The 288,358-nt window shown below is 46.4% G+C and overlaps 1 protein-coding gene across 3 annotated transcripts; it reads left to right on the top strand.

The window, feature by feature from the left end:
* The first annotated feature begins 47,607 nt into the window (after positions 1-47,607).
* FSD1L (fibronectin type III and SPRY domain containing 1 like) lies at positions 47,608-287,704 on the top strand. 3 transcript variants are annotated; one of them, XM_063914146.1, is made up of 14 exons: positions 47,608-47,836; positions 96,298-96,393; positions 98,250-98,381; positions 99,924-100,025; positions 113,222-113,244; positions 123,687-123,808; positions 153,663-153,872; positions 179,154-179,252; positions 231,821-231,950; positions 232,949-232,978; positions 259,369-259,469; positions 260,360-260,611; positions 276,598-276,686; positions 286,289-287,704. In XM_063914146.1, the coding sequence occupies exons 1-14, from the start codon at positions 47,822-47,824 to the stop codon at positions 286,409-286,411; spliced, it is 1,524 nt and encodes a 507-aa protein (XP_063770216.1). In that variant the 5' UTR covers positions 47,608-47,821; the 3' UTR covers positions 286,412-287,704. The 3 variants fall into 3 exon arrangements, with proteins under 3 accessions (XP_063770216.1, XP_063770218.1, XP_063770217.1); XM_063914148.1 differs by lacking the exon at positions 232,949-232,978 and having other exon boundaries at positions 259,372-259,469; XM_063914147.1 differs by lacking the exon at positions 232,949-232,978.
* Positions 287,705-288,358: the final 654 nt, after the last annotated feature.

Here is a 288,358-nt window from a genome sequence, read left to right as displayed (position 1 = left end):
CCGGTGCCCCCCAGTCTTAGTGAGAGACAACGGGAAATCCTGGCATGCAAGACAACTTTATAAACATAAAATAGGAATGAACCACTACCTGTGGTTCATAACAGTATCCCCTCCTTAAGGGTGAGCTCCGAGCACCCCATGACACCCACGGGGAACATAAACAGAAGTATAACATGAAATACAGAACAAAACTGCAAAACAGGAATGAGCCACAGCCGTGGCTCATAACACTGAGGAAGTTTCTTTAGCAATAGCTGGACTGGAGACTGGGAAGACTCCGGGCCCTGACGGTTTTGCCAATGACTACTATAAAATTCTATCTACTAGACTGTGCGAACCTCTTTCTGTCTTATTTAATTCTTTTATGCAGGGTGCTTCCTTGCCCCAATATTTTAATTCCGCAGTCATAAAGGTTATCCCGAAGCCTGGCCGGGATCCTGAGTCTCCCAGTTCTTATCGTCCGATCTCCCTTCTAAACACGGATTATAAATTGTTCACTAAAATCCTCTCGAATAGACTCAAATTCATAGTCCCTGATATAGTTCATACAGACCAGACTGGATTTGTCTGGGGTCGGCAATCAGTGAGCAATATCCGAAAGGTCTTGACTGTTATGCAGGCCTTTCAGCTTTCCAAACCCACTGACACTAATGTATTATTGTCACTTGATGCCGAAAAGGCGTTCGACCTGGTCACCTGGGACCATCTGTATGAAACGCTTCACCGCTTTGGTGCACCTGAGGACTTTGTCTCTCTTATTTCCCGATTATATGAATCTCCCTCCACTCAAGTTTTGGGGAATGGTATCCTCTCATCCCCTTTTCTTATCCAGAGTGGCACACGTCAGGGCTGCCCCTTGTCACCTTTATTATTTGCCTTAGCTTTAGAACCCCTAGCTGTTTCCCTGAGAAATTCTCCCAGATTTACAGGCATAAAAATAATGGACACCATGGTAAAATTATCACTGTATGCTGACGACATGCTTCTATTTATTTCTCATCCTGATACGTCCATCCCTGCGATTGTCTCCCTGATTGAACAATTTGGTTTCTTTGCGGGATACAAAATTAATATATCTAAATCCGAGCTTCTCCTCCTTTCAGGAGACTCTTCCCTCTTTCCATTACACCCGGTCCTGTCCCGATTCCCAGTGGCTCGAGATAGTCTTAGATATTTAGCGGTTCAGATCCCTACTTCCCTCCCGGATCTATATGCGGTTAATTTTGGTCCTATTTTGTCCAAGGTGTCTAAAATCCTTACAGACTGGGCGTCTCTGCCCTTGTCTCTTATGGGTCGCGCAGAAGTTATTAAATCTGTTGTTTTTCCCAAGATTGCTTATTTTCTTCTTATGCTCCCTATTGCCCTTGTTGAGAAAGATGTCTTTTTTCTTAAACAGTGTTTCACTAGATTTCTATGGGCAGGTAAACGACCAAGAGTCCCCTACGCTAGGTTACAGCTATTACGTGAAGAGGGAGGTATAGGAATCCCGGATCCTGTTCTATTTAGTAGAGCAGCGATGTACCGGTATATCACAGACTGGCTTTGGGGCAGATCAGTATTTACGAACTTGCCACTTGAATTGGCCGTATTCCATCCTTTCTCCCCTGCTGCACTCTTACACATCCCAAACTCCCGTCTCCCATCTGAGATAAAACATAATATTTTATTTTGGCATACATATCGAGCATGGCAGGCCACCCACACTAAAGCCCAGAGAAAACCTGACACCTCTCTTCACACTACGTTTTGGGGTAGCCCATGTTTCCTTCCTGGCCTTGATAACGCACATTTTTTGAGTTGGAGAGAAAAGGGGATCGCAGCTATTAGAGACATATACGACCCAGGAGGCAACGCAGTGCTTTCTTTCTCTGATATCCAGATAAAATTTGGTATTTCCCACCGGGAATTTTTTATGTACCTGCAGGCTAGACACTTTGCTCAATCCCAGTCTCACCCAATGATTTCTGAGGCTACCACAGACCCGCTGCGCACCTTAATGGTGCTTACTAAAGATTGTCCTTACCATCTTAGTTACTTCAGAAACACCTTTAGGGTCTCATATAGAGACCGGCTCTGGGATTCCGCGTTGTCTTCATGGTCCAGAGATATCCCCAATATGGGATCGTGCGCTGAATTGTTAGATAACATTTTACCCACTTTTAGGTTCTTATACTCTGCCTCTTTGCAATAGGTTCACTTGAAGACACTCCAAAGGGCATATATAGCGTCTAATCAGAAGGCACACATGGTCCCAGACGACACTGGCTGTTGCATCAAATGTACTGCGCAGAGTGCCACCTTGTACCACAATATGTGGTCTTGCCGGAAAATATCTAAGTTTTGGTACAAGGTGGTCGCTTATCTCAACACAGTATTTAACTTACGGTTAATAAAACGCCCGAGGGCTTGTTTGCTACTTGATTTTAGGGAGTGGTCTCTTGGGCCTGAAGATAGAGACATTGTTCCGGTACTCTCTGTTATCCTGACAATTGCCAAGAAACAAATTCTTAATAATTGGATCAAACCGTCTACCCCTTCTTTGATGGCTGTGAAACACATGACCCTCCGGATTATTTATTTTGAGAGGTGTGCTACTCTTCCTGATATTGAATTGGGGGTCAGGCGGTTTTCCAAGAAGTGGGAGAGGTATATTGATACTCTAGACCCGGATGTACAGTCATTCATAAACTTTTTGAGACCACAACGTGGTATCTATATAGACAAATCGATAGGGCCTCTTGACAACCTAGGCCCATGTACTGTTCCTTTGGGACCCCCTGCTGTTTTCTTAGGAAATGCAATTATATTAATTTTAATACCCCATGCTGTATGTTTAGTCTGATGCCATATGGGTACTGAACCTTCTCTTTGGTTAGAATGGCTAACCATGCCTGAATTACTTCTTTAATATTTTTACTTAGGACTTCTTTGGCCGCTACTCATTCATGATATGATTATACTTGTATTGTTTTCCCCATTTGTTTCTCTCCCCCCCCCCCCCCTCCTGTCTGTCTTCTTTACTGACCTCTCGGGTATACTGATGTCCTGTGAATCCTCAGGTAGAATTGTATGCTTAGCCTTAGGTATATGGTGATTTCTTATGCTAAGACGCACGTCGGTAATGTCTCCATCATTTCCTAGACCTCATGTAGGTTAAGATTGTTTATCCTTTACCTCTTACTCAAGCCTACAAGTACCGACAATGTATCTGTGGTTTCACTGATGTGGCTTAAAAGCACCTTACGATGGATTATTGTAACTATACCGGTTTCTCTCCGGTTTTTGGTATGTCTGTATCATGAAGGTCTTCCCTGTTCTTGTATTTCTATAAAAAATCTAATAAAAATTGTTGAATTAAAAAAAAAAACGACACAATTCCTGACGAGTTCTTGAGGGTGCGCTATCAACTCTTCGACTAAGCTCTTGAGCTGGTGCCGGGATTTGGTGAGTGCGCCTTACTGGCTAAGCTTGACATCGAGTCGGCTTTCTGGCTCCCACCTTTACACCCTGGTTCCTTTCGTTTTATGGGTTTCCGTCTAGATGGCGCCTATTACATTGACAAGTGCCTGCCCATGGGGTGTTGTGTTTCTTGTGCCTATTTTGAGAAATTCAGTAGTTTTTTACACTGGTACGTCCAGGAGAGCACGGGTCACGCCGGTATTGCTCACTATTTAGACGATTTTCTCTTTATAGGCCCCAGAGATAGTTCAGTTTGCCAAGATGTATTGCTGTCTGCGGTTGGTTTGTTTCGGAGTTCGGGGGTCCCTATTGCGGCGGACAAGACTGAGGGCCCTAATTGTTGCCTTTCATATCTCGGTATTGAAGTTGACACGGCTATGGGTTGTTGTCGTATTCCTGAGGACAAGATCCATAAGCTGTTGATTTTGATTGGGGATTGTTTGGGCAGGACCAGGGTCAGGCTCTGTCAGGTTCAGTCTCTTTTAGGGTCTTTCAATTTCGCATGTAGGGTCATACCAATGGGCAGAGTTTTTTGCCGCAAGTTTGAGAGGGCCACCGCTGGGGTGACCAGTCCGCATCACACCATTCGCCTGTCTCGGGAGATTAAAGACGACCTTAGAACTTGGGCATCATTTTTGGAACACTTTTTAATCGGGAGGTGTTTTGGCCCCTTCCCCCGATATTCAGCCCCCACCTGCAGCTCTTTACTGAAGCTGCGGATTCTTCTGGCTTTGGTGCCTTTTTCCAGGGTGAGTGGGGTGTTGCTCCCTGGCCCCAGTCTTGGGTAGCACGCGGTTTCACTGCTAATTTGCTGTTACTCGAATTGTTGCCAATCATTGTGGCCATCGAATTATGGTCGCCTTGATTGGCTAATCAGACGATCATTTTTTGGTGCGACAATTTGGGGTTGGTTCATGCGCTGAATAATCAAAGGTCCTCCTCCTATCAGGCTTTACGTTTGCTTCGCCACTTGGTGCTGACTTGTTTATGCTTTAACATCAGCTTCACGGCCAGGCACATTCCCGGTGTTGATAACGGTATTGCGGGTGCTTTATCACGTTTCAATTTCCGGAGATTTCGGGTGTTAGGCCCGGGAGCCTTGGCTCTTGGTCTAACGTGTCCGCATTCTGTCTGGCAGATTGAAGAGCAGGCCTGAGGTTGTTGGTGGTGGGATCGTTGGCATCTTCTACCTCGTGGGCATACTCCGCAGCTTGGAAGGATTGGGAATCCTATCAGACTTCTCACTTAGTTGCTGGTAAGTTTGTGGAGGATTGCTTCCTCGAGTACGTGTGGGGCCATTACTCACAGGGCAGATCCAGGGCGGCTATGTCCAAATCATTCGCTGGTATCTCCTTTCATGCTAGGTTACTAGGGACGGTTGACCCCACGAGGTCATTCATCCTGGATAGGGCGTTAAGAGGGTGGGCCAGGGAGACTCCCTTAGTTGCTGATGCGTGCAGGCCCGTTGACCTGCATTTGTTGCGTGAGTTGTTAGTTGTGCTTTCTGAGGTGGCTTTAAACGAGTTGGAGGCTTCTTTGTTTAGAGTGGAATTTTCTTTTCTTTTGCCTTTTTTGGCACTTTTAGGATTAGCGAGCTGGTGGCCATTAAGTTTTCCTCTAACAGTGGGCTTCTATTAAAGAACATGGGGGTAATTCCAAGTTGATCGCAGCAGGATTTTTGATAGCAATTGGGCAAAACCATGTGCACTGCAGGGGAGGCAGATATAACATGTGCAGAGAGAGTTAGATTTGGGTGGGGTGTGTTCAATCTGCAATCTAATTTGCAGTGTAAAAATAAAGCAGCCAGTATTTATCCTGCACAGAAATAAAATAACCCACCCAAATCTAACTCTTTCTGCACATGTTATATCTGCCTCCCCTGCAAGTGCACATGGTTTTGCCCAATTGCTATCAAAAATCCTGCTGCGATCAACTTGGAATTACCCCCATGGTCTGCCGAGACTGGCTGATCATGAGTAAGGTTGCCCGGTGCAAGACGGATCAGTTGGGCCGGGGCAAGGCAAATGGGTGTCGCTTGAAGGCATAATCCGAGGTTGACTGGTGCCCCGTTAGCTTAACACAGGTGTATTTGCCTGCCAGGCCAGTGGTTGGCGTTCAATTTTTGCTGCACTCTAACTCTTCGCCTCTTACTCGTTTCTAGTTCACTGCTGTTTTTAAACGTTATTTGAAACATTTAGGGCTTAATGTGGCGGACTATGGAACGCATTTGTTTTGGAGAGGGGCGGCTACTTGGGCCGCTGCCAGCGGACTTTCCCCATCAGCAATTCAAGAAATGAGTCAGTGGAAGTCCACTGCTTATAAGCCGTATGTTCGTGTTGATAAGTTGTGATATGCGTCCATTGGCGTTGACCCAAAAACGTGGTTTGCCCACCAGTTTTGGAACGGCTAGCATTCCGGATCTGGGGGCGTGAAGGAATAAAAAAAAAAAAAATTTCCTCTGTTAGTGGGCTAATTACAATTGGCTGTCCTACAAGTCCACCGGAGGTTTTCTAAAAGTTTTCGCCTTCACCTGGGTCCGTTTTCTGCAGTTATTATTTAGTTGTGTTTTACTTGTCTGATCATGCATGCTAACTGTTAGATTATTTTTTTTATAGCCCCTAATTTTTCATCTCCCCAGGTTTGGGTGGTGGGCCATTCCTACATTTTTTGGGCGGAGCGTCACCCCTTGGCCGCACAGGCCGCTGAGTTGCTAGGCATTGAGTGTTAGGTGGCTGGGAGTTAGGGGTTTACGGATTTAATTGTCATTGCTTTTTGACAAAAAGCGGTGCTGGGGTCGTCCAGACGTTGTTATACTTCATCTAGGGGGTAACGACATAGGCCAGTGGAAAGGTATAGATTTGACACTTCAGGTCAAGGAAGATTTATGTCACTTGCGGGCCCGGTGGCCTGACGTTTGTGTCGTGTGGTCTGACATAGTTCCTAGAATGCAGTGGAGGGGTTCCGTCAGCCTGATTGCCGTTGACCAGGCACAGGAAAAGGTTAATTTTGCAGTTTCTAAATTAGCGGTGGTTTTGCTGTGAGGCACCCATTGCTGTTGACAGAGAATCCTTGGTATTTTAGGCGGGACGGGGTCCATTTGACTGAGGCAGGATTGGAAGTTTTTCTTTGGACTATTTTTTCTGTTTTGCCTAGTTCCGGTTTACAGTTTTTCTTGGTGCTGGATGGCGGGCTGCGGTTTTGTGGGCCATTTTATCAATAGGTTAGAACCTGGCAGTGGCGGGTAAGGCGCTTTTGACCAGCAGGCCACATGGGGCATAAGTGGTCTTTGAGGGGCACCTACCCTTTCCAAGGACGGCGAGTGAGTTCTGCCCGTACGGGGGGTTGATGGGCATTTTCTATAGGAAATGGTCACGCTATGTCATATTGAGGGGTGGTGTTGCCTTCTCAATGCAGGTTATGCCTTTGGCCGGATGAAGCGTTTTAGTCGCCTCATATTATAGAAGTTGGGGAGTTTAAGTCACCGCCATTATGGTTATAACATCAATTGGCTAGAGCTGGTCATCACGCGTTTTCCTTGCCATCCCTTACCAGAAGGGTCATTCCACTTAATAAATACCTACTGACCTTTTAAACTTACGCAGTTGTTGTTGTTTGTGTCTTATTTTTGTCTGTGTCTTTATTTTAGAGATAAGCTAGCTTATGGGTTATGCAAAGGTTAATCACAATAAATCAATAGACGCCTTAGAGTAAATGAGGGCTGTATAGTCACGAAATTATATAAGGAGTCTTTGGTTTGTGATGGATTAATGAAGAGAACTTTTGCTAGTTAGATTAGCTCCCCCTTGAGGGGTGTTGGTTTGTGTTTTGGTTTAGCCTATCAGGGTAATTAAGGGAGGTAACATAGGAGGGGTTTATATAGGCAGTTACATCACCAGCACTTCCTTTTGAGTGCTTGAAAATTAAAAAATAGACATCAGGTGTACTTGAGTTTATATACTGTGTTTTACACCAAACATTTCCTCATCAATCACATTAATCAATGCATACAGTGTTTAGGGTAAACTTGTTCAACTACAGTGCACCTCTGAGGTTCACAAATTAAACTCTTCATGATTAAATGGGTTATCAAACATATTGGATGGGTTAAAAAACAAACCCTGCTTTCCTTAGTGCACAGCTATTGTGCAAGGGCTAAAGGGTTTATTATAAGGGCACGGTTGTGCCCTTATATTAAGGCTGAATTGAATAAACGGAATTCTCCCATAGGGAACGTCTGAGATAGGGGCATGGTGTTTGAGGGGCTACACCCCAAAAGTGATTGGACGTACTGAGCTTTGGCATGGACGCGTAGAACTGTCGCCTGGTGCTGCATGCCAGGGTGAAATAATTCAAAATTAGTAATTGGGAGCAATCTAAAGTTTAAACTGTCAGTTTTTTTCTGCTACTTACTGTTTTGCTAATTGGATAGTTTTTCTAATGTAGTCTATGGGGGAATTTTTGGGAAGGCATAAATCAGAGTAGAGGATGAATTAAGACTAGGGTTTTTTTTTAGGTAGAGTTTGTCACAGTGTAGTGCCTTTTGGGGTTAAGTTTTTTCAGAAAGTTACAGGTTTTTTTTCATATAGTAAAATATGCCCCATTATAGAGAGAGGGCATTTCAATTTGTTGCGCCTGCGCAGTACATAGCCGGCTGCAGGGGGTGTACAGTGCACTTGGGTGCACAAACATGGCCAACTCCTGCCATATGTTATCTGAAATTCTTGTGTGTTAGGGGAACTAGTGGTGTTTATGTTATACGGGGGTAGGGGGGGTGTGTGAGGGAGTTCTGTGGTTGGGGGGGTGGGCACGCTGTGTGATTATTGGCCCTGTCACTGCTCTAAGTACAGAGTTTAATAAGGTCCCTGCTGTGCCAGAGCGGCTGTAAGAGCTCAGTAAGTGACGTCATCTAATTTATTCACTGCACTGCTGGGAAATTCAAAAAGTGCTCTGTGTGGCAGCCGAGTGTGTTGCGCTGCGCTGGCTTTTACACAGTGGCTACAGTGTAGGCAGGGGCAGACTGGTCCACCGGGTAGATTCCTGGGTGGCCTGTCCATGTACACTAAGGCGGGCTGGCTGGGCTAACTTCAAGACGCCAGCTGGCAGCCACGCTTTCGGGAGCCGCTCTAGAGTCTGGACAGGGATGCATAAACGGAGTCAGGAGGCGGAGCTACACGGGTCTCAGGCTGCTGCTCACTCACTGTTGCTTCTGCTGCTGTGAGAGGGAGAGGACAGAGGAGGAGCTGCTGCAGATCAAGGGCCGGCCCAGTCAGTGAGACTGCAGTGCACTCTGCTGTAGTTTGTAAGGTGACAGTGAGTGGAGGTCATACCCTCCAACATTTTACACATAAAAATCAGTACAAATTAGGAAAAGGGGCGTGGTCACAACCTTTTCCTATACTTTCAATGGAAATTAGGAGAGTCGAACATCGGTACAGACCATAAAAAAAGGTACTGTACCTGCCAAAAAGTTACAGTTGGAGGGTATGGGAGGTGTATGTCTTCCATGTGAGCTTCTGTGTGTGTCTCTCCCTGTATATCCTCAATGTGTAGTGTGCAGTGTGTGTGTGTCTCCTTGTATAGCCTCATTGTGTGTCTGTAGTGTGCAGTGTGTCTCTCCCTGTATATCCTCAATGTGTAGTGTGTGTGTGTGTCTCCCTGTATAGCCTCATTGTGTGTCTGTAGTGTGCAGCGTGTCTCTCCCTGTATATCCTCAATGTGTAGTGTGCAGTGTGTGTGTGTGTGTGTGTGTGTGTGTGTCTCCTTGTATAGCCTCATTGTGTGTCTGTAGTGTGCAGTGTGTCTCTCCCTGTATATCCTCAATGTGTAGTGTGCAGTGTGTGTGTCTCCTTGTATAGCCTCATTGTGTGTCTGTAGTGTGCAGTGTGTCTCTCCCTGTATATCCTCAATGTGTAGTGTGTGTGTATGTGTCTCCCTGTATAGCCTCATTGTGTGTCTGTAGTGTGCAGTGTGTTTCTCCCTGTATATCCTCAATGTGTAGTGTACAGTGTTTGTGTGCCTCCCTATATAGCCTCATTGTGTGTCTGTAGTGTGCAGTATGTGTGTCTCTCTCTCTCGGTATAGCCTTATTGTGTGTTTGTAGTGTGCAGTGTGTGTCTCCCGATATAGCCTCATTGTGTGTACCTCCCGATCGCGGTAGAGTCTCCCACTGCCCTGGAAAGCTAAACAACCCCCCCCCCCCCCCCCCCGTTTCCTCTCTGCCCCATCTCGAATCCGGAATGCACATGCACGAGTTCAGTTGAGGGCCCAGATGTCCAATCATAAAAATCTCCCCATTGCTCAGAGCAGCTGTGACATATATCTAATCAGAGGCCATGTAAATTGGTGCTTTAAAGGCCGAGCGCCATGAAGAGAAATGTCACAGGTGCAACTTGCAAGCAAGCAGTAGTGTTCTGTGTGTCAGTCAGTCCCAGGCTCCCGGGTCAGAGCAGCTTCCGCCGTGCAAGACACAGCGACAACAACACAGAGGTGACCACTCATCAGCTTACTGCTGACTCGCTGCTGCCATGGTGCTATTGTCCCACTCTGATCTGCCTTTACACCAGGTGTATGAACAGTATGGAGCACCAGAGCAGAGCCTCTACAACGTTGTGTTGGTGCCCCGGCTGGGTAAGAAGGAACAGAACAGGGGCGTAGCTGTCTTTAGATGGTGTATTACCGGTAGACCATTAACAATACTTATTTGACCCATGCTTCTAATTATGTTCTGCAAGTCTTTAAACGTAAAGCTCTTTCTGTCTGCTATATGCATAAGAGCATAATACCTATTTATTATTATTATTTTATTAACAGTTTCTTATATAGCGCAGCATATTCCATTGCACTTTACAATTGGGGCAACAGTAATAGAACAAAACTGGGTAAAAACAGAGAGACCTACGTATAGCATAATGGTCCAGCCAGATTGCAAAGGTTCTTGATAGTCAAGGAGGCTCAAACTCAGAATCAGGCCGTATTAGGAGGGAATATCCCAGCCCCTTTGACAAACCCCACCATCTCAACAGACCCCGCCATTTGCTTAAAGAAATTTCCTTGGCTGGTTTTATATCCCAATCCGCCCTTGAGTTTAGGGCATCATTGTCATAGAGGTTCCATCCTCTAGACCAATTCCTGCCCCAATCACACAACCCCCTCCAGCAGCCCTTACCTACTTGTTTCCTTCGCATCAGTATGACTCCTAATCAGCTATCTAGCTTTGCAGCAGCCCTGCTCACATCCTTGATCCCCCGCAGCAGCAGACCTGATCACTCCCTCCCCAAACTCTGCCTCAACTACAGCGCCGTCATGGTCAGCTGCACACGAACTGCTGTGGCTGCTCACCCACCCTCCAGTTTGCCAGTGCCTCCAAGACAAATACTCTACAGCAGTAGCAGCTGAACTGGAAAGGGAAATGATGGATAGCGGCGGCTGTGACAGATCCGGTCAGGATTGGGGAGCAGGGCTGTTTCTAGCCAATTTGGCTCCCAGTGCGAGATTTAAAAATGCACCCCCCCATGACATAAAAAATGTGGCCCCCACCACAGACACCTAGATAAAAAAAAAACTTGCGCGCACACCTGATAAGGGGCGTGGCCTCATCTAAATGGGTGTGGCCTCATTTAAATGGGCATGGCCTCATCTGAAAAGACTACCTCACAATCCAGTTTTTGACCCTGCTCCAACAGATCACAACCACCACGGGAAAAAAAAATTCTATCATATTAAGCCCCACACAGTAATGCCCCCTGCACCATATTATGCCACACACCGCAATGCCCTTGATACATTAAATCACCACACTACGGCAGGCAAGAGTCCCCATTTCACACATTACGGCAGGTGTCCCCATTTTACACATTGAGAGAGAGAGAGAGAGAGAGAATACTTACAGAGGCGATTACCGCTCTTCGGCCCGCCTCACCAGTCGCTCCTCGCGCCGGCCTTTCCCTCTTCCTAACTTGGATCCCCCTCTGTACTCCGCTCGGGGGGGTGGTGGGGGGGGGGGAGTTTTGCAGAGTGACGGGGCTGCGTCGTGACGTAACGACGCAACTGTGTCATCCCGTGAAACTCTGCCCCCCTAGCGGGTTACTCGGGGAGAAATAGGAGGGGGAAGCAGGGAGCCACAGCTAGTGCCGCGGCGGGCGCCCAGTGCGGTTGCACTGCTCGCCTGCCCCAAGAAACGGCCCTGTTGGGGAGAAGACAGAGCCAGTGGAGGTGTCTGCTGCTGGGGTCATGCATGCCGGGGTACAAGGTGCAGACAGGAGCAGGTACAAGGGTGGCTGGCTGCAAGACAGGTAGCGGAGCCGGTGCTGCTTACTGGACGGCACCCAGATGGAGAAGAGGTGAGTGGGCATGGTGAGTGGGAGGACGGGCAGGAAGAGCAGCCTTTAGTGTCTCTCCCAATGTAATTATCTTGTTGACTCTGTATCATTATTATGGCCTTTGCGCAGTGGGCATCAAATCTGTATGTATGTGTATATATATATATATACATATATATATAGACGGTGCTGCACTCCAAGGATTTTCACACCGACAGCAATTAAATAACAAAACAAAAAAAAAATAAAAAATAAAATATATATATATATATATATATATATATATATATATACAGGTTGAGTCTCCCTTATCGAAAATGCTTGGGACCAGAGGTATTTTGGATGTGGGATTTTTCCGTATAATAATTGCATACCATAATGAGATATCATGGTGATGGGACCTAAATCTAAGCACAGAATGCATTTATGTTACATATACACCTTATACACACAGCCTGAAGGTCATTTTAGCCAATATTTTTTATAACTTTGTGCATTAAACAAAGTGTGTCTACATTCACACAATTCATTTATGTTTCATATACACCTTATACACACAGCCTGAAGGTCATTTAATACAATATTTTTAATAACTTTGTGTATTAAACAAAGTTTGTGTACATTGAGCCATCAAAAAACAAAGGTTTCACTATCTCACTCAAAAAAGTCCATATTTCGTAATATTCCGTATTTCGGAATATTTGGATATGGGATACTCAACCTGTATGTATGCATGTATGTATATATATATATATATATATATATATATATATATATATATATATTGCACACTTTTTTTAATACGTACTTTCCCATCTATACAGTGTGTGTGTGTGTGTGTGTGTGTGTGTATATTTGTGTGTGTGTATAAATATATATATATATATCAATGGTGTCTATATTAAAGGAACGTAAAAAGATAGTATATATATATAAAAAAAGGGGGACTTATATATATAAAAAAACGTATTTATTTTTGCACAATATAAAAGGGAGGGTAATACACTGTGGTTTATAAAAATTCACAAAACACAATAGTTAAAAAAAAATGGAGTAAGAAGTAAAAAGTAAAAAGGTACAAGGTGCAAATCAATTGGTAGTACATATATAAAAAAATGCTTATCTTAGGTACAGGAGGTAGGTCTGAGAAAGATCATGGAGTGCCCAACGCGTTTCGTCCTTCAGGACTTCATCAAGGGTGGTGTGGTACTGAGACAAAGCTCCTATTTATACCACTATCAATTAGACTATGTATGACATCACTTCCTCCCATAGTGATGTTAAGGGAAAACTATATACTTCATGTGTTTTTCAAAATTAGACCAATTATATATAGGTAACAAATGTTTTGAGAACAAAGCTAGTTATAATCATCAACTTAAAAAACGAGCAATTTTGTAAGTAAAATCTAATGATTAGTTCATATGAGTACTGGCATCCCGGACTTCCGCCCCACTTCCTGTAGTGTGGCGGGTGTTGTTGCGCATGCGTTAACTCCCGAGTATACGATCAGGTGACGTTTCCTGTAGTGTGGCGGGTGTTGTTGCGCATGCGCAACAACACCCGCCACACTACAGGAAGTGGGGCGGAAGTCCGGGATGCCAGTACTCATATGAACTAATCATTAGATTTTACTTACAAAATTGCTCGTTTTTTAAGTTGATGATTATAACTAGCTTTGTTCTCAAAACATTTGTTACCTATATATAATTGGTCTAATTTTGAAAAACACATGAAGTATATAGTTTTCCCTTAACATCACTATGGGAGGAAGTGATGTCATACATAGTCTAATTGATAGTGGTATAAATAGGAGCTTTGTCTCAGTACCACACCACCCTTGATGAAGTCCTGAAGGACGAAACGCGTTGGGCACTCCATGATCTTTCTCAGACCTACCTCCTGTACCTAAGATAAGCATTTTTTTATATATGTACTACCAATTGATTTGCACCTTGTACCTTTTTACTTTTTACTTCTTACTCCATTTTTTTTTAACTATTGTGTTTTGTGAATTTTTATAAACCACAGTGTATTACCCTCCCTTTTATATTGTGCAAAAATAAATACGTTTTTTTATATATATAAGTCCCCCTTTTTTTATATATATATACTATCTTTTTACGTTCCTTTAATATAGACACCATTGGTCGCTAGCACCCAATTCCTTGGTTTCCTATAACATTTCTTACAGCAATTTACCACTGCTGTTTTTATTTTTGGGGCCAGCTGACACCCTTTGTACCAAGGGAGTGTAAATTCGGACATATATTTTACATTTGCAGTGAGGGCTAACCTACCACAAGTGGCGCTATTTTTTTTTTCTTGTTTTTTACATATATATATATATATATATATAAAAATAATTTTTTTTCTCTTTTGTGTTCTGTATATTTTTAAGATGTATCTCTAATATCTATTACTTGTTTTATTATATATATCTACCAGTTACCTACTTTCTCCCTGTCTCTCTTGCCTTCCCAGCCACCCACTATTTCCCTGTCACCTCTGCCTTCCCAGTCACCAACTATATCCCTGTCACCTGTCTCCCCAGTCACCCACTATCTCCCTGTCACCCCTGCCTCCCAAGTCACTTACTATCTCCCTGTCACCCACTATCTCCCCTTCCTTGTGAGACCACACCTCTTTTCTGCGCAATATGCTGTCCTTTTTATAAAGCTTTTCCCATCAAGGGGCACCAAAATGTATATACGCTTACCAAAAAAATTAACCTCAGGCCAGCCCTGCCCGCAGTGTGACCCGAACCATCATGGAATTGGACCCCAAAAGCTCCCCACTTTTGTACCGTCATCATGGGACCCGGACCTCAACAGCTCCCTGCTCCAGGCACTGGCTTCTTCACCCAGTCATTGCCCTTTCACCCTCACCATGGGACCCGGGCCTCAGCAGCTCCCTGCTCCAGGCTCTGCCTCCTTCCCCCAGTCATTGCCCTTGCACCCACACGCACCATAGGATCTGGACCCCTGACTGGCTAGATACTTTTAAGAGAATGATTCACAATGTGAATTCAGAACTAGCTTCTTTTCCTCCGTGTCTCCTTCAGCCCCCTCACTCTTTCTGAATCCCTCTTTGTCCCTCAATGTCCATCTCTCCTTCAGAGCCCTCTCTCTCTGCCCCTATTTTTTCCTCCGTGTCTCTACCTTTGGTTTAGCCTCCACTCTCTATGTCAGTGTTTTTCCTACAGTGTCTCTACCTTTTTCCTCAGCCCTCTCTGTCTCTTTCTCTCTCTGAATTGCAGTTTTTTCCTCAGTGTCTCCACCTCTCCCTCACCTCTTTGTCCGAGTCCCTATTTTTCTTTAGTGTCTCCACCTCTCTCTCATTCATTTGTTTGAGTCCCTATTTTTTCTCAGTGTTTCCACCTCTCCTTCAGCCCCCCCCCCCCTCTCTTTGAATCCCTATTTTCCCCCAGTGTCCATCTCTACCTTAGACCTATCTCTTTCTGTCCCTATTTTTTTGTGTCTCCATCTTTGTCTATAGCTCCAAAATGAATCTGCCTTTCAGCCAATCTGCCGACCTATCTGATGATGGGTAAGTGCATTCACACTTACCAATCGTCCACCTGATGTGTCGTGCCTGATGCCACAACTGGACAGGCAATTAATACTCATTTTACACCTAAGTCCAGGGTCTGGCCTGGGAATTGTAACACGGCTCCAAACTGGGACAGACCCTTTGGCGCAGTTCACACTGCACACGGATGAAGTGCCCGCACCTGGAGATGACATCATCTTCTTGCGCCAGAATGTGGCTCTCCCCATGCTGTAAACAGAACCCAGGTCACCCATTTACACTGCAGCTCATCTGGGTCCTTGCCGGGTAAAACCCTGTTGGCTACCAGGGTTGGATTCCTGGCTCACTGGTTCCATGGGTAGCCTTTTTCACTGAGCAAAAACCCAGGGTCGATGGGAGTTTATGTGCAAAACCCGGGCTTTCAAGGCAGTTGAAAAGGGGTATCAATGTGCCTGCCCAGTTGAGATGTCAGTTACTGATGGTCCCTTAAGGAAGTGTACTTGCGGTTGGATGACCGCCTGTACACACAGCACGATGTGACAATATATCTGAAGATATGTTGTCAGCACAGCTGACGCATGCACACTGATTGACTTGTGATATATCGGCCATTCAGTTGGGCACTGTGTACCCAGGAAAAGTCAGGCTTTTCCCTGCAGTGTCTCTACCTCTCCCTTAGACCACTTTCTCTAAGGGAGAGATAGAGGAATTAAGACTTAGGGTTTGTTTTGTTAGGTAGAGTTTGTGACAGTGTAGTGCCTTTTGGGGTTAAGGTTTTCAGAAAGTTACAGGTTTTTCATTTTATTTAGTAAAATAAGCCCCATTTTAAAGATGGGGCATTTCAATTTGTTGCGCCACAGCAGCTTCCTCTCCTCCCTCCCTGCATCAGCCGCCATCAGCACCAGGAACATAGGCTGTCTTTCCCCCACCTCCGGATAGTGTCTGGATAGTGGTCACAGCCTGCTGCCTCCCGCCCTCCTTGCAACAGCCGCCGCTTTTTCTTCCCTGCTCCCAGCACACTAGCTGTCTTTCCCCCGCCTCCAGTCTCAGTCACAGGCTGCTGCTGCCACCTCCCCCTCCCTGCATCAGCCGCCGCTGCATTTCTTTCTTCCGCTCCCAGCACCAGGCACACTGACGGTTCTCCCCCTCCTCCGGCCTAAGTCAGAGGCTGCTGCTGCCTCCCCCCTCCCTTCATCAGCCGGCACTAGGTGTCTTTCTTCCGCTCCCAGCACCAGGCACACTGGTTGTTCTCCTCCGGCATAAGTCAGAGACTGCTGCCGCCTTACCCCGCCTTCTATCAGCCGATGCTGGATTTCTCACATCCGCTCCCAGCACCATGCGCACTGGCGGTCTTTCCTCCTCCTCCGGCTTCAGGCACAGGCTGCTGTCACCTACCCCCTCCCTGCATCAGCAGCAAAGGCAGCAAAGTATTTTGACCAAAGTTAAAAGTATAAACAATTCTGTTTGGTAAATAACATTAATTTTACATTTTGCACGGTGACGTTATACAAACATTTTCATTAAGCATTTAAAAAAACAAATGTTTATTCTGGCAGTGAAATATTACATTTCGGAATTAAAAAAATTAATTGAAAAAAGCTATGAAATTCCATAGACAAAAAACCTTACGGTTTCATATGTCCCATTAATGCTTCTTACACATGATCTGGCATTTCAGAAACCTGTTGTAACTATTCCACTCAAATTCCAAACGCCTAGATAGACGTGTTCCTTGTGCAATACAGATATCGTATGCCATCACAGCCTGTGAGTAAGTGCAGATTCAGCACTCTCACAGAGTAAGATTGTTGTCACTCACACAATGGTGGAGCTGCTAATTCACAGATTTGTGTGCTCATTGGAATACACACATGCAGTCTATGCAACTGAAGGTCTGAGCAGAAGCTGCTCGGATGAGGTAAGAATGGTGCTGATTGGAGGGAGGAGACAGAGCAGTGTGGATGGGGGGACAGAAATGTGTGTATAGGGAGAAGACAAAGCAGCACTGATGGGGGGACAAAGCAACACAGATGGGTGGAAAACAGTGGTGCAGATGGGGGGAAGGTAAGACAGAGTGATGCAGTTGGAAGGGGAGACAGTGCAACAGATGGGGAAAGAGAATGGTGCAGATGGGGGGAAAGACCGTAGCACAGATGGTGGGGAGACAGAGCGGTGTGGATGGGTGGACAGTGCCGTATGGATGAGGGAGACAGAGCAGCACAGATGGAGAGCGGTGAGAGCAGTACAGATGGAAAGAAACAGTGGCATGGATGGGGGTGCAGAGCAGCATGGATGAGGGGAAGACAGTCCCAGCATCGGTGGGGTAAGTATTTTTACCTACCATTGGGGTTGGCTACGGCTAACACCCCCCGGGCCATAAACCTAACTGTGACCCCGATACTTGCCTTCGGGATGTCGGCGATGTCAGCTACATGAAAGGGGTAAGAGTAGTATGGATAGGGGGGAGATTAAGCAGCACATATGGGAAAGGAGGCAGAGTGGTGCGGATGGGGGGCAATGATGCAGATGGGTAGAAAACTGGTGCAGATGGGAGAGAAGACAGTCTGGCACATATGGGAGGAGGCAGGGTGATGTCGAAGAGAGAAACACTGAGCAGTGCAGAGAGAAGGAAACAGTGGTACGGACAAGGCACAGATGGGGAAAGATAGATGGTGCAGATAAGTTAGTATAGACTAGCACAGATGGGAGAACACAGCAGTAGGGATTAGGGAAGAAAGAGCAGCATGGAGGCGTATAGGGGAAATAAATGTAGATGCATAGACCGTAGATGGGGTAAAATAGTTTAAGCAATTAACTAAGATGTTTGAGGGAGCTAAATGTGTATACTAAATGAGATGTATGTATAGGAGTGAGAAGGATGTTGAAACAAGGTGGGATTGTTGTGGGGACCGAATGGGATGGTTGTGGGCACTGAGTGGGATGGGTGCACCACATAACTGCTCAGACCTTCAGTTGCATAGACTGCAAGTGTGTATTCCAATGAGCACACAAATCTGTGAATTAGCAGCTCCACCATTGTGTGAGTGACAACAATCTCACTCTGAGAGTTCTGAACCTGCACTTACCCACAGGGTGTGATGGCATACCATATCTGTATTGTGCAAGGAACATGTCTATTAAGGTGTCAGCCTTCATTATTGGAATTTCATTGCTTTTTGGAGTTTGAGTGGAATAGTTACAATTACAACAGCTTTCTGAAATGCCAGATCATGTGTAAGAAGCATTAATGGAACATGTGTAACTGTAAGGTTTTTTTGTCTATGGAATTTATCACTAGTTAAAAGCCTGCCAAAATGACTCACACAGGAGCTACAGTGTTTCTGGAAGTCCTTATGCTGGGAGCTGGGGCTCTTTCATGCTGAGGGTATAGCTTTAGCTTTTCATATATATATATATATATATATATATAATATGTAGATGCTGTATATCTGTATTGGGGAGGCTATAATGATGTTGCACTATATACGCCGGTACTAGCACATGTAAGCTCACCAGTCCCCGCACAGCTCTAACCCAGTCTGGGGGTAGAGTACACCAGTAGCCACCAGCGGCTGACTGGAGGGGTCTGGGCATGGCCGGTGTGGGATGGGCAAGCACAAGACCCCCCCACTCCACCGGCGCACAGTATATATAAGGCAGTTGAGCCTATCATCTGTCTCCTCACCCATATCATCTGTAGCCCTAGCGCCGACTAGTCCTCCTTCTGGTCACCACACTGCTCACCTGGCACAGGGTCTCGCCCCTTCCTGTCAGACTGATTCACCTTCTCCCCATGTTTTTCACATACTTTTATAAAAATAAGATAATACATGTTTTGTTAGAAAGTTAGATTAAACTAATATTTTTTCTATTTTATTATTATTTGATTAATCAGCTACCAAAATCCCATGTCTAGGCGAAGGGCTGTAATAGCTGCTGATTACCATTTAATAATTAGACTATTCTATTCTTATATTTATATTTTTACCTGAGTTTATTCTGTTCTTAGTTTTGGTCACCTTGTCACATCAGCTGGTACAATAGCAATATGTGATCTTAATGGACAAGTGTATTATTCTTTTTTTAATATCATAGCCTGCATAGAATTTTATGTTTTTTTAAAACTAAAATAATATATATTGTAATGATAAAAAGGACATTTTGTTGTTGATTCTTCACCAATCAAACAATTCTATATTTATAGTTCATGCCACTGTTGAAATACTCATCGTACTATAAACAAATACTAGATATAAATATAAGCTATACATAGAACGGTCATCTCTAGAGCTCTTGGAGAAAAGCCACTTGACAGGCTACTTGATACTTTGGCATATGATATTATGACATTGCTGTAACCATGTTTCTGTGTAACTCCTTGAAAATCTAAGAGGTTCTCCTAGTGTGACCATTTGTAAATGGTTCAAAATGTACAGTACATGCTTGTGAATCATTTAGCACAGTAGCAAAGTATGTATCCAAATACACAGTACCACAGCATACAGTCTTTAAAAACAAAAGAGAACGCACAAAATAATCTTCAGGTGTCCATCACCTTCAGATAACACTTCACTATAAAGAGGGAAGGGGTGGAGGGGGGGGGGGGGGGGGGGGGGGAGTAGATGACTTAAGCATGAGCTCGATTAATCAGATAAATTAGACAAGACAAATATACACAAGATAGAGTGGATCTAAAATATCAATCATTTTGGTGATGCCATATTCAGGTGGGCGTTATTTTTCCTAACATATTAAGCAATAAATAAATAACCATAGATCAGTTAGTTGTTGCGATTTGATGTAGCAAAAACCAAGAGGTAGTTTCAAATAGTTTCTGGATATATTGTTGTGTTGAGTCGTCCAAGCTGAGTATGAGGATGTCTCAGTTCTTATAAAAACAAGTGACACCTTTTTCTATGTCCGGGACTGTGGCTTGTCGTTCAAATAATAGATTATTTAGGAGAACACGTTTTAGATTTGTTATCGTTGGAGCGCGCTTATTTATCCAATTAGTGAGAATTAGTATTTTTGCCTATTGTTAAAATAATCGTTAATAAGGGGATGATAGCTTTCTTGTTAGGACCTAAGTCCCAGTGGTTGAAGTGTAGAAAAAGACAATGGATTGGTTTGTTGGTAAGTCGAACAGTGAATAAATTGTTCAGATAGCTAATCAGTTTGTTCCAAAATATTCTTATCTTTCCACACTCCGAGAAATTGTGAAAAAGGGTGGCTCCTCTCATGCAACATTTTGGACAGAGTTCCTAATCGTTAGGTATAAAATGGCTGTACTGTAGTTGTGAAACATAAGCTCTGTTAATAAATTTATGGTGTGTCTCTTGCAGAGAGACAGATTGCATTTCAGTGTATGCTTACAATTCTTTAGCAGAAACAATAATTTAGGAAGAGCGTGAATGTCAACAGACCATTTAAATTCAATCGCGTGTCTAAGGATTTCTAGCTTTCCTTCTTTATACAGTATGTAGTACAGTTGCTATGCCAAAATGATCGCTATGCACTTATGGAATTCACTACCCCGCCTAATCAAACTCTCCCAAATCCTTCACATCTTTAAATGCTGATAACTTGTCTCTTTAGCTTACCATACTTTGACTTATACTTTCCACACTAATGACCCCTCAAAACTGTCCCAATCTGAGGCACACTCTGTTCTCACTCCGAGACAAGTCCAGAACATAGGAACGTCCTGGGCCAGCACAAACTGTCTACTCATCTTGAATTGAACCTTAGTAATGATAGGGACCCACATGATGAGGTCACATAGCCTGGTATGTAGGCCCAAATTTTTTGCCCAAAAATTATGCTAAGAACCTCAATTTTACTCCATGTTAAATTGTAGAGCTTATTATAATTGTTCTGATCACCAGCGTTCTTAGTGTTTAGAGTGTGCACCTGCATTTTCTCTTTTTTTTCTGTGTGGCACTAAAAGGCACCTTTTATTATATTTAAAATGTTTAGGGTGTGCAGTCCAGCCCCTCCCCTCTCACTTTGATACTTTGCAAATGTGTAAATAAGAATGAATAATTTAAATACATTAAAGTATGCTAGAGGCAAAAGTTTAAATAATGCCATGCTTTACCCTAATGTTTTGGGGATATACATCTGGTCCATCATGAAGCAATTTGCCACAAATCACTGGACTGGGGAAGCGGGCAGGATTTTAAGGCTGTTCTACTCTCAAAAGAGTGGAAAACTCCTTGAAATTCAGGAGTATTGTGGACATTGGTGTAGAGTAGGCAGGTACGTCCTACATTATTTGCAGATAAGAAGCACAAGTATGTTTTATTCTGCACTTAAATGCAGGGGCGCCGAGGGGGAAGGGAGGGTACTAATTAACCGCGCCCAGGCCCCCCTCCCTTACCTGGCAGCAGCTGCAGCTTTTCTCCTCAGCCCTCATACACTGCTGTGTACTGGGCTGCAATGTGGCCAGGGATGTGCTTAAAAAAAAAAAAATCTGTATTTTAAGGATGTATGGCCATGCATCCTGTGATTAAGCCACACCCCCTGAAAAGTACCTGGGCCCAGCCTGGCTCTCTACTGCCCTACTTAAATTAACAAACAAGTTTCCGTTTTCAGTATTGTGGAAAACTGCATTTCTACGCAACCTTTGAAAAATGTAATAAAAATACAAAAATGGCGACAGGTAATGATAGTTCAGATGTCTGTTAACTCTCATCAATAAATAATTTAAGGTATAACTAAGTTACAGTAAATGAAGCAGTATTTTGGGATGAAAGCTGAAACGTTTAAATCAGGGGTGAGGAACCTGCGGCCCTCCAGCTGTTGTTGAACTACACATCCCAGCATGCCCTGCAAGTTTTAGCACGGCCAAATAGCAAAACTGTAGCAGGGCATGCTGGTATGTGTAGTTCAACAACAGCTGGAGGACCAAAGGTTCCCCACCCCTGGTTTAAATGATGGGAAGGTGGAAGATTAGACCTTGATATGATGTTTTATTATATTGAACGCAATATTTTAGTATATTGTACACATTCTATGGAAGATGTGTAAACCCATAAATGTGAGCGCATCCTATTTACAGTGGTAAATACTGGAAGTTGGGCATGAACCTTGAAATGCTTTTGGTGGACAGCTAGGTATGACCACATTAGTGCATATAAAGCAGAGCGGAATCATGTTTTGTAGTTCCTACTTACAATGGAGCTGTGGCGGTTTATTGGGAGAATAGCTGGTTCTGATTTGGGCTACCTAACCCTCCTTACTGAAGAATGCATCAAAATACCACCACTACAGCAGTACCCATACATTTCTTATAATTGCTTTCTTTAAAATACAGTCCTTGTCACAGGATAACTGGTGCATACCTCCCAACATTTAACAGGCAAGCTTTGGACAAAGGGGGTCATTACGACCTGATCGCACGCTAGGATTTTTCGCTGTGCTGTGATCAGTTCAGAACTGCGCATGCGTATGCACCGCAATGCACAAGCGCGCTGTACGGGTACAAAGCGGATCATTGCTGAGCGATGGATTTAATGAGGAATCCGTTCGCACAGCCGATTGCAAGGAGATTGACAGGAAGAGGGCGTTTGTGGGTGTCAACTGACCGTTTTTTGGGAGTGTTTGGAAAAACGCAGGCGTGTCCAAGCGTTTGCAGGGCGGGTGTTTCTGATGTCAATTCCGGGACCTGACAGGCTGAAGTGATCGCAGTGGCTGAGTAAGTTCTGAGCTACTCAGAAACTGCACAAAACTTTTTTTGTACTGCTCGGCTGCACATGCGATCGCACGCATGCAAAGCAAAAATACAATCCCCTATAGGCGGCGACTATCTGACCGCAGCACTGCAAAAAATAGCTGGCGAGCGATCAACTCGGAATGACCCCCAAAGTGAGCTCATCCTCCATCCAGCCAAACCTGCCCCGATCCACACAAATCCTCCACCCCCAGGGCTGTGAATTGGAAAGATTGCACAAAATCGGGACACTATTGATCAAAAGTGGTCACCCATATTTTCCCCATTGTCACTGAAATCTCAAAACAGATCTATAGGTTTAAATCTGGCAACTGTTCTGGTCATTTCATCATTTAAAGCCTACTGTGTTTTTCTTTCCTGGACGGAATTTCTAACATGTAGCATGGAGGTTTGTGTTTACTTGCTGTAAGATCAACACTTGACCAACCAGTTGTAAACCAGATAGGCACTGCAAAAGGGTTTGTACACATCCTATGGAGGATGTATTTGGTTTGCCCTTTTGGTTCAGGGTGCCAGCCCTTCTGTGTAAGTCACAGAATGGGAATCCAGCAAAAGAGCACCAGACTATCACGCTTCCTCTGCCATGTTTGACAGTTGGTGTCACACATTTGGGATTTATTACGTCAGCTTTTTAAACCTCATATAGTCTGAGGATTGTCCGTAACATAAACCATAACATCTTAACACTTAATTATAATAAATAAAGACACGGAGACTTGAATTTGGCAGAAATTGTTAGCTATTTATTTAAGTGAACCATTAACTGTGAATAATTAAACTAAAGTATGGTGGCCAGAAAGAACGGCTAAACAACCCTATCCCATAGATAACTATCTTATAAAAAAGAACTGACGTAAACCTTCCAACAAACAAATAGGTATCCGCTCAACCTCCATCCTGACTACCCACCCGTGAAGGTGATGAGGCTGCCATCCGAGAAGGTGGTCCAGCAGATGTAAAACAGTCAGCGAAGGAGAGCGCACCTAAAAATCAACAACCAAACGACCTCCAATCCACTCTTTAATATAACAAATGTTAACTTGCCGTTCTTTCCCGCCAACAGCGAAGTTCTGTTCCACAGAAACTACGCCCCGCCACCATACCCCTAACCTACCGAACTAACCACCGAAAACAGATCCTCCAAAAACATAGATAGTCCCTGTCCTGTCAAGTGCACACCATTCGGTCTAAACAAGTAGAAGTACCGAAACTTGATCCGCTGATGCCAAACCACAGCACCGCCATGGGCCACCACAAACTTAGCCACTGCGGCATTCACCTTCCGGCGAGCCACATCGATCGCCCGACAATCCACCACTCCACGCCAACACAACCGCGGCACTATACAAGACCAGATAAGCCTACAGCCTGGCCAAGCGCCCAAAATCACTTGCAGATCCTGAATAATGGCCAATCGAAGATTCACTGCCTTCCTCCTACCTAGGTCATTCCCTCCTAAGTGAATCACCAACAGTTTGGGGATGCCAAACCGCCGAACCTGCTCCATAAGCTTCGCTTTCAGGTCATGCCAAAGCAAACCACGCACACCTATCCACCGCACATCATCCGAACCCACAAAGCAAGGAGCCCCTTCCGCAGCCAAAAAATTGGCTGCCCAATAAACATAGGAATGGCCAATCACCCACACATCACACACATCCTCCCGCCAACCTAAAAGGGGAAAAACACATAAACAAATGTGAATATGGGAGATAAAACCAAACCCAGCCCAGAACAGGAACCAACTATCAGAACGAGGATCTGCCAAAAAGAAAAAATGAATAGAGGACAATAACTTTCCTCTTGAACAAGCTTCAGGCCAATCGAAGCAACAGAAAGAAACAAAAGGAAAAAACAAAATAACAAAAAGGGGGGGGAGGTTAGAGCTGGGAGGGGGGGGGGGGTTTGGGGGGAACACAGAATAACTCGGCTGGAGGTGAAACGTAAAAACCTGCTAAGGAACTTGTAATTAGATGCCAATTAGCCGAATTGAATAAATTAAGCCAAATCAGTTCGTCAGTTCAGGCAAAAAATCGCGAAGCACTCCAGACCCCCACTGCCAGCAGTGGCGAGTAGCTAGCCATCCGAGTAGGGAGGACAGGGGAGACAAACAATACTGCACGAACACACTGAACTGAAACACACAACGCAGTAACACAAACAACATGTTAGTAGAACAAACTCGCTTACGCAACAACGGGCCGAATGTAACGCTTATAAGCCGCCGACTTCCAGCGTCCCAAAGCCTTAATTTCGTCCACAGCGCGCCCTGCAGATGCTGCGGAAGTGGCGGCCCCGATTCTAAAGGAATGGGAACCAAAGTCCCTAGGCGAGAGGCCCAAACTGGACAGGCAGCGCCGCATCATCCATGTAAACTGGTACTTCGTCAATGGCGACCCGTCGTAATGCAGGAGCCAAGACCCCTCAGACGAGGGCCTGACCTCCGCATACCGACCAGCCAACGCCACCGGACAACAGTCCCCACCACCCGATGGTGTCAAAGTGAGCCAATGCCCTCTACCCATCTGATCAGTTCTGGAGCGGCGCAGCCTGCACAGCACGGACCCCCTACCCACAATAACATCCGCGCGCCGCATAAAGGCCTCGGTTTTCTTAGACGCCGCAACCATCTCAGAAACCCTGAATGCACCATGGAACGCCATGGAAAAGGCCAGCTGAAACAGGAGCGTTTCAAAACGGGAGTCCGCCACCCCCGCCACCGCCCCTAAGAGGGAAGAAAGCAGGGACGCATCAATAGGGCGTCGGCCATCGGGAGGCACCGGAGCCGAACGCACCCAACCTCTAAGCGCCCTTGCCAGCAGGAAACCCTTCGTAAAATCCGGCATACCCTTCAATTTAGAATAAAAGGATATCCCGGCGAGGTACCGAGACACCACGGCCCTCGATCTCCCCGTTACGAAGAGTTGCCAAACGAAGTCTAGAAACAAGCTCTGACCCCTCTTACCTCTATGCCCTTGGTCACAGGAAAAGTCTTCCCACTCCTTCCAGGCCCGACGGTATCCAGCGAGAGTGGAAGGAGCCAAAGACAGCTCTGCTAGCCCTTCCAATCCGCCATGATGACCTGCCAAACATAAGAAGGGCAGGGCAAACCTACCGAATCAGCCTTTCGGGGCCAACAAACGGAACCTATCCCACTGCCCCCTTGACAATGCGTCGGCGATCCCATTATCTACCCCGGGGACGTGTTGCGTCCGAAACAGAATATTGCAGCGCAAACAGGTTAGCACGAGCCGTGACAACACTCGGAGGACCCGCAGGGCCTTAGTCCTTTGGTTGTTAACCACGTGCACGACCCCCGAGTTATCGCAACGGAAGAGAATACTGCGATCGCGCAGTCGCTCCCCCCAAACCTCCAAGGCCACCATGATGGGAAAGAGCTCCAGCAACAACAGGTCGCCGGTCAGCCCCTCCCTCGACCAAGACTCGGGCCAAGAGGCCGCGCACCAAGCCCCGTCCAGGTAACAACCGAACCCCGAGGATCCCGCCGCATCTGTAAACAACTGCAATTCGAAACTGTCAACGAGCGAGGCCATCCAGATCCGTACACCATTGAAATCCGCCAGGAACGAAACCCACATAGCGAGGTCCCGCCTAATCTCTGCCGAGAAACGGACAAAATGGTGCGGCCTGGACGCCCCGGCCGTGGACCGCTCCAACTTCCGGCAAAAAACCCTGCCCATGGGAATCACCCGACAGGCAAAGTTCAACCGACCTAAGAGGGATTGCGCCTCCCGCAACGTAACCTTACTTCGTTCCGAGCACTGCGCAATGGACTCCCGTAGCTGCACGACCTTGTCCTGAGGCAGCCGGCACGCCCCTGCGACCGTATCGATCTCGATACCTAAAAAGGACAAGCAGGAGAGGGGCCCCTCCGTCTTATCCTCGGCCACCGGGACGCCAAAATGCCCCAGCAATGCCCGCAGAGAGAACAGCAGGAAACCACATCGAGGAGAATGCGCGGTCCCCATGCACAAAAAATCATCCAGGTAATGTGCAATCCCGCTACCTCCTCAAGAAAACTCCACACACCAATGTGAAAAGGTGCTGAACTTTCGAAAAAGGCACACGAAACGGAACACCCCATAGGCAGACACTTGTCAATGAAGTATTCCTTCCCGACGCGGAAACCCATGAATCGAAACGACTCCGGGTGCAAAGGGAGCAAGCGAAAAGCCGATTCAACATCCAGCTTAGCCATGAGGGCCCCCGGGCCACACTCCCGGACCAAGCCCAGAGCATCCTCAAAGGACTGATACACCACCAAACAATCTTCCGGCGAAATCGCATCGTTCACCGAGGACCCCGATGGATAAGACAAATGTTGAATGAGCCGAAACTTACCCGGAGCCTTTTTGGGCACAACCCCCACCGGTAAAATAATCAAATCCTCGATAGGTGGCTGCGCAAAGGGGCCCGCCATTCTCCCTAGGCGAACCTCCTGTTCCACTTTACCTCGAAGCACGTCAGGGAAATCCCGGGCAGACTGCAGGTTCCTGGCGGCCCGAACTAAAACATCCCCCACCACAGGCAAACGAAAACCTGACGCAAAACCCTCCCGCAGAAATCTTGCGTCGTCTGTGTTTGGGTACCATCCTAACCATTTTAGCATGGCCCCCAAACGAACCGAGGTCGGCGCCCTAACTAGCGGCAAGCCCGCCCGTTGCTCTTCCGGCAGGGCCAGCGGCCGCCTTGGCACCAGGACGCCCCCCGCGGAAGCAATTGGAAGCAGGGTGGGATCCGTTACATCGCAAGCAAAGGTGTCGAAAACGACACCGTTGCCCCAGGGGGCACGTGGCATTGTTGAACGCAAAACACTTCCCCTTCGCCGGCGTCTGCTGCGGAGAATGGGCCGCGTTCCAAGGGCGGCGCGGCGGACCCTCAACCGCTGGTCGAAACTGACTCGTCGTTGCGGCCTGCGCCACCGACGCCCCCTTAGCCACCATCTTCACATCCTGCGCTCGCGTGACCCGAAGCCATACCTCCACGTCTTTGCATCTGAAGTCAATGACGTGTAGGCAATCGTGCTTCTGACGGAACTGTTTGTCGTACTGCAGCCACGAATCGTCCTTAGACTGACGCTGCATGTCATGCAGGGGTGAATATACCTGATGACGTTCATGTGTTCATCAGGGCGATCCTCCAAGTAGCACGCCGCGAAAACACAGAAACCCGCCAACCAGTTGTCATACGATCGAAAGGCCTCCGTCCCAATACCGCCCTTCGCGAGCGCTTCCTTACCTTCCCTCTTGGTGTCCTCCGTCAATGTAAAGAGGTCGACGTATTCCCCCCGTCTAATCTTCCTCCTGCAACTCTCCCGCAATCCCCGCAAGACTGCCGTGTATTCGCAGTGAACCACGCCCGGCAAATTACGCCTCCTCCTTTCCCGTCGAGAACTACCACTACTCTTCCGAGACCGCTTATCCCGGTGCCGCGCCTCACGCCGCGCGTACCTGAAAGCCCTCTTCCTAGCCTTCGCGGTGCTACTAACCGCAGACTGGCACGACGAAGAAGAGGAAGATCTACTCGATGTACTGCCATACGAGGAAGAAGAGGACCCCAGCGACATAGCAACAGTATCGGCGTCCCACTCACCGGCGAGCCCGCTTCCGGAAGGCGATGCGACAGCCACGACCGGCTCCTCGTCCCGATCGCTATCCGGATCCGCACCTGAAAAAGAAGGGACAACCGCCCCCGGAGCTGAAGCCCCCCTGGCGGGAATGAAAGCAGACGCCCCCACGGGCGATGGGGTAGTGCTACCCAGCAAAGCAGCGGCGGAGCCCAGACTGCGACACGCCTGTAGAAACTGCGCCATGGCTGGGTCAGACGCACTTGGGGGAACGGCCGCATCGCCCGAAGCGGGAACCGATGAAGCGCCACCCGGGGACAAAGCCGACAAAAACGGCGCAAACGCCGCCGTCATGGCCGACAGTGCCGACGCAACGGCAGAGGGATCCGGAGCCGCAGCCGCAGAGGTCCCCCCAGCCCCCGGGTCCACAGTTGGGATGGGTCGAACCGCGCCGGCACGCTGCCCAGGTCGGCCCCACCGGGAACCGGCACTAGCCGCCCCAATAACCCCCGTTCCCTCCTGCGGTGCATCTCGAGCCACCGAGCCGCTCCGGCCCCCACTGGCCCCGCCCACCGGGAGAACCCGCTGCCTTCTGCCACCAGCCAGAAAACCCCCCCCCTCCGGCCCCCCACCGTCACTACCAGAGGCCCCCCCCGGGAGCCCCCCCGTCAGAGCGTGGAGAGCGCCCCGGGAGTCTAGCTGCCCCACGTGCGCGCGCCCGCGATCCGGACTGCGCCAGCCTCACCGGACGGCCCGTGGAAGGTTCACCGTCCCCCACCATAGCGGCAATCCCCTCATGCTCTGGGGAGCCTCTGGTGACTCTCAGCGGTGGAGAGCGCAGGGAACGCGCGTGTGCGCGTCCCCGCGCCGCAGCAGCCGGTGGAGAATCCACGCCAGCGGGCTCCCCGGCTGGCTCTCCCCGCCGGCTGCCCGCTGCACCCCGCACACGTCCGCCGCCCAGCCCAACTTCAGCCGCCGGCACACCGGAGGGATCCCCCGGCGGCCGCGGCCTAGCCGGCGACAGGGCGGACGCACGCGCCACCGCGCGCGCCCGAGAACGAGCGCCCGCAGCAGCGCCAGCAGGCACAGATCCGGCCGCGAGCAGAGCGCTCCGGCCCGTTGCACCGGAGGCCGGCTCCCGAGTAGGGGCCGCATCAAGGAAGCGGGCAGGGGGGGCAGAGTAGCGGCGAGGACGGGGCATGTCAGGCTAATGTATAATCCCGGGCAATGAGGACAGAGGGGGCACAGCAACAGCAGCTATGACAAGAGCACTCAAAAATAAGATGCAGCACAGCAAGAGACAAAGGGGGGTAGAGCACTCACCCTCACCACGACAAAAGCAGAAGAGGCTGACCCAGCCCCTTTCTCAGGCTTAAGAACCCATTCCACCTACCCCCAACATTCATTCCTATTGGCTAACAATAAAACTCCCATAATGCCTTACCGTCCTGCCCCCAGACTAGCTGAGGTTTAACCCACTCCTCTCCTATTCTGTCAATTCGTTCTCCAAAAGCTGCAACTTCTCGTGTGTTTAAGCTCAAAATTTAAAGGGGCAATGCTTACTTTCACCTGCTCAATAGTAAACAAAATCACTGCACGATAACCCAAAGTTTATGATTTTGATTAATTGCTCCATAAGACCTTTTTCCTCATAGATCCACAAGTTGTTGCATTATGCTTCCCTTCCTGTCCATTTCATTAGAAGTAGACAGAATGTAGAAGGGTCACCTACTATTCTGGTAGGTGGTGCGACTCACCAAAAATTTGGTATTCTCCCAGATGTTCCAGGAGTGTAAGTAAAGTATGTTTTCTATTGATTATAATCTTACATCTGTTTATCTGTATACATTTAACTTTACAAGGGGTGTGCAATAAGTTTCCAAATGCACAAAATATATTATATTTACAATGCGAACATTAGATTTTTTTCAAAGTATTCGTCAGAGGAATTTATGCAAAGTTACATGCACTCAAATCACTTTGTGAAGTAACTGGACCAGTGGAAGCAGCTATGTCTTCTACATGCTGGATGAAGGTCTCCACTGCAGTCTCTGGTGACTCAAAACGAGTCACGTGCATCTTGTGCCTGATTTGTGGAAATACAAAGAAGTCATAGGGGGCCAGGTCTGGACTGTATCGTGGATGACTAAGCTTCTGGATGCGTTCATGGGCCAGACAATCCACCACTTTCCTAGACTTCTGGGCAGGTGAATTGTGATGATAGAGAAGGGCACCATGAGCATTTGTTCTTGCTCTATCCAAATCTAACTCTCTCTGCACATGTTATATCTGCCCCCCTGCAGTGCACTTGGTTTTGCCCATTAGCTAACAAATTTGACGCTGCGATCAGATCTGAATTAGGCCCATTTTGCAAGAACTTTAGTCAGAGATTACGGTTCACAAGCAGATTATTAGACTGTGTCTACTCTACCCATGCACTGCACACAGGGGCGTATCTACCCATTGGCCAGGATGGCACTCACCAGGGGCACCGGCCAAAGGAGGGTGCCACCCACAGCCAGGGGGAAGATAACCCCAAAGTAGTACTGGCGGGGGCCTAGGTCCCAGCACATTCCAGCCGCCACCATTATATTTCAGGTAGCAGTTCAGGGACAAGAGGACTTGTTGTACAGCTTGTAACTCCACAGCACCTCACTGCCCATGCTCTTTAAATCCCGGCCGGCTGAGGTACTCTTCGGAAGTTGCGCACTGCTTAGGGGGGCCAAGCAAGTGTTACAGCTTAGATGGGGGTGGATGACACCCACCACCATGCAAAGCTCTCACTGCGCTCCCGAACTGCAGCAACAGCAGGTCCATGTCCTCTGCCACCATTGCGGAGTGCAGACCGGGCGCCAGGTGTGGGAGCTGCTGAGGGTGGTGTGGGTCTATATTAGCTGAGCACTCATTTAGTTGAGAGTAGGGGGACTCCAACCGCTGTAGTATGCAGTGGTTGGAGCAGTGGGATCAGCTATCAGTGACACAGGGAGAATCTCTGGGTAATGGCAAGGGGGGGGGGGGGTGACAGTGCTGCAAGTATGGCGATATGGGACGGTACTGCATACCGGTAAGAAATTGCCAGCTGGTACGCAGTACCGCTGGCCTGAACGCCATGCTTGCAGCCGCTGCTGTGTGAGGGGAGGAGAGCACAGCGTGCGCCTTTCCTGCCCCTCAATGCTCAGTGAAGTCCAGGCGGCGGCATGAATCTCAAATGAAGGCGCCGGTTCGTTAGCCAATCAGAGCTCATGGACCAGCAGCCGTGGCTCCTTATTGGCTGCCGGTCTCATTGAGATACACGCCGCCGGAGACCGGACTTCACTGAGCATTGAGGGGCAGGAGAGGCGCACGCTGCGTTCTCCTCCCCTCACACAGCAGCGGAAGCAACAACAGCAGCTGTAAGCAGCAGGGGGAGAGAGGGATTTGTATCTGGCACTGTGGGGCATTTGTGTATCTGGCACTGAGGGGCATTTGGGATTCTGGTACTGTGGGGTATATGTGTATCTGGCACTGTGGGGCATATGTGTATATGAGCAATGTGGGGGCATATTTGTATCTGGCACTGTGGGGGCATTTCAGGCACTGTGGGGGCATTTCAGGCACTGCTGGGGGCATATGTGTATCTGGCACTGTGGGGGTGTATCTGGCTCTGTGGGGACATATGTGTATCTGGCTCTGTGGGGGCATATCTGGCACTGTGGGGCATATGTGTATCTGGCACTGTGGGAGCATATCTGGCACTGTAGGGGCATATGTGTATCTGGCACTATTGGGGTCATATGTGTATCTGGCACTATTAGGGTCATATGTATATCTGGCCCACCATATGTGTATCACACCCCCATATGTGTATCACACCCCCATTTTAATTGACCACTCCCCGTTTGGCATGTGGCCACACCCATTTTTTGTTGCAGCGCACAGTACCATTAAGAATCTTTTTCTACTTGCACAACTGAGGGGTGATGTGAGCAGGGTAATGGCAAAGGGGGGTGATGTGAGCTGGGTAATGGCAAGGGAGGTTGTGCTGTGAGCTGGGTAATGGCAAGGGAGTGTTGATGTGAGCTGGATAATGGCAAGGGGGTGGTGATGTGAGCTGGGTAATGGCAAGGGGGTGGTGATGTAAGCTGGGTAATGGCAAAGGGGTGTTATGTGAGTTGGGCAATGACAAGGGGGCTGATGTGAGCTGGGTAATGGCAAGGAGGGGTGATGTGAGCATGGTAATGGCAAGGGAGGGGTGATGTGAGCTTGGTGATGGCAAGGGTGGGGTGATGTGAGCTGGTTAATGGCATGAGGGGTGATGTGAGATGGGTAATGGCATGGGGAGGGGTGATGTGAGCTGGTTAATGGTGGGGTGGTGTGGGTGATGTGAGCTGGGTAATGGCAAGGGGGTGATGTGAGCTGGTTAATGGCATTGGGGTGATGTGAGCTGGGTAATGGCATGGGGAGGGGTAATGTGAGCTAGGTAATGGTGAAGGGGTGGTGGGTGATGTGTGCTGGGTAATGGCATGAGGGGTGATATGTGAGGGGTGATATGAGCTGGGTAATGGCATTGGGAGGGGTGATGTGAGCTGGGTAATGGTGGGAGGGTGACGTGAGATGGGTAATGGCAATGGGGTGTGATGTGAGCTGTGTAATGGCAAGGGGGACGATGTGAACTGTGTAATGGCAAGGGGGGGGGGTGATGTGAGCTGGGTTATGGCAAGGGGGTGTGTGTTGTGAGCTGGGTAATGATGGGGGGGGGGGTTGGTGGTGCAATTAAGGAAATATAACTTATTTTCATGAATGTCATTTTTAATAACTGGCTGACCCTATTTAAAATATGGGGGTGTGGGGGCACCAATGCTCTTTTTGGCACAGGGCACCAAAATGTGTGTGTGTGTGTGTGGGGAGGGGGGACACATCAGTCCCTTATCTTGCGAGGGACGCTCAAACCCCTAGATACACCCCTGACTGCACATCCGGAAACTTATTGCATACCCCTCGTATAATAAAGATATGACTGTGTACTGTATATGTTTTGATCTGATGCTTTATGTTTTATATTTTATGTAGCCTTGCCTAAATGCACTGTGTAAAATACTTAAACGAAATAGTGGACATCTATAAACAGGAGTTTGGGTGGATCATGGTGGAGTTTCGGCAGACCAGGAGTGGGGCTTATAATGCCCTAATTTTGCGTGCGTAAATGCTGGGAGGTATGCACCTGCTGCTCTTCAGCTTCCTGGGTTAGTGTTATGGCAATCAGGAATACTGTACTTGCTACTTATTATTTGCCTATACAAATGTATGTTTCATTCATATTAATAAAGGGAAGGTGAAGTGCATATTATATTAATTCAGATGGTTTAGACTAGTAAAGATTACAAGATGCAAAAAAAGGAACTGTTATCTATCTGGTGCGCAAATGGAAAGGTGCAGCCTCAATAGAAATCACACAATGTGGGCGTCTCCCTCTCCCCCACAGAACAGTAACAATATGGAACAAAAAGTGAGTGAAATCAATATGTGGCGCTCCTTAAGGTATCTATGCCAGTGCAACAAACTATAGCATGTATCAAATAATAACAGGATTGTTATCAGCAGTATACATTCCAGAATTCCACGCGTGTTTTCAGCATATCTGAGATAGATTCCTCTGTATTTTCAAGCGGACTCCTTCTCCTAATCAATTTCCTCTCCAAACGACCATAGAATAGAGGAAATGAAGGCAGGATAGTGCAAAAACGTTTTTTTTTTTAATGCAACAAGACAACACATAAAAACTCCATAAAATCCAATCCCATAGAAAATGACACACGGGCAACAAAGAGAACCCCAGCAGGTATGGGTGATGTAATTACCAGATGCGTTTCAGGTCTGTTCCAGATCCTTTTTCAAGGTAAGTGACACTTACCTTGAAAAAGGATCTGGAACAGACCTGAAACGCGTTGGTGGGGCACGGGAGATCATCCAAACGGTATTTGGAGGAAGGAATTGCCGCATCCAGGGAGCCTTAAACCCGGGAGACTTCCTGTGACATCTATGCGATTTTGGGGACTCGCAAGGTTCCCATAACGTCTGGTAATTACATCACCCATACCTGCTGGGGTTCTCTTTGCAGGCTGCGCTCTCCTACACACACACACACACACACACACACACACACACACACACACACACACACACACACACAACAGCAGCAGCAGGGGATGGGGGGGCATGTATAGCTGGCACTGGGGGCATATCTGGCACTGGGGGGACATGTGTATCTGGCACTGGAGGAACATGTGTATCTGGCACTGGGGGCATATTTGGCACTATAGGAACATGTGTATCTGGCACTGGGGGCATATCTGACACTGGGGGGGGACATTTGTATCTGGCACTGGGGGCATATCTGGCACTGTGGGGGACATGTGTATCTGGCACTGGGGGCATATCTGACAGTGGCGGAGACATGTATCTGGCACTGTGGGCATATCTGGCACTGTGGGCATATCTGGCACTGCGGGGACATGTGTATCTGGCACTGGGGGCATATATGGCACTGGGGGACATGTGTATCTGGCACTGTGTCCATATCTGGCACTGTGGGGACATGTGTATCTGGCACTGGGGGCATATATGACACTGGGGAGACATGTGTATCTGGCACTGGGGGCATTTCTGTATCTGGCACTGGGGGCATATCTGGCACTGTGGGCATATCTGGCACTGTGGGGGCATTTCTGTATCTGGCACTGGGGAGGCAATATATATCTGACACAGTGGCGGCGTTTGTGTATCTGGCACTGTGGGGGACATGTGTATCTGGCACTGGGGGCATATCTGACACTGAGGGCATATCTGGCACTGGGGGCATATCTGACACTGGGGGAGACGTGTATCTGGCACTGGGGGCATATCTGGTACTGTGGGGACATGTGTATCTGGCACTGGGGGCATATTTGGCACTGTGGGCATATCTGGCACTGCGGGGACATGTGTATCTGGCACTGGGGGCATATATGACACTGGGGAGACATGTGTATCTGGCACTGGGGGCATTTCTGTATCTGGCACTGGGGGCATATCTGGCACTGTGGGCATATCTGGCACTGTGGGGGCATTTCTGTATCTGGCACTGGGGAGGCAATATATATCTGACACAGTGGCGGCGTTTGTGTATCTGGCACTGTGGGGGACATGTGTATCTGGCACTGGGGGCATATCTGACACTGAGGGCATATCTGGCACTGGGGGGGACATTTGTATCTGGCACTGGGGGCATATCTGACACTGGGGGAGACATGTGTATCTGGCACTGGGGGCATATCTGGTACTGTGGGGACATGTGTATCTGGCACTGGGGGCATATTTGGCACTGTGGGCATATCTGGCACTGCGGGGACATGTGTATCTGGCACTGGGGGCATATATGGCACTGGGGGGGACATGTGTATCTGGCACTGTGTCCATATCTGGCACTGTGGGGACATGTGTATCTGGCACTGGGGAGATGTGTATCTGGCACTGGGGGCATTTCTGTATCTGGCACTGGGGGCATATCTGGCACTGTGGGCATATCTGGCACTGTGGGGGCATTTCTGTATCTGGCACTGGGGAGGCAATGTATATCTGACACAGTGGGGGCATTTGTGTATCTGGCACTGTGAGCCAATGTATATCTGGCACTCTGGGAGCATTTGTGCATCTGGCACTGTGGGGCAATGTGTATCTGGCACTGTGAGGCAATGTATATCTGGCACTCTGGGGGCATTTGTGTATCTGGCACTGTGGGGCAATGTATATCTGGCACTGTGGGGCAATGTATATCTGGCACTGTGGGGCAATGTGTATCTGGCACTGTCAGGCAATGTATATCTGGCACTCTGGGGGCATTTGTGTATCTGAGACAGTGAGGCAATGTGTATCTGGCACTGTGGGGCAATGTATATCTGCCATTGTGGGGCAACGTGTATCTGGCACTATTGGGGTCATATGTGTATCTGCCCCTCCCCCCATGTGTATCACGCCCCCATTTAATTGGCCACGCCCATGTGGCATTTGACCACACCCATTTTTGGGCGCACGCACACAGTACCTGTAAGACATTTTTTCTACTTGCACCACTGACTAAAAGAGAGATTTAATAAGTGCAGTCATAGTTTACTGCAGCAATCTTGGGCTAAAAAAATGATTCTTTCTTTCACAAGTTTAAAATTAAGTAGAGAGGAGAGGTCGCACAAGTCATCTATTCTTTTAAATTGACCCCCTTAAATATTTTCTATTTGTTCATGTAGATAGTCTTTACTGGGGGGTGCTACCAAGGCAAGATAGGATAATGTATATACAAAGAGAAAACAAGATTGCCTTATAGTGTTGCACACTACTACTAATAAAATGTAATTTTTAATTTGTATTATTTAAAAAAACATTTGCGAAATATAGGATAAAATATAGAAGTGAAAAGAAAGAAAGAGGGTTTAAAATATATGACTTCCTGCACACAGGGTGCCCGCAGACTGTAAATCTATATGCCTTTATGACGTACAGATATCTATATGTTTTGCTTGTGCTTATTCATAAATATTATGCAGTTTCCAGCAGTCGTTCGTGTCTTATTCTTTATTGCCCTATTGGTGCATACCATACAGTTCCAATAATCACTTATACGTTGTTCCTTATTTCTTAAAACGACCAATATTTATGAATAAGCACAAGCAAAACATATAGATACTGTATCTGTACGTCATAAAGGCATATAGATTTACAGTCTGCGGGCACCAATGGGAAGCCACCTCTGCATTGCGTACGCCAGCAATACCTGGCTTCTAGGGGCTGCAGCAGATGCAGTCCCTAGTAGCTTGGTTATGTGCACATGTTCGTTTTTACTTATGTTCCCATTCCCTGTTAGATTGTTTGTGCATGCGCAATAGATGCACCCACCACCCTAACTATATGGAGAGCTAAGGTGCCGAAGCCCAAGATGGCGCCGGAGCAGGTTATGGGGGAGGGGCGGCAGGCGGCCCGTGGGCCAGGGGCGGGCAGGTATGCCCATCCTCTCTTTCACACCTGGGGTACCTGGGTAGCCAGTCAGGGGCTGGGGGAGGGGGTGGCCGGAAGCTAGGGGGTTAAACAGGAAGAAGCAGGGGGGGAGGCAGGAGTCCGTGCAGGGAGAGCAACACTGCAAACGTCCCCTCCCACCCACTCATTAAGTAGGCTGTTTAACGGCTCCCCTTTTTTACTTTCTGTACCCCCTCTCTTTGTTCGCGTTATGAGTATATATATATATATATATATATATATATATGTATATATATACTGTATATGTATGTGTGTATATATATATATATATATATATATATATATATATCAATCTAAATATTTTTTTTAAGTTACATGTTTTTTTTCTCTTCTGTTTCTCAATTTGCTGTGGGGACAAAGGGGTTGTGTGCAGGGTGGTGGTAATCAAGGTTTTCTTGTGTGGTTTTTTATTTGTAATCAGGTTTAAGGCAAATTTATGGATTTATTTAACACTTTTATAACAAGCGAATCACGGTATATGTATGTCACAGTTGGTGGGCAGCGGGAAGAAGCGTTGCGCAAGGCACGACGAACGGGGAACCAGCTGAGGTTGGCAGATTCACCCTCGGTGAATAGGCACATGCTTGGCTCCAGCCTTGGATGGTTGGACCCGTGGGCTGCGCGCCAGGAGGGCTAGTTCCCCAGTGACGTTTCCGCGGTGCCTACCGGGTAGGTGGGCACGCCCCAGGAAATCAGGAGGGATCATTGACCCATTTTCGCCTTGCCCACCATTTCTGTCCGTGCCCTGCAACCTTATAAGGTAAAATTAAATAAGGTAATAAAATAAACTGTGGCCAGTAATTCGATCCCAAGTCATGTCTCAGAGTCTTATTTAGGGGGGAAGGTTATTGAGCTGGTAAGTGGGGGGGACGCCGTAGGTCGACCTCTCCCCCTTAAGCAGTTGGGCAGACTGCCTCTTTCCATAAGGTAAAAGTCACTACTGCTTACCACATTGCTGTCAGTAAATAACTAGATACTGTATATGCATAAGTTATTTAAGCTGAAATAGTATCTACTGTGGTTAACATTCTAATGGTTTGACTGGATGCAATTTTGAGGAATGAATTAAATAACCTAACATATGATAAGGATATTGATTTTGCTATGTATAATGTAAATACAGTAATGACATAACATGGCTACACTGCAAATTGTGGACATCCTCATTAAGCCTTTGTATAAAGAAAAAAGAAAAAAACAAAGTCCTACTTAATAAATTTTGAAAGTTAATATATCTGGATCACAAATACTCCAAAACTTAACAGAATTTTGGAGGAAAAATGTAGAATTAGTATCAGTGGCATCTCCAACTTCAAATAGGGGAGTCACACAGGGCTGGTGCAAGGTTTCTCAGCGCCCTGGGCAAATCTGCAGCACACCCTCCCCCAGTAGCCAGCACCTCAGGTGGAATGTTAAAAAGTGCGGGGAGGTTACATCTTACAAGTTCCACAGCAACTGCCTGATAAATGTGAGTTAGTGCGTCACCAAAGAATATTTTCCTTGGTTTAAGAGCCATATGGCCTATCCAGTCTGCTCTTTACGGTTAGGGACTAGAGTATTCGGGATTGGTTAGGGTAATAGGGTTAGTTAACTGGATTTGGTTAAGATATTACGGATAGGTTATTAGGGTGGTTTGAGTTAGGGTATTAGTGTTAGTTTGGGGGACGGGGTTAAGGTATCAAAGATAGAATATAAGGGTTGGTTTATCAGTTTGTCAAAAGATGCAATATTAAAGCATCTGAAATGTTGAAAAGCTATCTCTGCGTATGTGCATATTTCTTTGAAATCGATGGAGTGCCGCCCATAAGTACAGGAGAATGTTTGGAATTGACAATTCCAGGGAGGGCACCAAGGTGCATGCAAAAGCTTAAGTGTAGTGCCGGTCTTTCCTGCTTTATTATATTATATAGAAGGTGTATTCACCTTGCCAAAGGGGAACCTATACCCAAAAATGTTGGTATGTCACAACTTGATTTAATGATATAAAAGTCTCAGAGTGCGCTGCCTGTTTGAATTGGAACATATATATATATATATATATATATATATATATATATACGCTAATCTGGAGAGCACCACCAGCTGCCAGTGGGAAAGAGGCGTGCCGGTCCATTTGGAGAGAGAGAGATAGTAATTTAGACCCATCCTACAGTACACCAGTTCCACCAAGCCGCAGATGGTACAGACTAATACAGTATTATATATATATATATATATATATATATATATATATATAGAATAAGATAATGAATAGAATAAGAGATCATTTTTGCGCTCTAAAATTGGACCTATACCTTTGATTGCACTCAATAATTTTATTAAGGGGCAAGCTTCTACACAGAGATGGTCCCCTGTCGAACAAGACCAAAAATAGAAATCAAGAAATAGTATATCTCTGTGGAGCGCACTTAATGACTGAAATAAATATATTTATGTATAATACAATTTAATATGGTTATATTGGTTTCTGACAAAAAGAGGATGACATCACACAAACACCCTTTAAACTTTAAAACATCTATTGCTTTTTATTGCTAAAATAATTAAATTTCAATACTGATAAAAAATGATGTACACTTTTACAATGTGTTATTGTTCATTACAGCCAAAAAATTGAATAACAACTTTTCCAAACAATAAAAGATTTTTACACTCAACGCGTTTCGTCGTATGTCGACTTCTTCAGGAGTGTTTTTTGTGAAAAGGCAATTAATTAGTTTGAAACAGCTGTATTTTCACAAAATTATAATCCATATTTTACTAAGAATTATTATGTATAATTAACTTCCATAGTTTTGTAGTATTTAATGAATCTTCCTATTTGCGACCATCTGATGGTTAATATTAATCTTCCAAAGGCTTGTAATTAATTTGTCCAAATTTTTATTTAATTTACCTATAATACTTTCATATGTCCAAAAAATATATATGAGGATCCGGCAATGGGATAAATAATATTAAGCTTCTTTTATTTCCCAGCAGCTCTCCTTGTGTGTCCTCATACACAGAGATCCAAAAGTGGAATCAAATATATATATATATAAAATAGGATTTTGATAACCTGCCGGTAAATCCTTTTCTCCTAGTCCGTAGAGGATGCTGGGGATGACATCAAGACCATGGGGTATAGACGGGATCCGCAGGAGACATGGGCACTCTAAAGACTTTTCATTGGGTGTGAACTGGCCCCTCCCTCTATGCCCCTCCCCCAGACCTCAGTTGTAGGAACTGTGCCCAGGCAGACTGACATTTCGAGGAAAGGAATTACTTAACTAGTGGTGAGATATCTACCAACTCACACCCTCAACCATGCCGCACACATGGCATTCAACATAACACACGCCAACAGGCATGAGCTAATTGCAGCAACATGCTGAAACCAAGATAACACAACTTGTGTAACTGTAATAACTAAACTGCAGGTAAAGTACGCACTGGGACGGGCGCCCAGCATCCTCTACGGACTAGAAGAAAAGGATTTACCGGTAGGTTATCAAAATCCTATTTTCTCATACGTCCTAGAGGATGCTGGGGACGACATCAAGACCATGGGGTCTATACCAAAGCTCCAGTACGGGCGGGAGAGTGCGGATGACCCTGCAGCACCGATTGACCAAACTTTAGGTCCTCATCGGCCAAGGTGTCAAACTTGTAGAACTTAGCAAATGTGTTTGACGCTGACCAAGTAGCTGCTCGGCAAAGTTGTAATGCCAAGACCCCCCAGGCAGCAGCCCAGGATGAGCCCACCTTCCTAGTGGAGTGGGCCTTTACCGACGCCGGTAATGGCAATTCAGCCGTAGTATAAGCTTGCTGAATCGTATTTCTAATCCAACGTGCAATAGTCTGCTTGGAAGCAGGACAGCCAATCTTGTTGTGATTATACAGGACAAACAGAGCCTCTGTTTTCCGTATACGAGCTGTTCTAGCAGCATAGATTTTCAAAGCTCTAACCACATCTAGAGACTTTGAATCAGTGAATGTGTCAGTAACTACTGGCACCACAATAGGTTGGTTTATGTGAAAAGCAGAAACCACCTTTGGAAGAAAATGTTGGCGAGTTTGCAACTCTGCCCTATCTTCATGGAAAATCAGGTAAGGGCTCTTGTGAGACAAGGCCCCCAATTCCGAAACCCGCCTTGCGGATGCCAATGCCAAAAGCATCACCACTTTCCAAATGAGAAACTTCAACTGTATCTTTTGTAGAGGCTCAAACCAATCCGATTGAAGGAACTGCAATACCACGTTTAGGTCCCATGGTGCCACTGGAGGCACAAATGGAGGCTGGATGTGCAGAACCCCTTTCACGAAGGTCTGAACCTCTGGAAGAGAGGCCAATTGTTTTTGGAAGAACACTGACAAGGCCGAAATCTGGACCTTGATTGATCCCAATCGTAGACCCGTCTCAACACCATCCTGCAAAAAATGGAGAAAACGTCCAAAGTGAAACTCTTCCGTAGGAGCTTTCTTGGATTCACACCAAGACACATATTTTCTCCAAATACGGTGGTAATGTTTTGACGTTACGCCCTTTCTGGGCTGAATAAGGGTGGGGATGACCTCCTTAGTAATACCCTTCCTGGCTAGGATACGGCGCACAACAGCCATGCCGTCAAACGTAGCCGCGGCAAGTCTTGGTACACACAGGTCCTCCCGAGGAGGCAGAGGCCGAGGATCTCCTATGAGTAACTGCTGAAGATCTGGGTACCAAGCCCTTCTTGGCCAGTCTGGGGCAATGACGATTGCTCGAACCCTTGTCTTTCTTACGATTCTGAGTACTTTTGGGATCAGCGGAAGTGGAGGGAAAACATACACTGACGGAAACACCCACTGGGTCACCAGTGCATCCACTGCTACTGCTTAAGGGTCTCTCGACTTGGAACAGTATCTCTGAAGCTTCTTGTTAAGACGAGATGCCATCATGTCTATTTGAGGAACTCCCCAAAGACTTGTCACCTCTGCAAAGACTTCTTGGTGGGGGCCCCACTCTCCTGGATGGAGATTGTGTCTGCTGAAGAAGTCTGCTTCCCAGCTGTCTACTCCTGGAATGAATATTGCAGACATAGCTTGTAGATGTTTTTCTGCCCAGCGGAGGATTTTTGTCGCCTCTGCCATTGCCGTTCTGCTTTTCGTTCCGCCCTGCCTTTTTATGTATGCGACTGCTGTTACATTGTCCACCTGGATCTGCATGGGACGGTCTTGAAGAAGATGTACAGCTTGTTGAAGGCCGTTGTAAATGGCTCTTAGCTCCAGAACATTTATGTGAAGGCAGGCTTCCTGTTGTGACCAACGTCCCTGGAAGTTTTCTCCCTGAGAGACTGCTCCTCAGCCTCGGTGACTTGCATCCGTGGTTACTAGGACCCAGTCCTGAATCTCGAACCTGCGTCCCCGTAGCAGGTGAGAGCTGTGCAACCACCACAGGAGTGAAATCCTGTTTTTTTACAACAGGATTATCTTTCTGTGCATGGGTAGGTGTGACCCCGACCACTTGTCTAACAGTCCCACTGGAATACTCTGGCATGGAACCTGCCAAACTGTATAGCCTCGTAGGCCGCCACCATCTTCCCCAACAACCAAATGCACTGATGGATCGACACACAGGATGGTTTCAATATCTGTTTTACCATTTTCTGGATTCCAGAGCCTTTTCCAGCGGAAGAAATACTCTCTGAACTTCTGTGTCCAGAATCATCCCGAGGAAAGACAACCTTGTCCTCGGTTCCAACTGTGACTTTGGGTAATTTATGATCCAACTGTGTTGTTGGAGTATTGACAGGGAGAGGGATATGTTTTGTAATAACTGCTCCCTGGATCTCGCCTTTATAAGGAGGTCATCCAGATAAGGGATTATATTGACTCCTTTCTGACGAAGGAGGACCATCATCTCCGCCATCACCTTGGTGAATACCCTCGGTGCCGTGGAGAGACCGAAAGGCAACGTCTGGAATTGGTAATGGCAATCCTGAATCGCGAATCTCAGATAAGCCTGGTGTGGAGGATAAATGGGAACATGCAGGTAAGCACCCTTTATGTCCACGACACTAAGTAGTCCCTCTTCTCCAGACTGGCAATCACCGCCCGATGTGATTCCATCTTGAACTTGAACCTTTTCAGGAAAAAATTCAGATCTTTTAGATTTTAGGTCGGTCTGACCGAGCCGTCCGGCTTCGGAACAACAAAGAGACTTGAATAAAAACCCCGCCCTTGTTGTGACAACGGCACCAGGACTATAACCTGGTCTTGACATAATTTTTGGATTGCCGCTGCTACTGCTTCTCTCTCTGGCGGAGAAGCTGGCAAGGTCGATTTGAAAAATCGGCATGGGGGAACGTCTTGAAACTCTAGTTTGTATCCCTGGGATACTATTTGCAACACCCAGGGATCCAGGCCAGACAGAATCCAATCCTGGCTGAAGAGTTTGAGACGTGCCCCCACCCGAGCGGCCTCCCGCAAGGGAGTGCCAGCGTCATGCTGGGGATTTGGCAGAATTAGGGGTAGACTTCTGCTCTTGGGAACCTGGAGCCGGTGTGGACTTCTTTCCCCTTCCCCTACCTGCAAAGAAGGGGGAACCTCTCGCCTTTTTGTATTTATTGGGCCGAAAGGACTGCATTTGCGGGTGATAGGTCTTTTTTGCCGGTGCAGGCGCAGAGGGCAAAAATGTTGACTTACCTACGGTAGCCGCCGAGACTAACGCATCCAGGCCATCGCCAAATAATGCCTCACCTTTATATGGGAGAGCCTCCATGTTTCTTTTGGAATCTGCATCCGCATTCCACTGGCGAATCCATAACGCCCGCCTAGCCAATACTGCCATGGTAGCAGCTTGTGAACTCAAGAATCCAATATCCTTCATTGCTTCCAGCATGTAGGCGGCAGCGTCCTTGATATTCCCTAACTTATGGAGTATCTCATCTTTATCAATCGTGTCAATTTCTGATGACACGCTTTCTGACCATTTTTCAATAGCGCGACTCACCCATGTACAGGCAATAGTGGGCCTGAGCAGTGTACCATTGGTAACATAAATGGATTTCAATGTCGTTTCCATTTTGCGGTCTGCCGGCTCTTTAAGAGAAGCCGTGCCAGGAGCAGGGAGAATTACCTTCTTTGTCAACCTGGAAAGTGCACTGTCTAACACAGGGGGTGACTCCCATTGTTTCCTGTCTTCAACCGGGAAAGGATAAGCTATGTAAATCCTTTTGGGAATACAATTTTTTTTTATCAGGATTCACCCTCATCCCTTCAAACAGAGCATTTAGTTTGTGTGAAGGAGGAAACGTGACTTTGGATTTCTTTTCCTTACATAAATAAGCTTTCTCCTGAGGTACAGGAGTGCTTTCTGTAACCTCCAACACGTCCCTTATAGCCTCAATCATATATTGTATACTTTTTGCCAATTTATGATCTATCTCTCTGGATTCACTATTGTCGACACAAGAATCAGAATTCGTGTCGGTATCAGTGTTTACAACATTTGCAAATGGTCTCTTATGTGACCCAGAGGGGCCGCCCGCATAAGGAATAACAGCCTCCTGAAAAATCACATCTTCCACAGATTTTCTCCAGCATGCAGCCTTAGATTCAGACTTATCTAATCTACGGTTAATCAGATGCATACTGTCACGTAGCTCTTTCACCCATGCAGGCTCTTGGTGTGCCGGTAGCGCCACCACATTACAACTCTGTGTCCCTAAAATGGCTTCCTCCGGGGAGGAACTCCCTGCCTCAGACATGCCTCACACGTGTACGCAATCCAGGACGGCACAGGCCAGGGAAAGGATCTTCTCCCGGTAATCGGGTCGGGGGAAGGAAGGGGCGGAGCAAGCCAGGCTAGAGGGAGAGGCGGGGACAGGACCCAGGCTTGCGTCTTGACTCCAGCCCAGCAAAACAGTCACCGGGGTGAGCATGAAGTGGCTGTGGGAGCCTCACGTTCCTTCCAGTGTGGGCAGCAAACATTCTGGCTGTCACATAGCCTTCATTTTTTTGTTCAACTCAGCAGCGGTGCCCTTCAAGTGCTGGCGCTCATAGGCAGCTGCCTAATGGTGGCGCCAGCCCTGGAGTCACACCAATTGCTACCCCAAACACTGCCAAACATCGCCAGCCGGGTCTTACTGACAGTAGGTGTGGCTCCTGTAGTTGAATTTTGGACTGCGCTGCAGCCTTACCTCTGCAACTGCCGATGATTAGTATAGAAGCAAAAGGTACGTAGGACTATAAGTCATGCTGGCAGGTAGTGAAAGGCTTACCATACGATCCTTTTACACCAAGACACCTATAATTTACACAGGTCCTGTGGCCGCTGACTTTAAGCCTGCATTTCACCTGGTTTTAATCAGCCACAGAACCTACAGTATGTAATCCATGAGCGTCCCGGTTTAAAGGGATGGTATGGAAAGCAGAGGTAGTGACCATGCTAACACATAAACTCCAACCAGGGCAGTCTTATCAGCAGTGTAGGCCCCTGGGCACAGCAATGCACTGAGGCCCCTACCCATCCTCCAGCGGTAGGGGCAGTGGCAGCTTCAATGTCCTGCGGGGTGGTAGGGGCTGTTCTGTCTTCTGCTCAGTAGGACCTGGAGCAGTAATTTCTGCTATTTATTCCTTTACGCACAGATGGTGGGAGATGGGGTGGGAGGGAGAACACTTAACTGTAGAAGGGGGCATTGGGCTGAATCAAGAGGCCCCGGGACATGACTTCCAGGGTGGTAGGGGGTGTTTAATACGCAGATGAGGGGTGGATAGTGGAGTTAGCTTAACATTTATCATTTTCTGGTGGGAGGGCAGCTTGCTTGACTGCAGATATCTCAAATTCCTGGAAATAGATTTCTTAACTTTCAATAGGATAAAAACACTAGAGAGTCCCACCTTTCAGTAGGTTCTAGGGACCAGAGTTCAAAAGCCAGAGCAATCCACCGATGAAAATATAAAACTGCATAGCAGGCGTGTGGAGCTGGAGCGGGGACCAGCTGCTGGAAGGCTGATATCTCTAGTTCTGGGTTCATAGTAGAGACAAGCTGCCAGTGTCCACTGAGAGTCCCAGCATTTGGAGAATACTCTCAGAAAAACTCTACGTCAGACAGAACCTGAGATATCTGGCTGGGAAGAGCAATTAACAGGCTTGGATGGGGACCACTGCTTTGAAGTCGGATATCGCCGGTTTCCCAGGGCAGATTTTAAAAAATCTGGTACCCCTGGAAAGAGGGGACCCTCAGCTATCAGCCTAGGGCCCTTATACATCTGGGGCCCTTGGGCAAGTGCCTATTGAGCCCATACGAAAAGACGACCCTGCCTCCAACTGTACCTTTTTGGCCAGTACAGTACCATTTTCTTTATGGCCTGTACCGGCCAAAAAGAGCTTTGTATCGGGTGCAATGTTTCTGTATTTCTATTTTTTTATGTTGCAGCACCGCAGGGACACACCCCCTGTACTTGTGGCCACACCCCTTTTCATTATTTGTACCAGTTTTTAGCTAGATGTTGGGTATGCTAACAATGATAGTCATTTTGAATATATATGTATATTATAAGGTGACAAGCACTCTTTGTTCGCTATGGAGAAATAAAATTATAAACTTGCGCTTTTATTAAGTGATAAATGCTCAAATGTACCGATTATTAAAATGAATCATGTTGATTAATAAACTGTTGCTAGCATTGGTACATTTGAGCATTTAACACTTCATAGCAAGGGCAGGTGTTTTAGAATTTTATTTCTCTAAAGTCAAAAAATAAGAATCACTTTCATTGACCCCTGCATCTACATTACCACTTTATTTTGAGCTCCTATGCATAATCTATTGACCAGTGCAAGGCTTCTTTGTTTGTATTCGAAAGCAAAACAAGACTTGCCCTCAAACAAAATGGTTTACGATTGCTTCACAAAAGGGCACTGTGACGCACCGACTGAGTGTCTCCCCTCTCTATGGTGCAGAAGGAAGACACTCTGACCCTGTCCTCCCCTAGTCTCGGTGGTTGTCCTGCTTTCTCTGGTCCTGCGTTCTGAGACCTGCACCAGCAGCAGCTGAGCTGAGCGAGGACTCGGAGGTGGAGCTGAGGCTGCTGCTCGCTCATTCATCAGACAAGTCATTTCTTCTTTATCTTTATCCACTTCACGCATCCTCTCGCACAGAAGCCAAGAGGAGCCCGGGCCTGGCTATGGACACACAAAAAGTAAGATACTTTCCAACGCAGTATAAATGTTATGTACACATGGGAACATGACAGCACACACACCTCCGCCCCCGCCGCACACTATAACGGTCAGTGTAAGGATATGCATATAAATAGCAGCAGCCTTTTCATTCATTGCTGCCAAGGGGTTTAGGAATTGCTGGGTGATGGGGACCGGGCGATGCTGGCCTGCAGGCACAATGGGCGTAATCCTCTATTGTGCATGGTGTGGGTAGGATGGGTGGTGGGTGACAGTGCTGCTGCTGCTGCTGCATGTGATAGTATGCGGGGACATCATCATGGGCGTGGATCGGAATCGGATGTGTCTGAGGTGTTCTAGCATCATGTCTGATATTTAGCTCATGCTTTCTCCCTAGTAATGTGCTGGTGGCTTTGTAGCATCCAGCTGTAATCTAAGTGTACTCTACTGCATGGAAATGTGACATCTTGCTGATCTCCCTGCTGCTGCTTAGCAGGTGTTTCTGTACAGAAAACACAATGCATAAGTGAAATATTTGCTAGTAGCCCAGGATGTGAGACCAATGGCTGTTCAAAGATTCAGTATAATGTCTTTATGGTGTATAAATGATAAGTTGGGTGTGGAATGATTTTGCAAACATGACTGGCATATCAGCAGTCCCCCCCCCCCCATCCATCAGTGGTGGAGGCATCTGTGGCCTTGTCCCCATCCTGTCCTAGTGTCATTGTGCCATGTGGAGCAGGTGGAGTTTTGTAAACCGGCTCAATTATTTAACAAGAGGATGCAGAAGCTTTATGTCCAACACGCTGAGCTGCATAATATGCAACCTTTAGATAGCTGGAGAAAGAAGGCTGAAGTAACATTAGGCCCTACAGGGAGGGTGCTGGAGCCTGGAACACTTGTTCAACTGTTACCTCTTGAGCCAATTGATGCTGCTGACATCTGTGCAATTCATTTTTACATTGTATATTCACTAATGCTTAATGTGTTGCAGAGTAAAAAATGTACAAACCTTTCATAATTTTTTGTTTCATAAGTAATTTCTTCCTTAAAAGATTTATGAACTTATATAAAGGCAACTTTTTGTTTGGCATTGCAAAATGCAGTTTCCCTATTCATTTCCAGCTTTCTTTTTTCTTTTGTATTTGTGTAGTTGTATAATGACGTTACAATGTATTTCACATTTATAATCTGCTTTTCTACTGCTGAAAATGTCATTAGCAGGACAGTGTTGCTATGGGAGGTAAAACATGCTCCTTGCTAATTGTGCTTGTAGATGATTTTGAACAATACACTGCAATATCTTGCTTATAATAAATCAAAAGATAAAACCTATTTATACTTTATCAGGTTGCACATAAATAAGAAATTCTAATTGTCAAGTCTAAAACCGGATCATTAATAAATGGACCCCCAATTGAGAGAGGTGCACTGTCCTCTAAAATGAGATGCATTTTTTTTTTCAATTAGAAATGCTCTGGCTATCTCTAAGAAGACACAAGAGGGGCGATTAAGTTGTTTGCGGTGCCCCCTGCTTGGTGTTTACACGAAGACACCCGACGGAGCAATTCAATTGTTGCTCCACTGTGATGCCCATTCATAGAATTTTGACGGCAGATAAGAACCACTTGGCCCATGTAGTCTGCCCTAAAATAAGTGTTGACACGCCCAAAAGCATTGCAGCTAAACCAGTCTAAAGCAGTTGTTAAGGCCTACCACGGACTTTGCACGCATTTCTTCTCGCACCTCAAGAGACTGCAAGAAGAAATGTTTCCCCCATGGCTAACAGGCGTCTAAACAGAACAACAATTGAATTGCTATGTTTTGTGCCCTCTAGTGTTAGCCGCAGAGGAAACAATTGAATTGCCCCCATGGAATTGTTACCTTTTCCTTAGGATCAAGTTGTGTATGATAAATGTCATACAGTTACCTTGGCAACCACTGTCACATGAGATATGATATAGTCAAGGCTTTGGACGTTCACAAAATCCTGCAACTTCCATAATTTGCCATAATGTGACCATTAAGGAGTATGGTTACTGAGTGCCTTACACTCTCCTAGGAACAAGGTGAAACCAGATGTTTTCAGGAGATATTTTTTTTTCTATTCCCAGTAGCAATTAAATAATATAGTCCCTCTTAGTTAGATTTTGCAAAGAGAACATTAAATTATAGGGGAACTTCTTGGAAAAATTACTATCTATTCATGTTTAAAAGGTTTAAAACTATCTTTTTTTATATGTCTGTGGGGCAGATGTATTAAGCCTTGGAAAGTGATAATGTTGAGAGATAAACTACCAACCAATCAGCTCCTAATTGCCATGTTGCAGGTTGTTTGAAAAATGACAGACATGAGCTGATGTCTTGGTAGTTTATCTCTCAATTTTATCACTCTCCAAGACTTAAGGGTTTATTCATGAAGCAGTGAAAAGAGTGGAGAAGCTGCTCATGGCAACTAATCAGCTGCTCCGTACAATTGTACAGTATGCAAATTATAACTGTTACTTCAATGCTGATTGGTTGCCATGGGCAACTTCTCCACTTGCTCACTTCTCCACACTTTTCACTTCTTCATGAATAGACCCCTTAGCGGTCTATTCATGAAGCAGTGAAAAGTGTGGAGAAGTTGCCCATGGCAACCAATCAGCATTGAAGTAACGTTTATAATTTGCATACTGTACAATTGTACGGAGCAGCTGATAGTTTGCCATGGGCAACTTCTACACTGGCTCACTTCTCCACACTTTTCACTGCTTCATGAATAGACCCCTGAGTATATATGTTCCTATGTGAGATTACACTTTTTTAAGTAGCTTACATAGTGCTTCTATATCTATACTAACATCTGTTCTATGATGTCAGCTTGTAAGATAAGGAAGTTGCAATGATATGATATTATGGGTGATATAATGGGTAGCAGGGACGTGCAGTCAGGGGAGGCAGAGCGTCACCTGTCAAACTGCAATGAAAACAGCTGATTTTTCCACTGATCTGTGTTATAATACAGATCAGTGTAATATCAACTGCTTCCATTGCAGTATGAAATTGCTGCACTCACTGCTCGTTCATAGGGACAGAGGAGAGGCAGCAATAGCTCTGCCTCCCTCTGGTAACCAGAAACTGCTTGGAGCTAGGGGGCGGAGCCGCACGCCAGGCTGTAACTCTGCATTGAAAACAATGCCAGAAGAGGCAGCTCTGACATGCGTGGTTTGAGAGGGTCTCAAGGCACGCCCCTTTCCCCCATGATGCAATGCAACAGCTTCCTTCCCTGACTGGTGCTAGTCACAAGCACTCCCACTGGCTTGGGCTGGAGAGGAGTACAACTCTACTGCAGGAACGTGGCCAGATCTTCCTCTCCTTGCTGCCTAATCTCCACACTGATCGAGTGAACTGGGAAGTGGAAGGGCGGAGGGGGGGGTACTCAAAGCATCTCTCTTATCTCCCCCAGCAGCCGAGGCTTCAGTGTCTGAGATCAAGTTGTTATCTCTGCTAACAGCATATGATCTCAGGATTTTTTTTTATGTGTAAAAAAGGGGTCTCTGCCACAATGTGGAAAAAAGGGGACTGTCTGCCGTAATGTGTAATAAGGGGACGCTGTCTGCCATTATGTGTAAAAAAAAGGGGACGCTGTCTGCCGTAATGTGTAAAAATGGGGACGCTGTCTGCCGTAATGTGTAAAAATGGGGACGCTGTCTGCCGTAATGTGTAAAAATGGGGACGCTGTGTGCCGTAATGTGTAATAAGGGGACGCTGTCTGCCGTAATGTGTAAAAAAGGGGACTCTATCTGCCGCAATGTGTAAAAAAGGGGACGCTGTCTGCGCAATGTGTAATAAGGGGACTTTGTCTGCCGTAATATGTAATAAGGGGACTTTGTCTGCCGTAATATGTAATAAGGGGACTTTGTCTGCCGTAATATGTAATAAGGGGACTTTGTCTGCCGTAATATGGGGACTCTGCCGTAATGTGTAATAAGGGGACGCTGTCTGCCGCAATTTGTAAAAATGGGGACGCTGTCTGCCGTAATGTGTAAAAATGGGGACGCTGTCTGCCGTAATGTGTAAAAATGGGGACGCTGTGTGCCGTAATGTGTAAAAATGGGGACGCTGTCTGCCGTAATGTGTAAAAATGGGGACGCTGTGTGCCGTAATGTGTAATAAGGGGACGCTGTCTGCCGTAATGTGTAAAAAAGGGGACTCTATCTGCCGCAATGTGTAAAAAAGGGGACGCTGTCTGCGCAATGTGTAATAAGGGGACTTTGTCTGCCGTAATATGTAATAAGGGGACTTTGTCTGCCGTAATATGTAATAAGGGGACTTTGTCTGCCGTAATATGTAATAAGGGGACTTTGTCTGCCGTAATATGGGGACTCTGCCGTAATGTGTAATAAGGGGACGCTGTCTGCCGCAATTTGTAAAAATGGGGACGCTGTCTGCCGCAATGTGTAAAAATGGGGACGCTGTCTGCCGCAATGTGTAAAAATGGGGACGCTGTCTGCCGCAATGTGTAAAAATGGGGACGCTGTCTGCCGTAATGTGTATAAAGGGGACTCTGTCTGCCGTAATGTGTAATAAGGGGATGCTGTCTGCCGTAATGTGTAAAAAGGTGGACTGTCTGCCGTAATGTGTAAAAAGGGGGACTGTCTGCCGTAATGTGTAAAAAGGGGTCTTTGCCTGGTGTAGTGGCGCTACTTTATGGTGTAATTTGAATAATGGAGACTACTGTGCACCGTAATATGAATTGGTTTTATTTTGTGGCAACACCCCTTCCCCATGAAGCCATACCCCTATATTTTTGTCACGCGCCTACGACGCGCACTGCCCCTATTTTACATGAGGGGGTGGGGGCACCGCTGGTCTTGTTCTGTACAAAATGTGTTTGAAACCACTCGGCTGCACAGGCGTTTGCACTCTTGCAAAGCGAAAATACACTCCCCCATGGGCGGCGACTATGTGTTTGCACGGCTGCTAAAAGTAGCTAGCGAGAAATCCAACTCGGAATGACCCCCCTAATGCATCCCTCCCTGACATGCTCCTCTCTCAGGTTCATATATGTGTGTGTAAATCTGGCTCTGATACTGGCCAGTGCCTCCCCAGCCATTTACCTCACCGCACGTCACTGATGGGTAGGATGGTGGTATGGCAGGCAGCCATATACTGTTACAAAAATTATTGTCACTTACCAATAATTGTAACTGGTTATGCTTTCACTAACTGTGTGTAGGTGTTCCCTGTACTGTAAGTGACATGTATATGATGCAGTGTAGTCTGTACTTCTTTTAACTAAAATTGAGTGGCTGATCAACATTACCAATATTGGGCAGCTACTTGAATATCACTGTAGGTACTCTAGAGGAGTCCCCATAATACATAATACAGCTGCTAACAGCCGCCATGGTAACAGGTTTAGCTGGTCTGTAGATTTGCATTTCAATGCAGTTCTCACGCCTTTCAAATACAAAAAGTCGGCCTGATTCAGAGATGGGAGCTGCTGTGTCTGCTCTAGCACTCTTTGGTGGACTCGCGGGTCTGTTAATAAGAATATGACCGTTTCAGCCTTCCCATAGTGCAGTAACGTGCATGAAAGTGCAATCCCTGGGACACCCATTTTCTGCACTCCTGCATGCAGTAGTACCGACAGTGGTTCTAGACCATGGGCCTGCGGCCCACCAGCTGCTGTAGAACTACACATTCCAGCATGCCCGGCCTCAGTTTAGCATGCCTTAATAGCAAAACTGTGGTAGGGCATGCTGAGATGTGTAGCTCCACAGAAGGGTGTAGTATGGTATGCCGGCGCTCGGGCTCCCGGCGACCAGCATACCGGCGCCGGGAGCCCGACCGCCGGCATACCGACAGCGTGGCAAGCGCAAAGGAGCCCCTTGCGGGCTCGCTGCGCTCGCCACGCTATGGGCACTATTTTATTCTCCCTCCAGGGGGGTCGTGGACCCCCACGAGGGAGAATAGTTGTCGGTATGCCGGGTGTCGGGATTCCGGCGCCGGTATACTGTGCGCCGGGATCCCGACATTCGGCATACAGAAGACCACCCCCACAGAAGCTGGAGTGCCGCAGATTGAACGATGTTCTAGAAAGTCCACCATCGACGCACCGTTGCGCTCACCATGGACACTTGCCCTGCCTATAGCAGGTGCAGTGTCTCCATCTGAACATGGCCTCTGTGGAAGCAGCTGTGCGTCTGAGAACGCAGCCCGCTTGCACTGTCGTGCCCATGACACACCCACGACGTGGCCACATTGCAGAGATTTTTTCCTGTTCACTTCTAGCCACCTCCCAGTTACCGCCCAGGTAGGCCCATCACTTTACTACACCATTTCAGATACAAGGGATCCCGTACAGCAGGCATTCCCAACCACGGTCATCATGGCACACTAACAGTGCAGGTTTTAGTGATATCCAGGCTTCAGCACAGGTGACTTAATTAGTATCTCAGTTATTTTGATTTATCCATCTGTGCTGCAGCCTGGATATCCCTAAAACCTGCACTGTTGGTGTGCCTTGAGGACCGTGGTTGGGAATGCCTGCCGTACAGAATAGCACGGTCAGGGTGGTACATTCGCTGTAGTAGTGTCCAGAATAATTTGTGCATGCACAGTAGCAAATAATAGCTCACCTGCGCCAACATTGGCACTGCATGCAAGTACCATCCACCTCTGAAGCAGGCCATAATGTGCTGTACTGCAGAACAATTTATAGTGTAAAGGGCCGTACAGACGGGAGATGTGTGGTGAGCGAACCGCTCAGCACACATCTCTCCCTCCACTCAGCACAGCGTGATGTGCTGAGTGGAGGGAGGGGGGGCACTCATTTCACCAAGGCCAATCTAGCACCGGCGATAGCGACGTGCGGGACTGCATATCGCTGTCGCCGGCACCCCTACACACGGAGCGATGTGATCTTAATTTCTAAGCAATCTAGTCACATTGCTTAGAAATGAAGTAAATGTTCGCTCCTTAAGACTTCTGTAGACAGTATAACCTCCACTGTATAATAATACATACTCTGAATGTTCCTGGGCATCTCAGCAGGTTTATCTTAGATGTGCGAATAGGTATTTCATGGTGAATTCAAACCACTTGTGGTATTGTGGCAGGGGTATGTAGGGGGCTGAATAGCTATGGGTGTTGAAAATAAATTAGCTTTACTATCAGATACAAGGGAGACATTCATGGATTTAGAGTATCACTAAATGGTTAAAGATAATTTGGTTATAGTGTCCAAAATAAACACTTTGCAACCCCAATACGTATGTGCTTAATAAATTACACTTCCAGCAGCTGTTCCATACAGGAAAATTTATCTATAGGTTGTTAGCACTATGGAAACATTATCGTTACATTATAGCAGGTGCTGGCCTTGGCACACACCTCTTAAGGTGGGTACACACTGGAAAGATATATCTGCAGATCAATTGATCTGCAGATATATCTATGGACGGATCGGACAGTGTGCTGTGTATACACACTGTCCGATCCGTCGGGGACTGACGTCATGAACTGGGCGGGCGTGTACACACGGCTGCCCAGTTCAGCTGTCAATCACCGCCGACTGCCGCAGCATGTGTACGGGCGGTCGGCCGACCGCCGTACACACACAGCAACGCGCCAATATATCGGTAGATATATTGGTCGTCTGCTGTGCTGCGGGGCCGACGCGATACGTCTGTGAACGACGGAGTTCAAAGACGTATCGGCCGTACACACTGGCCGACGGACTCTCGATATAACGGCTGTTCAAGAGAACGGCCGATATATCGGCCAGTGTGTACGGGCCTTTACATATGCTGCTGCTATCCAATGCAGATTATAGTTTAAATTGTACTGAACAGCAAATCCCGAAGCATAATCCGCGATAATTGCCGGCATCGGGAGGAGGAGCGCGCTGCTTTGGGGCTAATAGGATAGCCCCTGGCGATACAATTACCCACAGTCATTGACCGTGGGTAGTTGGATACCCCCCAATAGGGTACATTCTTGAAAATTGTTGCACAGCAAAAATATACCCATAGCAGACAGGTATTCAATTTTCTAAAATGACTAGGAAAATGACTGTTATAATTTGACTAGTAGTTATGGAGGATTCAGTATGATATACCAGCGGCCAGGAGGCCGGCAGTCAGTATACCGACAACGACAACCCGGCCACCAGTATGCCGGCAGCGGGGCAAGCGCAAGAAAGACCCTTGCGGGCTTGCTGCGCTCGCCACAGGTTATATTCCCCTTCTATGGGAGTCATGGACACCCATAGAGGGAGAATCCCCTACCTTGCCGGTATTCCGACGTTGGCATTTCATCGTTTGTCGGGATTCCGGCGTTTGTATTGTGATCGCCAGGATCCAGACTGGTGGTATGTTAACTATTATGGCTTATAGTAATGTTTCCTGTTTTCCAGCTGACTTAAATGTCACCCTGTAATTCCATTTCTTTTTATATTTTTTGTAATTACCTTCTTAATGTCTGTGAACATAGAAGGCAATATAGAAATCCATTTAATTGACCCACAGCGAAGTAAATGCTATGTGTCGGAATGTTCACAATGTCAACAGCAGAAGGTCGACGTGTAAAATGTTAACATCTGCAAAATGGCATCTTTGTCAGAATGTCGCTGTCTCCAGGGGGGTTAGGGTTGCCGTTAGGATTAGGCACAGAACAAGAAGAAAACCAGTGTGTCAACATTTGACTATGTCAACATAACATCAGCGTCTACATGACCAATGTCTACATTATGAACATTCAACATGTTGAGTGTTGACATTACAGCCTTGTGGACTTTGTTATTGTCTAACATACAGTACTGTACAGTATATACCGAAACCCTGTGGGTGTACATTCAGGTACGTTCAGCTCACATCAATGTTTTTCCAAACTCTGTCTTAAAAGGCGCCTTTTGGGGTTATCCATTCTTACCCACAAATGACTGAAGTAGTACCTAAGGGGTATATTCAATTGCAGTCGAAAGCTGCCGTCTGTCGTAAAGACTGCAGTTTTCGACTTTTTTTAGGTCGGAAGGGGTTCCGACCTATTCAATACACCCCAAAATTATACGACAAGTCTGGAATTCCGACTTGTCTGAAAGCACGTGGATCGGCGGAATAGCCACCAGTCCGCGTGCTTCTGTCGTAAACGGGGCCAAATCTGACAGGTTTTGGCCCCCTTTCCGACCATCTCAATCCGACTTTTAAAAAAGTCGGAGTGAGATGAGGGAGCTGAGAGGAGGAGACGGGGAGAGCCGCGGGGAGACGGGGGAGAGCAGCAGCTACAGCTGCGTTAGCTGCCGTGAGATCTGGCGGCGGTGGACGCTGCTGTGACATCTGGCGGCGCTACACTGCTGTAGCTGCTGCTCTCCCCCATATCCCCGCTGCTCTCCCCTGTCTCCGCGCGGCTCTCCCCATCTTCTCCTCTCAGCTCCCTCATCTCAATACAACTTTTTTTAGAGTCTGATTGAGATGGTCAGGAACGGACCAATCCTGTCGGGTTTGGCCGTTCATTGAATAGCCCTTGTTGGATCCATTCCAACAAACAACAAATGCATGTCGGAATGGATCCGACTTTAATTGAATATACCCCCTAAGTCAGTTTGTTTAACCCTGTGTATGCAAGCGTGGATATCTTTAAACCTGGAGAGTTAAGGCCCATACACACTGGGCGATTTTGAGCTCAAAGTAGCTCACTTTTGGCATTTTGAGCTCAAACTTGTCCTGTGTGTATGGGCTAGCGGTGAGCGCGGATGCGCGCTCCCGCATCATCTCTAGCCACCGCCGTCCGTCGGGCTGTTTGTACAGCCGGGTGAAGCACTTTCCACAGTCTCCTACTGTGGAAAGTGCTTCACCCCCCCAGGGTCATCGCTGGCACAGGGAGAATAGCTCAGTATGTATGCACTGAGCTATTTTCCTGCCAGCAATGTCCACGATCATCACTGTGCATACACGCTGGGCAAAAACGCACAGTGTGTATGCACCTTATGTCCCTTGAGGACAGAGTTTGGGCAACACTTGCTTACATTATGCTTTGGACAACCAGCGTCTTAATGTGTTTAATAGGCTTTGAAAACATATGTTCAATGTTTGAAAATAACACCCCTATGTACCAGGACTTATATGTATGATTAAATTTCATCTGAACGAATATGTATCTGAAGAGTATACATGTTTGCTGAACAAGGGCGCAGTCTTGTCAGGGACTATATTTATTTTCTCATCTCCTGAAATAACTTTACTGAATTATCCTTTACAGAAAATGAAAGCCAATGTTGCATGATGCTTTCAGAACATCCATTTGGCAAATAGCACTGCACATTTTACCAGACCTGCCATCTTAACCAGATTAATCATTGTGACAGGAGATGTAAGAAAGCTTGGTGTAATTCAATTAACATGCTCATCTGCTGTGAGGAACAAATCCACTTTAATCTTGCATTCATTAGGGGGTTTCTTAAGAGAGCTATATATTAGTCATTTCAATGAGTGAGCTAAGTCGTTACTCAGCATTACCATATGAAGACTGAACATACCCCACAACAACTTCAAGAGAGTTTAGGGAGAGATAAAGTCCCAACCAATCGGCTTCTGCCATGTTACAGGTTGTGTTTGAAAAATGACAGCTAGGAGCTGATTGGTTGGTACTTTATCTCTCTTTCCAAGCTTTTATAAATCTCCCCCCAAATGAGGGAATCCCTGTGTATAATGAGTCCTAGCGGTAAAATCACAGGCAGCCAACAGTGCACTGCACATGTTATACATTCTTGCCTACTCTCCCGGAATGGCCGGGAGGGTCCCGAAAATCGTATGGCACTCGGCCACCTGGAAAAGGGGGCAAGTCTCCCACAACCTGGTGGCACACCACACTTAGCCCCGCAGCCACCTGCAGCAACAGGAAAAGTGGGCGGGGTGATGATGCGATTCGCTCATAATCGCATCCTCGTAGCCCAGTCCCTCGCTTTGCAATGTCTGTAAAATGGACATTGCATAGCAGGGGGTGATGATGCCCCCTTTTTCTGAGCTCCGCTCCCTGATGAGCCGTCCTGGGGGAGAAGGCAGATAGTTGCAAGTATGATGTTATATGACACTGAAGAAGAAGAAATGTTCAGTTTCCATTATAATGTTTCACGCCCGTAGTGTCCTGGTTAAGATGACCCATGAATGTCTAATAAATGTGCTCAATTTTTCATAACATCATCTAGAAAGCCAAAACCATTGGTCAAACTAGATATTGTGAGGCTGATTCCATTTTGCAAAGCCAAAAAACAAAGCAAGTAGCCATGTTGCACTGTAGATGGGGCAGATGTCACATGTATACAGAGCTTTAGATGTGAGAGGGGTATGTCTGAACTCAAATTTAAATTGCAGTGTAAAAATAAAGCAAAATAGTTGCTACCCTTGCATTACAACATGGCTGTTTCCTGATACAAAGGCCCTAATTCATGTTTGTACACAATGCCGATGTTCACACAGTTTATCGGTAAGCTGATCATGTACTGCGATCGCACTGCGCACGTGCCATGGTACTTTTTCAGTGCCGCTCGCAGTAAGTATTTACTCGCAGACTGATTAAAAGGACCGTTTGGGGGGCAGCAACGGGGAGTGCCCTCAAACACACAGGTTTGTCATAGCCATTTTCAGGGTGTGTATCTGTCTTCAGGTGCGATCATGTATGTAGAGACACATGGTGTCAGCATCGCCACAGCCATGGCTAGCCTGCATGACCATAGATTCGCTCGAGGAGTCAATGTTCCTCATTATTACGATGATGCTGCGAATGTGTACGCAGTTACTGAGGACTTTGTGATGGCTCCGGTGGGCATCTATATACTATTCTGGGCAGCAGCATCACTTTCGATGATTAGCAAGTCTGTAGACTGATAAATTCGCAATAGCGTAGGTGTTTCTGTACAAACATAAATAAGCCCCTGGGCGCGTTGTTAAAAATACAGTTGGGGCACCCAAAAGCCAGACTTTTCACACATTTCTGCTCGCCACCTGGTGCGAGCAGAAATTCTGAACATCTGCGGTTTTCGTGCCCAATTGGCATAATTCATAACTCCGTTGGGCACCCATTACTTACCTATTGTCAATCATTGGTTCGGTGTAACTTAAATAAAACATTAATTAATGTATGTATTAACAAGTTGTTTTTTAAGTGTACTTACCAGTAGTAAATGATACGTATCTTTTCCTTTTCTGGTAATTCTTAGAATTGGATGATATTTGACAAGTAAAAAAAACCTGCCTTTCTGAACCTCAGCAAATCATAAAGAGTTGTGACTAGTCAATTATAATTAGGCATCTGATGTGCATCCTTAAAGGTTACTAAATACAGTTTAGCTTTGATAGTCTGAACCAGTGCTTCTAATTCTAGACCTGTAGACACACACTAGGGTCTCCTTACAGAATCACAAGGGAAATAATTTGAACCACCTGTGAATCTTTTAAAACGCTTCGGTTTGTAATAAACAAACCTGTGCTCCAGCACAGACACATGGAAAACATGCACTGTTAGTGTAATCTCCAGTCTTTTCCCAAGTGACTACAGATGGATCATGGAGTCTATTCATGAAGCAGTGAAGAGAGTGGAGAAGTGAATCTGTGGAGAAGTTGCCCATTTCAACCAATCAGCAGCTCCGTACAATTGTATAGTATGCAAATTATAAATGTTACTTCAATGCTGATTGGTTGACATGGGCAACTTCTCCACTGGCTTACTTCTCCACTTTTATCACTGCTTCATGAATAGACCCCCATGTATTGGGCACATGCAACCAGGTAAGTACCTAACTGGCATATCTTATAGTACTCATTGAGTTCTGTGTGTCTGTGCATGCCATTTGGCGCTCCGTACCAACATTAGTACAGACCTGACATTACTTAGGTGCTTATTTATAGGATCTGAAATCTAACTTTCTCTAACGTCCTTGAGGATGCTGGGACTCCGTAAGGACCATGGGGAATAGACGGGCTTCGCAGGAGATAGGGCACTTTAAGAAAGCTTTGGACTCTGGGTGTGCACTGGCTCCTCCCTCTATGCCCCTCCTCCAGACCTCAGTTTTACACTGTGCCCAGAGCAGGATGGGTGCACTGCAGAGAGCTCTCCTGAGTTCTCTGCCTAAAAGCATTTTTGTTTGGATTTTTTCTCTACTTTTTCTACTTTTTCACAGGGAGCACTGCTGGCAACAGGCTCCCTGCATCGAGGGAGAGAGGAGCAGACCTTCTTGTCTAAGATAGGCTCTGCTTCCTCGGCTACTGGACACCATTAGCTCCAGAGGGGGTGAACGCAGGTTCTTACTGGGCGTCCACCCCCGGAGCTGCGCCGCCGTTCTCCTCACAGAGCTAGAAGAACAGAAGACAGAAGTCGTCAGGCGGCAGAAGCCTTCAGCTTCACGGAGGTAACGCACAGCACTGCAGCTGTGCGTCATTGCTCCCATACACCTCACACACTCCGGTCACTGTAAGGGTGCAGGGCGCAGGGGGGGGGGGGGAGGGGGCGCCCTGGGCAGCAATATAAACAGGTGGGCACTGTGCATGTATATAAAAGAGCCCCCGCCATATTTTACTAAGTTTGAGCGGGACAGAAGCCCGCCGCCGAGGGGGCGGGGCTTCTCCCTCAGCACTCACCAGCGCCATTTTCTCTCCACAGCACCGCTGAGAGGAAGCTCCCCGGACTCTCCCCTGCTTACACACGGTGAAGGAGTGTTTAAAAGAGAGGGGGGGCACATAATTGGCGGATAACATATTATACAGCACGGCTGGGGAAAAACATTTTGTGTTGGTCTCCAGGATCATTGCGCTGGGGTGTGTGCTGGCATACTCTCTCTCTGTCTCTCCAAAGGGCCTTGACAGGGATACTGTCTTCAGGAAAGGGGTTCCCTGTGTGTGTGAAGTGTGTCGGTACGCGTGTGTCGACATGTTTGACGAGGAAGGCTCGCTTAATGTGGAGGGGGAGTGCTTGAATGTCATGTCGCCGTCGGCAACGCCGACACCGGAATGGGTGGATATGCTGAATGTCTTGAATGCAAATGTCAATCTATTGCATAAGAGGTTAGACAAGGCAGAAGCTAGGTATCAGTCAGGTAGCCAGTCCATGCCTGTCCCTGTGGCGCCAGGCCCTTCGGGGTCTCAGAAGCGCACCATATCCCAGATCGATGACACAGATACTGACTCTAGTGTCGACTATGAAGATGCAAAATTACAGCCGAAGGTGGCAAAAGGTATTCGGTACATGATTATTGCCATTAAAGAGGTTTTGCATATTACTGAAGAACCCCCGGTCCCTGACACGAGGGTACACATGTATAAAGGGAAAAAGCCTGAAGTCACCTTTCCATCCTCATTTGAACTAAGTGAATTGTGCGAAAAGGCTTGGGAATCTCCGGATAGGAGACCACAAGTTCCCAAAAGGGTTCTTATGGCATATCCTTTTCCACAAACTGATAGGATACGCTGGCAATCTTCGCCTAAAGTAGACAAGGCGCTGACACGCTTGTCCAAAAAGGTGGCACTGCCTTCTCAGGATACGGCTTCCCTCAAGGAACCTGCTGACCGCAGGCAGGAAATTACCTTGAAGCACATTTACACTCATTCAGGTACTATTGCTAGACCGGCTATGGCGTCGGCCTGGGTTTGTAGTGCGGCTGTGGCATGGGCAGATTCCTTATCTACGGAGATTGACACCTTAGATAGGGATGCTATTCAAATGACCATAGAGCATATCAGAGATGCTGCCTTGTATATGAGAGATGCTCAGAGAGACATTTGTTTATTAAGCTCCAGAATAAATGCTATGTCTATTTCTGCTAGGCGGCTCTTGTGGACCCGACAGTGGACGGGAGATGCCGATTCAAAGCGGCATATGGAGTCCTTGCCTTACAAAGGGGAGGAGTTGTTTAGAGACGGCCTCTCGGACCTTGTCTCTACGGCTACGGCTGGTAAGTCGAATTTCTTACCTTATGTCCCCCCACAGTATACAAAAAAGGCACCCCATTATCAAATGCAGTCCTTTCGTTCCAATAAAAACAAAAAGGTACGGGGATCATCCTTTGTTGCCAGAGGGAAAGTAGGGGAAAGAAGCTGCACACAGCTAGTTCCCAAGAGCAAAAGTCCTCCCCTGCCTCTGCAAAGTCCACCGCATGACGCTGGGGCTTCCCGGGGGGAGGCAGATCTAGTGGGGGCTCGTCTTCGGTTTTTTCAGCCACGTCTGGGTTCACTCGCAGGTGGATCCCTGGGCATTAAAGATTGTTTTTCAGGGATACAGGCTGGAATTCGAAGACTTGCCTCCTCGCCGGTTTTTCAAATCGGCTCTGCCGGCTTCCCCGTCAGAGAGGGAGCTAGTGTTGGCGGCAATCCAAAAATTGGATATTCAACAGGTGATTGTCACAGTTCCTCATCTCCAGCAAGGAGAGGGATATTACTCAACCTTGTTTGTGTTCCGAAACCGGACGGTTCGGTCAGACCCATTTTAAACCTAAAATCTCTGAACCTGTACTTGAAGAGGTTCAAGTTCAAGATGGAATCACTCAGGGCGGTCATCGCCAGCCTGGAGGGGGGGGGATTGGATGGTGTCCCTGGACATAAAGGATGCATACCTTCATGTTCCGATATTCCCCCCTCATCAGGCGTTCCTGAGATTTGCAGTGCAGGACTGTCACTACCAATTTCAGACGTTGCCGTTTGGGCTTTCCACGGCCCCGATGATTTTTACCAAGGTAATGGCGGAAATGATGGTGCTCCTGCGCAGGCAGGGGGTCACAATTATCCCATACTTGGACGATCTCCTCATAAAGGCGAGATCTCGGGAGAAGTTGCTGGACAGCGTGTCTCTGTCCATGAAGATGTTGCACATACACGCCTGGATTCTCAATATACCGAAGTCCCAGCTAGTCCCTACAACGCGTCTGACCTTATTGGGCCTGATTCTAGACACAGACCAGAAAAAGGTTTTTCTTCCGATCGAAAAGGTTCAGAAGCTCATAGCCATGGTCAGGAACCTATTAAAACCAAAAAAAGTTTCAGTGCATCATTGCACGCGGGTCCTGGGGAAGATGGTGGCTTCATACGAGGCCATCCCTTTCGGCAGGTTCCATGCGAGGACCTTTCAATGGGACCTCTTGGACAAGTGGTCCGGGTCCCATTTACGAATGCATCAAAGGATCACCCTGTCTCCCAGGACCAGGGTATCTCTCCTGTGGTGGCTGAACAGTGCTCACCTGCTAGAGGGTCGCAGGTTCGGCATTCAGGACTGGGTCCTGGTGACCACGGACGCAAGCCTCCGAGGCTGCGGAGCAGTAACACTGGGAAGAAATTTCCAAGGTCTCTGGTCAAACCTAGAGACTTGTCTCCACATCAACGTCCTGGAGTTGAGGGCCATATACAACGCCCTGTGTCAAGCGGAGGAGTTGCTTCGGAGAAAACCGATTCTGATTCAGTCGGACAACGTCACGGCAGTGGCTCATATAAACCGGCAAGGCGGAACAAGGAGCAGAGTGGCCATGGCAAAAGCGACCAGGATTCTACGCTGGGCGGAAGGCCATGTAAGCGCGCTATCAGCAGTGTTCATCCCGGGGGTGGACAACTGGGAGGCGGACATCCTCAGCAGGCACGACCTGCATCCGGGAGAGTGGGGACTTCATCAAGAAGTCTTCGCACAGATCACGGATCGATGGGGACTGCCTCAAATCGACATGATGGCATTCCGTCTCAACAAAAAGCTAAAGCGGTATTGCGCCAGGTCAAGGGACCCTCAGGCGGTAGCGGTAGACGCTCTGGTGACACCTTGGGTGTTCAGATCGGTCTATGTGTTTCCTCCTCTTCCTCTCATACCTAAAGTGTTGAGAATAATAAGAATGAGCAGGGTCAGAACAATCCTCATTGTTCCAGATTGGCCACGGAGGACTTGGTATCCGGAGCTGCAAGAGTTGCTCACAGAAGATCCGTGGCCTCTTCCTCTAAGGCAGGACCTGCTGCGGCAGGGGCCCTGTCTGTTCCAAGACTTACCGCGGCTGCGTTTGACGGCATGGCGGTTGAACGCCGGATCCTAGCGGAAAAAGGAATTCCGGAGGAAGTCAATCCTACCCTGATCAAGGCTAGCAAAGACGTGACGTTAAAACATTATCACCGTATATGGCGGAAATATGTTTCTTGGTGTGAGGCCAGAGCTGCTCCTACGGAGGAGTTCCATTTGGGCCGTCTGCTTCACTTCCTTCAAACAGGAGTGACTTTGGGCCTAAAATTAGGGTCCATAAAGGTCCAAATTTCGGCCTTATCCATTTTCTTTTAAAGAGAATTAGCCTCTCTTCCTGAAGTACAGACTTTTGTGAAGGGGGTGCTGCATATTCAGCCTCCCTTTGTGGCACCGATGGCGCCTTGGGATCTTAACGTGGTGTTACGTTTCCTCAAGTCACCTTGGTTTGAACCACTCAAAACTGTGGAGTTGAAATACCTCACGTGGAAATTGGTCATGTTGTTGGCATTAGCTTCGGCTAGACGTGTTTCGGAATTGGCGGCTTTATCACATAAAAGCCCATACTTGGTTTTTCACGTGGATAGGGCAGAGTTGAGGACTCGTCCTCAATTTCTGCCCAAGGTGGTCTCATCTTTTCATATGAACCAACCTATTGTCGTGCCTGTGGCTACACGGGACTTGGAGGATTCCGAGTCCCTGGATGTGGTCAGGGCTTTGAAGATTTATGTGACCAGAACGGCTAGAATCAGGAAGACTGAAGCTCTGTTTGTTCTGTATGCGGCCAACAAGGTTGGCGCTCCTACTTCAAAGCAGACTATTGCTCGCTGGATCTGTAACACGATTCAGCAGGCGCATTCTACGGCAGGATTGCCGTTACCGAAATCGGTTAAGGCCCATTCCACTAGGAAAGTGGGCTCTTCTTGGGCGGCTGCCCGAGGGGTCTCGGCATTACAGTTGTGCCGAGCAGCTACTTGGTCGGGGTCTAACACCTTTGCAAAGTTCTATAAGTTTGATACCCTGGCTGAGGAGGACCTCCTGTTTGCTCAATCGGTGCTGCAGAGTCATCCGCACTCTCCCGCCCGTTTGGGAGCTTTGGTATAATCCCCATGGTCCTTACGGAGTCCCAGCATCCTCAAGGACGTTAGAGAAAATAAGATTTTACTTACCGGTAAATCTATTTCTCGTAGTCCGTAGAGGATGCTGGGCGCCCGTCCCAAGTGCGGACTTCTTCTGCAAGACTTGTATATAGTTATTGCTTACATAAGGGTTATGTTATAGTTTATCGGTTGAACCGTGGCTATGTTGTTGTTCATACTGTTAACTGGGTAGTTTATCACAAGTTATACGGTGTGATTGGTGTGGCTGGTATGGATCTCGCCCTTAGATTTACAAAAATCCTTCCTCGTACTGTCCATCTCCTCTGGGCACAGTTTCCCTAACTGAGGTCTGGAGGAGGGGCATAGAGGGAGGAGCCAGTGCACACCCAGAGTCCAAAGCTTTCTTAAAGTGCCCTATCTCCTTCGGAGCCCGTCTATTCCCCATGGTCCTTACGGAGGCCCAGCATCTTCTACGGACTACGAGAAATAGATTTACCGGTAAGTAAAATCTTATTTTGTGCTATTGGTCCCCTGGATATATTGCTGTTGGCTATTGCCTTTTTCCTGAGCAGCAAACCTTGCAGTCTGCCTTTTGCCTGTTTATTGACCTAATTTTGCTTATAGATTATAGGTCTGATTCAGAGTTGTACGTGAACCCGATGGTTTCTGCACAACGCCAATATTTCCCGATCAGCGCATGATGGGTATCTGTACTGTACATGTGCCGATCTTGTCCTGCAAGATCGCTGGCAGTGCCCCCTAAGCCACAGAATGATTGACATGCTGCAGCCGTTTGGGGGTGGGGAGTGAGCAGTGATAAATCTGCCCCACTGACTCTCCCAGTGCTGAGCAGTCAGCTGTACAATACCGGCAGCATTGTAATTTTACTGTCTCAATGAACTGCAACTGAGTACTGTCCCACTTTACATTTGGGTGCCAGGTGCTACATTATTATTATTATTATTATTATTATTATTATTATTATTATTATTGAATTACGAGGCACCACAAAGTGTCCACAGCTCCATTCAAGGGTTAAACATAAAAACATAGCAGAGTTGCAGAACATAAATACAATACACAACAGATAACCACCGTGTAACATTACTATAACAACACAGGGCATGTGAGTTATGCATGCAAGATGACAAATTGAACTTACAAATAGGCTAGATAAAAATGCCTATATGAAATTTCAACCAAATCGCATTGAATGACCGCAAATTCAGCGTCAGACATGGAAAACAGGCAGAGGACCCTGTCCATCAGGGCTTACGTTCTACATGGATGGGCTAATAAGATAAAAATGTAGGGTCAATTGAATTAGCTGCAATGTGCTGTACATCACATTCGGGATCGGCAAATCAAGGGACTCCTGCATGGCCAGTTTTGTCACACACACCCAATCCCACTTACCCAGTATCTTTGCCCACACCAACCTACTGTACTTTTTGTTTTCTGTAATTCCACACTGTATAAACACTCCAAGAATTGCTCATATTGCCTTTTGTAACCTATTTAGTGTGCCCTACGTGGCTGCCTTACCTGCTGCTTTCATGGGCAGGATGAAGTTGCTTCTAATTTTTACCCCTGTATGTCCTATTTCCATGTATTGCTTATCTTGCAAATTGTAACCTGTATGAAGTGCGCCCACAATGGCTGCCTCGTCTGGTACTCTCTTCTATAGGATGAATAATGCATGGTTCTGATAATTTTCCAAGGTTCGTTTATCTCGCCTAGAATGTTTTACCTCCTCAATTATGTGTAATCTCTTTCAGATATTGCCTATTCTGCAGAATGTAATCCTATGCACTGTAGTGTGCATAAAATGGCTGCATCACTGGTTCCTTCATGGGGAGGATGAATAATCGTTGGAATTGATAATCCAAAATGGCGGCCCCACCTTTCTATTATATTCATGGTATCTGTATTTAATGAAAATGTGAACCTCTGTATCATGTTCATGGTATCAGTAAAGCACCATGAGTCCTATTGGAGAAAAGAACTATATACTGTAGCTAAAAGTATTATCATTATTTCTCTAACGTCCTAAGTGGATGCTGGGACTCCGTAAGGACCATGGGGAATAGCGGCTCCGCAGGAGACTGGGCACAACTAAAAGAAAGCTTTAGACTACTGGTGTGCACTGGCTCCTCCCACTATGACCCTCCTCCAGACCTCAGTTAGATTCTTGTGCCCGGCTGAGCTGGATGCACACTAGGGGCTCTCCTGAGCTCCTAGAAAGAAAGTATATTTAGGTTTTTTATTTTACAGTGAGATCTGCTGGCAACAGACTCACTGCAGCGAGGGACTAAGGGGAGAAGAAGCGAACCTACCTAACAGGTGGTAGTTTGGGCTTCTTAGGCTACTGGACACCATTAGCTCCAGAGGGATCGACCGCAGGACCCGACCTTGGTGTTCGTTCCCGGAGCCGCACCGCCGGCCCCCTTACAGAGCCAGAAGCAAGAAGTGTTCCGGAAAATCGGCGGCAGAAGACTTCTGTCTTCAACAAGGTAGCGCACAGCACTGCAGCTGTGCGCCATTGCTCCTCATGCACACCTCACACTCCGGTCACTGATGGGTGCAGGGCGCTGGGGTGGGGGGCGTCCTGAGGGCAATATAAGACACCTTGGCTGGCAAATCATCACAATATATAGTCCCAGGGCTATATATGTGATAAATTACCCCTGCCAGAATCCATGAAAAAGCGGGAGAAAAGTCAGCCGAAAAAGGGGCGGGGCTATCTCCCTCAGCACACTGGCGCCATTTTATCTTCACAGTGCAGCTGGAAGATAGCTCCCCAGGCTCTCCCCTGTAGTTTTCAGGCTCAAAGAGTTAAAAAGAGAGGGGGGGCACTAAATTTAGGCGCAATATATGTATACAAGCAGCTATTGGGGGAAAAATCACTCAGTTATAGTGTTAATCCCTGTATTATATAGCGCTCTGGTGTGTGCTGGCATACTCTCTCTCTGTCTCCCCAAAGGACTTTGTGGGGTCCTGTCCTCAGTCAGAGCATTCCCTGTGTGTGTGCGGTGTGTCGGTACGGCTGTGTCGACATGTTGGATGAGGAAGGTTACGTGGAGGCGGAGCAGAGGCCGATAAATGGGATTTCGTCCCATGTGGGGCCGACACCGGAGTGGATGGATAGGTGGAAGGTATTAACCGACAATGTCAACTCCTTACATAAAAGGCTAAATGATGTAACAGCTGTGGGACAGCCGGCTTCTCAGCCCGCGCCTGCCCAGGCGTCTCAAAGGCCATCAGGGGCTCAAAAAACGCCCGTTACCTCAGATGGCAGACACAGATGTCGACACGGAGTCTGACTCCAGTGTCGACGAGGTTGAGATATATATATATATACACAATCCACTAGGAACATCCGTTGCATGATCTCGGCAATAAAAAATGTGTTACACATTTCTCTAACGTCCTAAGTGGATGCTGGGACTCCGTAAGGACCATGGGGAATAGCGGCTCCGCAGGAGACAGGGCACAAAATAAAAGCTTGAGATATCAGGTGGTGTGCACTGGCTCCTCCCCCTATGACCCTCCTCCAAGCCAGTTAGATTTTTGTGCCCGGCCGAGAAGGGTGCAAACTAGGTAGCTCTCCAGAGCTGCTTAGAATAAAAGTTTAGTTAGGTTTTTTTATTTTCAGTGAGTCCTGCTGGCAACAGGCTCACTGCATCGTGGGACTAAGGGGAGAAGAAGCGAACTCACCTGAGTGCAGAGTGGATTGGGCTTCTTAGGCTACTGGACGTTGGCTCCAGAGGGACGATCACAGGTTCAGCCTGGATGGGTCACCGGAGCCGCGCCGCCGTCCCCCTTACAGAGCCAGAAGAGACGAAGGTCCGGTGAAAGCGGCGGCAGAAGACATCCTGTCTTCAAGACTAAGGTAGCGCACAGCACCGCAGCTGTGCGCCATTGCTCTCAGCACACTTCACACTCCGGTCACTGAGGGTGCAGGGCGCTGGGGGGGAGCGCCCTGAGACGCAATATAACACACATATACCTTAGCTGGCAAAAGGAATACATCACATATAGCTCCAGGGCTATATGGATGTATTTTTTCCCCTGCCATTTTACACAAAAAAGCGGGAGTTAAGGACGTCGTGAAGGGGCGGGGCCTATCTCCTCAGCACACTGGCGCCATTATTCCCTCACAGCTCCGCTGGAAGGACGGCTCCCTGATTCTCCCCTGCAGTACTGCATCTGATTCAGGGTAAAAAAGAGAAGGGGGGGCATTTTGGCAGCAAATAACTAGATTAACAGCAGCTATAAGGGATTAACACTTATATAAGGTTATCCCTGTATATATATATATAGCGCTGGGTGTGTGCTGGCAGACTCTCCCTCTGTCTCTCCAAAGGGCTAAGTGGGGTCCTGTCCTCTATCAGAGCATTCCCGGTGTGTGTGCTGTGTGTCGGTACGCGTGTGTCGACATGTATGAGGAGGAAAATGAGGTGGAGGCGGAGCAGTTGCCTGTGTTAGTGATGTCACCCCCTAGGGAGTCGACACCTGACTGGATGATTGTGTTTAAGCAATTAAGTGATAATGTCAGCAATTTACAAAAAACTGTTGACGACATGAGAAAGCCGGCAAATCAATTAGTGCCTGTTCAGGCGTCTCAGACACCCTCAGGGGCCCTAAAACGGCCGCTACCTCAGTGGGTCGACACGGATCCAGATCCAGATACTGAATCTAGTGTCGACGGTGACGAGACAAACGTAATGTCCAGTAGGGCCACACGTTACATGATCACGGCAATGAAAGAGGCATTGAACCTTTCTGACACTACAAATACCTCAAAGGCGGGTATTATGTGGGGTGTGAAAAAACTGCCAATAGTTTTTCCGGAGTCTGAGGAAATAAATGAGGTGTGTGATAAAGCGTGGGTTTCCCCCGATAAAAAACAGCTAATTTCTAATAAGTTATTAGCACTATACCCTTTCCCGCCAGAGGTTAGGGCACGGTGGGAAACACCCCCTAGGGTAGATAAGGCGCTCACACGTTTATCTAAACAAGTAGCGTTACCGTCCCCTGATACGGCCACCCTCAAAGAACCAGCTGATAGGAGGCTGGAAAATATCCTGAAAAGTATATACACACATACTGGTGTTATACTGCGACCAGCAATCGCATCAGCCTGGATGTGCAGTGCTGGAGTCGCATGGGCGGATTCCCTGACTGAGAATATTGATACCCTGGATAGGGACAATATTCTGTTAACTATAGAACATTTAAAGGATGCATTGCTATATATGCGTGATGCGCAGAGGGATATTTGTACCCTGGCATCAAGAGTAAGCGCAATGTCCATCTCTGCCAGAAGAGCATTATGGACCAGACAGTGGTCAGGGGACGCAGATTCCAAACGGCACATGGAAGTATTGCCGTATAAGGGGGAGGAGTTATTTGGGGCTGGTCTAACAGACCTGGTGGCCACGGCAACGGCTGGAAAATCCACCTTTTTACCCCAGGTTACTTCACATCAACAGAAAAAGACACAGTCTTTTCAAACTCAGTCCTTTCGTTCCCATAAGTACAAGCGAGCAAAAGGTCACTCTTTTCTGCCCAAGGGCAGAGGAAGAGGAAAAAGGCAGCACCATGCAGCCGCTTCCCAGGAGCAGAAGCCCTCCCCTGCTTCTGCCAAGTCTTCAGCATGACGCTGGGGCTTTACAAGCAGACTCAGACACGGTGGGGGCCCGTCTCAAGTATTTCAACGCGCAGTGGGCTCACTCGCAAGTGGATCCCTGGATTCTACAGGTAGTATCACAGGGGTACAAACTGGAATTCGAGGCGTTTCCTCCTCATCGGTTCCTGAAGTCTGCTTTACCAAAGTCTCCCTCCGACAGGGAGGCAGTTCTGGAAGCCATTCACAAGCTGTACTCCCAGCAGGTGATAATCAAGGTACCCCTCTTACAACAGGGGAAGGGGTATTATTCCACACTATTTGTGGTACCGAAGCCGGACGGCTCGGTGAGACCAATATTAAATCTAAAATCTTTGAACACTTACATAAAAAGGTTCAAATTCAAGATGGAGTCACTCAGAGCGGTGATAGCGAACCTGGAAGAGGGGGACTATATGGTGTCGCTGGACATCAAGGATGCTTATCTCCACGTCCCAATATATCCTTCTCACCAAGGGTACCTCAGGTTTGTAGTACAAAACTGTCATTATCAGTTTCAGACGCTGCCGTTTGGATTGTCCACGGCGCCTCGGGTCTTTACCAAGGTAATGGCCGAAATGATGATTCTTCTACGAAGAAAAGGCATCTTAATTATCCCTTACTTGGACGATCTCCTGATAAGGGCAAGAACCAAGGAACAGTTAGAAGTCGGAGTGGCACTATCTCAGGTAGTGCTAAGTCAGCACGGATGGATTCTAAATATTCCAAAATCGCAGCTGATTCCAACGACACGTCTACTGTTCTTAGGAATGATTCTGGACACAGTCCAGAAGAAGGTGTTTCTCCCGGAGGAGAAGGCCAGGGAGTTATCCGAGCTAGTCAGGAACCTCCTAAAACCAGGACAGGTCTCAGTGCATCAGTGCACAAGGGTCCTGGGAAAAATGGTGGCTTCTTACGAAGCGATTCCATTCGGAAGATTCCATGCAAGAACTTTTCAGTGGGATCTACTGGGAAAATGGTCTGGATCGCATCTTCAGATGCATCAACGGATAACCCTGTCGCCAAGGACAAGGGTGTCTCTCCTGTGGTGGCTTCAGAGGGCTCATCTACTAGAGGGCCGCAGATTTGGCATTCAGGATTGGATCCTGGTAACCACGGATGCCAGCCTGAGAGGCTGGGGAGCAGTCACACAGGGAAGGAATTTCCAGGGCTTGTGGTCAAGCATGGAAACATCTCTTCATATAAACATTCTAGAACTAAGGGCCATTTACAATGCCTTAATTCAAGCAAAACCTCTGCTTCAGGGTCAGGCGGTGTTGATCCAGTCGGACAACATCACGTCAGTCGCCCACATAAACAGACAGGGCGGCACGAGAAGCAGGAGGGCAATGGCAGAAACTGCAAGGATTCTTCGCTGGGCGGAAAATCATGTGATAGCACTGTCAGCAGTGTTCATTCCGGGAGTGGACAACTGGGAAGCAGACTTCCTCAGCAGACACAACCTTCACCCGGGAGAGTGGGGACTTCACCCAGAAGTCTTCCACCAAATTGTAAACCGTTGGGAAAGACCAAAGGTGGACATGATGGCGTCACGTCTAAACAAAAAACTGGACAGATATTGCGCCAGGTCAAGGGACCCTCAGGCAATAGCAGTGGACGCTCTGGTAACGCCGTGGGTGTACCAGTCAGTGTATGTATTCCCTCCTCTGCCCCTCATACCGAAAGTATTGAGAATCATAAGAAGGAGAGGAGTAAGAACTATACTCGTGGTTCCGGATTGGCCAAGAAGGTCTTGGTACCCGGAACTTCAAGAGATGCTCACGGACGAACCGTGGCCTCTACCTCTAAGACAGGACCTGCTACTGGAGGGGCCTTGTCTGTTCCAAGACTTACCGCGGCTGCGTTTGACGGCATGGCGGTTGAACGCCGGATCCTGAAGGACAAGGGCATTCCAGAAGAAGTCATCCCTACTCTGGTAAAAGCCAGAAAGGAAGTAACCGCAAAACATTATCACCGCATTTGGCGTAAATATGTTGCGTGGTGTGAGGCCAAGAAGGCCCCTACACAGGAATTTCAACTGGGTCGTTTCTTGCATTTCCTGCAAACAGGACTGTCTATGGGCCTAAAATTAGGGTCCATTAAGGTTCAAATTTCGGCCCTGTCGATATTCTTCCAGAAAGAACTGGCTTCAGTACCTGAAGTTCAGACATTTGTGAAAGGGGTGCTGCACATACAGCCTCCTTTTGTGCCTCCAGTGGCACCTTGGGATCTCAATGTTGTGTTGAGATTTCTAAAATCACACTGGTTTGAACCATTGTCTACGGTAGATTTAAAATATCTCACGTGGAAGGTGTCGATGCTGTTGGCCTTGGCTTCAGCTAGGCGTGTGTCAGAATTGGCGGCTTTATCATGTAAAAGCCCTTACCTAAATTTTCATTCTGACAGGGCGGAATTGAGGACTCGTCCTCAATTTCTACCTAAGGTGGTTTCTGCATTTCACATGAACCAACCTATTGTGGTACCTGCGGCTACTAGGGACTTAGAGGACTCTAAGTTGCTGGACGTTGTCAGGGCCTTGAAAATATATGTTTCCAGGACGGCTGGAGTCCGGAAAACTGACTCGCTGTTTATCCTGTATGCACCCAACAAGCTGGGTGCTCCTGCTTCAAAGCAGACGATTGCTCGTTGGATTTGTAGTACAATTCAGCTTGCACATTCCGTGGCAGGATTGCCACAGCCAAAATCAGTAAAAGCCCATTCCACAAGGAAAGTGGGCTCATCTTGGGCGGCTGCCCGAGGGGTCTCGGCTTTACAACTTTGCCGAGCAGCTACTTGGTCAGGGGCAAACACGTTTGCTAAATTCTACAAATTTGATACCCTGGCTGAGGAGGACCTGGAGTTCTCTCATTCGGTGCTGCAGAGTCATCCGCACTCTCCCGCCCGTTTGGGAGCTTTGGTATAATCCCCATGGTCCTTACGGAGTCCCAGCATCCACTTAGGACGTTAGAGAAAATAAGATTTTACTTACCGATAAATCTATTTCTCGTAGTCCGTAGTGGATGCTGGGCGCCCATCCCTAGTGCGGATTGTCTGCAATACTTGTATATAGTTATTGTTACAAAAAATTCGGGTTATTATTGTTGAGCCATCCTTTCAGAGGCTCCTTTAAATTTATCATACTGTTAACTGGGTTCAGATCACGAGTTGTACGGTGTGATTGGTGTGGCTGGTATGAGTCTTACCCGGGATTCAATATCCTTCCTTATTATGTACGCTCGTCCGGGCACAGTATCCTAACTGGCTTGGAGGAGGGTCATAGGGGGAGGAGCCAGTGCACACCACCTGATATCTCAAGCTTTTATTTTGTGCCCTGTCTCCTGCGGAGCCGCTATTCCCCATGGTCCTTACGGAGTCCCAGCATCCACTACGGACTACGAGAAATAGATTTATCGGTAAGTAAAATCTTATTTTCTGACATGAACCCAAGTACCACATAAAAGGGGTTTTATTTTTGGGGAGAAAAAGCAGCCAGTGTTTTGTTCCCCCATCAGATGAGTGAATGAAGTGTGTAAAGAAGCGTGGGTTCCCCTGATAAGAAACTGGTAATTTCTAAAAAGTTACTGATGGTGTACCCTTTCCCGCCAGAGGATAGGTCACGTTGGGAGATATCCCCTAGGGTGGATAAGGCGCTCACACGTTTGTCAAAAAAGGTGGCACTGCCGTCCTAGAATACGGCCACCTTGAAGGAGCCTGCTGATAAAAAGCAGGAGGCTATCCTGAAGTCTGTATATACACACTCAGGTACTATACTGAGACCTGCAATTGCCTCAGCATAAATAGTGCTGCTGCAGCGTGGTCTGATACCCTGTCAGATAATATTAATACCCTAGACAGGGATAATAGTTTGCTAACATAGAGCATATTAAAGACGTCGTCTTATATGAAGGATGCACAGAGGGATATTTGCCGGCTGGCATCCAGAATTAATGCAATGTCCATTCTGCCAGGAGGGTATTAGAGACCCGGCAGTGGACAGGTGATGCTGCCTTTAAAAGGCACATGGAGATTCTGCCTTATAAGGGTGAGGAATTGTTTGGGGATGGTCTCTGGGACCTCGTATCCACAGCAACAGCTGGGAAGAAATTTTTTTACCTCAGGTTTCATCACAGCCTAAGAAAGCACCGTATTTTCAGGTACAGTCCTTTCGGCTTCAGAAAAGCAAGCGGGTCAAAGGCGCTTCCTTTCTGCACAGAGACAAGGGAAGAAGGAAAAAGCTGCACCAGACAGCCAGTTCCCAGGATCAAAAATCTTCCCCCGCTTCCTCTGAGTCCACCGCATGACGCTGGGGCTCCACAGGTGGAGACAGGTGCGGTGGGTGCGCGTCTCGGGAACTTCAGGGACCAGTGGGCTTGCCCACAGGTGGATCCCTAGGTTCTGCAAGTAGTATCACAGGGATACAGGCTGGAGTTCAAGGCGACTCCCCCTCGCCGTTACCTCACATCAGCCTTGCCTGCTGCCCTCGGAGAAAGGTAGTACTGGCGGCAATTCACAAGCTGTACTTCCAGCAGGTGAAATCAAGGTACCCCTCCTTCAACAAGGCCGGGGTTACTATTCCAAAATGTTGTGGTACCGAAATCAGACGGTTCGGTGAGACCCATTCTAAAATTGAAATCCTTGAACTCTTATATACGAAGGTTCAAGTTCAAAATGGAATCGCTCAGGGCGATTATTGCAAGCCTGGAGAATTTCAGGGTATCACTGGACATCAAGGATGCTTACCTGCATGTCCCTATTTACCCTCTTCACCAGGAGTACCTCAAAATTGTGGTACAGGATTGTCATTACCAATTCCAGACGTTGCCGTTGGTCTGTCCCCGGCACCGAGGGTATTTACCAAGGTAATGGCCGAAGTACTTATCCCGTACTTGGACGATCTCCTTATAAAGGCGAGGTCCAGGGAGCAGTTGTTCATCGGAGTAGCACTATCTCGGGAAGTGCTACAACAGCACGGCTGGATTCTGAATATTCCAAAGTCGCAGCTGGTTCCTACGACGCGTCTACTGTTCCTGGGTATGGTTCTGGACACAGAACAGGATAAAAAGGGTTTCTCCCGGAGGAGAAGTCCAAGGAGTTGGTGTCTCTAGACAGAGACCTCCTAATACAAATACAGGTGTCGGTGCATCAATGCACGCGAGTCCTGGGAAAGATGGTAGCTTCTTACGAAGAAATTCCATTCGCCAGGTCCCATGCAAGGATCTTCCAGTGGGATCTGTTGGACAAGTGGTCCGGGTGGCATCTTCAGATGCATCGGCGGATAACCCTGTCTCCAAGGGCCAGGGTGTCGCTGTGGTGGTGGCTGCAGAGTGCTCATCTTCTAGGGGGCCGCAGATTCGGCATACAGGACTGGGTCCTGGTGACCACGGATGCCAGCCTTCGAGGCTGGGGGGCAGTCACACAGGGAAGAAACTTCCAAGGCCTATGGAAAAGTCAGGAGACTTCCCTACACATAAATGTTCTGGAACTAAGGGCCATTTACAATGCCCTAAGTCAGGCTAGACCCCTGCTTCAACACCGGCCGGTGCTGATCCAGTCAGACAACATCACGGCGGTCGCTCATGTAAACCGACAGGGCGGCACAAGAAGCAGGACGGCGATGGCAGAAGCCACAAGGATTCTCCGATGGGCGGAAAATCATGTGTTAGCACTGTCAGCAGTGTTCATTCCCAGAGTGGACAACTGAGAAGCAGACTTTCTCAGCAGACACGACCTCCACCCGGGAGAGTGGGGACTTCATCCGGAAGTCTTCCAAATGATTGTACACCGTTGGGAAAGGCCACAGGTGGACATGATGGCGTCCCGCCTCAACAAAAAGCTACAAAGATATTGCGCCAGGTCAAGGGACCCTCAGGCGATAGCTGTGGACGCTCTGGTAACACCGTGGGTGTACCAGTCGGTGTATGTGTTCCCTTCTCTGCCTCTCTTACCCAGGGTAATGAGAATAATAAGAAGGAGAGGAGTAAGAACTATACTCATTGTTCCGGATTGGCCAAGAAGAGCTTGGTACCCAGAACTCCAAGAGATGATCTCAGAGGACCCATGGCCTCTGCCAATCAGACAGGACCTGCTGCAGCAGGGGGCCTGTCTGTCCCAAGACTTACCGCGGCTGCGTTTGACGGCATGGCGGTTGAACGCCGGATCCTGAAGGAAAAGGGCATTCCGGAGGAAGTTATCCCTACGCTAATTAAAGCTAGGAAAGAAGTGAACGCAAACCATTATCACCGCATATGGCGGAAATATGTTGCGTGCTGTGAGGCCAGGAAGGTCCCAAAGGAGGATTTCAGCTAGGTCGATTTCTGCACTTCCTACAGTCAGAGGTGACTATGGGCCTAAAATTGGGTTCCATTGAGGTCCAGATTTCGGCTCTATCGATTTTCTTCCAAAATAGAACTGGCTTCACTGCCTGAAGTTCAGACTTTTGTTAAGGGAGTGCTGCATAGTCAGCCCCCGTTTGTGCCTCCAGTGGCACCGTGGGATCTCAACGTGGTGTTGGATTTCCTGAAGTCGCATTGGGTTGAGCCACTTAAATCCGTGGAGCTACAATACCTCACGTGGAAAGTGGTCATGCTGTGGGCCTTGGCGTCGGCCAGGCGTGTATCAGAATTGGCGGCTTTGTCATGCAAAAGCTCTTATCTGTATTTTATATGGATAAGGCGGAATTGAGGACTCGTTCCCAATTCCTTCCTAAGGTGGTATCAGTTTTTCATGTGAACCAACCTATTGTGGTGCCTGCGGCTACTTGGGACTTGGAGGATTCCAAGTTACTGGACGTAGTCAGGGCCCTGAAAAGTATATGTTTCCAGGACGGCTGGAGTCAGGAAAACTGACTCGCTATTTATCCTGTATGCACCCAACAAGCTGGGTGCTCCTGCTTCTAAGCAGACTATTGCTCGCTGGATCTGTAGCACGATTCAACTTGCACATTCTGCGGCTGGACTGCCGCACCCTAAATCTGTAAAAGCCCATTCCACGAGGAAGGTGGGCTCTTCTTGGGCGGCTGCCCGAGGGGTCTCGGCTCTACAACTTTGCCGAGCAGCTACTTGGTCGGGGTCAAACACGTTTGCTAAATTCTACAAGTTTGACACCCTGGCTGATGAGGACCTAGAGTTTGCCCATTCGGTGCTGCAGAGTCATCCGCACTCTCCCGCCCGTTTGGGAGCTTTGGTATAATCCCCATGGTCCTTACGGAGTCCCAGCATCCACTTAGGACGTTAGAGAAAATAAGAATTTACTCACCGGTAATTCTATTTCTCGTAGTCCGTAGTGGATGCTGGGCGCCCATCCCAAGTGCGGATTGTCTGCAATACTTGTATATAGTTATTGCCTAACTAAAGGCTTATTGTTGAGCCATCGGTTGAGAGGCTCAGTGGTTATCATACTGTTAACTGGGTATTGTATCACGAGTTATACGGTGTGATTGGTGTGGCTGGTATGAGTCTTACCCGGGATTCAAAATCCTTCCTTATTGTGTCAGCTCTTCCGGGCACAGTATCCTAACTGAGGTCTGGAGGAGGGTCATAGTGGGAGGAGCCAGTGCACACCAGTAGTCTAAAGCTTTCTTTTAGTTGTGCCCAGTCTCCTGCGGAGCCGCTATTCCCCATGGTCCTTACGGAGTCCCAGCATCCACTACGGACTACGAGAAATAGAATTACCGGTGAGTAAATTCTTATTTTATTGTTCTTTCTGCTTCTTCCATTTGTGAAAAATCTATCAATGTGATATGAGTTTTGATGCCATGCCAAGGCATGATTGGTGCTTGGCACGGTGCACAATTTCCAGTTCATAGATGGAGTCATGGCGGCCTTTAAGCTGTTTTTCATGGCTGCCGCTACCTCTGGGCTTACGGTGTCTTCACCTGGCGGGCGGCGGCCTTTAAGCTCATTTTCATGGCCATGCCTCCCCAGGGCTCTGGCGTCTTCACATGGTGTGGGCGGTGGCCTTTAAGCTCTTTTTCATGGCCGCCGCCCATTTAGGACTTCCATGTGGTCTTCGCTCTTCAGGAGCTCTTTAATGCTCCTACTCAGCTGTTGTGTTGACTCATATAAGTCAGCCAGAGGGGGCGGGGCGATGACTCAGCGAGCCGTGATTGGCTCGCGGCGGCCATCTTGAATTTAAAAAATGACACTCAGGCGCCATTTTTTAAATTGGTACCGCTCTGCTGCCAAACTCTGCAGAATGGCAGGCGGGGATCTCGGAACCATGTCTGCTACTAATGCTATCACCTCCTCTGCCACTGACACCCACGTCCCGCCGCCACTGACGTCCGCACCTCCGTCGCATCCCTGCCGTATTTGCCTGCACCCACCTAGTGATGACAGCGGATCCAGTGATGGATCCGCTGGCCAATCACATCTTGTCTCACTGACAGGGGCAACTTCTGTTTTAGAATGGTTGCTACATCTCACCCTCCCTGTTGTTTATTAGGTGAAACATGGAAGTATTGGCTATAATTGCAATGGATGGTCACTGTTGTGTGACGCATTGAACTGGACATCCCCATTGGTTTGTTTTCCCAATTTACTCCTTTACCAATGTATATGAGTGTTTACTTCTTGACTGTGAACAGTGCCTGATTAAGGTTTCCAGCCGCCCTTGTCTAATACAGAAGTGGTCCCCCCCCCCCTTCCCCACCAATTTTTTTCATATTCAGCTAAAAATCTGTCGTCATATGTCAATTTTACCACAAATTCAATTGTTGTTTGCTGATATAAATTGCATTTTTTTTTAAATTCTATAGAAACATACATTAATGACAATAATACGAAATGATACATTAAATATAGTCATCAAACTCACTGTTTACATCAACAGTTTACATCAAGCTCCTTTTTCTTGCTTTAGAAGCTGCAAACTTGTCAATTACTGTTCATCATCAAACTTCAAGTCCTGCAGGAAGTCACTTTCAATGAATAACAGTGCAAGAGCTGTGAGTTTTTCTTGATGTAAAGTTGACTGACTGAGGTAGTTTCTTACCCCACCCTGGGTCCCCATCATAATAAAGTGCTAGATAAAGGACTGTAGTCAGGACTGTGACACAGCCACCCTCATTCTCGGGACAAACACACCATGGGGTAAATTTACTAAGATGGGAGTTCTATTTAAGATGGGATTTTGCCCATAGCAACCAATCAGATTCCAGGTATTATCTTCACAAGGTGCTAGATAAATGAGAAGTAGAATCTGATTGGTTGCTATGGGCAACATCCCATCTTAAATAGAACTCCCATCTTAGTAAATTTACCCCCATGTCCGACATGGTGTGTTTGTCCCGAGACTTGATCAGGCCCTGTGAGGCACCGCGCTCTGCTGCTGAAAATGGCACCCTGATGGACCTCTCAGTGTTCAGGAGTGGAATGCCTACTGTGCATGTGTCTGATTCTCTGTCATCGCGCAGCAGCATAAGAAGGATGCAGTGAGGAGGGGCCAGACGCGGAAGAGGCTGCAGCTCAGGCAGTGCTCGGCAGCAATCATAACTAAATCAGTCACATCTGCACTGCAGACTGTCTGCAGCAGTGAGTGGGTGAGTGGCACAGACAGTTACGGTGCCGGCGTTAGGCGCAGCCACACTGCCGCAGGATCGCACAGTAAAAAAAACAAAACTAATTAATCTACCGTGCCAGCGCTGCACACCCCCGGACCCAGCGCTCCAGGCTGCAGCCTATATTCTGTGAATATTGTGACTGGGAACAAATTACTAAGGGATCTCTGTACTAAGCTTTGGAGAGAAATAAAGTGGACAATGATAATACTGTATACCAGCCAACCAACTCCTAACGGTCATTTTTCAAACACAGCCTGTAACATGGCAGTTAGGAGCTGATTGGCCGCTACTTAATCACCCTCCACTTTCTCTCTCTACAAAGCTTAGTAAATAGACCCCTAGGTTAGTGAAGGAGCAATGTTGCCGATAATAGAAAAGTAAGATTAATATGTAATTCAGAGTGATGCGTGATGAAAGAGCCTGGTTATTACTTGGGCTATAAGCAGCATGACAGTGCTGCATATAAAATCCATGCCCATTTGACAGACACACCTCTTCACACTTTCTTCAGCTCGTCTGCTTGGCTATATTTAGATACGCTACTGAAACCTAAACGGAGCTGAGTGCTTTACTATGTGATGCAGGGAAATCAGACACTGGGTGCAGTGCCTCTGTGCATTTACTTATCCTAGAGAGCTAGAGGCTTATGCTTGCCATACATCAGGAAGATATCATTCAACTAGTTGGCTGGTTGTAACGATAATCTGGCAGTGTGTGGAAACTATTATCAGCCGTTTACTCCAACACGCTAAAAAACACCCAGAAACGGTTGGTCCAACTAGTTGGGAAGATCAAACTTGTTTGATTTTCCCAACTAATCGTTCAGGTGTAGGGGGAATTTCAACTCCCACTGAACGATAAGTAGGCGGACACTGGCTGACAGTGTCCGCCTACTTATGTCACCATCTTTGTGCCCATCACTGCCGGGGCTGCCCCTGTCACCACAGGACCCCTGTTGGTGGGGGCGGTAATGCGGGTTCCCTGTCGGCGGCAGTAATGCAGAACCACTGTTGGCGGCGGTAATGCCGGACTCCTGCGGCGGTAAATGCGGGACCCTGCGGCAACAGCGGTAATGCGGGACCCCTGCGGCAGCGGTGGTAATTTGGGACCCTTGGCGGTAGTAATGTGGGTGCCAGGAGGATGCGATTTGTGACCCCCCCAGCAGTGGCGGCGCAGTGGGAGGAGAACCAGGGGCAGCAGCGGCAGTACTTAACTGGTGCCTGGCTGCCCCTGTCAACTGGGCAGCGGTGGTGCGGGAGCTGTCTGGAGGCAGGTGATCTGGTAGGGTGTCAGCGGGGAGCGAGTGCTTAGAGCCGGCTCCCCTCACAAAGCTGCGGCTGCTGCCGGACTATCAGGAGACTGGAGCTGCTCCTGGACTGCTGCGGCTGCCCCTGTCAACCAAGCATCATCAGTGGAGTGGGGAGAGGACCGGACCTGTACCCACATCTCTCACTGCCATATCCCCCCCCCCCACCCCCCCTCCCCGCCGGCATCAGCGATCACTGTGTCCCTTAGGCCGGCACTTCCCTCCTCCCCTGTGATCACCCTGCACTTCCCCCATGCCGGCATCTATGACCACAGTGCATTTCCACCGACCCACCCACGATCGTGGCAATCCGGCAAACCACCTGCGATCGTGGTATACACACCCTTCACAGTTGCGGCACCCTCACCCTGACCACCTTCACCTGCTGCCATACTACCACCCGCGATCACCACGAATCCCGCACCCCAACACCCGCAATTGCGGCACCCCCTTACTTCCCCCACCTGCGATCCCACATTCTACCCCCGCAATCACTGCGACCGGGGCATCCCCGTACCCCACCACCCCCATACTTCCCCACCCGTGATTGTGGCACCTCCACAATTGCGGCACCCTCACCATCGACAACCCCCACCTGCCACCATGGATCCGTGTAGGTGGCAGCGTTAGTGCAGGAGCCGAGAGGAGGACCAAGGGCAGCTGCAGCAAGCTGGCATTGAGCCCCCTATTATGTCCAACGCTGCACTTAGCCAGCATCCTCCACCCACCCCTGCAATCACCCAGCACCCCTACCCCCCGCAATCACCAGCAGCAGCACCTTTGTGTCAAATTCCTGCATACTACCCCCGTGATCAACTGGCACACCTACCCACCACGATCACCACCACTGCCAGGTGATTAGTGCCAGGGCTCCTGTCAGCCCATAATCCCTTGTAGCGGTAGCAGCAGCGGGGGATGGAACATGCAAAAAATCAGTGGGTCCACCTGATCATCTGCACCGGCAGCAAGTCCTCCGTGTCATCAGCAGCAGGTCCTCTGTGTAGGCACTGGGCCCTCAGGGTCATCGGCAACGGCAGCTGGTCCTCCGAGGCGGAGTCGAACAGGTTCAGTCTGCAGTAAGAGGATGCCGGGAATCCCCCGTGGAAGCTGCAAGTGCCAGTGGGGAGCAGCCGTGAGGGTCTTTACTGGAATGGGCTTCGGAGGAGAGAGACATGAGCCGGGCATGTCAGGAGAGAGCATGTGAGGAAGCCCCTCTGGCTACAAGGGTCTTTTCACTGCGCTCCATCCTCCTGCAGCAAGGGAAATTTGGTGCCAGTTCGGGACACAGACCGCACAAAGCTCCAGCCACAAGGCACATCTCGGACCCAACAAAGCTCCAGTAACAACACAGAGTCGGGCTCCCCCCTACCTACAGCAATAGCACTGTCTCCCCTGCCATCACCCACACCTATGCCCACCCAAACACACACACCCTGTAGAATAGTGACACAACCGGCCAGTAACCCTCCCTCCCATCTAACCATCTGTCTCTCTTATACAGTATATATAAAGCAACATCTAGCTCCTTCCCTGCCCCAAAAATAGAAGCACAGAATCACCTGCCCGCAACCACCTCAGAGTAGCAGCACAGATTCCCCTGCCCCGACCCCAACAGCAGCCCAGTCTCCCCTGACCCCACCCCCCACCCCAGGTACTCACCCATCTCATCCTGACTTATGTGCCCTAACCTCACCAACCTCCTCCTGGCCTTTCTCTCTTTCCGCCCTAACCTCACCTACCTCCCTCTTCTAAAATGAATAAGGTGCTCTGCTGTGTGACGTAACAAGAATAAGGTGCTCTTCTTTGTGACTGTGAAAAAGGTCTCTAGTGTGTGACATAACGTAAATAAAGGGCTCTACTGCATGGCGTAATGTGAATAAGGTTGCGCTACTATGCTGCATCTTTTTAATTGGAGGACTATTGAGTGGCCATACCCTTTCCCTGCAAGACAACACCCTTTTTCTGGGGGCACATGCCTTTGGCGTGCGTTACTCATTTTTAAAGTACAGGGGGGGGGGTCATCAATGCTCTGTGAATCAAATATGGCCATAGATCTTTATTGCTGCACATTAAGACTATCTTGCGGTTACAATCACTATTATAGCCATTTCAGCTGGATGCTCTATAAGCACAGTGCTATGAGCATATGTATAGAGGAATCCTAATCTATAAAAAAAAAATGTGCTGAATAATTCAGCTTTCCTACGATCTATTTGGGAGGTTATCTACTGTACTATTAAAAACATTCCAGGAAACAACTATTTCTTTAAAGACAAATATCAAAGACATCATAGTTTTGAACCAGTAACAAAATGAAACATTATGTTTATTTATATCTGTTACTCTGTTATCTGATACGGAAAATAGAAAACTGTATGCTTAGATCTTTTTTTTTATTGAAATAACTAAATAGACCTCCAATATTCTATTTTTAAATAAACTATTGAAAACATGCAGAAGTAGGCAGGCACTGTCCGCACTTCTGTGACATCACAGGTTGGAGAGAAGTTGGCAGGTCTGCTGAAAAGTTGGTTAGATGTGTGGAGCACTGTTTTAGTTGGACAGACAAGTTGGAGGTTTGGAGAGTTGGAGGCAAGTTGGTCTGATGTATGCCTTGCATTATTTATGGGATATCTGCCTACATGCTGCACAGTGAAGAATCAATAAGGAAGTTGCACACTCACATATACACTCGTGGGTATATTCAATTAGAGTCGGAAACTGCCGTCTTGTTGGAAAGACGGCAGTTCCGACTGGAATAGACCGGAAGGGGTTCCGACCCATTCAATCTGGGCTCAGTTTTTCCGACTTGTCCACTCAGTCACTGCCGGCATTAGCAAGTGTGTATGCACTTGCTGATGCTGGCTCCCTCGCCAGTTCCTGTCGCCCGCGATGTTATGCTGGGTACACTTTAAGTGTGCACACAGCTAAGCATGCCAAACTCCTTAGATACAAATTGAATACACTTAGTTTTGGAGGCGTTGGCTTTATTTATGCCAGCATAAGCAGCTGCGGCTACCTTGTTACTGTTGATTCTATTGGTATATTTCTTTTTACCAGTATTTAATACTTATCTTTCTAATAAACCACTTGCTTTATGTATCAGTTTGGACTGGAGTGCCGTTTATTATGCCTTTAACATTGATTTGAATTTCTGGCAACCAACATACTTTAGGATCAATAGATATGACCAGCACTTGGGACACATAATAATAACAACCTCTTAGAGAAGCCTGTATATCAGTCAATGTTTCAGAGACCAATGTTATTCTCTTTCGTTGGGACAGCAGGAAATGTAAACAATGCCATACCATGTAATAGATCTCATACCCATATGCTCCAGGATGCTGACACAGCTCCCGGAAGGTCACAATGTCACAGCATGCACAGCCATACAGATGCATTGGATGACTCCAGGGGGCGTGTCAGAAAGTGTGTGTGCACCATCACCAAGGCAACAAACTGTTACAAGACAAACACTCATTGAATGAACACTGCACAAAGTGGAAGCAGGATCACTCACAAAATACAATAAACACTTAGTATATTCTGCATCTTTGAGGTAAACGGACCATCTATGTACAAATAGGTTTAGGTAATGCAAAACCGGGGGTAGTTCATGTACATAGTAAGTTAAATCTTTAAATCCCTTCTAAAGGATGCATAATAGAAAAATACAAAGCCCAGTAGCAATATATCAGTCTGAAGTAACACAATAAATATATATATATATGTGTATATATATATATAGAGAGAGAGAGAGGGGGTTAGTAGTGGAAAAACACTGTTATGCCTCAAAATAATAAAAATCTGAAAGGAAAGCACTGTAAGGAATCAGGTGTGTATAAAACCTGAAAAAAAAAAAGTTATTATTGATCAGAAGAAACTACTAAGGGCCTTCTCCCTGTCACCTCCATGAGAACCCAGTCAATCGTCTTATATCGCAAAGATGCCAGGGTGTGTTTGAAGTCACGGAATGGCTTGCCACAGGCTGTTCACAGATCTTTCCCTCAGTGGCTAATCTAATACGTGACCTTTGATGGGGCATTCGTTCGTTAAAAGTTCTAGAGGTCTTTCCAACTTAAAAAGTCCACGTTGGCATCTGATGTATTATACCACATACGTACTGGAGCAAGGGAGAGAACTTGATTTTATTCCTGACCTCGGATGAAAGCATTTGTTGCACATTTCTAGGTAACTACAGGTGGTACACCCTATGCATCTATAGTTGCTGGGTTTTCGTGTCAAAAAATGTGTTGAAGGTTTTAATTTAACCCGTGTGATATTGTTATGTACATGGGCAAAATTTATTTTTCTCTGACGTCCTAGTGGATGCTGGGAACTCCGTAAGGACCATGGGGAATAGCGGGTTCTGAAGGAGACTGGGCACTCTAAGAAAGAATTAGGACTACCTGGTGTGCACTGGCTCCTCCCTCTATGCCCCTCCTCCAGACCTCAGTTAGAATCTGTGCCCGGCTCGAGCTGGTTGCACACTAGGGGCTCTCCTGAGCTTCTAGTTTAGAAAGTATTTATTAGGTTTTTTATTTTCAGTGAGATCTGCTGGCAACAGACTCACTGCAACGAGGGACTTAGGGGAGAGAAGCGAACCTACCTGCTTGCAGCTAGCTTGGGCTTCTAGGCTACTGGACACCATTAGCTCCAGAGGGATCGAACACAGGCCCAGCCTCGGTCGTCCGGTCCCGGAGCCGCGCCGCCGTCCCCCTTGCAGAGCCAGAAGCATGAAGATCTTCACGGAAATCGGCGGCTGAAGACTCCGGTCTTCATTAAGGTAGCGCACAGCACTGCAGCTGTGCGCCATTGCTCCCTGTGCACACCACATACTCCGGTCACTGATGGGTGCAGGGCGCTGGGGGGGGGGGGGGGCGCCCTGGGCAGCAATTAGAGTACCTTAAAGTGGCTAATCACACATAATATAGCCTAAGAAGCTATATATGTGTAAAATACCCCTGCCACATTATTATTATAAAAGCCGGAGAAGTCCGCCGAAAAAGGGGCGGGGCTATCTCCCTCAGCACACTGGCGCCATTTCCTCTCACAGCTCCGCTGGAAGGACGCTCCCCAGGCTCTCCCCTGCAGTTTCCAGGCTCAATAGGGTAAAAAAGAGAGGGGGGGGGGGCACTAAATTTAGGTGCAAATACTATATATATAGCGGCTATAGGGTAAATCACTTGTGTAGTGTAACTCCCTGCATTATATAGCGCTGTGGTGTGTGCTGGCATACTCTCTCTCTGTCTCCCCAAAGGACTTTGTGGGGTCCTGTCCTCAGTCAGAGCATTCCCTGTGTGTGTGCGGTGTGTCGGTACGGCTGTGTCGACATGTTTGATGAGGAGGCTTATGTGGAGGCGGAGCAAGTGCCGATAAATGTGATGTCACCCCCTGCGGGGTCGACACCTGAGTGGATGGATATGTGGAAGGAATTACGCGACAGTGTCAACTCCTTACATAAAAGGTTTGACGACATAGCAGATTTGGGACAGCCGGCTTCTCAGCCCGTGCCTGCCCAGGCGTCTCAAAAGCCATCAGGGGCTCAAAAACGCCCACTACCTCAGATGGCTGACACAGATGTCGACACGGATACTGACTCCAGTGTCGATGACGATGAGACTAGTGTACATTCAAACAGAGCCACCCGTTACATGATTACGGCAATGAAAAATGTGTTGCACATTTCTGACATTAACCCAGGTACCACAAAAAAGGGTATTATGTTTGGGGAGAAAAAGCAACCAGTGGTTTTTCCCCCATCTGATGAGTTGAATGAAGTGTGTGAAGAAGCGTGGGCTTCCCCCGATAAGAAATTAGTGATTTCTAAAAAGTTGCTAATGGCGTACCCTTTCCCGCCAGAGGACAGGATACGTTGGGAGACATCCCCTAGGGTGGATAAAGCGCTCACACGCTTGTCAAAGAAGGTGGCACTACCGTCTCAGGATACGGCCGCCTTAAAGGAGCCTGCGGATAGAAAGCAGGAGGCTATCCTGAAGTCTGTATATACACACTCAGGTATTATACTGAGACCGGCTATTGCTTCAGCATGGATGTGCAGTGCTGCTGCTGTGTGGTCAGATTCCCTGTCTGATAACATTGATACCCTCGACAGGGACACTATATTGCTAACCATAGAGCATATTAAAGACGCAGTCTTATACATGAGAGATGCACAGAGGGATATTTGCCGGCTGGCATCTAGAATTAATGCAATGTCCATTTCTGCCAGGAGAGGATTGTGGACTCGGCAGTGGACAGGTGATGCAGATTCTAAAAGGCACATGGAGGTTTTGCCTTACAAAGGTGAGGAATTGTTTGGGGACGGTCTCTCGGACCTCGTTTCCACAGCAACAGCTGGGAAGTCGACATTTTTACCCAATGTTCCCTCACAGCCAAAGAAAGCACCGTATTATCAGGTACAGTCCTTTCGGCCCCAGAAAGGCAAGCGGGTTAAAGGCGCGTCCTTTCTGCCCAGAGGCAGAGGTAGAGGGAAAAAGCTGCACCATACAGCCACTTCCCAAGAACAAAAGTCCTCTCCCGCTTCCTCTAAGTCCACCGCATGACGCTGGGGCTCCACAGGCGGAGCCAGGTGCGGTGGGGGCCCGTCTCCGGAACTTCAGCGACCAGTGGGCTCGCTCACGGGTGGATCCCTGGATTCTACAAGTGGTATCTCAGGGGTACAAGCTGGAATTCGAGACGTCTCCCCCTTGCCATTTCCTCAAATCAGCCTTGCCAACAGCTCCCCCAGACAGGGAGGCAGTGCTGGAGGCGATTCACAAGCTGTATTCTCAGCAGGTGATAATCAAGGTACCCCTCCTTCAACAAGGACGGGGTTACTATTCCACAATGTTTGTGGTGCCGAAACCGGACGGTTCGGTGAGACCCATTTTAAATTTGAAATTCTTGAACACTTATATAAGAAGGTTCAAGTTCAAAATGGAATCACTCAGGGCGGTTATTGCAAGCCTGGACGAAGGGGATTACATGGTATCACTGGACATCAAGGATGCTTACCTGCATGTCCCCATTTACCCTCCTCACCAGGAGTACCTCAGATTTGTGGTACAGGACTGTCATTACCAATTCCAGACGTTGCCGTTTGGTCTGTCCACGGCACCGAGGGTATTTACCAAGGTAATGGCCGAAATGATGATACTCCTTCGGAAAAAGGGAGTTTTAATTATCCCATACTTGGACGATCTCCTTATAAAGGCGAGGTCCAGGGAGCAGTTGTTGGTCGGCGTAGCACTGTCTCGGGAAGTGCTACAACAGCACGGCCGGATTCTGAATATTCCAAAGTCGCAGCTGGTTCCTACAACGCGCCTACTGTTCCTGGGGATGGTTCTGGACACAGACCAGAAAAAAGTGTTTCTCCCGGAGGAGAAAGCCAAGGAGTTGTCATCTCTAGTCACAGACCTCCTGAAACCAAAACAGGTGTCGGTGCATCACGGCACGCGAGTCCTAGGAAAGGTGGTAGCTTCCTACGAAGCAATTCCATTTGGCAGGTTCCATGCAAGGATCTTTCAGTGGGATCTGTTGGACAAGTGGTCCGCATCGCATCTTCAGATGCATCGGCTGATAACCCTGTCTCCAAGGACCAGGGTGTCTCTGCTGTGGTGGCTGCAGAGTGCTCATCTTCTAGAGGGCCGCAGATTTGGCATACAGGACTGGGTCCTGGTGACCACGGATGCCAGCCTTCGAGGCTGGGGGGCAGTCACACAGGGAAGAAACTTCCAAGGACTATGGTCAAGCCAGGAGACTTCCCTACACATAAATATTCTGGAACTAAGGGCCATTTACAATGCCCTAAGTCAGGCAAGACCCCTGCTTCAACACCAGCCGGTGCTGATCCAGTCAGACAACATCACGGCGGTAGCCCATGTAAACCGACAGGGCGGCACAAGAAGCAGGTTGGCGATGGCAGAAGCCACAAGGATTCTCCGATGGGCGGAAAATCACGTGATAGCACTGTCAGCAGTGTTCATTCCGGGAGTGGACAACTGGGAAGCAGACTTCCTCAGCAGACACGACCTCCACCCGGGAGAGTGGGGACTTCATCCAGAAGTCTTCAAAATGATTGTAAACCGTTGGGAAAGGCCACAGGTGGACATGATGGCGTCCCGCCTCAACAAAAAACTAAAAAGATATTGCGCCAGGTCAAGGGACCCTCAGGCGATAGCTGTGGACGTTCTAGTGACACCGTGGGTGTACCAGTCGGTTTATGTGTTCCCTCCTCTGCCTCTCATACCCAAGGTACTGAGAATAATAAGAAGGAGAGGAGTAAGAACTATACTCGTGGTTCCGGATTGGCCAAGAAGAGCTTGGTACCCAGAACTTCAAGAAATGATCTCAGAGGACCCATGGCCTCTGCCGCTCAGACAGGACCTGCTGCAGCAGGAGCCCTGTCTGTTCCAAGACTTTCCGCGGCTGCGTTTGACGGCATGGCGGTTGAACACCGGATCCTAAAAGAAAAGGGCATTCCGGAGGAAGTCATTCCTACACTGATTAAAGCTAGGAAAGATGTGACTGCAAAACATTATCACCGCATATGGCGGAAATATGTTGCTTGGTGTGAGGCCAGGAAGGCCCCAACGGAGGAATTTCAGCTAGGTCGATTTCTGCACTTCCTACAGTCAGGGGTGACTATGGGCCTAAAATTGGGTTCCATTAAGGTCCAGATTTCGGCTCTGTCGATTTTCTTCCAAAAAGAACTGGCTTCACTGCCTGAAGTTCAGACTTTTGTAAAGGGAGTGCTGCATATTCACCCCCCTTTTGTGCCCCCAGTGGCACCTTGGGATCTCAACGTGGTGTTGGATTTCCTAAAGTCGCATTGGTTTGAGCCACTTAAAACCGTGGAGATAAAGTTCCTCACGTGGAAGGTGGTCATGGTGTTGGCTTGGCATCGGCCAGGCGTGTATCAGAATTGGCGGTTTTGTCATGTATAAGCCCTTATCTGATTTTTCATATGGATAGGGCGGAATTGAGGACTTGTTCCCAATTCCTTCCTAAGGTGGTATCAGCTTTTCATGTGAACCAACCTATTGTGGTGCCTGCGGCTACTCGGGACTTGGAGGATTCCAAGTTGCTAAACGTTGTCAGGGCCCTGAAAATATATGTTTCCAGGACGGCTAGAGTCAGAAAAACTGACTCGCTATTTATCCTGTATGCACCCAACAAGCTGGGTGCTCCTGCTTCAAAGCAGACTATTGCTCGCTGGATCTGTAGCACGATTCAACTTGCACATTTGGCGGCTGGACTGCCGCAGCCTAAATCTGTAAAAGCCCATTCCACGAGGAAGGTGGGCTCTTCTTGGGCGGCTGCCCGAGGGGTCTCGGCTTTACAACTTTGCCGAGCTGCTACTTGGTCGGGTTCAAACACGTTTGCAAAATTCTACAAGTTTGATACCCTGGCTGAGGAGGACCTTGAGTTGCTCATTCGGTGCTGCAGAGTCATCCGCACTCTCCCGCCCGTTTGGGAGCTTTGGTATAATCCCCATGGTCCTTACGGAGTTCCCAGCATCCACTAGGACGTCAGAGAAAATAAGATTTTACTCACCGGTAATTCTATTTCTCGTAGTCCGTAGTGGATGCTGGGCGCCCATCCCAAGTGCGGATTGTCTGCAATACTTGTATATAGTTATTGCCTAACTAAAGGGTTATTGTTTGGAGCCATCTATTCGAGAGGCTCAGTTGTTGTTCATACTGTTCACTGGGTATAGTATCACAAGTTGTACGGTGTGATTGGTGTGGCTGGTATGAGTCTTACCCGGGATTCCAAATCCTTTCCTTATTGTGTCAGCTCTTCCGGGCACAGTTTCCCTAACTGAGGTCTGGAGGAGGGGCATAGAGGTAGGAGCCAGTGCACACCAGGTAGTCCTAATTCTTTCTTAGAGTGCCCAGTCTCCTTCGGAGCCCGCTATTCCCCATGGTCCTTACGGAGTTCCCAGCATCCACTACGGACTACGAGAAATAGAATTACCGGTGAGTAAATTCTTATTATTTTTATTTTATTTATTTATTAACAGTTTCTTATATAGCGCAGCATATTCCGTTGCGCTTTACAATTAGAGCAATAGTTATAGAACAAAACTGGGCAAAGACAGACAGACATAGAGACAGGAAGGCCCTGCTCGCAATCTTACAATCTTTAGGGAAATAGGCATTGATACACAAAGATAGATGCTAACTGTTACATAATGGTTCCCAGATTGCTAGGTTCTTAATGGGTTGTATGATATGATCACCCCGCAATGTTGGAAGACAAAATGTGAGGCTATGTGGACTGTACAGAGTGGATGTAACTGGATATGGAAGCATTGAAGGTTATGTGGGTGGGTCTGGAATGTGGTAGGCCTGTCAGGGAACGTTTAAAGGTTTGGAGACTAGAGGAGAGTCTTATTGTGCGTGGTAAGGCATTCCACAGAGTGGGTGAAGCCCGGGTAAAGTCCTGTAATATTGAGTGGGAACAGGTAATACATGTGGATGAAAGACACAGATCTTGTTAAGAGCGGAGAGCTCTGGTAGGGAGATATTTGAGATGAGTGAGGAGATGTATGATCGTGCTGTTTGGTTAATAGTCTTGTATGTAAGTAAAGGTATTTTAGATTTAACACGATAGAATACCGGTAACCAACGGAGGGACTGACAGAGTGGATCTGCAGACGATGAACATCTAGCGAGGAAGATTAGCCTTGCAGCTGCATTCAAAATGGATTGTAGTGGTGAGAGTCTATGTTTGGGAAGACCAGTAAGGAGACTATTACAATAATCAATGCGGGAGATGATGAGTGCATGGATTAGAGTTTTTGCAGTGTCTTGTGTAAGATAAGGGAGTATTTTGGATATGTTTTTTAGGTGCATGTAACATGATTTAGAGACAGATTGAATGTGTGGAACAAAGGACAGTTCAGAGTTAAGGGTGACAACTAGGCAGCGAGCTTGTGGGGTAGGCTGGATAGTTGCATTGTCAACAGTTATGGAGATATCAGGTTGGTAACTACTCTTGGCTGGTGGGAAAATAATTAATTCTGTTTTGGAAATGTTGAGTTTGAGGTGGCGAGATGACATCCAAGATGAAATGGCAGACAGGCATCCAGTGACACAAGCCAATACAGACGATGATAAATCTGGGGAGGATACATAGATTTGAGTATCATCAGCGTACAAATAATACTGAAATCTGAAGGAGCTGATTAGTTTACCAAGAGATGAGGTATAGATTGAGAACAGCAGAGGACCCAAGACTGAGCCTTGCAGTACTCCCAACTGATAGAGGTAGAGAAGAAGAGGTAGAATCAGAGAAGTGAACACTGAAAGAGCGATTAGATAGGTAGGATGAGAACCAAGTAAGGGCTGTGTCCTGAAGACCTAGGGATTGTAGTGTTTGTATGAGAAGAGAGTGGCCAACAGTGTCAAAAGCAGCTGAGCGATCTAGAAGAATGAGTAGTATGTAATGGGCTTTCGATCTAGCAGTGAATCAAAACTTTCAACACATTTTTTAACAATAACTTGTTCCAGTACGCATGTGGTATATTACATCAGATGCCCATGTGGACTTTTTTTTTATACATATCAATACATTAGACATATTAGGCCAGATATAATAGCATCAAAGACTGCTGGAATTGGGGGATGCTGTCCAAACTCGGACTTTTCTTAAAGCGGCAGTCATTTACAAGGCATTGTTTTACCCATGGGTCTTCAACCTGCAGCCCTCCAGCTGCTGTGGAGCTGCACATTCCAACATGCCCTGCCACAGTTTTGCTATTAAGGCATGCTAAACCTGAGCAGGGCATGCTGGGATGTGTAGTTCCACAACATCTGGAGGGCCACAGGTTGAAGACCCATGGTTTTACCTTATAAATGATTGCCACTTTAAAAAAACCTCAAGAGATCGTCCGGCATCCCACACCTCCGGCAATCTCGGATGCTATTACATCTCGCCTATTCTGTGTGCGCACATAGGGAGAGGGAGGAGCACTCAGTATTTGATACTAAACAAAAAAACTTGCTTGAAACGTTGTCTTTTGTTAATAAACAAGACCTTAAGTACTTTCAAAAAAGGCCTTCTATGGCCTGAAACGTTGCTTTCTGCTAATAAAGAAAGAAATGTTTAGCATCATCTATGAAGTGCAGTGGCTTTCTTTTATGTCATTTACTCCTCTATGAAATGTGATAGTACGAAATATCTGCATTCAACCAGGTTACATTTTATACCCTGAAGGTGACTTTCCATAGATAAACCTTGTATTTAGAGCGGAGTGTAATATGAGGTGCTGTGAGGTATAGAGTTTGCCTTTCTATACAATTCAATACAAGTGACTCTCTAAAGTTGCTGGTGTGTCGTTTCCCTTGAAGAGGGTGCAGAGGGTGTCTGAGCGGGATGCTGGCAGTTCTGTTTAGATCTTCTTCTGTATAGTTTCCTAAAAAACAGACCTATAACTGCATAATATACATATATAATAGTAAATGCTGCTTACATGATTTTCACCAGTTCTGCTGTTTATATTTACAGAGAATCATTCATTTCAAAGATGGCAGTTATATTGTATGTAAAATAAAACATTGTCCAACACAGTAACATTGACCATGTTTATAGACTGGATGCTTTTATTGAATTAATGACTCATTAGGTAAATAATGCTTTGCCCTGAACCCTCCCATTGGGACGTCTCCTGGCACAAGCATTGCACAGAGATTAAACGGTGTCCTGGTGGGGATTATTGTTTATGTGGCAGAATAATAAAATTTGTTCTGTAATCTGTGATTTTACACTATCCTGAAATTCTCATACTATTTGTTGCTTGATCATTTTGACTTCTGTTGACACTATGGACTTGACTCAATTCAGCGAGATATGAATAGCGCCGGGAAGGAGCTCCTGGATCTATTCAGTTGACCGTACTGTTAAGCCTGGCTAAAGGATTCCTGCTCGCACCCCTCCAGAGGTGCAAGTTGAAATCTGACTAAATTAGTGCCGCAATGCTGTTTTCTGCCTTTAGCACGGCGCAAACAGCATCGCTGCAGACACGTCAGATAATGCTGGTTACCGTAACTAAACAACCGGCTTAAGGCGCAGTAACCGGCATTTCCTAACTACATGCAGGGCGCGAAGGAGACAGTTGAATAGCTCCAGCACTTTCTTCACGTTGCTATTCAGATCTTGTTGAATTGAATCGATCCCTATTGGGTCTGGTTCAGAGGTGGACGCGGGCGCAGCTGTGTCTATTGGCAGTCGTCCATCTGTGACTTTATGCAAATGTCTCTACAGTGTCCTTCCCTTGTGTACTTCTGTGCTTCTGAATGTGCAAGGAGTGAAACACCCACTCTCAGCATCCGTAGACACTGAAATACCGATTGGTGCGTCCTTAGATTCCACCATCGGTTGCACTATGGAATCTTCCACCAGCCCTCTGGCAAGTGCCTTTTCTTCATCCGTGCATGGCCTCCTATTTGGTTTGTTGAGCGTCTGTGTATGCAGCCACTTTTATCAGCACGTCCATGACCCTACCAAAAATTTTCCATAAGACAGACCATCTCCGTGCATCTGTTTAGCCACCTCCCAGCCACTGCCCCGGACGCAAGATGTATCTGATATCATGTGTCTGGACTGAAACAGCACATTTGTGTGTACACACCGTAGGAGTTTGGTTTCTCTTATACATGCAGTAGCAAAAAATCACTCAACTTCATAAACATTAGTATTGGTTGTGACTCTGAATCAGGCCCTATATGTTTTGTTGGTATCATACAGTTCATGGAGTTATTTTCTTGGCCTCGATTCATATGACGCGAAGATTGAGAATAAAATCTACTTTTAATTCTAGAACAGATACAAGTCTATTCTATTTTTAATTTGTTCCTTTTCATATGTGTTCTCTATAGGAAGCTTTGCAGAGGATCATCACAACACTGGCCAACAAAAATGATGAAATCCAGAATTTTATTGACACGTTAAGTCATGTACTAAAAGGTGTGCAGGTAAGGTGTTGGAGTGACAGAATATATGACATGCTTATGTCTGCAGGGCCAGTAATGTATCAAGTGTGGGCTCAGCCTCATCAAAGCCAGTGGCATCAAAGCTGACACTTGCCTTCATCTCACAGCTTAGTAGCAGTACTTGAATCATGCACCCACTGCTGCTGCTGCTGATGACATAAAACCACTGTAATGCAGGTCATGGCATGTATGAGTTCCAACCCATTTCTCCTCATACTGCTGAAATGTTAGGATTCCAGGAAACAAACGAAAAAACAGTTTAGTATCTGTGTCCAGCTATGTTCATGGGAGCTGCATTTTCTGTAACCAAATACATTTAGGGCGATTCTCAGTGATGCACGGGACAGCTACACAAATTCAAACTACACACATCTCCAAAATACCAAGATTTTAGTGGGTCTTAAGTTATAGGATAAGGCATTGCTACTAAGCAATTAACTTTTCATATAAAAAGTAATATTTAAAAGCATGTGATGCACGGGACTTTATGTTCACTTTCGGGAGAATCACCCTTTAGCATCTCCAGTATCACATATTGCCAGACACATTATATTGGCTATTGCCATCTCATGTCATGTGCGGGTCCATCACATAGCAATTGCCATTTTGTTTGGCGTGTCTGTTTCGTGGGCTGCAGAATTTTGTATGCTCTTTATAAATAACTTAATTAACAATACACATATTGCCTTCTGTGCTTTAGAATAAGAACCTCCCTCCAGTTTATAGAAAACCTGGACACAAATATTTTCCATCAGAAGTACCTGGGAAGGAATATTTTATCCTGGATAAAACAGAGACAGAAAGTTTAGTCTTAACTGGTTACACACATTCCCAATCCTGGGCTGATCAGGTTAAACGCTCCCGATCAGCCGAGCAGTGTACCCAACATGACTCCTGTGAGAATGGGCAGCAGCAGCAAAGCCGGGAGTGAAGGTGAGACTCTGTCACGCAGCTCCTCTATGGGATCGGGAAGTCAGTTGTGCAGCACATAAGATACAACCTCCTGAACCCATCCGTTGCAGGAATGTTGTAAGCCTCCCGCATCAGTACTGCATACACACCTATACAATCGTCGGCCATTCAACCGATATTGGGACGACGATTGTATAGGTGTTTATCCAGTTTTACCTTGACACCTGTATAGTTCTCCCCCACCATGTGCCACCTTGTGAGCAGTCATTAACAAATATAAACAGCACATGGCACTGTAATTGGCTAAAAGGCAAGCATCAGATAACTGCTTGTACAGCAAATGCTAACTTGATGCTGAAAAATGACTTCTTTCCTTGTCCTAATACTGTCCATAAGGGGTAATTTGCATATTAATGTCTTCATAAATAGAATACCTAACATGAAAGATAAAATGCTATAGCTTAGCTTAGAAAGCCTTTAAAAATGATTGTAAAGGCTTACATTTGTGAACAAACGTGCAGAGTAGTTCTTATTTTGATGCCCTGTCCTTCCACGTCCTCTTCTGGTAACATTTCTTTTTGCTACTACTTTCGCTTTTACCATTATCTTTTCTTTTTTTTCTTTATTGCCTCTATTTTTATCTTCCTTTCTGTCTCCGTTAAGTTTAGTTTTGTGTTTTGCTTCTTCCTTCCCTCACTGAAGTCTGTCCTGACATCCATATCCACCGCATCTTTCGCTGCTTCACTGCTATCTATATCTGACATTTTTAAAATTGTCAAAGGTTTAACCCAAAAGCAAAAAGCCCCCCCAGAAACAACCAACCAAACAAAAACATTTTAGGTTAGGTCCTGTAATGTTGTCCCATGTAATTGTGTCATCGGGCTACAATAATATAATGCTGATTTTTTTAAAAATTATTTTTACAGTCAAACTCCACCAAGGTGCTGTCGGAGTTGGATGAAGAGTTTGACAGTCTTTACTCTGTGCTGGACGAGATGAAAGAGAGGATGACCAACAGCATAAAGCAAGAGCAGGCCCACAAAACCCTGGAACTACAGGTGAGAGTACACTGCATGTTAATATTCATTCCAAATGACATATGCAGGTTGAGGATCCCTTATCCAAAATTCAAAATCCCACAATTTTGGGTCCCCTACTGAGATAATGACATATACAGGTTGAGTATCCCATATCCAAATATTCCGAAATACGGAATTTTTTGAGTGAGACTGAGATAGGGAAACCTTTGTTTTCTGATGGCTCAATGTACACAAACTTTGTTTAATACACAAAGTTATTAAAAATATTGTATTAAATGACTATCAGACTGTGTGTATAAGGTGTATATAAAACATAAATGAATTATGTGAATGTACACACACTTTGTTTAATGCACAAAGTTATTGAAAATGTTGGCTAAAATTACCTTCAGGCTGTGTGTATAAAGGGGTATATGAAACATAAATGTATTCTGTGCTTAGATTTAGGTCCCATCACCATAATATCTCATTATGGTATGCAATTATTCCAAAATACGGAAAAATCCCATATCCAAAATACTTCTGGTCCCAAGCATATTGGATAAGGGATACTCAACCTGTATAATATACATTATGTGTATATATATATATATATATATATATAGATATATAATCTAATATACATATATAAGTGTCATTATCTCAGTAGGGGAACAAAAAGTGTGGGATTTTGAATTTTGGATAAGGGATACTCAACCTGTATCAGCTCTCAAGGCATCTGATTATTTGATGTATAGAAACTGTAGAGTTAAATTGCCATGAGAAAGCACACTGTGACTGCAAACTATCTTGTTTGACATTTCATAATATTTTTTTTGTTAACAGAATAGACATCAATATATACAGTGTATGTGTATATATGGATAATAGGACACTTATGGTATAGTAATTCTAAGGCTCAATTAGATGGCAGTATAGTGTTAGTATTGTGCATACAGTTTATCTAGATGGTTTTGAATTCAGCTCCTCATTATGGAGAGGAATCTTTAGATTCCATTGGATGTTCATATTTTTCTTATGGTTCTCTTCACAATTTCGGAGTGAGATTTAAGATCATTGTGTGGTATATCACCAGTTTGATACAAATTATTATGAGTGTTCAATTACTCTTACACGTAATATGCCGATACACGTACATTGTCGAAATTTGCGGGCGTTTTTAACAGGTTCTTGGCCCGTTTTTGACAATGCCAATTCAACTTTAAAAGAAGTCAGATTGGCACGTCGAAAACGGGACCAAAGTAGACGAAAACACTCGCAAATGGAATACCGTGCTGTCGGATCCTCTCTATCGGAGAGGATTAGACATGAATTAAATAGACCCATAAATATACTATTATTGTCATTTTAATGTTATTGTCAATTTTGTTAGTAATATGATTATTATTAAGATACAAGGAAATAAATCAGATCTGTATGTGTCTGAGCTCTTGGAATGCTGAATACTGTATGTGCCATAACATATATCATGTGTTTGTTTTTCTTTGCATCTGCTCAATCGTATATTGTCACACAAAGCTCACACTTAACATTGCACATCTTATCTCCATTTTATCCTAGAATCAGCTGTCCCAGTGTACAAATGCCCTGGAGAGCTCAGAGGAGCTATTAGAATTTGCTTCACGGACCATGGACATAAAGGAGCCCGAGGAGTTCAGCAAGGTACAGAAATGTGACTTTGAAGGGAAACCTTAAAGACATTTTTCTTCCCACACTCTGTACAGGACATGTACAATGGGAATGTGCTACTCAGAACAGCATGAACAGCCTCTATAAGAGTGCTTTTAGCTACAGTAGACAACTACACAACCAGCATGCATGTTTCTCTTACGTCCTAGAGGATGCTGGGGTCCACAATAGTACCATGGGGTATAGACTGGTCCCTTGGGAGCCATGGGCACTTTAAGAGTTTAATAGTGTAGGCTGGCTCCTCCCTTTATGCCCCTCCTACCAGACTCAGTTTAGAAAGTGTGCCCGGTGGAGCCGGTCACAGCTAGGGGAACTCCATAGGAGTTTTTCTAGTTTTCTTATTTTTATTTGTTAGGCACAGGGAGGCTGCTGGCAAGAGCTTCCCTGCTTTGTGGGACTTAGGGGGGAGTAGTGTCCAACCCTCTGAGGTTAATGGCCACTATCTCCGCTGACAGGACATTAAGCTTCTGAGGGTGATGATCGTTAACCCCGAGGTGACCGCTCACTCCCGCAGCATGCCGCCACCCCCTAACAGAGCCAGAAGTTTGTGGTGGTGAGTAAGTCACCGGTGACCCGACAAGCGGGGAGCCGGTGTGAATGGCGGCAACAGGGTGGGAGCGCAGTACTGAAGCGGCGCTCCAGAGGCTCAGTGGTACTACGTTGGTGCGCACTGGGCCAGTGCAATACCCTGGTCACTACATCGATCAGGGTCTCTGCACTGCTGATAGAAATAATACCTCAGGCCAGTAAAAAGAATGTAACGTGCGGGAAGACGCACCATTTTCGAGGGCGGAGCTTCTCCTCAGAGCAGCTCCAGCAGCTCTCCAGCGCCATTTTCTCCCTGCAGAAATCACACAGGGACGCTGAACCTCCACATAACTCCAATCATTCTGTGTGGTACCAGAGGGTTATAGAGAGGGGGGAGGGGGGGGGGGGGGAGTGCAGTATATCTGTGTAGTCTATTAAGGGTACACAGCCAGCGCCAGACATTTATTTTATAACTGTCTTCTGGGGCGCTGCGTGTGCTAGCTCCATTAACTCTGTCTCTCTCTAAAGGTGCTTGGGGGAAACTGACTGACATTTTCCTGTGTATGTGTGTGTGTATGCAAATCTCGCATTACTATGTACAGGGACTCTGTATCTTGTGCTGCAGAGTATGTATCTTCACCAGAGAAATCCATTCCATGTACTCAGGAATGTAATTTCTCTAACGTCCTAGTGGATGCTGGGGACTCCGTCAGGACCATGGGGAATAGCGGCTCCGCAGGAGACAGGGCACAAAAGCAAGCTTTTAGGATCACATGGTGTGTACTGGCTCCTCCCCCTATGACCCTCCTCCAAGCCTCAGTTAGGTTTTTGTGCCCGTCCGAGCAGGGTGCAATCTAGGTGGCTCTCCTGAAGAGCTGCTTAGAAAAAGTTTTTAGGTTTTTTATTTTCAGTGAGTCCTGCTGGCAACAGGCTCACTGCATCGAGGGACTTAGGGGAGAGATTTTCAACTCACCTGCGTGCAGGATGGATTGGAGTCTTAGGCTACTGGACATAGCTCCAGAGGGAGTCGGAACACAGGTCACCCTGGGGTTCGTCCCGGAGCCGCGCCGCCGATCCCCCTTACAGATGCTGAAGATCGTGGGTCCGGAAACAGGCGGCAGAAGGCTCTTCAGCCTTCATGAAGGTAGCGCACAGCACTGCAGCTGTGCGCCATTGTTGCTACACACTTCACACTGAACGGTCACGGAGGGTGCAGGGCGCTGCTGGGGGCGCCCTGGGCAGCAATAATTAATACCTTTTATGGCAAAGAATACATCACATATAGCCATTGAGGCTATATGTATGTATTTAACCCAGGCCAGATATCTCAAAACCCGGGAGAAAAGCCCGCCGAAAAGGGGGCGGGGCTTATTCTCCTCAGCACACAGCGCCATTTTCCTGCTCAGCTCCGCTGTGAGGAAGGCTCCCAGGACTCTCCCCTGCACTGCACTACAGAAACAGGGTAACAAAGAGAAGGGGGGCATATTTTGGCGATATTTATATATTTAAAGCGCATATAACAGAAACAACACCTTTTAGGGTTGTTTATATACATTTTATAGCGCTTTTGGTGTGTGCTGGCAAACTCTCCCTCTGTCTCCCCAAAGGGCTAGTGGGGTCCTGTCTTCGATAAGAGCATTCCCTGTGTGTCTGCTGTGTGTCGGTACGTGTGTGTCGACATGTATGAGGACGATGTTGGTATGGAGGCGGAGCAATTGCCGGTAATGGTGATGTCACCCCCTAGGGAGTCGACACCGGAATGGATGGCTTTAATTATGGAATTACGTGATAATGTTAGTACATTACAAAAGTCAGTTGACGAAATGAGACGGCCGGAAAACCAGTTGGTACCTGCTCAGGCGTTTCAGACACCGTCAGGGGCTGTAAAACGTCCCTTACCTCAGTCAGTCGACACAGGTACCGACACAGATGAATCTAGTGTCGACGGTGAAGAAACAAACGTATTTTCCAATAGGGCCACACGTTATATGATCACGGCAATGAAGGAGGCTTTGCAGATCTCTGATACTGCAGGTACCTCAAAAAGGGGTATTATGTGGGGGGTGAAAAAACTACCTGTAGCTTTTCCAGAATCAGAGGAATTGAATGACGTGTGTGATGAAGCGTGGGTTAACCCCGATAGAAAACTGCTAATTTCAAAGAAGTTATTGGCATTATACCCTTTCCCACCAGAGGTTAGGGCGCGCTGGGAAACACCCCCTAGGGTGGATAAAGCGCTCACACGTTTATCAAAACAAGTGGCGTTGCCGTCTCCTGATACGGCCGCTCTCAAGGATCCAGCAGATAGGAGGCTGGAAACTACACTGAAGAGTATATACACACATACTGGTGTTTTACTCCGACCAGCAATAGCCTCAGCCTGGATGTGCAGTGCTGGGGTAGTGTGGTTGGATTCCCTGACTGAAAATATTGATACCCTGGATAGGGACAGTATTTTATTGACTTTAGAGCAATTAAAGGATGCGTTTCTTTATATGCGAGATGCTCAGAGGGATATTTGCACTCTGGCATCGAGAGTAAATGCGATGTCCATATCTGCCAGAAGAAGTTTATGGACGCGACAGTGGTCAGGTGATGCGGATTCCAAAAGGCATATGGAAGTATTGCCATATAAAGGAAAGGAATTGTTTGGGGTCGGTCTATCGGATCTGGTGGCCACGGCAACTGCCGGCAAATCCACGTTTTTACCTCAGACTCCCTCCCAACAGAAAAAGACACCGTCTTTTCAGCCGCAGTCCTTTCGCTCCTATAAAAACAAGCGGGCAAAAGGACAGTCTTATCTGCCCCGAGGCAGAGGAAAGGGTAAGAGAGGGCAGCAAGCAGCCCCTGCCCAGGAACAGAAGCCCGCCCCGGGTTCTACAAAGCCATCAGCATGACGCTGGGGCTTTACTAGCGGACTCAGGAGCGGTGGGGGGTCGACTAAAGATTTTCAGCATTCAGTGGGCTCGCTCACAGGTGGACCCGTGGATCCTGCAGATAGTATCTCAGGGTTACATGTTGGAATTCGAAAGGTCTCCCCCTCGCCGGTTCCTAAAGTCTTCTGCTTTACCAACGCCTCCCTTAGAAAGGGCGACGGTATTGGAAGCCATTCACAAGCTGTATTCTCAGCAGGTGATAATCAAGGTACCCCTCCTACAACAGGGAAAGGGGTATTATTCCACACTATTTGTGGTACCGAAGCCGGACGGTTCGGTAAGACCTATTCTAAATCTGAAATCCTTGAACCTGTACATACAGAAATTCAAGTTCAAGATGGAGTCACTAAGAGCAGTGATAGCGAATCTGGAAGAAGGGGACTTCATGGTGTCCCTGGACATAAAAAATGCTTATCTGCATGTCCCAATTTACCCCTCACACCAAGGGTATCTCAGGTTCGTGATACAAGACTGTCATTATCAGTTTCAAACGCTGCCGTTTGGTTTGTCCACGGCACCTCGGGTCTTTACCAAGGTAATGACCGAAATGATGGTTCTTCTACGAAGAAAAGGCGTATTAATTATCCCTTACTTGGACGATCTCCTGATAAGGGCAAGGTCCAGAGAACAGCTGGAAGTCGGGGTAGCACTAACCCAAGTAGTGCTTCAACAACACGGGTGGATTCTGAATCTTCCAAAATCTCAATTGACACCGACAACACGTCTGCTGTTCCTGGGAATGATTCTGGACACTGTTCAGAAAAAGGTGTTTCTCCCGGAGGAGAAAGCGAGGGAGTTATCCGAACTTGTCAGGAACCTCCTAAAACCAGGAAATGTGTCAGTACATCAATGCACAAGAGTCCTGGGAAAGATGGTGGCTTCTTACGAAGCAATTCCATTCGGCAGATTCCACGCACGAATATTTCAGTGGGATCTGCTGGACAAATGGTCCGGATCGCATCTGCACATGCATCAGCGGATAACACTGTCACCAAGAACAAGGTTGTCTCTCCTGTGGTGGTTGCAGAGTGCCCATCTGTTAGAGGGCCGCAGGTTCGGCATACAGGACTGGGTCCTGGTGACTACGGATGCCAGCCTACGAGGCTGGGGAGCAGTCACACAGGGAAGAAACTTCCAGGGTGTATGGTCAAACCTGGAGAAGTCTCTTCACATAAATATACTGGAGCTAAGAGCGATCTACAATGCTCTAAACATGGCGAAACCGCTGCTTCAGGGTCAGCCGGTGTTGATCCAGTCGGACAACATCACGGCAGTCGCCCACGTAAACAGACAAGGCGGCACGAGAAGCAGAAGAGCAATGACAGAAGCTGCAAGGATTCTTCGCTGGGCGGAAAATCATGTCATAGCACTGTCAGCAGTGTTCATCCCGGGAGTGGACAACTGGGAAGCAGATTTCCTCAGCAGACACGACCTTCACCCGGGAGAGTGGGGACTTCATCCGGAAGTTTTCCACATGATTGTGAACCATTGGGAAAAACCAAAGGTGGACATGATGGCGTCTCGCCTCAACAAAAAACTGGACAGATATTGCGCCAGGTCAAGAGACCCTCAGGCAATAGCTGTGGACGCTCTGGTAACACCGTGGGTGTACCAGTCAGTGTATGTGTTCCCTCCTCTGCCTCTCATACCAAAGGTACTGAGAATTATACGGAAAAGGGGAGTAAGAACAATACTAGTGGCTCCGGATTGGCCAAGAAGAACTTGGTACCCGGAACTTCAAGAGATGCTCACGGAAGATCCGTGGCCTCTACCTCTAAGAAGGGATCTGCTTCAGCAGGGACCTTGTATGTTCCAAGACTTACCGCGACTGCGTTTGACGGCATGGCGGTTGAACGCCGGATTCTAAAAGAAAAGGGCATTCCAGAGGAAGTTATTCCTACCTTGATTAAAGCTAGGAAGGAAGTGACCGCACAACATTATCACCGCATTTGGAGAAAATATGTTGCGTGGTGTGAAGCCAAGAAGGCCCCAACGGAAGAATTTCAATTGGGTCGATTCCTACATTTCCTGCAGGCAGGATTGTCTATGGGCCTAAAATTGGGGTCTATTAAAGTTCAAATTTCGGCCTTATCAATTTTCTTCCAGAAAGAATTGGCTTCAGTGCCTGAAGTACAAACTTTTGTCAAGGGTGTACTACATATACAGCCCCCAATTGTGCCTCCAGTGGCACCGTGGGATCTAAACGTAGTTTTGGATTTTCTCAAATCTCATTGGTTTGAGCCTCTCAAATCGGTAGATTTGAAGTATCTTACATGGAAAGTAACCATGCTACTGGCCCTGGCTTCAGCCAGGAGAGTTTCAGAGTTGGCGGCTTTATCGTACAAAAGCCCATATCTGATTTTCCATTCGGACAGGGCAGAACTGCGGACACGTCCTCATTTTCTCCCTATGGTGGTTTCGGCTTTTCACTTGAACCAGCCTATTGTGGTGCCTGCGGCTACTAGCGACTTGGAGGACTCCAAGTTACTGGACGTTGTCAGAGCATTGAAAATATATATTTCAAGGACAGCTGGAGTCAGAAAATCTGACTCGTTGTTTATCTTGTATGCACCCAACAAGATGGGTGCTCCTGCGTCTAAGCAGACGATTGCTCGTTGGATCTGTAGCACAATCCAACTTGCACATTCTGTGGCAGGCCTGCCACAGCCTAAAACTGTTAAAGCCCACTCCACAAGGAAGGTGGGCTCATCTTGGGCGGCTGCCCGAGGGGTCTCGGCTTTACAACTTTGCCGAGCAGCTACGTGGTCAGGGGAGAACACGTTTGTAAAATTTTACAAATTTGATACTCTGGCTAAAGAGGACTTGGAGTTCTCTCATTCGGTGCTGCAGAGTCATCCGCACTCTCCCGCCCGTTTGGGAGCTTTGGTATAATCCCCATGGTCCTGACGGAGTCCCCAGCATCCACTAGGACGTTAGAGAAAATAAGAATTTACTTACCGATAATTCTATTTCTCATAGTCCGTAGTGGATGCTGGGCGCCCATCCCAAGTGCGGATTGTCTGCAATACTTGTACATAGTTATTGTTACAAAAATCGGGTTATTATTGTTGTGAGCCATCTTTTTTTAGAGGCTACTTCTGTGTTATCATACTGTTAACTGGGTTCAGATCACAAGTTGTACGGTGTGATTGGTGTGGCTGGTATGAGTCTTACCCGGGATTCAAGATCCTTCCTTATTGTGTACGCTCGTCCGGGCACAGTACCTAACTGAGGCTTGGAGGAGGGTCATAGGGGGAGGAGCCAGTACACACCATGTGATCCTAAAAGCTTGCTTTTGTGCCCTGTCTCCTGCGGAGCCGCTATTCCCCATGGTCCTGACGGAGTCCCCAGCATCCACTACGGACTATGAGAAATAGAATTATCGGTAAGTAAATTCTTATTATCATGTCTCAGCCTTCCGATTCCGATCCCCAGTGGGTGGCTTCTATTAAGGGAATGATATCCCAGATTTCTACTAGGATTGCACATTATGAGACTGAAGCACAGGTTTTTAAATCTGTGTAGGTTTTGTCTGGTTCTGTTCCCACTACCTCAAAATCCCCTTGTATATACCCAAAGAAACATGCGCTTGGCCAGATTATGCAAGTCGACATGGATACCGACTCTGACATGGCAGACAGTGATGGGGATATGCGGGGGGGGTGAGGCTTCCCTTGCAAGAGGGGTACAGCTCATGATTGAGGCCATTAGGGATGTGTTACACATTACTGACAAACCACCTGAGCAGGTTGAGGAGGCTTACTTTACAGACAATAAGAAAGCCTCCCTGACCTTCCCTGCGTCTAAAGAATTAAACGCATTATTTGAATTATCCTGGGAAAACCCAGAGAAAAAAATCCAAATCCCAAAAAGGGTTCTCGTTGCTTTTCCTTTCCCTGAGAATGATAGGAAAAAGTGGGAAAACCCACCTATAGTTGACGCTTCTGTATATAGACTGTCAAAAAAGGTGGTTTTACCTGTCCCTGGGTCTACCGCTTTGAAAGAACCGGCAGACCGCAAGATTGAAACTACGCTCAAATCCATATACACTGCTTCAGGCGTGGCGTTAAGGCCCACTATTGCCTGTGCATGGATATCTAAAGCCATAGTAAAGTGGTCAGGCACATTATTAGAGGAATTAGATTCTATGGGTAGAAGAGACATTGAATTGTTTTTACGTAACATACAGGATTCTGCGGGTTTCATGGTGGAGGCCATGAAGGACCTGGGTCATCTGAATGCAAGGACGTCTTCCATGGCTGTCTCAGCACGCAGGGGACTCTGGCTGCACCAATGGTCTGCAGACGCGGAAGCCAAGAGAAGTGTGGAGAACCTACCCTTCACAGGTCAGGCTCTATTTGGGGAGGCTTTGGATGCGTGGATCTCCATGGCAACCACGGGTAATTCAACCTTTCTTCCCTCAGCCACTCGGACATCGAAGAAATCCTTTACTACATCTACAAAGCAGTCCTTTCTCGGACTGCGAAGGTTCAGAAGTCCAAGACCCCTACCACTTTCGTCAGAGGTGTTCGGGGAAAATCCAGAAAACTTGCTTCTGCAGGTTCCCAGGAACAGAAGCCTGGCTCTGTTTCCTCACAATCCTCAGAATGACGGTGGTTCTCCCAGCCTGGAGAACGGTCAGGTGGGAGCGAGACTCAGACTTTTCAGTCACGTCTGGGTATTATCCAGCCTGGATCCCTGGGTACAGGATATTGTGTCCCAGGGGTACAGACTGGAATTTCAAGAGCTCCGACCTCACAAATTCTTCAAATCAGGCTTGCCAGCTTTGCTGACAGAAATGGCTATCCTACAGGAAGCCATTCAAAATTGGAAAAGTCAAATGTCATTGTTCCAGTTCCACCTCATTTGCAATGCAAGGGTTCCTATTTAAACCTATTTGTGGTACCGATACCGGATGGTTCGGTCAGACCAATTTTGAACCTGAAGTTGCTAAACCCTTATTTGAGAGAATTCAAGTTCAAAATGGAGTCTCTGAGAGCGGTGATCTCAGGTCTGGAGGAGGGGGAATTCCTGGTATCCCTGGATATCAAGGATACGTACCTTCACATTACAATCTGGCCATCTCATCAGGCTTATCTAAGATTTGCACTGCTGGATGGTCTTTATCAGTTCCAGGCACTGCCATTCGGCCTCTCCACGGCACCGAGGGTGTTCACCAAGGTGATGGCAGAGATGATGGTGCTACTCCGCAGACGGGAAATTAACATAATTCCATATCTGGACGGTCTGCTGATAAAGGCGTCGTCCAGGGAGAGTTTGTATCAGTCCATTGCTCTCACAACTTGACTGCTCAGGGATCATGGATGGATCCTGAATCTTCCAAAATAAGAGAATACGGCTGTCGCCGAAAGCCAGGATTTCACTCCTGTGGTGGCTACAAATGCGGCACCTTCTCGAGGGCCGCAGGTTCGGGATTCAGAACTGGATCCTTCTAACCACGGATGCAAATCTCAGTGGTTGGGGCGCTGTCACCCAAGGGGAAACCTTCCAGGGTAGGTGGTCAAGTCTGGAATCCATTCTTCCATTAAACATTCTGAAACTATGGGCCGTGTGCAATGGCTTTCTACAAAAGGCACATCTTCTACAAGATCAGGCCATTCAGGTACAGTCGCACAATGTAACGACGGTGGCTTACATAAACCGACAAGGCGGAACGAAGAGCAGGGCGGTGTTGTCGGGGGTAACAAGGATCTTCCTTTGGACAGAAAAGCACGCTGTGGCGCTGTCAGCAATCTTCATTCCGGGAGTGGACAACTGGGAAGCAGACTTCCTCAGCAGACACGATCTCCATCCGGGAGAGTGGGGCCTCCATCCAGAGGTGTTCACGGAGATAACAAATCTTTGGGGTGTACCTCAAATAGACATGATGGCCTCCCGCCTCAACAAGAAGCTTCGGTGGTACTGTTCCAGGTCGCGGGATCCACAGGCAGCGGCAGTGGACGCCCTGGCAACTCCGTGGGTGTTCAAGTCAGTGTATGTGTTTCCTCCATTACCACTCATCCCAAGAATTCTAAAACTCATAAAGAAGGCAAGAGTTCAGGCGATCCTCATTGCTCCGGACTGGTCAAGATGAGCTTGGTACACGGATATTCTGGAGTTACTGCTGGAAGACCCGAGGCCTCTTCCTCTTCGAGAGGACCTTCTGCAACAAGGGCCATTCGCTTATCAAGACTTACCGCGGCTACGTTTGACGGCATGGAGGTTGAACGCCAGATCGTAGCTCGGAAGGACATTCCGACCAAAGTTATTCCTACCCTGATACAGGCTAGGAAGGGAGTAACGTCTAAACATTGCCATCAGTTTTGGACAAAGTATGTGTCTTGGTGTGAATCCGAGAAGTTTTCTACGGTGGAGTTTCAACTTGGACGGTTTCTACTCTCTCTGCAAGCAGGTGTTGATGTGGGCCTGCGTTTGGGATCCATAACGGTCCAAATTTCGACCTTATCCATTTTCTTCCAGAAACAATTGGCTGCCCTCCCTGAGGTTCAGACTTTCTTGAAAGGTGTTCTGCATATCCAGCCTCCCTTTGTGCCTCCTACGGCACATTGGGATCTTAACATGGTGTTGCAGTTCCTGCAATCAGATTGGGTCGAGCCTTTACAGGAGATTTAGGTCAAGTTTCTCACTTGGAAAGCTGTCACACTGTTGACGTTAGCATCTGTTAGACGTGTGTCAGACTTGGGGGCTTTGTCCTGTATAAGCTCCTACTTGATTTCCATGAGGATAGAGCTGAGCTCAGGACGCGTGAGCATTTTCTTCCGAAGGTTGTGTCGACTTTTCATATCAACCAACCTATTGTGGTGCCAGTAGCTACTGACTCCTCAATTCCCTCTAAGTCCTTGGATGTTGTGAGGGCTTTGAAGATATATGTGAAGAGGACTCCGCGTTACGGGAAGTCGGACGCTTGCTTTGTCCTTTATGATCCCAACAAGGTTGGGTATCCTGCTTCTAAGCAGACGATTTCTCGCTGGATCATGTGTACTATCCAGCATGCTTATTTTACGGCAGGCTTGCCGTGTCCAAAACCTGTTAAGGCCCACTCTACTCGTAAGGTGGGTTCTTTCTGGGCGGCTGCCCGGGGTGTCTCGGCTTTATAGCTTTGCCGAGCGGCTACTTGGTCAGGGTCGAACACGTTTGCTAAGTTCTACAAGTTCGATACTTTGGCCTCTGAGGACCTAAAGTTTGGTCAATCGGTTCTGCAGGAGCCTCCGCGCTCTCCCTCCCGTACTGGGAGCTTTGGTACATCCCCATGGTACTAATGTGGACCCCAGCATCCTCTAGGACGTAAGAGAAAATAGGATTTTAATTACCTACTGGTAAATCCTTTTCTCATAGTCCGTAGAGGATGCTGTACGCCCGCCCAGCGCTTCGTTATCCTGCAGTTGTTGTTTGGTTCAGTACTGCCTTGTTACTGGGTTAAGTACTGCATTCTGTTGTTCAGCTGTTGCTGAATTGTTCAAGCCGGTTAGCTAGGTTTGCCTTGTTATGTGAGAGCTGGTGCGAATCTCACCACTATCTATGTATTTCCTTCTCTCGAAGTATGTCCGTCTCCTCGGGCACAGTTTCTAGACTGAGTCTGGTAGGAGGTGCGTAGAGAGAGGAGCCAGCCCACACTATTAAACTCTTAAAGTGCCCATGGCTCCCAAGGGACCCATCTATACCCCATGTTACTAATGTGGACCCCAGCATCCTCTACGGACTACGAGAAAAAGATTTACCAGTAGATAATTAAAATCCTATTTTCTCAGTTGTCGCATCCTTACTGCCTACTGACTTGCTGCACTAGATTTCACGACATATCTATGCTACCACAGCTGTGACACTGACAAATACAGTATGTAATGAAAACTACAATCCAGCTTTACCTTTACACAGTTACATTTTGTAACTGTGCATTTAGTTTGAGCTCCTTTTATGGTACATGGGAATACATCACATGCTGTATTTTTAAGATCAAAGTTTGTACGAGACCAGATTTTGTAAACTGTAAACTTTGTTGAACCTGCTTTTTTTTAACATCATTTTCTAAAATTAGATGTAAAAGAATAACAAACAAAAAAAGAAAGAAATGGAACTGTGCTTGAAACCGGTCTTTAAGGGCACTTATTGCAAGACTGGAAATATTCCAGGCATTCTAGAATAAATGCCAGTTTGTTTTCTGTTTAATATTGTCGTATTAAAAATCATATAAAAAAATATAAACAGTGGTATGAAGTATTTTCACAGTTGGCGTTCCTCTTCTAAAGAGGACAAGACCAATCAGATTCAAGCTATCATTATTATATAGTAGTCGACAACATAGCTAGAACCTGATTGTTTGCTATGGGCAACACCACGACTTCTTTAGCTTCGCTAAAGCTCACTGATAATCTCTTAGCATAAAAGATGATGCTGTTTTTACCTAGTTCCCTATAGTCTACTAAAACTATCTGTCTCTGCAATATTTTCACTGACCCAATGGGGATCCCGACGGTCAGCGCTCGCCACAGGTTCTGTTCCCACTCTATTGATGTCGTGGACACCCACGAGTGGGAATAGTCCCTGTGGGTCGGCATTCTGTATGCCAACTTTTGATTGCTCAGGATCCCATCGTCGGCATGTTGACTGCCGGGATCCCAAGCGATGGTCACATGACTGGATCCCGAACCAATTGCTTTAGCTGAGCTCCATTAAATGTGATAGGGCATTATTAAATGAATGATATATTTCAAATCGGAAAGCACCTGTAGTTAACACATCAGCTGGCCTTTAAATAAAGACGTCAGATTCCAAAAGTGACATTGTTTTACATCTGCTATAAAACTGGATGAAACTTAAACAAAAAACTCACAAAGCCACAAGCATTCCCTCCGCCTCCTACATTGTCCCTGTGCACTTCATACTCCTACAGTACCAGGCTTGGATTTAAGGAGAAATATCATTGTGGCCTCAAAAAAATTCATTAATCAGTATGGCCAATAAAAAAATTAAATATCACTATTAAAGAATTAAATGTAATATGTATAGGAAAATCAGATTCCATGTAGAAGTTACAGTATAATTGTCTCCTCATACTTTAAAATGTGTCTGGTTGTTAATATGCTGCAGTCAGACAGCAGAGAGTGAATAGACCAGTAAATGGCATTGGGAAGCAGTGGAGCGTGGTGGTGACATCACAAATCACATCACAAAAGGCAGTGACAAGTAAGAAAAACGGTTTGCATTACTTTCCGCGGTAACTCCTAGTCCCTGCAATTAAAGATAAAGAAAGGGCCCTGCTCTATAATGTATTGATAGATGCAGTGTGCACACAGTACATTGCCACATGTCTGACAATAGTACTTATACTGTAAGGTAATGGATACAAACTTTAAAAATGATTCTGCAATGCTGTTTTTTCTTTATCTCTTTTTTTTTTAAGCAAAAAAAGAGAGAAACTGTCTTTGATGTAAACATCAGACTACAGATACTTGTTTAATGTTTTCTTCTCTATTGATGACTGACAGTTCTAACACCTCATTTAACACCAGCACTTTTCTTGTCTTTCTGAAGATTTGGCTTACATTATGATCACTTATGTGTGCTATAAGGAACGTGTGTGCGGGGAATGCTTATTTCACCATAAAATCCTGCATGGAGTTTGCTGCCCTTTGTTCTTGCATGGAGTCACTAACTTTGCTCTCTCTCTCTCCCTCTTGCACCAAGGCTGCCAGACAGATCAAGGATAGGTACAGTACCAATCCTCTTCATTCTACTCTTTTACAAAGTATCTCTTTTCTAACCACAAATGTCTTGATCCAGTGTGTGTTACAGCTTAATAAAAAGGATGTTGTTTTAGGGGTATATGCAATTAGCGGCAAATTATCGGCCGTTTTTCAACTCGACACAATTCGACAGGCTAATTTCGGCAAGTGGGTGCCGAAATTGACCATATGCAATAAAAAAACGGATTCGACAGTCCCGCGGCCGAAAAACGTCCGATTTGACGGATTTTGATCCGTTTTTTTTAAAAACGGGAAATAACGGGAAAAACCCGAAAAAAAATGGCGTGGGGTTCCCCCTCCAAAGCATAACCAGTCTCGGGCTCTTCGAGCTGGTCCTGGTTCTAAAAATCCGTGGGAAAAATTGATAGGGATCCCCCGTATTTTTAAAACCAGCACCGGGCTCTGCGCCTGGTGCTGGTGTAAAAAATACGGGGGACAAAAAGAGTAGGGGTCCCCCGTATTTTATACACCAGCATCGGGCTCCACTAGCTGGACAGATAATGCCACAGCCGGGGGGGTCACTTTTATACAGTGCCCTGCGGCCGTGGCATTAAATATCCAACTAGTCACCCCTGGCCGGGGTACCCTGGGGGAGTGGGGACCTCTTCAATCAAGGGGTCCCCCCCAGCCACCGAAGGGCCAGGGGTGAAGCCCGAGGCTGTCCCCCCCCATCCAAGGGCTGCGGATGGGAGGCTGATAGCCTTGAGAAATGTGAAAGAATATTGTTTTTTTCCAGTAGTACTACAAGTCCCAGCAAGCCTACCCCGCAAGCTGGTACTTGGAGAACCACAAGTACCAGCATGCGGGAGAAAAACGGGCCCGCTGGTACCTGTAGTTCTACTGGAAAAAAAATATCCAAATAAAAACAGGAGACACACACCTTGATAGTAAAACTTTATTACACAACTGCCGACACACACATACTTACCTATGTTGACCCGCCGACTGCCACAGTCTCCGACGATCCGGGGTACCTGTGAAAAAAATTAGACTCACCTCAATCCAGTGTCCGGGAGATAATCCACGTACTTGTTAAAAAAAGAAAACGCATACCCGACCATGCCGGACTGAAAGGGGTCCCATGTTGACACATGGGACCCCTTTCCCCGAATGTGCCGGGACCCCACGTGACTCCTGTCACTGAGGTCCCTTCAGCCAATCAGGAAGCGCTACTTCCGTGGCGCTCACCTGATTGGCTGTGCGCGTGTGACCTCAGACAGCGCATCGCACAGCTCCCTCCATTACTTTCAATGGTGGGAACTTTTGCCGTCAGCGGTGGGGTTACCCGCGGTCAGCCGCTGACCGCGGGTGACCTCACCGCTGACGCAAAGTTCCCACCATTGAGTATAATGGAGAGGCTTTGCGAGGCGCTGTCTGACAGCTCAGACGTCCAGCCAATCAGCAGAGTGCCAGGACGTTGCGCTCGCTGATTGGCTGAAGGGACCTCGGTGACAGCAGTCACGTGGTGTCCCGGCATTCGGGGAAAGGGGTCTGATGTGTAAACATGGGACCCCTTTCAGTCCGTGGTTCGGGTAAATGCGGTTTGTTTTTTTGCCAAGTACGTGGATTTATATCTGGACACTGGATTGAGGTGAGTATAATTTTATTCACAGGTACCCCGAATCGTCGGATCAGGAGATGTGGCAGTCGGCGTGTCCACATAGGTAAGTATGTGTGTGTCGGCAGGTGTGTAATAAAGTTTTACTCTCAAGGTGTGTGTCTCCTGTTTTTATTAGGGTATTTCTCTAACGTCCTAGTGGATGCTGGGAACTCCGTAAGGACCATGGGGAATAGCGGGCTCCGAAGGAGGCTGGGCACTCTAGAAAGATCTTCGACTACCTGGTGTGCACTGGCTCCTCCCACTATGACCCTCCTCCAAGCCTCAGTTAGATTTCGTGCCCGGCCGAGGTTGGATGCACACTAGGGGCTCTCCTGAGCTCTTAGAAAGTTATAGTCTTAGAATTTGTTCTTTTCAGTGAGACCTGCTGGCAACAGGCTCACTGCAGCGAGGGACTAAGGGGAGAAGAAGCGAACTCGCCTGCTTGCAGCCGGATTGGGCTTCTTAGGCTACTGGACACCATTAGCTCCAGAGGGATCGACCGCAGGCCCAGCCTTGATGTTCGGTCCCGGAGCCGCGCCGCCGTCCCCCTTACAGAGCCAGAAGCAAGAAGATGGTCCGGAAAATCGGCGGCATGAAGACTCAGTCTTCACCAAGGTAGCGCACAGCACTGCAGCTGTGCGCCATTGCTCCTCTCACACACTTCACACTCCGGTCACTGAGGGTGCAGGGCGCTGGGGGGGGGGCGCCCTGAGGCAGCAATAAAAACACCTTGGCTGGCAAAAATACCTCAATATATAGCCCCAGGGGCTATATATGAGGTAAATACCCCTGCCAGAAGTCCATAAAAAACGGGAGAATAGGCCGCGAAAAAGGGGCGGAGCCTATCTCCTCAGCACACTGGCGCCATTTTCCCTCACAGCTCCGTTGGAGGGAAGCTCCCTGGCTCTCCCCTGCAGTCTACAAGGGTTAAAAAAAGAGAGAGGGGGCACAAAATTTAGGCGCAGTATACATTATATATATATAGATATAAAGCTATAGGGGACATAACTCAGTTAGTCCCTGCAGTATATAGCGCTCTGGTGTGTGCTGGCATACTCTCACTCTGTCCCCCCAAAGGGCTTTTGTGGGTCCTGTCCTCGTTTAGAGCATTCCCTGTGTGTCTGCGGTGTGTCGGTACGGCTGTGTCGACATGTTGAATGAGGAGGCTTATATGGTGACGGAACAGAGGCCGATATATGTGATGTCGCCCCCTGTGGGGCCGACACCAGAGTGGATAGAGAGGTAAAAGGTATTAACCGACAGTGTCAACTCCTTACATAAAAGGGTGGATGACGTAACAGCTGTGGGACAGCCGGCTTCGCAGCCCGCGCCTGCCCAGGCGTCTCAAAGGCCATCAGGGGCTCAAAAACGCCCGCTCTCTCAGATGGCAGACACAGATGTCGACACGGAGTCTGACTCCAGTGTCGACAAGGTGGAGACATATACACAATCCAATCCGTGACTTGATCCCGGCAATAAAAAATGTGTTATACATTTCTGACTTTAACCTCTATAAATGGGTTTTAGGTTTGGGGAGAAAAAACAGGCAGTGTTTTGTTCCCCCATCAGATGAATAAATGAAGTGTGTGAAAAGCGTGGGTTCCCCCGTTAAGAAACTGGTAATTTATAAAAAGTTACTGATGGCGTACCCTTTCCCGCCAGGAGGATAAGTTACGCTGGGAGATATCCCCTAGGGTGGATAAGGCGCTCACACGTTTGTCAAAAAAGATGGCACTGCCGTCTTAGGATACGGCCACTTTAATAGGTACCTGTTAATAAAAAACAGGAGGCTATCCTGAAGTCTGTATTTACACACTCAGGTACTAGACTGAGACCTGCAGATAGTGCTGCTGCAGCGTGGTTGGTGACCCTGTCAAACAGGGATAATAGTTGGCAAACATAAAAACATATTAAAGACGTTGTCTTATATATGGGGGATGCACAGAGGGATATTTTGCCGGCTGGCATCCAAAATAAATGTAATGTCCATTCTGTCAGGAGGGTATTAGAGACCTGTCACTGGACAGGTGATGCTGACTTAAAAAGCGCATAGAGAGCCTTATAAGAGTGAGGAATTATTTGGGGATGGTCTCTGGGACCTCGTATCCACAGCAACTGCTGGGAAGAAATAATTTTACCTCAGGTTTCCTCACAGAAAAAGGTACAGTCCTTTCGGCTTCAGAAAAGCAAGCGGATCAAATGGCGCTTCCTTTCTGTACAGAGACAAGGGTAGAGGGAAAAAGCTGCACCAGTCAGCCTGTTCCCAGAATCAAGATTCTTCCCCCGCCTCCTGTGAGTACACACCATGACGCGGGTGCTCCACAGGTGTAGCCAGGTACGGTGGGGGGCCGCCTCAAAAATTTCAGCAATTAGTGGGCTCGCTCACAGGTGGATCCCTGTTTCTTCCAAATAGTATTTCAGGGGTACAAGCTGGAATTAGAGATGTCTCCCCCCAGCCGTTTCCTAAAATATGCCTTGCTGACAACTCCCTCAAGCAGGGAGGCTGTGCTAGAGGCAATTAATAAGCGGTATTCCCAGCAGGTAATACTCAAGGTGCCCCTACTTCAACAAGGACGGGGTTACTATTCCACACGGGTTGGGGTACCGAAACCGCATGGTTCGGTGTGACCCATTTTATATTTAAAATCCTTGAACATAAAAAAATTCAAGTTCAAGATGGAATCGCTCAGGGCGGTTATTGCAAGCCTGGACGAGGGGGATTACATGGTATCCCGAGACATCAAGGATGCTTACCTGCATGTCCCCATTTACCATCCTCGCCAGGAGTACCTCAGATTTGTGGTACAGGATTACCATTACCAAGTCCAGACACTGCCGTTTGGACTGTACATGGCACCGAGGGTGTTTTATCAAGGTAATGGCCGAAATGATGATACTCCTTCAAAAAAAGGGAGTTGTAATTATCCCGTAATTGGACAATCTCGTTATAAGGCGAGGTCCAAGGAGCAGTTGGTAGTCGGGGTAGCACTATTTTGGAAAGTGCTACAACAGCATAGGTGGATTCTAAACAGTCCAAAGTCACAGCTGGTTCCTATGACACGTCTACTGTTCCTGGGGATGGTTCTGGACATAAACCAGAAATAGTGTTTCTCCCGGAGGAGAAAGCCAAGGAGTTGTCATCTCTAGTCAGAGACCTCCTGAAACCAAAATAGGTAGCGGTGCATCATTGCACGCGAGTCCTGGGAAAAATGGTAGCTTCTTACGAAGCAATCCCATTAGGCAGGTTCCATACAAGAACTTTTCAGAGGGACCTGTTGGACAAGTGGTCCGGATCGCATCTTCCGATGCATAGGCTGATAACCCTGTCTCCAAGGACCAGGGTATCTCTACTGTGGTGGCTGCAGAGTGCCCATCTTCAAGAGGGCCGCAGGTTCGGCATACAGGACTAGGTCCTAGTGACCATGGATTCCAGCCTTTGAGGCTGGGGGGCAGTCGCATAGGGAAGAAACTTCCAGGGACTTTGGTCAAGTCAGGTTATTTCCCTACACATAAATATTCTGGATCTGAGGGCCATTTACAATGCCCTGAGGCCAGCAAGGCCTCTGCTTCAAAACCAGCCGGTACTGATCCAATCAGACAACATCACGGCAGTCGCCCATGTAATCAACAGGGCGGCACAAAAAGCAGGATGGCGATGGCAGAAGCCACAAAGATTCTCCGATAGGCGGAAAATCATGTGTTAGCACTGTCAGCAGTGTTCATTCCCGGAGTGGACAACTGGGAAGCAGATCTTCTCAACAGACACGACCTCCACCCGGGAGAATGGGGACTTCCTCCAGAAGTCTTCCAATAGGATTGTACACCATTGGGAAAGGCCACAGGTGGACATGATGGCGTCCCGCTTTAACAAAAAGCTATAAAAGATATTGCTCCAGGTCAAGGGACCCTCAGGCGATAGCTATGGACGCTCTGGTAACACCGTGGGTGTACCAGTCGGTTTAGGTGTTCTCCCCTCTGCCTCTCATACCAAAGGTACTGAGAATAATAAGAAGGCGAGGAGTAAGAACGATACTCGTGGATGGCCAAGAAGAGCTTGGTACCCAGAACTTCAAGAATTTATATCAGAGGACCAATGGCCTCTGCCACTCAGTCAGGACCTGCGGCAGCAGGGGCCCTGTCTGTTCCAAGACTTACCGCGGCTGCGTTTGACTGCATGGCGGTTGAACGCCGGATCCTGAAGGAAAAGGGTATTCCGGAGGAAGTAATTCCTACGCTTACTAAAGCCAGGAAAGTGGTTACAGCAACTCATTATCAACGCATATGGCGAAAATATGTTGCATGGTGTGAGGCCGAAAGGGCCCCAACAGAGGAATTTCAACTAGGTCGATTTCTGCATTTCCTGCAAGCAGGAGTGACTATGGGCCTTAAATTGGGTTCCATTAAGGTACAGATCTCGGCTCTGTCGATTTTCTTTCAAAAAAGAACTAGCTTCAGTACCTGAAGTTCAGACATTTATAAAAGGAGTGCTGCATAGTCAGCCCCCGTTTGTGCCTCCTGTGGCACCTTGGGATCTCAACGTGGTGTTGAGTTTTCTTAAAATCACTTTGGTTTGAACCACTAAAAACCGTGGATCTGAAATATCTCACATGGAAGGTGGTTATGTTATTGGCCTTGGCTTCTGCCAGGCGAGTATCAGAATTGGCGGCTTTGTCTTGTAAAAGCCCTTATTTGATTTTCCATATGGATAGGGCAGAATTGAGGACTCGTCCCCAGTTTCTCCCTAAGGTGGTGTCAGCGTTTCACCTGAACCAGCCTATTGTGGTGCCTGCGGCTACTAAGGATTTGGAGGACTCCAAGTTGCTAGACGTTGTCAGGGCCCTGAAAATATATGTTTCCAGGACGGCTGGAGTCAGAAAATCTGACTCGCTGTTTATCCTATATGCACCCAACAAGCTGGGTGCTCCTGCTTCTAAGCAGACTATTGCTCGTTGGATTTGTAGTACAATTCAGCTTGCACATACTGTGGCAGGCCTGCCACAGCCAAAATCTGTCAATGCCCATTCCACAAGGAAGGTGGGCTCATCTTGGGCGGCTGCCCGAGGGGTCTCGGCTTTACAACTTTGCCGAGCAGCTACTTGGTCAGGGGCAAACACGTTTGCAAAATTCTACAAATTTGATACCCTGGCTGAGGAGGACCTGGAGTTCTCTCGTTCGGTGCTGCAGAGTCATCCGCACTCTCCCGTCCGTTTGGGAGCTTTGGTATAATCCCCATGGTCCTTACGGAGTTCCCAGCATCCACTAGGACGTTAGAGAAAATAAGAATTTACTCACCGGTAATTCTATTTCTCGTAGTCCGTAGTGGATGCTGGGCGCCCATCCCAAGTGCGGTTTATCTGCATTACTTGTACATAGTTATTATTAACTAAATCGGGTTATTGTTGAGCCATCTGTTGAGAGGCTCTATTGTTTCATACTGTTAACTGTGTTTCATATCACGAGTTGTACGGTGTGATTGGTGTGGCTGGTATGAGTCTTACCCGGGATTCAAAATCCTTCCTTATTGTGTACGCTCGTCCGGGCACGGTACCTAACTGAGGCTTGGAGGAGGGTCATAGTGGGAGGAGCCAGTGCACACCAGGTAGTCTAAGATCTTTCTAGAGTGCCCAGCCTCCTTCGGAGCCCGCTATTCCCCATGGTCCTTACGGAGTTCCCAGCATCCACTACGGACTACGAGAAATAGAATTACCGGTGAGTAAATTCTTATTTTTTTTCCCAGTAGTACTACAGGTACCAGCGGGCCCGTTTTTCTCCCGCATGCTGGTACTTGTGGTTCTCCAAGTACCAGCTTGCGGGGGAGGCTTGCTGGGACTTGTAGTACTACAGGAAAAAACAATATTCTTTACATTTTCTCAAGGCTATCAGCCTCCCATCCGCAGCCCTTGGATGGGGGGGACAGCCTCAGGCTTCACCCCTGGCCCTTGGCTGGCTGGGGGGGGGACCCCTTGATTGAAGGGGTCCCCACTCCCCCAGGGTACCCCGGCCAGGGGTGACTAGTTGGATATTTAATGCCACGGCCGCAGGGCGCTGTATAAAAGTGACCCCCGGCTGTGGCATTATCTGTCCAGCTAGTGGAGCCCGATGCTGGTGTATAAAATACGGGGGACCCCTACTCTTTTTGTCCCCCGTATTTTTTGCACCAGCACCAGGCGCAGAGCCCGGTGCTGGTTTGAAAAATACGGGGGATCCCCTGTCATTTTCCCCCCCGGATTTTTAGAACCAGGACCGGCTCGAAGAGCCCGAGGCTGGTTATGCTTTGGAGGGGGGACCCCACGCCATTTTTTACCGGGATTTTACCATTCCATCTAAAAATAAATAAAAAATAAATATATTATTTGTAAAAATATATAAAAAATACTTGTGCCTCCAAAAAAGACAAACCAAGTACCTAATCCCTTCTAATATAAATAGATATGCTATTACAGGTTGAGTCTCTCTTATCCAAAATGCTTGGGACCAGAGGTATTTTGGATATGGGATTTTTCCGTATTTTGGAATAATTGCATACCATAATGAGATATCATGGTGATTGGACCTAAATCTAAGCACAGAATGCATTTATGTTACATATACACCTTATACACACAGCCTGAAGGTCATTTTAGCCAATATTTTTTATAACTTTGTGCATTAAACAAAGTGTGTCTACATTCACACAATTAATTTATGTTTCATATACACCTTATACACACAGCCTGAAGGTCATTTAATACAATATTTTTAATAACTTTGTGTATTAAACAAAGTTTGTGTACATTAAGCCATCAAAAAACAAAGGTTTCACTATCTCACTCTCACTCAAAAAAGTCCGTATTTCGGAATATTCCGTATTTCGGAATATTTGGATATGGGATACTCAACCTGTACCAATAAAAAAAAACACCAAAAAAAACATGTTTTAAATTTTTTTTATTAGTTTCACCCACCAAAGTGTGGCGGATTGAAAATGACGAATTTACTGTCTAAAAGCACTGTTGTCGAATTTCCAAACTTCAATTGAATATACTTTGGTCGAATTGCAGCACTTGTATCATTGCAGAAAAGTCGAATTTGACAAAAGTCGAATTTCAAAAAGTCGAATTTTGAAAGTCCGTTTTTTTGACGGAAAGTACTGAATTGCATTGACGATTTTTTTTTTTTTGGGCGAAAAAGTCCAGTTTTTCGCCAATTTCGGGAATTCGACCGCAATTGCATATACCCCTTAGTGTATATTTTTGTTTGCAATTGATGAGCAATATTTATAATTTGTTGACAGATTGCATATTTTGAAGATTTGTGTCCAAAACAAGTTAAATTTGGAATCCTTATGTTAGGACCATATATTTGTAGTGTCTTTCAGCATTTTCTTTGCCTTTTACTACACTGGTGAGTGTAATATTGCTTTTTAAAAAAAACCCGCAGGCTACATTATGGCAGATATAAGAAGAGACTGAAATGTCTAAAGGTGTGTACACACGGTGAGATCCTTGCTATGTCCGATTTGACTATGCGATTTCCCTTGAACTCCCTCAGAGCACAGATAGCACAGATTTTGACTATCTGTACTTTCGATTTTGTCTATGTACGATTTTGACTAAAGGTGCATACACACTGAGCGCTTTTCCCCCCTGCCCAGCGATGTCAGAGAGGGTGAGCGGCTTTCCATAGCAGGACGCTATGCAAAGCTGCTCACCCCGCCGTTCATCTACTGGTAATACCAGTAGATGAACGGTGGCCGCCAGCGATGAAGCGGGAGCGCGCATCAGCACTCATCGCTTGAGCATACACTCTGGGCGGCGCTGAGCTGAAAGCAGCTCAACACACCAAAAGTGATCTGCTCTCAGCTCAAAATCGCCCAGTGTGTATGGGCATTAAGTGCAAATTTTGACTATACTTTGTACTAGATAGTACACTAGATAGGCAAGATTGACTTGCCTGCACAGTCTATCTAGCCTTACGATACCGACCCCACGGGAGTGCACATCGGGATCTAATCGGTATCGCAAGCTGCACAACACCTTAAGATGTGCACTAAGTTTCCTTAAGTTTTGTCAAAATTTTAGTCAAAATCGAAAGACGAAATCTCACCATGTGTACACACCTTAGTTTAGGATATGCTGTTTTCCAGACATCTTGTAGGATACGTCTATGAACCAGTAGCAGTTTTACATAGCAATAATGTTACATGTTGACTTAATAAAAAATGCTGAATACTAGTAACAATTGGGCTTATTACAACAACAAAAAATATATAAACTATAGTATGAAACTATAGTATAGTGCACAGGTTCTCAAACTCGGTCCTCAGGACCCCACACGGTGCATGTTTTGCAGGTCTCACAGAATCAAAAGTGAAATAATTAGCTCCACCTGTGGACCTTTTAAAATGTGTCTGTGAGTAATTAATACACCTGTGCACTTGCTGGGTTACCTGCAAAATATGCACTGTGTGGGGTCCTGAGGACCGAGTTTGAGAACCCCTGGTATAGTATGAAAGGTTTTAGCAAACACCCCAGAGAACAATATGTAACCTTGTTTTTTGGAACTTTAGTGTTTGTGGAGCGGCAGATGTCACAAAGTCATCTGTTTTCTTATTTGGACCTTCCTATCACTGCATTCTTTGAATGAACAAATGGCATTCCTGTTTAAAGTATTGAATAAATCCAGGTCTTTTGCACAATGCAAAATGCTTTCCTTTATGTCCATCCTTCACTTCCTTGTGTGCAGAACAGAATAGATTTTATTATCAGAGACTAAACACGTGTGCATGTTCCCTGCTACTGCTTACTATGCTGCATTTACATTGTAGGGTCACAATGGCTGCTGCTTTCCGTCTCTCACTGAAACCTAAGGTCAGTGACAACATGACTCATTTAATGGTGGATTTCTCCCAGGAAAGGCAAATGATCCAGACCTTAAAATTCCTACCAGGTAATGTGCTGTGTAACCATACAGATGATTTATTTATTTGACTGGGTAATGCAGTTTCACCTACTGTAAAATGTTTTATGATAATTAGTACTTTTGTTGCCAAGATAATAGAAATGACTGCCAGTCATGTAATATGCCATGGTGCTTTGAGGAAACACATGTCAGTGTGTCAGGTGTATTCAGTGTAATTACCCTTTTTTTACATTTAGGACATTTTACAGATGTATTCTAAAATAACCTAATAGTCTCCTTATATGTTATCTCTCGCTTCCTTCACCTCTGCATAGATATGTCCTCTTACATTGTGGCTCAATTCGCACCAATTCCACCTCTCAGCGTACCAGGGTTCATGCGACTCAGCTACGTGAGCATCTTATTCACTCAGAAGGTGCATCATAGTCACACTGCTAAACCAATCAGTGACAAAACTAAATTTCTAGCGTACACTGACAATGGTATTTGTACATCTATGTGCGATTGAGTCTCAAATCTGTGTAGAGAGGGTTCCAGTACGAGCAGGCTGTGGCTATTCCTCCTACTATATTCCGTTATGTTTCATCTGTGACTAAGTACTTGTGTCATACCAATTCCTGTGCGAGAAAAGTCCTAGTCTAGCGTCTCTAGTACTATTTGAGCTGCTTTGAAATGTGAAAAAGATTTGCTTTGTTACCCGCGTTGGAGCGCCTGAGTCATGCCAGTCTTGCCTGTGTCTTGCTTTATATGGCGGAACAATGCTACGTGGAAAGCTGGGTACACGCTTGTTTGATCCCGGCTGATCGGGTAAAAGCTCCTGATCAGCTGGGCTGTATGTGTGTATCCAGCTGTGTCCCTCTGTGACTTCTTGTGAGGGTGGGGCAGAAGGAGGGGGGGGGCGGCTAGCAGTTTCTCTATGGGGATCAGGAGGTCGCATGTGCTGCATACAAAATGCGACTTCTCATCCTGACTGTAGTGGTAGCGTTATAAGCCATTTATCGGCTAATGCTCCTACACCTTTACAATCAACGGCCGGGAGAATGGGATGACGATTGTATAGGTGTGTACTCAGTTTATGAGGATGCTTCTGTAGTTGGGCTAAAGTCACTTAAATGACACTGTCAATTAATTAGTGATAACACAAGGGAGAGATTCAATTTAGCATACTTTTCCATCTGTGCACAATACCGGTAATCAATGGAGGAACACCTTGCTAGTTTTCGCTCTTGCATCTATAATCTGCGTTATTTTAGCATGCAAGGTTCCACAGGAACCTCACTGCTTATTAAATCTCCCCCAAAGTGCCAAATTTATCTAACTCAAAAGTAGAATGCTAATGAGGTTGAGTGAGAGAAGTAATTAATGTTTACAGCTTCCACAATAAACTTGTTATGTTAAAAATGTTATGCACACAAAGGAGTTCAACTATATTCGTATTTGTAAGTTTTATGTTTACATGGCACAACTAGGTATTTCATGATTTCAATCAGGAGTACTTGAGACAGGAGAAAGTAACGTGAGTCTTGTTCATTGTCTGTGAGCCATACTAGTCACATGTCTGTGTAGAGTTTCTTTTCTGCAGTGTTCTGCCCTGTAGTCTTTCATCTTTGGTTTCACTCTTTGTTATGGTAATGGTACTGTTAAGCAAAAAAATAGACCAGTTGAATAAATTAGTTAATGTTACCATGGCTGGGAGATAAAATTTATTTAGCTTGTAAAAATAAATCATGGCTGTAAATCTGCCTATGCCTGCCATGAGAGAACAGGTTTTAATCTGACTGTATATGCAATGGCTTCCAGTTCCTAGGCACAGCACCCTGCAGTGCAAGGATTTTCTCCAGTGAGCCCGGCCAAGTCAATAAGTAATAAACAGTGGCCTCAGGACAGCAATTAGTGATCTGCAGAGTTGTTACCAGTGTTGTGGCGTGTTATGTCCCCTTTATATACTGTATTATGGCAACACATTTGCATAAATTTTATGCTGCTACACTAAACCAGTAGGAGTTATAGAATGAATTAGTAGAAACCGTAAACATTGAGGTATATGCAATTACCGGCGAATCGCGGCAATTTTCTCGCCCGTTTTTTAATTCGACATAATTCGACCGTCGAATTCCGGCAAGTGGGTGCCGGAATTCAACATATTCAATAAAAAACGGATTTGACAGTCCCGCTGTCGAAAAACGGCCGATTTGACGGATTTTGATCCGATTTTTAAAAAAACGGAAAAAACCCGAAAAAAAATTGCGTGGGGTCCCCCCTCCAAAGCATAACCAACCTCGGGCTCTTCGAGCCGGTCCTGGTTCTAAAAATCCGGGGGGTATAATGACAGGGGATCCCCCGTATTTTTAAAACCAGCACCGGGCTCTGCGCCTGGTGCTGGTGCAAAAAATACGGGGGGCAAAAAGAGTAGGGGTCCCCCGTATTTTTTACACCAGCATCGGGCTCCACTAGCTGGACAGATGCCACAGCTGGGGGTCACTTTTATACAGCACCCTGCGGCCGTGGCATTAAATATCCAACTAGTCACCCCTGGCCGGGGTACCCTGGGGGAGTGGGGACCCCTTCAATCAAGGGGTCCCCCCCCAGCCACACAAGGGCCAGGGGTGAAGCCCGAGGCTGTCCCCCCCATCCAAGGGCTGCGGATGGGGGGCTGATAGCCTTGAGAAAATGTAAAGAATATTGTTTTTTCCAGTAGTACTACAAGTCCCAGCAAGCCTCCCCCACAAGCTGGTACTTGGAGAACCACAAGTACCAGCATGCGGGAGAAAAACGGGCCCGCTGGTACCTGTAGTTCTACTGGAAAAAAAATACCCAAATAAAAACAGGACACGCACACCGTGAGAGTAAAACTTTATTTCACACATGTCGACACACACACATACTTACCTATGTTCACACGCCGACCTCTGTCCACGTGTACCTGTGAATAAAATTATACTCACCTCAATCCAGTGTCCGGATCTTTTAAAATAATCCTCGTACTTGGCAAAACAACAAAACGAACACCCGGACCAAACGGACTGAAAGGGGTCCCATGTTTACACATGGGACCCCTTTCCCCGAATGCAGAGACCCCCCCGTGACTGCTGTCACAGAAAGGTCTCTTAAGCCAATCAGGAAGCGCTACTTCGTGGCACTCTCCTGATTGGCTGGATGCGCGTCTGCTGGCAGACAGCGCATTGCACAGCTCCCTCCATTAGTTTCAATGGTGGGAACTTTGCGGTCAGCGGTGGGGTTACCCGCGGTCAGCCGCTGACCGCGGGTGACCTCATCGCTGACCGCAAAGTTCCCACCATTGAATATAATGGAGAGGCTTTGCGATGAGCTGTCTGACAGCTCAGACGCGCATAGCCAATCAGCAGAGTGCCAGGACGTTGCGCTCGCTGATTGGCTGAAGGGACCTTTCTGTGACAGCAGTCACGGGGGGGTCTCTGCATTCGGGGAAAGGGGTCCCATGTGTAAACATGGGACCCCTTTCAGTCCGTTTGGTCCGGGTGTTCGTTTTTTTTTTTGTGCCAAGTACGTGGATTTTCTCTATCGTCCTAGTGGATGCTGGGGTTCCTGAAAGGACCATGGGGAATAGCGGCTCCGCAGGAGACAGGGCACAAAAAGTAAAGCTTTAGGATCAGGTGGTGTGCACTGGCTCCTCCCCCTATGACCCTCCTCCAAGCCAGTTAGATTTTTGTGCCCGGCCGAGAAGGGTGCAATCTAGGTGGCTCTCCTAAAGAGCTGCTTAGGAAAGTTTAGCTTAGGTTTTTTATTTTACAGTGAGTCCTGCTGGCAACAGGATCACTGCAACGAGGGACTTAGGGGAGAAGAAGTGAACTCACCTGCGTGCAGGATGGATTGGCTTCTTGGCTACTGGACATCAGCTCCAGAGGGACGATCACAGGTACAGCCTGGATGGTCACCGGAGCCTTGCCGCCGGCCCCCTTGCAGATGCTGAAGTAAGAAGAGGTCCAGAATCGGCGGCAGAAGACTCCTCAGTCTTCTAAAGGTAGCGCACAGCACTGCAGCTGTGCGCCATTTTCCTCTCAGCACACTTCACACGGCAGTCACTGAGGGTGCAGGGCGCTGGGAGGGGGGCGCCCTGGGAGGCAAATGAATACCTATTTTGGCTAAAAATACCTCACATATAGCCTCCGGAGGCTATATGGAGATATTTAACCCCTGCCAGAATCCGTTAAGAGCGGGAGACGAGGCCGCCGAAAAAGGGGCGGGGCCTATCTCCTCAGCACACAGCGCCATTTTCCCTCACAGAAAGGCTGGAGGGAAGGCTCCCAGGCTCTCCCCTGCACTGCACTACAGAAACAGGGTTAAAACAGAGAGGGGGGGCACTAATTTGGCGATATGCTTATATATATATTAAGATGCTATAAGGGAAAACACTTATATAAGGTTGTCCCTATATAATTATAGCGTTTTTGGTGTGTGCTGGCAAACTCTCCCTCTGTCTCTCCAAAGGGCTAGTGGGTCCTGTCCTCTATCAGAGCATTCCCTGTGTGTGTGCTGTGTGTCGGTACGTGTGTGTCGACAGGTAGGAGGACGATGTTGGTGAGGAGGCGGAGCAATTGCCTGTAATGGTGATGTCACTCTCTAGGGAGTCGACACCGGAATGGATGGCTTATTTAGGAAATTACGTGATAATGTCAACACGCTGCAAGGTCGGTTGACGACATGAGACGGCCGACAAACAATTAGTACGGTCCAGACGTCTCAAAAACACCGTCAAGGGTTTTAAAACGCCCGTTTACTTTAGTCGGTCGACACAGACAGGGACACTGAATCCAGTGTCGACGGTGAATAAACAAACGTATTCCTTATTAGGGCCACACGTTAAAGGCAATGAAGGAGGTGTTACGTATTTCTGATACTACAAGTACCACAAAAGAGGGTATTATGTGGGATGTGAAAAAACTACCATAGTTTTTCCTGAATCAGATAAATTAAATAAAGTGTGTGATGATGCGTGGGTTCCCCCCGATAGAAAATTATGGGCGGTATACCCTTTCCCGCCAGAAGTTAGGGCGCGTTGGGAAACACCCTTTAAGGTGGATAAGGCGCTCACACGCTTATCAAAACAAGTGGCGGTACCGTCTATAGATAGGGCCGTCCTCAAGGACCAGCTGACAAGGCTGGAAAATATAATAAAAAGTATATACACACATACTGGTGTTATACTGCGGCCAGCGATCGCCTCAGCCTGGATGTGCAGAGCTAGGGTGGCTTGGTCGGATTCCCTGACTAAAAATATTGATACCCTTGACAGGGACAGTATTTTATTGACTATAGAGCATTTCTATATATGCGAGATGCACAGAGGGATATTTGCACTCTGGCATCATGAATAAACGCGAGGTCCATAACTGCCAGAAGATGTTATGGACACGACAGTGGTCAGGTGATGCAGATTCCAAACGGCACAGTATGGCCGTATACAGGAAGAGGACTTGTTTGGGGTCGGTCCATCGGACCTGGTGGTCACGGCAACTGCTGGAAAATCCACAGTTTTTTACCCTAAGTCACATCTCTGCAGAAAAAGACACCGTCTTTTCAGCCTCAGTCCTCTCGTCCCTATAAAATCATATCTGCCCAGGGATAGAGGAAAGGGAAGAAGACTGCAGCAGGCAGCCCATTCCCAGGAACAGAAGCGTTCCACCGCGTCTGACAAGTTCTCAGCATGGCGCTGAGACCGTACAGGACCCCTGGATCCTACAAGTAGTATCCCGGGGGTACAGATGGGAATGTCGAGACGTTTCCCCTTCGCAGGCTCCTGAAGTCTGCTTTACCAAGTCTCCCTCCGACAAGGAGGTAGTATGGGAAAAAATTCACAAGCTGTATTCCCAGCAGGTGATAATTAAATTACCCCTCCTACTACAGAAAAGGGGTATTATTCCACACTATATTGTGGTACTGAAGCCAGAAGGCTAGGTGAGACTTATTCTAAAAATTTTTTTTTGAACACTTACAAAGGTTCAAATTAAGATGAAGTCACTCAGAGCAGTGATAACGAACCAGGAATAAGGGGACTATATAGTGTCCCGGGACATCAGGGATGCTTACCTCTATGTCCCAAATTTGCCCTTCTCACTAAGGGTACCTCAGGTTCGTGGTGCAGAACTGTCACTATCAGTTTCAGACGCTGCCGTTTGGATTGTCCACGGCACCCTGGGGTCTTTACCAAGGTAATGGCCGAATTGATGATTCTTCTTCGAAGAAAAGGCGTCTTAATTATCCCTTACTTGGACGATCTCCTGATAGGGGCATAGTCCAGGGAACAGTTGGAGGTCGGAGTAGCACTATCTCGGATACTGCTACAATCAGCACGGGTGGATTCTAAATATTCCAAAATCGCAGCTGATCCCGACGACACGTCTGCTGTGCCTAGGGATGATTCTGGACACAGTCCAGAAAAAGGTGTTTCTCCCGGAAGAGAAAGCCAGGGAGTTATCCGAGCAAGTCAGGAACCTCCTAAAAACAGTGCATCATTGCACAAGGGTCCTGGTAAAAATGGTGGCTTCCTACGAAGCAATTCCATTCGGCAGATTTCACGTAAGAACTTTTCAGTGGGATCTGCTGGACAAATGGTCCGGATCGCATCTTCAGATGCATCAGCGGATAACCCAATATCCAAGGACAAGGGTGTCTCTCCTGTGGTGGTTATAGATTGCTCATCTTCTAGAGGGCAGCAGATTCGGCATTCGGAATTGGATGCTGGTAACCACGGAGCCCAGCCTGAGAGGCTGGGGAGCAGTCACACAAGGAAAAAATTTCCAGGGAGTGTGATCAAGTATGGAGACTTTTCTCCACATAAATATACTGGAGCTAAGGGTAAATTTATAATGCTCTAAGCTTAGCAAGACCTCTGCTTCAAGGTCAGCCGGTATTGATCCAGTGGGAAAAACATCACGGCAGTCGCCCACGTAAACAGACAGGGCGACACAAGAAGCAGGAGGGCAATGGCAGAAACTGCAAGGACTTTTCGCTGGGCGGAAAATCATGTGATAACACTGTCAGCAGTTTTTCATCCCGGGAATGGAAACTGGGAAGCAGACTTCCTCAGCACGACCTCCACCCGGGAGAGTGGAAACTTCATTGAGAAGTTTTTTCCACATGATTGTAAACCGTTGGGAAATACCAAAGGTGGACATGATGGCGTCCCGTCTGAACAAAAAACGGGACAGGTATTGCGCCAGGTCAAGAGACCCTCAGGCAATAGATGTGGACGTTCTGGTAACACCGTGGGTGTACCAGTCGGTGTAGGTGTTCCCTCCTCTGCTTCTCATACCTAAGGTGCTGAGAATTATAAGACGTAGAGGAGTAAGAACTATACTCATGGCTCCGGATTGGCCAAGAAGGACTTGGTACCCGGAACTTCAAGAGATGCTTACAGAGGTCTTATGGCCTCTGCCGCTAAGAAGGGACTTGCTTCAGCAAGTACCATGTCTGTTCCAAGACTTACCGCAGCTGCGTTTGTCGGCATGGCGATGGAAAGCCGGATCCTAAGGGAAAAAAGGCATTCCGGAAGAGGTCATTCCTACCCTGGTCAAAGCCAGAAAGGAGGTGACCGCACAACATTATCACCACGTGTGGCGAAAATATGTTGCGTGGTGTGAGGCCAGGAAGGCCCCACAAAGAAATTTCAACTCGGTCGTTTCCTGCATTTCCTGCAAACAGGAGTGTCTATGGGCCTCAAATTGGGGTCCATTAAGGTTCAAATTCGGCCCTGTAAATTTTCTTCCAGAAAGAATTGGCTTCAGTTCCTGAAGTCCAGAAGTTTGTCAAGGGAGTATTGCATATACAAACCCCTTTTTTGTGCCTCCAGTGGCACTGTGGGATCTCAACGTAGTTCTGGGATTCCTCAAATCACATTGGTTTAAAACCAGTCAAATATGTGGATTTGAAGCATCTCACATAAAAAGTGACCATGCTCTTGGCCCTGGCCTGGACCAGGCGAGTGTCAAATTGGTGGTTTTTTCTCAAAAAAGCCCATATCTGTTTGTCCATTCGGACAGGGCAGAGCTGCGGACTCGTCCCCAGTTCTCTCCCTAAGGTGGTGTCAGTGTTTCACCTGAACCAGCTTATTGTGGTGCCTTGCACCTACTAGGGACTTGGAGGACTCCAAGTTGCTAGGAGTTGTCAGGGCCCTGAAAATATGTTCCAGGACAGCTGGAGTCAGAAAATCTGACTCGCTGTTTATTCTGTATGCACCCACCAAGTTGGGTGCGCCTGCTTCTAAGCAGGCGATTGCTCGTTGGATTTGTAACACTATTCACCTTGCACATTCTGAGGCAGGCCTGCCACAGTCTAAATCGGTTAAGGCCCATTCCACAAGGAAGGTGGGCTCATCTTGGGCGGCTGCCCGAGAGGTCTCGGCATTACAACTCTGCCAAGCAGCTACGTGGTCAGGGGAGAACACGTTTGTAAAATTCTACAAATTTGATATCCTGGCAAAAGAGGACCTGGAGTTCTCTCATTCGGTGCTGCAGAGTCATCCGCACTCTCCCGCCCGTTTGGGAGCTTTGGTATAATCCCCATGGTCCTTTCAGGAACCCCAGCATCCACTAGGACGATAGAGAAAATAAGAATTTACTTACCGATAATTCTATTTCTCGGAGTCCGTAGTGGATGCTGGGCGCCCATCCCAAGTGCGGATTATCTGCAATACTTGTACATAGTTACAAAAATCGGGTTATTATTGTTGTGAGCCATCTTTTCAGAGGCTCCGCTGTTATCATACTGTTAACTGGGTTTAGATCACAAGTTGTACGGTGTGATTGGTGTGGCTGGTATGAGTCTTACCCGGGATTCAAAATTCCTCCCTTATTGTGTACGCTCGTCCGGGCACAGTACCTAACTGGCTTGGAGGAGGGTCATAGGGGGAGGAGCCAGTGCACACCACCTGATCCTAAAGCTTTACTTTTTGTGCCCTGTCTCCTGCGGAGCCGCTATTCCCCATGGTCCTTTCAGGAACCCCAGCATCCACTACGGACTCCGAGAAATAGAATTATCGGTAAGTAAATTCTTATTATAATCTGGACACTGGATCAGGTGAGTATAATTTTATTCACAGGTACACGTGGATTCTACTTGGACAAGTGGACAGAGGTCGGCGTGTGAACATAGGTAAGTATGTGTGTGTGTCGACATGTGTGAAATAAAGTTTTACTCTCACGGTGTGCGTGTCCTGTTTTTATTTGGGTATTTTTTTCCCAGTAGAACTACAGGTACCAGCGGGCCCGTTTTTCTCCCGCATGCTGGTACTTGTGGTTCTCCAAGTACCAGCTTGCGGGGGAGGCTTGCTGAAACTTGTAGTACTACTGGAAAAAACAATATTCTTTAAATTTTCTCAAGGCTATCAGCCCCCCATCCGCAGCCCTTGGATTGGTGGGACAGCCTCGGGCTTCACCCCTGGCCCTTGGGTGGCTGGGGGGGGGACCCCTTGATTGAAGGGGTCCCCACTCCCCCAGGGTACTCCGGCCAGGGGTGACTAGTTGGATATTTAATGCCACGGCCGCAGGGCGCTGTATAAAAGTGACCCCCGGCTGTGGCATTATCTGTCCAGCTAGTGGAGCCCGATGCTGGTGTAAAAAATACGGGGGACCCCTACTCTTTTTGTCCCCCGTATTTTTTGCACCAGCACCAGGCGCAGAGCCCGGTGCTGGTTTTAAAAATACGGGGGATCCCCTGTCATTTCCTCCCCTGGATTTTTAGAACCAGGACCGGCTCGAAGAGCCCGAGGCTGGTTATGCTTAGGAGGATGGACCCCACGCCATTTTTTTTCTGATTTTTACCATTCCATTTAAAAAAAAAAAAAATAATAAAAAATAATATTTTTAAAAATATATAAATAATACTTGTGCCTCCAAAATAGACAAACCAAGTACCTAATCCCTTCTAATATAAATAGATATGCTATTACCAATAAAAAAAACACCAAAAAAAACATGTTTTTAATTTTTTTTATTAGATTCCGCCACCAAAGTGTGGCGGATTGAAAATGACGAATTTACTGTCTAAAAGCACTGTTGTCGAATTTCCAAACTTCAATTGAATATACTTTTGGCGAATTGCCGCATTTGTACCATTGCAGAAATGTCGCATTTGACAAATGTCGAATTTCAAAAAGTCGAATTTGGAAAGTCCGGTTTTTTTGACGGAAAGTACTGAATTGCATTGTCGAATTTTTTTTTGGGCGAAAATGTCCCGTTTTTCGACATTTTCGGGAATTCGACCGCAATTGCATATACCCCATGATCTTTTGCAGATTTCAGAGTTGATAGTACATGGGACATTGTTATAGGGACAATCCTGTTAATTTTTTCTAGTGAGGTCTAAAAATTATAATACCTGGTAATGACTGAAAGAACTACTATTACAAAAATTAAATGACTTTATAATCAAAGTTTAATATCTCAAAAGAAAACTGTATAAATCTGTAACTCTTATACTCACAACATACTTGGTTTAGTGTTAATAGCAAATAGATTTGTTGGACATCTGTATGTACAGGAATAAGGATGTAGCAGAGTTTCTGTACACACAAGCAGATGCCTTACAATTATGTACTTAACTAGTGGAGTGGTTTTATTGAAGTAAAGCAGGTACAGCTGTACTCACTGTTATACACACTGGTAGATATAGCTTGGCCAGAGCAGGGTGTCATGCAGTTCACCAGCTGGCAAAAGTATGTAGCTTCTGGCCATCGGTACAGGATGCTGGAACATTGCAGGTTTCACTAGAGCTCAGTGGAAGACTATTATTTTCCAATGTGGTACTCCTCACACTGTCCCAAGATGCCTCCGCACATGCTTAGTAATAGCCTTGGCGGCCATCTTGGCACAGGGAATGAAGCCCCCTCGGAGTAGCAACATGCAGTCTGCATAGTATCAACTACACTTTCAACAGGATTAATATCTCCATTCCTATTGATAGGATGGGCTGCTACTTATTATTCAGGCTGAAATGTGTGGGCTCGTCAAGTACAACAGATTTGTATTTCACAACACTTGTTAAATGTATCACAGAAAACTTTAGTAACAGGTTGTACAGTAAATGGAGTTTAGATCACTGGTAAAGAACATGACAGTGATGCTTTCTGGAATATGCATAGTCCTGGCACACAAGTTCATTAATAATGCTGTAATGTTGCTGACTCCTTGTGTAACCAAAAGATCAGGTAATACTTTAGCTTAGGGGTATTAAACATGCAGACCTCCAGCTGCAGTGGAACCACACATCCCAGCATGTACATGGGCAGACTAGACTAATCTGCTGTCAAATTCTATGTTTCTATGACCTGCCAACGTTTTAGCATGCCTTAATATCAAAACTGTAGCTGGCCAACATGGGATGTGTAGTTCCACAGCAGCTGGAGGGCCATATTGTTGCGTACCACTGCATTAGCTGATAAAAGTTGTTTTAAAGTTTACTTGTTCATCAGTGATAGATACTGTAAAAGGTGCCGTGCCTTACACTATGTGTCACCAGCCAGTCATTATCTACAACTAACTCACCCAGTGAGTTTGGAGCATTTATATTTTAATTTTGTGAATTTAAGTGTGCTGACATTTGCTGGCCTAGAAATTTCCAACCATTGATTAAAATCAAGCTTCACTAGCAGCCACTTAAATAATTTATTATGTTTTTGCCCGATGATCTCACAGTTTGTGTTCTGCAGGATTGCCTTTGTTTATGCTGAAACTGTAGAATGGCTATGTCTTTATCCTTCTCTATGCTACAATTGACATCACAGCTATTTAGTATTATTATTACCATCATTAGTAATATTATTACTATATTAATATTTCTCTAACGTCCTAGTGGATGCTGGGGACTCCGTCAGGACCATGGGGAATAGCGGCTCCGCAGGAGACAGGGCACAAAAGCAAGCTTTTAGGATCACATGGTGTGTACTGGCTCCTCCCCCTATGACCCTCCTCCAAGCCTCAGTTAGGTTTTTGTGCCCGGCCGAGAAGGGTGCAATCTAGGTGGCTCTCTTAAAGAGTTGCTTAGAAAAAGTTTTTAGGTTCTTTATTTTCAGTGAGTCCTGCTGGCAACAGGCTCACTGCATCGAGGGACTTAGGGGAGAGATTTTCAACTCACCTGCGTGCAGGATGGATTGGATTCTTAGGCTACTGGACATAGCTCCAGAGGGAGTCGGAACACAGGGCTCGCCCTGGGGTTCGTCCCGGAGCCGCGCCGCCGACCCCCCTTGCAGATGCTGAAGATGAAGAGGTCCGGAACCAGGCGGCAGAAGACTCTCAGTCTTCATCAGGTAGCGCACAGCACTGCAGCTGTGCGCCATTGTTGTCAGCACACTTCACACAGCGGTCACGGAGGGTGCAGGGCGCTGGGGGGGGGCGCCCTGGGCAGCAATGTATAATACCTGTATGGCGAAAAATACATCACATATAGCCCTTGAGGCTATATGGATGTATTTAACCCCTGCCAGATATCTAAAACTCCGGAGAAGAAGCCCGCCAAAAAGGGGGCGGGGCCTATTCTCCTCAGCACACAGCGCCATTTTCCCTCACAGAAAGGCTGGTGGGAAGGCTCCCATGATCTCCCCTGCACTGCACTACAGAAACAGGGTTAAAACAGAGAGGGGGGGCACTGATTTGGCGATATGTATATATATTAAAATGCTATAAAAGGAACACTTATATAAAGGTTGTCCCTGGATAATTATAGCGTTTTGGTGTGTGCTGGCAAACTCTCCCTCTGTCTCCCCAAAGGGCTAGTGGGTCCTGTCCTCTATCAGAGCATTCCCTATGTGTGTGCTGTATGTCGGTACGTGTGTGTCGACATGTATGAGGAAAATATTGGTGAGGAGGCGGAGCAAATTGCCTGTAATGGTGATGTCACTCTCTAGGGAGTTGACACCGGAATGGATGGCTTATTTATGGAAATTACGTGACAATGTCAACACGCTGCAAGCCGGTTGACGACATGAGAGGGCCGGCGAACAAATTAGTATCTGTCCAGGCGTCTCAAACACCGTCAGGCGCTGTAAAATGCCCATTTACCTCAGTCGGTCGACACAGACCCAGACACGGACACTGATTTCAGTGTCGACGGTGAAGAAACAAACGTATTTTCTTTTAGGGCCACACGTTAAGGGCAATGAAGGAGGTGTTACATATTTCTGATACTCCAAGTACCACAAAAAAGGGTATTATGTGTGAGGTGAAAAAACTACCTGTAGTTTTTCCTGAATCAGATAAATTAAATGAAGTGTGTGATGATGCGTGGGTTTCCCCCGATAGAAAATTATTGGCGGTATACCCTTTCCCGCCAGAAGTTAAGGCGCGGTGGGAAACACCCCTCAGGGTGGATAAGGCGCTCACACGCTTATCAGAACAAGTGGCGGTACCATCTACGGATAGGGCCGTACTTAAGGAGCCAGCTGATAGGAGGCTGAAAAATATCCTAAAAAGTATACACACACATGCTGGTGTTATACTGCGACCAGCGATCGCCTCAGCCTGGATGTGCAGAGCTGAGGTGGCTTGGTCGGATTCCCTGACTAAAAATATTGATACCTTTGACAGGGACAGTATTTTATTGACTATAGAGCATTTAAAGGATGCATTTCTATATATGCGAGATGCGCAGAGGGATATTTGCACTCTGGCATCAAGAGTAAATGCGATGTCCATATCTGCAAGAAGATGTTTATGGACACGACAGTGGTCAGGTGATGCAGATTCCAAACGGCACAAAGATGTATTGCCGTATAAAGGGGAGGAGTTATTTGGGGTCGGTCCATGGGACCTGGTGGCCAGGGCAACTGCTGGAAAATCCACCGTTTTTTACCCTAAGTCACATCTCTGCAGAAAAAGACACCGTCTTTTCAGCCTCAGTCCTTTCGTCCCTATAAGAGTCATATCTGCCCAGGGATAGAGGAAAGGGAAGAAGACTGCAGCAGGCAGCCCATTCCCAGGAACAGAAGCCCTCCACCGCTTCTACCAAGTTCTCAGCATGACGCTGGGACCGTACAGGACCCCTGGATCCTACAAGTAGTATCCAAGGGGTACAGATTGGAATGTCGAGAGGTTTCCCCCCTCGCAGGTTCCTGTAGTCTGCTGTACCAATGTCTCCCTCCGACAGGGAGGCAGTATTGAAAACAATTCACAAGCTGTATTCCCAGCAGGTGATAATAAAATTACCCCTCCGACAACAAGGAAAGGGGTATTACTCCACACTATATTGTGGTACTGAAGGCTAGGTGAGACCTATTCTAAATCTGGAAAATTTGAACACTTGCAAGGGTTCAAATCCAGATGGAGTCACTCAGAGCAGTGATAGCAAAGAACAAGGGGACTATATGGTGTCCCGGGACATCAGGGATGCTTACCTCCATGTCCCAAAATTTGCCTTTTCTCACCAAGGGTACCTCAGGTTCGTGGTACAGAACTGTCACTATCAGTTTCAAGACGATGCCGTTGGATTGTCCAAGGCACCCCGGGTCCTTACCAAGGTAATGACCGAAAGGAGGATTCGTCTTCAAAGAAAATGGACGACCTCCTGATAAGAACAAGGTCCAGAGAACAGTTGGAGGTCGGAGTAGCACTATCTCAAGTAGTTCTACGACAGCACGGGTGGATTCTAAATATTCCAAAACCGCAGTTGTTCCGACGACACGTCTGCTGGTCCTAGGGATGATTCTGGACACAGTCCAGGAAAAGGTGTTTCTCCCAGAGGAGAAAGCCAGGGAGTTATCCGAGCTAATCGGGATCCTCCTAAAACCAGGAAAAGTGTCAGTGCATCATTGCACAAGAGTCCTGGTAAAAATGGTGGCTTATTACGAAGCGCTTCCATTCGGCAGATTTCACGCAAGAACTCTTCAGTGGGATCTGCTGGACAAATGGTCCGGATCGCATCTTCAGATGCATCAGCGGATAACCCTATATCCAAGGACAAGGGTGTCTCTCCTGTGGTGATTACAGAGTGCTCATCTTCTAGAGGGCCGCAGATTCGGCATTCAGGATTGGATGCTGGTGACCACGGAGGCCAGCCTGAGAGGCTGGGGAGCAGTCACACAAGGAGTGTGATCAAGTCTGGAGAATTCTCTCCACATAAATATACTGGAGCTAAGAGCAAATTTATAATGCTCTAAGCTTAGCAAGACCTCTGCTTCAAGGTCAGCCGGTATTGATCCAGTGGGATAACATCACGGCAGTCGCCCACGTAAACAGTAAGGGCGGCACAAGAAGCAGGAGGGCAGTGGCAAAACTGCAAGGATTTTTCGCTAGGCGGAAAATCATGTGATAGCACTGTCAGCAGTGTTCATTCCGGGAGTGGACGACTGGGAAGCAGACTTCCTCAGCAGGCACGACCTCCACCCGGGAGAATGGGAACTTCATCGGGAAGTTTTCCGCATGATTGTGAACCGTTGGGAAAGGCCAAAGGTGGACATGATGGCGTCCCGCCCGAACAAAAAATGGGACAGGTATTGCGCCAGGTCACGAGACCTTCAGGCGATAGCTGTGGACGTCCTGGTAACACCGTGGGTGTAACAGTCGGTGTATGTGTTCCCTCCTCTGCTTCTCATAACCAAGGTATTGAGAATTATAAGACATAGAGGAGTAAGAACTATACTCGTGGCTCCGGATTGGCCAAGAGGGACTTGGTAACCGGAACTTCAAGAGATGCTCACAGAGGACTAATGGCCTCGGGAGCTAAGAAGGGATTTGCTTTCAGCAAGTACCATGTCTGTTCCAAGAGGAACCGTGGCATCGGCCTTTAAGAAAGGACCTGCTCCAGCAGGGACCTTGTCTGTTCCAAGACTTACCGCGACTGCGTTTGACGGCATGGCGGTTTGAACGCCGGATCCTAAGGGAAAAGGCATTCCGGAAGAGGTCATACCTACCCTGGTCAAAGCCAGGAAGGAGGTGACCGCACAACGTTATCACCACATGTGGTAAAAATATGTTGCGTGGGTGAGGCCAGGAAGGCCCCACGAAAAAATTTCAACTAGGTCGATTTCTGCACTTCCTGCAAACAGGAGTGTCTATGAGCCTCAAATTGGGGTCCATTAAGGTTCAAGTTTCGGCCCTATAGATTTTCTTCCAGAAAGAATTGGCTTCAGTTCCTGAAGTCCAGACGTTTGTCAAGGGAGTATTGCATATACAGCCCTTGTGTGCCTCCAGTGGCACCGTGGGATCTCAACGTAGTGTTGGGATTCCTCAAATCATATTGGTTTGAACCACTCAAATCTGTGGATTTGAAATATCTCACATGGAAAGTGACCATGCTGTTGGCCCTGGCCTCGGCCAGGCGATTGTCAAAATTGGCGGCTTTGTCTTACAAAAGCCCATATTTGATTTTCCATTCGGACAGGGCAGAACTGCGGACTCGTCCCCAGTTTCTTCCTAAGGTGGTGTCAGCGTTTCACCTGAAACAACCTATTGTGGTGCCTGCGGCTACTAGGGACTTGGAGGACTCCAAGTTGCTAGACGTTGTCAGGGCCCTGAAAATATATATATATATATATATATATATATATATATAATTCCAGGATGGCTGGAGTCAGAAAGTCTGACTTGCTGTTTATATTGTAGGCACCCAAAAAGCTGGGTGCTCCTGCTTCTAAGCAGACTATTGCTCGTTGGATTTGTAGTACAATTCAGCTTGCACATTCTGTGGCAGGCCTGCCACAGCCAAAATCTGTAAATGCCCATTCCACAAGGAAGGTGGGCTCATCTTGGGCGGCTGCCCGAGGGGTCTCGGCTTTACAACTTTGCCGAGCAGCTACTTGGTCAGGGGCAAACACGTTTGCAAAATTCTACAAATTTGATACCCTGGCTGAGGAGGTCCTGGAGTTCTCTCATTCGGTGCTGCAGAGTCATCCGCACTCTCCCGCCCGTTTGGGAGCTTTGGTATAATCCCCATGGTCCTGACGGAGTCCCCAGCATCCACTAGGACGTTAGAGAAAATAAGATTTTACTTACCGATAAATCTATTTCTCATAGTCCGTAGTGGATGCTGGGCGCCCATCCCAAGTGCGGATTGTCTGCATTACTTGTACATAGTTATTGTTACAAAAAATCGGGTTATTATTGTTGTGAGCCATCTTTTTTAGAGGCTACTTCATTGTTATCATACTGTTAACTGGGTTCAAATCACAAGTTGTACGGTGTGATTGGTGTGGCTGGTATGAGTCTTACCCGGGATTCAAGATCCTTCCTTATTGTGTACGCTCGTCCGGGCACAGTACCTAACTGAGGCTTGGAGGAGGGTCATAGGGGGAGGAGCCAGTACACACCATGTGATCCTAAAAGCTTGCTTTTGTGCCCTGTCTCCTGCGGAGCCGCTATTCCCCATGGTCCTGACGGAGTCCCCAGCATCCACTACGGACTATGAGAAATAGATTTATCGGTAAGTAAAATCTTATTTTAATCTAGTATTTCATTTCAAGTGTATCATTTATCAGATCCTCCAAGTCCTTGAAGCCTCAGAAGGTTCACACTTTGCTGTCATATGCTTTACTACTTCTCTCCTGTTTCTTTGTACACACCTTTTGCAATCACTCAGCTGATCAGGATAAACGCTCCCGGTCCACCATGTAGTGTGTATCCAGCTAGACCATATATGACCCCGTACACACTGAGCTAGAAGTAGCTCAGTGTGTACAGTCTTCTATGGGATTGGGAGGTCGCCATCTAAAAGATTAAATGGCACATAAGATGTAACCTCCCGATCCAACAGTTGAAGGAACGTTTTAAGCGATTTATAGGCTGACGCTCTTTCAAACATATCTATACAATCATGGGGGCCGATTAGCTGATCACAGGTGATCAGGCCGAAGATTGTATAGGCGTGTATGTAGCTTTAGGCATAGCTGTAGATAAAGAATCTCCCCCCGTGATCTTTAAAGTCATCCTTACATCAGGTTAGCAGCACAACTGCTGCTTTGCCAATTTGCTGTAAATTAGGAGAGAAGTTATTTTATATAGGAGAGTAGTTTAGTTTAGTAACAGTGAATTGGGCAATGAGCGCATATACGGTGAGTAAAGCACCAGATGTAATCTTAATTTTGTGAATTTGCCTAATAGTAGATTTTACTATTTGGAAGTATTTCCTTTACTGGGATGGACCATTTAGTGTAAAACAGGTTAGCAATGATCTGTACTGCAGAAATTGTAATGCATTGTATGATTTTTTTCTCTTACGTCCTAGAGGATGCTGGGGACTCCGTAAGGACCATGGGGTATAGACGGGCTCCGCAGGAGACATGGGCACTCTAAGACTTTAGATGGGTGTGAACTGGCTCCTCCCTGTATGCCCCTCCTCCAGACCTCAGTTAGATCCTGTGCCCAGAGGTGACTGGATGCACTACAGGGGAGCTCTACTGAGTTTCTCTGAAAATACTTTTGTTAGGTTTTTTATTTTCAGGGAGCACTGCTGGCAACAGGCTCTCTGCTTCGTGGGACTGAGGGGAGAGAAGCAGACCACTTTCCTGGACTGATGGGCTCTGCTTCTTAGGCTACTGGACACCATTAGCTCCAGAGGGTCGGAACACAGGTGTCGTCCTTGCTGTTCGTCCCAGAGCTGCGCCGCCGTCCTCCTCACAGAGCCGGAAGATTGAAGCCGCGTAAGTATAGGAAGCAAGAAGACTTCAAAGGCGGCAGAAGACTTCAGATCTTCATGAGGTACCGCGCAGCGGTCGCGCTGCGCGTCATTGCTCCCACAACACACACAGGCACAGCAAGGGTGCAGGGCGCAGGGAAGGGGCGCCCTGGGCAGCAATTTTTACCTCACATAAGACTGGCACACCTATATAGATACTGAGGAGGCAGTATATAATAAATCCCCTGCCAGTATAATAAAAATAGCGGGACCGAAGCCCGCCGTCGAGGGGGCGGAGCTTGATCCTCCAGCACTAACCAGCGCCATTTTCTCCACAGCATGGGGCAGAGAAGCTGCTCCCGGACTCTCTCCTGCTGAACAAGTAACAGGGGGCAAGAACGAGGGGGGGCACATTTATTTGGTGCTAATTGTATATATAAAGCGCTGTACAGGCTGGGACTTTGTTTCAGTATCTAGTGGCGCTGGGTGTGTGCTGGCATACTCTCTCTCTGTCTCTCCAAAGGGCCTTATTGTGGGTCTGTCCCCATGTTCATATATCCCAGTGTGTGTGGGGGTGTCAGTACGTGTGTGTCGACATGTCTGAAGCGGAAGGCTCGTCTAGGGAGGAAGCAGAGCAGATGGTGGTATCTCCGCCGGCACAGCCGACACCTGATTGGTTGGACATGTGGAATGTTTTAAATGCTAATGTGGCTTTATTACATAAGAGATTGGACAAAGCAGAGTCCAAGGACAAAGCAGGGAGTCAATCCATGGCTTGTACTGTGTCACAAGACCCTTCAGGGTCCCATAAACATCCCTTTTCCCAGATAGCAGACACTGATACCGACACGGATTCCGACTCCAGTGTCGACTATGATGATGCAAGGTTGCACCCAAGAGTGGCCAAGAGTATTCAATATATGATTATTGCAATAAAAGATGTTTTGCATATCACAGAGGACCCCTCTGTCCCTGACACGAGGGTCTGCATGTTTAAGGAAAAGAAACCTGAGGTAACGTTTCCCCCATCTCATGAGCTGAACGCTTTATTTGAAAAGGCTTGGGAAACTCCAGACAAGAGACTGCAGGTTCCCAAGAGAATTATTATGGCGTATCCTTTCCCCTCAAAGGACAGGTTACGGTGGGAATCCTCGCCCACGGTGGACAAGGCCTTGATGCGCTTGTCCAAAAAGGTGGCACTACCGTCCCCGGACACGGCGGCCCTAATGGATCCTGCGGATCGCAGGCAGGAAACTACCTTAAAATCAATTTATGCGACTACGGGAGCCCTACTCAGACCTGCAGTAGCGTCGGCATGGGTGGGTAGCGCAATTGCAGCTTGGGCAGATAACTTGTCATTTGACATTGACACCCTAGATAAAGATAGTATTTTGTTGACCTTAGGTCACATCAAGGATGCAGCGTTATATATGAGAGAGGCTGCGAGAGATATTGGGCTTTTGGGTTCAAGAGCCAATGCCATGGCAGTTTCTGCTAGAAGGTCCCTGTGGACCCGTCAATGGACAGGTGATGCTGACTCAAAGAGCCATATGGAGGCTTTGCCTTACAAAAGTGAAGTTTTATTTGGGGAGGGCCTCGCGTACCTGGTTTCCACAGCTACCGCGGGTAAGTCTTCTTTTTTGCCTTACGTTCCCCCACAGCAGAAGAAAACACCTCAATATCAGATGCAGTCCTTTCGGTCTCATAAGTTCAGAAAGGGGCGTGGCTCTTCCTTCCTTGCCAGAGGTAGAGCTAGAGGGAAAAGAACACCAGCTACGGCTAGTTCCCAGGAACAAAAATCCTCCCCGGCCACTACCAAATCCACCGCATGACGCTGGGGCTCCGCTACGGGAGTCCACACTGGTGGATTGCACATCTTTGACTCGTCAGCCAAGTCTGGGTTCAGTCGGATTTGGATCCTTGGGTGGTCGAAATTGTATCCCAGGGCTACAAACTGGAGTTCGAAGATGTGCCTCCACACCGGTTTTTCAAATCGGCCTTGCCAACTTCTCCCCCAGAGAGGGAAATAGTTTCAGCTGCCATACAAAAGCTGTGTCAACAGCAAGTGATTATCAAGGTTCCTCTAGTGCAACAGGGGAAAGGGTTTTATTCAACCCTATTTGTGGTCCCGAAGCCGGATGGCTCGGTCAGACCAATTCTGAATCTAAAATCCCTAAACCTATATTTGAAGAGGTTCAAATTCAAGATGGAATCTCTCCGGGCAGTGATCTCCAGCCTGGAGGGGGGGGATTTTATGGTGTCACTAGGCATAAAGGATGCATACCTTCATGTCCCCATATATCCTCCTCATCAGGCGTACCTGAGATTCGCTGTACAGGATTGTCATTACCAGTTTCAGACGTTGCCGTTTGGGCTTTCCGCGGCCCCGACAATTTTCACCAAGGTAATGGCGGAAATGATGGTGCTCCTGCGCAAGCAGGGGGTCACCATTATCCCATACTTGGATGATCTCCTGATAAAGGCAAGATCAAGAGATCAGTTACTAAAAACACGGCTGGATTTTAAATCTACCAAAGTCGCAGTTGGTTCCGACAACTCGACTGTCATTTTTGGGCATGATTCTGGACACGGAAAAAAAAGAGGGTTTTTCTCCCAATGGAAAAAGCCCAGGAACTCCAGAACATGGTCAAGGACCTGCTGAAACCAAAAAGAGTGTCAGTTCATCAATGCACTCGAGTATTGGGAAAGATGGTGGCGGCCTACGAGGCCATTCCGTTCGTCAGGTTCCATGCGAGAACTTTTCAGTGGGACCTTCTGGACAAGTGGTCAGGGTCCCATCTACAGATGCATCGGAGGATAAGCCTGCTCCCCAGAGCCAGGGTCTTTCTCCTGTGGTGGCTCCAGAGTGCTCACCTTCTAGAGGGTCGCAGGTTCGGCATTCAAGATTGGGTTCTTGTGACCACGGACGCGAGCCTCCGAGGATGGGGAGCAGTCACACAAGGAAAACATTTTCAGGGAATATGGGCAAGCCAGGAGGCTTATCTACACATCAATGTGCTGGAATTAACGGCCATATACAACGGCCTGCAACAGGCGGAGAATCTTCTTCGCAACCTACCCGTTCTGATCCAGTTAGACAACGTCACAGCCGTGGCGCATGTAAACTGCCAGGGCGGGACAAGGAGCAGAGCAACAATGGCAGAAGCCACCAGGATTCTTCGCTGGGCGGAAAATCGTGTAAGCGCTCTGTCAGCGGTCTTCATTCTGGGAGTAGACAACTGGGAGGCAGACTTCCTCAGCAGGCACGATCTCCATCCAGGAGAGTGGGAACTTCATCAAGAGGTCTTTGTAGAGGTAACAAGTCGTTGGGGACTTCCTCAAATAGACATGATGGCGCCACGCCTCAACAGAAAGCTTCGGATGTATTGTTCCTGGTCGAGGGACCCTCAGGCAGTGGCGCTGGACGCCCTGGTGACACCGTGGGTGTTTCAGTCGGTCTATGTGTTCCCTCCACTTCCACTTATCTCAAAAATATTGAGAATTATAAGACGAACAGACAATACTCATTGTTCCAGATTGGCCTCTAAGGGCCTGGTATTCAGATCTTCAGGAAATGATCACAGAAGATCCGTGGCCTCTTCCTCCCAGGGAGGACCTGTTGCAACAGGGGCCCTGTGTGTTCCAAGACTTACTGCGGTTACGTTTGACGGCATGGCGGTTGAACACCAACTTCTAGCTAGGAAAGGTATTCCGGGGGAAGTCATCCCTTTTCTAATCAGAGCTAGGAAGGAGGTAACGGCGAAGCACTATCACCGTATCTGGAGGAAATATGTATCTTGGTGTGAAGCCAAGAATGCTCCTACGGAAGATTTTCAGCTGGGTCGTTTGCTCCATTTCTCTAACGTCCTAAGTGGATGCTGGGGACTCCGTCAGGACCATGGGGAATAGCGGCTCCGCAGGAGACAGGGCACAAAAGTAAAAGCTTTAGGATCAGGTGGTGTGCACTGGCTCCTCCCCCTATGACCCTCCTCCAAGCCTCAGTTAGATTTTTGTGCCCGGCCGAGAAGGGTGCAATCTAGGTGGCTCTCCTAAAGAGCTGCTTAGAGTAAAAGTTTGTTAGGTTTTTTATTTTCAGTGAGTCCTGCTGGCAACAGGCTCACTGCTACGAGGGACTTAGGGGAGAGAAGTGAACTCACCTGCGTGCAGGATGGATTGGCTTCTTAGGCTACTGGACACCATTAGCTCCAGAGGGAGTCGGAACACAGGTCTCACCCTGGGGTTCGTCCCGGAGCCGCGCCGCCGACCCCCTTGCAGATGCCGAAAAGTGAAGAGGTCCAGAAACGGCGGCAGAAGACTCTTTAGTCTTCATAAGGTAGCGCACAGCACTGCAGCTGTGCGCCATTGTTGTCAGCACACTTCATAGCAGCGGTCACTGAGGGTGCAGGGCGCTGGGGGGGGGCGCCCTGGGCAGCAATGATAGTACCTTATTCTGGCTAAAAATACATCACATATAGCCCCTGGGGGCTATATGGATGTATTTAACCCCTGCCAGGTCTCAGAAAAACGGGAGAAGAAGCCCGCCGAAAAGGGGGTGGGGCCTATTCTCCTCAGCACACAGCGCCATTTTCCCTCACAGAAATGCTGGTGGGAAGGCTCCCAGGCTCTCCCCTGCACTGCACTACAGAAACAGGGTTAAAACAGAGAGGGGGGGGCACTTATTTGGCGATATGTATATATATATTAAAATGCTATAAGGGAAAAACACTTATATAAAGGTTGTCCCTGTATAATTATAGCGTTTTTGGTGTGTGCTGGCAAACTCTCCCTCTGTCTCCCCAAAGGGCTAGTGGGGTCCTGTCCTCTATCAGAGCATTCCCTGTGTGTGTGCTGTGTGTCGGTACGTGTGTGTCGACATGTATGAGGACGATGTTGGTGAGGAGGCGGAGCAATTGCCTGAAATGGTGATGTCACTCTCTAGGGAGTCGACACCGGAATGGATGGCTTATTTAAGGAATTACGTGATAATGTCAACACGCTGCAAGGTCGGTTGACGACATGAGACGGCCGGCAAACAAATTAGTACCTGTCCAGGCGTCTCAAACACCGTCAGGGGCTGTAAAACGCTCATTTACCTCAGTCGGTCGACACAGACACGGACACTGACTTCAGTGTCGACGGTGAAGAAACAAACGTATTTTCCTTTAGGGCCACACGTTACATGTTAAGGGCAATGAAGGAGGTGTTACATATTTCTGATACTACAAGTACCACAAGAAGGGTATTATGTGGGGTGTGAAAAAACTACCTGTAGTTTTTCCTGAATCAGATAAATTAAATGAAGTGTGTGATGATGCGTGGGTTTCCCCCGATAGAAAATTATTGGCGGTATACCCTTTCCCGCCAGAAGTTAGGGCGCGTTGGGAAACACCCTTTAGGGTGGATAAGGCGCTCACACGCTTATCAAAACAAGTGGCGGTACCGTCTCCAGATAGGGCCGCCCTCAAGGAGCCAGCTGAGAGGCTGGAAAATATCCTAAAAAGGTATATACACACATACTGGTGTTATACTGCGACCAGCGATCGCCTCAGCCTGGATGTGCAGCGCTGGGGTGGCTTGGTAGGATTCCCTGACTGAAAATATTGATACCCTTGACAGGGACAGTATTTTATTGACTATAGAGCATTTAAAGGATGCATTTCTATATATGCGAGATGCACAGAGGGATATTTGCACTCTGGCATCAAGAGTAAGTGCGATGTCCATATCTGCCAGAAGATGTTTATGGACACGACAGTGGTCAGGTGATGCAGATTCCAAACGGCACATGGAAGTATTGCCGTATAAAGGGGAGGAGTTATTTGGGGTCGGTCCATCGGACCTGGTGGCCTCGGCAACAGCTGGAAAATCCACCTTTTTTACCCCAAATCACATCTCAGCAGAAAAAGACACCGTCTTTTCAGCCTCAGTCCTTTCGTCCCCATAAGGGCAAGCGGGCAAAAGGCCAGTCATATCTGCCCAGGGATAGAGGAAAGGGAAGAAGACTGCAGCAGGCAGCCCATTCCCAGGAACAGAAGCCCTCCACAGCTTCTGCCAAGTCCTCAGCATGACGCTGGGGCCGTACAAGCGGACTCAAGTGCGGTGGGGGGTCGTCTCAAGAGTGTCAGCGCGTAGTGGGCTCACTCGCAAGTGGACCCCTGGATCCTACAAGTAGTATCCCAGGGGTACAGACTGGAAATTCGAGACGTCTCCCCCTCGCAGGCTCCTGATGTCTGCTTTACCAACGTCTTCCTCCGACAGGGAGGCAGTATTGGAAACAATTCACAAGCTGTATTCCCAGCAGGTGATAATCAAAGTACCCCTCCTACAACAAGGAAAGGGGTATTATTCCACACTATATTGTGGTACTGAAGCCAGACGGCTCGGTGAGACCTATTCTAAATGGGAAATCTTTGAACACTTACATACAAAGGTTCAAATCAAGATGGAGTCACTCAGAGCAGTGATAGCGAACCAGGAAGAAGGGGACTATATGGTGTCCCTGGACATCAAGGATGCTTACCTCCATGTCCCAAATTGCCCTTCTCACCAAGGGTACCTCAGGTTCGTGGTACGGAACTGTCACTATCAGTTTCAGACGCTGCCGTTTGGATTGTCCACGGCACCCCGGGTCTTTACCAAAGTAATGGCCAAAATGATGATTCTTCTTCAAAGAAAAGGCGTCTTAATTATCCCTTACTTGGACGATCTCCTGATAAGGGCAAGGTCCAGAGAACAGTTGGAAGTCGGAGTAGCACTATCTCAAGTAGTTCTACGACAGCACGGGTGGATTCTAAATATCCAAAATCACAGCCATTTCCGACGACACGTCTGCTGTTCCTAGGGATGGTTCTGGACACAGTCCAGAAAAAGGTGTTTCTCCCGGAGGAGACAGCCAGGGAGTTATCCGAGCTAGTCAGGAACCTCCTAAAACCAGGAAAAGTGTCAGTGCATCATTGCACAAGAGTCCTGGGAAAAATGGTGGCTTATTACGAAGCGATTCCATTCGGCAGATTCCACGCAAGAACTTTTCAGTGGGATCTGCTGGACAAATGGTCCGGATCGCATTTTCAGATGCATCAGCGGATAACCCTATCTCCAAGGACAAGGGTGTCTCTCCTGTGGTGGTTACAGAGTGCTCATCTTCTAGAGGGCCGCAGATTCGGCATTCAGGATTGGATGCTGGTGACCACGGAGGCCAGCCTGAGAGGCTGGGGAGCAGTCACACAGGGAAAAAATTTTTCCAGGGAGTGTGATCAAGTCTGGAGATTTTTCTCCACATAAATATACTGGAGCTAAGGGCAATTTACAATGCTCTAAGCTTAGCAAGACCTCTGCTTCAAGGTCAGCCGGTATTGATCCAGTGGGACAACATCACGGCAGTCGCCCACGTAAACAGACAGCGCGGCACAAGAAGCAGGAGGGCAATGGCAGAAAATCATGTGATAGCACTGTCAGCAGTGTTCATTCCGGGAGTGGACAACTGGGAAGCAGACTTCCTCAGCAGGCACAACCTCCACCCGGGAGAGTGGGGACTTCATCGGGAAGTCTTCCACATGATTGTGAACCGTTGGAAAAGACCAAAGGTGGACATGATGGCGTCCCGCCTGAACAAAAAACTGGACAAGTATTGCGCCAGGTCAAAAGACCCTCAGGCAATAGCTGTGGACGTTTCTGGTAACACCGTGGGTGTACCAGTCGGTGTATGTCTTCCCTCCTCTGCTTCTCATACCCAAGGTATTGAGAATTATAAGACGTAGAGGAGTAAGAACTATACTCGTGGCTCCGGATTGGCCAAGAAGGACTTGGTACCCGGAACTTCAAGAGATGCTCACAGAGGACTCATGGCCTCTGCCGCTAAGAAGGGACTTGCTTCAGCAAGTACCATGTCTGTTCCAAGACTTACCGCGGCTGCGTTTGACGGCATGGCGGTTGAACGCCGGATCCTAAGGGAAAAAGGCATTCCGGAAGAGGTCATTCCTACCCTGGTCAAAGCCAGGAAGGAGGTGACCGCACAACATTATCACCACATGTGGCGAAAATATGTTACGTGGTGTGAGGCCAGGAAGGCCCCATGAAGAAATTTCAACTCGGTCGTTTCCTGCATTTCCTGCAAACAGGAGTGTCTATGGGCCTCAAATTGGGGTCCATTAAGGTTCAAATTTCGGCCCTGTCGATTTTCTTCCAGAAAGAATTGGCTTCAGTTCCTGAAGTCCAGAAGTTTGTCAAGGGAGTACTGCATATACAACCCCCTTTTGTGCCTCCAGTGGCACTGTGGGATCTCAACGTAGTTCTGGGATTCCTAAAATCACATTGGTTTAAACCGCTCAAATCTGTGGATTTGAAATATCTCACAGGAAAAGTGACCATGCTGTTGGCCCTGGCCTCGGCCAGGCGAGTGTCAGAATTGGCGGCGTTTGTCTCAAAAAAGCCCATATCTGATTGTCCATTCGGACAGGGCAGAGCTGCGGACTCATCCCCAGTTTCTCCCTAAGGTGGTGTCAGTGTTTCACCTGAACCAGCTTATTGTGGTACCTGCGGCTACTAGGGACTTGGAGGACTCCAAGTTGCTAGATGTTGTCAGGGCCCTGAAAATATAGTTTCCAGGACGGCTGGAGTCAGGAAAACTGACTTGCTGTTATCCTGTATGCACCCAACAAACTGGGTGCTCTTGCTTCTAAGCAGACGATTGCTAGTTGGATGTGTAGTACAATTCAGCTTGCACATTCTGTGGCAGGCCTGCCACAGCCAAAATATGTAAATGCCCATTCCACAAGGAAGGTGGGCTCATCTTGGGCGGCTGCCCGAGGGGTCTCGGCTTTACAACTTTGCCGAGCTGATACTTGGTCAGGGGCACACCCTGACTGAGGAGGACCTGGAGTTCTCTCATTCGGTGCTGCAGAGTCATCCGCACTCTCCCGCCCGTTTGGGAGCTTTGGTATAATCCCCATGGTCCTGACGGAGTCCCCAGCATCCACTTAGGACGTTAGAGAAAATAAGAATTTACTTACCGATAATTCTATTTCTCGTAGTCCGTAGTGGATGCTAGGCGCCCATCCCAAGTGCGGATTGTCTGCAATATTTGTACATAGTTATTGTTACAAAAATCGGGTTATTATTGTTGTGAGCCATCTTTTCAGAGGCTCCGCTGTTATCATGCTGTTAACTGGGTTCAGATCACAGGTTGTACAGTGTGATTGGTGTGGCTGGTATGAGTCTTACCCGGGATTCAAAATCCTTCCTTATTGTGTACGCTCGTCCGGGCACAGTATCCTAACTGAGGCTTGGAGGAGGGTCATAGGGGGAGGAGCCAGTGCACACCACCTGATCCTAAAGCTTTTACTTTTGTGCCCTGTCTCCTGCGGAGCCGCTATTCCCCATGGTCCTGACGGAGTCCCCAGCATCCACTACGGACTACGAGAAATAGAATTATCGGTAAGTAAATTCTTATTTTTCTACAGACAGGAGTGGATATGGGCCTAAAGTTAGGCTCCATTAAGGTGCAGATTTTGGCCTTATCTATATTCTTTCAGAAGGAATTGGCTTCTCTCCCAGAAGTCCAGACTTTTGGAAAGGGATTGCTTCACATCCAACCTCCTTTTGTGCCCCCAGTGGCACCGTGGGACCTTAACGTGGTGTTACAGTTGCTTATATCACACTGGTTTGAACCTCTTCAAACAGTTGAATTAAAATTTCTCACTTGGAAAGTGGTCATGTTGTTGGCCTTGGCATCTGCGAGGCGGGTGTTCGAATTGGCGGCTTTGTCTCACAAGATTTTTCATGTGGATCGAGCAGAGTTGAGGACTCGTCCTCAATTTCTGCCTAAAGTGGTTTCGTCGTTTCATATGAACCAACCTATTGTGGTGCATGTGGCTACGGGTGACTTGGAGGATTCCAAGTCCCTTGATGTAGTCAGGGCCTTCAAAATTTATGTAGCCAGGACGGCTCGGGTTAGGAAAACAGAGGCACTGTTTGTCCTGTATGCAGCCAACAAGGTTGGCGCTCCTGCTTCTAAGAAGACTATTGCTCGCTGGATCTGTAACACGATTCAGCAGGCTCATTCTATGGCTGGATTGCCGTTACCAAATTCGGTAAGGGCCCATTTCACTAGGAAGGTGGGCTCTTCTTGGGCGGCTGCCCGAGGCGTCTCGGCATTACAGCTTTGCCGAGCAGCTACTTGGTCGGGTTCAAACACTTTTGCAAAATTCTACAAGTTTGATACCCTGGCTGATGAGGACCTCATGTTTACTCAATCGGTGCTGCAGAGTCATCCGCACTCTACCGTCCGGTCTGGAGCTTTGGTATAAACCCCATGGTCCTTACGGAGTCCCCAGCATACTCTAGGACGTAAGAGAAAATAAGATTTTAAACCTACCGGTAAATATTTTTCTCCTAGTCCGTAGAGGATGCTGGTCGCCCATCCCAGTGCAGACAAATTCTGCAAGGCTTGTGTATAGTTGTTGCTTACATAAGGGTTATGTTACAGTTGAGATCAGTCTCTGGCTGATGCTGTTTTGTTCATGCTGTTAACTGGTTTAGTATATACCATGTTGTACGGTGTGTATGGTGTGGGATGGTATGTATCTCGCCCTTAGATTAACAAAAATCCTTTCCTCGTACTGTCCGTCTCCTCTGGGCACAGTTCTATAACTGAGGTCTGGAGGAGGGGCATAGAGGGAGGAGCCAGTTCACACCCATCTAAAGTCTTAGAGTGCCCATGTCTCCTGCGGAGCCTGTCTATACCCCATGGTCCTTACGGAGTCCCCAGCATCCTCTACGGACTAGGAGAAAAAGATTTACCGGTAGGTTTAAAATCTTATTTTTTGTAAGATAAAAAAACAACAGGTATGTTTATAAGTACAAATTACTTGCCACCATAGAGTCTCCAGTAAAAACAAAACATTAGAACAGTGGTTCTCAAACTGTGTGCCGTGGCACTCTGGGGTGCTTCAGGACACTTGCAGGGGTGCCTTGGATTGGTGTTCCAGGACCAATTTAAGTTATTTATGGTCCATGTGATAGCCAGAACCAGTGCTGGTGGCTGCCAATTATAAAATATGTGGACAAACAGAAGTGAATCCTGTCCCTCACCACATAACTGACCCTAAGGATGACATATAAACACAATTTAATTAATTTATAATTCTTTATAAATTTATCAATTAGAAACTTTTGGCCAAGGGGTGCCATGGAATAATATTCTGATACACTAGGGCGCCGTGACTTAAAAAAAAGTTTGGAAACCACTGCATTAGAACATTTTACATAGTGGTAACATCCCAATTTATTTCTTTCTTTATTCCTTTAGTTCCCAAAGCACCAGAGATTGATCCAGCGGATTGTATAGTGGCTGACAATTGTGTGACAGTGGCTTGGCGAATGCCAGAGGATGATAACAAAATCGACCATTATGTACTGGAACATAGGAAAACAAACTACGACGGACTTCCAAGACTTAAAGATGAGAGATGCTGGGAAATGGTTGATCAAATAAAGGGAACAGAGTACACACTCACTGGTAAGTGTAACGTAACTAGTCTTCAGGGTCAACAGCTATGTGCTGAATATAAACAGTGTTGTGATAGGGCTATTTATTAAGGTGTACAAAGCGGGATTTAGTCATTAGGATGGCATTCATCATGTTGACATCATAATGTCAACACTTATGATGTCTGTATAGTTAAAATGTCAAAAGTTATAGGTTGCGATCAGCAGGGAATCACTATGATGCGCTGGGGAGCAGCCATATTAGTCGGATCACCCTCCCCACAATATGGAAACGTTAAAGGAGAAATAAAACGTACTGCTCACCTATCGTTTGTTTGTCTGTGTGTGTTGACTAAGAAAGAGGGAAAAAAAGGTTATTTTAAACTCACTTGGTTTTGGAGCAGATGTGACTTGTCACCTTTTGGCTTAATCCATCATACAATGGTGGTGACCAAACGAGAAACTAGGATTTTTGTCTGTTAAATGTGTATTCTAAAAACAATTCATATTATAATGTAGCATAAGTATACAAACAACAAATAATACTAGCGTAACATTAAAAAAAGCCTTACTGTGGGATCCACAGTCCTTAGTAAGAATGCCTCAAGGACAGCCGGACACCCCCATACAAACATCCAGGTCTTTTCCACTGACAACCACTGTGCAAATGGTGAAGTAGGCGGCGGTGTACCCATCACTACTAACGTTGAACACAGTTGAGTCCCAGACGGGACCACCCTACCCCCCCAAATGGCACTGTGCCTTAATCCATCCCAGAGGTCTATTTACTAAGCTTTGGACAGAGATAAAGTGGGTGGAGATAAAATACCAGCCAACCAGCTCCTAATTGTCCTTTTTGAAACCCATCCTGTGACATGGCAGTTAGGAGCTGATTAACTGGTACTTCATCTCCTTACACTTTCTCTCTCTCTCTCTCTCTCTCTCTCTCCAAGGCTTAGTAAATAGACCCTATAGTCTCTTACTGAGGACTGCAGCTACCGGAGTTAGGCGTTTGGCTCAGTACCTACCGGAAGGGTTGCAACTGCAGAAAGGGTCCCTGCAACTATTGCAGAGTTTTGGGTCAGACTCACCCAAGTTTTAACCAGAGCGAAATCAACATCCCAGAAACATACAGATTTCCAACTGGGACTCCACACCAAGTAATCAGATGAATGAGTGCATGACCCAATTGAACTCTCATCTGGACACCGGAGCATAAGACGTTGACTTTACCTGCATTCCTTCCCCCACCCCCCCACCCTCATTTTGTGTAGGCAAATATCCTAGTTTCTTGTTTGGTCACCGCCATTGTTTGATGGCTCGAATACCAAGTGAGTTTAAAACCACTTTTCTCTTACATCCTAGTGGATACTGGGGAACTGTACTTTTTTTTTTATTATTCAATAAGTTTTTTATTGATTTTCAAAACATACAAACAAAAAAACAACGTATGCAATAACGTTACAGAGTGTAAAATACGAATTATGTATGTATAAACAGTCAATAAAGAAAAATTGCAAACAGCATCAAAATATACAAGAGTGGTGTGATCTCTTATTATTAACCCATAAAGTAGTTTCAGAAATGGTGACCAGACGTTAGTGCGTTACAGAGACACTGATTAAGTGGAGAAGATAACCACCTATCCCACACTTTATAAAAAATTTCCGGGGCCTTCCTAGAAATATAGACACATTTTTCATGGGACACAACGGAAATTCACAAGCGGGATCCACTGATTAATATCAGGGCCTGTAGTCGCCATCCAAGAGCGTGCTATCAATACTTTGGCCAAAGCACATAAATTAAAGATGTATCTTCTAGAAAGTACATCCAGTATCTCCTCATTTAACACTCCAAGGATACACACAAGGGGGGTAAACACATCAGAGGGGATCCCCGTAGAATTTATTATCTGTATCACCGCTTGCCAGAAGGCTTGTACCACCTGACAAGACCACAAGAGATGCCAGAAGGTACCATCTGAGGAGGCACACTTCAGTAGTGTTCACTCTAGGCTGTTTTAGCAGGGCGCCGCACCCTGCCCGTTTTTTAGCAGGCAAAACCCGCGCTGCCCCTTTTGCGGCGCCCTGCTAGAACAGCCGCCCGCTTCCTGCCCTCCCGGCGTGTATAGTTGCCGTGCGCATGCGCGCGGCATCCATTCACGCATTGGGAGAGGGCTGGGGGAAGCGGGCACGCCCCCAACAGTGACGTCACCGGCCACAGACGCTCTCTATAGTAGCGTCTGTGGGCCGCGCCGTCCCCTAAAATGACGTATGCGTGGCCACGCCCCCTAATTTGCATGGCCGCGCCCCCGTTTCGGGGGCGTGTGCGGCGAAGCACATGTGCCCCCGGGGTCCGGCGCCCTGCCCCTTTTCACTCCTAGAGTGAACACTACTTCAGGCACCTAAAGTCACCCCGTCCTGCTATGTTAGCGAGCCGGATGGGGGTAATATAGACTCGATGGAGTATAAATAAGTGTATTTGTTGGAAGGGAGCCGAGGTGGTAGCTATACGCGAGGCCCCCAAAGCCTCTTCCCATGTGTCTAAAGTAACAGGGCCCAAATCAACTTCCCATTTGGACTTAAGGTGAGGGAGACTACCAGAATGATGGGCACTGAGCAGCGCAAAGGGTAGAAACAGCCCCGGATTTTACAATATTAGTCAAAAGCAGGTGAACAGGTAATGTCTGAAGGAGAGGTGGAGCAGCACTGAACTGAGATGCGCATGCGTGACGAAGCTGAAGATATCGATAATAATATGATGTGGCTATGTTAAACTCCACTTGTAGTTGTCCAAAAGATTTAAGTGTACCCGAGGAATACAGGTGATTAAGAAAACAAATACCCCAGCGCCCCCACACCGACCCCATTTGTAAGTAAGCGAAATGAGGAAAGGCACGGGTGTAGGTCAGTGGAGTGTCAGGGTCCCATCCCTCCCCCCCGCAAAATAAAATGTACCTGCCTCCATACCATAATAGCCTGTTTAACAAGCGGCATCGTGAGGAGAGTAACATTGTCACTCAGTAAAAGCTGTAGTGGTGACAGATTCGTCCTATATACTGATAGTACACTGGAGATTAATGTATCCCCAGAGGGGCTGGTAACCCAGGAAATTAGATGAACTTACTGAGCCGCCAGGTAGTAGAATCTAAATTTGGGAAGGGCAAGACCAGCTGAGCCACGGGGCCTAGTTAGAGTATCTAATTTAATCCGAGCCCTACGGTTGGACCAAACTAGTGAGGATAAGAGACCATCTATAGTAGCAAATAACTTCTGGGGGAGGTAGACAGGGGAATGCTGGAGGACATAAAGCATTTTAGGTAGTACAACCATTTTAATTAAGTTAATTCTACCTGTGACAGTGAGTGGCAATTTACCCCATACCCTAATACGAGACCGTAGATAGTCCAATTGTGGACGTATATTCAAGTCAGTAAATTGTGAAGACTGGTTAGTAATCCATACACCCAAGTATTTAAGAGAGTCCAACCAGCAAAGCGGCAGGTCCCCGGGGGGCAAGCAGGACAGTGGCCTCTAGGCGGAAGGATGCAAGACTTGTCCCAGTTAATGGACAAACCAGAGAATCGCCCAAAAGTATCAATTATTTCCAAAACATGAGGCATAGTAGTGGAATAATGAGATATAAATAAGAGAATGTCATCTGCATAAAGAGCAATTTCTCATACGTTCTAGAGGATGCTGGGGTCCACTTCAGTACCATGGGGTATAGACAGTTCCGCAGGAGCCATGGGCACTTTAAGACTTTTCAAGGGTGTGAACTGGCTCCTCCCTCTATGCCCCTCCTCCAGACCTCAGTTTTAGAAATGTGCCCAGGCAGACTGGATGCACTCCAGAGGAGCTCTACTGAGTTTCTCTGAAAAGACTTATGTTAGGTTTTTTATTTTCAGGGAGAACTGCTGGCAACAGTCTCCCTGCTTCGTGGGACTGAGGGGGCAGACGTAGGAACCAACTTCCTAAAGAGTTTCATGGCTCTGCTTCTGGCTGACAGGACACCATTAGCTCCTGAAGGGAACTGAATGCTAGCCGTGCCTAGATGCTCACACCCACAGCACGCCATCACCCCCTCACAGAGCCAGAAGTCAGAAGACAGGCGAGTGTTAGAAGACAGATCTTCAATCAAAAAAGTGACGGCTAAAGGTACCGCACGGCTGGCGGAAGCGCAGCGCGCCATGTTGCCCACACATACACAGGCACTGCAGGGCGTGGGGGGGGGGGGGGGGCGCCCTGGGCAGCATGAAACCTGGCATAAATAAGGGGCATAAGTTGCTGAGGCACAGTCCTACCCCCGCCAGTATAATAAATAACCTCATAAAAGCTGAGGAGAAACACACCATTGAAGAGTGGAGCTTCCTCAGTCAGCCAGCTAGCACACTGCTCAGCGCCATTTTCTCTCCTCAGGCTGCAGAGACCACGCTGGTCCTCCTCCACTATTGAAAAAGTATCAGGGTGCAAAACAGGGGGGGCCACAGTGAATTTGGTGCTATATAATTGTGTGATTAGCATTATAAAAGCGCTACATGTCAGTGGGCATTTTGTGTTCACAGACATTGTGTTACTGGCGCTGGGTTGTGAACTGGCAAATCCTATCTGTGTCCCTCTGACAGATTTTACTGTGGGTCTGTCCCCTATAAGTCCAGGAGTGTCTGTGGTGTGGTTGTGCACATGTGTGACATGTCTGTGGCAGGGAACTCTGTGGAGACATGTTAGGGACACAGAGGTGTAATATGACACCAAGAGCCTGACTGGGTGAAAGGTTACATGATAGTGTGAATCATATCAGTAAGAGGTTGGACTAAATCTCATACAGAAAACTGAATATAATCTCTTGAAGATGTGATTTTTAATAGTTCTGCCTTTCAACCACAGGGACCCCTCTGGGTCACATACAAACAAGTAGTACAAACGGATACCGACACGGACTCTGATTCCTGTGTCGACACTAGTGAATCCAGTGGAATAGGTCCTAAGTTAGCAAAAAGCATTCAAAACATGTTTTAGCTATAAAGGAGGTGTTAGAAGTTACGAAGCCCCCTCTTTTACCACAAGGAGAGGGTTTACTTTAGTAAAGAAGTAATGTAATTTCTCTGACGTCCTAGTGGATGCTGGGGACTCCGTAAGGACCATGGGGAATAGACGGCTCCGCAGGAGACTGGGCACATCTAAATAAAGATTTAGGACTATCTGGTGTGCACTGGCTCCTCCCCCTATGACCCTCCTGCAAGCCTCAGTTAGATTTCTGTGCCCGGCCGAGCTGGATGCACACTAGGGGCTCTCCTGAGCTCCTAGAAAGAAAGTATAGTTTAGGTTTTTTATTTTACAGTGATACCTGCTGGCAACAGGCTCACTGCAGCGAGGGACTAAGGGGAGAAGAAGCGAACCTACCTAAGAGGTGGTAGCTTGGGCTTCTTAGGCTACTGGACACCATTAGCTCCAGAGGAATCACACACAGGACCCGACCTCGTCGTCCGTTCCCGGAGCCGCGCCGCCGCCCCCCTTACAGAGCCAGAAGCAAGAAGGTCCGGAAAATCGGCGGCTGAAGACTTCTGTCTTCTCCAAGGTAGCGCACAGCACTGCAGCTGTGCGCCATTGCTCCTCATGCACACCACACACTTCGGTCACTGATGGGTGCAGGGCGCTGGGGGGGGGGGGGGCGCCCTGAGCAGCAATATTAACACCTTGGCTGGCAAAACTGACACCATATATAGCCCCAGAGGCTATATAGGTGAAAATTACCCCTGCCAGAATAACACAAAAAGCGGGAGAAAGCCCGCCGAAAAAGGGGCGAAGCCATCTCCCTCAGCACACTGGCGCCATTTTCCCTCACAGCTCCGCTGGAAGGATCGCTCCCTGGCTCTCCCCTGCAGTCCTGCACTACAGAAAGGGTAAAAAAGAGAGGGGGGGCACTAAATTTAGGCGCAGTATATATATAATACAAGCAGCTATAGGGGAAAACACTCTGTATAGTGATATCCCTCTGTTATATAGCGCTCTGATGTGTGCTGGCATACTCTCCCTCTGTCTCCCCAAAGGGCTTTGTGGGGTCCTGTCCTCTGTCAGAGCATTCCCTGTGTGTGTGCTGTGTGTCTGTACCGCTGTGTCGACATGTATGATGAGGAAAATGATGTGGAGGCAGAGCAAATGCCTGTAAATGTGTTGTCACCCCCTGAGGGGTCGACACCTGTGTGGATGGATTTATGGAAGGAATTACGTGACAGTGTCAGCTCCTTACATAAAAGGTTTGACGACATAGGACAGCCGGCTACTCAGCTTGTGACTGTTCCAGCGTCTCAAATGTCATCAGGGGCTTTAAAACGCCCGCTACCTCAGATGGCAGACACAGATGTCGACACGGATACCGACTCCAGTGTCGACGACGATGAGACTAGTGTACCCTCCAATAGGTCCACCCGTTACATGATTGAGGCAATGAAAAATGTATTACACATTTCTGATAGTACCCCAGGTACCACAAAAAAGGGTATTATGTTCGGTGAGAAAAAACTACCAGTAGTTTTTCCTGCATCTGAGGAATTAAATGAGGTGTGTGAGGAAGCCTGGACTTCCCCCGATAAGAAATTGATAATTTCTAAACGGTTATTGGCAGCGTACCCTTTCCCGCCAGAGGATAGGTCACGTTGGGAAACATCCCCTAGGGTAGATAAAGCGCTTACACGTTTATCAAAACAGGTGGCACTACCGTCTCAGGATACGGCCGCCCTAAAGGATCCTGCTGATAGAAAGCAGGAGGCTACCCTAAAAGCTATATATACACACACGGGCATTATATTGCGACCAGCGATTGCATCAGCATGGATGTGCAGTGCTGCTGCTGCGTGGTCAGATTCCCTGTCGGATAATATTGATACCCTGGATAGGGACAATATTTTGCTGACAATAGAGCATATAAAAGACGCTGTCTTATACATGCGTGATGCACAGAGGGATATTTGCCGGCTGGCATCAAAAATAAGCGCAATGTCCATTGCCGCCAGAAGGGGGTTATGGACTCGGCAGTGGTCAGGTGATGCCGATTCAAAAAGGCACATGGAAGTTTTGCCAAATAAGGGGGTGGAACTGTTTGGGGATGGTCTTTCAGACCTCGTTTCCACAGCTACGGCTGGGAAATCGACATTTTTGCCACAGGCTACCCCACAGCAAAAGAAAGCACCGTATTATCAAGTACAGTCCTTTCGGCCCCATAAACACAAGAGGGCTCGAGGCGCATCCTTTCTGCCGAGAGGCAAAGGTAGAGGGAAAAAGCTGCAGCATACAGCCAGTTCCCAAGAGCAAAAGTCCTCCCCGGTAAGTCCACAGCATGACTCTGGGGCTTCACAGGCGGACCCGGGTACGGTGGGGGCATGTCTCAGAAATTTCAGCACACAGTGGGCTCTCTCACAGGTGGATCCCTGGATCCTTCAAGTATCTCAGGGGTACAGGCTGGAATTCGAGATGTCCCCCCCCCCCCCCCCGCCGTTTTCTAAAATCTGCCTTACCAGCAACTCCCTCTGCCAGGGAGGCAGTGTTGGTGGCTATCCAAAAACTGTATTCACGGTAAGTGATTGTCAAGGTACCCCTCCTTCAGCAAGGAAAGGGTTACTATTCCACAATGTTTGTGGTACCGAAACCGGACGGTTCGGTGAGACCCATCTTAAATTTAAAATCCTTGAACACGTATATCAGAAAGTTCAAGTTCAAGATGGAATCGCTCAGGGCGGTTATTGCGAGCCTGGACGAGGGGGATTACATGGTCTCTCTGGACATCAAGGATGCCTACCTGCATGTCCCCATTTACCCTCCTCACCAGGAGTACCTCAGATTTGTGGTACAGGACTGTCACTATCCGTTCCAGACGCTGCTGTTTGGGTTATCCACGGCACCGAGGGTCTTTACCAAGGTGATGGCAGACATGATGATACTCCTTCGCAAGAAGGGAGTTTTAATTATCCCGTACTTGGACGATCTCCTGATAAAGGCGAGGTCCAAGGAACAGTTGGTAGTGGGGGTAGCACTTTCTCGGGAAGTGCTACAACAGCACGGCTGGATTCTCAATATTCCAAAGTCACAGCTGGTCCCGACGACACGTCTTCTGTTCCTGGGAATGATTCTGGACACAGACCAGAAAAAAGTGTTACTTCCAGTGGAAAAAGCCGAGGAGTTGTCATCTCTAGTCAGAGACCTCCTAAAACCCGGACAGGTGTCGGTACATCAATGCACACGAGTCCTGGGAAAAATGGTAGCTTCGTACGAAGCAATTCCATTCGGAAGGTTCCACGCAAGGACTTTCCAGTGGGACCTGTTGGACAAATGGTCCGGGTCCCATCTCCAGATGCAACAGCGGATAACCCTGTCGGCAAGGACCAGGGTGTCGCTGCTGTGGTGGCTGCAGAGGGCTCATCTACTAGAGGGCCGCAGATTCGGAATACAGGACTGGGTCCTGGTGACCACGGATGCCAGCCTTCGGGGCTGGGGTGCAGTCACACAGGGAAGAAATTTCCAAGGACTGTGGTCAAATCAGGAGATTTCGCTTCACATAAATATTCTGGAGCTAAGGGCCATTTACAATGCCCTAAGCCACGACCTCCACCCGGGAGAATGGGGACTTCATCCAGAAGTCTTCCAAATGCTGGTAAACCGTTGGGAAAGACCACAGGTGGACATGATGGCGTCCCGCCTCAACAAAAAGCTAAAAAGATATTGCGCCAGGTCGGTTTATGTGTTTCCTCCTCTGCCTCTCATTCTCAAGGTACTGAGAATAATACGAAGGCGAGGAGTGAAAACTATACTCGTGGTTCCGGACTGGCCAAGAAGAGCTTGGTACCCGGAACTTCAAGAGATGCTTTCAGAGGACCCTTGGCCTCTGCCGCTCAGACAAGACCTGCTGCAGCAGGGGCCCTGTCTGTTCCAAGACTTACCGCGGCTACGTTTGACGGCATGGCGGTTGAACACCGGATCCTGAAGGAAAAGGGCATTCCGGAGGAAGTCATCCCTACCCTGATCAAAGCCAGGAAGGATGTCACCGCAAAACATTATCACCGCATTTGGCGGAAATATGTTGCTTGGTGTGAGGCCAGGAAGGCCCCAACGGAGGAATTTCAACTGGGTCGATTCCTGCATTTCCTGCAAGCAGGGGTGACGTTGGGCCTCAAATTGGGGTCCATTAAGGTCCAGATTTCGGCCCTGTCGATTTTCTTCCAGAAAGAACTGGCTTCACTGCCTGAAGTTCAGACTTTTGTCAAAGGAGTTCTGCATATTCAGCCTCCTTTTATGCCCCCAGTGGCACCTTGGGATCTCAATGTGGTTTTGGAGTTCCTGAAATCACATTGGTTTGAACCACTTAAGACTGTGGATTTGAAATATCTCACGTGGAAAGTGGTCATGCTGTTGGCCCTGGCTTCGGCCAGGCGTGTGTCAGAATTGGCGGCTTTGTCATATAAAAGCCCTTATCTGATTTTCCATATGGATAGGGCAGAGTTGAGGACTCGTCCTCAGTTTCTCCCGAAGGTGGTATCAGCGTTTCACTTGAACCAGCCTATTGTGGTGCCTGCGGCTACTAGGAATTTGGAGGATTCCAAGTTGCTGGACGTAGTCAGGGCCCTGAAAATTTATGTTTCCAGGACGGCTGGAGTCAGGAAAACTGACTCGCTGTTTATCCTGTATGCACCCAACAAACTGGGTGCTCCTGCTTCTAAGCAGACTATCGCGCGCTGGATTTGTAGCACTATTCAGCTGGCGCATTCTGCGGTGGGACTACCGCAGCCTAAATCTGTAAAAGCCCATTCCACAAGGAAGGTGGGCTCATCTTGGGCGGCTGCCCGAGGGGTCTCGGCTTTACAACTTTGCCGAGCTGCTACTTGTTCAGGGGCAAACACGTTTGCAAAATTCTACAAATTTGATACCCTGGCTGAGGAGGACCTGGAGTTCTCTCATTCGGTGTTGCAGAGTCATCCGCACTCTCCCGCCCTTTTGGGAGCTTTGGTATAATCCCCATGGTCCTTACGGAGTCCCCAGCATCCACTAGGACGTCAAAATAACAATTTACTCACCGGTAATTCTATTTCTCGTAGTCCGTAGTGGATGCTGGGCGCCCACCCCAAGTGCGGATTGTCTGCAATACTTGTAAATAGTTATTGTTATACAAATCGGGTTGTTATTGCGAGCCATCTGTTCAGAGGCTCCGTTGTTATCATACTATTAACCGGGGTTCCTATCACGAGTTATACGGTGTGATTGGTGTGGCTGGTATGAGTCTTACCCGGGATTTAAAATCCTTCCTTATTGTGTCAGCTCTTCCGGGCACAGTGTCCTAACTGAGGCTTGGAGGAGGGTCATAGGGGGAGGAGCCAGTGCACACCAGATAGTCCTAAATCTTTCTTTAGATGTGCCCAGTCTCCTGCGGAGCCGTCTATTCCCCATGGTCCTTACGGAGTCCCCAGCATCCACTACGGACTACGAGAAATAGAATTACCGGTGAGTAAATTCTTATTTTTCCCTCCATCTCAGGAGTTGAACAGTCTCTTGGTGGGAGTCTGATTAAACCTGAAAAGAAATTTCAGATTCATAAAAGGAATTCAGGCAGCTTACCTTTTTCCAAAAGGTGGGAGTCACCCCCGCATTTTAGACAGGGCCCTGTCATAAAAGAGAAAAGGTGTTTCTCCCTGCGCCTGGAATGGCTTCACTTGAGGAGCCAACAGACCGCAAGTGAGTGAGGTGATCTATTGATGTGGCCAATGGGACACTACTCAGGCCTACCATTGTCTGTGCGTGGGTGAGTAGTGCTATTGAAAAGTGGTCAGAAAATTTGTCATTAGACATTGACACAATAGATGGAGACGAGATACTCCTAACGTTAGGTCATATCAAAGACACTGCTGCGTACGTACTAGAAACCATGAAATATATTGGTCTCTTGGGATCAAGAACCGCTACCATGGCAGTATCGGCTCGGAGGGCGTTAGGGATTCGCCAGGGGTATGCTGATGCAGATTCCAAAAGAAATATGGAGGCTCTCCCGTATAAAGATGAGGCCTTGTTTGGTGATGGACTGGATGCGTTAATCTCGGCGGCTACCGCAGGTAAGTCGACATTCTTGCCTTATGCTCCTACATCGGCGAAAAAGACACATCACTCTCACATACACTCCTTTCGGCCCAACAAATACAAAAAGGCCAAAGGTTCCCCCTTTTTTGCAGGTAGGGGAAGGGGAAAAGGAAAGAAATCCGCAGCGTCTCCCGGATCGCAGGAGCAGAAGTCCACCCCTGCTTCTGCCAAATCTGCAGGATAACGCTGGGGCTCCCTTGCGGGAATCTGCTCGGGTGGGAGCACGTCTGAAATTTTCAGCCAAATCTGGATTCAATCTGGCCTGGACCAATGGGTCTTACAAATAGTGTCCCATGGGTACAAACTAGAGCTTCAAGATGTCCCCCCATGCCGATTTTTCAAATCGACCTTGCCAGCTTCTCTTCCGGGAAGAGAGGCAGTAACAACGGCAATTCAAAAATGATGTCAGGATCAGGTAATTGTCCTGGTACCCTTGGCACAGTAAGGAGAAGGTTTTTTTATTCAAGCCTCTTTGTAGTTCTGAAGCCGGACGGCTCAGTCAGACCGATTTTAAACCTGAAAAATCTGAATCTCTACCTGAAAAGGTTCAAGTTCAAGATGGAATCCCTGAGGAGAGTGATTTCCAGTCTGGAAGAGGGGGACTTCATGGTGTCAGTAGACATAAAAGATGCTTACTTGCATGTTCCAATTTATCCTCCTCACCAAGCTTATCTGAGATTCGCAGTACAGGATTCCCATTACCAGTTCCAGACGTTGCCGTTCGGACTCTTCACGGCACAGAGGGTATTCACCAAGGTGATGGCGGAGATGATGGTCCTCCTTCGTTAAAAAGGAGTCAATATAATTCCTTATCTGGATGATCTCCTGATAAAAGCGAGATCCAGGGAACAGTTGGTGCAGAACATCGCACTCTCCCTGTCAATACTCCAACAACACGGTTGAATCATGAATTTTCCAAAGTCGCAGTTGGAACATACGACAAGATTGTCCTTTTTTTTTAGGGATGATTCTGGACACAGAAGTACAGAGAGTATTTCTTCCAGTGGAAAAGGCTCTGGAAATCCAGAAAATGGTCAAACAAATATTGAAACCAACAAGCGTGTCGATCCATCAATGCATTCGGTTGTTGGGGAAAATGGTAGCGACCTACGAGGCCATACAGTTTGGCCGATTTCATGCCAGAGTATTCCAGTGGGACCTGGTGCATGTTCCGGATCCCACCTACACATGCACCAGAAAATAATCCAGTCCCCCAAAGCCAGGATTTCGCTACTGTGGTGGCTACACAGTACTCACCTATTAGAGGGACGCAGGTTCAGGATTCAGGACTGGGTCCTAATAACCACGGATGCAAGTCTCCGAGGCTGGGGAGCTGTCACACAGGGGGAAAGCTTCCAAGGAAAATGGTCAAGTCAGGAAGCCTGCATTCACATAAACGTTCTGGAATTGAGAGCCATTTACAACGGCCTTCTACAAGCGGTACATCTTTTTCAAGATCATCCCGTGCAGATCCAGTCGGACAATGTAACAGCAGTCGCATACATAAGCAAGGTGGAACGAAAAGCAGAGCGGCAATGGCAGAGGTGACGAGGATTCTCCTCTGGGCAGAAAGACATGTTAGAGCTCTGTCAGCAATTTTCATTCCGGGAGTGGACAACTGGGAAGCAGACTTCCTCAGCAGACACGATCTCCATCCAGGAGAGTGGGGCCTCCACCAAGAAGTCTTCGCAGAGGTGACAAGTCTTTGGGGAGTTCCTCAAGTAGACATGATGGCATCTCGTCTAAACAAGAAGCTTCAGAGATATTGTTACAGTTCGAGAGACCCTCAAGCAATAGCAGTGGATGCACTGGTGACCCAGTGGGTGTTTCGGTCGGTATATGTTTTCCCTCCACTTCCACTGATTCCAAAAGTTCTCAAAATAATAAGAAGAACAAGAGTTTGAGCAATCTTCATTGCCCTGGACTGGCCAAGGAGGGCTTGGTATCCAGATCTTCAGGAGTTGCTCATAGAAGATCCTCGGCCTCTTCCTCCTCGAGAGGACCTACTACAGCAGGGGCCATGTGTGTATCAAGACTTACCGCGGCTACGTTTGACGGCATGGCGGTTGAGCGTCGGATCCTAGCCCGAAAGGGTATTCCCAAGGAAGTCATCCCCACTCTTATTCAGGCCAGGAAAGGAGTAACATCTAAACATTACCACCGTATTTGGAGAAGATGTGTCTTGGTGTGAATCCAAGAAGGCTCCTATGGAAGAGAGTGAGTTGGGACGTTTTCTCCATTTTCTGCAGGCTGGTGTGAATGCGGGTCTTACATTGGGGTCAATCAAGGTCCAGATTTCGGCCATATCAGTTTTCTTTCAAAAACAATTGGCCGCCTTTCCAGAAGTTCAGACGTTCGTGAAAGGGGTTCTACACATCCAGCTTCCATTTGTGCCTCCAGTGGCACCATGGGAGCTTAATGTGGTGTTGCAGTTCCTTCAATCAGATTGGTTTGAACCTCTGCAGGAGATAGAATTGAGGTTTCTCACTTGAAAAATGGTGATGCTTTTGGCCTTGGCATCCGCAGGGCGGGTGTTTGAGTTTGGGGGCCTTGTCTCACAAGAGCCCTTACCTGATCTTCCATGAAGATAGGGCAGAGTTAAGAACTCGTCAACAATTTCTTCCAAAGGTGGTTTCATCCTTCCACATAAACCAACCTATTGCGGTGCCAGTAGAAGCTGTCACTTTCACTGAGTCACAGTCTTTAGATGTGGTTAGAGCTTTGAAGATTTATGTCGCAAGAACAGCTCGATTACGGAAAACAGAGGCTCTGTTTGTCCTGTATGCTCCCAACAAGATTGGGTGTCCTGCTTCTAAGCAGACTATTGCGCGCTGGATCAGAGGGACAATTCAGCACGCTCATTCTACGGCAGGCTTGCCGGTACCGAAGTCGGTAAAGGCCCATTCTACTAGGAAAGTGGGCTCATCCTGGGTGGCTGCCTGGGGCGTCTCGGCTTTACAACTTTGCCGAGCAGCTGCTTGGTCAGGGTCAAACACATTTGCTAAATTTTATAAGTTTGACACCTTGGCCGATGAGGACCTCAAGTTCGGTCAATCGGTACTGCAGGGTCATCCGCACTCTCCGCCCGTACTGGAGCTTTGGTATAACCCCATGGTACTGAAGTGGACCCCGGCATCCTCTAGGACGTATGAGAAAATAGGATTTTAATACCTACCGGTAAATCTTTTTCTCCTAGTCCGTAGAGGATGCTGGGCACCCGACCCAGTGCGTACTTTACCTGCAGTTTGTTCTTTATAGTTCTAGTTGTGTTTCATTTGTTTTCAGCATGTTGCTGTAAATGGTTCATGCCTGTCGGCGTGTGTTATGTTGAATGCCATGTTGTGTGGCATGGTTGAGGTGTGAGCTGGTATGAATCTCACCATTAGTATAAAAGTAAATCCTTTCCTCGAAATGTCCGTCTCCCTGGGCACAGTTCCTATAACTGAGGTCTGGAGGATGGGCATAGAGGGAGGAGCCAGTTCACACCCTTGAAAAGTCTTAAAGTGCCCATGGCTCCTGCGGAACCGTCTATACCCCATGGTACTGAAGTGGACCCCAGCATCCTCTACGGACTAGGAGAAAAGGATTTACCGGTAGGTATTAAAATCCTATTTTTGTCTGTCCTGCCACCCAACCGGAAACACGCCACCCGCAAGGAAGATCTAATAATACAGGCCAATGGCACTATAGCTAGGGCAAAAGGATCGGGGATAGAGGACACCCCTGCCTCGTCCCTCTCTGTAGAGGAAAGCTGGAGGAGATGTGGCCATTAACAGAAACCCTAGCTGTGGGAGCAGAGTATAGAAGTTGGACCCATTTTTTAAAATTGGGTCCAATGCCAAATCGGTCCAAGTCCCCCACAAGAAACCCCACTCCACTGAGTCAAATGCCTTAGCAGCATCCAAAGAAACAATAACAAAAAGTGCAGGCCTCCCACCCTCACATGAGGAAAGTGGGGAGACACCACCCCGAGCCCTTCAAAAAAACAAAACACATCAGTGGAGTGAGATAATAAACAAAAACAGAATCATCGTAGCATCATCTGGGTAACATAATGCAGTATCATTATTAGCAACTGACAGTAGCCAAGATAAAACAAAGAAATAAACAAACAAGCATTATGGATCAGCTGCAAGTGCCCGTCTAGCCGGGGCCCAGCGGTCTAGCCACAGGGCAGCTTCCCGAGGTATAGCAAAGAATTTTGTTTCACCGTCTGCCACTACCCTAAGCCTAGAGGAAAAAAGCATTGTATACTGTAAATTAAGATCCTTGAGATGCCTTTTAATCGTAATAAATTGTGCACAGTCTTTTTGCACCTCCAGCGCAAAGTCAGGAAACACCGAAATTTTGGAACCGTTCCATAACAAGGGGCCCTTGGTGCGCACCAACGACAGAACAGCATCCCAGTCCCGATAATGGAGAAATTTTGCTATCAGGGTGCGCGGTGGTGCACCTGGTGGCAGTGGTCTGAAAGGACTCCTGTGAGCCCGTTCAACCGTGAAAAATGGCATAAAGGAGTCAGTACCAAAAGAGTTCGTCAGCCAAGTCTCAAGGAACTTCTCCGGGTCAGTACCCTACTTTTTTTTCCGGAAGCCCCACAAATCGGACATTATTCCTCCTGAGTCTGCCTTCCATATCTAGCATTTTGCCTTTAATATCTGACAGCTGACCATCAATGGCGGTGACACGGGAGCTAAGCGGTGAGATTTTACCCTCCAAAGTAGAAGTACGGGTTTCAACCTCCCCAACCCGCTCTCTGACTTTTTGGATATCGTGATGTTTTATGGTCAAGTCAGCCTGAACTTGACCTATCTTGTCAGAAACGAGACTCGCTAGCCGCTAGGGCCTCCAACTCTTTCTGTAGCACATCATCAGTAGCCTCGACAAGAAGATGACTGACTGGGGGAGGCTGGAGGAGGGGGGGTATCCCCACCCCTGTCCAGTGTTGCCGCATTCCTTCCAGGGGTATGTGACTACTGTGCGAGCCGGGCCGCAGCAGTTTTGTGGTGATTCCTCACCATTATTAGATATATTGAGGCAAAACAAGTTGAGCAGCTCGGGGAAGGCACAGCAACAGCAGGATATGAAGCAGAATCAAAAAAAGAACGGTACACCAAAAGGACAGTAACGGTTACAGGTCCAATGAGGCAGCTGTATAAGCGACGCAATAAGAAATCCTCAGAATATAAGCATAAAAACTATGGAGGTGGCGCAGGATGCAGCACCAGTCCTGGGTAAAGAAATAGTTATGTAGCTCAGTGCGCAGTATGGGGGAAGCACACAATATTTGTAGGACCCACAGCAGGGCACTGTAAAATATAATAAAATAAAATAAAAAAAGGCAGGGTTATGGCTCCAGGGGCAGATATGCCTGGAGTAAAGAACAGAGGAGTCCCTGCCTGTCACTCCCTACGTGGGGAGAGCGAAGCCAGTTGTTCAGAGTCACACAGGCAGCCCCCCGGCCCCGTTTGCACACAGTCAGCACAGGGGGGTTCTAAACTCACTGCGGTCCTTAGCTGTGGTGTCCGTCGCAGAGCAGGCTCAGGAGACCAGCAGGCAGGGTCTGGCAACGCAGGAATCAGGGTCTTGTAAGGCAGGAACACATCCCTGAAGGCAGGCAGAGTCACCCAGTCAGCCCCGTTGCTCACAGGCAGCACGGGGGGGGGGGGGGTTAAACACACTGCGGCCCTCAGCTGGGATGTCCGGCGCAGAGCAGGCTCAGGAGACCAGCAGTCAGGGTCTGGCAACTCAGGAAACTGTCCCTGGATGTACAGGCAGGCCCAGCGCGGCACACGCTGTACAGACACGCTGCAGGGCCGGGACCGGAAGTCACGGCGCCATCTTGGGAGACCCGGAGTGGAGATAAAAGGTGCCCAGCAACCCGGCAAACACCGCACGTTGGGCGGTCTGCAGCAGCTCCCCGGCGGCACGGCACCTTTCCCCAGCAGGTGTGTGAAAGTGGACTCGGGTGCTCCTCAAGATATGCTGTACGGATGGTGTAGGTGGAGAGCGCCCGCACTGAGCTGCTACTCCATGTCCCGCTAGGACACGCCCCCTGGGAAACTGTACTTTAGTACCATGGGGTACAGATCCGGTCCACTGGAGCCTGGCACTTTAAAACCTTTAGTGAGTGTATGTGTGTGCTGGCTCCTTTCCTCTATGCCCCTCCTACCAGACTCAGTTTAGAAAAATGTGCCCAAGGAGCCGGGTGCATTTCTCTGGAGCTCCAGAGAGTTTCCTTTATTTTTTATTTTAGTTTTATTTTCAGGTAGTACTGGTTGGCAACCAGACTACCTGCTTCGTGGGACTTAGAGGGGGGACCGAACCAACCTCCTGAGGGTTAATAGTTCGTAACCAGCTGACAGGACATTGAGCTCCTGAGGTGCTGTTTTACACACCATACCGTGTGTGCCCACGCCAGCAGCTAGCCGCCACCCTCTAACAGATGCCAAAGATCGTCAGGTGCAGTGAGTGTTAACACCGGGGTCCCGGTTAGTGGGTCCCCGGTGTGGTTTGGCGGCATGTCATGTGGTGTTAACGGGCCATGAGTTGCGGTGCTCGCTGCGGACTACACTGGCTCAGCGGGCTTATGCTCCACAGTGCTCACTGTCAGTAGGCTTTGTGTGTACTGTTAATGCTAATTCAGCTAGTATAAGCATTAGTGAGACCGTGCACCATTACAGGGGCGGGGCTTCCCAGAGAGCGGGACCAGAGGCGGGAAGGCGCCATTTCCTGCTGCTGTGGATCATCAAGGCTGCACGCACGCTGCTCCTCCACGGACCCACGCTGTTACAAACCCTGTACTGGTACCAGGGGGTCATAGCAGGGGGGGGGACACATCAGTGGTAGCGCCGCTGCACATCTATAAGGTGACACACATATTTTCACACACTGTGCTGCTGTGTTCTGTGTGCTGGTCTCCGTTTCTCTGTGTCTGTTGACATGGTTATGTGTGCTGCTTGTTACTCTACCACTTCTTCTGCGGGATCCCTCATGTGTGAACAGCGCTCCTTATCACCTCTGGACACAGCTCACAGGCACCTGACTGGCTAGATACTTTGAAAAGCATAATTCACAATGTGAATTCAGAATTAACTGCAGCTAAAAAGGAGAGACAGGTGTTAAAACAGTCTATTGATTGTATGGCCAAAGCAGCAGATACCAGAAAGGCTTCTCAGCCCCCTCTGTTGGTTTCACATAAATGCTCACTGCCACAGGTGCTCCAGTCGGATTCTGATTAGCCTGATGTGGATGATAATGATATGGATGAGGACAGCTCTCTGTCCCCTGGGGTGGAGGCCATCATTTATGCTGTAAGAGAGGTTCTTCACATACCAGATCAGGAAGCAGAACCAGATGAGGAGTTGTACTTTAATGTTAGACCCAAGGCCACCTTTCCTGTGTCTAAGGAATTAAACTCCCTGGCCAGGAAGGCATAGGTAAACCCTGACAAGAAATGTAAAACTCCTCAGAGGTTTTTATCTACTTTTCCCCTCCCAGCTGAGGACAGAAAGGTATGGGAAAAACCCCCATCAGTCGATACGTCTGTGTCCAGACTGTCTAAGAAATTGGTACTGCCGGTGCCAGGGGCTATATCCCTAAAAGAGCGCGCTGACCGTAAAATTGAGACTACTCTCAAGGCAATATATACGGCGGCTGGCGTAGCACAGCATTCCACGATAGTTTGTGGTTGGATTTCTAGGGCAGTAGTTAAGTGGTCTGATAATCTTATTAATGGATAAGACACTCTGCCCCAGGATGATGTCATTACTCTGCTGCAACACATACAGGATGCTGCAAATTTTATGAGTGAAGCTATAAAGGAATTGTTTAAGGTAAATGGGCGCACTACTGCTATGGCAGTTTCGGCACACAGAGCTCTGTGGTTACGTCAATGGTCAGCGGACGCAGATTCCAAAAAGGGTGTCGAAAATTTTCCCTTTACAGGTGATGCCTTGTTTGGGGACGAGTTAAATAAATGGATCTCCCAGGCAACGGTGGGTAAATCTATCTATCTGCCGTCTGCTGCGCCACCTGCTCGACGTTCTTACACAGGTCCCTCCTTGCAGTCCTTTTGTGTGGCAAGATTCAGAGGCAGGGGCCAAGGGGTCTCCACCACTCCCAGAGGATCTCGTGGTAAGTCCCGTAAGCCTGCAATTGTTGCGTCCCTGGACCAGACCGCTGGATCCGCTGCTGCTAAGCCTTCCGCGTGACGGTTGGCCCCAGCAGCAAGGCGACTTCCAGGTAGGTGCTCGCCTTCAACACTTCACCCACTTGTGGGCGAAGTCCTGACGGGATCCTTGGGTGAGGGACCTCATTTCCCAGGGATAGCGGCTGGAATTTCAAGCACTTCCTCCTCACAGATTTTTCAAATCGGGTTTACCAGCTTTACCCGCAGCAAAAGTTACCTTGCAAGAGGCTATTCAAAATCTTTTGCAGACAGGGGTGGTGGTGGTTCCAGTACCTCCTTCGTTACACAACAGGGGTCTTTACTCCAGTCTTTTTGTTGTTCCAAAACCAGACGGTAAGGTGCGCCCCATCTTGAACCTGAAGTCTCTAAGCCCGTATCTGCTGGTGTTCAAATTCAAGATGGAATCCCTGCGGGCAGTGGTGTCCGGTCTGGAGGAGGGGGAATTCCTGGTATCTGTTTGTCAAGGATGCTTACCTACACATTCCCATGTGGCCCCCTCATCATGCTTACCTCAGGTTCGCCATCTTGGACGACCATTTCCAGTTTCAGGCCTTACCCTTTGGACTATCCACAGCTCCGAGGGTCTTCACGCATGATGGGAGTCAACATAGTCCCCTACTTGGACGATCTCCTGATAAAGGCTATGTCCAGGGAGCATCTACTCCAAAGCATCAATCTAACGACTCGCCTACTTACGGATCATGGGTGTATCCTAAATTTTCAGAAATCTCACCTAGAACCGACCCAACGTCTTCAGTTTCTAGGAATGATACTGGATACAGTGTCTCAGAAGGTGTTTCTTCTGATGTACAAGGCCTTGGCTATCCAAGCTATGGTCCGCTCAGTGCTCCGTCCTCGCAAGTGATAATGTCGATATTATTTTACACCATAAAGCTATACCTTTAAACACACTCTTACCATGGAGCCGCTACGGCCGCTATACTTAATACACACGCTACGCACTTCGTACGCTATTTGCCATTAGCTGGGTGTACAGAGTACGCACAGCGCGCGCACCCTCTTGATAAACTTTAAACCTTATTCGAAATGCAATGCAATGTTATTCTTACACTCTAAACCATGTGCCGCAAAGCACTGTAATGATGTTACACCTTAAACCTTACGCAGCGCTGACGGTATCAAGTACTTGCTGTGCGTACACACCTTATCAACACACTCTTAAACCATATACAGTTAAATACACTTTAAACCCTAGCAGGGAAATGAGGACACAACACCGATTTGTAGTTAACCGCTGGGTTCTAAGGCCACAGTGGATTATTTGAAAGGGGATAACAGTACAAGTTATACACTACAAGGCTAACAAGATAAATCTACAACAGAATAATGGCCACAGTCAATGTAGATACGTGAGAATGTTCGCTTGCGCAACCTGGACCAGTCCTCCGCTCATCAGGTAGATAGCGTTCAGAGTCTTCTGACCAGCCAGGCAACAACAGGCTTTTTATACTCTACTTCCATATACAATACAATGGTCACTGTAATCCCTTTGTCTATTGGACACAGAGATGCATCTTTACATTACAGGAGAGGTCATAGGTTGATTTGAAAAGGTGGGCGATGTCTTTCCCAACTGCTCTTGTGGGTGGTCTCCTCTGGATTCCCGCCGCATACATAATATACAGTTTATATTTATATTCTACTTCTGCACATAACTATACGCAGGAACATGCGATCTTTCTCTAACCAACACCGGAATGTTACCCTTAAAATACCCTACAGCTGGATACTAGACATCACCCTATAACCTTTGTCTGTCCCTTCCTATCATGCAAACGTGAATCCCTTAGTCCTGGAACCATTTAAACCGTTGATACTTGCTGATGTGATGCAGGGGAGCTATGTGTACAAAGTGCACTATTTGGGTTAAATATGTAATGTTCTGATAACCCTCTATGCGCTCACAAACTCCGCCGTAAATACCCATACCACGCGCAGGATCGTGGGAGCGACCATACGCAAATTGCGGATATGTGCACGCACGGCGGAACAAGTGCACGCGCAGCGGGCATGTGTGTGTGGTTAGTACGTGATGTATGCATTACAATATTTTTCGAGTTTGACACAAGGTATCCATACATCTGTGCATATGCTTGCTGGGCAGGATGGTAGCTGCTTATGAGGCAATCCAATATGGCAGATTTCATGCCCGGCCATTTCAGCTGGATCTGCTGGACAAATGGTCAGGGTCTCGCCTTCACATGCATCAGGAAGTGACCTTAACTCCGAAAGCCCGGATTTCTCTATTGTGGTGGCTACAAGTTCCTCACCTGGTAGAAGGCAGGAATTTCAATATCCACTCGTGGATTCTACTGACAACGGATGACCGTCTCCGGGGTTGGGGGGCTGTGACCCAATGGCCAAGTTCCAGGGGATATGGTCACTTCAGTTATCTGCTCTGCCAATAAACATCCTGGAACTCAGAGCAATGCTCTTTTGCCAGCTTCCCATCTCCTGAAAGATCAGGTGATCCAGGTTCAATTGGACAACGCCACAGCGGTGGCATACATAAACCGACAAGAGAGAACAAGAAGCATAGCGGTGATGCGAGAAGTGTCAAAAATACTCTTCTAGGCGGAGGAGTGGACAACTGGGAAGCAGACTTCCTCTGCAGACACGACCTCCATCCTGGGGAATGGGACCTACATCCCCAGGTGTTTCAACAGTTAATTCACCGGTGAGGCTGTCCTCAGATAGATCTGATGACTTCTTGTCTCAACAAGAAGCTATGCTGTTACTGTTCCAGAACGAGGGATCCACAGGCTGTAGCAGTGGACGTGCTGACAACACCGTGGACGTACCAGTTTGTGTACCTGTTCCCTCCTTTACCACTAATCCCAAGGATTCTAAAAATACTAAGAAGGGAATGCTTTCAAGCAATTCTAATTGCCCCGTATTGGCCTCCATGGGGCGTGGTACTCATACCTCCTATCCATGGATCTGGATGATCCCTGGCCTCTGCCGCTCCAAAAGGATCTTCTTCAACAAGGTCCGTTCATCTATCCAGACTTACTACGGCTACGTTTGACGGCTTGGTAGTTGAGAGGGAGATTCTAGCCAGGAAAGGTCTTCCCTCCAGGGTGATTTCCACTATGATCCAGGCCAGGAAAATGGTTACGTCAAAACATTTTCATCGTATCTGGAAAAAGTATGTTTCCTGGTATGAAAGTAGAAAGGTTTCTCCTGTGGAATTTAGAATTGGTTGTTTTCTACTTTTCCTGCAAGCGGGAGTGGATATGGGCCTACGTTTAGGCTCCATCAAGGTGCAGATTTCGGCGCTTTCTATTTTCTTGCAGAAACAACCCGCTATGTTGCCGGAAGTACAAACCTTCCTAAAAGGAGTTCTTTATATGCAACCGCCCTTCGTACCTCCCACGGCTCCGTGGGATCTCAATGTGGTTCTGTCTTTTCTTCAATCGGATTGGTTTGAACCCTTACATAGGGTGGAATTTAAATTTCTTACCTGGAAGACGGTGATGTTATTAGCATTGGCGTCTGCCAGATACGTCTCTGAATTGGAGGCCTTATCCTGTAAGAGCCCTTATTTGATTTTTCATGAAGACAGGGTAGAACTCAGGACCCGACCTCAGTTTTTGGCAAAAGTGGTATCTGCTGTTCATGTGAATCAACCCATTGTGGTTCCAGTGTTGTCTGACGCTTCCGTTGGTCCAGAGTCCTTGGATGTGGTGAGGGTCTCAAGGTTTATGTCAAACGGACTGCTTGTCATCGGAAATATGATTCGCTGTTTGTCCATTACGATGCCACCAAGATTGGTCGTCCGGCTCCTAAACAAGATTGACCATTCAACAAGCCTATACTTCGGCGGCTCTGCCTTGCCGACGTCTATTCAGGCCCACTCAACGAGATCTGTGGGCTCTTCCTGGGCGGCTGCCCGGGTGTCTCGGCCTTGCAGTTGTGCCGAGCTGCTACTTGGTCTGGTTCGAACACTTTTGTTAAATTTTGTCGGTTCAACACCTTGGCCAAGGATGACCTTCAGTTTGGTCAGGCGGTTTTACAGGGATCTCGGCACTCTCCCACCCATTTGGGAGCTTTGGGACTTCCCCATGGTACTAAAGTACAGTTCCCCAGTATCCACTAGGATGTAAGAGAAAATAGGAATTTAATACCTACCGGTAATTTCTTTAATCGTAGTGGGTACTGGGCACCCGCCTCAGTGTTTCAATTTCCTGCTTACCTGACTAAGTGTTTGGTTGGCCCGCCGTTGCGGTCCCCTTATGTTGTTGGAATAGCTTTTCTATCCTGGTTAGGTTGGTGATGCTATCCTCTGTTCTGGTTAGCGCCCTCCTTTTTCGGTTATGGTTGTGTTTTGGCTTAGTGCCTCACCGCTGTTGTACCTATTTTCTTCTCTCGTGGTATGTCCGTCTCCTCAGGCACAGTTTCCTAGACTGAATCTGGTAGGAGGGGCAAAGAGGGGAGGAGCCAGCACACAAACACACTTACTAAAGGTTTTAAAGTGCCAGGCTCCAGAGGACCCGATCTATACCCCATGGTACTAAAGTACAGTTCCCCAGTATCCACTACGGACTACGAGAAAAGGAATTACCGGTAGGTATTAAAGTCCTATTTTTTATCCCCCCCCTTTATAGTCAACACACATAGACCTCCAAGAGGTTTGCATGGAGTTTTATTTATCCTTTATAGTTAAAATGTCGACATTTGAAATGTTTCTCTTCTCGCTATTGTAGAAAATGTATTGTATCTATAAAGTTATAAAAGAAACATTAAAATGGATAGTCTCATTCATGTGAACCAGGGTGTGGGTGGGATCTGATGTAAGGTTTGGTGATTAGCCTTGAAATACTTACAGTATGTTACCTTCTATTTTTTTATTACTGAATTGTATTATATAGTTACTCTGACATATAATAAAGTTACAGTTGGTGTCTTTCCTGGTGTTTTGTCTGTGCAATTCTGAACCTTAAGGTTCCTTGTTCCCCTCTAATATATATGTACCTCACCATTGTCTTTAACCAATTGGTATTGGAGACCAGCACCACAGACTCTAGTGATAAGGGCCCTCATTCCGAGTTGTTCGCTCGGTATTTTTCATCGCATCGCAGTGAAAATCCGCGTAGTACGCATGCGCAATGTTCGCACTGCGACTGCGCCAAGTAACTTTACTATGAAGAAAGTATTTTTACTCACGGCTTTTTCTTCGCTCCGGCGATCGTAATGTGATTGACAGGAAATGGGTGTTACTGGGCGGAAACACGGCGTTTCAGGGGCGTGTGGCTGAAAACGCTACCGTTTCCGGAAAAAACGCAGGAGTGGCCGGGGAAACGGTGGGAGTGCCTGGGCGAACGCTGGGTGTGTTTGTGACGTCAACCAGGAACGACAAGCACTGAAATGATCGCACAGGAAGAGTAAGTCTGGAGCTACTCTGAAACTGCTAAGTAGTTAGTAATCGCAATATTGCGAATACATCGGTCGCAATTTTAAGAAGCTAAGATTCACTCCCAGTAGGCGGCGGCTTAGCGTGTGTAACTCTGCTAAATTCGCCTTGCGACCGATCAACTCGGAATGAGGGCCCAGGTTTGTAATTAGTGGCTGTTTGTGACATTGATATGAGATATGGTTTAAGCTTTATAGGGAAATTTGGGGCAACATCTTTGTACTGTACTGGTGGCTTATCAGGTATCACCAGCTTTCTGTATGCATTCCTGTATTGCATTGCTCATTCTATTCTTCATTGTCCTCTAGAGACTATTGGTGCTACTTGCGCTTTGTTTCTGCGTATTTACACTCTTCATTGTAGCAGCAAGGTCACTATTAATGCTTTTGTACAGTAACTTGTTTTTGTTTGTCACCACCCTACCGTACATGACATACTTGAAGTAATGATATGTGATAAAGATGTCACAGCGTGCAGCTTTGTATGTGGTGACAATTCGTGTGTACAGAGATGCTGCTTTCCCATCTCAGATCATTACTCATATACTACTCTTATATTTACATGTAGGTTTGAAGTTTGACTCCAAGTATATGAACTTTAGAGTACGAGCTTGCAACAAAGCTGTGGCAGGGGAATACTCCGATCCAGTCACACTGGAGACCAAAGGTAGGCACTGTGTTGTGACATACTGTATTGACAATCCTAAAACACTGTCAGACTGAAACTAGCAACCCTCACTATTCATTCTATCTATCAGTTCGTTTTTTTTCTTGGCCATGTCGTTCTATTTAGAAAGCAGAAACAAATTCAGAATGAAAACACTGACTCTAAAGCACTATGATGAAATTATTTGTCTTTCACATGGCAAACTTAGGGCCCCATTTACCAATGAACCTTAATACCAGTGGCATATTTAGTTTAGTATTGCAGTGATATGAACGAATATGTTGTTGGTATTTAACATTCCTCCAGCGAGATCCAGTGACGCCCCCCTGTTTAGCGGCACCTTCCGCTCTGTTGCTAGCAGCCTAACGGTGCCAGTGATGGGCTGTTGTATCATGTGCGACGACCTGTCTGTGCATTTACATTACACTTTCACTAGATGGGGACCCACAATGCCTTAAAGGCTTCGCTGGGTCCTCTTTGCCTGCAGTGGAGACCACATCGCTCTCACCATCTATAGATGGAGTTAGCAGTACAGGGGCAAACATAATCTTGTTTTACTACTGTATGTTAAATACTAAAAGGCTGCTTCCTCTTCCTCCTCTTCCTCCTCTTATTCCTTCCTTCCTTCTTCCTCCTTCCATATGATTAGGTTTTGAGTTATTGAGATGTCACTTATGTTAATATGGAAGGAAGTACTTGTTTGTGAGCCAGAAAAGTAATACCTATTTCTCATACGTCCTAGAGGATGCTGGGGATGCTTCAAGAACCATGGGGTATAGATGGGATCCGCAGGAGACATGGGCACTTTAAGACTTTAAAAGGGGTGTGAACTGGCTCCTCCCTCTATGCCCCTTCTCCAGACTCCAGTTAGATTCTGTGCCCAGTGAGACTGGATGCACACTGAGGAGCTCTCCAGAGTTTCTCAGAAAAAAGACTTTTTGTTAGGTTTATTATTTTCAGGGAGACCTGCTGGCAACAGGCTCCCTGCATCGTGGGAGTGAGGGGAGAGAAGCAGACCGACTTCTGTGAGTTTCAGGGCTCTGCTTCTTAGGCTACTGGACACCATTAGCTCCAGAGGGTCTGATCGCTAGGTACGCCTAGATGCTCGTTCCCGGAGCCGCGCCGTCACCCCCCTTGCAGAGCCAGAAGTCAGAAGCCGGGTGAGTAGAAGAAGATCAGAAGACTTCAGTGACGGCAGAAGATTTCAGTGACTGCTTTTGAGGTACCGCGCTGCGCGCCACGCTCCCACATACAAAACGGCACTGCAGGGGATGGCGCCCTGAGCAGCATAAAAACCTCAATGGCAACTGACATCAGAGTATACAGTGCCTGGGCACTAAATACAGACCCCCACCAATATAAAAAAAACTATAAAAATAAGCAGGACTGAAGTGCGCCATTAAGGGGGCGTTGCTTAGCCATCACAGCTCTAACCGGCGCCATTTTCTCCTCACAGAGACGCTGGTCCTTCCAAAACACTGCTGTATAGATCAGAGTGAAACACGAGGGGAGGCATAGTTGTTTGGTGCAATATAAGTTAAAAATAAAAGCACTATATCATGAGCGCGGTGTAAATGAGCTGGTAAACTCCTTATGTGTTTCCATGACAGAATGTACTGGGGTCTATCCCTTATAGCCAGTGTGATGTCGGTGGGTGTTTGGTACACGTGTGTCGGCATATCTGAGGCTGAGTGCTCTGCCACAGAGGGAATGACTATGTCGGCGCTGTCGACTCCTAATAGTACTTGGTACATGTAAATCAATGTCAACATGTCAGTAGAGATATATTTTTCCCCGAGAGAAAACTATATGGGAGACACAGACGTGGGGGGTGACCCTGTTGGCACCAACAATATCTGACTGGGTGGATATTGACATGATAATGTGATATCAAAAAGTGCTATACCTATATGGATATGTATGTATAGTAAAGTTACATTGGTCTGTGGCACGATCACAGACGCGATAATATTTATGGAGGGAGTCATGTTCATAGAATTGATTTCTCTCAGACCCCTCGGGATCGCAAAAATGTTACTACTCCCTGAGATCGACTCGAATAATGTTTCTTATGTCGACCATAATGTTTCTCTGACGTCCTAGTGGATGCTGGGAACTCCGTAAGGACCATGGGGAATAGCGGCTCCGCAGGAGACTGGGCACAACTAAAAGAAAGCTTTTAGACTACCTGGTGTGCACTGGCTCCTCCCACTATGACCCTCCTCCAAGCCTCAGTTAGATTTCTGTGCCCGGCCGAGCTGGATGCACACTAGGGGCTCTCCTGAGCTCCTAGAAAGAAAGTTTATTTTAGGTTTTTTATTTTACAGTGAGACCTGCTGGCAACAGACTCACTGCAGCGAGGGACTAAGGGGAGAAGAAGCGAACCTACCTGCTTGCAGCTAGCTTGGGCTTCTTAGGCTACTGGACACCATTAGCTCCAGAGGGATCGACCGCATGGAACTGGCCTTGGTGTTCGTTCCCGGAGCCGCGCCGCCGTCCCCCTTACAGAGCCAGAAGCAAGAAGAGGTCCGGAAAATCGGCGGCAGAAGACTTCTGTCTTCACCAAGGTAGCGCACAGCACTGCAGCTGTGCGCCATTGCTCCTCATACACACTTCACACTCCGGTCACTGAGGGTGCAGGGCGCTGGGGGGGGCGCCCTGAGCAGCAATAAAAACACCTTGGCTGGCAAATATATCACAATATATAGCCCCAGAGGCTATATATGTGATAAATACCCCTGCCAGAATCCATAAAAAAGCGGGAGAAAAGTCCGCGAAAAAGGGGCGGAGCTATCTCCCTCAGCACACTGGCGCCATTTTCTCTTCACAGTGCAGCTGGAAGACAGCTCCCAGGCTCTCCCCTGTAGTTTGCAGGCTCAAAGGGTTAAAAAGAGAGGGGGGGCACTAAATTTAGGCGCAATATTGTATATACAAGCAGCTATTGGGAAAAATTCACTCAATATAGTGTTAATCCCTAAATTATATAGCGCTCTGGTGTGTGCTGGCATACTCTCTCTCTGTCTCCCCAAAGGGCTGTGTGGGGTCCTGTCCTCAGTCAGAGCATTCCCTGTGTGTGTGCGGTGTGTCGGTACGGCTGTGTCGACACGTTTGATGAGGAGGCTTATGTGGTGGCAGAGCAGATGCCGATAAATGTGATGTCGCCCCCTGTGGGGCCGACACCAGAGTGGATGGATAGGTGGAAGGTATAAACCGACAGTGTCAACTCCTTACATAAAAGGCTGGATGACGTAACAGCTGTGGGACAGCCGGCTTCTCAGCCCGCACCTGCCCAGGCGTCTCAAAGGCCATCAGGGGCTCAAAAACGCCCGCTCCCTCAGATGGCAGACACAGATGTCGACACGGAGTCTGACTCCAGTGTCGACGAGGTTGAGACATATACACAATCCACTAGGAACATCCGTTACATGATCCCGGCAATAAAAAATGTGTTACACATTTCTGACATTAACCCAAGTACCACTAAAAAAGGGTTTTATGTGTGGGGAGAAAAAGCAGGCAGTGTTTTGTTCCCCCATCAAATGAGTCCATGAAGTGTGAAAAAGCGTGGGTTCCCCCGATAAGAAACTGGTAATTTCTAAAAAGTTACTGATGGCGTACCCTTTCCCGCCAGAGGATAAGTTACGCTGGGAGATATCCCCTAGGGTGGATAAGGCGCTCACACGTTTGTCAAAAAAGGTGGCACTGCCGTCTTAGGATACGGCCACTTTGAAGGTACCTGCTGATAAAAAGCAGGAGGCTATCCTGAAGTCTGTATTTACACACTCAGGTACTAGACTGAGACCTGCAGATAGTGCTGCTGCAGCGTGGTCTGTGACCCTGTCAAACAGGGATACTATTTTGCGAACATAAGAGCATATTAAAGACGTCGTCTTATATATGAGGGATGCACAGAGGGATATTTTGCCGGCTGGCATCCAGAATTAATGCAATGTCCATTCTGTCAGGAGGGTATTAGAGACCCGACACTGGACAGGTGATGCTGACTTTAAAAGGCACATAGAGCCTTATAAGGGTGAGGAATTGTTTGGGGATGGTCTCTGGGACCTCGTATCCACAGCAACAGCTGGGAAGAAATTTTTTTACCTCAGGTTTCCTCACAGCCTAAGAAAGCACTGTATTATCAGGTACAGTCCTTTCGGCTTCAGAAAAGCAAGCGGGTCAAAGGCGCTTCCTTTCTGCACAGAGACGAGGGAAGAGGGAAAAAGCTGCACCAGTCAGCCAGTTCCCAGAATCCAAATTCTTCCCCCGCTTCCTCTGAGTCCACCGCATGACGCAGGGGCTCCACAGGCGTAGCCAGTTACGGTGGGGGGCCGCCTCAAAAATTTCAGCGATCAGTGGGCTCACTCACAGGTGGATCCCTGGATCCTTCAAGTAGTATCTCAGGGGTACAAGCTGGAATTCGAGGCATCTCCCCACCGCCGTTTCCTCAAATCTGCCTTGCCGACAACTCCCTCAGGCAGGGAGGCTGTGCTAGAGGCAATTCACAAGCTGTATTCCCAGCAGGTGATAGTCAAGGTGCCCCTACTTCAACAAGGACGGGGTTACTATTCCACACTGTTTGTGGTACCGAAACTGGACGGTTCGGTGAGACCCATTTTAAATTTGAAATCCTTGAACACATACATAAAAAAATTCAAGTTCAAGATGGAATCGCTCAGGGCGGTTATTGCAAGCCTGGAGGAGGGGGATTACATGGTATCCCTGGACATCAAGGAGGCTTACCTACATGTCCCCATTTACCATCCTCACCAGGAGTACCTCAGATTTGTGGTACAGGATTGCCATTACCAATTCCAAACACTGCCGTTTGGACTGTCCACGGCACCGAGGGTCTTTACCAAGGTAATGGCAGAAATGATGATACTCCTTCGAAAAAAGGGAGTTTTTAATTATCCCGTACTTGGACGATCTCCTTATAAAGGCGAGGTCCAAGGAGCAGTTGTTGGTCGGAGTAGCATTATCTCGGGAAGTGCTACAACAGCACGGATGGATTCTATACATTCCAAAGTCACAGCTGGTTCCTACCACACGCCTACTGTTCCTGGGGATGGTTCTGGACACAGAACAGAAAAAAGTATTTCTCCCGCAGGAGAAAGCCAAGGAGCTGTCATCTCTAGTCAGAGACCTCCTGAAACCAAAACAGGTATCGGTGCATCACTGCACACGAGTCCTGGGAAAAATGATAGCTTCTTACGAAGCAGAATTCCATTCGGCAGGTTCCATGCAAGAACCTTTCAGTGGGACCTCTTGGACAAGTGGTCGGGATCGCATCTTCAGATGCATCGGCTGATAACCCTGTCTCCAAGGACCAGGGTATCTCTACTGTGGTGGCTGCAGAGTGCTCATCTTCAAGAGGGCCGCAGATTCGGCATACAGGACTGGATCCTGGTAACCACGGATGCCAGCCTTCGAGGCTGGGGGGCAGTCACACAGGGAAGAAATTTCCAAGGACTTTGGTCAAGTCAGGAGTCGTCCCTACACATAAATGTTCTGGAACTGAGGGCCATTTACAATGCCCTGAGTCTGGCAGGGCCTCTGCTTCAAAACCAGCCGGTACTGATCCGATCAGACAACATCACGGCGGTCGCCCATGTAAACCGACAGGACGGCACAAGAAGCAGGATGGCGATGGCAGAAGCCACAAGGATTCTCCGATGGGCGGAAAATCACGTCTTAGCACTGTCAGCAGTGTTCATTCCGGGAGTGGACAACTGGGAAGCAGACTTCCTCAGCAGACACGACCTACACCCGGGAGAGTGGGGACTTCATCCAGAAGTCTTCTAACTGTTGGTAAACCGTTGGGAAAGGCCACAGGTGGACATGATGGCGTCCCGCCTAAACAAAAAACTAGATATTGCGCCAGGTCAAGGGACCCTCAGGCAATAGCTGTGGACGCTCTAGTGACACCGTGGGTGTACCAGTCGGTTTTTGTATTCCCTCCTCTGCCTCTCATACCAAAGGTACTGAGAATAATAAGAAAACGAGGAGTAAGAACGATACTCGTGGTTCAGGATGGGCCAAGAAGAGCTTGGTACCCAGAACTTCAAGAAATGATATCTGAGGACCCATGGCCTCTACCGCTCAGACAGGATCTGCTACAGCAGGGGCCCTGTCTGTTCCAAGACTTACCGCGGCTGCGTTTGACAGCATGGCGGTTGAATTCCGGATCCTAAAGGAAAAGGGCATTCCGGAGGAAGTCATTCCTACGCTGATAAAAGCCAGGAAAGAAGTAACCGCAAACCATTATCACCGTATTTGGCGAAAATATGTTGCGTGGTGTGGGCCAGGAAGGCCCCAACAGAGGAATTTCAGCTGGGTCGTTTTCTGCACTTCCTAGAGTCAGGAGTGACTATGGGCCTAAACTTGGGTTCCATTAAGGTCCAGATTTCGGCTCTGTCGATTTTCTTCCAGAAAGAACTGGCTTCACTGCCTGGAGTTCAGACATTTGTAAAGGGAGTGCTTCATATTCAGCCCCCTTTTGTGCCTCCTGTGGCACCTTGGGATCTCAACGTGTTGTTGAGTTTCCTAAAATCACATTGGTTTGAGCCACTTAAAACTGTGGATTTGAAATATCTCACGTGGAAAGTGGTCATGTTATTGGCCTTGGCTTCGGCCAGGCGTGTGTCAGAATTGGCGGCTTTGTCATGTAAAAGCCCTTATCTGATTTTCCATATGGATAGGGCAGAATTGAGGACTCGTCCCCAGTTTCTCCCTAAGGTGGTATCAGCTTTTCACTTGTACCAACCTATTGTAGTGCCTGCGGCTACTAGGGACTTGGAAGATTCCAAGTTACTGGACGTAGTCAGGGCCTTAAAAATTTATATTTCCAGGACGGCTGGAGTCAGGAAAACTGACTCGCTTTTTATCCTGTAGGCACCCAACAAAATAGGTGCTCCTGCTTCTAAGCAGACTATTGCTCGCTGAATTTGTAGCACAATTCAGCTGGAGCATTCTGCGGCTGGATTGCCGCATCCTAAATCAGTAAAAGCCCATTCCACGAGGAAAGTGGGCTCATCTTGTGCGGCTGCCCGAGGGGTCTCGGCTTTACAACTTTGCAGAGCTGCAACTTGGTCAGGGGCAAACACGTTTGCAAAATTCTACAAATTTGATACCCTGGCTGAGGAGGACCTTGAGTTCTCTCATTCGGTGCTGCAGAGTCATCCGCACTCTCCCGCCCGTTTGGGAGCTTTGGTATAATCCCCATGGTCCTTACGGAGTTCCCAGCATCCACTAGGACGTCAGAGAAAATAAGATTTTACTCACCGGTAAATCTATTTCTCGTAGTCCGTAGTGGATGCTGGGCGCCCATCCCAAGTGCGGATTGTCTGCAATACTTGTATGTAGTTATTGCCTAACGAAGGGTTATTGTTGTGCCATCTGTTGAGAGGCTCCGTTATATTTCATACTGTTAACTGGGTATAGTATCACAAGTTATACGGTGTGATTGGTGTGGCTGGTATGAGTCTTACCCGGGATTCAAAATCCTTCCTTATTGTGTCAGCTCTTCCGGGCACAGTATCCTAACTGAGGCTTGGAGGAGGGTCATAGTGGGAGGAGCCAGTGCACACCAGGTAGTCTAAAAGCTTTCTTTTAGTTGTGCCCAGTCTCCTGCGGAGCCGCTATTCCCCATGGTCCTTACGGAGTTCCCAGCATCCACTACGGACTACGAGAAATAGATTTACCGGTGAGTAAAATCTTATTTTCCTGATCAGATCCACAAAATCGGCATTCAGTACCTGTTCATACACATTGGAATGTATTAACGTCACTAGGGACCCTGCTGTTCCTGACAGAAGGATATATGTATACGTATTAGATATATATATATAGATAATGATATAGGTGTGTATAGATGCATTTGAAGGTATATTTATTTATATATATATATATATATATATATATATATAAAAATATTTATGATGAATGCTGAGGTAAAGTTATTCCTTCTCATGGATATAAGAAAGTGAGAGTCACCCCTGTTCTGCAAGGGACTCTGTCACAAAGGATCGTATGCAGGAAGATATGTGATACTCTAATTATGTGTCTGCATGTACGTTGATTATACTAGCATTACATGCACATGGGGGAGTAGTTGAATTCAGGGTACTCCTGAAGTTGAGTCATGTCTATATCATTGCAGCATACTGCCGTGCGACTACAAGGGATGTAGGACTCTTGGGTTCGCGGGCCACTTCCATGGCGGTCTCGACTAGGAAGACGTTGTGGATTCACCAATGGAATGCTGAGGCTGACTCCGAGAAGTACTGGAGTATCTTCCCTATGAAGGTGAAACCTGGTTTGGGGATGGCTTTGTTAAGTTGATCTCGGCAGATACCACTGGTAAGTCTACCTTCTTGAGCTATGGCCCTCATTCCGAGTTGTTCGCTCGCTAGCTGCATTTAGCAGCATTGCACACGCTAAGCCGCCACCCTCTGGGAGTGTATCTTAGCATAGCAGAATTGCGAACGAAAGATTAGCAGAATTGCGAATAGAAATTTCTTAGCAGTTTCTGAGTAGCTCCAGAGTTACTCCTACACTGCGATCAGTTCAGTCAGTTTCGTTCCTGGTTTGACGTCATAAACACACCCAGCGTTCGGCCAGACACTCCCCCGTTTCTCCAGCCACTCCTGCGTTTTTCCCTGAAACGCCTGCGTTTTTCCGCACACTCCCAGAAAACGGCCAGTTTCCGCCCAGAAACACCCACTTCCTGTCAATCACACTCCGATCAGCAGAACGATGAAAAAACTTTGTTACGCCGTGAGTATAATACCAAACTTTTGAGCTAATTTACTTGGCGCAGGCGCACTGCGTATATTGCGCATGCGCAGTTTGCGACTAATCGCTCTGTAGCGAAAAAAAATAACGAGTGAACAACTCGGAATGACCCCCTATGTTCCCTCACAACGGTTGGTGACGCATTTTTGTAGGATGCAGTCATTTTGACCGGATGGATACGGTTTTTTCCCCTTCTTTGCAGGTAGAAGAAGGTGAAAAGGTAAGAGGTCAGCAGCCTTTTCAAGTTCGTAGAAGCAGAAATCCTCTGTTTCTACCACATCCACCGCATGTCGCTGGGTCTATCTTGCGGGAGCCCACACTGGTGGGACCACGTCTAATACTCTTCAGTCAGTCCTGGAATGGACATGGACCAGTGAGTTAAGAATAGAGTCCCAAGGGGAACATACTGGAGTTTCCAGACGATTCCCCTCACTGATTTTTCAAATAGATCTTACCGATTCTCCTCTGGACGGGGAGGTAGTATGCGAGGCCATACAAGAGTTGGGTCAGGATCAGGACATTGTCCTGCTGTCCCGGTCAACAACAAAAAAAAAGCTGCTGTTCAAGCTTTTTCGTGCTTCTGAGCCCGGACGGCTCGGTCAGAACAATCCCAAAAATTTCTACTTAAGAAGTTGAACTACAAGATGGAATCTCTCAGGGCAAGGATCTCCAATCTCTAAAAGGAGAAAGAGGGTCTAAGTACGGTTTCTTCCGCATTAGGATTACCTGGGTTTGCTAGTCAGGATTGTCATTGCCAATTCACCGGAGTGATGGCAGTATGATGGTATGATGGTTTTCCTTCAATAGTAAAAGCCATTATTATTCTATACTGGGACGCTCTCCTGACTACTGCGAGGTCAAGAAACAAGTGGTGCAAATCGTTGTTTTCTCTCTGACAGTTCTTCAACACAGTGGTTGGCTCCTGAACTTGCCAGAATCACTGTTGATCCCAACGACGCGGATGTCGGAATTGGGAATAAGGTTAGATACAGAACTGTTGAGAGTTTGTTTTTTCCAGTGGAAAGAGATCTGAGGATCCAGAGTCGGATCAGATTTGCAACAGTGTAAATCCATCCATACGTTCCGTTGATGAAGAAGATGGTTGTGGCCTACGAGGCCATTCGGTGAGCAGGTTAAATGCCAGAGGACCAGTTGGACATGTGGTCCGGGTCTCACCTGCACATGCATCGGAAAATAATCCTATTTTCCAGGACCAGAATATCTCTCCTGTGGTGGCTACACAGTTCTCACCTCCTAGAGAGACGAAGGTTCGGGATCCAGGATTAGATCCTGGTGTCCATGGATACAAGTCTCCGAGGCTGGGGAGCACTCTTTCAAGGGGAAGAATTTCCAGGGAAAAAGGTCAAGCCAGAAAGCTTGTCTGCAATAAGCATTCTGGAATTAAGGGCTATTTACAACGGCCTTCTGCAAGCGGGGCATCTTCTTCGCGATCTGCCCGTCTTAATTCAGTCTGACAATTTAACAGCAGTGGCGTAAGTAAACCGCTAGGGTGGAACGAAGAGCAAAGCTGCAATGGCAGAAGCCACAAGAGTTTTCCGCTGGGCGGAAAGGCGTGTGAACGCTCTATTAGCGGTCTTCATTTCGGGTGTAGACAACTGAGAAACAGACTTCCTCAGCAGACACGATCTCCATCCAGGAGAGTGGGGTCTTCATCAAGAGGTTTTCACAAAAGTGACAAGTCTTTGGGGAATTCCTCAAATAGACATGATGGCGTCTCGCCTCAACAAGAAACTTCAGAGATATGGTTCCAGGTCGAGGGACCCTCAAGCAATAGCGGTGGACGCCCTCGTGACATCGTGGGTGTTTCAGTCGGTCTATGTGTTCCCTACATTTCCACTCTGAAGGGATAAAGATCATAAGAAGAACAAAAGTTCAGGCGATCCTCATTGTTCCGGACGGGCCAAGGAGGGCTTGGTATCCAGATCTTCAAGAATTACTCATAGAAGATCCCTGGCCTCTTCCTCTACGAGAGGACCTGTTACAGCAAGGATCGTGCGTGTATCAAGACTTACCGCGGCTGCGTTTGACGGCATGGCGGTTGAACGCCAGATCCTAGCCAGAAAGGGTATTCCCAGTGAAGTCATTCCCAATTCCCACACTGCTTCAGGCTAGAAAAGAAGTAACGGCGAAGCTTTACCACCGTATTTGGAGAAAATATGTGTCTTGGTGTGAATCCAAGAAGACTCCTACGAAAAAAATTTCAGCTGGGGCGTTTGCTCCATTTTTTGCAAGCAGGTGTGGATGCGGGCCTAAAGTTAGGCTCCATTAATTGACAAATTTCGGCCTTATCTATTTTCTTTCAGAAAGACCTTCGTGAAGGGCGTGCTGCACATCCAACCTTCCTTTGTGCCCCCAGTGGCACCAGGGGATCTTAATGTGGTGTTGCAGTTCCTGCAATCTCATTGGTTTGAACCTTTACATAAGGTTGAGTTGAAATTCCTTACTTGGAAAGTCATGCTGTTGACCTTGGCATCCGCTAGGCGGGTGTCTCCATTGGCGGCTTTGTCTCACAAAAGCCCTATTTAATCTTCCATGCAGATTGAGCGGAGTTGAGAACTCGTCAGCAATTTTCTGCCAAAAGTGGTTTATCGTTTCACGTAAACCAGCCTATTGTGGTGTCAGTGGCTACTGACGCCTTGTCGGAATCGAAGTCTCTCGATGTGGTCAGAGCTTTGAAAATCCTATGTCGCCAGAACGGCGCAGGTTAGGAAAACAGAGGCTCTGTTTGTCCTGTGGGCTCCCAACAAGATTGGGGTTCCTGCTTCCAAGCAGACTATGGCACGCTGGATCTGTAATACGATTCAGCAGGCTCATTCTACGGCGGGATTGCCGTTACCGAAATCGGTAAAGGCCCATTCTACCAGAAAGGTGGGCTCATCCTGGGCGGCTGCCGAGGGGTCTCGGCATTACAGCTTTGCCGAGCTGCTATTTGGTCGGGATCAACACCTTTGCGAAGTTTACAAGTTTGATACCCTGACTGAGGAGGACCTCTTGTTTGGTCAATCGGTGCTGCAGAGTCATCCGCACTCTCCCGCCCGTTCTAGAGCTTTGGTATAAACCCTATGGTTCTTGAAGTATCCCCAGCATCCTCTAGGACGTATGAGAAGATAGGATTTTAATACCTACCAGTAAATCCTTTTCTCTTAGTCCATAGAGGATGCTGGGCGCCCGTCCCAGTGCGTACTGTATCTGCAGTCATTGACTATGTTTACACACATGGTGTGGTTGTGTTTAAGTCAGCCTGTTGCTGACGTTGCTCAGGCCATAGCATGCGTTATGCTGTTACTGGTGGTGTTACACACATAGGTTGTGTTACATTTTATGTCAGAGTATTGCTGCATATTCTTCATGCCGTCAGCTGGTGTTCTATTGAATGCCACGTTCTACGGCATACTGGAGGCGTGAGCTGGTAAAATGCTCACCGTTTTTTAACAATAAATTCTTTCCTCGAAATGTCCGTCTCCCTGGGCACAGTCCCTATAACTGAGGTCTGGAGGAGGGGCATAGAGGGAGGAGCCAGTTCACACCCCTTTTAAAGTCTTAAAGTGCCCATGTCTACTGCGGATCCCGTCTATACCCCATGGTTCTTCCCCCCAGCATCCTCTACGGACTAAGAGAAAAGGATTTACCGGTAGGTATTAAAATCCTATTTTATTGTACTGAACAATAACAGAAAAATACAATGGAAGTAAGCCATACATATTAGGGTTACTATAGTGTACATGTATACTGTAGCATGAGTTGGGTATGGCATCCTGATGGTCCGAATCCCAGCAGCGGGATCCCAACTGAAAATTTTGTCAGTTTTATTCAAGTATTCTAAGGCTAACACTGACCCCAACCTTAACCTGCCCCAGTCTAACCCTAACTCCCCCCAAGTGCTAACATCTTACCGTCCTCTTCGCAGCCTAACCCTAACACCCAGCAGCCTAACCCCTACCCTCTCCTCCTGCAGCCTAACCCTAATACTTAATGTTTGAAGCTGTCTGCATTTTGACTTGTTGGGATCCTGCCATAGATATTGTGACCATCCCGCCCACTACATACCTGTAGCATATTGTAGATACTTCTTCAAACAGACGTTTAAACTGTATACGTGACAAAAGAATTAGACCCTCACAGACTCTACCTAAAGAACATACATCTTTCTGCTGTGGGGTACACTGGGCTCCACAAGGAATAACATCGGGGTGTAGAGTAGGATCTTGATCCGAGGCACCAACAGGCTCAAAGCTTTAGACTGTTCCCAAGATGCACAGCGCCGCCTCCTCTATAACCCCGCCTCCATACCAGTGAGCTCAGTTTGTAGTTGGTGCCTGCAGTAGCAGGTCACTTAACAGGGGGCTGCCTTAGGCAGCCTATTTCTTAGCTTTAGCTTAACAAAAGAAGAGGATTTCTTTTTCATCCACTAGGGGTCACTGGAGTACTCTTGGGATATGGACGGCGTAGCAGAAACAAAGGCACTGAATATTTAAATTTAGAACTCTCCACCCCTCCATATCCCAGAGTACCTCAGTGTACGAACCCAGTGTTTTTTCTGTGCTCAAAGCACTAACATCGGCTTGTGGGATTCCCACACTTGGTGGAAGATTTTATTAATTTTTCATTTTGACTTTTTCATTTTTAATTTTTGCACTTATCACATCCCTTCCCAGTTTCTGTAAAAACATGGGTCCGGGATAGTGCCGCTGCACGGAGGCAGCGCATGGCGTGTCGGTCCTCACAAAGAGCACCCTCACAGCCACACGCAACTCACACCTGCTGGAAAGGCTGGACGGAGCTTACTGAAGAAGCCCCGTCATAGCCCTCACTACATGCGGCACGACGAGCAAGGTATGGTGGGGTGTCAGGGCGGTCAGCTCACGCTGCCGCCCTGCTGTGTGGGGAAAGTGCTCCTTTACCGATGGCCCGCCGCTGATTACATACACCCGCCGCTGCTTACAGGTGCCGCCGCTGATTATCCAGCCACCGCTGTACGAGGCCGCCCGAGCCAGCCGCTCTACACTGCCGCTATCTAGGGGGACACAGCTCGGAGCGGCCGCACGTCACTCAGAGACACCGGCCGCTCTTCCGGCGCTGATTACCCGGCCACCGCAGCCCGCCGCTGATTACCCGGCCACTGCTGTACGAGAGACACTGCTCGGAGCGGCCGCACGTCACTCAGACACGCCGCCCGCTCTTCCGGACCGCAGCTCCCCGGCGCTATACACAGCGCTCCCCTGCTTCCGCTTGGCTCCCTGCACCCGCTCCCGTCCGCTGCAGGTATAGGGGGGAGAAGCTACCTCACAAGCAGCGCAGCTGCAGGGGGGGTGAGGGGGAGTAAATGCCCATAGCAGCAGCACCATATAGCAAGGCTGCATGGGTTAAGAAGTCATAGGCTGTTCAGCTTTTTAAACAGGCAGTTAGTTATAGGCTATCAGTGTCATAACCTAAACTATGTTTCTAACTGTAAGCATGGCAGCCATTTTTAACATGTTTCCTGTTTTTCTGTTAAGGCTGCCATATAATGTTAATACAAAATTCACTGCAGGCAGTGTTTATATTAACTGGAAGGCTAGCTGAAGGCATGTATTGTAAACTGCATGTATTTTACTGTATACTAGACCTGTGATTATCACTGTATAATAGGCTATTAAGCCTATATTACCTGTATAATAGGCTATTAAGCCTATATTAACACTGCAGCAGGTATTGTAACCTGTCCTGTGAATTTCAGTGTAAGCATGGCATGGGGGCCATTTTAATCATTCCTGTTTCTTCCAGTTTATAATTCCAGAACATTCCGGCCATACACCTCTACTCCACAAGGAGGCGCAGGGGTGTTGGTGGGAATTTTGGTTCAGGTTTCACATAAGTTAGCCATGGAAACTGTAGTGTATTTCGACATAAATATATAGATATATATATTACACATGTGCAGGTCTGCCCTTTGCTTATTGTGTTGTCTGTATGTATAACTCCAACACAGACTAAAAACAATAAATGACCAGTAGGTCAATGTCTCAAATTTACAGAGACTAAGGAGACTCTTACATCTAATCCGTCGAATTTAATAAACGACAGATCTTCAATGAGTTTCTTATTTAGAATATCTGACTAAGATTTAAGTCTATTTATCCGTTTCCACACTGTCAAAGTCAAAAATATTACATAGAGAGACCATATAAACTGCACACATATAAGTCGCTATACTTGCAAATATGCGCAGCGAGCACAGCAATATATGGAAACACACGCATTTGCTCGGACATGGCACAGAGATGGATTCGGCACTTGTTTCATACAGTACATGGTTATAATAATGAACAGCACCAGACATCATGGAGATTTAGAATTGGCTAATGAATTAATGTCATGGATGTGTATCATTCGAACCGAACCAGATAAACACATCATGTTTGGTATTGAAGCAAGCAGAATCAGGTGTGGGTTAGTTTGAGGCCTGTTGTGTTGTTGTGGGACATTGCAGCGGATAGATATGATTATATGTATAAAAGCTAAGATCATATTGTTAGAACAATATGATGCTCAAGACAACCTTTTACTAAGTTTTCAGGGCTGAACCTGATTAGCATATACAAAGAGAATGGTGACTCAATACAAAGGAGAAAGAAAGACCCCTCCCCCAGGTACTGGTCAAACAGGAAGGTAGTGGTCAGGTGTGGCCTCAGAGAACAGATGTAATGTAGCTACACTCACAGACACACACACAGCTACCTGGCACCAAGCAGCATGGCGGCTGAATCCCCAGGACATCTTCCAAACTAAAGGCTAAGTATTGAACTTCACATGGCTAGATAAGGAAACAGACAGATTGCTTTCTAGTTTAAATAGGATATTGTAACTTGGTTGTGTGATTGTTGGGTGTTTGTGGATACTCTGTGAAGTCTGTGATAAATTGGAACAGTATACAATCTGTAGCATAATATTTGTGGTATTTGTTTGCCAATGGAGATTTAAAATAGATTGTGCTGGTTAGTTATAATATATATCCTGTTAATCATAAATACCACCATGCAGTTACGTTTGTGTTAATTACATTGTGATCTGGTCTTGTGATGAATATGCTCTGGTTATTGAGATACTGAAGTTGTTTGGGATGTGAAATTATGAGATGGTTCTAGGAAGTTGGATTACATTGTGAAAGGTGTTTTAGATGGTTTGGAATTGTAAAATCAGAACATATGCATTGTTTTGAGGCTTGGACATTTTGGAAGAAAATGGAGTCTTGTGTTTTCTGCTATGTGATTGTGGTTTAGTATAGAGTGCCATGTGTTTGGACCTGCAAATCTAAAATGGCTGCTGCTGGATGTCTTCCCCTCCCCCTTTCAGCCATGTGGTGTGGTCTTTGGAATCAAGTGGAGGTTTCTCAAAATGGAGTCTAGCTTCCATCCCATGCTGTATTCAGCATTGACTAACTGCGCAGCGATTGTCTCTCACATGTGTAGTTTTATCTGCAACCATGTTGTCTCTTATTTAATGTTATCATGAGCCATTTCTCTCTATCTCTCTCTTCTTCTCTTCCCCTTCCATTTTCCCATAAATAGTAATTGTATTGTATTGTATTTCTTGTGTAGTTATCTGGTTAGGTAGTCTCTGTTATATTGTAGTGTATCATTTGTACTGTTATCCCCTTTTACAAGTATATTAGATATAATACAGTTAATAGGCTTTGGAACCTAAACCAGTATCTGTGTATTTTCTATAGTGTTAAGTGTTCACTTGAGCGTCGGTGACGCTCAAGCAGCTTTGTAGTTAGTCAGGTTACACAAGGTTGCATTCACACCCTGTACTCACATTAAGGTATTCAGTGTATTTCATTGGTATAAGGTTTTAACATAAAGGTATAGCGTTGTGAGCGTCTGCGCCGCTGGTGACCTCCTCGTGGTCTCGAGCGTATGCTACGCCATAGCGAATCATTCCCCTAGACATAGCCAATAACGTGTCCTGTGATCACTGGGCCGTGAGCGAACGTGACGCTTGAGCGTCTCGCCTACGGCTGAGCGATCGCTACGCCAATAGCGTACCATTACGGTACTTCTTGAGCAAACAGCGTACAGTGTTCTTAGCTTCATAAAGGGTTGTTTATACGACAAGGAATTTAGCATTGTCAATTGCGGGCTCGTCCTATACTTCTCATATCTGCACTAGGTAGATCAGCAGACATTATCCCTCCAGCAAAGGGTGGGAGGTTGTCTCACAGTGCTGACGGGATAAGCGTCTGCTTCGCTTAGATAAAGAGTGCTGAAGGAACCCGGTAACCGGAGGTAAGAACAGTACGCTATTGTCTTTGAAAATCTGGTTTTTATTTCAATTTGGTGCCAACTACACACTCAGGCCTAGAATAACTTTAGGAGTTTTGAATGATGACTTTCTTTGTGAAAAGAGGCCGCATGGTCTGTCCACCATTTTGTGTGACCCTCATGGAGGTGGAAGGGGGAGGAGCAGCGGCCATTTTGGGAAGGTCAAAAAAAAAAAAATTTTTTTTTTCTGAGCGGCTGGTTTTCAGTTGACTCAGGAAACAATCAGCCATCCACTGTCAAAAAGAAATCATCATTTAATGAGTTTTTTTTTTAATGCATTTATTTAATCTATATCATAGTCAATCATAAGTAATAGTGATTGGTACTTATATGTAATTTCATATGCGTGTGCTTACATCAATGTATGTTATTAGATTAAATTTAGAATTGCATTTTCATCTGTGTAAGTTTCACATATCACTATTCCTGTTTGCCAATTTTATAGTTGATAGAAAGTGCTAAAAAGAGATTTGCTGTTATTTAATAGTAGAGGTAATAGTTAAAGTATAGAACAACACACGATTTGTCTAGGAGATAAGGCAGTCAGTGTGGATTGCGGTAGATGATCAGGGATCATTTACATTGATAAAAGTATATATTGTGTTACGGTGGATCCTTTGCATTGCGTACACGTGTCGCTAACAAAGACTAGCGTACGCAATCCAAAAGGCAGACGCACGCAGCGTTCATTACGCAACGTAGCGTCCGGTTACGCCCACGTAGCTCAAGTTGTGATAAAGTGAAGTAACGCAAAGGCGATAAGTAACGCACAGCGGTAGATAACGCGAAGCGGTAAATAACGCAAATCTATTTTTAGAAAATCTGAAATTTAGTTTAACAGATCCTGCTCCTAATTGGTAACACTGTTGGGCTAAAGACAAATTTCTGCGCAGAAATAGATATAGAAACAAAAGTGTACATGTGTTGAGTGAGTGTGTTTTGTATACAAAAGTTTATATAACTTTAAGGTGGAACCAAAAGGAAAGCCGGGTACTCGTCAAGGGACATACGTGTAAGTGACATATACGGTGGCCAGGGAGGCATCCCTGGTTAAATAATATTTGAGCATTAGAGTATAGCGGACCATAAGGTAACAAGACCAGGAGGTCATAAGGTAGCAAGACCAGGAGGTCGTAAGGTAAAAGGTCCGCTATAAAAGTCCAGTGGCACAACGCCTGGGGTGTTGGTGCAGAACCCATATAGGCCATACAAGCTCTGGCTGAAGGAATCGCAGCCGGAAACATAGATTCCATTGATCTTTCAGTACATGACAAGTAGTGCTCGTATACTGAACGATTGGACCGCACGTTATTGTGTGCAGTAGTTAGTAATCTGACCTAATACCATTAGAGTAAAGTGGTCACAAACGCTATCTGTACATTCTGACGTGATTTGTGTATTTTTTTATTTTTGGAAGGGAAGTTCGCTGGTCACTCAGGAACTATCTAACAACCCCAACTTTACTGGAAAGAGTAAGTGTCCTGCGGGTAACCCTCATATGTTCCAGTAAACTAAAGGTTCACAGGGGCCCTAGGTTGGGTCCAGCAGCTCTGGCTACAGTGATTGCAGCACAGGCCAACGTGGGCGAGAAGTAAGTGGGGTACTTGATAAACCACCACCGCCGGCCTGCCCAAGGACATCTTGGTTTGTTTGTAAGGGTTCGCTGAAAGCCTTGATATTCAAGGAGGAATAGGCAACGCCTGCAGATTATGGGGGCCATTTGTTCAGGTAGGGGGCGATCAACCTCGGTTCGGGTTGATTCAGAGAACCGATCCATCGGGTCGGCACGATATGTGATGTGTAAGAAATATGGAAATCACGCTGAAGTTTTATGTGATGAATGGGAGAGAGTGACTGTACAAGACAGGGACAAATTCCCAAGAATAGGTAGCTTCAGTCCAGTAGTGTTACAAAATTTAAGGAGGAGGATAAGTCTCGTTGAACCAACGAAGAGACAAAATAAACATTATGAATATTTACAGTTATGGCAACAGGAAAGTGAATTACAAAAAGAGTCTATTGACTTTTCTGACTCTTATCTTGAGAGGAGAGATATGGCAGCAGGAGAGGAGTTGATTGCGGAGAGAAAAGCACAAAGGTGGAACAATAAAAACGCTCTTAGCAACTGTAATATAGATTATAAGAATAAGTGTAATAAATGTAACAATGATTATTGTAATACTGTTGAATGTACAACTATTAACCTGTGCAAGCTGCACCCCATGTCAAACCTCCCTCAGGAATACAAACAAGAAAGTGAGCCCAGAACGATGTCGGCGCCTCTTCCAGAAGCCATCCTACAAGACATCCAGGTGGACACGACCAAATTGGTAAAGGCAATAATCAAACCCCCTAACGGAGGGTCAGGTGAGGTCGTGTCCACAGGTACGTACAATGTTTTATATCACGCACAAACAAATGTACCCCATATTGTAAGACCAAAACAAGGTGATGTGATTGAGTTTAGTCCTGTCAGGGTGATCACAGTCCCCAATGGGAAGACTGATGATCAGGGAACCATTCCCGTCAAGGACAGTGCAATGCGCCATCCCTGGTCCCGGACAGAATTGAGATCAATCATGTCTGATTACCCAGATCCTAGGAAAGATCTAACTGTATGATCAAAGATTCACAGAAGGCATATCAACTCCCTAGACAACGACATAATCATGGTATCCAAGGAATCAGGTAGGTACAGGGAAAGCGGTTGATGGTGATGAGCATCCAAGCGTTTGAGGAGGCATCAAATCAACCAAAACCCCAGGCCATTGGCACATGGAGGAACTTCAAAAGTTATGACACACCATTATAATCAAGGATCACATAGGCAGGAAAGGTGATTATTAGGAATGGAGGCAAGCCTGAGGTAACGGTTAATAAATTGGGAGGTCATTCACTGAAGACACAGGAATGACCAGGTTAAACGTTGTAAATGTATTTGTGAAAAATGTTTTTTCTTTCTCTCTCTATCCCCATCTCTGACGATTATTGGTAAGAATTCAAACATTGCATATTCGCTTGGTCCTTGCAGAAGTCTACCAAACCCCAGCATGACCTATCCACCACAATGTATTCTGGCCAGATACAGACAGTGGAATAATGCAAGTGCTGGTGGGGAGGGACTGCTCAAGGAAACCATTAGACACGTAGATACGACAGCCTAATAGTCTGACAATGTTTTCTTAATGTTGACAACGTTTAAAAATGCTTTGTTTCTCTTCTCTTATTGGTGGTTATTGTCGGGTTATGTAATGTATATATGCACATGAATTGTTCTCTATCTCTTTTGTTTTTTATTTTCTCTCTCTCCTCACTCATGTTTCCATGATTTAAAGATGGTATGTCACCCCTAAGTGTTAACCAATGGTAATGCCAGATTTTGCTCCACACAGAAAGATCGCTAGTTAGGAAGAAAGATTACATCACCAGAAGGTTCATTCGGAAGACTGAAGAGACAGCACCTTTTGAGAGGACAGCAGAACAAAAAGAACAACAAAACGAGAGAACTTATTATCGTAACGAGTTCTCTCCCCCTCAAACTGATTTTCTTATACCCCCTTTACAAATTTCTTCTTTTCTCCTCCTGTAAGATGGACTTGCCCCAAGAGACTGTGACATGGATTTTCCCGCTAACCATGATGTTGACCAGAGCAGTCTGTTTCGGTGAGAGTACCAGTGAGGTCGAGAAAGGATCCAGAAAGGTCCTGATGACTGAGACGGAGGTGTAAATTTCCAATAGCAACCCAATCACCAAGCAAAGGCGAGTACCGGGCACGATCTAACAACCATGTTATTTGTAAACAACTGTGAAGGAATGTTAGTTCAAAAAGAAAGTTGTATCTGTAGGCTCTGTAACAAAGTAATGCCAATCCAGTTTTAATATCCATATGGACCGGCATCCATTGAGTGACTATCACTCCTTAGTGGGTAATGTGTTAAATAAGACCGATTGTTGGGTATGCTCTCAAGTACCTCAGGGACACAGCAAATCAGGGCTAGTACCATTTCCTTTAACGTTAGGGGAGGTACTTGAGCTAAGTGGTGGGAGACCGGTGGACCGGAGGTTTAACATCTCCAGCCCTCCTAGTTTGAAGCTCCACCAATACCATGTGGATAGGTCCCTCTTATGTTTTAACATCTCCAATCCCAGAAAACCGGGAAATTGGGAAGTGTCATGGAGCAACCTTACCATGACCTTTTCACACAGAGCAGATAGAATGCCTACAGATACAGAGCTCGTACGCCACATAGCCAGTAGAGGAAAATCTTTCCGGTATCGATATACCTTAGGGAATAGGATTACTAGAGTTGGAGAGGTATCACCAGGATACTGTGCACATATCGTACAAACCGATACGTGCATTAAGCAGTTGGAAGAATTAGGGTCAGGAGATTTCACCTGGAAGGTTTGTAACATGGTCATGTCCTTCTCCGTCCCTTATGTTCTCCCCGATGATGCATATTTCATATGCGGGAGAAAGGCGTACAAATGGCTTGCCCCAAACTCTGAAGGATTGTGTTATATTGGAAAAGTATTGCCTGAAGTGATGACTGTTACACATGACAAAATGAAGGACATACACCGTGGTGCCCAAGCTCCTTATACTCACACTCATTACGAGCACCGAGTTAAAAGACAACTGTCAGAAAGGTTAGAGCATCCGGCCTCTGATCTTATCCATGAATCCACCGGGATTCAGGTTCTGGTAGCGTTAGATTTCACTCGTACCGCTCGGGGAGTGATGAATTATAGATACATTTCCGCACTCGCCAATTTGTTAGATAATATCACTGAAATGTATGATGACACGTTTAGATACACTGGAAGAGAACTTCAAGCTTATAAAACAGAACTAGTTCAGCATAGGATGGTTCTTAATTATCTTACAGCAGTAACAGGCGGATATTGTGTTACATTGGCAACACAGTACGGCATAAAGTGTTGCACGTATATCACAAATAGCACCGAGGATCCGGTAGAGGTCATAGACCAAAAGATGGACGATATTCTCCAATTGAAGTGGGAATTTCGTCGAAAACACAATCTCACCCTTGCTGCTGTAGGTAATGAGCTGACTGGTTGGGTGTCATGGTTGAACCCGCGAAATTGGTTCTCCGGTTTAGGAGAGTGGGCTCAAGGAGTCATAATGGATGTTGGAAAGTTTCTACTATGTATCTTAGGTGTCGTTATATCGATTGGATTGATATTTAGATGCGGGCAGGCTTTAATGAGGTGCAAACAAAGTACAAAAGTGATGAGCTTGAGGAGTGAGGAAACTGTAATTAACCTGGATTTGATTTATGACCCAATGATAGAAACCAGAATGTGATGAAAATGCGATTATACGGTCCGTTTCTTTCACCTGTTTTTCTGCTTTTCTCCAAGATACAAAGACCCCCTTGGACGAGGAAGCTGACGAGACGAGATGTATACAGACAACGGATTGACCAAAGAAGAAGATTTGACAACTTTAAATATGGACACTTGATGAACTTTGCCATAGATCCCCAGTTTCCCTAGTATCTTTAAACTCACGCTAGCCCAACATTTTTGTAAATCTGATGGCTCAGACAAAGCTATTTGCTCATGCCTAAGGAGCAATACAGCGCAAAGAAGACGACTCTCAACAGATACCGAAAACAACTTCGACGACAGATGTACATTTCCCTGACATAGAATATCATTGCATTTTCCATAAGTGTTCTTTATCTTCATCTCTACAACCCTCAGGTAATGACACACATAGACGATAGGGAATACAGGCACAGATATCAGCAACCACATACCTCCCCCATTCATGTATCATCAACTAAAATGTGCTCCCCCATTTTGTTACAACCACAGCCGAAATGAGCTCGGTAAAGTTTGACAGCCCATCCACAGACCCTTAGTACGGGATAAGAAGGAATTCAAATGTATACTTCGCAATACCTCGAAGCTTGATGTACAACACGTACGGCACGATGATACATGACCCCCCAAACATGGATTCATACACACATGCTTCTGCTATCTCACTAGGTCATACCCTCTTCACACCTTCTCCTCTCTCCTCCCTTACCCAACCATTGAAATGTATTAACCCCTGACATATATTTTTCTCTTTTTGAAATGTTTTAGGAAGTGGCAGTTATTGGTGACTGCCAAAGGGTGGACTGTCAAAGTCAAAAATATTACATAGAGAGACCATATAAACTGCACACATATAAGTCGCTATACTTGCAAATATGCGCAGCGAGCACAGCAATATATGGAAACACACGCATTTGCTCGGACATGGCACAGAGATGGATTCGGCACTTGTTTCATACAGTACATGGTTATAATAATGAACAGCACCAGACATCATGGAGATTTAGAATTGGCTAATGAATTAATGTCATGGATGTGTATCATTCGAACCGAACCAGATAAACACATCATGTTTGGTATTGAAGCAAGCAGAATCAGGTGTGGGTTAGTTTGAGGCCTGTTGTGTTGTTGTGGGACATTGCAGCGGATAGATATGATTATATGTATAAAAGCTAAGATCATATTGTTAGAACAATATGATGCTCAAGACAACCTTTTACTAAGTTTTCAGGGCTGAACCTGATTAGCATATACAAAGAGAATGGTGACTCAATACAAAGGAGAAAGAAAGACCCCTCCCCCAGGTACTGGTCAAACAGGAAGGTAGTGGTCAGGTGTGGCCTCAGAGAACAGATGTAATGTAGCTACACTCACAGACACACACACAGCTACCTGGCACCAAGCAGCATGGCGGCTGAATCCCCAGGACATCTTCCAAACTAAAGGCTAAGTATTGAACTTCACATGGCTAGATAAGGAAACAGACAGATTGCTTTCTAGTTTAAATAGGATATTGTAACTTGGTTGTGTGATTGTTGGGTGTTTGTGGATACTCTGTGAAGTCTGTGATAAATTGGAACAGTATACAATCTGTAGCATAATATTTGTGGTATTTGTTTGCCAATGGAGATTTAAAATAGATTGTGCTGGTTAGTTATAATATATATCCTGTTAATCATAAATACCACCATGCAGTTACGTTTGTGTTAATTACATTGTGATCTGGTCTTGTGATGAATATGCTCTGGTTATTGAGATACTGAAGTTGTTTGGGATGTGAAATTATGAGATGGTTCTAGGAAGTTGGATTACATTGTGAAAGGTGTTTTAGATGGTTTGGAATTGTAAAATCAGAACATATGCATTGTTTTGAGGCTTGGACATTTTGGAAGAAAATGGAGTCTTGTGTTTTCTGCTATGTGATTGTGGTTTAGTATAGAGTGCCATGTGTTTGGACCTGCAAATCTAAAATGGCTGCTGCTGGATGTCTTCCCCTCCCCCTTTCAGCCATGTGGTGTGGTCTTTGGAATCAAGTGGAGGTTTCTCAAAATGGAGTCTAGCTTCCATCCCATGCTGTATTCAGCATTGACTAACTGCGCAGCGATTGTCTCTCACATGTGTAGTTTTATCTGCAACCATGTTGTCTCTTATTTAATGTTATCATGAGCCATTTCTCTCTATCTCTCTCTTCTTCTCTTCCCCTTCCATTTTCCCATAAATAGTAATTGTATTGTATTGTATTTCTTGTGTAGTTATCTGGTTAGGTAGTCTCTGTTATATTGTAGTGTATCATTTGTACTGTTATCCCCTTTTACAAGTATATTAGATATAATACAGTTAATAGGCTTTGGAACCTAAACCAGTATCTGTGTATTTTCTATAGTGTTAAGTGTTCACTTGAGCGTCGGTGACGCTCAAGCAGCTTTGTAGTTAGTCAGGTTACACAAGGTTGCATTCACACCCTGTACTCACATTAAGGTATTCAGTGTATTTCATTGGTATAAGGTTTTAACATAAAGGTATAGCGTTGTGAGCGTCTGCGCCGCTGGTGACCTCCTCGTGGTCTCGAGCGTATGCTACGCCATAGCGAATCATTCCCCTAGACATAGCCAATAACGTGTCCTGTGATCACTGGGCCGTGAGCGAACGTGACGCTTGAGCGTCTCGCCTACGGCTGAGCGATCGCTACGCCAATAGCGTACCATTACGGTACTTCTTGAGCAAACAGCGTACAGTGTTCTTAGCTTCATAAAGGGTTGTTTATACGACAAGGAATTTAGCATTGTCAACATCTAAATGGGAGAATCCGCCATTGCTGAATTTGTCAGTGCAAACATTATAAAGACCCAACATACATTTGGGTCACTAGGATTTATCGTTAATAAGAAGTTGCAGAGTATCTCTGTAAAGCTTCTGCTGACGTCTGTTACCTTGATTCTCGTTTTTTATCGTCGCTAGTTTCAGCACGACAAGGCCAGAAGTTGTTTGGTACTATATTTGATATTCAGGGGAAGCCTGTTCATTCCCAGACCTATGTTAAGCATTGGCAATTCAAAATGACTCCGTTCGACAGAAGCGGTAAGATCGGAGTCTCCGAAGTTACTCCGCCAGCTCTAATGGAGGAGTCTCAGACTTTCCAAAGGTCCAGCTTCCTTTTGGGTGTTAATTTAACTGGTCTTATCATTTAATACAGAATGACAAATTCTATGTCAGACCTCACAGCAATAACTACTCGTGAGAAGGGTACATTAGACCAGCAGTCAGATAGTAGGGGGTTTGGCCAACCACCTATGGATTCAAAGAAAAGCATTTACCTGGTAAGTACCAAAATCCTATTTTCTCTGGCTTCTTTATGATGCACTCCTGCCTGAGGAGCTGACACTCTTATTAATCAAACTGCGCAGACAGCAAGCTGAGCTGAGCAGTATTCGGGAGCACACGCTAACGCAACTCCTGCATCTAAAGCAGTCCTGCAGCCAAAAGGTCAGCAATGCATCATATAAATTGCCTCCTCCGGTATCAAAACGGAAATTCTTTGGTCCGGTGTTTAAAGTCTTTAGACTTCAGTCTTTTCAAGGCTGTGGTACAAAAACAGTCACGACTTGTAACGCCAGGGCGCTAAAAAGTCAACAAGCCAGCGGCTTGACGGCCTCTTAGGCCATCTCGAATTTCCAATTGTGGAAGCGCGCCTTTACACGTTACATTTGCCGGGTGACCAGACAGCCAATCATGGATGTATCCACTATTTAAAGGTTAAGGACAAGACTGCCTCTGTCGGACGCAATTAGGCGTTTTGGCAGGTTGGAATTCAGTCTCTGCTGGTTTTCAGCTGTTTTTATTTCCAGGCCTGGTACACCAACAGACTCAGGGTTACTTATTCCCCTCTGTTTGGGGTACAAAAGCCGGAGGGCTCCATCGCAGTCTCAATCAGCAAGTCACTTACTACAGATTGAAAATGAATTTCTGCGGTTAGTATTTGCATATTTGGAGCCACAAGATTGCAAAATTGCGCTTGATTTTCCAAATGCGTATTTACCCATTCCGGTTTGGTCACTGCATCACAGGTTCTTGCGTTTTGCAACACGCCACAACCACTAACCGTTTCAGGTTCTACCGTTTGGCCTCTTGTCAGCGCCTCGGGTATTCACAAAAGTGATGTTGGTGATAATAGCTCATCTTAGAGTCCTGGCAGTAACAATCGTTCCATACTTAGACGATCTGCTCATAAGAACTCTGTCTCAACAGAGGTTCCTCTTACTTGCGCTGCTAACGTACACCACGGTTGCAGTGTCAAGTTCAAACGACTTCAATTCCTAGGTATAATTTATAGATAGGGTAAATCAAACAGATTTTCCTACTACACCAGAACCATCTAGTACAATTAGTGCAAACGCCACGCACACTAGCGGTACATTGGGTGTTCGCCTATTAGAAACAATTATGTGTTTTCGAAGCGTTTTAATTCGCTGGGTTTCACTCGCATTTTCCCACAGGGGGGCGAGGGTGTCTATACTCTGGCCGAGGGTTTCAGAGTTTAAGGAGTTGTAGTTAAAAAAGATCAGCGACAGGGGTTCGAAAACGGATCACGACAGATTGCTGTCTATAAATGTCCTGGAACTCCGTGCAATTTACAATGCACTACATGTTCGCTTTCAGTCTGTCCAAGTGCAGTCAAACAACGCAACGGCAGTTGCATACAGCCGCATGGCAATGCGGGAGGTAACTCGCATCCTCAATTGCCCAGAACACCATAAGGTGATGTTGTCGACAGGGTTCTTTCCTGGAGTGACATCTGTTAGACAGATGATCTCACCCGTCGGGATTTTTATCCAGAAAACTGGCCATTAAATCCAGAGGTGTGTCACATGTGGTCCACAGGTGGGGTTACCCTCAGGTGTACATGATAGCATTTCGCCACAATTACAAACGCTCAGTATGTGTACAGAACGACAGATCACAAGAGCAGTGGCGGTGGAGGTTCTCACATTCGCGTGGTAGTACAGCCTTGTGTATTTGGCTCCACCGTTTTCCGCTGCTCTCTCCGTTGCTAAAACGGATCATAAGACAGTTCGTCACAGTCATACTAGTGAGATCTCATGGGCTTCGGAAAGCTTGCTTCTCGAAGCTCCAAGGAATACTTGCACACGATCTTGGCTTGCTCATAATACGTCCAACCTGTTACAACAGGGACCGTTCTTTTACCCCTATTTACCTAGGTACCGCGGCTGCGGTTAACGGGGTGGGGGGTTCAGATTGCCATCTTAAGAAAAGAAATAGGGCATTACAGTATCGGTTATACCATCCATGTTACGAGCTAGGAGCCGCTTACGGCAGCTCATTATTAAAAAATTTGGTGTTCCTATATAGGTGGTGAGGATCGGAAGTTTCCGACATCATCTTTCCAGTTACCCGTATTCTGTTATTTTACAGACGGGGTGGAATGGAGAACTGCGTTTATCTGCACTGAGGGTGCAGGTATCTGTGTGGTCAAGTTATTTTCAAAGACGTTTGAATCTATTGCATCGGTACACACCTTTCTACCAGGTGTCATCAAAGGGCAGCCTCCATTTATCCTACCTACAGCGCCAGGCGACTTTGAGGTTGGGTTCAGATTTTCTTACAGTTTCATATTTTGAACCCTTACAACAAATTGGGATTAAGTTTCTCACTTGGAAAACGTTGTCTTCTAGCCTTCGCTTCGGCAAGGGTTTTGTTTTAATTTTTCGGTGCCTTGTATTCCAAGCCACCGTATTTCAGTTTTCTCATAACAAAGCAGAAATTCGGACGAATTCCGACTTCTTATTCTTCACATCAATACACCAACAGTGGTTCTTGTGTTGACAGCACATTCTAGAATTCTGAATGTGGTACACGCATTACGCGTCTATATGTCCCGAACGTCTACAGTACGTAATACGGATACGTTGGTTGTTCTCTATGATGCTGCCAACTGGGGTTAGCCAGTTTCTCAGCAGAAATTATCCAGTGGGATAAAAATGACTACAAGTCAGGCTTACTTTAAGGCTAGGTTACAATAGCCTACGTCACTAATAGCTCATTCCACAGGTTCTGTGGGAATGTCAAGACCAGCTGGTCGTGGAGCGTCTACGACGCGGCTACATAGCCTTCAGTGCACACGTTTGTGCACATTTACACGTTATGAAACGGTTGCGGCATCAGCATCTAGCTTTGGCCGCCTACTGTTACAAGTGTCAAACAGCTCTCCCGCCCACGAGGGAAGCTTTGGTACGTCCCAAGAGTACTCCAGTGACCCCTAGTGGATGAAAAAGAAAATAGGATTTTGGTACTTACCAGGTAAATCCTTTTCTTTGAATCCATAGGGGGCACTGGACGCCCACCCAGAGCAGTTTTACCTGGGTTGTTTTAAGCTCAGAGGAGCTTAGGGTAACACGTTTTACCTGGTTTGTATTAAGCTCAAAGGAGCTTATGGTAACACATTTTCACCGATTGGTTCAAACTATAAAGGTCTATCGGTTATGCTGTCAACTGTTTAGTTGACATTAACGTTATGGGTCAACTTTGTTGTTGTCCGTTATGTTATAGGAATTCTCCATTGTCAACCTCTCTATAGTAGTTCGCTCAGTAAAAACACTGGGTTCGTACACTGAGGTACTCTGGGATATGGAGGGGTGGAGAGTTCTAAATTTAAATATTCAGTGCCTTTGTTTCTGCTACGCCGTCCATATCCCAAGAGTACTCCAGTGCCCCCTATGGATTCAAAGAAAAGGATTTACCTGGTAAGTACCAAAATCCTATTTTTACCACAGGGCTGCAGCAGGCTGTGTCAGACAAGACGTCCCTGCAGCAGCTCCATCACCCCCAGCGGTGCTGTATACTCCTGCGCCGCGGTTGCCAGGTCACTACAGCGGAGGCGCCGGCTTTTCTTCCTCTGTCCTTGTGAGTCAAACACACGCCGCCGTCTCCCGGATCACGGGGCTGCTGTCAAGGGGGAGGTAAGGGGCTTCTGTGCCACGCTGTACACTGCGATCCCGCACGGCCGTGGACACAGATTACTGGGCTGCTGTTCTACTAGCCACCAGGGTGTTTTTATAGGGGCACAGGTCAGGGGGGACACTTGTACCATTACCCCCCGCTTCTTTTACTGCTCGCACGCCCGGTGGGGATGCCAGCAGGGGGAGTAGGCCGGACCTGATGCCCCTCCCCCCAGCCCCAGGACGCCATTTCTGTAATGTTCCCGCCCTGGAGCTGCATATCTCTCCCTCACTCCTGATCAGCGGCCATCACAGTTTGAGCTGAGCTGTTTCTAGGACTGCTGGGGCAAATCCTCCTCTGTGGAACCGCCTGACTGCCAGTGCTGTGCTTCCTACAGGACACTTGAGTATTCTACCCCTCACTGCGACTGTACTAGTTTAGAAAGAGTGCGTACTGTCAGGGTTGTGTGGTACAAACACCCTGTGATATACATCCAGTGCTTACTGTGTTTGTTATATCCATCATTATCACATATAGCCATACTGAGTATTACTTTGTATTGCTAGTCCAGTGCAGTTTATGGTACATAATTTCTGCATGGTACGTTTGTGACTATATACGTGTGTGTGCATGTAGCTGCCTTATTGCAGGGTATTTCACTCAGCGTGCTATCCCTATATTACTATACTGTGGGTGCCAAGTGTTTCAGGTTTTTCTCTGATAATATAGGTTTGTCTCACAAGATATACTACTGGAGTATTTTTTTACTTGTGAATTATAGTCACTATATATATATTTTATTCCTATTGAACCCTCAGTCTGTGCCAGCTGCGGCTGTTATTCTGAGAGTTCTCACTAGGTACAGTGCTGCTAAATATAACATACTGCTTGTACCAAGTTGCCCATTACTGTGCGCATTGTTATGTCTGCTACACATGGCAACGACGTTGGGGCCTCTCCCACACTGCATGGTAGTGAGGCCACTGACGGCATGGAGGATAATTTGGCAGCTGAGAGTTCAGGTTCAGGGGCTTCCTTGCCCCCCAGTGGGTCGGAGCACTCGGGGCAACACAAGATCCACCTTGGGCTACATTTTCCACATTGTTAAACACGCTTGTAACTAAACTGATGCCCCCTGTGGGACCACCTGTGCCGCTATCACAGATTATGGTTCCCGCTGTGAACCCGCCATGGGCGGATCAGCTTTCCACTCAGTTACAGCATTTGAACTGATCCATGTCCAAATCTAAGGGTCACTCTCGCCCGCATAAGACTAAGTCGTCTTCTAAAAGGGCCATTACCTCCTCCCAATCTGCGGCCTTAACTGACACGTCCTCCGAGGAGGACGATGCTTATACTGACCCCTCGGACACTGACGCTGATGTTTCAGATGGGGAGGGGAAATCGTCCGTGGATGTATCGGATTTGATTGAGGCGATACGGCTCATTCTTCAGGTGGCTGATGATTCTGAGCCTGAAATTGTCTCCAAGAAACCTGATAGGTTTAAGCGTAATAAGGTGGTTAAGCAGGTTCTACCATACTCTAAACACCTGATTGACATACGTCAGGAATCCTGGGAAAATCCGAGGACAAAGTTTACACCGAATAAGAGACTGTTGGCTCGCTATCCTCTCTCTGCGGAGGTGTGTAAAAATTGGGAAACCCCTCCGCCTGTTGATTCTCATGTGGCGCATATGGTTGTTTCCTCTGCCCTGCCAGTAACTACCGTCACCTCTCTGAAGGAACCGACGGATTGTCGGGTGGAGGGCTGTTTAAAAGCAATTTATACCCTGTCTGGGGCTGTTCAAAGGCCAACTATTGCAGTGACTTGGACTGGTGAAGCTGTTGAGGCGTGGGCTCAGGAACTAGAGGCGGGACTGCCTTCTGATATTTCTGAGTATGCTCGACAATGTCTCTCGTATATTGCCACGGCTTCTCTGTCCGTTTTGGCCAGACATATCCTTTGGTTGAGATCCTGGTCGGTGGATTTGGATTCCAGAAAACCCCTGGAGGTACTTCATTTCAAGGGAGACATTCTCTTTGTAGAAGACCTCAATAAGATTGTGGCTGACCTGGCTACTGCTAAAACAGCCTGCCAACCTAGTACGGCTCCTTCTGCGCAGAAGGCTAAAAGTACTTTCCCTCTGCCCTTTCGTACTCCAGGTAAAGCAAAAGGTCAGGCGTACCCGAAGCAAGCCCGTACTTCCAGACCTGCCAAGCCCAGACCGAAGTGTGCTTGGGCCGCCCGTCAGCCAGCTTCAAAAACTGATAAGCCGGCCGCATGACGAGGCGGGCCTCCCTCTAGGGGATCCCAGGGTGGGGGGCCGACTTCTAGGTTTTACCCAGGAATGGTTGAAGACCACTTCGGATACCTGGGTGAGGGAAGTCGTTGCTCGAGGTTACGCCATACCCTTCAAGGATCGCCCCCTCATCGATTTTGCCTAACAGATGTGTCTCTTGATTCGGCAAAAGCAAACACGTTGCACTCGGTGGTACATTCCCTCCTGTCCACAGGAGTGGTGGTACAGGTGCCTCTGACTCAGAGGGGCGAGGGGTTCTATTTACCGCTGTTTCTAGTCCCGAAACCGAACGGGTCCTCGCGGCCCATTCTCAATCTAAAGTCCTTGAACAAGCATGTGCGAATTTCCAAGTTCCGTATGGAAATGCTGCGCTCTATTGTTCTGGCCATGGAGCCTGGGGACTATATGGTCTCCCTGGACATACAGGATGCCTACCTTCATATTCCTATTGCGGTATCTCATCAGCGGTACCTGCGGTTTGCAGTGGGCAACCTTCATTACGAATTTCGGGTGTTACCTTTTGGTTTGACAACGGCTCCATGAGTCTTCACCAAGGTTATGACGGTCATGACGGCCACGCTACGCCGTCATGGGGTCAGGATACTCCCATACCTAGACGATTTGTTGATCCTGGCGAATTCCCCAGAACTTCTCCTGTGTCATCTCGATTTGACAATCCAATGCATGAAAGCCCACGGATGGCTGATCCACTGGAAGAAATCCTCCTTGGTTCCGGCTCGGAGCATGGTACACCTGGGAGCGTTATTGGACACCCACAACCAGCGGTTGTTCCTGTCTCAGGAGAAAGTCCTGAAGCTTCAGGACAAGATCCGAATCTTCCTATCCTGTCCGCAAGTGTCGATTCATTCGGCGATGCAAGTGCTAGGTCTTATGGTGTCGGCTTTCGACATGGTGGAGTATGCTCAATTCCATTCTCGCCCTCTGCAGAAGTTGATTCTGTCCAAGTGGGACGACCTGCCTCACCGGATCAGATCTCACATGATCTCCCTATCTCCGGAGGTCCGTCTGTCACTGAGCTGGTGGCTTCAGGACCAACGATTGAGCAGGGGCCGTCCCTTCTGGATATCCAACTGGGTCCTGCTGACGACGGATGCAAGTCTGAGAGGTTGGGGCGCGGTGGTGGAACAACACTCTCTTCAGGGTCGGTGGATCGAGGAGGAATCTCTACTCCCGATAAACATTCTGGACCTGCGGGCAGTGTTCAATGCATTAACAATGGCTCAGCATCTGATACAGAACAGACCTGTTCAAGTACAATCGGACAATGCCACCACGGTGGCGTACATCAATCATCAGGGCGGCACTCGAAGCCGCATGGCAATGAGGGAAGTGTCAAGGATTCTTCAGTGGGCAGATCGCCATCTGCCGGCCATATCAGCAGTGTTCATTCCGGGCGTTCTGTACTGGGAGGCGGACTATCTCAGTCGTTAGGACGTGCACACCGGAGAATGGAGCCTACATCCGGAGGTGTTTCAACTTCTCGTAGACAAATGGGGACTCCCAGATGTGGACCTGATGGCGTCTCGACACAATCACAAGGTTCCGGTCTTCGGAGCAAGGACAAGGGATCCTCAAGCAGCGTTTGTGGATGCTCTGTCAATCCCGTGGAATTTTCGGCTGCCGTATGTGTTCCCTCCGGTGTCACTACTGCCCAGAGTAATACGGAAGTTCAAGCAAGAAGGAGGAAACTACTTCTAGTTGCTCCAGCATGACCAAGGCGGCACTGGTTCTCTCGTTGGATCGTTCCCTTCTACTTCCACAACGACCAGACCTCCTCGTTCAGGGCCCTTGTGTTTACCAGGATTTGGCCCGTCTGGCTTTGACGGCATGGCTTTTGAAGCTTCCGTCCTGAGCGCCAAGGGTTTTTCTGAGGCGGTCGTTCAAACTATGTTGAAGGTCCGTAAGCCGGCTTCTGCTCGGATATACCATAGGGTCTGGAATGCTTACTTTAATTGGTGTGCGTCTCACAATCATGACGTTTTCAAGTTTAGTACGGCCAAACTATTGGCTTTTCTACAACAAGGCCTGGATTTAGGCCTGCGTCTGGCCTCCCTCATGGTTCACATTTCGGCCTTGTCGGTTTGGTTTTAGAGAAAGATCGCTACCCTACCTGATGTTCATACATTCACTCAGGGTGTGCTGAGGATTCAGCATCCTTATGTGCCACCTGTGGTCCCTTCGGATCTGTCGGTGGTTTTGGAGGCTCTACAAGAGTCTCCGTTTGAGCCACTTACCTCTGCTGACCTTAAGTGGCTTTCCCTTAAGGTGTTGTTTTTGCTGGCTATTTCTTCGGCCAGAAGGGTCTCGGACTTGGGTGCCTTTTCCTATAAGTCCCCCTATTTGATTTTTCACCGTGACCGGGCGGTTCTTCGGACACGCCCAGGTTATTTACCCAAGGTGGTGTCTTCTTTCCACCTTAACCAGGAGATTGTGGTTCGGCCTTTAATTCTCCTGAGTTGTCTTCCAAAGAGCGGTCTTTGGATGTGGTACGGGCTCTCCGTATCTATGTGAAGAGAACTTCCTCCATTAGGAAATCCGATTCTCTTTTTGTGTTTGGTTTTCAAAAACGTGGCTGGCCTGCTTCTAAGCAGACATTGGCCAGATGGATTAGAATGGTGATTGCACATGCTTATGTACAGGCTGGTCGTCCGGTTCCTGCTACCATAAAAGCCCATTCTACTCGATCGGTTGGACCTTCTTGTGCGGCCCACCGTGGTGCGACCCTTGAACAGTTGTGCAAGGCGGCTACATGGTCCTCAAGGAACACGTTTATTAGGTTTTATGCCTTTGATACTGCCGCTTCCCAGGATGCTTCCTTTGGACGCCGGGTACTTGTGCCTGCAGTGCGTCCCCTCCCATAAGGAACTGCTTTTGGACATCCCCAATGTTATTCCTTGTGGAGCCCAGTGTACCCCGCAGCAGAAAACAAGATTTATGGTAAGAACTTACCGTTGTTAAATCTCTTTCTGCGAGGTACACTGGGCTCCACAAGGCACCCACCCTGACGCACTTTGCTCTTTTGGGTTGGTATTGGCATGGCCGCTGACACCCTCTCCTGTGGCGAGTGTGTGGTGTAATTGGCTACGAGCGGTTGTCGTCTCTGGTACCTGCTACTGCATTGGGCTGGTTAACTAAACTGAGCTCACTGGCATGGAGGCGGGGTTATAGAGGAGGCGGCGCTGTGCATCTTGGGAACAGTCTAAAGCTTTGAGCATGTTGGTGCCTCGGATCAAGATCCTACTTTACACCCCGATGTTATTCCTTGAGGAGCCCAGTGTACCTCGCAGAAAGAGATTTAACAACGGTAAGTTCTTACCATAAATCTCGATTTTTGCAGGTTTCACAACACGTTAACCTCATTCCTTGTGATCATGTTGCTCATGCCATTCTTCTGTAGTCTGTACAAGCCGCTTACAGCGTCAGACTGGTAGTGTTAATATATGTAGACGTGCTAATCGCCTAAAATGTACAATTGTGACCGTGACTCAACCACAGTAAATTGTTTTTGTTTTGTAGCCTTAGATTTTTTTTTAACATGATGTTGTCCATGACTTATAAGTGACATATATATTTACATGTACAATTTTATAGTTTCAAAAGATAATCTGATTTGTCCATGACTGATTTGCAGTCATGTATATGTTACTGTTCCAATTCCTATTATGGTGCAAACAAGAATCCTCTAAATGAATACAACATACTATACGTGTGCTGATATATATTTATAGTGTAATTTTTTTATTTTTTAGCTATGACACACTTTGATATAAAGTACCATGTAAAGATAAGAAAAATGTGTGTGACCCGCCCAGGCGCTACCAAAAGGCAGTAGACAATTATCATAAACAAGTTATCTAATCTTGTACAGAAATAAATCATTGCAAACAATGTTGATAATCAATTCATGCACCAATCTTGTTCCAGACAGTCTATACAATTCTGAACAGAGTTGCTCCAGATCATTCTACTTCGTCTCAGCGGACATCATCATCATCATCAAAAAGTGGTGTGTTTGGTGATTGCTGATCACACCATCCGGGTGATACCCTTGGTTATTTGTCTACAACCTTCATTTTTCTTTACCCTTCAACCTCATTTATGGGAGATTTAATCTAATCAGTAGTTTATGCTGTGATTATTTTACATGTCTGAAACGAAGTAGAATTATCTGGAGCAACTCTGTTCAGAATTTTATGGACTGTCTGGAACAAAGATTGGCGCATGAATTTTCAACATTGTTTGCAACATTTAAATATAGACCAAATGAAAAAAACATTGTTGAGCATATTAAATTCAGGTCATGTAATGATATGAATAAGATACTGCAGCCCTTTCCTTGGTTTGTCTAAGGATACACCCCAGTATGTACATCAAGGTGGCATGTTGTACAGAAGATGAAGTGTGCAGACCTATCTTGGGCAATGGTGGTAATAGCTGCTTACATTTTTGGAGTAATATAGTGTCAAGAACAGGATTAAATGAAAGTATTAAGAGTATTTCTCTATCGTCCTAGTGGATGCTGGGGTTCCTGAAAGGACCATGGGGAATAGCGGCTCCGCAGGAGACAGGGCACAAAAAGTAAAGCTTTAGGATCAGGTGGTGTGCACTGGCTCCTCCCCCTATGACCCTCCTCCAAGCCTCAGTTAGATTTTTGTGCCCGGCCGAGAAGGGTGCAATCTAGGTGGCTCTCCTAAAGAGCTGCTTAGAAAAGTTTAGCTTAGGTTTTTTATTTTACAGTGAGTCCTGCTGGCAACAGGATCACTGCAACGAGGGACTTAGGGGAGAAGAAGTGAACTCACCTGCGTGCAGGATGGATTGGCTTCTTGGCTACTGGACATTAGCTCCAGAGGGACGATCACAGGTACAGCCTGGATGGTCACCGGAGCCTCGCCGCCGGCCCCCTTGCAGATGCTGAAACGAGAAGAGGTCCAGAATCGGCGGCAGAAGACTCCTCAGTCTTCTTAAGGTAGCGCACAGCACTGCAGCTGTGCGCCATTTTCCTCTCAGCACACTTCACACGGCAGTCACTGAGGGTGCAGGGCGCTGGGAGGGGGGCGCCCTGGGAGGCAAATGAAAACTTTTTTTGGCTAAAAATACCTCACATATAGCCTCCGGGGGCTATATGGAGATATTTAACCCCTGCCAGAATCCGTTAAGAGCGGGAGACGAGGCCGCCGAAAAAGGGGCGGGGCCTATCTCCTCAGCACACAGCGCCATTTTCCCTCACAGAAAGGCTGGAGGGAAGGCTCCCAGGCTCTCCCCTGCACTGCACTACAGAAACAGGGTTAAAACAGAGAGGGGGGGCACTAATTTGGCGTTAGAAATATATAAAAAAGATGCTATAAGGGAAAACACTTATATAAGGTTGTCCCTATATAATTATAGCGTTTTTGGTGTGTGCTGGCAAACTCTCCCTCTGTCTCTCCAAAGGGCTAGTAGGTCCTGTCCTCTATCAGAGCATTCCCTGTGTGTGTGCTGTGTGTCGGTACGTGTGTGTCGACATGTATGAGGACGATGTTGGTGAGGAGGCGGAGCAATTGCCTGTAATGGTGATGTCACTCTCTAGGGAGTCGACACCGGAATGGATGGCTTATTTAGGGAATTACGTGATAATGTCAACACGCGCCAAGGTCGGTTGACGACATGAGACGGCCGACAAACAATTAGTACCGGTCCAGACGTCTCAAAAACACCGTCAGGGGTTTTAAAACGCCCGTTTACTTTAGTCGGTCGACACAGACACAGACAGGGACACTGAATCCAGTGTCGACGGTGAATAAACAAACGTATTCCTTATTAGGGCCACACGTTAAGGGCAATGAAGGAGGTGTTACATATTTCTGATACTACAAGTACCACAAAAGGGTATTATGTGGGATGTGAAAAAACTACCGTAGTTTTTCCTGAATCAGATAAATTAAATGAAGTGTGTGATGATGCGTGGGTTCCCCCCGATAGAAAATATGGGCGGTATACCCTTTCCCGCCAGAAGTTAGGGCGCGTTGGGAAACACCCCTTAGGGTGGATAAGGCGCTCACACGCTTATCAGAACAAGTGGCGGTACCGTCTATAGATAGGGCCGTCCTCAAGGAGCCAGATGACAGGAGGCTGGAAAAATATCAAAAAAAAAGTATATACACACATACTGGTGTTATACTGCGACCAGCGATCGCCTCAGCCTGGATGTGCAGAGCTGGGGTGGCTTGGTCGGATTCCCTGACTAAAAATATTGATACCCTTGACAGGGACAGTATTTTATTGACTATAGAGCATTTAAAGGATGTATTTCTATATATGCGAGATGCACAGAGGGATATTTGCACTCTGGCATCAAGAGTAAGTGCGATGTCCATATCTGCCAGAAGATGTTTATGGACACGACAGTGGTCAGGTGATGCAGATTCCAAACGGCACAAAGGTGTATTGCCGTATAAAGGAAGAGGAGTTATTTGGGGTCGGTCCATCGGACCTGGTGGCCACGGCAACTGCTGGAAAATCCACCGTTTTTTACCCTAAGTCACATCTCTGCAGAAAAAGACACCGTCTTTTCAGCTTCAGTCCTTTCGTCCCTATAAGAGTCATATCTGCCCAGGGATAGAGGAAAGGGAAGAAGACTGCAGCAGGCAGCCCATTCCCAGGAACAGAAGCGTTCCACCGCTTCTGACAAGCTCTCAGCATGACGCTGAGACCGTACAGGACCCCTGGATCCTACAAGTAGTATCCCAGGGGTACAGTTTGGAATGTCGAGACGTTTCCCCTGCGCAGGCTCCTGAAGTCTGCTTTACCAAGGTCTCCCTCCGACAAGGAGGCAGTATGGGAAAAAATTCACGAGCTGTATTCCCAGCAGGTGATAATTAAATTACCCCTCCTACAACAAGAAAAGGGGTATTATTCCACACTATATTGTGGTACTGAAGCCAGAAGGCTAGGTGAGACTTATTCTAAATCTAAAAAAATTTGAACACTTACAAAGGTTCAAATCAAGATGGAGTCACTCAGAGCAGTGATAACGAACCGGGATCCATGTCCCAAATTTGCCCTTATCACTAAGGGTACCTCAGGTTCGTGGTACAGAACTGTCACTATCAGTTTCAGACGCTGCCGTTTGGATTGTCTACGGCACCCCGGGTCTTTACCAAGGTAATGGCCGAAATGATGGTTCTTCTTCGAAGAAAAGGCGTCTTAATTATCCCTTACTTGGACGATCTCCTGATAAGGGCAAAGTCCAGGGAACAGTTGGAGGTCGGAGTAGCACTATCTCGGATACTGTTACAACAGCAGGGGTGGATTCTAAATATTCCAAAATCGCAGCTGATCCCGACAACAAGTCTCCTGTGCTTAGGGATGATTCTGGACACAGTCCAGAAAAAGGTGTTTCTCCCGGAAGAGAAAGCCAGGGAGTTATCCGAGCTAGTCAGGAACCTCCTAAAATCAGTGCATCATTGCACAAGGGCCATGGTAAAAAAAAATGGTGACTTCCTTCGAAGCAATTCCAGTCGACAGATTTCATGCAAGAACTTTTCAGTGGGATCTGCTGGACAAATGGTCCGGATCGCATCTTCAGATGCATCAGCGGATAACCCTATATCCAAGGACAAGGGTGTCTCTCCTGTGGTGGTTACAGAGTGCTCATCTTCTAGAGGGCCGCAGATTCGGCATTCAGTTTTGGATGTTGGTGACCACGGAGGCCAGCCCGAGAGGCTGGGGAGCAGTCACACAAGGAAAAAATTTCCAGGGAGTGTGATCAAGTCTGGAGATTTTTCTCCACATAAATATAGCTAAGGGTAAATTTATAATGCTCTAAGCTTAGCAAGACCTCTGCTTCAAGGTCAGCCGGTATTGATCCAGTGGGATAAAACATCACGGCAGTCGCCCACGTAAATAGACAGGGCGGCACAAGAAGCAGGAGGGCAGTGGCAAAAACTGCAAGGACTTTTCGCTGGGCGGAAAATCATGTGATAGCACTGTCAGCAGTGTTTCATTCCGGGAATGGAAACTGGGAAGCAGACTTCCTCAGTAGGCACGACCTCCACCCGGCAGAGTGGGAACTTCATGGGGAAGTTTTCCACATAATTGTAAACCGTTGGGAATTACCAAAGGTGGACATGATGGCGTCCCGTCTGAACAAAAAACGGGACAGGTATTGCGCCAGGTTAAGAGACCCTCAGGCAATAGCTGTGGACGGTCTGGTAACACCGTGGGTGTACCAGTCGGTGTATGTGTTCCATCCTCTGCTTTTCATACCTAAGGTACTGAGAATTATAAGACGTAGAGGAGTAAGAACTATACTCATGGCTCCGGATTGGCCAAGAAGGACTTGGTACCCGGAACTTCAAGAGATGCTCACAGAGGACTTATGGCCTCTGCCGCTAAGAAGGGACTTGTTTCAGCAAGTACCATGTCTGTTCCAAGACTTACCGCAGCTGCGTTTGACGGCATGGCGGTGGAACGCCGGATCCTAAGGGAAAAGGCATTCAGGAAGAGGTCATTCCTACCCTGGTCAAAGCCAGAAAGGAGGTGACCGCACAACATTATCACCACATGTGGCGAAAATATGTTGCGTGGTGTGAGGCCAGGAAGGCCCCACTAAGAAATTTCAACTCGGTCGATTCCTGCATTTCTTGCAAACAGGAGTGTCTATGGGCCTCAAATTGGGGTCCATTAAGGTTCAAATTTCGGCCCTGTCGATTTTTCTTCCAGAAAGAATTGGCTTCAGTTCCTGAAGTCCAGAAGTTTGTCAAGGGAGTATTGCATATACAACCCCCTTTTGTGCCTCCAGTGGCACTGTGGGATCTCAACGTAGTTCTGGGATTCCTCAAAACACATTGGTTTAAAACCAGTCAAATCTGTGGATTTGAAGCATCTCACATGAAAAGTGAACATGCTCTTGGACCTGGCCTGGACCAGGCGAGTGTCAAATTGGTGGTTTTTTTTTTTTTCTCAAAAAAGCCCATATCTGTTTGTCCTTTCGGACAGGGCAGAGCTGCGGACTCGTCCCCAGTTCTCTCCCTAAGGTGGTGTCAGTGTTTCACCTGAACCAGCTTATTGTGGTGTCTTGCGCCTACTAGGGACTTGGAGGACTCCAAGTTGCTAGATGTGGTCAGGGCCCTGAAAATATAGGTTCCAGGACGGCTGGAGTCAGGAAAACTGACTTGCTGTTATCCTGTATGCACCCAACAAACTGGGTGCTCTTGCTTTTAAGCAGACTTTTGCTAGTTGGATGTGTAATACAATTCAGCTTGCACATTCTGTGGCAGGCCTGCCACAGCCAAAATATGTAAATGCCCATTCCACAAGGAAGGTGGGCTCATCTTGGGCGGCTGCCCGAGGGGTCTCGGCTTTACAACTTTGCCGAGCGGCTATTTAGTCAGGGGCAAACACGTTTGTAAAATCCTACAAATTTGATACCCTGGCTAAGGAGGACCTGGAGTTCTCTCATTCGGTGCTGCAGAGTCATCCGCACTCTCCCGCCCGTTTGGGAGCTTTGGTATAATCCCCATGGTCCTTTCAGGAACCCCAGCATCCACTAGGACGATAGAGAAAATAAGAATTTACTTACCGATAATTCTATTTCTCGGAGTCCGTAGTGGATGCTGGGCGCCCATCCCAAGTGCGGATTATCTGCATTACTTGTACATAGTTACAAAAATCGGGTTATTATTGTTGTGAGCCATCTTTTCAGAGGCTCCGCTGTTATCATACTGTTAACTGGGTTCAGATCACAGGTTGTACAGTGTGATTGGTGTGGCTGGTATGAGTCTTACCCGGGATTCATAAATCCTTCCTTATTGTGTACGCTCGTCCGGGCACAGTACCTAACTGAGGCTTGGAGGAGGGTCATAGGGGGAGGAGCCAGTGCACACCACCTGATCCTAAAGCTTTACTTTTTGTGCCCTGTCTCCTGCGGAGCCGCTATTCCCCATGGTCCTTTCAGGAACCCCAGCATCCACTACGGACTCCGAGAAATAGAATTATCGGTAAGTAAATTCTTATTTTTAGATGAATTAGGGGGCGGTACATAAGCTGTAGTAGTCGGGATATTTTTGAAGTTTACATTAGAGTCACAGCATAAAATCCATAAACACTAGCAAAGCATAGAGAAATATAAATGTGCTTAATATGAGCATGCACAACATAATTGTGCTTGTGTAGAATCTACAGTGTATGGCCGACAAGCTATCCATTTTTGAGATCTTCAGTTTTAAGTAGATAGCAAATTTGTCATTTCAGCTACATTTACATAATATATTGGCTAGAGCAGTGTTTCCCAGCCATGGTACTCAGGGCATGCTAAGGGGTGTGTGGCCTATGAGAGGTATATTTACTAAAGTGTGTTTTTAGAAGTGAAGCTGTTGCCCATAGCAACCAATCAGATGGAAGCTATTATCTTCTAGAAGGTGCTAGATAAATAAGTACAATCTGTTTGCCACTGGCAACATCTCCACTTCTAAAAACCAGCACTTTAGTAAATATACCCCTCATAGGCCAGGTTTTAAGGAAACCTATACTTGTACATATCTGTGCTCAAACACGGCTATTACTAAAACTTGGACTGTTAGTGTGCCTTGAGGACCGCAGTTGGGAAACACTGGGCTAGAGACTCTCATATTGTACATCATAATTATTTTATGGATTAATTTACTTTACGTAATTTATTGTGTACGATTAATTAAACTATATTATAATATGTAAATACCCAATGAAATCCTTTGTTAGTATACAGTGCATCCGGAAAGTATTCACAGCGCTTCACTTTTTCCACATTTTGTTATGTTACCGCTTTATTCCAAAATGGAATAAATTCGTTTTCCCCTCAAAATTCTTCACACAATACCCCATTAATGACAATGTGGAAAAAGTTTTTTTGAGATTTTTGCTAATTTATTTAAAATAAAAAACTAAAATCACATGTACATAAGTATTCACAGCCTTTGCTCAATACTTTGTTGATTCACCTTTGGCAGCAATTACAGCCTCAAGTCTTTTTGAATATGATGCCACAAGCTTGGCACACCTATCTTTGGGCAGTTTTGCCCATTCCTCTTTGCAGCACCTAGCAAGCTCCATCAGGTTGGATGGGAAGCGTCTGTGCACAGCCATTTTCAGATCTCCAGAGATGTTCAATCGGGTTCAAGTCTGGGCTCTGGCTGGGCCACTCAAGGACATTCACAGAGTTGTCCTGAAGCCACTCTTTTGATATCTTGGCTGTGTGCTTAGGGTTGTTGTCCTGCTGAAAGATGAACCGTGACCCCAGTCTGAGGTCAAGAGTGCTCTGGAGCAGGTTTTCATCCAGGATGTCTCTGTACATTGCTGCATTCATTTCCCTCTATCCTGACTAGTTTTCCCAGTTCCTGCTGCTGAAAAACATCCCCACAGCATGATGCTGCCACCACCATGCTTCACTGTAGGGATGGTATTGGCCTGGTGATGAGCAGTGCCTGGTTTCCTCCAAACGTGATGCCTGGCATTCACACCAAAGAGTTCAACCTTTGTCTCATCATCTCATCAGACCAGAGAATTTTGTTTCTCATGGCCTAAGAGTCCTTCAGGTGCATTTTGGCAAACTCCAGACGGGCTGTTATGTGCTTTTTACTAAGGGGTGGTTTCCGTATGGCCACTCTACCATACAGACCTGATTGGTGGATTGCTGCAGAGATGGTTGTCCTTCTGGAAGGTTCTCCTCTGTCCACAGAGGAATGCTGTAGCTCTGACATAGGGACCATCGGGTTCTATGTCACCTCCCTGACTAGGGCCCTTCTCCCCCGATCGCTCAGTTTAGACAGCCGTCCAGCTCTAGAAAGAGTTCTGGTGGTTCCGAACTTCTTCCATTTATGGATGATGGAGGCCACTGTGCTCATTGAGACCTTCAAAGCAGCAGATATTTTTCTGTACCCTTCCCTAGATTTGTGCCTCGAGACAAACCTGTCTCGGGGGTCTACAGACAATTCCTTTGACTTCATGCTTGGTTTGTGCTCAGACATGCACTGTCAAGTGTGGGACCTTATATAGACAGGAGTGTGCCTTTCCAAATCATCTCCTATTAACTGAATTTACAACAGGCGGACTCCAATTAAGCTGTAGGAATATCTCAAGGATGATTAGTGGAAACAGGATGCACCCGAGCTCAATTTTGAGCTTTATGGCAAAGGCTGTGGATACTTATGTACATGTGAATTCTTAGTTTTTTCTTTTTAATAAATTTGCAAAAATCTCAAAAAACAAAACAAAATGTTTTTGACGTTGTCATTATGGGGTATTGTGTGTAGAATTTTGAGGGAAAAAATTAATTTATTTCATTTTGGAATAAGGCTGTAACATAACAAAATGTGGAAAAAGTCAAGCGCTGTGAATACTTTCCGGATGTACTGTATGTGACAATGAATAGTTCTGATGTCATCAATTCATGGTTCAAAAGTGTAATACAGTATAAGGAATACTGTCAATTATATGGACAGTAAAGTCATTGGGTACTTGTGACCTATAAAATCACAAGGATATAAACCATGGGTATTGAACATGCGACCCTTCAGTTGCTGTGACACTCCACATCCCAGCATGCCCTGCCACGTTTTTGCTATTAGAGCTTTCTTAAAGTGTGGCATAGGGCATGCTGGGATGTGTAGTTCCACAGCAACTGGAGGGCCATATGTTGAATATCACTGCTATAGACCATTACTTTTATACAGGTTAAATGACTCCCACATGTTCACAGTAGTTACATTTTTTGAGCATTTGTAGGTATTTGTCTTCTTTGTATTCCCAATACTATAAACATTAATAGAAAGTAGCGAGCAAGTCCTTTGGTGACCTGGGGAATTTATAAATTGTCTTCCATAGAAACTGATTTACCCTGAAGAATTTTGTCTTAAGTTCCGTACTAAGGCTGTGATACTGGGGGAACTGGAATAGGCAGAGACATGTCAGCTTGTCTCAAGCATTCACGCCATATAGTCACTTCTCATTAGTACAGGGGAACTGAGAGAGCACTGGAAGCCCTCAGAGAAGAGACCATTTATTTTCCATCTCTCTGTTTGTTAGCTTTTGCCATTTTTGAAATCACCAAATCTGAAACACCGGTTACCTAATAACAGTTACAATATTTCTATAAACCATAACTGCAGATGTTTCAGATAATATTGTAGTTCTGGAGGAAAGCACTTTCCTCCACATACCGCAGCCACTGCAGTTCGGTTTAGTGGTCCTTTTATATAGTTATTCACACTTGTATATATACTGTAGGTCCTGATTCATGTTTGTAAGAAAAGCAAAAAAAGCAAGCTACTGGGCATAACCATGCTGCACTGCAGGTGGGGCAGATGTAACATGACGTGTAAGCTCGCAAGAGCAGGGACTTCTTTCCTGTTCTTACTTACACTATCTTATACTCCATACTCCCTTTGGTGGCACCTAACCCTGGTTTTCTATACCTGTCCTATATTGTCCTGTACTTTAAGTGCTGTTTTCTTGTTTGCTCATTTGATTATGTACTGTGAAATGGGCGCTGCGGATCCCTTGTGGCGTCATATAAATAAAGGATAATAATAATGTGAAGAGATTTAGATTTGTTTGGCTTATATTTTTTTCTGTGCAGGGTAAATACTGGCTGCATGTAGCCCACAAATGATAGCTTTATTTTACACTGCAACTTAGATTTCACTTTGAACACACCCCACCCAAATCTAAATCTCTCTGCACATGTTACAGCTTCCCTACCTGCAGTTCAGCATGGTTTAGCCCAGTTGCTTGATTTAATTGTTTTACTTACAAATGCAGTACTTAGAGTACTTAATGGTCCACCTCAGCAAGTAGGATAGTGCAACCAGCACAGGGAGAGATGTATCAAAGCTTGGAGAGAGAGAAAGTTCAAACCAATCAGCTCTGGTCATTTTTCAAACACAGCCTGTAACATGACAGAAGTTGATTGGTTTGTACTTTATCACTCTCTGCTTTCTTTCTCCAAACTTTGATACGATGTCTACCCAGTCAATCCAATGGCGTCAGAACCCTGCATCATGCAGTGTGTACACACTGCATGATGCAGGGAACATCTTCTGGTTGGCATGGAGCACAACCGACCGGAAGATATAGCATGTGACCCGCAGGAGTGGTGCAGAATCGGACATACACACTTTTTTTTTTTAATAAAGTAATTTTTATTCAGCAGTCTGGAGATTAAGGTACATACATTGTAGAGCATAATCATGTCTCAAGCATTACATCCATTTATAGCATGTCAAGTCATGTTTTACACATATCTTACATAAAAAAAAAAGATATCAATACATTTTCAGTATAGATGTATACTAGGATTTCCTAATGCTCTAACCTTCATGACCTACAAAATCCGCACCCATCTATATTAGTCCTCATTATTTTTTATATTTAAACCCGTAATCTAAACTATAGAAAAATAACAAACAACCAAAGAAAAAGGCAAGGGAGGCAAATTAAGAAGGAGTATTTAGATTCAGGGCTCCACTAGTCATACACGTGTGTGAGCATGTGGGCTCGCAGGGCCCAGCCGTCATCGTCTCAATACACTTCAGTCATAGTAATTTATTGACATGCTTGCACTTTAGTGTCTACTATATTTGGGGAACAGGATGAGAGTGGGGGGAGTCTAGCCATGGAGACCAAACTTTTTCAAACTTAGCTGATGCGTTTTGCTTCATGTAAACATATCTCTCCTTAATTATAGTATCATTAATTAAGGCCTTAAGTGCAGATATTAACGGACCTTTAGGGGCCATCCACACTCTTGCAATGCAAACCTTAGCCAAGGCACATACATTTAGAGCATAGAGACCCATTGAACCAGACTCAGGAGCAAGGCACCCCATTCCCAATATACAAAATTGTGGGGTAAGCAGTCCGCCAGGCACCCCCGTACTCTCCAGAATTGACCCGACCCCCGACCAGAACACCCCCAACCTCGGACAGTCCCACACTAAATGCCAGTATGTTCCCACCGCCCCCCCACACTTAGGACAGAGAGGAGATCTGCCCGTGCCAAACGTAGCCAGTCTAGCTGGGGTCATATATGTTCTGTGTAAAATGAAGAATTGAATCTGTTGATACCTAAGGGACTTAGTAACCTTAGCAGGGTATTCTAAAGCGAGGACCCAATCCTCCTCATTTATTGGACCCAGATTCTCCTCCCACTTTCCACGGAGACGCGTCAAGGGGTCCGCATGGAGCTTGGTGAGAAGATATCCATACGCAAGTGAGACCATCCTAGCCTGACCCAAAGTGGTCACAAATGTCTTGATGGGAAATGGGAGGATTCGCGGGGGTGTTTCAGCAAATTGGGTCTGGAGGGCATGACGAAGCTGGAGGTATCTGAAGAAGTAGGAATTGGGTAGGTCAAACTCATCCCTCAGCTGTTGAAAGGATTTTAATGTAGTATCTAGATAAAGTTGAGAGACAGAGATCACTGATCTAGGAGCCCACACCTCCCGCCCCTCAAGCGCATGCAATTCAGGGAGCCAGTCAGAGTACCACAGGGGAGTGTCCGGGTCAAGGTCGTCATATCTCAGGAGGTCTCTCAGGGCCCTCCAAATCTTTAGGGCCTGAAAAATGATAGGGGGAAGAAACCTAGCCATGTTCCCACTCAGTAACACCTGCATGGGAGAGAGGTAGGGAAAGTAACAACGGATAAACTCACAATGTAGAGAGTCAGTCTCAGAGTTTTGTGCCCATATAGTGATATGAGTCAGCTGAGCAGCAAAGTAATATATCTGAAAGTTAGGTAGAGCCAGGCCACCGTCAGATCTCTGTCTGGTAAGGGTATTTAACTGTATCCTAGGTCTTTTATTAGCCCAGATCAGTGAGGACAGAACGCTATTCAATTTTCTAAAGAATGTTGGATAGATATATACCGGGGATTGAAGAATAATATATAGGAGTTTAGGCAGTATAATCATTTTAATGAGATTAACCCTGCCAGAGACCGTTAGTGGAAGCTTACACCAAGTCTTAGATTTGCCCATGACCCACTGCATGGTCGGATCCAGATTCAGGGGGACAAAATCAGAAGGGTCATTAGTTATTTGGATTCCAAGGTACTTAAACTGTACCGTCCAGCACAGTGGTAGGGGGATTCTGGAAACAGTAGGAGGGGGGCCTATGACTGGCATAATGTATGATTTAGGCCAGTTAATTCTAAGGCCCGAGTGATCTCCAAATCTTTCTATCACACGCAGCAGGATGGGCATTGACCTGGTGTAATCCTGCAAAAACAGCAACATGTCATCGGCATAAAGAGCTATCCTATCCTCACGTGATCCTGTACATATTCCCACAATATCCGGGTGTGATCTAATCAAGCATGCCAGGGGCTCTATGGCCAAGGCAAACAACGTAGGGGACAGGGGGCAACCCTGTCTAGTACCTCGGGTCAATTGAAAAGATGGGGATACATAACCGTTCACCAAGATCCTGGCACTCGGATGTTGATACAGTAGTTTAATCCATTTTATATAATTGGGTCCAAATCCCATACGAGCCAACACCTCCCACAAATAAGCCCACTCAATGCTGTCAAAGGCCTTGGCCGCGTCCAGCGAGACCACAGCCGAGTCAGAAGGGAATTCGTGTGGGAGCTGTAAAATGGTATGCAATCTTCGTAAATTAATAGACGTGGACTTTCCTGGCATGAAGCCAGTCTGATCCGGGTGAATGAGGGAGGTTATCACTGTGTTAAGCCGTATTGCCAGTATCTTTGCCAGGATCTTGGCGTCGGTGGGAATTAGGGATATCGGTCTATAGGAGTCCAGAGATTTGGGGTCTTTACCGGGTTTTGGGATCACTATTATAACTGCCTCTGACATGGAGGGGGGGAGATCGTTTTTGGCAAATATATCTAGATATAGGGCATGCAGCTTGGGGCCAAAAAAATCAATATGATTCTTATATACCTCGGAGGGAATTCCGTCGCATCCCGGAGCCTTGCCATTAGGGGACATACCAATGGCCGCAGTCACCTCCTCAAGCGTTAAAGGTGCCTCCAGCAACTCGCAGGCCTCAGAGGAGAGTGCAGGCAGCGGGACACCCCCCATGTAGCGTGAAAGATCAGAAGCAGAGCGCTGCAACTGAGAATTATAAACCTCAGAAAAGTAAGATCGGAATAACAACGCGATGTCCGGTGTGGTGTCGGCAAAGGAGCCATCCGCTCCGAACATTTGGGTGATCGTGGTCCCAGGGCGATCGTAATGTATAAGGCGGGCCAGAAGGCCCCCCGTCCTATCAGCCTGCATATATATATTAGTAGCTTTGAAAAGAAGGGAGCGAGAGTTTCTATCAGACAGGTGGGCCAGCCAAACTGACTGAGCCACCAGCCATCGTGTCTTTGTCGCGGGGGCGTTGTCAGACAAATATTGGGACTCTAGGTCTCTAGCATCTTTTTCAAGGGCCTGTTCTCTCTCCCTAGAGGCCATTTTATGAGCCGCTATCCGTCCAATATATGAGCCTCTCAAGAACGCCTTAAACGAGTCCCAAACTACTGTACCCGGGGCAGACCCTATATTGTCGCCAAAGAACCCCTCCCATTGAGTCTCCAAGTCACCGCAGTCCCCCAGCTGGGTCAGCCAGGAGGGGTGTAATTTCCAATAGGAATGCCCCCTCTGACTTTCCACAGCAAGAGTCATCATCAGAGGAGAGTGATCAGAGACCCCTCGAGCCTCGTAGTGGACGTCAATTATCCTAGGGACGAGGGTGGGGGACACCAGCATCAGGTCAATTCTGGAGAAGGAGCCATGAGTACTGGAGAAGCAGGAGAACTGACGAACCGCAGGATGACGAAGTCGCCATACATCTACCCATTGCAAACTATTTAAAAAATCCGCAAACTTGGTAGGACCACCTCCCGCCAGCGCAGCCTGTGGGGAGTGCCATCGGTCCATAGACAGATCCAGGACATTATTAAAATCCCCCAAGCATATCACTGGGGTATTAGGGGAGGGGGCTATGAAGGACGCAGCTTGTTGCAGCACATTGTATGAGAAAGGAGGGGGGACATACACTGCTAATATGTAATAGGGCTGGGAGTTCAGCTTGCACTCTATAAATACATATCTTCCATACGGGTCAGTTTTAATCGATATCAACTCGAATTGCACTGTCTTCTTAATCAAAACTGAGACCCCCCTAGAAAAGGAAGAGTGGGAGGCATGATAGGCCCAACCCACCCAGGCCCGTCGTAAGGACAGTAACCTCTGTCCCTCCAAGTGGGTCTCACTGAGGCATGCAATATCCGGGTCATATTTCTTAATCATATTTAGTATCAAAGAGCGTTTGATGTTGTTATTCAGACCTCGAACATTCCATGCCAGAATTTTCAGATTAATCATGACCCCCTATAAACTCTATACACCTCCCGGATGGACCTCTCCCAAAATACATTTTGAGTATAAGCATTATCAATACCCATAAAACATGACGTATATGAGCCCTGCTTTGTAAGCCACAGCATCTAAATATGAAACATTCTTGCCTCCGTAAATACTTGAATAAGAAAAATAACAAACTAAAGAAAAAAATAAAACCCCAAAAATAGCAAAAGGAAACGCAACTAGCAGTTTCCCAAATAACCATTCCCTCCCCGTATACCACCCCCAACTTCGGCATACTTATATCCCGAACAATCAAGCTAGCTGCCAAGCGCTAGGAAGGCTAGATTCTTAACTGAACCTCCAACCCTTCTCTGGCCAACGCCGCTTGGCCGTACAAGTCTTGAGCCACCAGTGCAAAGAGAGGGGGCTCCCCGAACCATGATCAAGCCTCCGGTGGATCAAACCCCGGGCTGTTTTCGTAGGAGATCACTCCGGAGCCAGTTGCCGAGCACCCGGTGCATATCTGTCCAGCCACTGGGCCGCCTCTCTAGGGGAGTTGAAAAACTTGGTCTCCCCATCCGCCACAACTCGGAGCCTTGAGGGAAACAGCATAGAGTATGAAATGTTGAGGTCTCGCAGCCGTCTTTTGATGGGCATAAACTGGGCACGGTCCTTCTGGACGTCTGCGGCAAAGTCCGGAAAGGCCGAAACCCTAACTCCATTGCGGACCAGCGGGCCCTTCGTGCGACCTAAACGGAGAACCGAGTCACGGTCTTTATAGTGCAGGAATTTAGCGATGAAGGTGCGAGGAGGGGCACCTGGGGGTAAAGGCCGAGATGGTATCCTATGTGCACGCTCCACCGTAAAATGGGCCGTAAAGGACTCAGCGCCATATAGTTCTTTAAGCCAGGATTCGAGGAATTCCTCCGGCTGCGGACCCTCTTCTTTTTCAGGCAGGCCTACGAATCTGACGTTGTTCCTACGCAGCCGTCCCTCCATGTCTAGGAGCTTGGTTTGAAGTGAGGAGACCTGCTGGGTCACCCCAGATACAGATTGCTTGAGGGGACCACATAAATCTTCCAGGTTGGAGACCCGTGTCTCCGCCTCACCCACTCGCTCTCGGATACGCTGTACATCTTGGCGGAGCAAGGAGAGATCGCACTGCACCTTTTCCATCTTATCGGAGAGACGCTGTTCACTGCCGGCTATAGCCTCCAGCACTTGTTGAATAGACGGGGCCCCCACTACCTCCGGGGAATCAACCGCTGCCTCAGGAGGGAAGGTCGAGTGTGTTGGAGAAGCTTCTTGAGAAGGAGCCGGTGCAGCCCTAGGGTTGGGTTGTCTGGTAAATTTTTCAAGTTTGGCCGTGGCCGCACTCCGGCCGCCCCCCACCATGCTGAGCAGGAGCAGTCACACACTTCCCAGATGAAGGCTATAGTATAGGGTTGTGGCTAGATGACGGACGCAGCCAGGCCCGTATAATCAGTGGCGGGAATCAGCCGCGTACAGTCAATATGTCAGAATAGTAAAGTAGGATGATGGTACGTAGTACACTGTGAGAAATTGGTGCAGCACAGCAGTGTAGGCAGATCTGATTTAAGTACAGTTCCAGTATGTTATATTGGAAGGGCGGTGCACAATAAATAGCTGAGTTTGTCTCCAGTCTCAGGTAGGTATTAGCATAGAGGTATTATAGATACTGAGAGGCTGAGAGTGAGTGAGCATTGATAGTGAGGTCCCAAATAACAAAGGCTCACTGGTCACAGGAGAGTTCCATCAGGCAGCCCATCAAACGTGCAGGCATTAGCAGCAGCCTTTATCATTCACTCCCAAAATGGCCGCAGTGTCCCTTCCCCTTCCCCTTCCCCAGGAGTACCTGTTTGTTCACCCGTCTTCAGGGTCACTTCAGGGACCCAGGTTGCAGCCCTGGAGGCAGAGAAGAGGCTATCTCCCCCCCACAGTCCTTTTGCGGGCTCCAGCAACAGCGGCAGCCCGCCGCTCAAGCTCCGGGTGTCCCGCGATCGAGGCCGCCAAAATCGAGGCCGGGGATCCGGAGACCTTGTAGGCCGCAGGGCCGGATGTCGGTGAGAGCCGCGTCTACGGGACCCGGAGAGCACGGACAGGGACGCCCGGCAGTGCCCAGCAGTGCAGGGTGAGCGATTCGGCCGGGTAGGAGCACCAGAGGGATTAAGGATGGGTATCAGGAGTTTGGTGGCCGGGGAGCTCCCGAGACCTGCTGCCTACTCCTTAGCCGTCGTGGCCACGCCCCCAAGAAATCGGACATACACACTTAACAATATGCCTGACATGTCGTTTTGATTCTGATTTGACAAACTGGGCAGATACTGTTTAAGTGTGTACCCACCCTTAGAGTTTCAGCAGCTCAGAGCAGTAAAGGAAGATGCCAATTTGCTGTAAAACAATTGTGAGCTCAAATGTTTGAGGCAAAGTTCATACATAACATCAAACCTGTTTTTTGTTGTGCTGCAGCGCTGACCTTTAGCCTTGACAACACATGTTCCCATCTTAACCTGAAAGTGGAAGACTCCTATGTAGAATGGGATCCAATGGCTGGTAAAAGTCAAGAAAGTAAGGTGAAAGGAAAAGAAAATAAAGGCAGGTAAGCGTGGATTTCTTACTATATTCTCTGTGTTTCACCTTATTCTACTATTGTACATTTTTGGTTATGGGAATATGTCAGTTTGTACCAAAATAATCCATGACAACATTGTTGCCAATATTTCACCAACAAGAATATTTCAGGATTCCACTTTCTAAATAGCATTTTAAAAATAGCTTGTTTTACATTCACTTACTTACACTAAGCTTCACGTGGATGGAATTTCTTTTTTACAACCAAAAAACTGTGCTTTGAGACACTGAACATAGTTATTTAAATGTAAAATTGCAAGTTACCTGCACCTCTGGGGGGGGTTTAAATGCTGTGCAATCTCTCATCCCCCAAATGATCAGCAGAAGGGCTATGGATTTGTTGCTTACCGCTAAAGCATGGAAGAAGGAGCATGCAGTTTTCCTGCATAAGTGGCACACAGCACCAGGCTTTGCCAGGCTGGGCTCATCACCTTGTAAAAGGGGAACAGCAGAGTGGGGTCCCCCTGCTACACTGTAAACCATCCTGTTGCTAGTAGTTATTGGCCAACAGCTGGTGCACCCACTAACCAATGTATTGTTTCGTTAGCTGTCAGCATTTGAGCCAATCTATAAAAAATGGAAAAAAAAAGTTTTGTCCAGCAGTAAGTATAAAAATAGGACAAGTAAATACATAATACTCTTTTACTAAATCTAAAGTGTAAATGCTGACATCATAGTTCTTTTTATCAATAGTTATGATCCTCTTACTTTCACTCCCTGACACCTTTATCTTTTAGATATTGTTGCTCTCACTTTCAAGTACAGTCATATAAATAACATGTTGTTTAAAATAGTTGCAATCAATGCATTTTTGTAAAGCAATAAACACAAAACTGTTGGTACTTAGAGATCAATTTGCAGGGAGAACTGGATTACAAACTGACACATCCCCTGTTATCATCACACATCTCTTGTATACTGCACACCAAATAACTCACCGTTTTGCTTATCTCCGTTGTCTGACAGTGGCCATGTCACCCTGAAGAACAGTCCCAGGTGAAGATAATGTAGATCTGAGTAGCACTTAGGACCTTTCCTGCCTTGCCTGGAATCTCTAGCATACAACTATTTCTAACACTAACTTAATGCAAGCAATCTAGCCAGCCTTTCCTGAGATCACAGAAAGCATTCATCCCTCTATAGTCATAAATGTTTGTGATATTGAATATAGTAGAAGACCAATATTGTCCATAGCAATACTAATGACCTTTCTTTATTAGATAGACTGCAAAAGGGACATGGGGCAGATGTATTAAGCCTGGAGAAGTGATAAAGCAGTGATAAGTGGAAGGTGATAACGCACCAGCCAATCAGCTCCTAACTGTAAAGTTACATATTGGAGCTCACTGGCTGGTGCGTTATCACCTTGCACTTATCACTGCTTAATACATCTCCCCTGTGCCTAACAGTTTAGACAGGACCTGATTTGTATTCTCATTGCATATAAAGCACGAAGATTTTTGCAATGGTTTGGTTGAAATATAATTCAGGAAGCTTGGAAATGTGCATAAACACTACCGTATGTAATGGGTTAAATAAATCCTTGTTAGCTCATAGTCAGGTGACCAAATGAAAAGATGTAAATAATTTATCGGCATTACAGCTGGTCATCAGCATAACATTATAATGCACATGGGGTACTTGCAGCTTTTTATAGACACTTTACTTTGCTACTGTAGTTAAAATAAGAAATACTCAAATGCGCTTTCTTTTATCACTGATAGGCTGCTGGATTTTGTTTGCTGGACATATAATTCTTTTTTTCTTTGTGTGTTTGCATTGGTCATTTATGGGCAACATTATAAGATTAATGGGCTTAGCTTTCTGTTATAAAGTATAATGTTATCATAAACTGTAATACCCCTTTCACACCGCAGAGCCGTGTCGCCCCAGGGATTTTTGTACATGGGTGAGACGCAGCTGCGACCCCTTTCAGAATGGTGGCTGGATCCAGCTTATTGCCGGATTGGTAACATCACCGTCGAAGTGTCCCGAGACGGTGTTTGGAGATGAAAGGATCTCCAAGCGCAGCCTCTTCCTATGCAGTAAACTGGTGCTGCTTACCCATTCACATTGCACCGTGAGCCGATTTGAACCTGTGTTCAACCCTACTTGCTCCCCGGGTTGAAATGCCAGTTGCTGCGCATTCATATCCAATATCCCGGGATATTCATGGCAGTGTGAAAGGGGTATAACTAAAATTCTGGGGAGTACTTGTCCATAAATGACAGTTTATCTATATTAGGGGGGCCCCTGGAGGTTCTGCTTTCATCTTGTATAGGAAGGTCGAAGTCCCCCGAGGAGGGCTCACAGACTGTATTGCAAAAATATGCAGAAAAGTTTTTGTTCTTAGCTTGGCTTGTATTTTGTTTTATTTCTTTTTCATGCTTTCATATGCAACACTTTATTTTGGTAAGTACTTCCTGCTTAATCTTTTTGTTCTAGTTTACCTTTCGAAGCACTTATTATAAGTTTGGAAGCAGTTTGCCTGAGTTCCCTCTGTTTGCTGAATGGCTTTCTTTGCATCTTGCCTGGTGATGTATTTTGAATGCTGCTGATGTTTCTAGATGTGTTATTAAACTTGTCATTGGTCTGAGCAGTATGTCACTGCTACCACAGTGGTTATCTTCTTCTATGATTAGACAATTCCAGTGGCTGGAAAATACACACCCCTCTTTTTCGTTTACGAGCTAACAACACAACTATGACTTAAAAGTTAAATTATATACCTATATTTATATGTAAAAATGGGGTTACTTCTTCAACATAGCCAGCTAAATGAGCAGGTAAAATAAACCTCCCGACTGTCCCAATGTTGCTACTTTTTTTTTTTTCATGGCACCTCTCGGCCAAAAGTTTACAATTGTGCCATTCTGAAAACTATATTAAGTCTATTGTGTGTATATGTCATGCTTAGGTTCAGTAATGTGGTGAGGGACAGGATTCCCTTCTGTTTGTCCACATATTTTATGATGGGAAGCCACAAGCTCTGGTTTTGCTTATTACATTGACCATAAATAATCTTAATTGGTCCTGGACCATCAACCCAAGGCACCTCTGCAAGTGCCCCATGACACCCAGTTTGGGAAGCACTGACTGTAACAACTGAAATGCAAAGCCATAACAATCAGTGAGGTCAATAAAAGCAACAAAGAATAATAGTAACAAAATTACAAAAGGTTGAAATCACCTATAAACTAAGGAGATGCGTTGCCAAGCATTAGTGAGTATACGTATATCCTCCCAGAAGTATTTTATTTTTCTTTTAGGGTCTTTAAGTGCATTTTGAAATGTGCTCAAGTACCATGAGTAGCTGAAACAAGCTGAGCGCTGTGGATCAGTGTGGTCACAAGTAACAAAGAGACAGTCACCATAGTAGTCCCACTCAGACAGTCATCTTCTCATATCAACCCTGTCTTTTGCCTCTCTCTTGTGTTCAACTTATTCGCACACAAAAGTACATGTAATGCTAGCCCCAGTACTCTTTGCATCTAAGAAGCATATGTAAGGAACAAAGGTGTATGTAGACCACAGGCTCTCAAAGTTGGTCCTCAGCACCCTAAACAGTTCATGTTTTCCAGGTCTCCTCACTGAACCACAAGTGAAATAACAAGCTTCACCTGTGGATGTTTTAAACTGTATCAGTGAGTAATGAATGCAACCGCTAGGTGATCTGGAAAACATGAACTGTGTGGGGTCCTGAGGACTGAGATTGAGAACCACTGATGTAGACATATCTATATATGGTGACTGGAACAATAAGTACAGTGGCATCTTAAACAAATTTGCTGTAAATGCACATACGTTTATATTGAAGAACAGCCATTTTACTTTATAAAATTTCTGGGGAAATGCTATTTTTTTTATTTTACCCGTCCAAGAGTTATTTTGATTACACTGTTCAGAGCAGTAGGTGTAAATCCCCAAGTTCTACCAATTGGTGATGAGCTGCTAGCGTATTTCTACCTCCTTTCCCTTTTCAAAGCTCAGCTATTTCCCTGTATACCCATACAGAAGTAAGCTTATTGCCATAGTTTTGTATTATGTACTTATTTACAAATTTTGTTTAGTTCTGTCAGATTAGATGACCATTTATGTTGGTTCCATGACTTTGGTTATTTGCAAACCCCCCAATTTTTTTTTTTTAACTGTGCATGCTTTAGGGATTTCACAAATATACAGCTGTATGATCATACAGAGCTAAGTACTGTATGATGTGCGATAATTACTCTTTTCAAAGTGGAAATCAAAGACAAAATTAATGCCCCTCACTGGTTAAAATGCTTTCATATTCCTCATGTTTAGAGGCCCAAAAACTGTAAACTAGTCTGATGAATTAAACATTTGCGAGGTACATTTGTATATAGAACCAGAATCAATTCGTGAGTTTGAATGTTGCAGCTTATATTTGTGGTTTGTAGTGTGCTTTGTTGTTGACTCTTACATTGATAAATACATTTATATATATCAAGATAGTGGTGTAATTAGCGCTGCTACCTATTAACCAAGTCTAACGTGTCAAAAATATATACAATTAATAAGACTTTTTATATAACAAAATAAGCCTTAACAAATCACTTCTTAAGTTAAGATGGCCGCTGTAGAAAAGTCCTCTTAGGTTAGACCATATTTCAAAGTCCAAGTGCAAGATATAGAATAGTGGTAGGACCCAGCGCCTTCAGTGATGCGTATTTCTCGAACGTCCTAAGTGGATGCTGGGGACTCCGTCAGGACCATGGGGAATAGCGGCTCCGCAGGAGACAGGGCACAAAAATAAAGCTTTAGGATTAGGTGGTGTGTACTGGCTCCTCCCCCTATGACCCTCCTCCAAGCCTCAGTTAGGTTTTTGTGCCAGTCCGAGCAGGGTGCAATCTAGGTGGCTCTCCTAAAGAGCTGCTTAGAAAAAGTTTTTAGGTTTTTTATTTTCAGTGAGTCCTGCTGGCAACAGGCTCACTGCATCGAGGGACTTAGGGGAGAGAATTTCAACTCACCTGCGTGCAGGATGGATTGGATTCTTAGGCTACTGGACACCATTAGCTCCAGAGGGAGTCGGAACACAGGTCTCACCCTGGGGTTCGTCCCGGAGCCGCGCCGCCGACCCCCCTTACAGATGCTGAAGATTGAAGGTCCAGAAACAGGCGGCAGAAGGCTCTTCAGTCTTCATGAAGGTAGCGCACAGCACTGCAGCTGTGCGCCATTGTTGTCACACACTTCACACCAAGCGGTCACGGAGGGTGCAGGGCGCTGCTGGGGGCGCCCTGGGCAGCAATATTTAATACCTTTATGGCAAAAGAATACATCACATATAGCCATTGAGGCTATATGTATGTATTTAACCCATGCCAGTTATCTAAAACTACGGGAGAAAAGCCCGCCGAAATAGGGGGCGGAGCTTATTCTCCTCAGCACACAGCGCCATTTTCCTGCTCAGCTCCGCTGTGAGGAAGGCTCCCAGGACTCTCCCCTGCACTGCACTACAGAAACAGGGTAAAACAGAGAGGGGGGGCATTTTTTTGGCGATATTTTGATATATTTAAGCTGCTATAAAGAACAACACTTATATAAGGTTGTTCCCATATATATTATAGCGCTTGGGTGTGTGCTGGCAAACTCTCCCTCTGTCTCCCCAGAGGGCTAGTGGGGTCCTGTCTTCGATAAGAGCATTCCCTGTGTGTCTGCTGTGTGTCGGTACGTGTGTGTCGACATGTATGAGGACGATGTTGGTGTGGAGGCAGAGCAATTGCCGATAATGGTGATGTCACCCCCCAGGGAGTCGACACCGGAATGGATGGCTTTGTTTATGGAATTACGTGATAATGTCAGCACATTACAAAAATCAGTTGACGACATGAGACGGCCGGCAAACCAGTTAGTACCTGCCCAGGCGTCTCAGACACCGTCAGGGGCTGTAAAGCGCCCTTTACCTCAGTCGGTCGACACAGACCCAGACACAGACACTGAATCTAGTGTCGACGGTGATGAAACAAACGTATTTTCAAGTAGGGCCACACGTTATATGATCACGGCAATGAAGGAGGCTTTGCATATCTCTGATACGCACAAAGATATAGTATCTGCACACTCAATTTAGTACTGCTATATTGTGGGTGTATGTTTTTCGTCACCATAAACCCACTTGGCGAAAAAACCCCTTCTTCTTAGTAACAAAAAATACTCTATATAGGAGGGGGTGCAGTCAACTACAGTAATTGTAGGCTAGAATTGGGGTAGGAAAAAAGACAAAGAGAAGTCTGTACTGTTGACGCACTTGAGACGAATGATTATATACTAAAAAGTAACCTTTATTAGATATGTATTAAAAATGAGATGAACATATGTATGTTTTATCCCAAACTTGCAGTGAAACATAAGGTTTAAAATCACAAAACAAACATATAAGTGAATAAAGAAAATAAAGAAATGTGAATGAAAGATTAAAAGGCGTGTCCACGTGTGATTCCTTATTCTGCCACCTTCACGACATTATCCTGTATGTGGCCAGATTATTGATGTGAACAATTCTGCGATGTGGTACTATTGGTGACACAATTATGAAACTGATCAATTACTGATCTAAATAATTCTATAATATGGTGTTATGAGTGACACGGTTGTGAAACTGACCAATCGTCAGGGATCACTATATCTCTATGTCCCTTAAAGCTATATTCCCGATTATATTTCCACAGACAGATGGATTCAATATATGTAATATAAGGAATAGATCTCAAGAGTTGGGATATTATATGTTTGTCGTTATCCTGGAAGGGAAAAAGTTGCTCCAATTCAATTATAGGGTCTATTTATTCGATAGAGTGCTTGCAAGTGAAATTGCTTCTAAAAAATGTGGCAATTCCAGTGGCCAAGTATAGCCCTCTTCCTTTGTAATAATAGTCAGACCCTTTTCAGTCTGATTTTAATAGGATCGATGTTGTTTTCCCTAGAGATATAGCAATCTCAAATCTACTGGGAAACACATATAATTACTAAAACAGCTTACTTCGTCTAATTTCGTGTCAGCTATTATTGACAGGTAGAGTATAGGCAGTACTGCTTTCTTAAGAGGTATAGCAATCTCTAATATCCTAGAAAGCAGACGGTATGATTCGTCCTATCTCATGTCAATTACTGATAGCCACTGTGTTACACATATTTGAGGTTTTATGAACTTGTCACTTGCACTGTTAAAGGGATATTCCTTATTATTTTACAGTGCGATTCTATCAGTGTGAGCTGGCATAGGCGGTACTGCTTTCTTAAGAGGTATGGCAATCTCTAATATCCTAGAAAGCAGACGATATAGTTCGTCCTACCTCATGTCAAATATTGACATCCACTGTGTTACATATATTTGAGGTTTTATGAACTTCTCACTGCACTGTTAAAGGAATATTCCTTATTATTTTACAGTGCGATTCTATCGGTGTGAGCTGGCATAGGCGGTACTGCTTTCTTAAGAGGTATGGCAAACTCTAATATCTTAGAAAGCAGACGATATAATTCGTCCTACCTCATTTCAATCATTGACATCCACTGTGTTACATATATTTGAGGTTTTATGAGCTTCTCACTGCACTGTTGAAGGAATATTCCTTATTATTTTACAGTGCGATTCTATCAGTGTGATCTATATTAATTCTGTTTGTTATATATATGAGATGGTCCTAGTAGGTCCTGGAAATAGATATTGACCTATTATATAACAGGGGAAAAGGAAGAAGGGGGCCAAAAATGGCTCGTGTCTTAATATATAATGAATAGACCCTGGCTGTATGGGAGCAAATTAAACTATCTTAAATCAATTCATAGAATGAATTTTACCATCTATGGAAAAAATCTATCATCTATTCCTCCAATATTACCATCTATTAATATAAATCATATGCTTAAATATAATGTATATTTGGGAATATAGCGGTGATCAGCTTCATATAATTGTGTCTTAATTATTTTCTAAATAAAATTGATTTATTTCAACACTGTGTCAGAGAAAATAGTTCAATAAAGTTTGCTATTGCTGCTTGATTCATTCTCTATTGCTCTTAAATTGTTACAGAATATAAACTGTTATATGCTGCTGAGACACCCAGCTGCTTGATTCACTTGGAAAGATGTATCTGTTTTTAACAGTCTTAAATAAGAATACTGTTGCAAATGCAGCAGCTGGTAAAGATACTGTTGCAAATGCTATTACTAGTGAAATATGCAGCTGCTTCTCAGCCTTTCAATGTTACCAGAAAGGATTTTGTTACACTGTGTTTTTATATATGCATATCTTGCTGAGACATAGAGCTGCCTTGCAAATATATTGTGGTTAGCACAGTGATACAGCTAATAGTGCAAGGAAGTAATGCAGTCCATATAATGTTTAGTGAATCTTTATAGCAGTTCAATTAGGCATTTCTTTCTATTATATCCTAAACTAGATCAAATTAAACTTGCCACTAATCTATTCCTATCAAACTCAATGTCAGTTTTTCTATTGGTGGAAATTACTAAATAGCGTATTGTAATCATATGTAGTCATTTTCAACATTTCATAGAATAAGGCACACGTGGACACGCCGTGCCCTACACGCGTGTTTCACTGTGTCTATGGCAGCTTCGTCAGGGAGCAACACGAGCGGCTCCATTAGGCATGAATATATCCTATTTGCATAGCCCAATCAGCGTCTGGTATCTCTTCACACGGGGACGTCCGCCAATCACTGATCGGCGGCATCCCAATACGTCACCCGCAGCCGCTAACCAATAGGAACCGCTTATCGGTCCCATGTGCCGCCACTATCCAATCACGCTGTTTGTTTACCTTTGCGGATAGATTGTATGCTGAACTAGCGGGGATGTATAGGACGGTACCCTCGTACCCCGTCCTCTGTATATATTAGTTGGATAATTCTAATAGACATTATAATCATATCACCAGATCTTCTTATAAGTTTGTATTGATATAAATATCTTTCATGATGTTGAATCGTAGCTTAAGTTGACTGGCATACATCAGGTTTCCCAATAACCATGCCTCTGAATTAAATCCTATATTACATACACATACTTCCGGATCTTCCTTTTCGTGTGAAACCCTGCCATGTGTATGTTATAAAATCTATTTCTACGTGTTATTATTGTAATTATATCTTAAAATGGTTTGTGCTGATTAAAATTTAGATTGGGTTGTATAATCAATTCTACATTCCAGATCTTATAGAGTTGATAGGAATAATTCATTAGCAAGGATAGGTTGAGAATATTATAACACTGATATATGGTCACTTTTATAAGAGATATGGGATATTCCTTTTGACTTTAAATTATTGTCATCCTTCATGTAAAACATATCTATGTATAATTCGATGATATATGTTCCATTACACAGGTAAGTATTCTCATGGGTGAGTATCAGACAAAATTTTTCTTTCATAAGATTTTATGTATATATAAAATTGTTTCTTATTTGTTCAGGGGATTTACACAGAGTACATTATATATAGTGGTTTTGTTAGATGACAGATTTTAGGGGATTCGTTTCCATCCATCAGTCATATATGTTCTTACGCCAGTCACCTTTGAGTTACCAACCTACTGGATATTTCTATTGTTCGTCTATTGTAACTTCTATCAAAACTCTATACGATGGAGGAACAGTGTTGAGGTACCAAAGAGAGGAAGTATATTGCTCCCTCATCCTACATACTTTATGTTGATATTGTCCTAAACTGATAAGGCAAAGTCAGCATTATCCTACTACAATATCTAAGGACCTCAATATATAGTATGTATGAATATAATATGATGACATCTAAGTAAAATATATATCCCATTATGTATACTCTACATGTCAAGAATTAAAAGATTAAGAAGAAATAAACCATTGTGATTATATCAAGAGAAAAAAGGAGAGAAAAAGAAAAGTGAAGTGACATTATAGATATGCGACTCTGATGGCGAGTCATGAAAAATCTAGTCATCAATTAGGTCTATGGAATTGTAAAACGTGAAGAATGTGCAAGTGCAAGCATGTTTGATACTAAGTTCAAATAAATTTAGTGAAAATCTCTAGTGTTGTGAAAACAGAAAATATCCTAGATCCGAGTGGTGCCTACTGTTTCCTATTGTTTTAATGAAAGATATATGTGACTAATGTGACTGAAAAACGTATTGTGAGTGATGAAAGAGTGCTATATCATCTTGCATGGATACTTAGATATATGTGAATCATATAAGTAAGGTGACATGTATATTTGTATACATAAGAATATACCCATGTGGATTAAAAAGTCATGGTGGAGTATTTGGGTCTTCACTATTCCTGTTGTCATAGGTTATAATTTTATATGAGTAACTTGTTGTAAGAGCAGGGTATGGTTGTTGGATTCATTCATGCCAATTAAACATGAGCTATATTGAGTGAAGTGACATGAGTCATTGAATGCATGAGAATACATTGGTGTAAATTATATCCTAATGGGATATCTAAGCCTACATTATTCCTTATTGTCATGAATCATAGCTTTGTATAGATGATTTATTGTAAAAACGGAGTATAGCTGTTGGATTCGTTCATGCCCAATGGATGTATGCTGTTTAATAAGAAGATCATTTTAGTTTCGAATTTCAGTAGGGCTTGATCCAAATCTCCCCCCCTAATGCCAAGTTGTATGTGTTTAATGCCGAAGGCTTTGAGACCCTTTGGGTCCCCATTGTGATGGTTCAAAAAATGTCTGGCTACCGGAGGTAGAGGTTTGAATCTGGCCTGTTCTTTCTTGGCATTTCGGATACTCCCAATGTGTTCTAGAATTCTGACCTTTAACGGTCTAGATGTTTTCCCAATATAGATTTTTTGGCAAGGACATTCAAGGTGATATACGGTTCCTATGGTGGTACATGTAATTTTAGAAAATATCATCCATTTTTTGCCAAATCTGTCAAAAAAATGCTTGGTGGGGATCATAAATTTACATGCCCTGCATTTTCCACAGGGGTAGGAACCACTCTTGTCTAATTCATTCACCATGGGTTGAGATAGGTGACTGTGTACTACCTTATCTCTTATGTTTGGTGACCTTCTCCAACTCGTTTGTGGTTTGCATGGGAGTATTTTGGCCAAGTCATCATCTGTGTGGAGTATGGACCAGTGTTTGGTTAGGATATTATTAATTTCCTTCCAATACACATTGAAGGTGCCTACATATCTAATGGGTTCCTCTTGTTTGGATTTGATCTTAGGAATTAGTAAGGAGTCTCGTGGATATGTTTCCACTTGTTTGATTGATTTATTTATCAAACGATTACTATACCCTCTTTTTTTGAAGCGTGTAGTGAGTTCATTCTGTCTCATATGAAAGGCATCTTCAGTCGAGCAGTTTCTTTTAATTCTTAGTAGTTCACCTTTAGGGATTCCTCTGATGGTTGCTGGGAGGTGAGAGCTGGTTGAGTGTAGTAGACTGTTGGTGGCTGTTGGTTTCCTATACAAGTCTGTCGATATATTTCCATCGGTGTCAATGTGGATGGTTATATCCAGAAAGTTGATGGATTTCTGACTGGCTTCTAAGGTCAATCTTAAGTTTAATTTGTTAGAATTCAGGATGTTAATGAAGTCACTTAAATCTCTGGAGGGGCCTTCCCACAGCATTAGGATATCATCGATATATCGTAAATATCCCAGTATGTTATTGGTATACTTTTCCAATGATTCCTGGAAGACCATCTCCCTCTCCCACCACCCCAGGTAGAGGTTGGCGTACGTGGGGGCATATGCCGTCCCCATGGCCGTCCCTCTTACCTGGAGATAATGGCGCTCGTTACACGTGAAGTAATTGTGAGACAGTATGAATTTTAATAGATCTATAAGGAATTCACTGTGTTCACTCTGAGCCTCCATATTAAGAAAGTATTTGGTCGCCTCAATACCATGATCATGATGGATACTAGTATAGAGGCTTTCGACGTCACATGTGACGAGCCATACTCCAGGGTTGACGCTAAGATTGTTCAGTTTATTGAGGACATCCATTGTGTCACGAACATAGGAAGGAAGCGTGACTACATGTTTACGTAGGTAATGGTCTACATAGATACTGGCATTTTCCGTTAGACTACCCATTCTGGATAGAATGGGTCTGCCTGGTGGCTTTTTATTGTTTTTATGTACCTTGGGTAAGAGGTATAGTGTTGGTATTTTAGGCTTATGTATGGTCAAGAAATCAAGATCTTTTTTGGTGATAGTATTATTGTTATGTGCCATTTGTACAATACTGTTGTATTGTTGGAGAAATGTACTGGTGGGATTGAAAAAGAGTCTTTTGTAACAACTCTCGTCACTCAGTTGTCTGTTTAGCTCCTCTAGGTACATCGTTCTTGACCATAATACAATATTGCCCCCCTTGTCAGAGGGCTTTATGATGGTATCTTGCCACTTGGCGATCTCATTAAGGGCAGATCTCTCCTCCCTTGTTAGGTTATCCACAAAGTTCTTATTCTGTGAATAAAGTTGGTCAAGATCTCTGGATACAAGTTTTTGAAAAACCTCCACTTGAGGACATATTTTTGTGTCTGGAAAAAATGAGGATTTTTTAGTTATTCTGGATTTATTTTCCTTTCCATCACCTACAATGTGTATAGGATGTGATTCCATAGAGAGTTCTTCCAGCATTTGTATAGCCGAGAGATCCTCAGTATCAAAATTGGATGCTGATAAATTGGTTCTCCTACGTTCTTGATTAGAGAAAAATTTCTTTAGGAGAATTTTTCTAGTGAAAAGGTGAAGATCTTTTTCGCATTCGAAACGATCAGGTTTTTGTGCTGGGGAGAACGATAACCCCCGACTTAATACGGATATTTGGTTAGGGGTTCGTATCCTTTCAGTTAGATTAATGATTTTCAGGTCTTCTGTTTTATCATCCATGTTCATTTCTGGTGATGATATCACTTCCTGTACTGTCTCCTCTCTCTCGGTTCCTCCCGCCAGTCCAAATCGTCTCTCTTTCTTCTGCCTCCTCTTGCCCCTCCTAATTTTTCGCCACCCATATTTGAATTTGTTCTGGGGTGCCTTGGGGCCTTCTCTAAAAAATCCCGCCTAAACACATTGTTGGTGGTTCTATTATTAGGGCTCTCACTTTCTGAAGAGTCCATTTCAGAAGTGGAGTAGTTGGTGGACCATTTAGTTCTATTGCGCTGTGTAAATGTATTCCATTTGAATACTCGATTGTTGGCGTAGTCAGTCTTATCTCTCTGGAATTTCCTACGTTTCTTTTCAATAATCTCTTTCTCGAATTCTTCTACGTCCTTTTTATATTTTTCGTATCGGGATTGAAATTGCTCTAATGATTCAAACTTTTTCAATCTTTCTCCTAAGAGGGTGATTTCTTGATTCAATTGGGTAAGTATTATCTCATCATGCTTGATGAGAATTTTTATTAAATCATTTGAACATTGGGTCAAGACCCCTTCCCATTCTTTCTTTAATGTCTCATCCGCTAATTCATACGCTGGAAATAGTTTCGGTCTCAGACCCCTCGGAATCAATTTGTTGCGAAGATAGTTATCGAAAGTACTTTTGTTCCAACTTGTTTTACTTTGTTTCATGAGGGCTGTTTTAAGACTATAGAGATCATCAGTCCAATTCGGATCATTCACGTCCTGTTGACTGGGATTAGCATTAAAAATAGAGTCAATATCGTTTTTCAACTTATCTCTTCTGTTCTCTAAATCCCTTGTCAAATTAAATATAGACATGATTCTAAAGAGAGCGCTCAGTGCTGTGAATCTATAATATACAATATTATGAAGTACACTATTCAAAGGAAGAGGGCTATACTTGGCCACTGGAATTGCCACATTTTTTAGAAGCAATTTCACTTGCAAGCACTCTATCGAATAAATAGACCCTATAATTGAATTGGAGCAACTTTTTCCCTTCCAGGATAACGACAAACATATAATATCCCAACTCTTGAGATCTATTCCTTATATTACATATATTGAATCCATCTGTCTGTGGAAATATAATCGGGAATATAGCTTTAAGGGACATAGAGATATAGTGATCCCTGACGATTGGTCAGTTTCACAACCGTGTCACTCATAACACCATATTATAGAATTATTTAGATCAGTAATTGATCAGTTTCATAATTGTGTCACCAATAGTACCACATCGCAGAATTGTTCACATCAATAATCTGGCCACATACAGGATAATGTCGTGAAGGTGGCAGAATAAGGAATCACACGTGGACACGCCTTTTAATCTTTCATTCACATTTCTTTATTTTCTTTATTCACTTATATGTTTGTTTTGTGATTTTAAACCTTATGTTTCACTGCAAGTTTGGGATAAAACATACATATGTTCATCTCATTTTTAATACATATCTAATAAAGGTTACTTTTTAGTATATAATCATTCGTCTCAAGTGCGTCAACAGTACAGACTTCTCTTTGTCTTTTTTCCTACCCCAATTCATATCTCTGATACTGCAAGTACCACAAAAAGGGGTATTATGTGGGGGGTGAAAAAACTACCTGTAGTTTTTCCTGAATCAGAGGAATTAAATGATGTATGTGATGAAGCGTGGGTTAACCCAGATAGAAAAATGCTAATTTCAAAAAAGTTATTAGCATTATACCCTTTCCCGCCAGAGGTTAGGGCGTGCTGGGAAACACCCCCTAGGGTGGATAAGGCGCTCACACGCTTATCAAAACAAGTGGCGTTACCGTCTCCTGATACGGCCGCCCTCAGGGATCCAGCTGATAGGAGAATGGAAACTACCCTAAAAAGTATATACACACATACTGGTGTTATACTGCGACCAGCCATCGCCTCAGCCTGGATGTGCAGTGCTGGGGTCGTCTGGTTGGATTCCCTGACTGAAAATATTGATACCCTGGATAGGGACAGTATTTTATTGACTATAGAGCAATTAAAGGATGCTTTCCTTTATATGCGAGATGCTCAGAGAGATATTTGCACTCTGGCATCGAGAGTAAATGCGATGTCCATATCTGCCAGAAGGAGTTTATGGACGCGACAGTGGTCAGGTGATGCGGATTCCAAACGACATATGGAAGTATTGCCGTATAAAGGGGAGGAATTATTTGGCGTCGGTCTATCGGATCTGGTGGCCACGGCAACTGCCGGAAAATCCACCTTTCTCTGACGTCCTAGTGGATGCTGGGACTCCGTAAGGACCATGGGGAATAGCGGCTCCGCAGGAGACAGGGCACAAAATAAAAGCTTAAGGATCAGGTGGTGTGCACTGGCTCCTCCCCCTATGACCCTCCTCCAAGCCTCAGTTAGATTTTTGTGCCCGGCCGAGAAGGGTGCAATCTAGGTGGCTCTCCTGAGCTGCTTAGAATAAAAGTTTAGTTAGGTTTTTTTTTATTTTCAGTGAGTCCTGCTGGCAACAGGCTCACTGCATCGTGGGACTAAGGGGAGAAGAAACGGACTCACCTGAGTGCAGAGTGGATCGGGTTTCTTAGGCTACTGGACACTAGCTCCAGAGGGACGATCACAGGTTCAGCCTGGATGGGTCACCGGAGCCGCGCCGCCGTCCCCCTTACAGAGCCAGAAGAGACGAAGAGGTCCGGTGAAATCGGCGGCAGAAGACATCCTGTCTTCAGACTAAGGTAGCGCACAGCACCGCAGCTGTGCGCCATTGCTCTCAGCACACTTCACACTCCGGTCACTGAGGGTGCAGGGCGCTGGGGGGGGGAGCGCCCTGAGACGCAATATAACAGAATACCTTAGGTGGCAAAACAGAATATATCACATATAGCTCCTGGGCTATATGGATGTATTTTAATCCCCTGCCATTTTACACAAAAAAGCGGGAGATAAGGACGTCGTGAAGGGGCGGAGCCTATCTCCTCAGCACACAAGCGCCATTTTCCCTCACAGCTCCGCTGGAAGGACGGCTCCCTGACTCTCCCCTGCAGTCCTGCTTCAGAATCAGGGTAAAAAAGAGAAGGGGGGGCACGTTTGGCAGCAAATAAATATATTAACAGCAGCTATAAGGGAGTAACACTTATATAAGGTTATCCCTGTATATATATATATAGCGCTGGGTGTGTGCTGGCAGACTCTCCCTCTGTCTCTCCAAAGGGCTAAGTGGGGTCCTGTCCTCTATCAGAGCATTCCCGGTGTGTGTGCTGTGTGTCGGTACGCGTGTGTCGACATGTATGAGGAGGAAAATGATGTGGAGGCGGAGCAGTTGCCTGTGTTGGTGATGTCACCCCCTAGGGAGTCGACACCTGACTGGATGATTGTATTTAAACAATTAAGTGATAATGTCAGCAATTTGCAAAAAACTGTTGACGACATGAGACAGCCGGCAAATCAATTAGTGCCTGTCCAGGCGTCTCAAACACCGTCAGGGGCGCTAAAACGCCCGTTACCTCAGTGGGTCGACACAGACCCTGACACAGATACTGAGTCTAGTGTCGTCGGTGACGAGACAAACGTAATGTCCAGTAGGGCCACACGTTACATGATCACGGCAATGAAAGAGGCATTGAACCTTTCTGACACTACAAGTACCACAAAGAAGGGTATTATGTGGGGTGAGAAAAAACTACCAATATTTTTTCCTGAGTCAGAGGAAATAAATGAGGTGTGTGAAAAAGCGTGGGATTCCCCCGATAAAAAACAGCTGATTTCTAAAAAATTATTAGCATTATATCCTTTCCCGCCAGAGGTTAGGGCGCGTTGGGAAACACCCCCTAGGGTAGATAAGGCGCTCACACGTTTATCAAAACAAGTAGCGTTACCGTCTCCTGATACGGCTACCCTCAAAGAACCAGCTGATAGAAGGCTGGAAAATATCCTAAAAAGTATATACACACATACTGGTGTTATACTGCGACCAGCAATCGCCTCAGCCTGGATGTGCAGTGCTGGAGTCGCATGGTCGGATTCCCTGACCGAGAATATTGATACCCTGGATAGGGACAATATTTTGTTAACTATAGAACATTTAAAGGATGCATTACTATATATGCGTGATGCACAGAGGGATATTTGCACCCTGGCATCAAGAGTAAGTGCTATGTCCATCTCTGCCAGAAGAGCGTTATGGACGCGACAGTGGTCAGGGGATGCGGATTCCAAACGGCACATGGAAGTATTGCCGTATAAAGGGGAGGAGTTATTTGGGGCTGGTCTATCGGACCTGGTGGCCACGGCAACGGCTGGAAAATCCACCTTTTTACCCCAGGTCACTCCACATCAGAAAAAGACACCGTCTTTTCAAACTCAGTCCTTTCGTTCCCATAAGTACAAGCGAGCAAAAGGCCATTCTTTTCTGCCCCGGGGCAGAGGAAGAGGAAAAAGACTGCACCATGCAGCCGCTTCACAGGAGCAGAAGCCCTCCCCTGCTTCTGCCAAGTCTTCAGCATGACGCTGGGGCTTTACAAGCAGACTCAGATATGGTGGGGGCCCGTCTCAAGAATTTCAACGCGCAGTGGGCTCACTCGCAAGTGGATCCCTGGATTCTACAGGTAGTATCGCAGGGGTACAAACTGGAATTCGAGGCGTTTCCCCCTCGTCGTTTCCTGAAGTCTGCTTTACCAAAGTCTCCCTCCGACAGGGAGGCAGTTTTGGAAGCCATTCACAAGCTGTATTCCCAGCAGGTGATAATCAAGGTACCCCTCCTGCAACAAGGAAAGGGGTATTATTCCACGCTGTTTGTGGTACCGAAGCCGGACGGCTCGGTGAGACCAATTTTAAATCTGAAATCCTTGAACACTTACATAAAAAGGTTCAAATTCAAGATGGAGTCACTCAGAGCAGTGATAGCAAACCTGGAAGAAAGGGACTATATGGTGTCTCTGGACATCAAAGATGCTTATCTCCACGTCCCGATATACCCTTCTCACCAAGGGTACCTCAGGTTTGTAGTACAAAACTGTCATTATCAGTTTCAGACGCTGCCGTTTGGATTGTCCACGGCACCTCGGGTCTTTACCAAGGTAATGGCCGAAATGATGATTCTTCTACGAAGAAAAGGCATTTTAATTATCCCTTACTTGGACGATCTCCTGATAAGGGCAAGATCCAGGGAACAGTTAGAAGTCGGAGTAGCACTATCTCAGGTAGTGTTACGTCAGCACGGGTGGATTCTAAATATTCCAAAATCGCAGCTGATTCCAACGACACGTCTACTGTTCCTAGGAATGATTCTGGACACAGTCCAGAAGAAGGTGTTTCTCCCGGAGGAGAAGGCCAGGGAGTTATCCGAGCTAGTCAGGAACCTCCTAAAACCAGGACAGGTCTCAGTGCATCAGTGCACGAGGGTCCTGGGGAAAATGGTGGCTTCTTACGAAGCGATTCCATTCGGAAGATTCCATGCAAGAACATTTCAGTGGGATCTACTGGACAAATGGTCCGGATCGCATCTGCAGATGCATCAGCGGATAACCCTGTCGCCAAGGACAAGGGTGTCTCTCCTGTGGTGGCTGCAGAGTGCTCATCTACTAGAGGGCCGCAGATTTGGCATTCAGGATTGGATCCTGGTAACCACGGATGCCAGCCTGAGAGGCTGGGGAGCAGTCACACAGGGAAGGAATTTCCAGGGCCTGTGGTCAAGCTTGGAAACGTCTCTTCATATAAACATTCTGGAACTAAGGGCCATTTACAATGCCCTAAGTCAAGCAAAACCTCTGCTTCAGGGTCAGGCAGTGTTGATCCAATCGGACAACATCACGTCAGTCGCCCACGTAAACAGACAGGGCGGCACGAGAAGCAGGAGGGCAATGGCAGAAGCTGCAAGGATTCTTCGCTGGGCGGAAAATCATGTGATAGCACTGTCAGCAGTATTCATTCCGGGAGTGGACAACTGGGAAGCAGACTTCCTCAGCAGACACGACCTTCACCCGGGAGAGTGGGGACTTCACCCAGAAGTCTTCCACCTGATTGTAAACCGTTGGGAAAAACCAAAGGTGGACATGATGGCGTCACGTCTAAACAAAAAACTGGACAGATATTGCGCCAGGTCAAGGGACCCTCAGGCAATAGCAGTGGACGCTCTGGTAACGCCGTGGGTGTACCAGTCAGTGTATGTGTTCCCTCCTCTGCCTCTCATACCAAAAGTACTGAGAATCATAAGAAGGAGAGGAGTAAGAACTATACTCGTGGTTCCGGATTGGCCAAGACGGACTTGGTACCCGGAACTTCAAGAGATGCTCACGGACGAACCGTGGCCTCTACCTCTAAGAAAGGACCTGCTACTGCAGGGGCCTTGTCTGTTCCAGGACTTACCGCGGCTGCGTTTGACGGCATGGCGGTTGAACGCCGGATCCTGAGGGAAAAAGGCATTCCAGAAGAAGTCATCCCTACTCTGGTCAAAGCCAGGAAGGACGTAACCGCAAAACATTATCACCGCATTTGGCGTAAATATGTTGCGTGGTGTGAGGCCAAGAAGGCCCCTACAGAGGAATTTCAACTGGGTCGTTTCCTTCATTTCCTGCAAACAGGACTGTCTATGGGCCTAAAATTAGGGTCCATTAAGGTTCAAATTTCGGCCCTGTCGATTTTCTTCCAGAAAGAACTGGCTTCAGTACCTGAAGTTCAGACATTTGTAAAAGGGGTGCTGCACATACAGCCTCCTTTTGTGCCTCCAGTGGCACCTTGGGATCTCAATGTGGTGTTGAGTTTTCTAAAGTCACATTGGTTTGAACCACTTTCCACTGTGGACTTAAAATATCTCACATGGAAGGTGTCGATGCTGTTAGCCTTGGCTTCAGCCAGGCGTGTGTCAGAATTGGCGGCTTTATCATATAAAAGCCCTTACTTAATTTTTCATTCTGACAGGGCGGAATTGAGGACTCGTCCTCAATTTCTACCTAAGGTGGTTTCTGCATTTCACATGAACCAACCTATTGTGGTACCTGCGGCTACCAGGGACTTAGAGGACTCTAAGTTGCTTGACGTTGTCAGGGCCTTGAAAATATGTTTCCAGGACGGCTGGAGTCAGAAAATCTGACTCGCTGTTTATCCTGTATGCACCCAACAAGCTGGGTGCTCCTGCTTCTAAGCAGACGATTGCTCGTTGGATTTGTAGTACAATTCAGCTTGCACATTCTGTGGCAGGATTGCCACAGCCAAAATCAGTGAAAGCCCATTCCACAAGGAAAGTGGGCTCATCTTGGGCGGCTGCCCGAGGGGTCTCGGCTTTACAACTTTGCCGAGCAGCTACTTGGTCAGGGGCAAACACGTTTGCTAAATTCTACAAATTTGATACCCTGGCTGAGGAGGACCTGGAGTTCTCTCATTCGGTGCTGCAGAGTCATCCGCACTCTCCCGCCCGTTTGGGAGCTTTGGTATAATCCCCATGGTCCTTACGGAGTCCCAGCATCCACTAGGACGTCAGAGAAAATAAGATTTTACTTACCGATAAATCTATTTCTCGTAGTCCGTAGTGGATGCTGGGCGCCCATCCCTAGTGCGGATTGCCTGCAATACTTGTATATAGTTATTGTTACAAAGATTCGGGTTATTATTGTTGTGAGCCATCTTTTCAGAGGCTCCTTTGCGTTTATCATACTGTTAACTGGGTTCAGATCACAAGTTGTACGGTGTGATTGGTGTGGCTGGTATGAGTCTTACCCGGGATTCAATATCCTTCCTTATTATGTACGCTCGTCCGGGCACAGTATCCTAACTGAGGCTTGGAGGAGGGTCATAGGGGGAGGAGCCAGTGCACACCACCTGATCCTTAAGCTTTTATTTTGTGCCCTGTCTCCTGCGGAGCCGCTATTCCCCATGGTCCTTACGGAGTCCCAGCATCCACTACGGACTACGAGAAATAGATTTATCGGTAAGTAAAATCTTATTTTTTACCTCAGACCCCCTCCCAACAGAAAAAGACACCGTCTTTTCAGCCGCAGTCCTTTCGGTCCTATAAGAACAAGCGGACAAAAGGACAGTCATATCTGCCTCGGGGGGCAGAGGAAGGGGTAAGAGAGGGCAGCAAGCAGCCCCTGCCCAGGAACAGAAGCCCTCCCAGGGTTCTGCAAAGCCCTCAGCATGACGCTGGGGCCTTACAAGCGGACTCAGGAGCGGTGGGGGGTCGACTCAAGAATTTCAGCGCACAGTGGGCTTGCTCACAGGTGGACCCCTGGATTCTGCAGGTAGTATCTCAGGGTTACAGGTTGGAATTCGAGAAGTCTCCCCCTCGCCGGTTCCTAAAGTCTGCTTTGCCAACGTCTCCCTCAGACAGGGCGACGGTATTGGAAGCCATTCACAAGCTGTTTTCTCAGCAGGTGATAGTCAAGGTACCCCTCCTACAACAGGGAAAGGGGTATTACTCCACGCTATTTGTGGTACCGAAGCCGGACGGCTCGGTAAGACCTATTCTAAATCTGAAATCTTTGAACCTGTACATACAAAAATTCAAGTTCAAGATGGAGTCACTCAGAGCAGTGATAGCGAATCTGGAAGAAGGGGACTTTATGGTGTCCCTGGACATAAAGGATGCTTACCTACATGTCCCAATTTGCCCTTCACATCAAGGGTACCTCAGGTTCGTGGTGCAAAACTGTCATTATCAGTTTCAGACGCTGCCGTTTGGATTGTCCACGGCACCTCGGGTCTTTACCAAGGTAATGGCCGAAATGATGATTCTTCTGCGAAGAAGAGGCGTATTAATTATCCCTTACTTGGACGATCTCCTGATAAGGGCAAGGTCCAGAGAACAGCTGGAGGACGGAGTAGCACTAACCCAACTAGTGCTGCAACAACACGGGTGGATTCTGAAATTTCCAAAATCTCAGTTGACCCCGACGACACGTCTGCTGTTCCTGGGAATGATTCTGGACACGGTTCAGAAAAAGGTGTTTCTTCCGGAGGAGAAAGCCAGGGAGTTATCCGAACTTGTCAGGAACCTCCTAAAACCAGGGAAAGTGTCTGTGCATCAATGCACAAGAGTCCTGGGAAAGATGGTGGCTTCCTTACGAAGCGATTCCATTCGGCAGATTCCACGCACGAACTTTTCAGTGGGATCTGCTGGACAAATGGTCCGGATCGCATCTGCAGATGCATCAGCGGATAACCTTATCGCCACGGACAAGGGTGTCTCTTCTGTGGTGGTTGCAGAGTGCTCATCTGTTAGAGGGCCGCAGATTCGGCATACAGGACTGGGTCCTGGTGACCACGGATGCCAGTCTGAGAGGCTGGGGAGCGGTCACACAGGGAAGAAACTTCCAGGGAGTATGGTCAAGCCTGGAGATGTCTCTTCACATAAATATACTGGAGCTAAGAGCGATTTACAATGCTCTAAGTCTGGCAAAACCCCTGCTTCAGGGTCAGCCGGTGTTGATCCAGTCGGACAACATCACGGCAGTCGCCCACGTAAACAGACAGGGCGGCACAAGAAGCAGGACAGCAATGGAAGAAGCTGCAAGGATTCTTCGCTGGGCGGAAGATCATGTGATAGCACTGTCAGCAGTATTCATTCCGGGAGTGGACAACTGGGAAGCAGACTTCCTCAGCAGACACGATCTACACCCGGGAGAGTGGGGACTTCATCCAGAAGTCTTCCACATGATTGTGAACCGTTGGGAAAAACCAATGGTGGATATGATGGCGTCCCGCCTCAACAAAAAACTGGACAGGTATTGCGCCAGGTCAAGAGACCCTCAGGCAATAGCTGTGGACGCTCTGGTAACACCGTGGGTGTTCCAGTCAGTGTATGTGTTCCCTCCTCTGCCTCTCATACCAAAGGTACTGAGAATTATACGGCAAAAGGGAGTAAGAACGATACTAGTGGCTCCGGATTGGCCAAGAAGAACTTGGTACCCGGAACTTCAAGAGATGCTCACGGAGGATCCGTGGCCTCTACCTCTAAGACCGGACCTGCTTCAGCAGGGACCGTGTCTATTCCAAGACTTACCGCGGCTGCGTTTGACGGCATGGCGGTTGAACGCCGAATTCTAAGGGAAAAAGGCATTCCGGAAGAGGTCATTCCTACACTGGTAAAAGCCAGGAAGGAGGTGACTGCACAACATTATCACCGCATTTGGAGAAAATATGTTGCGTGGTGTGAGGCCAGGAAGGCCCCCACGGAGGAATTTCAACTGGGTCGATTCCTACATTTCCTGCAAACAGGATTGTCTATGGGCCTCAAATTGGGGTCCATTAAGGTTCAAATTTCGGCCCTGTCGATTTTCTTCCAGAAAGAATTGGCTTCAGTTCCTGAAGTCCAGACTTTTGTAAAAGGAGTACTACATATACAGCCCCCGGTTGTGCCCCCAGTGGCACCGTGGGATCTTAATGTAGTCTTGGATTTTCTCAAATCCCATTGGTTTGAGCCGCTCAAATCGGTGGAGTTGAAGTATCTTACATGGAAAGTAACCATGCTACTGGCCCTGGCTTCAGCCAGGAGAGTATCAGAATTGGCGGCTTTATCATATAAGAGCCCATATCTGATTTTCCATACGGACAGGGCAGAACTGCGGACACGTCCTCATTTTCTGCCTAAGGTGGTGTCAGCGTTTCACCTGAACCAGCCTATTGTGGTGCCTGCGGCTACTAACGATTTGGAGGATTCCAAGTTGTTGGACGTGGTCCGGGCATTGAAAATATATATTTCAAGAACGGCGGGAGTCAGAAAGTCTGACTCACTGTTTATATTGTATGCACCCAACAAGATGGGTGCTCCTGCTTCTAAGCAGACGATTGCTCGTTGGATTTGTAGCACAATTCAACTTGCACATTCTGTGGCAGGCTTGCCACAACCTAAATCTGTCAAGGCCCATTCCACAAGGAAAGTGGGCTCATCCTGGGCGGCTGCCCGGGGGGTCTCGGCATTACAACTCTGCCGAGCTGCTACTTGGTCAGGGGCAAACACATTTGCAAAATTCTACAAATTTGATACCCTGGCTGAGGAGGACCTTGAGTTCTCTCATTCGGTGCTGCAGAGTCATCCGCACTCTCCCGCCCGTTTGGGAGCTTTGGTATAATCCCCATGGTCCTGACGGAGTCCCCAGCATCCACTTAGGACGTTAGAGAAAATAAGAATTTACTTACCGATAATTCTATTTCTCGTAGTCCGTAGTGGATGCTGGGCGCCCATCCCAAGTGCGGATTGTCTGCAATACTTGTACATAGTTATTGTTACAAACAAATTCGGGTTGTTATTGTTGTGAGCCGTCTGTTCAGAGGCTCCTACGTTGTCATACTGTTAACTGGGTTCAGATCACAGGTTATACGGTGTGATTGGTGTGGCTGGTATGAGTCTTACCCGGGATTCAATATCCTTCCTTATTGTGTACGCTCGTCCGGGCACAGTATCCTAACTGAGGCTTGGAGGAGGGTCATAGGGGGAAGAGCCAGTACACACCACCTAATCCTAAAGCTTTATTTTTGTGCCCTGTCTCCTGCGGAGCCGCTATTCCCCATGGTCCTGACGGAGTCCCCAGCATCCACTACGGACTACGAGAAATAGAATTATCGGTAAGTAAATTCTTATTTTTCCTAGTGTGGATAGTAAATCGATATGCGTACTGGAAACAATTGTGATTTCAATCAGTATATACAGCCTTTCTGCGTTGTATTCATCCTGGTTAGTCAAACTCCCGGAGGATTCCAATGATCCAGTACGCCAGCCAAGGTGTAGAAAACAAATAGATGGACAATGATAGTGTAGTATTTAATTTACATATGGTGAGGGTGATGATAATTTTTTGTGCCGTGAGTGCAATTTTAAACATGCAACGATTGGTGTAGGAGCACCCTTCGTGTAAGTTTAGTGCAAAAAAGTTGGTATCCTTAACCAAACAGGGAGAATAGTTATAATGGTACCTTCAGTACTTAGGTATTTTGCATATAATAAATTCTCTCTGAGATCTTCTCCTAGATTAAGGGTGAGTGCCTTAAATATAGAACATTGTATAATTGATCCTGAAACACAGCCAAGGTTAAGGCGGAGTCGGTGATTCGTGATACACTGCTGCAGTTACAGGAACAGAATGTAATGACCACCAGCCTCCTCTTCACCCCCGAGATATGTGACACGCACCTGGAGTCAGTGACAGCACCATGCACAGCTACTGCCTGCCCTGCCAAGTGCCCTTAATAAAATAATTAATTAATATAAAAGTATTTTTATTTTAGTTGAACTGTGTGCACTACTGATTTTGGACAAGAGTTAGTTAACTGAGAGGCAAAAATGACAGTCTAATTCAGTGGTTTTCAAACTTTTTTGAATCACGGCGCCCTAGAATATCAGAATTTGTTTTCATGGCACCCCTAAGTCAAAAATTTCTTATTGAGAAATTTAGAAAGAAATATTACATTAAGTAGATCGGGTTTATATGTCATCCTTAGGGTCAGTTGTGTGGTGAGGGACAAGATTTGCTTTTGTTTGGGCACATATTTTATGACTGGCAGCCACCAGCACTGGTTTTGCCTATTATATTGACCATGAATAATTTGAATTGGTCCTGGACCACCAACCCAGGGCACCCCTGCAAGTGTCCCGAGGCACCCCTGGGAGCCACGGCACACAGTTTGGGAACCTCTGGTCTAAGGGATAACCTTATTTTAGCTCAGGGGTGGCCATCCAGTCAGTGACAAAGAGCCAAAAAACCTTGTTAGGTGTGTCAAAGAGCCGACATCGAGCCGATGGCACGCATGCAAAAATGGAATGTGGCCTTGTGCCTGCTATACCACACCCCTGGTATAAAATTCATTGAAAAAGCCAGAATGACCTAAAATAATTTTTTTAAAGCCAAATCCATTGAAAAAGTCACTTTAACATAATAAACTTCAGCTCCCCCATGTGTCACTCCAGCCAGCTCCCCCATGTGTCATTCCTGCTAGCACCCTCCTATGTCACTCCAGCCAGCTCCCCCATGTGTCACTCCAGCCAGCTCCCCCATGTGTCACTCCTGCTAGCACCCTCCTATGTCACTCCAGCCAGCTCCCCCGTGTCACTCCAGCCAGGTCTCCCATGTGTCACTACTGCCAAGACCCTGCTGTGTCACTCCAGCCAACACCCTCCTGTCACTCCAGCCAGCTCTTCCATGTGTGACTCCTGCTAGCGCCCTCCTATGTCACTCCAGCCAGCTCCCCCCGTGTCACTCCAGCCAGCTCTTCCATGTGTCACTACTGCCAAGACCCTGCTGTGTCACTCCAGCCAGGTCTCCCTTCTTGTGTCACTACTGCCAAGACCCTGCTGTGTCACTCCAGCCAGCTCCCCCTTGTTTTACTCCTGCCAACACTCTCCTGTCACTCCAGCCAGCTCTTCCATGTGTCACTTCTGCTAGCACCCTCCTATGTCACTCCAGCCAGCACCCCCGTGTCACTCTAGCCAGCTCTCCAATGTGTCACTCCTGCTAGCACCCTCCTATGTCACTCCAGCCAGCTCCCCCGTGTCACTCTAGCCAGCTCTCCCATGTGTCACTCCTGCTACCACCCTCCTATGTCACTCCAGCCAGCTCTCCCATGTGTCACTCCTGCTACCACCCTCCTATGTCACTCCAGCCAGCTCTCCCATGTGTCACTCCTGCTACCACCCTCCTATGTCACTCCAGCCAGCTCTCCCAATTGTCACTCCTGCCAACACCCTCCTGTCACTCCAGCCAGCTCTTCCATGTGTCACTCCTGCTACCACCCTCCTATGTCACTCCAGCCAGCTCTCCCATGTGTCACTCCTTCTACCACCCTCCTATGTCACTCCAGCCAGCTCTCCCATGTGTCACTACTTCCAGCACCCTGCCGCGTCACTCCTGCCAGGACCCTCCTGTGTCTTTCCAGCCAGCTCTGCCATGTGTCACTCTAGCCCACCCTCATGTATCGCTACAGCCCCCCCCCCTCCACACACACACACACACACACACACACACACACACACACACACCCATCAACTCATGCCATTGCAGTAGTCCCTTATGTGTCCTCTGTTTGCTTGTGGGTGTCTCACCTCTAGTATCTGGCTCCTTCAGTTTTCAGTCCCTGTAGTGCTGCTGCGTGTCTGGCTGGAGTGCAGCGGTTTCTGTATCTGTTGTGGTCACATGATTTAGAGTGTTGGGAGCCACATTTGAATAAAAGAGCCACATGCGGCTCAAGAGCCACAGGTTGGCCACCGATGTTTTAGCTCTTACTGTATATCTTAATCTCCTGATAATACAGTATGGTCCCTGTATCATCCATTTTAGCCAGTGTGTTAGAAAATACATGAATGTAATGGTCAGGACAAAATCCCAGCTTTGATGAATGCATGAGGAACACAGCCATCCATACTATATACTGTAATTTATATTGTATGCTAAACCAGTTCAATAAACCTCAAACTGATATTCTAGTTCTGTAGTTGGGTGTATTGCCTCTTTACCTTGTCCATGGTTTTGTCTTTTGTACCCTTTGCTCACATTTTGTATCTGTCTTGTAGAAGTGCAACACCATCTCCAAAAAGAACATCTGTCACTTCTCGGCCATCTATGGGGAGGGGGAGCAGAGATCGCTTCACAGGAGAATCTTATACAGTGTTGGGTAATACCTGTTCTCATTTGCTCTGGAGTAAATGTAGTATTAATGTTTAGCAAGGTATCTATGTCACGACAAACCTGTTTTGAACCTGCTTGAGGTTTGTTTCAGAGTTGAAATGTCTTTAGGGATTATCCACTAACTAACTAACTAACTAACTAACTAACTGTTTAGGGATTGTCCACTGAGAACTAACTATGTAGTATGCCTCTATCCTATATATCAGTTGGTTGGGGACTTCCAGAATAAGTGTTTGGAAAGGCTGTAGAGATAGCTATAAATGCAAGGTTCAGTGCTGGAGGTTTCCTCCTGAACGGTAAGATTCAAACCTATGGGGGAAATGTTTTTATAGAATGTACTTCATAAATGCTAGGTAAAAGCTGATTGGTTCCTAGGGGCTAATTCAGACCTGATCGCTGGCCAGCGATTTTTGCACTGCTGCGATCAGACAGTCACCGCCTACAGGGGGAGTGTATTTTAGCTGTGCAAGTGTGCGAACGCATGTGTAGCAGAGCTGCACAAACAGATTATGTGCAATCTGCGCAGCCCAGAACTTATCCAGCCACTGCGATCACTTCAGCCTGTCTGGGACCGGAATTGATGTGCTTGAATCTCTCACCACACAGTCTCCCTATGTGGAATTTGAATTTTCCTACAATCTAGTTACAAAACAATAGACACTGCTGGCATTTGGAATGTTATGTTTGCTGTAGTAAGGAAGGGTCTGCCACCTAACTCCATTAGAAGGGGACGGAAGACTGCATATTGTAGGAATGATGCACTATGAAAATAATTTGTTTCTTTTGTACATTTTATTGTAGTGTGAAAATAACTATAATCATAGAATCATTTACACAAATTGATTACTAACGATTATTAAATGGTTATTTAAACAGGTGACACAACAATTGAAAGTGGACAGCATTACTGGGAAGTTAAAGCTCAGAAGGACTGCAAATCCTACAGCATGGGCATCTCGTATAAAACCATTGGGAAATTTGACCAGCTAGGAAAGACAAACACAAGCTGGTGCCTACATGTGAACAACTGGCTGCAGGCATCGTTTGCTGCAAAGCATAATAATAAGGCTAGAGCCCTGGAAGTACCAGTACCATATACAATAGGCATATACTGTGACTTCGATGGAGGTAATGTTTTATTTATAGGTAATGTTTTATCTTTTGATTTGTTAGAACAACTCTGAATCCTGGTGTAGTACTGTTAGTATTTGGTACGGGTCACATATCATGTAGAGAATGCAGTCAATATACCGGCTGTCAGGATCCCGGCGTTCAGGAGACCGATGCCAGAATCTCGACCACTGCCGGCTATTCCCACTCGGTTGGTGGGTCCACGCCACCGACCGAGTGGGAATAGAATGCGTGGTGATTGCAGCAAGCCTGTGAGGGGACTTGCTGCGCCAGGACTCCGGCAGACGGGATGCCGCTGTCAGTATAGTGACAGCCTGAATCCCGTCTGCTGGGATATGACAATGCTAAATTCCTTTGTCGTATAAACAACCCTTTATGAAGCTAAGAACACTGTACGCTGTTTACTTAAGAAGTACCGTAATGGTACGCTATCTGCGTAGCGATCGCTCAGCCGTAGGCGAGACGCTCAAGCGTCACGTTCGCTCACGGCCCAGTGATCACAGGACACGTTATTGGTTATGTCTAGGGGAATGATTCGCTGTAGCGTAGCATACGCTCGAGACCACGAGGAGGTCGCCAGCGATGCAGACGCTCACAACACTATACCTTTATGATAAAACCTTATACCAATGAAATACACTGAATACCTTAATGTGAGTACAGGGTGTAAGTGCAACCTTGTGTAACCTGACTATCTACAAAGCTGCTTGAGCGTCACCGACGCTCAAGTGAACACTTATCACTATAGAAAATACACAGATACTGGTTTAGGTTCCAAGGCCTATTAACTGTATTATATCTAATATACTTGTAAAAGGGGATAACAGTACAAATGATACACTACAATATAACAGAGACTTCCTAACCACAGAACTAAACAATAAATACAAAAAGACAATACTACACTGACCTAAATGCAATACAATACAATACTATCTAATACAATACAATACTAGCCTAGTCTAGGGGAGATATGAGAGAACAGAACAGAGAGAGAGAGAGAGAGATGAGATGAGATGAGAGAAATTGGCTCACAGAAAGACAATGATTACGGAGAGAAACTTACGCACAAAGGGTATGATCGCCTGCGCCTCGATATCCAGCTCCCGGCTATCAGCAGATAACCGTTGATGAGAGAGTGAGCTGGATGTGGTCGGCCTGCCTATTTATGCTACTCACACAATGCAATCTATTGGTCCCTACAGTCTCACTGTCCATTGGACGCAGGAACTCGGCTTCGCATTATAACAAAGGTCACAAGTTGATTCATATCAGTGGCCCTGGTTATGCAAAACAATGGGTGATAACTAACACATTCCTGTCTTCTGGAGGGGGTATTGTTTGGCGAATACAAAACAGAATCCTGTCTGGGTTCTGTTCTATATTCATGATGTCCACTTTCAGTTGAGACAATGACATCTCAGCCCTCATTCTCCTGTATACAAATCCAGCCCCATTTGTAAACACAGGTGTTGACCCTCCTCATTGAGTCTCAAAAGCTCAGTGTAATTAAAGACTATTGTACTCCGTCTGCGGGAAAGATACTGATTTGGAGTACAATTGATCTTCAATTACTATTCCTGTGTTTACCTTATGCATGTGTAGAGATGAGGCCCTCTTAACATGCAAACTATTGTTTGGGGAATCTCTGAGGTCAAAGAGACATTTGAGACCTACTGATGCCTGTCTCCAACTGTTCAGATGCATGACTAAGTAAGGACAAATAATAATGAATAAATGGACATAACTTCTTATGTCCATAACTATTCGCACGAGCAATTAATCTGCTCCAAACCAACACCGGAATATTGCTATTTAAATACTCTTCCGATAGGTACCAAACACCACTGTCTGACTCCTGTTAGACCCTTCGCACAATACAAAGAGGGATTCCTCCGTTCAGGGACATTCTATATTAACCAAACTTTCAGAATCTATCAAAGGGACCATAATCTATAAACTACATTAATTGTGAAAATATGTAACGAATGAGTCGCACGCTACGACTACGTAAACTCTACCGTAAATACGCATACCGCGCCTGTGAGTGCACGCTATTGCGGGTATGCGCCTCCACGGGAGAGCGCACGCACGCGCAGCGCGGACCAGTGTGCGGTGCAAATATGGCAACGTGCATAGAGACATTTTTCTGACTTCGACAGTCCACCCTTTGGCAGTCAATAATAACTGCCACAAAACATTTAAGGAGAAAAATGTAAGTCAGGGGTTAATTGATTTCCATGGTGGGGTAAGGAAGAAGAGAGGAGTAGGTGTGAAAAGGGTATGACCTAGTGAGAAAGTAGAAGCATGTGTGTATGAGTCCATGTTTGGGGGGTCATGTATCATCGTGCCGTACGTGTGGTAAATCAAGCTTCGAGGTATTGCGAAGTATACATTTGAATTCCTTCTTATCCCGTACTAAGGGTCTGTGGATGGGCTGTCAAACTCTACCGAGCTCATTTCGGCTGTGGTTGTAACAAAATGGGGATGCACATTTTAGTTGATGATACATGAATGGGGGAGGTATGTGGTTGCTGATATCTGTGCCTGTATTCCCTATCGTCTATGTGTGTCGTTACCTGAGGGTTGTAGAGATGAAGATAAAGAACACTTACGAAAAATGCAATGATATTCTATGTCAGGGAAATGTACATCTGTCGTCGAAGTTGTTTTCGGTATCTGTTGAGAGTCGTCTTCTTTGCGCTGTATTGCTCCTTAGGCATGAGCAAATAGCTTTGTCTGAGCCATCAGATTTACAAAAATGTTGGGCTAGCGTGAGTTTAAAGATACTAGGGAAACTGGGGATCCATGGCAAAGTTCATCAAGTGTCCATATTTAAAGTTGTCAAATCTTCTTCTTCGGTGCTTGTCTGTTGTCTGTATACATCTCGTCTCGTCAGCTTCCTCGTCCAAGGGGGTCTTTGTATCTTGGAGAAAAGCAGAAAAACAGGTGAAAGAAACGGACCGTATAATCGCATTTTCATCACATTCTGGTTTCTATCATTGGGTCATAAATCAAATCCAGGTTAATTACAGTTTCCTCACTCCTTAAGCTCATCACTTTTGTACTTTGTTTGCACCTCATTAAAGCCTGCCCGCATCTAAATATCAATCCAATCGATATAATGACACCCAAGATACATAGTAGAAACTTTCCAACATCCATTATGACTCCTTGAGCCCAGTCTCCCAAACCGGAGAACCAATTTCGCGGGTTCAACCATGACACCCAACCAGTCAGCTCATTACCTACAGCAGCAAGGGTGAGATTGTGTTTTCGACGAAATTCCCACTTTAATTGCAGAATATCATCCATCTTTTGGTCTATGACCTCTACCGGATCCTCGGTGCTATTTGTGATATACGTGCAACACTTTATGCCGTACTGTGTTGCCAATGTAACACAATATCCGCCTGTTACTGCTGTAAGGTAATTAAGAACCATCCTATGCTGAACTAGTTCTGTTTTGTAAGCTTGAAGTTCTCTTCCAGTGTATCTAAACGTGTCATCATACATTTCAGTGATATTATCTAACAAATTGGCGAGTGCGGAAATGTATTTATAATTCATCACTCCTCGAGCGGTACGAGTGAAATCTAACGCTACCAGAACCTGAATCCCGGTGGATTCATGGATAAGATCAGAGGCCGGATGCTCTAACCTTTCTGACAGTTGTCTTTTAACCCGGTGCTCGTAGTGAGTGTGAGTATAAGGAGCTTGGGCACCACGGTGTATGTCCTTCATTTTGTCATGTGTAACAGTCATCACTTCAGGCAATACTTTTCCAATATAACACAATCCTTCAGAGTTTGGGGCTAGCCACTTGTACGCCTTTCTCCCGCATATGAAATATGCGTCATCGGGGAGAACATAAGGGACGGAGAAGGACATGACCATGTTACAAACCTTCCAGGTGAAATCTCCTGACCCTAATTCTTCCATCTGCCTAATGCACGTATCAGTTTGTATGACATGTGCACAGTATCCTGGTGATACCTCTCCAACTCTAGTAATCCTATTTCCTAAGGTATATCGATACCGAAAAGATTTTCCTCTACTGGCTATGTGGCGTACCAGCTCTGTATCTGTAGGCATTCTATCTGCTCTGTGTGAAAAGGTCATGGTAAGGTTGCTCCATGACACTTCCCAATTTCCCGGTTTTCTGGGATTGGAGATGTTAAAACATATGAGGGACCTATCCACATGGTATTGGTGGAGCTTCAAACTAGGAGGGCTGGAGATATTAAACCTCCGGTCCACCGGTCTCCCACCACTTAGCTCAAGTACCTCCCCTAACGTTAAAGGAAATGGTACTAGCCCTGATTTGCTGTGTCCCTGAGGTACTTGAGAGCATACCCAACAATCGGTCTTATTTAACACATTACCCACTAAGGAGTGATAGTCACTCAATGGATGCCGGTCCATATGGATATTAAAACTGGATTGGCATTTCTTTGTTACAGAGCCTACAGATACAACTTTCTTTTTGAACTAACATTCCTTCACAGTTGTTTACAAATAACATGGTTGTTAGATCGTGCCCGGTACTCGCCTTTGCTTGGTGATTGGGTTGCTATTGGAAATTTACACCTCCGTCTCAGTCATCAGGACCTTTCTGGATCCTTTCTCGACCTCACTGGTACTCTCACCGAAACAGACTGCTCTGGTCAACATCATGGTTAACGGGAAAAATCCATATCACAGTCTCTTGGGGCAAGTCCATCTTACAGGAGGAGAAAAGAAGAAATTTGTAAAGGGGGTATAAGAAAACAGTTTGAGGGGGAGAGAACTCGTTACGATAATAAGTTCTCTCGTCTTGTTGTTCTTCTTGTTCTGCTGTCCTCTCAAAGGTGTTGTCTCTCAGTCTTCAAAAACGATCATTCTGGTGATGCAATATTCCTTCCTAACCGACGATCTTTCTGTAAGGAGCAAAAATCTGGCATTACCATTGGTCCAACTGAGGGGTGACATAGCATCTTTAAATCATGGAAACATGAGTGAGAAGAGAGAGAAAATAAAAACAAAAGAGATAGAGAACAATTCATGTGCATATATACATTACATAACTCGACAATAACCATCAATAAGAGAAGAGAAACAAAGCATTTTTAAACGTTGTCAACATTAAGAAAACATTGTCAGACTATTAGGCTGTCGTATCTACGTGTCTAATGGTTTCCTTGAGCAGTCCCTCCCCACCAGCACTTGCATTATTCCACTGTCTGTATCTGGCCAGAATACATTGTGGTGGATAGGTCATGCTGGGGTTTGGTAGACTTCTGCAAGGACCAAGCGAATATGCAATGTTTGAATTCTTACCAATAATCGTCAGAGATGGGGATAGAGAGAGGGAGAGAAAAACATTTTTCACAAATACATTTACAACGTTTCACCTGGTCATTCCTGTGTCTTTAGTGAATGACCTCCCACTTCATTAACCGTTACTTCAGGCTTGCCTCCATTCCTAATAATCACCTTTCCTGCCTATGTGATCCTTGATTATAATGGTGTGTATTGTAATTTTGCTCATTTCTTGGTCTAGGGGGTCTAACTTTATGTGGGTTATTACAGTTGTTGGCATAATGCCCTTCTCTTCTACAATGGTAACAAATCCTTGGCTTTCTCCATGTGCTAGGGGCCTGGGGTTCCGGTCGACTTGATGCATCCTCTAGTGCTTGGATGTTCAGTGTCATCAACCGCTCTCCCTGCGCTTCCCTGGTTCTTTGGATATTTCGGTCATGCTCGATAGCGGACTCTCTTAATGCCGCCACCGAGATACCTCTCCAATGAGGTATTGAAGTTTGTACCCTAATTTTTAGTGTGTCTTTCAAGTTGCTCGCTAATACGGACACAGCTACCTCTCTGTGGTGTACATTAGTTTCAATGTCATCTATACCAGTGTACCTAGCCATATCCTGCAGAGCCCGGTGAAAATACTCTTCTGCGGATTCACCTTCTTTTTGTCTTATTGTATAGATTTTATTCCACTTTGTTACTGTAGGAAAATATTCTTTCAACTGTAGGTTGATTCTTTTTACATTATCTTGGTTATACTTGTTTGTTAGTGGCACTTCCTCATCTAGCTTACAATCAGTGATAAATTTCAATGAATCAACATCGGGGGGTAAACATGCCCTCAAAACTGTCCTCCAATCTTTGTTACTTGGCTCTGCAGTATGTCCTAGCACTCTAATGTATCTTTGACAAGCAACTAAGTCTTTCCTGGGATCAGGAAATTCAGACAGAATTGCTCTTAATTCTGTTCGGGAAAAAGGGCAGTACATGGCGATGTTCCTGACAGGAGTGATTCCTGAAGAGTCAGTTTCCCCATTTGGTACTGCAATTACCCTAACAGGATTAAGTCCAGTAATGTCATTCTGAATTGATTCTATGATATAAGGTACATTTGTTTGTGCGTGATGTATAATACCATACATACCTGTGGACACGACCTCACCTGACCCTCCATTAGGGGGTTTGATTACAGTTTTTACCGATTGGGTCGCGTCCACCTGGATGTCTTGTGTGATGGCTTCTGGAGGAGGTGCCGACATCGTTCTGGGTTCACTTTCTGGTTGGTGTTCCTGAGGAAAGTTTAACATGGGGTGCGACTTGCATGGGTTAATAGTTGTACATTCAACAGTATTACAATTATCTTTGTTACATTTATTACACTTATTCTTATCATCTATACTACAGTTGCTAAGAGCGTTTATATTGTTCACCCCTGTGCTTTTCTCCGCAATCATAATTCTCCCTGCTGCCACGTTTCTCCTCTCAAGATGAAAGTTAGGTATGTAAGTTACATTTCTCTGTATTTCACTTTCCTGTAGCCATAACTGCAAACAATCATCATGTTTAACCCGTAGTTTCAAGTATTTTATGAGACAGATCCTCCGCCTTAAATTATGCAACACCTCTAAGTCAAAACTACCTATCCCGGGAAATGGTACCTTATCCCCCGCAGTCATTCGTGTCCATTCATCACAAAAGGTCTCAGAGTGGGGACCATATTTCCCCCACATTACTAACCGAGCAGACCCTCGGGGTCTGCAAGCCTCTGGAGTCTGAATCCTGACCTCCGACCGTCTCTGTATTGTGCACTTGGCTGCCATTGTGGACCTTTTTAACACAGAAAAAACTTCCTAAAATGCACCAAACACAGAAATCCTTAAAGCTCTTCCACTGAACTTCTTCTGCTCCGGGTATCTCCGTTCCGCCTTCTAGCAGACACGTGTAGCCGTTGCAGGCCCTATTTTTAGAGATTTTCCTGAGAAAATTCCCTTCCTTTTTCTTTACACAAATCACGCTTGCATGTGCTCCCTACAACACGTATGAGGGCAAGATTTACGCATGGATATACGACCTCATATCACGTTGCGTTATTGGTCACACATACAACCGTGCGGTCCAATCGTACCACTTATAGACACTTGTTGCCCATAAATGGTAGGATCATTGGAGTCTCCCTACTGTGCTCCAAAACAGCCAGAGCGTAATACAACGAAAACTTTATCACACTCTGTTGCACGTTTTCACTCAGATCGTGCTCATCACGTTCCACATAGATCACAAAGTTCACAAAGCGGGATTATCACATAGATCACAAAGTCCACAAAGCGGGATTCAATACACTCATACCGTTTTCAACCCAATATCATTCTTATAGTTTTCTGATCAGAAAAATCATTTCCCGTAGTCTGATAGCTCTCCCCAGAGGTATTACAGTAAAGTAAGGTATTTAAACTAAGTTTTGGAAAGCTGAAATCAATTTGTGCTATTTATCGCTTTGCGTTATTTACCGCGTTGCGCTACTTATTGCTTTTTAATTATAACATTTGTGATTTGTTACATGAGCGTACACGGACGCTCCGTTGCGCTGCGTGCGTCGGCCTTTGGGTTGCGTACGCAAGTCTCAGTCTTTTGTTAGAGACACGTGTACGCACAGCAAAGATCCACCGTAACACGATTTATACGTTTATCAATGTAGATGATCCTTGATCATTTACCGCGCACCACACTGACCTTGTCTCTTGGCAAAGCTGTGTGTTTGTCTATATTTTAACTATGTTGCTTCTACTTAAATTATTGAAATAGCGACAAATCTCTCTCAGCACATTTATCAACTATAAAACTGGCAAACAGGATAGTGATATACGAAAAAAATGAAATACACGGATGGAAAAGAAATGCAGATATATATGTATACGTGCGTATATACGCAAGACAGAAGAAAAATACAGTTTTAAAAGACACAAGCGTTTTGTTCTTACCTCCTGGTCTCCGGATTCCTTCAGCACTCTTTATCTAAGCGAAGCAGACGCTTATCCCGCCAGCACTATGAGACAATCTCTCCCACCCTTTGCTGGGGGATAATGTCTGCTGATCTACCTAGTGCAGATGTGAGAAGTATAGGACGAGCCCGCAATTGACAATGCTAAATTCCTTTGTCGTATAAACAACCCTTTATGAAGCTAAGAACACTGTACGCTGTTTACTTAAGAAGTACCGTAATGGTACGCTATCTGCGTAGCGATCGCTCAGCCGTAGGCGAGACGCTCAAGCGTCACGTTCGCTCACGGCCCAGTGATCACAGGACACGTTATTGGTTATGTCTAGGGGAATGATTCGCTGTAGCGTAGCATACGCTCGAGACCACGAGGAGGTCGCCAGCGATGCAGACGCTCACAACACTATACCTTTATGATAAAACCTTATACCAATGAAATACACTGAATACCTTAATGTGAGTACAGGGTGTAAGTGCAACCTTGTGTAACCTGACTATCTACAAAGCTGCTTGAGCGTCACCGACGCTCAAGTGAACACTTATCACTATAGAAAATACACAGATACTGGTTTAGGTTCCAAGGCCTATTAACTGTATTATATCTAATATACTTGTAAAAGGGGATAACAGTACAAATGATACACTACAATATAACAGAGACTTCCTAACCACAGAACTAAACAATAAATACAAAAAGACAATACTACACTGACCTAAATGCAATACAATACAATACTATCTAATACAATACAATACTAGCCTAGTCTAGGGGAGATATGAGAGAACAGAACAGAGAGAGAGAGAGAGAGATGAGATGAGATGAGAGAAATTGGCTCACAGAAAGACAATGATTACGGAGAGAAACTTACGCACAAAGGGTATGATCGCCTGCGCCTCGATATCCAGCTCCCGGCTATCAGCAGATAACCGTTGATGAGAGAGTGAGCTGGATGTGGTCGGCCTGCCTATTTATGCTACTCACACAATGCAATCTATTGGTCCCTACAGTCTCACTGTCCATTGGACGCAGGAACTCGGCTTCGCATTATAACAAAGGTCACAAGTTGATTCATATCAGTGGCCCTGGTTATGCAAAACAATGGGTGATAACTAACACATTCCTGTCTTCTGGAGGGGGTATTGTTTGGCGAATACAAAACAGAATCCTGTCTGGGTTCTGTTCTATATTCATGATGTCCACTTTCAGTTGAGACAATGACATCTCAGCCCTCATTCTCCTGTATACAAATCCAGCCCCATTTGTAAACACAGGTGTTGACCCTCCTCATTGAGTCTCAAAAGCTCAGTGTAATTAAAGACTATTGTACTCCGTCTGCGGGAAAGATACTGATTTGGAGTACAATTGATCTTCAATTACTATTCCTGTGTTTACCTTATGCATGTGTAGAGATGAGGCCCTCTTAACATGCAAACTATTGTTTGGGGAATCTCTGAGGTCAAAGAGACATTTGAGACCTACTGATGCCTGTCTCCAACTGTTCAGATGCATGACTAAGTAAGGACAAATAATAATGAATAAATGGACATAACTTCTTATGTCCATAACTATTCGCACGAGCAATTAATCTGCTCCAAACCAACACCGGAATATTGCTATTTAAATACTCTTCCGATAGGTACCAAACACCACTGTCTGACTCCTGTTAGACCCTTCGCACAATACAAAGAGGGATTCCTCCGTTCAGGGACATTCTATATTAACCAAACTTTCAGAATCTATCAAAGGGACCATAATCTATAAACTACATTAATTGTGAAAATATGTAACGAATGAGTCGCACGCTACGACTACGTAAACTCTACCGTAAATACGCATACCGCGCCTGTGAGTGCACGCTATTGCGGGTATGCGCCTCCACGGGAGAGCGCACGCACGCGCAGCGCGGACCAGTGTGCGGTGCAAATATGGCAACGTGCATAGAGACATTTTTCTGACTTCGACAGATATCATATGTATCCCCATGTAGATGAAGATTTTTGCTGCAGAAAGAAAGCACTCTAGCCATAGCGGACTTAAATGCACCAGAGAATGCCTCATTGGCCTGTTTGTCTAAAACTAGCAAGCTTTATCTGTAAATATGTTGCACCATTTTAATTTTAATCATTGGTTTTGCCTAGGTAGTGAAAGACACCGGATAACACATCCCTAACTAGTTATATAATGTGAGCAGGCTGCAATTACAAGTGAACACACAGGACCTGTTACCAGGCTCCACATGGCTTATCATGAAATAATGAATTAATTTATTACGTAATGCTATGTTATTACGTAATGCTATGTAATTACATAATGCTATGTTCGGCAAGACACAAAGGATCGGGTTCCTAAATACCCCATTATTCCTGGCTAGAGCATATATTACTCTAAGCCGCTAGCACAATTCCGCTTTCGTGGTGAGTAATCAGCTTTTGCTATTTCCCCTCCCAGGGCCAGATTTCACATTGCGTTAAAGCTCTCTTAATGTAATGTTGAGAATGTGGCCTTGGAGAAAGCTTAACACATTTAGAGCATGCTGTATTAAATGACGTCTACCCATGCAAGCAAGGTATTAAATATATATTTTGTGCACTATGTTATCAGCACATAAAGGCCATATAGGAGCGGATGATGTCTTCTCATCTTGTGTATTGCAGCTGTATTACACAGCGTATAGACATGCTTAACGGCAGAGGCCAAATGCTTTATTGGGCTCACAACTTACCAGCGCTTCTAGTTTTATACTTTTATGTTTACGTTAATTAAGATAATATACTTAGTCCACAACTAGCTGTTTCTCCGGCAGGGTCCACAGGTTATCCACAGGATAACATTGCGATATGATGACGCAACAGCGGATTTGCACCAATCGGTCAAAGCTTTCGGCCTCCCAGCATGCAACGGGCCCGTCCATATATCCCCGTCTCCTGGCTCAGGAAAATCAGTTTTTTGTTTGGTGCGGCAGGAGCCAGACCATGGTCAATGGGCCGCTGTTTTTTTAGCAGCCATAAGCTTTTTTATTTTATTTTTATAGTCTTATTTTTTTTGAGCGATCTTGTCTAAAAAGCATCTTATACATACCTTAGAAAGAGTCGCTCCAACAACTCCACGCTGGGTTGCGACAACGCTTACCCACGTGTACAGTGCTGTTTCGGCGGACGTCTGTGTAGGATGTACTAGCAAGTCCAGCAGATGTTACCAGGCTGTGGCCGGAGCACAGGGAGAAGGTAAGGCATCGGTTCTGCTTAGAGGGGGAACACGAACACAGCCGCACTATTTTGGGAGGAGACTACCAAACAGTCGCTGACGTGGCTGCCACCTAGGGTGCACCAGTGCTAGGCCCTAGGGATCATAGGCTCCAGGGGTAGTATGAGGCCGCGATCCCTAGGGTTGATGTCAGCAGTGGGGAGTCCGACGCTCCCTCGGACGTCCCTCCCCCGGTTCATGACCAGTTTCCTCTTGAGTTTCCCGCCATGAACTGAATTCCCGCTTCTGTCTGAGACGTTGTGTATCTAAAAGAACCCAGTCGCAGCATAGGCGGCTATGTGACTGGTGCGTCAGTGTTCACTTAGGCGTCTGTGTTCACTGTAGGATCACGGGGCGAGTGTGTACACTATTAGCGTCTGGATCCACTCAGCATTCGCTAACGTATTGATCGATCCTGGAAGTGGGGTGAAGTCTCACTATATCGGGATAACTCTCCCTGTATCCGGGTATCACACTCCTGAGCCGGGTCTCTATCTACCTTTGAGTATGAATAGTTGGATAAGTGCTTGATGCATACGAGTCTGTAAACTATTGCTGCTGTTTTCTTTAATTGTGCGACTGAATAAGGTTAAAACTCCTATATAAGGTAATAGGCAGTAATATGTTTCTCCTACATACTTGAAATGTATTTGTAGTTGATTATGTGCTCATATTGCTTATTATACTAATGTATAACCTGTGACTGATTGCTAGTGTGATTGCTGACTTTACTATAATTCTGTCAGTTTTTTTGTGTATTCTGATCCTCAATGCTGGTGATATGGAGACTTTACATTCCATTATTTTGGCCATGGAGCCGGAGGATTTTATGGTATCCTTGGATATCCAGGATGCTTACCTACATGTTCCTATAGCATTGTCCATCAGCGCTATCTCAGGTTTGCTATCCTCCAGCATCATTTTCAGTTTCAGGCCCTACCTTTTGGACTAGCCACAGCTCCCAGAGTATTCACCCAAATTATGATGGTGATAGCATCTTATCTCCATCAGCAGGGGATAAGGATTTTTCCATACCTAGACGACTTGTTAATCCTGGCACAGTCTCAGGAATTGCTTCAGTGTCATCGGCAACAGACGATTGCTTGTTTACAGAGACACGGTTGGCTCATAAATTGGGCAAAGTCGTCCCTGGTTCCGTCACAACGGATGACTCATTTGGGGACTGTGCTGGATTCAGGTCTTCAGAGAGTATTTCTACCTCTGAACAAAATATCCAAAATTCAGTCAAGGATTCAGGATCTGCTACACAGTCAAAGGGTATCCATTCACACCGCAGTGTGTGTGATGGGGTTGATGGTGTCGACATGGTGGAGTATGCTCAGTTCCATTCGAGGCCTCTGCAACTTCTGATCCTTTCCAAATGGAATGGTTGTCATCAGACAATAAAAACGCAGACTATGGTCCTTCCTCTGGGAGTAAGGAGGTCATTAGCCTAGGTGGCTACAGACTTCCTATCTGGACAAAGGGAGACCCTTTTGGATATCAGGTTGGGAAATTCTGACAACAGATGCCAGTCTTCAAGGCTGGGGAGCAGTGTCAGGAAGGAGTTGCTTCCAGGGGCAGTGGACCAAGGAAGAAAGTTGCCTGCCAATAAATATATTGGAACTTTGGGCCATATATATGGCACTTATTCAGGCAAAGGACATCCTTCAGCGGAAACCAGTCCAAATCCGCTCGGACAATGCAACAGCAGTAGCATACCTCAACCATCAGGGAAGAACTCGCAGCCAGAATGTAATGAAGAAGGTAAGTCACACATTTAAGTGGGCAGAACTTCATCTTCCAGCCTTGTCCGCAGTGTTCATTCCGGGAGTCCTAAACTGGGAAGTGGATTTTCTCAGTCGACACGCCATTCATGCAAACGAATGGGCTTTACACCCAGAGGTCTTCCAAAATCTGGTAGACAAATGGGGATTACCGGAGATTGATCTCATGGCGTCACGCCAGAACAACAAAGTTCCCGCATACGGTTCAAGAACAAAGGATCCCAGAGCGATCTTTGTGGATGCCCTGTCAGTGAGGTGGGACTTTCGTCTGGCCTATGTGTTTCCACCAATCGCTCTGTTACCCAGGGTAATGCGAAAGGTAAAACAAGGAAAGGGCACCGTGATACTAATAGTTCCGGCTTGGCCCAGAAGACATTGGTACACAGATCTGCAGAGAATGTCGATGGATGCTCCATTCCTACTCCCTCAAGGTCCAGATCTACTGTCCCAGGGTCCTTGCTATCACAAGCACCTGGATCGACTGTCTTTGACGGCGTGGCTCTTGAGACTTCCATCCTGAAAGCAAGAGAATTCTCACACCAGGTAATTCAAACTATGCTCAGAGCAAGGAAAACTTCCTAAACTCGCATTTATCACTGAATATGGCAAGCCTATATTCAATGGTGCAGTGACTGGAAATTTGACCCTAAGATGTTCAGAGTTTTCAGAGTCCTGGCATTCCTTCAGACAGGAATGGACAAAGGTCTACGGGTGGCTTCCTTGAGAGTGCAAGTGTCAGCATTAACTGTATGGTACCAAAAGAAAATTGCTAACCTACAGGATGTGCGCACCTTTTTCCAGGGAATGCTGCACATCCAACCTCCTTTTGTTCCTCCTACAGTGCCTTGGGACTTAAGTTTAGTCCTAAAGGCTCTTCAAGTTGCCCCATTTGAACCATTTAATCGAGTGGATCTTAAATGGTTGACAGCTAAAGTTTTTACTGGCTTTTGCTTCAGCTAGAAGAGTTTCAGATTTAGGGGCATTGTTATGTCGCCCTCCTTTTCTGATTTTTTATCCAGATAGAGCGGTTCTCCTAACCAAATCTGGGTATCTTCCTAAGGTGGTGTCTAAATTCCACCTTAACAAAGAAATTTTAGTCCTGGCTTTCCAGGGGCCGAACCTTTCCGCGGGAGATGCATCGTTGGACGTAGTCCGTGCCTTAAGGATCTATGTTTCGGCTAATGTCTCTGCTCACTCTACTCATAAGGTAGGTCCGTCATGGGCAGCATAACGTGGTGCTTCTGCAGAATAGATATGTAAGGCAGCCACATGGTCTTCCATTAACACATTCATTAGACATTATGCCTTTTGATACCTTTGCCTCTCAGGACGCTGAATTCGGGCGAAGGATTCTCCTGTCCAATCAGGGGCGTCCCCACCACTAAATTGCTTTTGGACATCCCAATGTTATCCTGTGGATAACCTGTGGACCCTGCCGGAGAAATATTCGTTATGGTAAAACTTACCGTTGATAACGTTATTTCTCCTAAGTCCACAGGGATCCCACCATGACGCACCTGATTTGAGGATCCTTTCACTCACTAACTTCTTCTTTCTTGTACGTTATGGTGTGCGTGTGTGTTCTCACCTGATTAGGGCTCTCTATGATGCTACTGCCTTGAGCTTTGTAAAAACAACTGATTTGCCTGAGCCAGGAGGCAGGGATATATATGGACGTGCCTGTTGCATGCTGGGAGGCCGAAAGCTTTGCCCGATTGGTGCAAATCCGCTGTCGCGTCATCATATCCCAGTGTTATCCTGTGGATCCTGTGGACTTAGGAGAAATAACGTTATCAACGGTAAGTTTTACCATAACAAATATTTTTGCTGTTATTAGCTCTGTCAACATTGATCATAGCATAATACATTTATATATTGTGTAATGATTGTATTGTTGTCTGGTTTGTTGAAGACACAGTAATTTACAAAACAACTATTATGATATAAATTATACCTATAAATGATCATTTACTACATATATAAATAAATAAATATATATATATATATATATATATATATATATATTATACTGTATAGATTAGATTAGTCATTTTTTCCTGATCTAATTAGGTAACTTAGGGGTCTATTTACTAAGCCTTGGGTGGAGATATAGTGGATGGAGATAAAGTACCAGCCTATCGGCACCTACCTGTAATTTTTCAAACCCAGCCTGTAACATGACAGTTAGGAGCTGATTGTCTGGTACTTTTATCTCCATCCAAGGCTTAGTAAATAGACCCCTTAGTGTGCCCTTTCTCATATTTGATATATATTACTGAAAGGGTGAGAGGCAAGACAAGTATAGGAATGCTACAACTATGGGGGTCATTCAGACCTGATCGCACGCTAGCTTTTTGTGCAGCGCTGCAATCAGGTCAGAACTGCATCTGCGCATGCACCGCAATGTGCAGGCGCATCGCGCCTTTTTTATTTGTTGCCACAGTTACTCTATAAATCTGTATAATTTACCCTTGTGACTGTCTTGTAATAACATTGGATAATTACCAGCTACTTCAAAACAAATACTTATTATGCACACATTTCTTCTGCATCGTTGCCTCTGTCATCTTCTTTAGATTAATTATGTCTCATTTAATGTTTTCAGCAATTATTCTGCTAAAATTATGTTTGTTTGTTGTTTTTTTTGTTTTTTTCTCTTCAGGTCAACTTTCATTTTACAACGCAGACACGAAGCAGCTACTTCATAGCTTCAAAACAAAGTTTACACAGCCAGTTGTCCCTGGATTTATGGTTAGTAGAATGCCTGCCATTATTCTCATACAAAGCACCATGGCTTACTGTATAGCAGGTTTCTGGGTAATCTATCTCATCATCACAGAGCAAAATCTGTTTTAATGCATTTTTATGGAGACAGATCATATAATAGTCTTGCAATCACTTCGTAATTAAGACAATAAATCAAATCAGTTCCTTCATTGTTAATCTGTATGGATTCACACAATATTAAATTGGGCCAGTGAATTCACAACATATGTATTAGGGCAGAGGTTCCCAAACTGTGTGCCGTGGCTCCCTGGGGTGCCTCGGGACACTTGCAGGGGTGCCCTGGGTTGGTGGTCCAGGACCAATTCAAATTATTCATGGTCAATATAATAGGCAAAACCAGTGCTGGCGGCTGCCAGTCATAAAATATGTGGCCAAACAGAAGCAAATCTTGTCCCTCACCACACAACTGACCCTAAGGATGGCATATAAACGCAATCTACTTAATGTAATATTTCTTTCTAAATTTCTCAATAAGAAATTTTTGTCTTAGGGGTGCCGTGAAAAAAATTCTGATATTCTAGGGCGCCGTGATTCAAAAAAGTTTGGAAACCACTGTATTAGGGTAAAGAATAGTTAATCAGATTACACTGATTTGGACTCTGTCACAGCCCGTAGAACTTGTGAATCCATTTGATGTGTGCTAGTGGTAGAAGTGCATGCCTCTGCGAAGAGAAAATGAGGAGGACGAATGTAGTTTCTTCTTATATGCTTTTATTAACGAAAAGAGATATTAGAGCAAGTATTTAAAGAACAAAGATGAAGAATTCCAAAAGATTAGGATGCAGAGTATTCATGGGCAGAGTTATTGAAAGAGTTCGTATAATAAATGATTGTCTGATATGGCTAGTGAATACTGAAAGAGTTTGTACGTTGGATAGTTAATTGTCGTGACTGAAGAACACTGAAGGGATTTTGCAGAATGGATGATTGTTAGACGTGGCTGAAGAACACCAAAGCAGTTTTGCAGAATGGATTATTATTAGACGTGACTGAAGAGCACTGCAGCACTGCTGGGAAATCCTCTATGGATAGAACTCAAGGAGATACTGTCCTAAGTGGCAGGCTGTGACCCGCGGGGCCGGAGTAACCACTGGCAGTTGTGCAGCAAACGACAGCTGAGGTGACAATTCCATGGAGATGAAAATCCAAGGGACACTGATAGGCACACAGGTGGACCTGTGGGATCGCAGAGCTAATACACCTGTACTGGGACAGAAACATAAAGCACTGGCAAGGTTGAAACCGGACTGCCCCCTTTTACCAGAAAGCTCAGCATGTGATTGGCTGGAAGAGACCAGAGACCAAATCCCATTGGCATACTATGAATTGGTCTCCAACATGGCAGCCCCCAGTACGGCAGACACGCCACATGAGAAGGGGATCTTGCTCAGGCAGCCTCCCTGCACAGTGCTCCAGAGCATGGAATCTTACACAGGCAGCCTCCCTGCACAGTGCTCCAATGAATCTAGGAGCAAATTTTTTAAAGGAACTTTGAGACGTAAATTGCGTGTGAAGATCCAGACTTAATCCCCTACTGTAAAGCTGGGAATGGCTTTCCGTTTTCTATAAGCAAAAGACTTGTAACTTGCAGATGACTTGATCAAAGCTTTACGTACTTGTTTCCAATTCTCAAAAAACTGTCTGAGTGCCTGATCCGTGGCAGGAACCTCTAAAGCTGGTAAAGCCTGGAACTTGAGGATAGAAGCCGTAGTTAGTAAAGAATGGAGTAGATCCCGAAGAAGTATGGTATAAATTGATATGAGCAAATTCTGCTAGTGGCAGGAAATCCAGCCAATCGTCCTGCGAGGAAGACATAAACAAACGTAGGAAGGCCTCCAGATCCTGATTTACTCTTTCTGTTTGTCCGTCTGATTGGGGATGATAGGCAAATGTAAAATTCAACTTTATTCCAAAAGAAGAGCAGAGAGATTTCCAAAATCGGGCAACAAATTGTGGTCCACGATCAGAAACAATTTTGGTGGGCATTCCATGTAGCTTAAAGATTTCTGAAATAAATAACTTTGATAACTGAGGTGCAGATGGAATACCTGTCAGGGTTATGAAATGTGCCATTTTTGAAAAATGATCAACAACAACCCAAATGGTGTGTCATCCTTTCGAAGGAGATTAAAAGTCCATAGAGATATGAGTCCAGGTTTGAGTCATGTCAAAGTCAAAAAATATTACAGAACACACATCACGCACAAACTGCACACACATGCCCACTGCGCGTGCACTTGTTCTGCAGTGCGTGCACATGTACGCACTTTGCGTATGGTCCTGCGCATCGGCGCGTGGTATGGGTATTTACGGCAGAGTTTGTGTACGCATGGAGGGCCATCAGAACACATTACATATTTAATCCAAATAGTGCACAATGTACACATAGTCTCCTTGCACCACATCAGAAAGTTATAGCTGTTTAAATGGTTGCAGAACAAAGGGATTCACCTTTACAGGATAAGAGGGGACAGACTAAGGTTATAAGGTGGTATTTGGTATCCAGCTGTAGGGTATTTTAAGGGAAACATTCCGGTGTTGGTCTGCGGAAGATCGCATGTTCCTGCGGATAGTTATGTGCAGAAGCAGAATATAGATATAAACTGTATTTACTATATATTATGTATGCGGCGGGAATCCAGAGGAGACCACCCACAAGAGCAGTTGAAAAAGACATCGCCTACCTTTTCAAATCAACCTATGACCTTTCCTGTACTGTAAAGGTGCATCCCTGTGTCCAATGGACAAAGGAATTACAGTACCCATTGTATTGCTTTTGGAAGACTTGTATAAATAAAGCCTGCTGCAGGCCGGCCAGACACAAGACTCACAACGTTATCTATTTGATTACGGAGGACTGGACCAGGAAGCGCACGCGAATATTCTCACGTATGTATCATTGACCTGTAGCCATTATTCTGTTATATATATTGTCTTGTATTGTAGTGTATAATTTGTATTGTAAACCCCCTTTCAGAAATAATCCACTGTGGTGTCGGAACCCAGCGGTAAACTCACAATTGGTGTCGTGTGCTCATTGCCCTGCTAAGGTTTAAAGTGTATTATTACTATTATTGCATAGCATTGCTGTGGAAGGTTTAAAGTGTATCTCTGGGTGTGTATGCGCTGCGAGTACTTTGTACCATCAGCGCGGCGTGTGTACGCAAAGTCCGTACACTACGGAACCCTTTTACGCTAATAGCGTAAAAGGTGCGTAGTGTGAATTAAGTATAGCGGCCACAGCGGCTAAAGGTTTAAAGTGTATTTAAGGTGTGTTTAAGGTATAGCTTTCATTCCTGTAAAGATAATCGACATTATCAGTCAGTATGGGTAATGGATGCAGAAGACCTGGAGGTGAACCTTTTGGACTCTTAGGCTGTGCACACTTTGGGCAGACAGCTATGAAATCTTGTACATCTGCTCACAGCTGGGGCCACCAATAAGAACAATGAATGAATTTTTGGGTCTTAAGTCTCTCTGCATGACCCATAAAGGAGGAATTACGTGCCCAGTTTCTTCCGGAGTTCGAGGGCTGCGAAAATTTTTCCTGGTGGAGGAGTTGGAGTGAGCTGAGTTGCACAGAAATAGGCTGGATCCAAGATGAGTTTTTTCTGAGAAATCTGAGGGTTTGTTGGAGCTTAAAGAACGAGAGAGAGAGAGAGAGAGCGTCCACCATCTTGTTTAAAGGACCAGGTCAATAAAAGAGCTTGAAATTGAATCATATGAAGAAAAGGGCCCACCTGGCCTGCCGTGGATTGAGACACTGAGCTGTCTGAAAATATAACAGATTCTTATGATCGTGTAATCAGCAATAGGATGTAAAGCTCCTTCTAACAAGTATCTCCACTCTTCAAAAGCCAACTTAATAGCTAGCAATTCCAGCTCACAATTGGCATAATTTCGCTGAGCGGATGAGAACCTTAGCGAGAAGTAACCACTTGGATGAATCTTCCCATCTTCAAAGATTTGAGACCGTACTGCTCCTACACCTTCTGTGGAACCGTCCACCTCCAGTATGAAGGGTCGATTCAGATCAGGTTGATGAAGGATGGGAGCTGATGTAAAAGCTTGTTTCAGGGTTTCAAAGGCTGCTATTGCTTCTGGCGGCCAGCAGGATGGATTCGCTCCTTTTCTGGTGAGGGCAGTAATGGGAGCCACAATGGACGAATAACCTTTGATGAATTTTCTGTAGAAATTTGCGAACCCCAGGAACCGCTGAATACCCTTCAAAGTAGAGGGTATGGACCAGTCGTGAATTGTCTGATCTTTAGCTGGATCCATCTGTAAATTGTTACCTGAGATAATGTAGTCAAGGAAAAGAATGGAAGGAACTTCGAAGGTACATTTCTCAAGTTTACAATATAACTTGTTCTTCCTCAGTCTAGTTAGCACCTCCCTCACTTGAGCTCGACCAGTCTCCAGATCTTTAGAGAATATTAAAATGTCATCCAGGTAAACCACCAAACACTTGTAAAGCAAGTCTTTAAATAATTAATTCACGTAATTCTGGAAAACAGCCGGGGCATTACACAACCCAAAAGGCATTACTAAATACTTGTAATGCCCGTCCCGAGTATTGAAGGCTGTCTTTCACTCATCCCCTGGGCGATTGCGAAACAGGTTGTAGGCTCCTCGTAGATCTAACTTTGTGAATATCGAAGCCCCCTTCAACCAGTTGAACAATTCTGGAATGAGCAGCAGGGGATACCGATTCTTGAGAGTTATATCATTGAGTCCCCGGTAGTCAATGCAGGGCCAAAAAAGAATCCTGCTCCTGCAGGGGAGGAAGATGGCCTGATAAAGCCCTTAGCTAAATTTTCTTGGATATACTCTGACATTGCTTGTGTCTCTGGTAACGGCAAAGGATAAATTCGGCCCCTGGGAGGATTTTTACCCGGTATCAAGTCGATTGGACAGTCCCATTTCTGATGAGGTGGCAGAATGTCCACCCCGTGCTTATTGAAGACATCTAGAAAGGACCAGTAAGCCAGAGAAAATTCAGAGGATTGAGTTGTGCACAGTGGTGCCACTACTGTTAAAGCGTCGAAACAGGTTTTACCCCAGGAAACAATCTCCATGGTCTGCCAGTCAACTTGTGGATTGTGTTTTCGCAACCAGGGAAGCCCTAGGATAATGTTATAAGAGTCATTGGGAATCACGAGAAAGGAGATGACTTCGGAATGCAGTGCCCCCACCTTGACTCTGAGTGGGACAGTACGAAGGGTAATGACACCGTCCGGAATACGACTTTCGTCCACTGCTGTGATGGAAACAGCCCAATCCAAAAGGATTGTCTGAATTCTGGCGTGCTGAATTAGAGCAGAAGAGACAAAGTTCTCCACAGCACCAGAGTCGAGCAGTGCAGAAATCTCGAAGGAAGAAGATGGGACTTCCAGGCAAATGGGCAAGACAGGTTCCTTCCTTACACATGATTCCATGGATCTCCTAGCTTAACCTCTCCTGAATAAGGTAGGAGTGCTAGTTTCCTGGCCGCAGGCTACAGAATTTAACGAAATGATGGGATGATCCGCAGTACATGCAGAGATTTTCCTGGCGACGGCGTAGGCGCTCCTCATTACAAAGACGAGATCGATTGACTTGCATTGGCTCCTCCGTGGGAGGTGAGCGCTGTCGCACAGGAGAGTCCTGCTGGAGTCTTGAACGTAACCAAGAGCTGGGGCGCTCTGACTTGGACTTGTCTAAGCGTCGTTCCCTATATCGAAGATCTACTTTGTTGCACACGGATATTAAATCATCCAACTTGGCAGGAACATCTTGCGTGGTCAAGTCGTCTTTGATTTTATCAGATAACCTGTTCCAAAACACGGCAACCAACGCCTCTTCATTCCAATTTTAGTTCGGAGGACAAGGTGCGAAACTGAATCATGTACTGACTGACAGAGCAAGATCCCTGGCGAAGACGAAGAGTCTCCAATGAGGCTGAAGTAGTTCTGCCTGGCTCATCGAAGATCTTGCGGAAAGAGGGTACAAACGCAGAGTAGTTGGAAAGAATACGATCGGCTCTTTCCCATAAAGGAGACTCCCACTCCAATGCTTGACCGGTCAATAGAGAAATGATATAGGCAACTCTTGTTCGAGGAGACGGAAAACTGTCAGCCTGTAATTCAAATTGAATCTCGCACTGATTTAAGAATCCTCTGCATAACTTCGGGTTCCTATCAAATTTACTAGGAGGTGGTAATAGTAGGCAAGATACTGGAACTGGCGCTGGCGGTGTTGACACTGGAGGAGAAGTTACAGGAGCTGGAACCTGAGGTGACGTAATAGCAACATGAAGCGCATAGAGGCGAGCAGACATAGACTGCATGGCTTGAACCAGTTGTACTTGCATGGATTCTTGTTCACCTAGACGAGACAGGATATCGGCCATGGCATCACCTCCAGATGCTTGCTCACGCGTCGAATCCGTGTGGCCAAGCCTTACTGTCATAGCCGGTAGAATTTGAGAATCCATTGGATGTATGCTAGCGGTAGAAGTGCATGCCTCTGCGAGGAGAAAATGAGGAGGACAAATGTAGTTTCTTCTCATATACTTTTATTAACGAAAAGACATATTAGAGCAAGTATTTAAAGAACAAAGACGAAGAATTCCAAAAGATTAGGATGCAGAGTATTCATGGGCAGAGTTATTGAAAGAGTCCGTATAATAAATGATTGTCTGATATGGCTAGTTAATACTGAAAGAGTTTGTACGTTGGATAGTTAATTGTCGTGACTGAAGAACACTGACAGCGTTTTGCAGAATGGATGATTATTAGACATGGCTGAAGAACACTGAAGGAGTTTTGCGGAATGAATGATTATTAGACGTGACTGAAGAGCACTGCAGGACTACTGGGGAATCCTCTACGGATAGAACTCAAGGAGACACTGTCCTAAGTGGCAGGCTGTGACCCGCGGGGCCGGAGTAACCACTGGCAGTTGTGCAGCAAACGACAGCTGAGGTGACAATTCCGTGGAGATGAAAATCCAAGAGACACTGATAGGCACACAGGTGGACCTGTGGGATCGCAGAGCTAATACACCTGTACTGGGACAGAAACATAAAGCACTGGCAAGGTTGAAACCGGACTGCCCCCTTTTACCAGAGAGCTCAGACTGTGATTGGCTGGAGGAGACCACAGACTAAACCCATTGGCATACTATGAATTGGTCTCCAACATGGCAGCCCCCAGTACTGCAGACACGCCAGAGAAGGGGATCTTGGTCAGGCACCCTCCCTGAACAGTGCTCCAGAGCATGGGATCTTATACAGGCAGCCTCCCTGCACAGTGCTCCAGTGACAGCAGGCCGCACAGTCACCAGCTCCCTCTCAGCTGCAGCACACCAGCCTCCCTCACAGACCTCCACCGCCACAGCGCTAGCCATCTGACAGAGAGCCCCTGGAGACCATCACCGGAGGTGAGTCCCCAGTCCATGACAGACTCCATGTAGGTCTTATTGGCTTGCAGATTTTCCTGTTTGTAAGGGTAGACTAAAAGGACTTTGATGCGTGACAGCAAAAAGTTTTTTTGTTTTTTTTAAATTGATATGCAGTCATTTACTGGCCCACCCTTTATACAGATGTAACCTGTCACAACTGAAGGATCCTCTTTCCAAAGGGTTTGTGACTTCTGTAGATCTTCTGGGCAGTGACCCTTGTACACCCCGGGTTAAAACTCGCAGAACTCACCGTCTTCTTGCCTGTAATAGCCGCTTTTCCCATAAGCTGTGATGTGCCTGCTGGTACTGGGATGCCACCAGGATTTACGCCACTGGTGGTAGTGTGAGCTTAACCTCAGAGCGACCAGGGTCAATGTCGATGGAGCGAAAGACTGAAAGAAGATAGGAGCTGCTCCAGACAAGAGACATGAGAACAAACAATAGACAATTAAGCACAGAACTTTCCCAAACTCTGGATAGCTTTCGGGCGAGGAGAGTACATAAAGTACGCAAACAAAGAATACACCAGAGAAAGAAGTTAGACAAAACAACAAAGAGACAGAGCCACTGACAGTGGGAGTACTGAAGGTATGCAGGAGAGATAGATAACAGAGGAAACACTAGACTGTATAGCAAGAAAATGAGGAGTAATATTAGCAGAAATAACAAATGCAATACAACAGATTATGCAAATGAGGCAGAGTGGGATGCTGATAATTATGCAACTGACATTGAGCTGGACACAGGAATACTGCAGAGGATGGTAGCAGAATAACCAGACAAAGGTATCCACGGCTAATACTAGAACCTAGTGACAAGGGCTCCTGCTGCAACCAGGAACTATGTTTTGCAGGGAGTAAGAGACAAAGAACACATATATAGGAGACAAGAGCCAATGATAGTCACAGCACAGCCAGCCTCCCCCAGTTACCAACTCTCTGCAGCTGCTCTGCTGCACATCCACCAGCCTCCTTACTTTCACAAGAGTCAACAGGCTGGAGTCGGGTAACAAAGCATTCCCAAACAGGTGTGCTGCTACACACAGTAGCCAGCTTCCAGGTTGCTAGGAGACAGCCAGAAACATAAACAGAAATGAGCTGCGGCAGCAACTCATAACAGCCGCACTAAGCTTTGCCGACGTGCGTCCTAGTCATGGCAAAGCTGGCGTTGCTAGCGTGCACATCCATAGGAATGCATTGGGGCTGCGAATGGTCGCAGCCCGGCGTAGTAAGATGCAGGCACAGCATTTGCCATAGCATAACTGGCGGCTGCTACATTTGTATGTAATGGCATTTCACATCAGCTAGGCCTCAGTTGGTTATATGTCTTAATCTATTAATGCACCTAGGACAGATATCCACTGGTGTTTCACTTGAGATTTAAGGGGAAATAAGACAAGTGAATCTGAATGACAAACTCCTCACTTTCAGAAGGTCATTGGAAGTCACTCCGTTGACCTCCGTGCATTAAACATATTTAAGGAGCAGAAAGCGCTGCGGAATCAGCAACTAAGCTTCACACTAAAACACCAGTAGGTATGCTAACACTGTAAGCACTGGGTTTCAATGTCAGATTCGGAAAACATACGTAATACTGATGGCCGGGATCCTGGCTGTCATGATCCCGACAGCGGGATCCCGGCAACCAGTATGCCGGAAGCAGGGCGAGAGCTAGAAAGCCCATTGCGGGTTTGCTACGCTCGCCATGCTGCGGGTATAGTGGCTGGCTGCGCTCGCCACGACACCCATAGAGAGAGAAAAGCCTGTGGCGGCAGGATTTCGGCGGCTGCATTTCACCGCCTGTCGGGATTCCAGCGTTGGCATTGTGGCCGCGGTCTCGTAATCGCCTCCCATCAGATTTGTTTACATGCTTTGTGCTACCAATGAGAACACGATTATATGCATCTAAATAATGTGTGTACTGTAGTTATGAGCCTAAGCCTGATTCTGAATTCTTAGGCATAAAACAGATTACTTTCCATACAGTTAGTTATTTTGCAGCACGCTGAAAAGTCATGAGCTACTACAACTGAGGCAGAAACACTATATACATTTATTGTAATAATACAATTGGAACATTTTATTATTCCAGTTGAAATTTATTATAATTCTTTCTGCTTGCAGGTATGGTGTGGCGGGATCACATTGTATACAGGACTACAGGTTCCAAGTGCTGTCAGAACACTTCAGAAGACTGAAAATGGGATGAGCGGTTCTTCTAGCAGCTTAACCAGTGTCGCTCAATAACATGACACTTTGAATTTATAGGAGGGAACATTTGCTCTGGTCGGAGTGGATTGCTAATTATTTTTTATTTAGTAACATTACGGTGCTGTTCACCAAAAGTAGGAGCAAACTGATCATTTGGTTATTCGCCCCTTGCTGCTCTGACGCTTGCAGTGTCCTTGCTGCCTGACCATTGCTGCTCAGATTTGATGTTAGCATCTGTTACAAATGTTTTAACAAGACATGGCTAAGTGGGCAGAAAACGAACAGTATGCCATGGTGGTTTTTGTACCCATGGATGCAACCCATGCAACTTATCCTAGGCATATTAAATGACTTGATTTTGAATCTCTACACACTACCACCTCTCTGCTTATTGGCTGGGACACAGTGTTCTGTAGAGCAAATGTGGTTTTAAAAAAGGATGCGTCCCTTTTAATTTGTTGTTAATATTCTCAGACTACAGAAGTGAAATGCTTCTGCTGTATATTGTTTGCAAGTCCTAATGGTAATATTGATGCTGGGCACCAACACCGGTGCTCAGCTCACCGAAAATTTTGTAGTGGCATCTGCTAATAAAAATAAACAATTGCCTATATTAACTTAGACTTAGGGAGGTTGAGTATACACTGATGTGATTTGAAGGATTAATCCATCCAGAGGACCAAAATATGCTGAGGGAAGTGTGAAATTCAACTGCAAGGGTGGTCATTCCGAGTTGATCGCACGTAGCAACTTTTTACTGCTTGTGCGATCAACTAGACGCCGCCTATGGGGGAGTGTATTTTAGCCTAGCAGGGCTGCGATCGCTTGTGCAACCCTGCTATGCTAAAAAAGTTTCCTGCAAAACAAGACCAGGGTAAGAGTTACTTACCCTGTGCGACGGATCCAGCGACGAAGGTCCCAGGATTGACATCAGACATCCGCCCTCCAAACGGCTGGATCCGCCTGCGTTCGACTCACCACGCCTTGAAAACGGTCAGTTGACGTCCCGGAACGCCTCCCGCCTGTCAGTCTTCATGTGATCGCGGCTGCAATCACTTTCTGTGCTGGCGGCGCCATCGCCCGCGCAGCCCCGACCCTTTCGCACCGTAGCGAAGAACCGCTGTGTGCGAACGGGTCGGAATGACCCCCAAGATGCAATGAAAAGCTTTGTGTTTAATGCAGTTACATACAGCACAGACTGACCAAGCAAAAAAATCAAAACCATGAAAAACAGAATCCAACCACCTTGACTCTGAAACGGAGATGTATGTTGTATCTATGCCCAAATAAACAAAGGCCGTGTGACATGTTATTTATAAATATTAACAATATGTTGACTCATTATCACATACATTTTGGTTCCCTTCTTGAACAGAGTTTTCCTATTTCCCGAGAACCCTCAACCTACTTATTATCCCCCAGCTGTACAGCAGTTAGGTAGGCCCCTCACCGGGCCAGCTGTTGATTGCTTGAAGTCAGCACTGACACGTATCATGTTATTTAAAAGAAGACATAGGAGATAATTATGTGCATAATACATATTTTATGTGTTTATTGTTTTTGTTTTTAATGACCTGTGGACCGCATTCAGAGTTGGTCGTAAATGCAAGGTTTTATGTCCCTGCTACTTGTTTTTTATATTTATTTCATTGTTTGCTCTGCAGACTTAGCCACATTTCACATTTACCACTCCTGTATGAAGGGGGCAGAGACAGGGTTGGAGGTGTATGTTGAAAGTAGCCACCTAACAGATGTGCTTGTTGGAGGGGGTGACTTGTGGGTACTCAACCACTGGTGTAAGGTGCAAGCTGATAATTATGATGGCCGCTGGCCACTTCTGATTTGTCAACCATATCTATCTGCTGTGGCTGTGTTCTTATAGCATGGTTAAAGTGTACTGAACAGAATTCCTACTCTGGGAAGGGGAAGGCAATTAGTGTGGGAAAGTTGAAATTTAATTTTTGCGTTTTGCTTCATTTGGTA

The sequence above is a fragment of the Pseudophryne corroboree genome, chromosome 1, assembly GCF_028390025.1.
Source record: "Pseudophryne corroboree isolate aPseCor3 chromosome 1, aPseCor3.hap2, whole genome shotgun sequence".
NCBI lineage: Eukaryota > Metazoa > Chordata > Amphibia > Anura > Myobatrachidae > Pseudophryne > Pseudophryne corroboree.
This window is presented reverse-complemented; position numbering and strand designations above follow the sequence as displayed.

Coding starts and splice junctions, on each gene's coding strand:
- FSD1L (XM_063914146.1), top strand. Junction 113,245..123,686: donor GCCAGACAGATCAAGGATAG/GTACAGTACCAA, acceptor TTTACATTGTAG/GGTCACAATGGCTGCTGCTT. Junction 123,809..153,662: donor GACCTTAAAATTCCTACCAG/GTAATGTGCTGT, acceptor TTATTCCTTTAG/TTCCCAAAGCACCAGAGATT.